The sequence below is a fragment of the Gymnoscopelus braueri genome, assembly GCF_963280865.1.
Source record: "Gymnoscopelus braueri genome assembly, chromosome: 13".
Classification (NCBI taxonomy): Eukaryota; Metazoa; Chordata; class Actinopteri; order Myctophiformes; family Myctophidae; genus Gymnoscopelus; species Gymnoscopelus braueri.
In genome coordinates, this window is record NC_137615.1 from 16147100 (window position 1) to 16378937 (window position 231838).

The 231838-nt window shown below is 42.0% G+C and overlaps 18 protein-coding genes and 1 pseudogene across 33 annotated transcripts; 11 read left to right on the forward strand and 8 right to left on the reverse strand.

The window, feature by feature from the left end:
- Positions 1 to 603: 603 nt before the first annotated feature.
- Positions 604 to 8678, reverse strand: metrnla (meteorin like, glial cell differentiation regulator a). Its single transcript, XM_080447261.1, has 4 exons — positions 8208 to 8678; positions 6010 to 6401; positions 1628 to 1687; positions 604 to 1494 (listed from the first exon to the last, which is right to left on the reverse strand). The coding sequence occupies exons 1-4, from the start codon at positions 8297 to 8299 to the stop codon at positions 1181 to 1183; spliced, it is 858 nt and encodes a 285-aa protein (XP_080303387.1). The 5' UTR covers positions 8300 to 8678; the 3' UTR covers positions 604 to 1180.
- A 41510-nt stretch (positions 8679 to 50188) lies between these two features.
- On the reverse strand, positions 50189 to 88981 carry tbcd (tubulin folding cofactor D). 2 transcript variants are annotated; one of them, XM_080445984.1, is made up of 39 exons: positions 88466 to 88981; positions 87537 to 87587; positions 86563 to 86660; positions 86333 to 86434; positions 85600 to 85746; positions 84314 to 84369; positions 81279 to 81411; positions 80131 to 80176; positions 79065 to 79197; positions 78005 to 78147; positions 77861 to 77921; positions 77581 to 77655; positions 77272 to 77366; positions 71769 to 71925; positions 67164 to 67221; positions 67041 to 67070; positions 66564 to 66649; positions 65117 to 65197; positions 64928 to 65001; positions 64695 to 64811; positions 63928 to 63989; positions 63783 to 63805; positions 63638 to 63669; positions 63039 to 63101; positions 62563 to 62639; positions 62349 to 62430; positions 62022 to 62140; positions 61815 to 61906; positions 60765 to 60905; positions 59727 to 59810; positions 59299 to 59457; positions 57587 to 57725; positions 54616 to 54737; positions 53954 to 54031; positions 52860 to 52946; positions 52240 to 52327; positions 51423 to 51532; positions 50841 to 50925; positions 50189 to 50426 (listed from the first exon to the last, which is right to left on the reverse strand). In XM_080445984.1, the coding sequence occupies exons 1-39, from the start codon at positions 88650 to 88652 to the stop codon at positions 50412 to 50414; spliced, it is 3588 nt and encodes a 1195-aa protein (XP_080302110.1). In that variant the 5' UTR covers positions 88653 to 88981; the 3' UTR covers positions 50189 to 50411. The 2 variants fall into 2 exon arrangements, with proteins under 2 accessions (XP_080302110.1, XP_080302109.1); XM_080445983.1 differs by having other exon boundaries at positions 63928 to 63988; positions 64691 to 64811.
- Positions 73156 to 77223, forward strand: znf750 (zinc finger protein 750). Its single transcript, XM_080445990.1, has 3 exons — positions 73156 to 73293; positions 74770 to 76067; positions 76195 to 77223. The coding sequence occupies exons 2-3, from the start codon at positions 74785 to 74787 to the stop codon at positions 76781 to 76783; spliced, it is 1872 nt and encodes a 623-aa protein (XP_080302116.1). The 5' UTR covers positions 73156 to 73293; positions 74770 to 74784; the 3' UTR covers positions 76784 to 77223.
- Positions 88982 to 90161: 1180 nt separating the features above from the next.
- On the reverse strand, positions 90162 to 94617 carry fn3krp (fructosamine 3 kinase related protein). The gene is made up of 6 exons (XM_080446434.1): positions 94173 to 94617; positions 93383 to 93534; positions 92965 to 93056; positions 92491 to 92573; positions 91576 to 91698; positions 90162 to 91021 (listed from the first exon to the last, which is right to left on the reverse strand). The coding sequence occupies exons 1-6, from the start codon at positions 94311 to 94313 to the stop codon at positions 90683 to 90685; spliced, it is 930 nt and encodes a 309-aa protein (XP_080302560.1). The 5' UTR covers positions 94314 to 94617; the 3' UTR covers positions 90162 to 90682.
- Positions 94618 to 95178: 561 nt separating this feature from the next.
- On the forward strand, positions 95179 to 100991 carry arl16 (ADP-ribosylation factor-like 16). The gene is made up of 5 exons (XM_080448011.1): positions 95179 to 95335; positions 95708 to 95754; positions 96386 to 96502; positions 97072 to 97187; positions 98107 to 100991. Exons 1-5 carry the CDS (start codon positions 95266 to 95268, stop codon positions 98270 to 98272), a joined length of 516 nt encoding a protein of 171 aa, XP_080304137.1. The 5' UTR covers positions 95179 to 95265; the 3' UTR covers positions 98273 to 100991.
- A 190-nt stretch (positions 100992 to 101181) lies between these two features.
- epn3a (epsin 3a) lies at positions 101182 to 116821 on the reverse strand. Of its 2 annotated transcripts, none has more exons than XM_080448010.1 (10): positions 116508 to 116821; positions 112531 to 113274; positions 108807 to 108913; positions 108069 to 108155; positions 106941 to 107024; positions 105608 to 105694; positions 105366 to 105507; positions 103013 to 103108; positions 102498 to 102740; positions 101182 to 102411 (listed from the first exon to the last, which is right to left on the reverse strand). In XM_080448010.1, exons 2-10 carry the CDS (start codon positions 113111 to 113113, stop codon positions 102116 to 102118), a joined length of 1725 nt encoding a protein of 574 aa, XP_080304136.1. In that variant the 5' UTR covers positions 113114 to 113274; positions 116508 to 116821; the 3' UTR covers positions 101182 to 102115. The 2 variants fall into 2 exon arrangements, with proteins under 2 accessions (XP_080304136.1, XP_080304135.1); XM_080448009.1 differs by having other exon boundaries at positions 112531 to 113277.
- An 11571-nt stretch (positions 116822 to 128392) lies between these two features.
- Positions 128393 to 129802, forward strand: rasd2a (RASD family member 2a; the record flags this gene model as incomplete). Its single annotated transcript, XM_080448174.1, has 2 exons — positions 128393 to 128906; positions 129285 to 129802. The coding sequence occupies 2 exons, from the start codon at positions 128393 to 128395 to the stop codon at positions 129800 to 129802; spliced, it is 1032 nt and encodes a 343-aa protein (XP_080304300.1).
- Positions 129803 to 130197: 395 nt separating this feature from the next.
- Positions 130198 to 135318, reverse strand: rsad1 (radical S-adenosyl methionine domain containing 1). Of its 3 annotated transcripts, XM_080446923.1 has the most exons (9): positions 135082 to 135318; positions 134559 to 134692; positions 134028 to 134232; positions 133567 to 133932; positions 133039 to 133102; positions 132779 to 132926; positions 131976 to 132030; positions 131112 to 131215; positions 130198 to 130989 (listed from the first exon to the last, which is right to left on the reverse strand). In XM_080446923.1, the coding sequence occupies exons 1-9, from the start codon at positions 135241 to 135243 to the stop codon at positions 130857 to 130859; spliced, it is 1371 nt and encodes a 456-aa protein (XP_080303049.1). In that variant the 5' UTR covers positions 135244 to 135318; the 3' UTR covers positions 130198 to 130856. The 3 variants fall into 3 exon arrangements, with proteins under 3 accessions (XP_080303049.1, XP_080303050.1, XP_080303051.1); XM_080446924.1 differs by lacking the exon at positions 131976 to 132030 and having other exon boundaries at positions 130853 to 130989; XM_080446925.1 differs by lacking the exon at positions 130198 to 130989 and having other exon boundaries at positions 131976 to 132095.
- A 1749-nt stretch (positions 135319 to 137067) lies between these two features.
- On the forward strand, positions 137068 to 138191 carry LOC308099431 (GTPase IMAP family member 4; the record flags this gene model as incomplete). Its single annotated transcript, XM_080448175.1, has 2 exons — positions 137068 to 137086; positions 137182 to 138191. The coding sequence occupies 2 exons, from the start codon at positions 137068 to 137070 to the stop codon at positions 138189 to 138191; spliced, it is 1029 nt and encodes a 342-aa protein (XP_080304301.1).
- Positions 138192 to 138533: 342 nt separating this feature from the next.
- Positions 138534 to 143720, forward strand: LOC308099745 (E3 ubiquitin-protein ligase TRIM39-like). Of its 2 annotated transcripts, XM_080448496.1 has the most exons (7): positions 138534 to 138621; positions 140823 to 141086; positions 141299 to 141373; positions 141464 to 141700; positions 141804 to 141951; positions 142098 to 142124; positions 142231 to 143720. In XM_080448496.1, the coding sequence occupies exons 2-7, from the start codon at positions 140826 to 140828 to the stop codon at positions 142773 to 142775; spliced, it is 1293 nt and encodes a 430-aa protein (XP_080304622.1). In that variant the 5' UTR covers positions 138534 to 138621; positions 140823 to 140825; the 3' UTR covers positions 142776 to 143720. The 2 variants fall into 2 exon arrangements, with proteins under 2 accessions (XP_080304622.1, XP_080304623.1); XM_080448497.1 differs by lacking the exons at positions 138534 to 138621; positions 140823 to 141086 and having other exon boundaries at positions 141335 to 141373; positions 141478 to 141700.
- Positions 143721 to 145876: 2156 nt separating this feature from the next.
- LOC308099764 (Y-box-binding protein 1-like) lies at positions 145877 to 147317 on the reverse strand. The gene has a single exon (XM_080448519.1). It carries the CDS (start codon positions 146946 to 146948, stop codon positions 146208 to 146210), a length of 741 nt encoding a protein of 246 aa, XP_080304645.1. The 5' UTR covers positions 146949 to 147317; the 3' UTR covers positions 145877 to 146207.
- A 1389-nt stretch (positions 147318 to 148706) lies between these two features.
- Positions 148707 to 150369, forward strand: LOC308099432 (annotated as a pseudogene). Its single transcript has 3 exons — positions 148707 to 148721; positions 148839 to 148920; positions 149504 to 150369. The product of its transcript is annotated as an uncharacterized misc_RNA (transcript).
- Positions 150370 to 150920: 551 nt separating this feature from the next.
- Positions 150921 to 156224, forward strand: btr02 (bloodthirsty-related gene family, member 2). The gene is made up of 8 exons (XM_080448495.1): positions 150921 to 150952; positions 152461 to 152724; positions 152926 to 153000; positions 153092 to 153328; positions 153433 to 153580; positions 153714 to 153740; positions 153849 to 155233; positions 156011 to 156224. The coding sequence occupies exons 2-7, from the start codon at positions 152464 to 152466 to the stop codon at positions 154391 to 154393; spliced, it is 1293 nt and encodes a 430-aa protein (XP_080304621.1). The 5' UTR covers positions 150921 to 150952; positions 152461 to 152463; the 3' UTR covers positions 154394 to 155233; positions 156011 to 156224.
- A 2-nt stretch (positions 156225 to 156226) lies between these two features.
- On the forward strand, positions 156227 to 156874 carry cldnk (claudin k; the record flags this gene model as incomplete). Its single annotated transcript, XM_080448176.1, has 1 exon — positions 156227 to 156874. The coding sequence occupies one exon, from the start codon at positions 156227 to 156229 to the stop codon at positions 156872 to 156874; it is 648 nt and encodes a 215-aa protein (XP_080304302.1).
- Positions 156875 to 161962: 5088 nt separating this feature from the next.
- hgs (hepatocyte growth factor-regulated tyrosine kinase substrate) lies at positions 161963 to 173982 on the forward strand. 10 transcript variants are annotated; one of them, XM_080447545.1, is made up of 20 exons: positions 161963 to 162101; positions 163921 to 164005; positions 164172 to 164247; positions 164478 to 164570; positions 165406 to 165529; positions 166259 to 166311; positions 166404 to 166472; positions 166593 to 166717; positions 167240 to 167369; positions 167642 to 167740; positions 167842 to 167937; positions 168099 to 168137; positions 168226 to 168471; positions 169035 to 169248; positions 169918 to 170090; positions 170199 to 170339; positions 170926 to 171100; positions 171267 to 171397; positions 171510 to 171683; positions 172438 to 173982. In XM_080447545.1, exons 1-20 carry the CDS (start codon positions 162065 to 162067, stop codon positions 172582 to 172584), a joined length of 2427 nt encoding a protein of 808 aa, XP_080303671.1. In that variant the 5' UTR covers positions 161963 to 162064; the 3' UTR covers positions 172585 to 173982. The 10 variants fall into 10 exon arrangements, with proteins under 10 accessions (XP_080303671.1, XP_080303674.1, XP_080303676.1 ...); XM_080447548.1 differs by having other exon boundaries at positions 169038 to 169248; XM_080447550.1 differs by having other exon boundaries at positions 167240 to 167351.
- Positions 173983 to 174413: 431 nt separating this feature from the next.
- LOC308098703 (methyltransferase-like 26 B) lies at positions 174414 to 176219 on the reverse strand (the record flags this gene model as incomplete). Its single annotated transcript, XM_080447115.1, has 6 exons — positions 174414 to 174461; positions 174548 to 174626; positions 174722 to 174789; positions 174922 to 174981; positions 175152 to 175314; positions 176017 to 176219. The coding sequence occupies 6 exons, from the start codon at positions 176217 to 176219 to the stop codon at positions 174414 to 174416; spliced, it is 621 nt and encodes a 206-aa protein (XP_080303241.1).
- Positions 176220 to 177605: 1386 nt separating this feature from the next.
- mrpl12 (mitochondrial ribosomal protein L12) lies at positions 177606 to 182460 on the forward strand. The gene is made up of 5 exons (XM_080446949.1): positions 177606 to 177787; positions 178543 to 178744; positions 178850 to 178918; positions 180145 to 180282; positions 181745 to 182460. The coding sequence occupies exons 1-5, from the start codon at positions 177729 to 177731 to the stop codon at positions 181859 to 181861; spliced, it is 585 nt and encodes a 194-aa protein (XP_080303075.1). The 5' UTR covers positions 177606 to 177728; the 3' UTR covers positions 181862 to 182460.
- A 4721-nt stretch (positions 182461 to 187181) lies between these two features.
- Positions 187182 to 193339, forward strand: LOC308098881 (mitochondrial dicarboxylate carrier-like). The gene is made up of 11 exons (XM_080447342.1): positions 187182 to 187284; positions 188878 to 188997; positions 189124 to 189238; positions 189329 to 189377; positions 190460 to 190501; positions 190630 to 190673; positions 191728 to 191798; positions 191887 to 191979; positions 192063 to 192140; positions 192608 to 192664; positions 193194 to 193339. The coding sequence occupies exons 1-11, from the start codon at positions 187195 to 187197 to the stop codon at positions 193293 to 193295; spliced, it is 861 nt and encodes a 286-aa protein (XP_080303468.1). The 5' UTR covers positions 187182 to 187194; the 3' UTR covers positions 193296 to 193339.
- Positions 193340 to 216992: 23653 nt separating this feature from the next.
- On the reverse strand, positions 216993 to 218768 carry LOC308098894 (grainyhead-like protein 3 homolog; the record flags this gene model as incomplete). The annotated part of the gene is made up of 1 exon (XM_080447357.1): positions 216993 to 218768. The coding sequence occupies one exon, from the start codon at positions 218766 to 218768 to the stop codon at positions 216993 to 216995; it is 1776 nt and encodes a 591-aa protein (XP_080303483.1).
- Between the last annotated feature and the right edge of the window lie 13070 nt (positions 218769 to 231838).

Genomic DNA, 231838 nt, shown 5'->3' on the forward strand with positions numbered 1-231838 from the left:
TCCATGCCAATCAAAACCTGGACTGCGGTTGGGAGAGTGCTTCTCTCTGGCCTGTGCCCGATCACAGCGCTGTATTCAGCTCCATCTCCTGTCCTCTCACTCTCTCTCCTACCGGGCGGCTGCACTGGAACAAAGAGCTCTTTCACAGTGACCTTGACACACGGCCACCCCCATCACCACAGGAACCAATGCGGAGGAATCCACCCCAGCTCTCTGATATCAATCTCCCTCCCTCCCTGGCAGACGGTACAAGACCAAGACTGAGGTGAACCATAGAGGGAGGGATAACACGCTCATAGAAGAGTGCTTCCAGGAAAAAAGGAATATGGAAATAACTTGTTAGTACCATAATGAAGATTGCATCTGATCATCTCTCACTCACTACATGTTTGTAGCTCTGAGAAATATGATGGCTGAAGTTAAAACCTAAGAAGACAGAGGGAACATTAACATTCGAGTTAAAAAACAAATATTGTTAGCAATAGTCAATCCATTATTCTCCAAGCTTTGACTTTCAATTTGCCCCAGCGATATATGCCCTCTATGTATTTAGACGGCTGTTTATTTCACACAGAAATAACACAACCCCAAAAAACACTGTGCCAAGGAATAAAATATTTTATTCACAAGGGGAAAAAAAGTATTTTTGTACAATTATACTGCCTGAACAGCACATTACATTCAGGCGTTAAATTGCACATCTTTTTTTATACAAAATAAAAATAAAAACAGGCTTTCACTTTACATTTCTGTCATAAGAAATAACTTCCAAAACTGTACATCAAGCTTTTTACAAAGCACTTGGAGCTTCCAATTTACAATGTTCATTCACATTTTATACACACATAAACCAAACGGGGGTCTGCTACATTTAAAACCCTCAAGAGTTCCTCTTCTGCGAACATGGCAGTCCTAACACATTCCACATTGGGTCACGGTTGGCTGTGAGTGCAGAGTCCAACCACCATGCTGCTTGGCAACATTCAAGAGCTCCGTTCTCTGTCTCAGAACAATTCATGAGACAGCAGGAGAGGAGAGGGGGTCTGGGCCTCGCGGCCAGTCTGTCAGTCTAGCAGACTGTTGTAGTCCTCTCTCCTCAGGATCAGTACTGTGTTTAGCTCTCCTCCCTGTCCTGGGAGGACTTGTCCCGTTTCCAAGCGTAGCCAGGTACGCGAGGGAGTCAGTCAGTGTCCACGTGACAGGGGTTGGTCCCCTGGCGCTGTGCCTCAAGGTACAGCCTGAGGAAGTCTTTATACCGCGGAGCGCAGCCCATCCAGGCCTCTCCAAACCTCACTGTCCCCGTGAAGAGGAACTCGCCCTCCCCAGACTTGACGCCACATTGGAGGGGCATCTTCACCTGGCCGGTCCATCTCCTTGCCCTCACACCTCCGGACACAAACACCCGGGTCTTCTGTCTGTATAGGCGGCTGATGTCCACAGTGACGGACGACTGCTCTTCCTCACGCTGAACCTTCTTGATGCTGCCCCGCGCCACTGTAAACCGGACAGGAAGACTGGGTTAGCATACTGGCGCACTGGCTCTATTATGACTGGTGCTTTACCTGGTCATTTTCCACCTATGCATTGGAAGGAAGGTCTGAATTTTGTAAACAGCGTAACAACTTACCGAAGTCACTGGTGCAGACCGCTAAGAGCGTCTCAGCATCTGTGCACGGCTGGCAAGGAGCTGCGTAGAGAGGGAGATTGAGAGTGGGTTACATTTTTGTACAGTATTCCACGACGACTACAAAAAACAACAGAGGAAAACTTTGATTTCTGTAGCACTCCCTGCCCCAAGTAGAACTATAAAAAAGAAATCTAAGTGCTCACAATTTTCCACATTTGGCCACACAGCTGTGTGTGCTGTGGACGGCCAGGCATGTGGGGCACGTGGTCTTCACGCATGCACCGGGTCACGGTAATTCATTTCCGCCCCATAGACGGTTTATTTATTTATGTGGACAGCAGAACGGGAGTCGGCTGTCATGAGCTCTGGGTTTTACACCAAACAGAGCTGCAGAGCCTGCTGGCAGTAAAATAGCTACTCACTGATCATTAAAAAAATGCAGAGTGTGTGTGTGTGTGTGTGTGTGTGTGTGTGTGTGTGTGTGTGTGTGTGTGTGTGTGTGTGTGTGTGTGTGTGTGTGTGTGTGTGTGTGTGTGTGTGTGTGTGTGTGTGTGTGTGTGTGTGCGTGACTGTGTGTGTGTGTATTGTCCCCAGGGATCACCTCGTTCACCCGTCCCTACCAGAACAGGAACCCTTTGACACAATAAACGAGAACCAGATGAATGGGATGGCATAAGGAGAGCAGAGAGCAGAGAGAAGGAGGGCTACGTCTCTGCTTTGAGCAGTGCTGGTGCTCAGTAGGTTTGCTGGGACCATTGACAAAAGTCCCCAAACAGCAAGCGCACCCGTCAAGTGCAACCTCAAGTTGAGTCAATTATAATGTCACCAGTACACAGAAGAATCCAGAGTATTAGTTTGACTCTGATGGGAGTTAAAATGGGCCCATATGGGTCAACAGTGAAGACAGCCAGGAAACAAGAGACCATTACACAAGAACGCTTAACAGTCAAAACAACAACAAAAAGCCCACATTACCACCTCTCCTCTCCAGCACCGCTTCGTTTTGAACCATAACAAGAACCTCTGCCAGAGGGCAAATAATTGGGCGTTGGAGAAAAAAAACCGAATTAACTGAAATAGCCTCCACTGTGACCAGACCTTTGAAAAAGTCTGCCCTATAGGCCAGAGTTCACCTTTGACTGCAGCGGTAGCAGCATGTCAGCTGGGTCTGCCTAGGCTCCAGGAGGCTTTGAGTGTTTTACAACAGGAGAAAGGGCCCCTAAATGAGAGCAGTCAAGTCAATGATTAGTTGACTCAGGTGGCCCTGTGGCCGGGCCTGTGTGGGGGGATGCCTTTATTAGTCCTGGACATGGTGCGTTTTTAGCGGCCAAGCGGCCCACAGGGGCAGGTGGTGAGGTGAGGTGGGGACTAAAAGTGAAGGGTGGCCAGGCCAGGCCAGCAGTGGGCTGAGGGCGTGGTGACAGTCAATACTAATCCACTGCCTGTGAGGGAGACCGATTAACACCGTTAGTCCAGGTGGATGGAGACAACCGGTAAAGACGTTTGCACACAAAGTCCATCTATCAGACTTATTAAAATTCATAAACGCAGGTGTCTGCGAGACTTCTATGCCTCCTGAGACTACATTAAGACACAGATCCTGAAAACACGTCTTGCTATGTGGAAGAGGGTGCGACCTCTGTCATATCTTGGGGGCAGGGGAGGGGGCTTATTTTTAGCTGGCTTGTCTGAAGTCAGGGGGCATGAGGGCCGAGGAGAGAGAGCATGTCTTAGGTCAATTTGTGTTGCAACCCAAGGCGCCGGCACATCACCGGCGAGTTCAGAGGTCACACAACCACAGGGCTTGGGAACAGCTGGAGAGTAGGGAGAGTTCAAAATGGCTAACCAACCTCGCCCCGGAGCCTGCAGCACAGAGCGGGACTCTTTGATGTGAGGTCGCCTGCTGCCTCGGCATCAGAAGAGCGAAAGCCGGGAGGCCTGATGTTATGATTTATCGTACGACAGTGTCAGGCGAACGGAAATAGGCGATCTACAAGCTCACAATATGCCGCGTCCGCGATGAGTTGTGAGCTTGTAGATCAGCTGTTTGGATGCGCGACACCGCCGCACGACAGAGTGTATAATTAGGCATAAGGGTAGGCCCAAACCCAAAGCAGAGCAGAGCTCACATGTCAAGACATGAAACAGAACCGCAGGAATGGGCTGGCAGCCGAGTCAGCATCTCTCCCTGGCCCAAACGCACGCTGCACCACTCTGATCGGAACCACTTCATAGGACCCGAGAGAGGGAGGAGGGAGGGGTGGAAGGGGTGGAGGGGGGATCGACAGCGTCCCTGCAACATCTGGGATTCTGGGCCCAGATGAATTCCGACCTAATGGAGCACAACTCAGTAATACCACTCAGCGCAGAAGAGAAACCACTTCAAACAACGGGGAGGAGAGAGGGATGATACAGGAAGGGGTAGAGGAATGAAAAAGACAACAATAAGAAGGAAAGAAACGGAGTAGGAAAGAACGAGTGGAGAGGACGAAGAAAGCAGGTAAAAAAAAGTGACGGAGAAAGTTGCAGAAGATGGAGAAACGGGCTCAATGAGCTCGAAAACAAAAGATCCTCCCAACATCTGGCGAGAGAGAAGAATTCCAACCTTACGGAGAGGAACCAAAAGCCTGGCACAGCGGGTCAGAGAGAAGAGGAAGGGAAAGAGAAAAAAAAGAACGAAAGAGTGCAAAGAGAGGGAGAGGGAGTGAGAGAAGCATGCATCCACCCGTTCAGGGACCCTGCGCCAGAATGCACATGACACAAGACTGCTGTCTCCGTGAGTCATCCCGGCGCTATGTCAGGCCTGGCCAGCCACATCACAACACTGGCTCATACCACAGAGCCGCTGAGCAGAAGAAAGTGATCTGCTCAAAACAAGTCCTCAAACCCTCCCCACCTCTGTATTAAAGCCTGATGCATACGTCGTCAACACCACGGTGTCGCTGGGAGAAAATGACTGAGTCGCTTGAAAATCTGTTGTTGACAATCTGCTTAAGTAGAAATTGGACTCAAGCCCTCGACTGTCACACTCTCTTTCTCTCTCTATTGTGCCAGATAATAATGTGTATAGGATGTGAACATGTGTGAGCCCAGAGAAGCGGTGAAAACAGACGTGGGCCCGATAGCGCCTATATTATTGCTTTGTGTGGGGGGAAAAAGGGAAGAAAAAAAACACAGTCGCTGCACATTTGCGCAGCTTGAAGCTGGGTAGGTTTGGCAGGTACACAGCGTGAAAATAGAAGGCTGTTTTTAAAAGGGAGGCCCTCTGTTTGACTGCGCCCCCCTCTTCACACAGAATCATCTAGGACAACGTGCAGCTCAGCAGCAAAATTCGCGAGTCAACTTTGGCTCGTTGCATAACTAGTTATTAAGAACCATCTAATGCGTGCGTGTGGAAATTAACCGTGCAAAACATCGACATTTGATCCAAAAGGAACGCCAAGTTTCATAAAGACTGCAATCCATGGGGGATTACATGTTGATACCCAGAGTGAGGCTTTAATATTGCAAAAGAATACAAGGTTTCTAAAACAACAATTGGGAATTAAACAGACAAATAAACAGATTTGAGAGAGGAGGAGCGATCTGTTGAAGCAAGCCTTCTATTTCCAACTAGTGGTGAGTGCAACTTCATAAACCTTTCCACCAGTAGATGGCTGCATTTAGTGTACAGCAGGACACAGAGACAAAGCCAAGCAAACCAGATTCTAAAGGGAATCAATCAAAAGTGGTCTGCAGAAATCTTTGATATCTTAATTAACTACATGAACCCCTCTGGTCCCTATTCTGGGCATGTCATGATAGGTTAACATTTGGTGGATCTTGCAGATCTAAAAGCTCACACAACACATCGCAACGCTTGTGAGCTTGTAGATTGGCTATTTTCGTCGAAGATATTTGGTTTAGAGGGGGAAAAGGAAGGGACCATGAAGTACAGACCCCTGGGGGACCCAGGTCAACAGGTTTAAAGGAGTAGTTCACCCCAAAAATGACCTATATTCTATCAATTACACACACCATGAAGCCTTGAATTCATGGATTTCCTTATTTTTTGTCGCATTCCTAAGCCAATAATTTGATGACCGGGTGTATTTCCGGTAGGAGACACAGAGAGTCTACCTTGTGTCTCCTTCCGGATACATTAGTATCTTTCGCGGGTAATCAAATTATTGGCTTAGGAATGGGACAAAACAAAACAAAAATCCATGTTTTGCTTCATGGGGTGTACAATTGATAGAAAATAAGTAATTTTTTGGGTGAACTACTCCTTTAAGTGGTCAAAAAAAAAGAAAAAGGAAAACAACAATGATAAAGCAAAGCAAGTATGCCGAGTATAAGATTCTGCTGTAATGCAACATCATCATAAGAGACAAGTATCTCACCAGAAAACGAGTGGACATTTGCCCCCGCCGGCCTGCTGTTGACCAGCTCATACTGGAAGGAAGTGATCCTTCGGCTGATGTCCATGTGCGGGATGGCCTCGATGAAGAGCGCCCCCTCCTGGATGCTGAAGCAGTGCACCTTGCCCTGGGCCAGGTCCTGCTCACGCAGCAGTAGCCGTAGTTTGCCGGCCCGGTCCAGGTAAATATTGGTTCCGTTGGACTCCGCGGATGGCTTGATGCACACCGAGAGGAGGGACGCGGCGGGGGATGCCGTGTTGGGCCGCAGGTTGACGATGATGGCCCCCGTGGGGTACAGCCACTCCAGAGAGCCCTGGGAGCAGCGGAGGTACACCTGCTCCACATCCCTGGCATGGCCCTCGTGAGTCAGACCGCTGGAGGACAGGAGGGTCAGAGCATAATCAAATCAGTGGAAATTAGTTGAAAATTGTGGACAAAAACAATATCTTAAGTTATATATATCCTGTCAATAACCTGTATGTACCCTTTCCTTGCAGAGGTACACTTTTAGTTAGAGTCAAGTTCCACTTCCTATGTGTCACAAAGCTTTGTGATCAAGCCTGCCGCGCCGAGAGTGTTAAAGTCATCATGCTCTGGTCAGTTTTAGCCCGAGCTGACCGTGAGCCAAAGGGGAAGTCAAGGTGAAGGCCCCTGGCTGCCTGTGTGTGCATGGACATTACACCACATTCCTCCTAAAGCGTTAGGCTAAAGGCCCAGCAGTGCACAAGACCGGCGGCATGACCAGTCACGAGCCACTGCAGCTAAAATGACCTCAGCTCCCCAATACAAACTCCCTATAGAACCATTGTTCCCCTCCAGAGCTTTGGCAAAAATGCTGCCACTGGCTGCCTGCCTTTGGGAAGAGCTTGGAAGCAGCATTGGATGAAGGAAGGTGACACACGGGGGCCTTCTGAACAGACAACGGCAGCAACAGTAGCTGGGCCTGCTGCATGCAAGTGCAAATGAAGGTCACGCACCGAACCTCCCCTTGCATTCATGCCACCAAAGAGAGTGGAAGAGACTTGTCCAGGCAGCACTCTGGACTCTGGCGCCAGCATGACCAAATGACTCCCTCCAGAACTTAATGCCTGGTCAGGATTCGAGAAAAAAAACTCCAGCCTGTCAGTCATCCTGTGGCAACGCTATAGTCAGGAAACCAGCAGCATTCTATACCAGCGTGCGGATGCCAAGCCAGTGGTCGGACTCTAGGGAGAAACACCCAGTTGCTTGAAAATGAGATGCTGAAATTCAAATGTTGCCATAGATCTTAAGCAACCCACGATGGCACATGTTGAGCATATGCAGCTAAAAGCCCCATAACCAGTTTCTCCTCAGCATGCCTCTAATTAAGACTTTTTTAACTTCATCATCTCTGCATGCAATTAGAGGAGATTAGTCAAGAGTATGTCTAATGAACAACAGATTATTGGTTATGGGCTCAAAGTGCTGCATTTTGCCTACTCCTTCTGACTGGGGGATGAAAAACTAAACCACACATTTTGAGGCACATGCATTTAAGTGCAAAACAGATTTCTGCAGATGTTGCTTGGATGGGATTTTCAAAGAGGTGAAACTTTCCACCATGTGTATTCAGTCTGCATTGACAATCATTCTTATATCCTGCCCCCCAAGAATGATAGAAAACAGAAAAGGAATCACATGAAGCCAAAGGCTTTGGAGCAGAGCACAACTTCTGAGCATTTCATAGTGTATGTATGGCTTTAGCTTATGTATTATCCTTATTAGGCTTAGGCCTATAAGTTATTATAAACACATCGAAATGAAAATAAACAACAGATTTCTCCTCTCACTAGGCTATAAAGAAATTGTATCATAATATTGTATTTGTTTTGCTCAACATTTGATCACAAGATATCTTGTGAGGCACCGATTAATTTCATCATATTTAAAAGTGCTGCTATACTTACATTGACTTTAATAACAAGCAAAAAACGAATGAAAAAACATTATGGATTAAAATGATACACGATAAATGAACAGCTTATATTAGCTTGCTTGTGAAATACAATGTATCTACGATGGACTCGGATACGGCACAAAGCTGATAAATAACTGTCAATCGGTCACTGATAATCATGGCCATTTTACACTTTCATCCCATTTTACATTACTTTATTCACGTCAGCTCTAAAAGAAGAAGAAAGGGGGGGAATTCTTACCTGCCCTTCCAACTGCACTCGTCGCTTGAATATTGGCAGGATACAATCCTCAGGAGATGAGAGAGCAGTAACGCCAGTATCGGGGTGAGCATGTTTATCTCAACCACCGCTTGTTGCTCCGATCGCAACTAAGTAACTTTCCCTCCGTCTCCTCAAGTAAAACAATACGATCCACCGGCGGAGCTCCGTCTACACGATGTCTCCATGTGTCCGGAGGTCTGTTGGATACGATGTGTCCGGAGGTCTGTTGGATACAATGTAGCCAGAGGTCTGTTGAATACAATCTGTTCGGAGATTTCTCTGCGGTTGGTAGTAGCTTAATAACTACAGTGTAGTAACGCATCCAGCCCCTCCAGTGCACACAGCTGACAGCCCTCCTCCTGCAGTATAATATGTTGTGAGTTCCTTTACTTGACTGTCTGGCGGTGATTACTCTCCCCACGTCACACCCCAGCCACACAGTGGGTTATCACGCTTGCGCACTGCGTGATCCCACACAGTAAAAAAATACCCATAAACTCCCGAGAGGATACAAATGGAACCAAATGGACCCCTAAGGCAGTGGTTCTCAAACTTTTTCCATGTCAGGGACCCCCAAATGTACATGTATTTGGCCGCGGACCCCCATATGAAAATGTTTGTAAAATGATTAAACATTTTCAATATTTTTCAAATATTTTCAAATATAGCAGATGGACAAGCTTGTGAGCTTGTAGATTTGCTATTTTTGAATAGCCAACGTATAAAATATGGATGAAGTGGTTAAGATTATTGTGAATTATTAAGCTGTATTAACAACGTTTGCTGGGGACTCCCTGAACATTATTATTCTTATAACTTTCTTCCAATTATTCAAAGATTTTCAAAAATAGCAGATCTACATGCTCACAATGCTTTGCATTGTGACTATTTTCGAATAGCCAAAGTATAGGGTTAAAGTTGTAATTTTGCTATAGGGACCTCCTGGAACCCCTCAAGGACCCCCAGGGGTCACTGGACCCCACTTTGACAACCACATCCCTAAGGGTCCAATATGTAAAATGGTGGTTTGGATAAGGGATTGGCAGCCAATTTTGTGTATATAAAATTGGATTTATGCTCACTCAGTTTTAAGACCCTGTTTGATTTTATTTCACTTTATACTGCTACACCAGCTTTGTATTATAGCCTCCTGCATATAGTTTAATTTGCCATAATCGCCTGACTTGTATCAAACCATTTCAATTAGCTCTTGAACTTTATTGTGTTACCCTCTTCTTTGAATTTCTGTCTGTAGAACAGTAGCCTACATGTTTTTAGTTATTCAAATAAATGTAATCACTTGTTTCCAAATACAACACAACTTGTAAATATGGTCATAATGACATACGGATGGATCTACTTCCATTTGATGCATCAACATGAACCAATGGTGGAAAGTAACTAAGTACATTTACTCAAGTACTGTACTTAAGTACCCATTTTAGTTATTTTTACTTTACTGGAGTATTTCAACTTGTCACTACGTTTACTTCTACTTTACTACATCTCAGAGGAAAATATTGTATTTTTACTCCACTATAATTATTTGAGCTACTAGTTACTTTTTGATTATTAATACAAAACATACATTAACCACTTCAGCCCTATATATACCCTATATATACTTCGGCTATTTGAAAATAGACGATCTACAAGCTCACAACGTTGTTGTGAGCTTGTAGATCTGCTATTTTCAAAAGATTTTAATACATTTTGGACATTTCAAAACGTGTGAAATGGGACATTCTGCAGTACTTTTACTTTTGGTACTTTAAGTACATTTTGATACCAATACTTTACTCAAGTACATTATGAATTCCAGACTTTTACTTGTAGCAGAGTATTTCTACATTGGAGTATTGATACTATTACTTAAGTAAAGAATGTGAGTACTTTTTCCACCATGCACGGCATGGGTTAAACACAAGCTCCCGGCCAACGTACGTGTTCTTCCCTTGAAACGTGAAGTTTAGCGCGTAAAAAGCTGCGTGTGTGGCATCATGGGAAGAGAACCCGTTAGACGAGGAAAACCAGAGATGTTTGTAACTGCTACTTTTCCTCTGATTTCTTTGGACATGGAATTGGTTGTGACTGGTTTCGGCTGTGCACATGTTCACACATGTTGGAGTGTGTTGCTCTGTTTTGTCATTGCCCCACACACTGCAGGCATGCTGTTGCAGTCCACACGGTGTTACTTCATGTTGTAGTGGAACCGCGGCACATGTCTCGACACGGTGTCTGAGAGATGCATCACAATGACACCTGCACAGTTACACCAGGGCTACACCTGTATGTGTTTTTCAACAATGTGTGTGTGTGTGTGTGTGTGTGTGTGTGTGTGTGTGTGTGTGTGTGTGTGTGTGTGTGTGTGTGTGTGTGTGTGTGTGTGTGTGTGTGTGTGTGTGTGTGTGTGTGTGTGTGTGTGTGTGTGTGTGTGTGTGTGTGTGTGCGTGCGTGCGTGTGTGTGTGTGTGTGTGCATGCATGGCACATAGCGGCGTACAGACAATGAAAACAGTGTCAAAGTCTCCAGACTGTGTCCCTCCACCCTTAAAGCCAGCCCTATACTCTTTCCCACTACTCCAGTCTTCTCCCTTCCTCCGCTCTTCTTGTTGTTATTGCAGTTGCTTCATCACCGGCTCCCCGTGTCAACTCAGAGTTTTCCTCTCAATCTCCACCTGTCATCCATTTCAGTGGAAGCAGGGGGTGTTGGGGCAACAAGGAGAACCAAATCCCTGACAGATAGCAGGAGCAGAGAAGAATGTCAGTTAATCACACATTGCGTAACTGTTGTTGGTCGTAGACTGAAACTTGGCAGAACAACACACACTCAAATGGAGGTGTAGGCTAAATTGATTCAAAATATATGGTTAAAAACATGAGGCACGAAGACTAGAACAGTGGGTCAGAAACCAGAACGGGAGTAGAATGCAGATAGTGGTGGTGGGGTGCTCCCCAGGGGTTGGGGGTATGGAGGGGAGAGTGGAGAGAGTTTTGGGGGAAGGGTAAAGTTGTTTTTTTGTCAGGCCTGTTGTGCAGATCCCTTGCCGAGCGTGACTCACTGTGCCCACAACTAGGCCCCAGGTGGAAAAGCAGACATAACGTAGATTGCACCTCTGGCAGGGATGTGATCCTTTGTGTGCGTGTGCGTGTGCATATGTGTTTTCGTGTGTACTCGCAGAGCCTTGTCATCGCCCTGTCCTCAAATCCCTTCATTAGTTTGAACACTGAGCAGCTCTCTTGTGGTTCCTTACAAATTGTTCCTATGTGGGTAAATGCAAAACCAGGCATGTATACAAAACACCTGCGGAATGGAATCTGGGCTCGTAAGAGAATTAACCCATTGTTCGGAGTGGCATTATCTCTTCCTGGTGTACAAGATTATAATGCGCGTTGAACCATACTGTCAGGGATCATTACTGTTTGTGAAAGAGTTAATTTTCAACATGCCTGATAACAAGTGTTTGTTTCACGAATACCTAGACTGCTAGTCTACTGTACCTGTTTGCTTATGTTGAATACATATAAACAGTATACTTAAGCATTGCAAGCATGTAGCTATATCTGGTGGTATGCGTTGGCAGATTGGAAGGTGCTGATTCTATCGAGAGAGGCGGTCTGCCTGTCAACATCCCTGTCTGGCTCCCCTCCAGGCTGTCACAAATGCAGCGGTGCTCAAAGCCGTGTCCATCACTTTTCACATTCCTCTCAATAAACAAGAAGAAACCCTGTCATTTTAAGTGTCAGCCATTATCTGAAGACAGGGGTGTTTGCTTTCATTCCAACACCTTATTCAGCGTGGTCATATTATGTGATAAAGCTGCGAACAAAGGTTTGTGGAGAACTTTCTGATGTCATTCAGACGGGATGCTAATAACCGTGCTCCGCATTCCACCACTGCTGACCTCCTTCAATCATCAGCCGTGCTCCTCGCTGGTTATCGCTGCTAGTAAAGCATTCATACATCCAGTAAAGCATCCATACATCCAGTCAGCGTGAAAATATGTGGGAGGAAAGCAGCACATTTGAAGAATGCAGCAACTGTTGCGTCTCCCTCAAAATTCTCTGAGGTCTTTGCGATCCGAGGAAGACAAAGCTTGCCTTTTTGTTTTGTACTCGATGATGATGATGATGATGATGATGATACATGCGGTTATGACAAAGAAAGACAGGGAGAATGCAAAAAAAGACAAGTGTAATTTTCATAGAATTACTGTTAATGCCAATGCTGGAGTGACACATCCGAATTTGTGTCTTGCGCTGTATTGAACCAACCAAGACTACAGAAAGAAGATAGATGAGAGCCGAGGTCACTGCGGCCTTGGCTGCAGTTATTTGCAAGAGTACAATGCTGGATTAGGCCTCAATGCAGTGACTTGAAGGAGTACAAGCTGCATTAGGCCTTATGTGAAGGCTGCCCTCTAGCCCTCTACAGCAGGCCTCAATGCAGTTGTTTGCTGGAGAACAGTACAAGCTGCATTAGGCCTCAATGCAGTTGTTTGCTGGAGAACAGTACTGTACAAGCTGCATTAGGCCTCAATGCAGTGACTTGCAGGAGGAGAACATAGGCCTCAATGCAGTGACTTGCAGGAGGAGAACAGTACATGCTGCATTAGGCCTCGATGCAGTGACTTGCAGTAGTACAGTACGTGCATGCTGCATTAGGCCCTGATGCATTCAAGCTGTATCCACTTCTCTGCCTTCTTATCCTGCTCTCAGCGGCTCATATAAATCTGAGGACTACAGCTCTGTGGGCTCACAGGAGGAATTTGGGTCAAAGCTCTTTCTGACAGGGCGCTCACCCTAGCAGGTGGGGGACTCTCATGAAAGCAGCGCAATAAAGGCGAATTCAACTGTTCTCCCTGCCTTCAGATTTCACAGGGATCAGAAATGGCTTAGGGCCTGCGGATCCAGGTGGGTCGGAGGCTTGCAGAATTAGCCGATTAGCTACCCCTCGTGAAGAGCATAACCTAGCAACAGTATGACTGTGCATGAAGGAATGGCTAATAAAAAGCAGGGCTACAAGAGAAGAGGAAATATTGCAGCTAAAATCGATGGTGGCTGGTGGTAGCTCCACAAATGGAAGTAGCCGTGTAATAGACAATCTACAAGCTCACAACAAATTGTTTGCCTATTATGGCATGCCCAGAGTATAGGGACGCTAGGTTTCATGTGGTTAAAGGCACCCCTCCTTCCTATACTGTAGGCCAGTGGTTCTCAAAGTTGGGTCCGGGGACCCCCAGGGGTCCCCATGCAAAATTAGTTTAACCACTTTAACCCAATAATAATACATTGGCTATTTGAAAATAGCGATCTACAAGCTCACAATGCATCGTGACGCAACACATTGTGAACTTGTAGATCCGCTATTTTCACACAAAAATTGCGGGGAAAAAAACCCACAAATCTGGTCCCTGGCACAAAATACGTTCAGATGGGGGTCTGTGGCCAAATGCATATTAATTTGGGGGTCCTTGACTTTGAAAAGGTTTGAGCACCACTGCTGTAGGCAGGGTGACTTCCTCCCTCCAGATTAGCCTCTGTGTGATCTGCTTCTCATGGCTTCCTGTAGAGAGACGGCGCTCTGGCCCACGTCCCTTCTTCTCCACGGCCCCCTCTGGGAGCAGAGTTTCCTTGATGGGTACACTCATTCCCCCGATACGCTGGATCAGCCTGGGATGCCTGGGCACAAAAAGCATCAGCCATTAGCCCTGCTGATGCTGGGTGACAGCCATGGTAGTTGTAGAGACTGAGGGGTGGGGGGGGGGGGGGTCGGGGGGATAGAGACACAGCGCTTTCTTTTTGTTCAGCCTTAAGTTCTCTCTCTCTCTGGCTCACACATGAGATCAACTCCCTCTATCTGCCCACAGGCTTTGGCATGCTTCCTTTGCAGCACTGAGGTTCTAGCTCTCCCAAACTGTTTTACATTGTGTTTAAATGTCTATGACAACATTTTAACAATTGGCAATCCATAAATGTTTTAGAAAAAAAATATCCCTATTTTACATTGACCAATGCCAGTTCCTGTGTTCAATCTTTTTCATGAGTTTGGAATTCCCAGAAAAAAAAGGCAGAATAGATTTTTATGGAGTTGTAACATCGCAGGGGAACGTTGTCTGCATTCGATCAGAGAAGCAGTTATCTGCCAGTCATGAAGAGTGCTTGCCAGACTCCTTGTGGCTGCTATAAAGAGAGCCTTTTATTGGTCAACTATGGCTATGTTTTTGATTTTGGTTTCTTCACGCTCTTAAGTTCTCCAAGGAGATACCTGTCTCACTGACTCCATGTGGGTTTTGAGTGTTCCGAGTAAATAAAGAAACAAACATATTTACACCATTTACCATTCTGCCTTGCGAGGGCGTGCTCAAAATGCAATAAAACGATATAAACACGTTCTCACTAGATGCACCATCGAAACACAGCCAGCCAACAGGCAAGGCTCTTTTAGTTTAACTGACATTAACTAGACCATGTGTTTACACAGGGAGAGAGAGAGGGAAACGAGGGAAAGACGAGGGCAGGAGAGGAGAACAGTTAGTCTATTGTGTGTCCATCCACATTTTGCAAGTTTTATATAAGCACATGGTTCGCCCTGGAGAGACAATCAACAAACTATTTTCGTGCACAACAAATAGCCCAATCTTGGCGTCAAACCCTAATGCCAAACACTCTCCATGGAAATTCAGCAGTGAGTGGTAGTATGGTGTATGGAGCAGAGTGATACAGAGGGGGTCTTTAAGATTCTTTGGCAACCCTTTGAATGGATCTCATTCTGCCCGTAACAGGAGATATATTTCGGAAACCAAGAGTTCCGTTGGTGGCGCGGTCCACTCTGAAGGTGATACTCTCGCAGTCTGCTGATTCGCTAGCTGGTGACAGCCCCTGGTTCACATGTGACAGGAGGTGGCATGGCTCGTGGGAAAGGTAGGGGTCATGGGGAAGGTAGGGGGTCATTGGCGAAGACTCACAGCTTATATGGCTGAATGTGAGGTCACTGGTTACACACATCCCTACAGGTATGTACAGAGAGGCACGCACGCACACACACACACACACACTTATCTCTCTCTTTGCCTCACTGTCATGTAAAATCCACGCATGACCTGAATGCTCAAGCGAGAGCCGGAGGTTAGCATGGTTCATTGAGCCTGATGCCTCTACTTGGGACAAGCTGGAACCTCTCATCTCTAGTTTTACATGCTCTGCACTACAGCAACAACATCGCCGGCGCTTTTAATGGTCCGCCGGGATGCTGCAGGTGGTTGGCCACCTGTTCCATTCACCTCACTCACAGAGAGCCCACAATGACAGCTAAAGCGAGATAAAGTAATGAAATATGAGCCAAATTAATACAGGTGTTATTGCAAGTAATGAAGTGGAATTTCTCCCCTTAAGGGCACTGCCACCCAGATAGTAGGAAAGTTTTGTTACATAATTATGGTTCGGCTACGCTGTTAGATTCAGCTATCGAGTTGTGAAATTAAGTTATTATGTAGTTAAACTTCCTCATAAAACCTACTGGCATCCCAAAAGCTGCTTCCTCTTTTCATAGTGCGATAATTACTGTAGGCTATATCTTGGCTGTATCACTGTATCACTATTTGATTAATAGTGTTTTTACTTCTCAGAGCACAGAACATCTAATTATAATTTGATTGTGATCCCCTCAGTACTGGTTTCTGATGTTTTAGCACGACCACACCACCCATGGCAAAATTGAAACAGACAAGCATGTTCTTTTTTTCTAAGGAAATGCCCCTCACTAAAATAAACGGAGCAAAGGCGGAAACTTTAGTAAGGCGAACTCAGCAGTTGTATTAAGGGGAACATTCCTCTTAGCTTTACAGGCCTTAGTGCAGTTTTAGAAGGGAGCAAGCTGGCCGTCTCAGAACATAAAATGGCCACATTTCATTATCATTTTCTTCCTTGGCATGCTGCGGAGGGATCGTCTTTCTGATGAGGAACGTGGAAGGAAAAAAGTACTGCAGAGCTTAGCTGCACTCAGCGCCAAGGCCTTGCAAAATACTTAATCCTCTCCCCTGGTTTTGCAGTCCCACATGAGAGAGAAAAACAACAGAGAACATGCCAAGACCTGAAGCATGACGTTTATGCAGAGCCGCAACTAAAGAGTGACAAACAAATAACCTGTTGGGTCTGTATCTTACCGGATCCATCCCTGAGGGCATGATGGGAAGTCCGTCAGCGTCAGCCAGCCTGTGGTGAAACGAAGAGCCATTTTGAGCTCAATAGGTATCCAGGGAACACAAAAGGAAAATGGCTTCCCTGTGTAGACCACTCACAGTTTTAGCCGCAGGAAGACAGAAATCTAACCACTCTTCAGTATCAATTTACCCAGTCGTAAACAGACACACCTAGGACACAAAATGATCTCTCAATAGAAGCCATTTACTGTGCTCCCAGTAAGTGAGTCAGAACTGAAAACCAGCCTCTGGAAGAAATTAAAGGGGTCATAGGGCTAAGATACTCGGGCCTAAGTCTACACTGGGAATCTTCATCCCAAATTAGTGGATAATTACTGTGTCTTAGTGTGTGACATTGTGTTTTCAGAAAGGGTATTACTTCTTAGTAACCTGGATGGAGTTGAAAGTAGTGAAGAGTGCTGAGTGTGTGGAACATGGAGGCTGTGGCTACGGGATCAGCTGAAGGATCAGCTGAGGGATCATGGGGGCTGAGTGTGGAGGCTGTGCTCTGTGATCTCATTATTGTGCTTTGTGCGACCCGGCACTCCACTCTATTCCGCTCCTCTCCACTCCATTCCACTCCACTCTTCGCCCGCCCTGCTGCTGCATGTAGCCCCGACTAAAGCAGCTCAGTTTCTGACAGAACACACACACCTTCAATGCCGAAGGGGTTGAATCAGTGAGTCGTCAGTCCGGTTTGTATCTGTCACACACACGCACACACAAACACACAACAGCACTTGTGCAATTCATAAAAGAACGCACCCAGGCACCGATATCCTAGGACACGCAGTGACTCACACTCTGCACGCTCCCGGGGCTGTGTGCTGTGCTGTCGCATGCAGACACACACACAGACACACGTAGCCACGCTTCAGTGGCTCTGAGTGTCATTATGGAGCAGCATGAGGAAACTGTGTAACAGATAGCTTCTTGCAGTGAGACATGGACAGCTTGTGTCATGCAAGGACCCCAATGGAAACAAGACCGCAAGGACTTTTTTTGGACAGACCTTTTAGACAAAGTATTATAAATGTAATTGTGCTGTTTACATTTCTTGCCTAATAAAATATTCAATCAATCAATCAATGAGCATGGTTGAAGTTACACCAATGGGATTTCACTTGGAAATATAGTGGCCGTCAGTCAAGCAAACTTATTATTAACTTATTATTGTAAAAAACAAAGTTCACCTTTGTTCTGTTAATAAACTGTCCATGTATGAAACAATTCCATCTCATTTTAGCAGTAGGCTATGTATGTTAAAGTTCAATCCAGCTCACAGAAAGAACTCACAATATGCAGGTTAGCATGTACTTGTTGATTTGGCCCTCATGTTAAGGGGTTCTTATTATAGTGATTTATGCTGGCTGACACCTGTTGGAAGACATGAATCATATCAGACAGTGTCGTGACAAGACACGTACTGCATCTGTGCAGGTGAATCATGACCAGCAGGGAAGAGCTGTCACAGACAGGTGTCACATCCACAAGCACAGCCCGCACCCTTACAATCAGAGCATTTCACACAAAATTAACCCTAATTAAAAAGAAAGGATCACTCAGGTCTCTTCAGTTAAATTTAACACTGAGCATTTTTGCCGTGCAACTAGCGCACAGTAGTGGCCTATATGAGTTCTAAAACAAAATAGTAAAGGCTCTGACTAGACTAAACTAGAAAACAAATCCCCTATATTCACAGCATGATTAACCACTTGATTGCTTAAAAGTGAAATACCCCTTTAAGCCCTATGTACTTCGTAATATGACAAACAGTAAAAAAAAATTGCAATCGATAAGCTAACTATACACGTCACATTGCAACACATTGTGAGCTCATAAATCTGGTATTGTAATTATTTTTGGTCATTTAGATTTTGTATTTATTTATTTAGAGTTTTTTTTGCCTATAATGACATGCCCAACATACAGGGATGCCAGGCTGAAAGCGGTCAAACCTGTATTAAGGACAGCAGGATTTCACATGTTTCTAAGATCACGTGCAGACCACGCAGCAAAGGCAGCGGAGCTAAGCGGCTTTGCGTCCCGGACCATTTCAACCGTATGATCAAAATCCCAGGACACGTCTGCACACAAAGCCAACGATTCAGTGGCGCGGGCCCGACCACTGGTCTGCACCTCAGCCCCGTTTCACTCTCCCCTCAGCCAAGCCTCAGATCCACCAGCGGGCCTGGGGAGATGCCTGCCCACACAATGGAGTCCTTTGTAGGTGCTGAGGTAATGCCATAATTGTTACACTCTTCTCTTTCAGGTGAAAAATACCCCCTCCTCCCCCCCCCGCCCCCCCCGCCCCCTGCCTCTTTCACCTCTCAGTGATACTTTGAGAGGTTTTGTGGTTTAGAGTGATGTTTGATTAATCTGGGTGTAATGAAGGAAAACACTGGTGGCTATAATGTGCACACCTGAGGCCGTGGAGGCGTGGCTATATGGAACCTAAACAAGCAGCCGTTGAACGTGCATATCGTCTTTATCGGGTGGAAACCTGATTATGTCCAAAACTGTTACTTTTCAGGATTCAAAAGTAGCAAAAGTATAGCAGATCTACAAGCTCAGAACGCGTCATGTTTTCAGCTTGTAAACTTGCTACTTTTGAAGCTTTTGTGTGACGCATCATACTACAGTATGATCATCAAGTAGGACGTTCATTTTAGAAAAAACATAAAAAGTTAAAATATGGATATAGGAGGTTTCTGCCCGACAGCGACGATATGTAGGTCTACTGTAAGCCCAGCCACACTCTGCAAGTCCAATACAGTTTGAGTGACAGATCTAATAACTTCCTGACATTTTCCTCAAGGGGAATCACTGATCTGTGAACCAACAGAGTGGCCAGTGGGAGGGGTTTAATTTCACAGTGCCAATCCAAAGGCCTTTAACCACACAAAACACTCCACTTGGAAAAACATTGTCGAAAAAGAAAGAAACAGGCCGATCTACTAATACGCTGCCATAAATAAGAACGCAGAAAATGTCTTATTCAAAGCAATACGCATGGAAAAACCTCAGTGTTAAAGATAGGCCAACAGAAAAGGAACAATTTCAGTTTTTTTCCTACACTATATATAATATCTTGAGTTATCTCAGTTGCTTCTTTGTACGTAATTTATACGGACAAGACTTAAAATGAGAATAGTTCTGAAAAGTCCACTGTACAGGTAGAATAATGGACTGTAGCCTACTTGGTACAATATTGGGCTACATATGTATCTTGTAAATGTCCAGCAAAAGAAAAATACATCTGCAATGCTCTGGAAGCCTTTCTAGCGTTAAACATATTAAATGTCTAAATGCCCCTGTATTTGTCGAGTTGTGAGGTCAAGCAGGGTAATACTTCCACTCCTGACATCACAGCCTTGAGACGGGAAATGTTGGGGTTGGGGTGGATTTCGCTGTTCCAAAATGTACATACAATATGTATTGTTTATGAGCAAGCCAAGTAAACAGTTTTTTTCACATTTAGTTCAATTTCCAGGGTTTAAACTTATATGTCACCCTGTCTTTAAATGGTCCATTTTAATTGTAATCCTGAGAGTGCACAAATGTACGGTTCCATTAAGGTCACGTTAAAACACTCAGGATTTTACAGCGTCTATACCGTATGGCTCAGGCAGAGAATGTTTTGCTTTTGTTTGTTTTTTTATCTATTTCTTTTCCCCTCGCCTGTCTCTTATCACGGGGGCTTTGTATTTAGCGATATGGATGTCAGCTCCCTCATCCTCCCCGTGCTCCCTACATATCCTGGGTAGATAAATCACAAATATAAGCTCCTGACGGGGAGGAGAGCGATGTGGAGGAAATGCTACGGAAGCCTGGACAGTTCCTGGTGGGCTTCCAGTGATTAGCCGAGTCTAGGGGCTGATTTATACTTTACCATACGACAGTGTCACCCTGCCAAAAAGAAAAAGGGGAAAAAAGCAGATCTACAACTTCCCCACGCATCGCATACGCTACGTGTTTTGAGTTTAAAGATCTGCTATTTTCGGCGTGCGACACGGTAATGTGATGAAACATATAAATTGAGCAAAACACTTCCCCCAGTCTTTCATCCGTAAAGGAAACATCTGGAATCATCTGTCCGGTTGAATAAAAAGTGCATGTGTGTTCGTGTGTTCGTGTGTGTGTGTGTGTGTTTGTGTTCGTGCGTGCGTCTTTGTCTTTCAGGAGGTTTGCCGGGAATGTTATCATTGTGGGTAGATTAGTCACGCTGTCGAAAAAAATAAATTAGGGAAACTCACTGGTTGATGGCCAGTAAATATTTGGGGTTTGACATCATCTCCAGTGAACAAATTCCTGCTCAACGCCAACAAGCTGCCTGCGATCCCAATCCTCCTAATTACTCAGTGTGGGGTGGTCCACTACTGTACATAATGTGTAGGCCTATATATATATATATACTGCTGCATCTGGTTCCAGTGGGGAATGCCAGTAATGCAATGTTTCTGGTGGTGCGGGGACCACCAGCGGTCCAAATGGACTCTTATTATGGGTCTGACGGTCCCTTATACGAATCCATTTGGTTCCATTTAATTTGCACACTCTCCGAGTACCTGAGGCCGATTCTACAAATGCCTTCTAAATCAGTAGTTCTCACACTTTTACGTTTTTTCAAAAATGTTAAAAAAATTGCAGATGTACAAGCATGCAGCGCAGCACGAAGTGACGAGCTGCAGGCTTGTACTGTATATATAAACTATATACTAGAAAAAACTATCTGCAGTGCTTGTTTGACTTTTTATTTGAGAGTGTACAAATGGAACGGGTCCATTAATTTGGACCCCTGGTGGTCCCCGGCCCGGACCCGATGTTGAGAAACGCAACACAATCCACACAGAGGCCATGCCAACCTGCGTGCAACACACAGCACAGCCAAGCTCTTTGTGCACTGCATTTAATTCTTTTCTTAACCCACTTTCTTTTCTTAGCCCACTTTCAAACCTGGTTGTCCCTATTTTGGGCACGTCGCTATTGACACCACGGTACGGACGGAGTACTATAAACAGGGCTTAAGTTGTTAATAAAGAATGCATGTTGACATACTTACCGAGTCTGAATAGACGGAGAAAAGATGGTGTTATTTTTTTAAAGAAAGACACCGTCTGCCAGTATACTGGCTCAATAGAGTGGTTATTGTATCCATGCGAGCAGGTGAGCGGTGTGGCATGTATCTCCATGCCTGAGCCCAGACACCAGGGCTGGGGGTGTTGACAGACGCAGAGAGAGGTAGGGGTCAGGGGTCACACCTGCTGATAAAGCCCCCCCCCCTCCTGCGCACGAGGCAGTCTCACCTCAACGGTGCAAATGCATCCATGCATGCACAGACACAGACAGACAAATATATACCGTATATATACAGTACACAAATGCGCAGTGGTGTAAAGTAAGTAATTAAGTACATGTACCCTAAGTACTGTTTATGTACAATAGTGAGGTATCTTTTACTTTACTTGAGTATTTCCAATTTTCAATGCTTTTACTTCTACTCCACTACATCTCAAGGGCAAATATTGTACTTTTTACTTCACTACAATTATTTAAAAAACTTTAGTACTAGTTACTTTGTAGATTTTGATTATTATTACAAAACATACAGTAGGCCTACATCAACCACTTCAGCCCTATAGGGCATAGCAGTGGTGGACATTTTCTGGTTCCGCTCAAAAATAGTCCATGCATTTTTCCAAAAATATTTATATAAATTATTTTAAGCCTAGAATCAAGCCATCCAGGGTCCTGGTGAATCATGACCATAAAACATTTTATTCTGTGAAAAAAAGTTTCAATATTTAATTATATGATATACTATATTTAATAAATACCCTTTGTTTTGCGGTTTTCTTTTTTTTCTTCTTCACAGAATAACATGTTTTATGGCCATGATTCACCAGTGGATGGCTTGATTCTAGGCTTAAAATAATTTATATAAATATTTTTGGGAAATCTCTATGGGAAAAATTCACTTTCACACACACACACACACACACACACACACACACACACACACACACACACACACACACACACACACACACACACACACACACACACACACACACACACACACACACACACACACACACACACACACACACACACACACACACACACACACACACGCACACACACACGCACACACACACACGTTTGTATTTAGATACTTGTGAAGACATCAACATTTAAGGACGGCGATTTCAGGAATGCCATTTCAACAATTTCTCGCCATTTGCAACCCCACTGACCCTAAAGCCGAAAATAGCAGATCCACAAGCTCACAACGGGTAGTGCTGCGACGTGTGGTGAACTTGTAGATTGGTTATTTTCGGTGCACAACACCAACGTGCAACTAAGTATAAATCGAGCATAATTCTAGCCCTAAATCTAACCTCTATATACTTAATTCTAACCCTAACCTGAATCTAACCTCTAAATACTTCATTCTAACCCTAAATCTAACCTCTAAATACTTCATTCTAACCCTAAATCTAACCTCTAAATACTTCATTCTAACCCTAACCTGAATCTTTCCCAATCGTAAGCCTAACTCCACAAATCTATTTTATCCATGAAATTAAAAAAAATATTGTGAGGACCAGGAAAATTGTCCTCACAATGTCTATTTACACACACACACACACACACACACACACACACACACACACACACACACACACACACACACACACACACACACACACACACACACACACACACACACACACACACACACACACCTGGCTCGCTCACTGCAGCACCTGCCGTCGCTCCTGTCAACACTTAGAGAATAAAACAAAGCATCTGCACCTGTGGCCTGCAGTCAGCTACCAGCGATTTAGCTCATAATTTATTGCCTAAGACGTGTCAATCAGGTGATGCGTGCGTACAGTGAATTACAGGCTCGCAGTGCAGAAATACCATGGAAAAATAACATTCCCTTTTCTACACACTTGCTGATTTTCCTCACAAGTGTTCTAATTACATGGCTATGGGTTGGAAACCTTGTATGTCCAAAAACGGTTGCTTTTCAGATAATGGGAAAAGAACCTGTGTTGTGTAGTTAGTATTAATTAATAACTACACTGTATCCATTGGAACAGGTATTAATAAGAGCTTGTGACTAATTATTAGTCACAAGCTCTTGTTAAAGGGATAGTTCACCCCCAAAATGACTTTTTCTCTATCGATTACTCCCCCCATGGAGACTTCAATTCATGGCTATTTTATTTCTTTTGCCAATAATTTGATGACCAGCGGACCGGTAGGCAGCGGTTCCGGTAGGAGATACAAAGGAGACTCTTTGTGTCTCCTACCGGAACCGCTTCCGGTCATCAAATTAACATATCCATGAATTGAAGTCTCCATGGGGTGAGTAATCGATAGAAAAAAGGTCATTTTGGGGGTGAACTATCCCTTTAATGCCTTAAATTGGTTCCATGTTTATAGCAACGACATACACACAGATAAACAATGCACGTCAATAAACCAGTTAGTTAGTGACTGACTATACTTGTACTGTTTGCGAGTGTTTGTGGAGAGCGTGGCTCGTTGCTGTGTTTGGACCTGGCTACGAGAGAGGATGTTCGGGCCCCGGCTGTGGCGGCACTATGGGATGTGATTTTCGGGCGTCTGGGGGGGGGGGAGGATGTTTAGCCTCCTGTATGGTGACCGCTGACCCCCACCATCCTCTACCTGACCTGCATTGCACTGTGGTACCTCTACTCTCCAACCGTTCGTGCTTATCAAACAGCCACACATTGGGCCACATGCACATCATCTCTGTCGGGTGGAAACCTCTATATGTCCAAAACTTTATTATTACATTTTGTTTTAAATAAAATAGTGAAATCAGCCGATCTGCAAGCTTGCAACGTGTTGCGTCGCAATGCGCTGAGCTTGTAGATCGGCTATTAAAAAAAAATATATATATAGACACTCTTGTATGATGAACTAGGGCATTCACAAAAGAAATATGGAGATAGGAGGTTTCTGTCCAACAGCAACGACATTCTGAATGCTGTCGGGCGCACATAAAGGCCATCATTGGCTCCATTTCATACAGTACCAGTCTGCTTCATGTTCTCAGAGTGGTGTAGTGGGATCTGACCATTTTGGACCCCAAAAGGTTGTGACCCACCTGCAGCACCTATGAAGTCTGTGTCTATATTTGCACAGCTCAGCACAGTACCGTATTTCCCCTGGCACCACCCCGTCACCCCTCTCCATCATGTTCTCCAGCAAACCCATCGCTTGTCACAGGGGGTTTCAAAGTGGGGGGCCGCCAGGAGGCACCAGGGAGGGCAATTGGATAGGAGAGGAAAATGAAAATAAATACAAATGTATAAATAACTAACACACACACACACACACACATACAAATGTATTAACCACTTACAGCCATGCGCCCTATTTTGGGCATGCCATTAATGTCACAATTATTCAAAATAGTTTTTTTTTCTTAATAGCGAACATTTTCCCATTATCTACAAGCTTTGCGTTGTGTTACAACGCGTTGTGAGCTTGTAGATTGTCTATCTTCTTTCTTTAAGCCATTTGGCAATAGGGGGGCCGCAGCCAGAGGCTATGGCTATTTGGCCCTTGCCTGGCTCTGCATGCGCTGCATGACTGCGTCTCCTGCTAAGATAACACGGTGTGGTCCGGAGGGCGCGCGGTGGCCCCGGCCCATCACACTCCGCTGAGTCGCCCTGCCGCCGCCTCTCATCTCCCCCTAACGCACGCTGACACGGCCCTTTGAAGTCGGACGGCAAAGCACCGTGGGCCTGGAACCGGACCAACACAAGCAACCTGATCCTCAGCTGATGCACGCAAAGCAGCCCCGCGGCCCCTGACAATGGCCCGCCAGGAGCAGGGGGAGCCAGGGGCCCCCCCTGTGCTCCCGGCGGTGTGTACCTAGGGAGCAGTGTTACCAGATTCTGTGAGAGAAACAAGCAACCAGGTCTAGGAAAACAAGCCCAAAAGAAGTGACTATGTCCCACATGAGCACTTTAAACATATACATAAGCTATTTGAAAATAGCAGATCTAAAAGCTCACAATGCGTCGCGATGCGACGCATTGTGAGCTTGTAGATCAGTTATTTTCAAATAAAATCTTGGGGGGAATTATAATAAGCAGACCTGGCAACACTGCCTAGGAGAGGAGCTGCCTGCTGTTTGTGGAGAACTGGACAAGTGAAAGATCTGGGCCGACAGGAGAGGCTGTTCGAGGTCCAAACGGTCAATAACCAGGGGTTGTTTTTGCATGCAGTTGAACTCTATACGTGCTCTGTCTTCGTCTGTTGCTGTAGACCTAGATCTGTCAGATAATGTAAGTCCATCCCTTACAAGTGCCGTAATGGGACTATTCTGTGTTGTTGAAGGACCTCTCCTAGGCCTCTCTCTGTGTCTCTTACCTCAAAAATAGGAACCGGTTCAGCTGCAGGCCTCTTGAAATATATGGCGTCTCAATTTCCTGTTCTAGCACTGCCACAACTCTGGTTTTAATCAGTAGAGCCCGTAGTGAGCAAGGATGCGGTTAGTACAGAATGGATGAGGACGGGGGGCCGATCCTGTATAAAAAAGACCCCACGGTTGACGTCTGTGTTATCTGAGTCATGATGACACAGAGGACAGAGGACAAGGAGAGACACAGGGTGGTCGTGCGGTGTACATTTTGGAGATGAGGTAATGGACAAAGGTGACTGTAACCAAATTAATTCAATAAGGGTCTTTCTATGGTGAACACTCAAATGATGACTGGTGCCTGTGAAAGGCGTGTGTGTGTGTGTGTGTGTGTGTGTGTGTGTGTGTGTGTGTGTGTGTGTGTGTGTGTGTGTGTGTGTGTGTGTGTGTGTGTGTGTGTGTGTGTGTGTGTGTGTGTGTGTGTGTGTGTGTGTGTGCGTGTGTGTGTGTGTGTGTGTGTGTGTGTGCGTGCGTGCGTGCGTGCGTGTTGCCATAATCTTCCACACAGTATTCAGACTGGACAGGTTTAGAGGAAATCACTCTCTCTAAAAGTGATGAAAATGGCAGGAATGGTGGGGAGAATTGCTGGGCTTCTATCTAAAGATACTTTGAAAGTAATATCCCATAGTCTAATCTATAGTCACGTAAACTATTGCTGTGCAGTGTGGGGCAACACAGCTCAAACACGACATTAGGAGTCTGCAAATCACATTAAACAAGGCAGCAAGAATGGTCTTAAGATGTGGGTATGAAATGGGTACAAGTGAACTGCACAGTTTAATGGGATGGCCCACAGTACTTGAGTGTGTGAGACAACAGTCTGTTGCATTCATTTCCAAAACTCAAATGTGTATTAAGCCAGGCAGTTAGTATAAAGAATAAATTGACATTAGTTCGTGATAAACACCAGGTCAACACAAGATCAAGACACAAAGATTACTATGTTTTACCAAAAATAAAAACTGTTATGGGAAGTCGATCTTTGATCTTTAGGGCAGTAATTCATTACTATAACTATTGCTTTTTATTGAGTGATTTACTATTATGTTGTTGTTTTGTTTCATGTTTTTCTATTAAATTGGTATGCGGTCAGGTTTATGGCCGGCTCAGGGAAGAGGACGCCCCTGCCATGCATAGTCCACCATGGGCACCGTTGGAGGTGCGGCAGGCCCAAGGCCTAGCAGGAAATAATTGTATGAAATAATTGTACTGTCAGTGGGCTGTGGGATGTATTAGTGGGCTGTAGGATGTATTATTAGGATGTAGGATGTATTATTGGTATCATACATGTGTATATGTCGACTGGACTCTTGGAAGATTAGCCTAAAAGAGATCCACAATTTCTCAAAAATCTATTGCATATCTATTGACATACAGAGGTACATTCTTACGGAAAAATCTGTGTTTTCCCTGCTCACCACCAGTATTTCCTATTTTCGTCTACTTTCCCTTCACTTTGTGTCTGAAAATAGTGTGGCGACAGTATGTAATTATGTTACAATGAACAAATTAAGTTATATTACGATTAAAGCTAAAATGCTACGCATGTATCACAAACCAGCTTACTGGTGGTTCTGAATCTGTTTCATCGAATGAGGACTAGGTTTTTATTAATAAGTCCTCATAGTGATACTTAGTTTGCAGAAAGGAATCTGTCCATAGGTGGCTGTTGAGTAGTAGTTTACATGAGTTTAAAGCCTCACATATCCGCCTGTATCCCTAAATCTCTGTCCTCACACACTACACGTTAGAATATGCAAAGCTCTCATATTTGCATAGCGAGGGGGATAACATGGCCCTGGAAGACAGGCATGTCTTTTGTGTCCTTGGCAGGTGGCGGTGTGTTTACGCGTGCCGAATGATATGTATGCATGAGAACACAGGCAAGCTGCAACAGCTCAGACCCGTGCTACTGTATGTCTCGGGTTGTTGTTGTTCTGAGTTTGTCTTTTAACCCATTAAGGCCTGAGGCCCATTCTATAATGTCTCCTAAATCCTATCAGTTTTATGAAAGACTTATGTTGCTATAATATCAGCGGTTCTCAAACCTTTTCATGTCATGGACCCCCCAAAATTATATGTATTTGGCCGCCGACCCCGATCTCAAAACATTTACTTCCAGGAACCCCCAGAAGCAACGATTTGAGTTACAAATGTTCGCTGTTCGTTAAAAAAATATATATTCAAAGATTTGCAAAAAAAAAATATGATTTTTCAAAAATAGCAGATCTACAAGCTCATAGCTCACTCGGTGCCGCGCTATGAGCTTGTATATCTGCTATTTTTGAATAGCCAAAGTATAAAATAATGGTTGAAGTGGTTAAAATCTAAAATGACAGATGCTTTCCCGGTCTTAATCTCTGGCTGAAGTCACGCACAGCGCAAGGCCCTACCATAGCCATGGCTCTCTTTTCTCCTAGAGTGCTAATTTTGAGCACATGAACCCTAGCATCACGAACACAGGCGAACGTTCAGATCTGTATGGCTATTTAGAGGTTAAAAAGAAGGTGGGGGCCGAATATAGTGTAGACCCCTGGGGGACCTCAGTCAACTAAGTACGGGGGTGTGAGAACAGACTTTGCTGATGATCTCTAGTCCAGTGATTCTCAACCATTTCAAGGACCTCCAGTTTGATATGCATTATTAGACCCCCGTTTGATACAATTTACCTGTGACCCCAATCAACCAATCAATGTGTGAACTGTCATAGTTACAGACCTGTAAGGGTCCATTTGGACTCCTGGTGGTCCCCAGGCCAGACGTTGAGAGAGAGCCGCTGATCTAGTCTCACATGGTCACAGTTCCAACAGCGTATATAGGGTCTGAATTCAAAGTAAGCATGTTCAGGTTTTGACAGAGAAAAAGTCAGGTAAGCCTCTATATATTGGCTGGGCTGTAACAACAGTCCATGGTGGTTGGTGCACGGTTGGACTAAGGAAGTCTGTGATTGGTCAATTAATATGTCTGTCATGCATTAGGGGACAGTCCTTAACCACTTTTCAATAGTTGTTCCCCAGACGTTAGATATCTATCTAATTGTCTGGCTACTGCGAGACTACTGCTGATCTGATTGACAAAGACTGGAGCGCAAGTCCTTGGCTAAGAAAAGCTTCCAGTTAGTCTGGAAAACTTTGTAGCACTAGAATCTTAGACGTTTGCTATTGTAGCATTCGGCCAACTGAGAAAAAGGCCATTGGATAGGAAAGAGAAATTCTATAAGGCCAAGGAAGAGAAAGAGAAAGTGAGGAGAGAAAAAAAAAGGGAAAGAGCAAAAGAACGAGAGAAAGAGAAGAAATAAATTGTGAGAGTATAGTCCATTAACTATTCTTCTGGGCTTAAGCTCTCAACAATAATAGCATCACTCATGCACGTGTGCCAAAAGTCATCAAACTCTCACTGTAAATGCCAAAACATGATATCAATAAGCAATCCATCTCTATTACACAATTGCCATCTCTTTGGGTAGGCTAAGTGCGTCTGCATAGTTCAAGTCCAAACATATAATTTACAAATAAGCTGTACTATTATATACAGTATATATATATATATCCTTTTGTTATTTAGCAGTAAACTTGAGGCAGCATGCTGTGTATGTGATTGGCAGGGTTAGTACATAAGGCTCCACTGAGGGCCCTGGCTGGCAGCACTGTACTATTACTGTATGAAATATTCTGCAGGATGTGGAAGTCTAACCTGCTTTTTATATTTCCTCTTAAAATATGCCGCTGGCATTTCCAAGAGACTGTGTAGAGGAACTCTTCCAATGTCAAATTAGCATTTGTTTTATGCATATGTGTGTGTGCGTGTGCGTGTGCGTGTGCGTGTGTGTGTGCGTGTGTGTGTGTGTGTGTGTGTGTGTTTGTGTGTTTAACCCATTAAGACCTGGAACGCATCTGTGTCACTTTAGATTCCTTTGGCTATTAAAAAATAGCAGATATACAAGCTCATAGCGCGGCACAGAGTGCCACGCTATGAGCTTGTAGATCTGCTATTTTTGAAAAATCTTGAAGCATTTTTTTTTTGATTTTTTTCAAAAAACTGTTAGGATTTAGAAAATATTTTTAAGAATCGCCTCAGGTCTTAATGTGTGTGTGTGTGTGTGTGTGTGTGTGTGTGTGTGTGTGTGTGTGTGTGTGTGTGTGTGTGTGTGTGTGTGTGTGTGTGTGTGTGTGTGTGTGTGTGTGTGTGTGTGTGTGTGTGTGTATGCACGCGAGCAAGTGCGTGAATTACGTTTGTGTACGATTGCAGATTGCATTGAGCCTCACCTCTGCACAAACCCTGAGTTCAATTAACACTGAGGATTTTACTATATGTGCTGGCCTCTTTTTACACCTACTTGCACAATGCACTTGCCCATTCGTCTTAAAAGTTTACACCGACGTGATGGTGTGCGAATAATAGACCATCACTGAACACACCCCGAGAATGACCTCAGCACACAGCAATGCAGCATGTCCTATCCTCTACATCTGGTTCACTTTAGCTTTAGCATCAGAGAGCTTCCACCTCCAGAGTTCTTGGGCACCATTGCTCTCTCACTCTCATAGATATATAAACACACACACACACACACACACACACACACACACACACACACACACACACACACACACACACACACACACACACACACACACACACACACACACACAAGACATGAATAACGGAGAGTGTTGTGTTGCGAGCCGTTGTATGGTATGCTGAAAGCACGCCACCCAATGTATATTTCATGAGGCATTAGTTTCTGTATTATTCATGCTTCTATCCTCAGTTGTTTTGGTTTGGGACATGCAGAGAACCGTACAATACATTCACGCCATAGCGGTGGGGGATTAAAATGTCTGGAGGTAACAAAGCCCACAAGCATTCTTTGTCCACTGGACTGGTCCATCTATAATTGTATTAGGTAGATTCTCCATGGAAGAATTTATGCTAATCATCCCGAGGCATTAGTCTATATAAAACGAACTCGTGATTTTTGGAGGAAGACAGTCAAGAGGCGGGGGAGAAGTGGAAAGAAAGCGGGTGGAGTTGTGGACTCTGGACGATACCGTAATAGAAATGATAAAACTTATTGTGGCAGCAGACCACAAGGTGGAAAAAATTCCTAACTTCCCCCCAGAGGCCACGATGTGCGAGTTGGATAACCCTGATGATCCAACATGAAAAAGAAAATGGTTCTGGAACTCACTGCGGTCTCTTAACCAATCCCAGGTTTTTTTTGCAGAATAATACTAATAATAAAAAATAAAAAAACACGTTTACTGAACCACCTTTACATTGACCTAAGCCCACCTATAAACCTGGCCTCACTACCGTCTCCTTGTCATGAACAGAGGTCTCTTTGTTCCTTAGAAAGAGAGTGGGGGGAAAAAAAGGAGACCGTGGCCCTGTGCTGTAAATCATTTGAAACAGACGGGTCACAGTTTTGGTTGTAGTTTATAACTGCTGAGCTTACTGAGTATCGGCCCCATGAGCAATCCCCTTTAAGGCCAGCTGGTCCTCTATACTGGACCGTGTGTGTGCCGAGGATGGCAGTTTGGCAGGGAGCAGGCAGTCGCTCCTGTGCCTTGTCAAAAGGTATTTATGTGAACGTACAAAACGGTGGCCTATTGAGTATTTACAGCAGGCGGCTGATGCTACGCATCACTCAATGCAAAACAGAGGATGAGTGGTCGATGACAAGTTATGCTCAGGGCAGATTATTTTGGAATGTTTACACTGCCACGTACAAATAGTTCCTCCAATGCCTCTACATGTAAACTTAAATGCCACCATAACTCTACTCAATACAGTATTTCATGCGTACGCATATACAGTATATATTTAAATATAGAGGCCTATTCTATATACAGTAGGCCTACATACACTGTTCAGGGCTATATATAGCCGATTCCTCTCATGAAATGGGGAAGATGTCTAGAGTTCAGACAGAATGGTAAGGGTATGAAAAAGAAAGACCAATACATTATAAAAAGGTGGAAAGGGCCGAGTGGAAAAAAAAGTTGATATACAGCAGAGAAAGAGGGAGACGAGGATAGGGAGAAGAAAATAATAAAAAGGAGAGGGGAGGGGGTGGTGGGTGGACAGAGCGCGCAAACTCAATTTAGCCATATGCAATCCTATCTCCACGGCAACGCCTTGTGTTTGCAGGGAACAGTTTGTGAGCTTTGGCACTCGCCGAAGTCCTCTCCCTGCGCTCGGCCCGTCCTAGCTACCACCCCGTGAAACGATGAGGAGGTTTGGAGAGAGAAGGAAGAAACGGAGATAAAACTCAGGGCAAGCTGCCGGAGGGATGCGCGGACAGAGCGAAGAATGAACGCGAGGGGATGAGGGGAAAGAGTGAGCGATATATAGGGAGGTGATGAAGTGAGCAGAGACCTGAGAGGGGGAGCCAGCGGGACATTCCTGGGCCAGCTGTGGGTTGGAGGGGGAATTCTGACTGAATCCCTGACAAATAAAACAAGACACAGGCTATTTCAGTATTCCAAGAGAAAAACCCACTGGCACATCGCGTCGGAATGGAAAGGGGGGGATTTGGGGAGGGAGAGGCAGGCTAATGAGAGAACCAGCAGGCAGTCAGCGTCCAGTAAAGGCAGGCCCGAAAACCACAGCCGTCCAGCGGTTAACCTTTAACTGCCGCTCCCTCGCCGGTCTCCTACACCGTGGAATCACAAAGTTAGAGCGTATAGCGGCGGTTCAACGGGCCGCCGAGCACATTCCTCAGACCGTCTCCTCTCCGGTCAGAGAGAGACAGGTGGTGAGCTGTTTAATAAATACAGGATTTGATGGAGGGAGTCGGCGAGGGAGGGGCGGGTGGGGGGAGTCAAAGGCCGTAGCCGACTGTAAACAGCAGCGAGAAGAGCAGCCATAACATGGCTACCGCTCCACGGGCGGGGCGGTGGGATGGGGGTGCAGGAGGAGGAGGGGGGGGTGGGGCGTGGTGGACCCCTGACTCCACTCATAACTCCCTGTTAATGACTCACTCATTCAGCTGAGCTGCTGCTGAATATCTCTAAACACTGTTGGTCCTGGTAGACAGAGTGACTACAGATGGCTCAACCCCTATTAAGCCCCGCTTAACCATTACAGCAATGGGGTTCAGCGGTCAACAGTGCAAAAGGCTGCGTTTCAGCGTTCACACCACGCTGGGTGGTGTTCATTGTCTGCTGTGACAAGAGGCTGTCAGCCATATGTATATGTTGTATGTATGTATATATTAAAGAAAGGCCTGGTCAGAAACGCTTGTGAGCTCAAGGCAAAGTTCGATGTCATGAAGGTCGTGAACCTCATGAACATTATTAGTGAGAGAGGGGAGGACCAGTTCATATGTAAAAAGTACAGATTTTATAGATTTTTTTAGTTAAAAATGTTGTTTCCAAAAATATCTGTATTCAAAGATTTGCAATTTTCAAAACTACAAGTGCTAATGTAATAATGATGCTACTGAGGTGGTGTCCTGGCATTAACGCATGTGTCCTCATTAGTACTTTACTAGACCTATAGAATGATGAACACTTGACAGAGGCCCTGTCAGTCCGTCCGTCTGTCCGTGCGTCTGTAAGCAGCTAATCTCCGGCACCGCCGATCGGCGTGAAACTTTGCAAGCACACTCCCGGTAAGCCAAAGAAGAACCTCTGCCACGAAATGTTAAAATCGGCTATAACAGGCCACTTAACGTTTTGGCCTATAACTCTTGAACAGTAGGCCGTAGAATCAAAATTCCCTTTTCTAGTCTTACTTTACTTTATGTTTTGTGCAGGGCTTCAGTGGCATTTCATTGCCAGTGATTGCTGCCCTGCTGTATTGCCATTTGCCACTGTGCATTTGACTAAATAAACAATTCGTACAACACTGTCACTGAGAATTAAGCCCCGATTTATACTTCGTCGTCTGATGGTGCCGCCCACCAAAAATAGCACCGCAACATGTTTGTGAGCTTGTAGGTCGTGACACCAATCATGCAACAGAGCATAAATTAGGCATTGCACCCACAAACCCTCACACTCAAAACACACAGAGGTTGAAGAAACAGCCATTTTAGGGGAGCCACAGGGAGGAGCAGTGTGTCTATAGCGTTGCAAGGCTATTATGTCAGTGTTTACCTTTGTGGATTTCTGCCCACCACAACACACAAACGTGGTGTGGAGGAAGTGTGTCCGTGGGGCGGGAGGGACACACACCCTCCACACCACAGTAGCCACAAGGGAGTGCGTTAGTGTGTGTGCACAGGTAGGAGGGGTTGAACTCGCTGCTACCGACAAGGCAAGAAGAGTGATCCAGTTGGATTAATGCCAGTAGGTTGCAACACGGGTAGTTATTATGACTTATTGATGTGCAATAACAATAGAGAACATTGTGGAGAGACGAGGGGTTTGAGTCCTCCGTGGGGCAGTCAGCTTGGCCGGGGTGTTCCACTTCCAACAGACACAATTGGCCGTGTTTGCGGGAGGGAAGCTGGACAGTTATTTGCCGCTACGCTAGCGAGGGCGCCCTGTCAGCAGCAGTGGTGGAAAAAGTACTCAAATGTTTTATTTAAGTAAAAGTATCAATACTGCAATGTAGAAGTATTTTGTTACAAGTAAAAGTCCGGAATTCGAAATTTACTTGAGTAAAAGTACAAAAGTATTGGTATCAAAATGTACTTAAAGTACCAAAAGTAAAAGTACTAAATATTTGAAAATAGCCGATCTACAAGCTCACAACGCGTCGCGATGCGACGCGTTGTGAGCTTGTAGATCTGCTATTTCCAAATAGTCTATGTATAAAATAGGGCTAAAGTGGTTAATGTATGTTTTATAATATCATAATTGATATCTGAAAAGTAACTAGTAACTAAAGTTTTCAAGTAAATGTAGTGGAGTAAAAGTACAATATTTGCCTCTGAGATGTAGTGGAGTAGAAGTAAAAGTATTGGAAATTGGAAATACTCAAGTAAAGTACAAATACCTCAAAACTGTACTTAAGTACAGTACTTAAGTAAATGTACTTAGTTACTTTCCACCACTGGTCAGCAGGGGTGTTGAACTGTGAGGAATAGGGTGTCCCTCCACACGCACGTGTTTTAAAAAAAAATATTCGCAGCTTTGCAGGAGTGAGTGGTTGAGGTTATGCCATGTACGCCTCGGTTGTCGGAGCAGTGCCGGCTCATACTGGATTCATGTCAGGGCCCTGCAGGCAGTGGTGACTCTGAAGGGGGGCGAGAGAAGGCAGATCCACCACAGTCTTCAAAGTCCTTTTTGTGGCGTGCGGCAGAGGGTTTGGGGAGTTTCCGGCAAGCGGCGCTCCACTGGGGCCGCCCGGGGACGGAGGATGGTGGCCATGTGTGCCAGCGCGGGCCACCACATCACAGCCCACCTACATCTTCCACCAAAACCTGGTTGTTATGTGCATCTCCAATGGCCTGCGAACTCACAAACGCCACTGCGGCCATCTTTCCTTACCCCCTCCCGTCCCACACACACACACACACACACTCCCCAAACCGCATAAATGGGAGGGGGACAGTAGAGAAATTATCATTTGACAAGGGGAATCCCACATCCTGAAGTTTATGTACTCTGTGGGGGACTGTGTCAAGTCATCTCGGTAAAAAATATAATAACACTATGATGGGTAAGTGCTGCAGAGAGTGAATGACAAGAGTTACTGTGCTGGTTCACAGTACAAGCATTCTTCCATATGCAAGATACAGAGGAATAAGCTTTTAAACATGCAACCGGTCCAGCATGGTGTTGTGGACCATACGTACTTGAAGCCAGGGCTCAGACTTGTGTCCCTTATCTAGAATGACAGTTTCTGGTAGACCATTACGACCGCATCCCACTGTTCTCTGTTCGCCTGTCCGTTCATCACTTCTCTGCCTTTTTCTGCTAGAATCCGTCTGCACACACTGGCCTGATGTTGCAGGGTCACAGCGCGAGTGACGCAAATCATTGAAAATTTCAAAGGATTTATTTTTCTTCAAATTGGCAGTCGTGCGGTGATCTCCGCTAAACCATTGCGGAACATTATGTGGATCTTGAACACGCCGTGTGGAAACAGCCTTTGAACAGTGAAGGAGTTCAACCTCTACTTCCAGAGCCCACATCACCGATGGAAATGATTAAGTATATCAGAGTGTAATTCCACCCCCCTCGGCCTGGCTCTTAAAATAGAGAATTGGAGTGGAGGCCGGCTGGCCCGGGCGGATGTCTGAATTCCTCTGATTGGAGCAGAACAGCAGCTTGTTATTAGGGCTGATGCTGGCCTGTGACCGCACTGCAGGCCTGCCATGTGGGGGAGAGCACCATGGCATCACTCACACAGAGGCCCCCTCTCCCTCTCATTCGCTCTCCCCCACCCACCTCTCAATCTCTCTTTCTCCCTCTCCGGAGCACTGTGCCAGGCTGTGGGTTGAACATTATATTGATTTCAAAGGCATTCCTTAGAGCTGAAAATGTAAACAAACAGGCACATATGCACGCACGCAGACACACACACACAACATACTGGGGCTGGGCTTCCATCATGTGCAAATCAATTCTTACAACATTCTTACATAGAGAGTCAACATCCACATCTTGCAGGAATCCATTTTTATAGTGCTGGCTTATATGAAACATGTGCCCCAGCTCTGTAGCCATAACTGGAAGTGACTAGCAGCACTGTAGCTTGTGTGATATTTATCATGTTAATAACCCACACACGTCTGGCACAGCACAAATCCTCCGTCATTGTGTTCGGTGCTACAGCAGGCTGGTAGGAAATGAGGCATGAACATCTGTAGCATTTCGAGGGAAGTAGAGGTTAAGCTGAGTATGTATAATTCAACCACCTGAAAGTCACAGCTTCTAGCCCTGTAATTTGAACTTCTGCTAAAAGACAAGGCGATGTCTGTCGAAGGTCTAGAATAACAGAACATAATGGTAAAACATTTTTTTTAATGAAATCTTAAAGTTCTGGTACTCTGGCGTTTTTGAATAGAGATTAAGTTGGGGTAACAGACAGACAAGCAGCTTTCAAACAGAAACGTTGAGCTGTCTCGCTGAGGTTAACCAGACAAGACTAAACACTGGCCACAACCACAATTCAGACTTTAAAAACTCTGTTACACGCAGACAAACAAAATGTGATTATTGAACGGGAAGAAAGTGTTGAAAACTTCCAGAGGATCTCAAGAAGCACCCAGCAGAAGTGAATTGGACACACAGCATCTTGCTCAGGGAGGTCAGTGGTTGGGTCAACGTTTTGGATGCCAACTCAAATGCTGGTAAAAACAGTACTGCAGCACTGTAGAAGAGGCTCTGTAATCATAAAAGCACACTTTTCTGAAGTGGTTTGAATCCTCAGATCTTTTGAAGGGTCATAAAGATAAGTAACATCAACACTCTGCAACCCTGCCCTGACTAACAATAGATCACTGATTCTGGGGAAGATTCTCCCCTTGACCCCTGTTGAAAAAATAAAATACATGGGCCCCTAAAAACCAAACAAGTCAAAACAAGACTTGGCTGATATAATAGTCAAGGGATTTAAAAGGGAGAAAAAAAAAACGAGATTTTGAGAATCTACAGTATATAGGCTAATGGATGGTATGGAGGCAGCCTCTTGCATCATGTGATTGAGTAGCCTCAGACTAGACTGACAGAGATTCTTTTATCGATCAGTCTCGGTTAACCACCTCCGATATCCACTGACTGGACGCTCCGTGTTTAATGGTCTTACTTCTCCATACATGTACAAATTTAAAATACAAAGTGCTTAACTTCAGGCTACCCGTTGAATCTGAAATATTCTATATTGTCGGATAAAGTATTTTATCCAATCTATCCCATCATCTTTCACTGTATTTCTTAATGAGAGTAGTGGCGCTGTTGCAGCAGTCAAAAGTCTTTATTACAATTGAGCATAAATTAAGCATTATTGTGGAGAAACGTCAAATGCGGAGACAAAAAATACTAAACAGACCAGCGGACGTGTCATCTGATTTGGGAGTCGTGTGATATCTGGGGACCCTGGGGTTGTGGAGGCTCCGTAATACTGCAGATCACAAGTTCAAGGCCAGCCATTGTAAGACATTGCCCCAGAGGCCGTCTTTGGCTGTGCTTTGACCTGACAAGAGCTGCACTCAGTGCCGAGGACCGATCACATGCTTTTAAACCACATTCTAGTAATTGCTTAGGGAGACGGTCCACTTCAAACTGCAAATTGGTCTCATTCAGTTTGTCCAAGAAAAGATCTGACAATAATGTGCAGGAGCCTACTCGGTGGAAAAAAAGAAAAGAGCCCCTTTGAGGACCAGATAGGTAACTCCTGCAGATGAGCACAACAGATAAGAGGAATGCATCAGTGGGAAAAAAATTATTCATATCATGTGCAACTTAACCACTTTAACCCTGGCGTCCCTATTTTGGGCATGCCATTATAGGTGAAAATAAAATAAAAAACAAAACAAAACTACAAGCTCACAACTCGCCGCATTGCGACACGTTGTGGGCTGGTAGATTGCCTATTTTTGTTATTTCTGAAATAGGGCTAAAGTGGTTAAAGTCATCAGACAAGATTCTGAGCAAGTTCTAATGAACTTAGCAGATTAATGCAATCTGAAGTGTCACCTCTCTTTCTAGCTAACAAGATATCAGTGATAGGGTTTTAATAGTGCCTGGTAGTACTTATCTCTTAGGTTACCTCACACTGTTTTCACTCCCAGTAAAACCTTTCCATGCAGATTTAATTTGGCATGATTTATGGATACATTTAACTGGATAACTGTATTTGGACAGACGTTTCATGTTAATTCTGGCCATCATTAAAACTGTTGCTTTATATTCTCATGTAACAGGATGCCATTGGATAACGGGTAATGAAACGCTAACCCAGCAACTGGGGAAAAAGCGAAATGGAACGTAAATACCCGTCGTAGCCAAGAACTAATAATAAAAAAAGTCAACACTGTCAAAAGTAATTCCAGAGATGTGGGTTGAACTCCAGCTGACCAAGTACACTCCTGGTGGAGTGGTTTGATGATATTACAGCCATGATCCCCAATCACAGTGTGTATCTGACCTCCATGTTAGTCATCCAAGCCCCCCACGCCCCCTCCCCCCCACGCCAAGCCAAGCACTGCTAGCAGATTCAGCAGGGCCAAGGGTTGGCCCGCAGGCTCAGAATATGCCTGCAGTATGTGGCAGCTGCTTTCTATAGCTTTTCCAAGCCACAGCCCTGGCCTAGCCCCAGCTTGTACCCCGGGAGCACCACGCATCCCAACATGAGCCCCTCAAAGACCCTGCCCGGCCTCCAAGTCCAAACTGCCCACGGTACATCTACCCTGAGACACCTTACTCCAACTGTTGGACTTGGCTCAGCAGCACCATCACACCTCCTAGCCCCCACCAGAGAGCCCGGGGGCCCCAGAGGCTCTAGATTCTAGAACACCGTTCCTCCCTGCCCCCACCCTTGTGTGTTTGGCTCCCCTCCGCCCCGATTCCAGGGAACAGCCGTTAATCTGAGCGCGAACGCCGTATAGAGCGTCTCCTTTTAATTATCAGAGAACTCTGACTGACTGGCTTTCATAATGGATTCCAAATGCTTGAGCTGGGGTGGGAGTGGGTACAGGGGTGGAGGAGGTGGCTATGGAGGGAGCAGAGAAGGAGGGGAGGAGGAGGAGGGAGTAAAGAGATATGGCTCCATCTCAGGTTCTGACCCTTGGCTGCCCTCGTACACGTGTGCCTGCCACAGATTGAGTCCAGATTGACTGGCTTGGCTTTAGAAGATGACTGAGTGACAGAGTTATCTGACAAACAAAATCACACAGAGCCCAGAGGAGTTATCTTTCCCCCACAGGGTCTGTGTCTCTGGGCTGCTGATACCTTATATGCTCCAGAGATCTTTAACTCTTGCTCAAATTATTGATAGAGCAGCACCGCTCCCCTTTAGAGCGGGATTGCACCAATGCACCAGGGACCAGTGGACGGGGACGGGGGGGACGGGAGGGTAGTATTGAGTTCAATTTCACTGTCCCAGCTAACATAAACACAAGCGTCCACTGCCCATATCCCAGCACAAGAACGCCCCCCCCCCTCCACCCCCCAGCATTTATCTTTATAGAAATAGTTTGTATGAGTTAGAACTGTAATCCTTCATGTTCTGTCCTCCTCCCTATTCCCAGGATGTACCAGAGGTCCTTGACAGAGATAGAGATCTTACAGCAAAAGGCTTAGGAGCCAGGCGAAAAATAATACAATCACACAAAACAAAACAACAGCTAATCATTACGACTCCAAACAGATCACACTCGCACACACAAGGACTACAGGACCACCCCTGAGAGCTGACCTGGCCCTGCCCCCCTAACACTCCGTGCTGGCACGCGTCCAGAGCAAACCGGGCCTCCTCCTCATAGGGAACAGCAGAAGGCTGCGGCTCCACGCTGCTCCTCGAGGCGCCGTGGGGGCGGCAGGCTGCCAGTGGTCAAGCCACAGCTAGTGGCCACTGGCCCGGGTTGCTGGGAAGGGTGTCGTGCTGACCCTGTCCTCACGCTGGCCAACGCCCGGGTTCAGGGCCTGGGGACCGGAGGTCGAGTGAAACGACAACCCCCCCCCCTGCAGCCGCGAGTGAGCAGCTGGCTGAGTTATCGTGGATGAGCTCATTTTGGCCAGGATCCAGACAAGAGGCTAGCCAGAATCCTGAAGTCTGAGCTGTCCCCATGAAGTCATTCTCCGAGCGCGGAACACCACAGAGCAGGCCCAGCAGCCACAACAGCAGCAGAGCACAGACTCCACAAACAGACAAGACAGACAGACAGACAGAGACACACAAAGCCCGTCTTTTAGATTACAGGCCCAGACAAGAGAGGGCTCAGAGAGGCTGAGGTCCACGCTGGGCCACAGAGAGGGTAGGAAGAGCAAAGAGGAAAGTACAGCCGTAACTTTGTTAAAACATTAAGGTGAGGTCATTATACCCTGAACTCAACTGGCACTGTGTGACACTGGCTGCCTACTTTGAGAATTCCTATTACTCGTGCAACCCGATACCTTCAAGTCCAGGGAAGTACGTTCGCTCGTTCGTTTCATGTCTGAGGGGTACTCTGGCGCTGAACTACTGTTTGTGGGGTTGAAGTGGAGGAGGAAAAACAGGGGTGCAACAGTTAATCACTGATTCGTTGACCAAAAAAAAGCATGCCTCTCGATTATTTGATTGATCAAAGAAAGTAATCGATAGAATTATAGCTAAGAAGATAATCAATAGTCGGAGAGGAAAAGATCTGATTATAAGGAATAGGAGGGCAGTATGGGGAACCGAGAGCAGCAGATCTCCACGACTAATTTTAGTCGATAAGGTCATGAATGCGATAAGCATTCATGACCACCAGACGACTATAAAAAATAATATATCTTGCTGCAAGACCTTGACAACTCCGAGTGACGCTAAGTAGTGTGTTATTCTAAATAGCCCTCTCCTGCACTTTCATCAGGCAGATACCAAGGGTGACATTTCCCAGACACCCTTCAGGGCTTCTCAGCAGGCCTCATGATATCATTTTAACACAAACAGACCAGCTGGCCAACAACCCCCCCCCCCCACCCCTCCTGGTGTAAAGCCAAATTTATGCTTCGTTGTACGACCGTGTCACATAACTAGGACTATAAATAATTTTCTACCGAAAGGTCTTTTTGTTAAATTGTGTTGAAAATCAGTTATTGCTGGCGAGCTGTTGTGTGACGACGAAGCATAAATTAGGTTTAGCGCCGCGATATAAGACAAGCATCTGTCTATCTGTCAACACGCTAGGCACATGCATGCATCACACACATACGGGCACACCATAGCATCGATCACGCACTGGTGTAGAATCAGGGGTCATCGCCATGCTGGCTTGTGGTGGACATTTTTGTCAAAATTACATTTTTGACAAAATGAGTGGACAATAATATTACCAGAAACACATAAAGAGCTAGTCCTGAATCACCATATCAGGTCTGTAACTCTGAGAGTGTATAAATGGGTCCATTTGGTTCCATTTGAACACTCTCAGAGTTAAGGGGGTCCTTGCAAACAAAACATTTGAGAACCACTAGTACTGCTAGTGGACTCCTAATGTGGTGTCATAGTAAATCAGTGTCATACATATTCTGAAGAAAACCTGGAGACTGACATTCAGTAATTGGGTCTTATGATGAAAATAAGAACATTATAATGGTGTGTAAAAACTAAATCTAAACTTTACCATGGACAAGGCCAAGTCTTTGCCACGGACATTTGGCATTAAATGCCAAATGAAATGCCAAATGTCTGTGTCCGCATGGTGTCCGTGTATGATCATATTGATGAACCCTGCGTAGAATTATGTTTTCCATCTTGTGACCGTTATTAAAAGCGGGACACTGGTGAAACGGAGGCTTTTTTCCATTCCATGACATGGAGAAGCAAACCCAACATCAGACAGATATGCAGTTATCTGCCCCAGCAAGCGCTCCTTATTACAGAGATAAGGGGCATAACCTTGATACTTTTTCCTGAGTCCTTCTACCCTCCTACACATTCCTGTGCTGTGAGGGATAAAGATACACAGTCACAGTCTGTCCTTTTCTCTCTCTCACATGGCTACTTTCCCCCCTTGGGCCTTTCACATGGTAAACATGAGCATATATAAGGGCAGACATCTATGCATGAAACGATAAGCATTTCAATACATGCCACACAAGTAAATATTCTTCCAGAACACAAACCCACATATATACAGTATACAGACGTATACACAAATGTGAGGCCCTCCGTTGTGTGAGTGGAGTCTGGGAGGTGCTGGGGGGCTGATAGTGGCGGTCAGACTCCTCCAGGACAGCAGTGATGATAAGGACCAGAACCTAATTGGAGGCCATCTCCCCTTACAAGGCAAGCCACTACTCAGAGAACACAACCCATGAAAAATCTTTTTATAGACCCCCCACCTCCCCAAACTCCTTGAGAATCATTCAACGTCTCTCATCTTACAGTGGTCTTTCTTTGACACTAGGCCAGTTGGTTCTCAAACATTTTCATGTCAAGGACTACCTAATTGATTTGTATTTGGCCATGCACCGACCATTTGGAAAGATTTTGTGCCAGGGACCCCCATAAGAGATTTGTGTTGTTACGAATGTTGAAACGTTTCTTATGTGTGATTATTAGGGCCAAGAGGCTATTTACCTATTATTCATCCTCTAGGGGGAAGCAACCAGGTGTGAGGGCTATTGTTGCTGGACGTACGGCAAACATACGCCAGGTTGAGCTCAGAGCTCAACCTGACGGATGACAAATTTGACGGACAAACCCCCCCCCCTTTGTGTCTCCCCCTCCATTCCTAATGGACCCTTTATTTAAGGGTCTTACGTCGAGTATAACTGTGAATGGTAGGATGGTAGGATTATTTGACATAATCACAATTATTTGACATAATCACAATTATTTTTGCATAATCGTCATAATGGTTTCCATGCTTTAAAAAGTATAATTAATTTGGATATGTAAGTTATTTGTCATATCTGCCCTGTGCAACTTTTGTTTACGAAGCCTGAAAGGCAAACAGAAATGACATTTTGTAACATATGTTCCAACGTTCAATGGCAAAAACATAATTAAATCGTTAATGGCAAGTGTGACAATTATCGTGACAGCTCTAAATTCAAGGCACTGAATGTCAACGTGTGACACCTAGGACATTACCAGAGTTCAGCACCAGAATCCCACCTCTTCACTCAATTAGCCAAATAATCTATAAGCATCTCAGAGTGCCCCCGATATAAAAACACACTACCCATTAACCTGTGGTCTGTAAAAAAGCACACAACTTAGCAATTAACCCACATTCCCCCAAGTCATCCAGCTGCCTCCATTTCCAAATGACTATAATTCCAAACAACAACGTGGTAATTTCCTCGGCAGAGAGCGCATGCCTCGTGCACGACTGATTATGGCTTTGCTGGAAACTTATAAAGACTGTGGTTTCCTGGAGGGAGACCGCATCAGCTGTCATATTCATAATTATAGCATTTCTGCCTATTTCTATCAATCGTGTAATTATTGTATCTCTGCTATTTCTATCAGTCATATAATTACCATATTCAGTCATTTCTACCTAAACCTTTGCTTTTGCAATTTCTTTCTCTTTGTAGTAAAAAACAAAACAAACAAAAAAACACAATTGTTAAGGCATACTGTATATCATATGCCGTTTTATTTTCTCTTCTTCTTCAGACTATATTTTGAGCACGAGGCTTGCTTTGAGCGCTTGATGACATTTTGACCCGGAGTGAGCAGACTGAAGCCCGAATTATACTTATACTAAAGTCAACCTTTAAAAAGGGCATTAGAATTTTAGATCATCATTTAGATTTGATGATCTAAATTTTAGATTTCAGCATTGGCTATTCAAGAATAGCAGATATACAAGCTCACAGCGCGTCACTTCGTGCCACGCTGCGAGCTTGTACATCTGCTATTTCTTTTAAATCATAGAAAAATAATGATATATTGGTTAATAAGATTGAGTGAATAGTTTTGAAACTACAGCTTATAGAACTGAAGTCAAGTTAAAACTCTTCAGTAGAGAAAACACCACTTGAATTAGCGGTTTCTAGCTCTAACCTTATATCTTAGCTACATGTTTATGCATTTATTTCATATTTACATTTAAGCTCTGACATTTATGTCAGACATACTCTAGTACTGTATGTGAAGAGTCTAACTGGGCTATTAACTCATTTTTGAAGAAAGAATATCGTTTTTTGAAAAAAAGAAAAGATTTTTTCTGCTTTCCTGAAGAATGGGCACCAGCTAAATGACTGTCTCTCAGACAAAAACAGTCACAAATCTTGAAAACGGTTGAATAATTTTGAATAATGAAAAAGTTTCAGAACTACTGATTTAGACGGCATTTGTAGAATCGGCCTCAGGTCTTAATGGGCTCTAATGTGTTTGCATGGTCTCCATTTGGAGGGTATACCAGACTCCTAGTCAAGGCCAAGGTATTTGCTGCCCCAAGGACCTCCACTTCATAAATTGTGGTTAATTAGCGCCTGAGCTCCACTGTCAAATGTGCCTAATGAGCTGGAGGTGCCACTTCTTCTGCACCAGGTGTGGGAGGGCATACACAGGATGTCCCAGCAGGGGAAGCACCTGGGAATAATTAACTCTCTGGGCCGTCAGTGGCTCCAGTTCAGGGTGGGGCCACTTTTAAAAATGGGGCAGAGTATGCAGTTTTTTTTATTATTATTTATTTTGTTAGCCATTAAGACCTGAGGCAGATTCTGCAAATGTCTTCTAAATCCCAATTCAGTTTTCTGAAAAGAAGTTTCTATATCAGTGGTTCAAGGACCCCCAACAATATGTGTTTGGCCGCAGACCCCCATCTCAAAATATTTTGTTCCAGGGACCTCCAGAAGCAATGATTTGAGTCACACATTTTTGTTTAAATATATAAATACAGTATGCAAGGATTTGCACAGATTTTCACGGTTTATCAAAAATGTACAAATTGCAAGTGTCGTCTAGAAGAGTCAGACAACAGAGTTATTGTGGTTTTAATTAATCTTGCTAAGAGTACTAATTGCTTAATTCTCTTCTCTGTTGTGGAGTTGGCACAACAGCCTCTATAGACTGGTAAACATCTTATGGACAGTGATGAAGAGGGGTCCCATCAAAAGGACAAACTTCGAGCACACTCGAGCAAATACTTACTTTAAAAGCCTTTATTTAGACGACAGTGCTACATATTAAAAACAATAAAATGCCAAAGACGCCTGTTGAACTCTAAGAAGCACTTGGCTCGCCTTTGTTCTCTGATCTTATGGACAGTGTTGCCAGATTTTGCCAGAGAGATAAGCAACCAGGTCTATGCCAAAATAAGCAACTAGGCCATTTTAATATGGACCCTGAGTCTGAAATAAATATTGACTGAATTAACATTATCTCCTATGATGTTAAACATTGATGATTCTTACTTTTCAATATTTCAGTGTTAACTCAATGTGTTGATTATTTTAGCTTAATTGATAGCTAACTCAATGTATTGATTATTTTAGCTTAACTGATATAGTCTTTATTGATCATTCTGTATCATTTAATTGTTTGACGTTTAAAAAGAAAATGTAATTCGCGAAATTGACTGTTTTGCCATCTTTCCCATTAGGCTCCATACTTAGACGATACAACATAACCACATTTTCACAGTCTTAGGATCATAACCTAAAAGAAAAAGGCTTTACTCAAGTTTGTATGGGGTGTTTTAAACAAATGTTTTCCTCCTTGCTTGTTTGCCACAGTTGAGCCATTGATTGTGAGGGCAGCGAATGACAATCCATGCTTCTGTTTATCCTGGAAATGATCTGTGGATCATGAGGGACACGAGAACCACAATCTGTCTCTTTCAGTAATAATGAGATGATGCAAGAGGAAAATAAGAATGAACTATAATCCAGATCACGAGCTTTGGAAGTACCCTGAAGTGCTGCAGAGTGCGCAATGCGTACGTGTACTGTACTGCGTCTGTAGCTGTGTCTCTTTAAATTGTCAGGATGTCTTTGTGTCAAAGTCAATAAAACATCTTCCTGTCAGTAATTGGTAAATAAATGTATCTTGTTCCATATTTCTTAAAGGAGCACTTCATCCCATTTTCAACTTTATCGTCATATAATTGGTCCTAACTAATGCTCATTATAAGATGATTTCCGTCAACTCACTCTGTGTCTCATTGGTGGGCTATGGACAGTTCAGAAACCTCCCTTCCCAAGATAATAGAAACCGCAGCCTCTCTCTTCCTGGAAAGTTAGCATGCAATATGCATTGTTCTTGGATAAAAAAATAAAAAAATAAAAAATATTTGAAATGACCAAACCTGCCTACCGATGATGTCACTAGTAGGCAGGCTTTCGAACTGTCCACAGCCCTCCTCTGAGGCAAGTAGACAGAAATGGTGCCATCTTTTAATTACCAATTATATGAAGATAGGTTGAAAATGGGTGAAATGGTCCTTTAAGTTAATTTCAGATATTCCTCTTACAGGCCTACTCTTCTATATGATACACAAAAAATATATATTGTAATAAACTACAGTACAGGACCTTTGGCATTTAGACCTCCTTTTCTTTCATTCATGAACATTACAACAGCTTTGAGTTCTTCAAAACACCATACTACTCTGTCTACTCTATAATCATTAGGCTGAGCAAATTGCTATTGGCATCACTTAATCCTATAATAACTATAAGAGTGGAAAGTGCAAGGAGGTCTTTCCTAATATTGCACCAAAACTGAAGTTCATGAGCAACAGCCCCCTCCCCTACCCAGTCTTCTAAAAGGCCACCATTGTATGTGAGGCATTGCCATGGCTACTGCCGGCGAACTGTAAGCCTTTTAGAATTATTAGCATTCCTGGCTATGCTGTGTACTGTTGCAAAGCGGCTCGCTTTACCATCAATCCGCCTTGGGAGAAACACACCATTTCTTTCAATAACAAAAACAGGAATTTCCATCTAGCTGGGAATTAATTAAAGTCGAATTACAGACTGCGGCCAGTATTGAAACAGCACAGACCAAACTCAATAACTCCTGTGCTAGGGGGCTGGTGATTCCACATCACTTCTCCCGAGGGTCGACAGAGGCGCTAACTCAGCAGTTACTAGGCAGGATAGCGACATGACCAACGTTTTGACAATGGACAATGTGATCATTGACATATCCATTCATCTTGGTTTCAATGAATCCTTGCTTTCAAGGGTCTATCCCACATTGTAAGCATCATCGTAAAAACCTCCACAGAGGTCATGGGCTAATGACATTGCCGGATAACATACGTACAATTCTAAAAACAACTTAATAATAGAATAGTTACACACAGTCAACTATTAAAAGTGTAAAAGATTTATATTAGCGCTTTGGATTTTGCTTTGTAACACAAGGGGTCTCTTGAACATTTTGGTTCTGTATTTGTGAGATCCTACAGAGACCATTGAGCAGTACCAGCGTATGCAGAGGATAGCATGGACCACGATGCTGGTTTCACATTCAATGGCTAGTGTTCCTCAGGGTGGCGCCACTGTTCTCTCTGCTGATATGCCAGGTACATTATTACCATTACTCAATATGAATTCTTGCATGGCCGCCCCGGCCCTCCAACCTCCCTCCACTTCGAATGGAGGTCTGTCATTTGAAACAGTGGATAGAATGTGCGAGCAGCTCACTCGCCGGGGCGTGGCTTTACTGTGATTGAGTGGCGACGGGACCAGAGTCCTTCCGCTCCCCCATAGCGGGAGCTATTTTTGAATAGGCAAAATATAAAAATAATGCTTTTTAGCTCAAATCTAAAATGACACAGATGCTTTCCCGGTCTTAATGGGTTAACCCATTAATGGGCCATTAAGACCAGAGGACCCAATTCTGGAAAATGTCTTCTAAATCCTAACAGTTTTCTGAAAAACAAATGTTGCTATATCAGTGGTGCTCAAACTTTTTCATGTATTTGGCAAAGTATTTCATGTATCCAGGAACCCCCAGAAGCAAAAGTTTGTGTAAGAAATGATCTACAAGCTCATAGTGCGGCACGAAGTGACGTGCTGTGAGCTTGTACAGTATATCTGCTATTTTTTAATAGCCAACCAATGTGCTATATATACTGTACAGCTAAAATCTAAAATGACACAGATGCTTTCCCGGTTTTAATCGGTTAAAAGCGTCGACTGCTCCCAATAGTTAGGATGGGTTAAAATGTAGAGGACGAACACGCAAATGTACAGTGACAAGTACCCCAATAACAACTAAACCCTGATATGACATCATGGATTCTTCGCAGAATTTCAAACTGGGGAAAAATAAACCATGCGGACATAGTGGCCAGATGATTATCAAAGCTTTGGCCGCACATTCAATTACATGATCTGATCAAATATACAAATGCAAAGCCCACAAGACAAAAATAACAGATTATTTTCCACGCCTTTTTTTTTTGCGAGGTTACATTTAAGGCAGAGTTTGGGAAGTTTATAACGGAAAGTCCCCCGAACTGAAAGTCCCCTAAATTTCATTTCCACAGGAAAAGCAAAACCTCGTAGAATTAATCATATAAAAATTGTAATGCAACAGAACAATGACTACTTGCCTCAGGGGTTTCTGCAATAATATGGTTAACCACCCAACCCCACCTAGGTCAAAACCATGTAACAATTGGACCGTTGTTGGGAGTGAGAATCCGAGTCGGAACCGATTGAAATAATGTGGACCTCATTGGTATCTAATGAGAAGGTCTGGACCAAATGGTGACACAATGGCCACTGTCCTCAATTCTACAGACTCCACTATCAGCCATGGGAATCCTCCAGCCTTTGGCACCTCCAATAACGCAAACAAAGTAGTCTGCATGGGACCCAAGGGAAACCAGGCCCCCCAGTGACGGTGTTGGTGGTTATGCCAAATCTCCTAAATGGCAACCACTTCCCTGGAGAACACTTGGGCTATAGTTTCGGTTTCACCAATCTGTGTTGTTCTCGGGTTGCTAGTTACAGCCGACCAAAAAGGTAGCAATCTCTGAAAATACCCTCTTCCCCTGCGAGAAACATTTCATAAGACTGCAAGCTGGCATTAATTTAAAAACCACCTCACATACTGTAGTAAAATAAGGCAATTTAAGGATTTGGAGTAGGAAGGAAGGATTTTGAGTTGCAATAATAAAACTGAGGGATTAACTTGGGGTAATGTGCATTTTAGGTCAGGTTGCAGAAACCTTGTACAGTTTTTTCCAAACCTTGTCGAAAGCGCCTGTGTTCCAATGGATCCAATAGTAGTTACTGAATCACAAGCTCTCACTAATACTTTTCATTGGTTAAATTTTTTTTTTTAAACACAGACTTAGTGATTTTCAAACTGGTGTCCCTATTTTGGGCAAGTTATTGTACGTGAACATTTAATTATAATCAATTTTTTAAAAGGCAGATCTACTGTACAAGTTCAGAACTTGTGAGCTTGTAGATCATCTTGCTACTTTTGTGTGACACTGTCATATGATAAAGTATAAAATAGGGCATGCACTTATGAAAAATACGGAGTTACAATGTTTCTGCCCAACAGCGAGAACACCGGTATGTAATGTCATCCTGTAATGTCAATAGTGTATATCATGTACATACATGAATGCATTGTGTACACAGTCTATGTAGGTCTTTAGTAATTTATGTGGGTTTGAGATAGTGTGTCCTTTGTATTGTGTTAAGGCAGAGAGAGCCAGAGCGAAACAAGTACTGTATTCCATTGTACTATAATACAGATGACAATAAAGTTGAACTGATTTAGCTGAACTGATTTATTGTCAGGCCATGAAAAAAATTATGTTAAATTGACAGATTGCAGTTTGATTCATCCCCAGTTTAATCATGTTCCATGTTGTGTACAGAAATTAGGCAGACCAAGAGAGGCTCTGGGAGGGCTGCAGTCACCTTCCAGTCCTGTGTTTCACTGTTTGGTCTTCCTCCGGGATGAGATGACGCTGTGTTTATAACCAAAAGGTCCTAGTCGACAGGGCTCTATTGATGAAAGAGAAGTGATTAAGGTTATCTGAATGTGGCAAGGAAATAAAAGTACATTACATTTGCTATGTATAATTACAGACAGAAATCCAATCAAGCCCTTACTCTCCAAAATAGCTTATTGAAAGAAACTCCTTTAGTTACTTCGCTAACTTAACTCCCTCATTAAGCACTAATTTTCTAGGAAAGTGAATCAGGGCTCAGAGTTCAGTAAGGGAGGCAAGCGCATGTGTCCAATAAGAAATATTGGACAAAACACAGAAGTTCACTTGTGTCCTTGTACTGAACGAATGGTTCAATAGTTAGCTTAAGGTTCCACAGAAATTCAATACACTTGTGTCATTAACAGTGAACGGTAAAACATAGGAAAATAAATTAATCAAATAAAAATCAATTCAGTTAAACAGTCACCTTGGCAATCACTTGGGGCCTGGCCACTCCCAACCAATCGCAGAGCTGATTCCTGTGTGTCCGTACTGTTGCCATGTCACTCTCCCTGGAGGAGACACCAAACATGACAACATAAGGGAAACACCTTACATAACAGTCCTTACATAAATCCATATTCAACCCATTAAGACGTGAGTCGGATTCTAAAAATCCTAGTCTTCTAAATCCTAACAGTGTTCAGAAAAACGTTGCTGTATCAGTGGTTCCCAAAATCTTATGTATTTGGCCGCGGACAGCTCAAAATATTTTTTTCAAGGGACCCCCCAGAAGCAAAGATTTGAGTTAAAAATGTTTGGTTTAAAAAAATATATATATATATATATTCAAATCTTTGCACAAATATTCACGATTTTTCAAAAATAGCAGATCTACAAGCTCGCAGCGCAGCACGAAGTGACGCGCTGTGAGCTTGTATATCTGCTATTTTCGAATAGCCAAAGAATAAAATAATGGTTACACAGATCGCTTTCCCGGTTTTAATGGGTTAATAATAGACAACATTTAGTCGGAAGATCCACTTTGCTAAATTGTGACCACACTGACCAATTGGTGTCACTCAGCAGTGTCATGGCATCGTCCAACACCTCTGGGTCAACGACGTCATCATAAGTGAGGAACATCTCGTACATCTGGCTAGCTGTGGTCTTCCTGATCTACACATACAGAGAGCACAACACAGTGGTCATTTAACTCCCAAGAGGACACAGAAAAACACAAAAAATGTATGCAAACGGAACCAAATGGCAAGATTTGACACGGTCAATTGCATTTACAAAGTGCCTTTCAAAACAACCGTTACAACAACCATAATAATTTTAAAAATCATTACGTAAAAAATATAAAAGAATAACAGGAAATAATAGGTTCAAGACAGACTAAAACAATAGACAATAAAAAAGATAAATCTCTAAGAAGTAGAAGTAAATCTAAGAAGATAATCAATAGTAGCAGCCCTACTGTGAATTTTACTGTGATGGAAAATAGTTACATCAAGAGAAAAGAGCATACTGAGATGTTCTGAGACAATATGGTCCTTCGCAGCATTTCATTATTCTGGATAGCCTTTGATGTTTCCCATACTGCTAAATACCCCAACGGGCACATCTTTTTAAGTAGAGAATCAACTAATACAAAGCACTTTTCTTTTTGAAAGGCAATTTTCAGTTTTGCATCAGAACAATAATTCCTCTGTTTCTGTATACAGCCACCACAGAGCTGTCAAACAAAAAAAATAGATTCAGACAAATCTACCCGAAAATGTCGACACGGCGCTTTCAACACGAGAATTGTAGAGACGTATTGTACTGGTGTGGACCAGACTGTGGACAGATTGTTTCCAGCCCTAAGATGGCAGACGTACCACGGGGAAGGGATGGCACAGCATCATCAGCAGCTGAAGCAGAACCTTCTTCCTCACCTCGCCCGGGAACTGGACCAGCCCACAGAAACTGAGACATGAAGACAGCAGCAAGAATCAATGGCACCCCCATTATCTAGAACAGGTGTTCCCAGCTCGAGACCCAAAAAGAGAAATATGGTGTCCTCCTGGGACCCAAACTTACAAAAAATACAGAGTACTGGTGTATTTATGATGATGGCAGAGATAGGGCTGTCACGATTATGACATTTTGCTTGGCAATTAATTGTGTTTCTGTCATTGAACATTGGAACATTATGAATAAAGATTACATTTATTTTTGCCTTGCAGGCTTCGTAAACAAAAGTTGCACAGGGCAGATCTGACAAATAACTTACATATTTTATTATTTCATATTTTAAAAAAGAAAGATTAATGCGACAAGTTTTGAGCTTGTAGATCGGCTATTGCCACTATTTTTTTTAAATGTTTGAAAATATATGATTTTTTTTAAATGGAAATGATTGACGATTATGCAAACAATTAATAAAATTATCTCAAATAATTGCAATTAGGCGATTATGTAATAATAATAATAATAATAATAATGCAGAGACACTCACACATCTATACAGGAGCGTAGCTTCTGAAAGTCCTTGGACTTCTTCATCTCCTTGCAGAGCGCCAGCAGCTCCACACAGAACCGGTGACTTGGAGAAAACAGGAAGGCAAAGTTGGGCTCTGTGAGCGTTGAGCTTCCTTTCATTGCATGGTGAAACTGGTGCTCTATCACTTGTTGGGCTACATATCCACATTCTCTCTAAGGCAGTGGTCTTCAATGTTTTTTCAGGCCAAGGACCCCTTAGCTGAGAGAGAGATGAAGCAGGGACCCCCCCACTACATATTGGATTCATGTTAAATGTGTGTTTACAGACATTTAACGACTTAAACCCTCAATACTTTGTAAACTTGAACTTTGGCCCGGTACTTGAAACTTACACCAAACCTCTTCACGGGAAAATAGCCGATCTACAAGTACATCTGCTATTTTCGCCCCAGAATAGGGATGCGAGGGTTCAAGTGGTTAATGTAAAAAAAAAAAAAAAAATGTAGTCCCTATTACACAAGGATTTGGCGGCCCCCCCAGCAGTATCTCTGAGGCCCCTTAGGGGTCCCAGACCCCCTGTTGAAGACCCCTGCTCTAACAGTACGTTTTAACAGCGGGCGACTTCCGGAAAATACTATCCTGATCGCCCGCTGTTAAAACGCACCGTAAGGCTTTGCGAATCAGATTGGTTTCTCAAATACGGTCTTTCAGACCGACTATCCACACTGCTATTTGCAAGTGATAAGATCGCATTTGTCACCCTATCTGCATTGGTTGCTATGGTAACAACGTTATGACATAGGCGTAAGTAATGCTTAATGTATACTGTGTTTGTAAGATGATGTCACTTGCCAAAGATAGACAATCTGATGCGTTGTGGGCTTGCAGATCGGCTATCTTCGTCAAGTGACACTGTCTTACGACAAATGTTGTGTTCGAGCGTCCAGACTGAGACCTCTTTTGAAATTGGGATTTGCCTGTGGTTCAAATCAGTTTCCATGTGTTTTTGTTGTGCTGTTCACACTTGAATACCAAAACCAATTTGATTCCAATCCGGATCGGACAAAAGTCGGATTTGGGCTGCCAGTCTGAACATAGCCTTATACTCACTTCTCTTGGGTTGTGAAGATCTCAAAGCAGCTGTTAGCCAGCATCTGATCTAACATCTTCAGGAGAGGAATGGACACCCTATGGGAGAGGGGAGAAAAAACACACCACGTTGCCTCACTTAGGTCATGGAGTAAGATGTCTGCTCTGTTTATCTGCACGTTAACAAAGGCAACATGAGCATATATGACAGGCACCTCAGAATACCGTCTGCAAAGACAGAATTCCAGAGGCCTTGTAAGGTCAGCAATGCTACCAGTCATTGTAAATGACAATCCATGACAAATTTTCGATAGTGTGGTAGATATTCTATATGAAAACATGGTTCCCACTGGAACACACTGAAGTTGAAGTATAATGACCATAACCCACTGCTATGCTTGGTCTTGGTAGGCAACAAAATGGTTTTGGTTAAAACTGTCAGTGAATCTTACTGCTAATCGCTGAGAACCTTGTTGTAAAAGTAATAATACACTCAAGGCCATGACATATTGTATTACTGTATCATGGTTGCGGGCTTTAAAAATGAACATACCAGTATAATTTTGACTTCTAGCAGAGATTGCCCGTCTTCACAAAATGTAGCGTATATGTTGTGTGTGTGTGTGTGTGTGTGTATGTGTATGTGTGTGTGTGTGTGTGCGCGTGCGTGTGTGTGTGTGTACCTGTCATTACGGATGTTGTCTCTGAAGATTCTCAGCAGTGTGTCTCCAAACTGTCCAAGAGCAGTGGGGTCTTGCTGGATCCCTTTCAGATGGTCAAACAGTGACTGGGCGGAAAAGCGCACCTGAAGAAAGTGGGGCAGGAAAGTTAACCATTTGATTTATTTATTTATTTATTTTTTAAGCCGATCTACAAGCTCACAACATGCTGAGATGCGTTGTGAGCTTGTAGATCTGCTATTTCCAAAACAGTTGTGGTTAAAAGTTCAAAAGCAGCGGGAGCAACCTAGAGGTTAGAGAAACAGATCTACGGACTGGAACACCCATTGGTTTCATAGAAAAGCACACTGGGACACAGACACACACATTCATTGATACTAACAAACGGTAACCGGAACACTCGCCCCAAAACACACTCGCCCCCATTTTTTCCGTGGACCACTCGCCCCCCATGGTTCTTGTATTCTTCTATTTGTTTTACTGAGGTTAAGGTTAGGAATACGTTTAGGGTTAGGCATAGTTTTACTGAGGTTCAGGTTAGGAATAAGGTTCGTTTTAGGCATAGTTTACTGAGGTTACGCTTAGGAATACCTGGTGGCGACCAGTCCGAGGTCGCCGGATTACACCGGGGGCGAGCGTGTTTTGTGGCGAGCGTTCTTGTATTCCTAACAAACAACACAAGTCAGACACAGATTGTATCTTGACAACCTAAGCAGACACTATGCAGTTCAAAAAAGAAAACCAGCAACATTGCACTTGAACATTCCAGTGATCCGTCACTGAAACTCAAATAATGTATGGAACACGATGGGAAGAAGACAAAAACTAACGTATTCGTGACTGCTGCTGTGATTGGGAGGCTTGTTGTGTCTTCACTAAAGTTGAGGGTGGGAAGCAGGAATCAACACACAGTAACATCATCACATTCTTCACTGAGACTTAAGGCATCAACCTGTATGAATGAAGAATTTGTGTAATACTCGCGATTTTTGTTATTGTTTATTCGGCACGCCCCCACAGTGTGTAAAGAACTTAAGAATGGTCAATTCATACCAGGGATGGATAGTTTTGGCACCGTTTCCTTTCCAAAGCCCTGTCCAAACCTATGAGTCAGCCTACTCTGTCTATGATGGTCTATCTGGGAAAGGGGAGAATGAGAAGGAGGTGAAAACTAGAATAGAGCCAGATTGCCTCCTGGAGAATATATTTATAGCCTGTTGGCAGATGAGCTCAGCTTTACAGATCTCACTGCAACCATTAAAGGCTTTAACCTTATTTTTCTTTATTATATCCACAAACACTAAAGTTTAAAAATAGTTAATCGGCCACAAATCATCCTGCGTGGGCAAGGATATGGGATACGCTTTCACAGGTTTGAGTCTCACTAAAGGAGGAGAGACCACTGAGTGCTCGGAGGCAGTGTTGCCAGATTCTGTGAGGAAAAACAAGCAACCAGGTCTAGGAAAACCAGCCCAAAACCAGCCCAAAAGAAGCGAGTCAAGCGACTATGGGCCACATGAGCACTCTAACATATACATCAGCTATTTGAAAATAGCAGATCTACAAGCTCACAACGCGTCGCGATGCGACGCGTTGTGAGCTTGTAGATCGGCTATTTTCAAATAAAATCTTTCGGCGAAATTATAATAAGCAGATCTGGCAACCCTGCTCGGAGGCCCCAGAACAGGGAGGCGCTCAGGCGTCTTTGTAGAGTGATGGGAGCGTGGGGTCAGGAGTGGGAAGCTGCTGACATGCTCTTTAGAAGTGCCCATTCATCAATATGCAAGTCACCGTTTCAGATGGGAAACGCCGGCTTTCCAATACCACCTCCAGATCCATTGGTTATGGATGAGCCCTGATCTTTGAAGTTTAACCCACAGACGCCATATTGTTTACACAGTGGAGTGGAGATAGGGTCAGAGTGATACAACCTGATATATGTGTGTGTGTGCTTTCAATAATTCTGAGAAAGTGAAGCTTTCTTGGACAAAGTTAAAGTATATTTATGTGTAATGTGGAGCTTGGAATAGACTACATGATAAACTCTGGCTCCCCCTATTGGTTCAAGCCCCCAAACTACAACAGTAAGCCTGGATTATTATTACAGTTGACCACTTGCACTTGTTCTAGTAACACATTTTTTTTGGTCACAGGCAATGAAGAATGAAGAAGTGGAAACAATGGGATTGATGGACCAGACGTTTTTTAGATGTCCTGCTTTGCCAGTGACCTCCTTGCATACTGTTAACACATTACTTTTTCATAACATATTACAGTTCACTAGGCACCAAGTATTTCTATTCTTTAAAGAAATAAATTGTAATTAAGATCTGTTTTTCTTTCATCTGACTGCAGTAAACTGAAATATTATCCTTAAAAGGCAATAAAATATGAACATCAATTAAACATAAGATAAATAAATCACAGCCGTACATGAAATCTGAGCATTTCAGCCTCATTTAAGATTGTATTTCAACTAAAACAAAAACATTTTTGCAGTCCATAATTTATTGCTTTGGAACCCAAATAACAAGAGAAAGGAAAGCTCATTATAATACTATATTGCATCGACTGTGTCCCGTTCTATCAGGCCCACCATAGATCCTGTTTGGGTTGGCATACCGCAGTGTTAATTTCGTCAACTAAAACTAGTAGAGAAGAGATCGAGAAGAACTAAAAGACAAGTCATTTTATGTTTGGTTGCACTCTGAAAATAGCCGATCTACAAGCTCACAACGTGGCGACGCGTTGTGAGCTTGTAGATCGGCTATTTTCAGCATGCAACCAAGTGTAAAATCAGCCATTACGATGCCATCAAGGCCTGCCAAAATACATTATTGTCGAAAAAAAATCAACTGTAGATTTAGTTGACAAATCTTATGATGTTTAGTAGACTAAAATTAAAACTTTTCAGTTGACAAAAATATAAATAAAACTAAATACAAATTTGCTGTCCAAATGAACACTGGCATACCGTGGACTCTGTGATTCCACCGACCGACACGGTGAGGCCCAGCAGGGTGTGGTACTGGTACTGAGGCAGTCTCAGCAGCTGGGTGATGTGGGGGAAGGCTTGAGACGGAGCGTTCCAGTTCAGACTGACGGACGTCTCACTTGAAAAAAAACAAAAACAAAGTTTAAGTCATAAGTTGGAAGCTGTGATGGGTCTAGACGGGTCTTTGACACTTTCTGACATCTGTGTTAAAGATAACCAAGAGGTTTCATGACGAGCAGACAGATCACCCTTCACCCTGTTCAATTTCAAAAACATTTTGGGGACGTGTTTCAGCAGCATATTTACAACTTAACCCATTAAAAGCAGGAAAGCATCGGTGTCATTTTTTGATTTTCTCACAACGCGTCACTTTGTGCCGTGCTGCGAGCTTGTACATCTGCTATTTTTGAACATTTTTTTCATTTGAATTTTGAATAATTTTGAATTACGAAAAAGTTTGAGAACTACTGATTTAGAAGGCATTTGTAGAATCAGCCTTACATTTTAGAATCAGGTCTTACTGGGTTAAGATATAGAGTATATCTTAAGTATATATACATATACACATAGTATGGTTGTGTTTGGACAAACAAAGGCTAAATTTGCTCTAGGCCCATGCACATGTTTGGAACTGATGGCACCCCCTGTTGGATGATCATTTTTACACATGATTCTACAGTGTTAGGAAACCAGTGGACAATCTACTTACAATTTAACAAATCAAAAATGGTTTGCCCAGTCATTACAAAAGTCATTGCAAAATCAGTCATTGCAAAATCAGACTATAGACTTGTGTCTGAATTGTGTGTGTATTGTTGAAACTTTTAGGATAGGTTTCAGGTACTTTATGTAGACATATCTTGCAAATGTTGTGGGTATTAGTTGTTGATGGTTGTTATCTTGACTTTGGTCCATTCATGTACCAAACCACACCCTTTTTAAGTTTATTGGTCAATATCTGTAAATGTAAATAAGATAAACACGTTTTATGTCGGTTTTGATAAGCTGGGTCCAATAATGATCCACACACACACAAGTTGGTAGCAATATGACCTGCGGTTTAGGGGGAATTTAGTTATTCAAGAATTGAAAATGGCATTTTGGCAGAATTTAGTAGTTGAGGCAAATGTATAAGAACAGACCCACAGACTTGTTATAGACAAACTGTCTGTAGCTCAAGGGTAGTGTAAAGTGGACTCACAGCATAGGAGCTAAGACCTTTCAAAGTTAAAATTATTGACCTTTAATTATAGCACCCCCAGGCCAATTAGGGTCGTATTTGTTGTGCAAGTAATGTGCACAATCATCAATAATTGGTGAAATGTCTCTACCATTTACCATCTCATGGGAAACATGTGGCAGAAGGAAAAAATCTGCACAAAAATAGGGTTAAAAACTAAACACAGTGAGCACAATGACAGTCAACGTGGTTGTTTCAAGTTACCGACAAATTTAAAGCTTATTTGTGTTCCACCCGCAGGCCCCTTTTCACAGTCGTCTGCCAAAACTGATGACTTAAATGGCCGTTTTGAAGGTACAACATTTAAAGCCAAACTTGGTTAAAAAACCTGACCAGTGAGCCAGGTGGCGCTGAGCCCATGGATGTATAAAGAAGGCTTAACCACTGACATGTGAATAATGGCAGACTGCCGATACCACCCACACCAAAGGAGTGGCAGAGAGAGACTCACACAGGGAAAATGTTCAGCAGCTCCTCCCGGTGGGGGATATGAGGCACTGCAGGCTCTGTGCTGTGCAGGAGGCGCAGAAAGATTGTGCCAGCATGGGCTCTGTAGCGGTCGATCTTTTCAGCTGCCTGCTGGGCCAGGCAGCACATCATACGCAGCGCCCTGCAAACAGCAAAGTATGGCATGAATAAATATCACATATATGAGAAGGTACAAGGAGCGATAAGAGCCTAGTTGCTTGTATCTTGTACCGTTAAATCATGACTCCCTGAGGCAATGAACAAAGAACAAGTCAGAGATTGCTCGACGCCAGTTTTATTGTGCTCCACCCCTGGGCTTTTTGATTAACAAAGCTTTAAAGAAGAAAAAAAAAAGGTGTGACACTTGGTTGAAAAAGAGCCAGCTAGATTGAAATTCAGCCTCTTACTCACAGGTCTGGAGAGAGCAGCTCTGGAGCATTGTTGACCACCAACAAGGTGACATCCAACAGACTGGACATGGCTGCCTCTCTCACCCTGTGGGCATACAGAAACGAGGAGAGAGTGAGTGAGGGGCATCCTGGTGGGTCTGCAGACTAAGACAATCCATCAACATGCGTCAATACCATAGGTAATATATTAACCATATAGGTAGCACCAACGTCCCTGGTTTCATATACCCCCAGCATGGGACCTTTGTTGCATCAGCGCTCTGTCCCCTAACTTTGCCATCATTCCCCCCTGATATGTCTAAATAAAGCAATAGATAACACAGGGATTCAAAGAGTCAAATAGTGCGTCGTGGCTGCAGGGCACAATTTGTTTGTGTGAAAAATGCTAATCAGGGCATTCGTTCAAAACTGTTGAGCAACGCTCTCAACTGAACAGGTGGAAACAGGTGCATGTGCTGTACGATCAATGGAACGGTGGTTTATTGGCTTGGTGGAAGAACATGTTTTAAGGTGAACAGCAACAGAGAACGCCTAGGGGGACGTGAGTGGTATGTGCCCTTACAGTGTGATGTGTGCATTGGATCCAACCTGGGAAAGCAAAGCCTGATTTTGTACTTTGTCCTACGCCAAAAACAGCAGATGTGACACTGAGCTTGTAGATCTGCTATTTTCGGCATAAGAGAGAGAAAGAAGGGAGAGCCTGACGGACTGCGTATGCGAACAGGAAGCGAAGAAGTGATTATTAAAGACAGAAGGGAAAAGCAGCCCATCCCAAAGGGGCAGAGACAAGTGACAGGGCTGGCGGCATTCCTATGAGCAGGTAAGCATGGCCCCGGGGCCACCATAGAGACAGGTGTGACCATGTCCCAATGACCCTGGGTGGAGGGATGGACAAACATACTAAGAGGATTCCGTCTGGCGGGTCATCCCTTTTCCTCAAAGCATTAAAACAAATGTCGGTGAGCGATTGTTTATTGGTGTGTGTGTGTGTGTGAATGTGACAAAAACATTTGTGTTTCTCCGGTCAGAGATGACTCACCAGGCCCCGACATCTCCTCTACTGTCTATGGTATAGTCGTCCATGCCGCCGAGCAGGGCTCTGTACATTCCTGCTACATTCTCCACACAGACAACGGAGTCTGAGGGCCCATTGGTCTGCACACCTACTGTCAAGCACACTCTGAGAGAGAGAGAGAGAGAGAGAGAGCGATGCAGACAGACAGACAGACAGACAGACAGAGATAAAATAAGGTTTTAGCTAATATTCGAAAAAATCACAACATGTTCGCAGTTATGTCCATTATAATATCATATAAAACAATATTTTGAGAATACATGGCAATCATTTTAAGCCTTCTTGAAAAGAACACGGAGAGAATGTGCACAGGAAGACATGTCAGGTGGCATGAGCGAGGCAAAATGAGGATTTCTAGTTAAAGAAGCAGAGACAAAGAGAGTGACGGAAGCGTGGTGGACAGACGTGTCATTCAGGTCCTGCAGGTATGGGCAGGTGGCTGTTTATTTTAGCCTTACGAGCAGCACCTGAATTGAGCGCATAAGCCACCAGACACACAAGATGTGGGTGGGCAGAGGCATGGGAACTGCAGAGGACTGTGGGATATACGTGTGAGGCAGGCCAAAAGAGGACAACACAGAGACTAGACCTAGAGACTAGGGATAATAGTTATTATCGTGATAAAAAACTAATCACAATAATCGTATCAAGGAGATTTATCGTGAAATTGTCCTCCATCATACACTAGGATGAATTAGCTTTTGTTGAGCTGCAAATTCAGTACCACTTAACCCCTCTGTGCTTGATAAAACAGGCCTGTATAGAGCGCATTTGCTCTTATTTCACTCTACACAAATTGTTTCGCCAAAAATAGCAAATAGCCAAACGATCCACCCTGGAATAGGGATGCTGGGGGTTGAAGTGGTTAACAAAAGTGGCATTTTAAGTTTTAAGCATATTTTGATGATCACGAGAATATCGTTAATCGCTATTATTTTTGTTACAATATTCGTGACATGTCATTTTCATATCGTCCCGTCCCTACTAGAGACGCTCGCAAAATGTGGCACTCACTGAGCCATGGCTCTGATCGCATCCCTCCTGGCCTCTGTGAAGCTCACTTCCTTCGGGTTAACTTTACACGCCTGTTGAAGCCCCTCCAGGATCTAAAAAACAAACATGAACACACACACACACACACACACGCACCTATATTATACCTATATACTGTGCAGCGAGACGGGTATACTTGAATAGCTGGTACGAGCACTGTAAACACACCTGCTGCAGTTTGCCAACGATCATGAATCTTGGCAAACAGCCCAGAGCCAGGGCCGAGCCGCAACGAGTCAGCACCACTGGACTCCGCAGCCCTTCGATGTACTGGGACACCAGGACCTCTGCACGCACGCACACGCACACACACACACACACACAGATTCCAGCTATGATAATATTGTGTAAAGACTAAACGGGTTCATGAGCTCCGGCACCTAATCATTTACAAATTAAGCACTGAATGTAACCACATGGACCCTTCAAAAACCCTGACGGGTCCATTTGGTTACACTTGTAGACTCTCAGAGTCTTCCGTATATTCCTACTCACCCTGCATTTTGGGGTCAGCTGGGCCCGTCTCTGTCTGGTAGTACTGGTCACACAGAGCGGCCAGGGCTGACACCGCTGCATCCTAACAGAGACGGGAAGATAAACCGTTTAACCCAGGCGTTTTTAGAATCGGACTACAGGTCTAAATGGGTTAACAGAAAAATCACAGCGGACAGGGATGAAGCGTGGGGCCGGGATGCCGTTATTCACATACCGTGATGGCGTCCCTCGCTCCAGTGGACACCAGGTGAAGGCTCTTTAGGGTGTCATCAATCAGCCACTGCCAGCCGGCTGAAAGCCACAGTCACAAGTATTACACACCAGCCCAGCAACCATACAATACAATACCACAGATTCTGGTTCTCAAACACTTTCATGTCATTCAAGGTATATGTATTAGGCTGCAGACCAACCTGAAAGGATTTTGTGCCAGGGACCCACACAAGAGAAGATTTGTCAAAATTTGTCACCATTTTCCGAAAATAGTCATAGTGTCACGTTGCAATGCGCTGTGAGCGTTTTAAAATAGCCAAAAAATAAAATGTGTTCAAGTGTTTAAACTGTTCCTCATTTTGCTGGGGATCCCCTGGAGCCCCCTCAAGGACCCCTGGGGATTCCTGGAGCACACTTTTGAGAACCAGTGCCACAAACACCCTCAATTAAACAGGAAAGTAATAAAAGACAACTTACTGATGACAGGGTCGTCCTTGAAAGGCATTTTGGAGAGGGACATCTTTTCTATGAGAGTACATACTGTTGGGAGAAACAAGAGTCTATCTTACCTAATGTATTATCAAAGGCTGCTGCTGACATCAGGTCCTTAACCCATTGAGACCTGAAGCCGATTCTACATGTCTCCTAAATCTCAACAGTTTTCTGAAAAACCTATGTTTCTATATCAGTGGTGCTCAATCTTTTTCATGTCAAGGACCCCCAAAATGATATGTATTTGGCCGCGGACCCCCATCAAAATATTTTGTTCCAGGGACCCCCAGATGCAAAGATTTGAGTTAAAAATGTTCGCTTTAAAAATATATATATTCAAAGATTTGCACACATTTTCACGATTTTTCAAAAATAGCAGATCTACAAGCTCGTAGCGCGGCACTCGGTGCCGCGCTACGAGCTTGTATATCTGCTATTTTTGAATAGCCCAAGTGTAAAATAATGCTTTTTAGCTCAAATCTAAAAATGACACCGTTCCAGGTCTTAATGGGTTAAAACCTTTCTTCTTCTCGAATTATAACCTATAACAGTGTGTCTATTGTTTGATTTGAAGATAAACGTACCTGCTGGCCTCATCAGCTCACCATACAATCCCCTACAACAGAGAAGCAGCATTATTATTAAGCCAAAAGGTATAGTCAAAAGCCTCTATTGTGTATAGATTCCTTAACGCCAAAGAAGATGAAATAAAATATGCATTTGGATTACCTGTATTGCTTGCGGTCAAAAATCTGGCAGGAGAGGAAATGACAAATGTTGTCAGAGATGAGAAGACAGGAGATTTTCAACATGAAAATCTCCTGTCTTCTGAAAATACAGTGGGATACAGTATGTTTTCTCAAAGGACACTGACCTTCTGGTGAATGCTTTTTAAGCCGTCCACACATTCTGAAGAGATGTAGTCCACCACGGATCTACAGAAAGACCACGTTCTATTAGTTATGTTTGGAGCTCAGAATCAGAATCAGAAGACTTTATTGCCATGACATGTTTGGTTTGATGCAGTGGAGCGCAGTTTTGAAATGTTCAGCTACAGAGCCATTTGCTAACTGGGGACCAAACGTGAAACTGACACTTCTTACTGAAATTACTTAAACACTTTAAACCCTAAATATACTTCATTGACCCGAGTCCCCCAGGGGTAAATAATTGGTCCCCAACGTGTTTTTTGTTGTTGTTGCATGACTCACGTTGTGATGCTTTGTGAGCATGGAGATCTGCTATTTTCAATGTTTTTATGACAACACATGACATGCCCAGAATTGGGACACCAGGGTTCATGTGGTTAAAATGTTAATTATTTAATCAATATTTTCCACTTCATTTTCCTTATTTATTTTACTGCATGATGTAGATACAGTAGATAAAGCAGTAGATAACAATCTACATGGGAAATCCGTCCAATCAGCACTCAGTGAGACGCAACACCAGGATATGCTATGCAAGATAAATGTCTCCACTTCTGTTCCTAGCTGCGCTTTGAACCTACTCATATGTACAGCGTTTTGTGTGCACTCAGTCTATAGGAAGAGAAACATCAAGAAAAACAAAACGTAAAATCTATGACGCCCTAGGCTAGAGTTTGCAATTTTACGACTTCTGTGCCGAGAGGTTACCTGTTGTTGTTGTGTGTGCCCAGCTTGTGCAGGGCGTGGGTGATCTCAGCACATGCCAAGATAGCTCCATGACGGCTATGGAGGTCAATACCCATCGCCACGGGCAACAACTGGGGCAGAACTGAAACAGACATACCACAAATAATTACAGGCCTTAAGACCATTGGTAAAATGTGTTCTTTCTTTTCCTTAGGCAGTCTCTATTGCCTGGGGAACAGGTACAGTGACATTGTTTACCTGTCGCTGCCATATAATCGGGCGCTTGAGGCGTTAGGTTGTGGAGAGCTTTGGTCGCAAGCTCCCTGATCACTCTGAAAACCAAATAAAAAACAATATCACCCATCTTAATCCCCATATAGAGCAGTGCCGTGACAATACTTCATTTTACTCATTTTTAGTTAGGACAGGGATAAAATAAGTCCTTACGCATCCCAATGGTTGATCTTCATGGCTACCAGGTGTTCTATCATTGGCTTGGTGTACTCTGGGAAACTAGCTACGTAGACACTGTTGCAATGGAACAAAGACATCTTTAGTTATACACCTTTTCACACTTAAATACAACTTTATTTTTTAAAGAGTCCAAATCTATTTCCAGTTGCAGTGCTTGTGAATAGCACTAGCTGACAGGAGATAAACATGGACGTAAGCTGTTCCCTAATAACGCAATTACACTGTCAAGGTGTATAACGCTGCTAAGATTCACAGCAAACAGGTGACAAAAGAAATGGAGGTTGCAAGTCTCATGCATGAAGAATCTGAAAGTAGTTAGGGTTCAGGGATGTCACCATTATTAATAATAATGCATCAGTTAAGGAGTATATGTCTTGGTTTGAGTTTATTTGACAAGTATAGCTCTATGACCACTCATGCCCTGGGGCTAGCATCTTTCTCCATTTTAGCTAGGGAATGTTTGCTCAGATGGCAGCGTAGGTGACAATTGTAAGAAGGGTGTGGCTATGTTTTGTTCTATAGTGACATTTCACTGCACACAGTTCATATCTTAAATGGCAGACTTACATGTTGACAGGCATATGTCTCGAGTACAAAAGAAGGCTGTACCACATATTTTACATATAAACCACTTGTCAGCCACTGTATACGTACACATAGACAGGTAAAAAGTGCAATGCTTGTCAATGCTTTAGGGAAGCAGTACTGCCAGCAATGAATCAAAATATATGCTACTCACAGGTATATGGTCGTATGGTGACATAATTATATGTCATGAGTGCGTTTATGCATCTGTTAGATGCAACTTTGGGAAAGTTGAATAAGCTTTTGTGGCGATCTTGAACAGTCTCCTGACTCTCCTCATTAAGAATTTCAATTTGAGTGGTAATGTTTGTTTACGAGTTGAGACCGGTGCGTGCACTCTTCGTGTATTCATTTAATTTTTTAGGACAGTTCCACACGGAACTTCACAGTACTCCTGTGAAACAGAGCGGCTCTGCTGTGAAAGTGTCTCCGACATTAGCGTGCACAAGAGAGAGAGAGAGAGCGAGAGACAGAGAGAGAGAGCAGCCGCAGCGAGGCGAGAGGATTTGAATTGTAACTGATTTGCAGACAGTGATGATAATACATTACCGTAGGTTTTTTAATTGGTCAGGATGTCCAGAGGGAATTAAATGTTTTGGTCTTGGGCATTAAAAAAAACAGTCAAAACCGGCAAATACCGGACTATCACGACCTCTGGGTTGTAGATATGCTATTTTCGCTTTTCTTTTTGTCATTTTTAGACAATTTGTTTAAAATCTATGTCTATAATGACATACCCAAAATGGAGAAAAAGTGCTAGGACAACAGTCCTTTGTGAGTTTTGTGACGAATGAAGGCTGTGCGGGAAAGGCCTCCAAAAGGATTTCTCTCTTACCTAATGGTCAGGTAGCAGTTGTTAAGGTTTCCAACAGCATAGTAATCTGCAGCAGTTAAAATGTCAATACCATGAGGAAATGTGCCCTATATGGGAGAAGAAGATGTTGAGCCAAACAGACAGTGGATATCAGAGGAATTTCCAGTGTGCAGAGTGTGAGAATGGCCCTAATGATTGGTGGCGAGCAGAGGATGACATGATGGGGAAATGAGTGATTCAGTTAACTTAACATAATGCTCAGATCAAAGGATTTACAGAGATTTACATTATGGCTCCACTAATGTCTGCCAGATTTAACTGTTTGACTAAGTGCCCTGTGGCCAAGTGCACTTTGAAGGCCGTTACTTTGCTTACAAGACTTTCACCACGCTAAAACAAGTTCAAACAAGATCTGGATGTTTCATAGCCTGAAATCACAGTAATTCCGTGAGTTGTGTAAAAACGATAATTTAATACTTTGTCACTGTGGTCACAAACCTGTCTTCCGACATTCTCCTGGAAAGCAGCCTGGGACAGAAACAGACAAATGAAGTCAGGTTCTGTCATATCTTTTGCCTGTACAGATTTTGCAAGTCAACGTTAACACACGTAGGCACTTACTGATGCGGCTCTCCTGCAGTTGACATTTCGATCAAACACGGCTGTGATGAGCAGAGCACTGCAGAAAGAAACACAGACCAGGACACAATGGAATAATGGTTCTGGTTAAGTTCACGTCTCATTCTGCGATTCATACTGTAGTACACTGACTGTGACGGTTAATGTGTAGCTGACACAGTGCACACTAAGCATGTATAATTTGCTCATATTTCAGGACTAAATCATTGTCTTGGAACGGGCCTTGTGTGCCATCACATGCGCAGGTTCCCAGAACAGCGTGTTACGTTGGTCCACTGCCAGTAATAAGCTGACACAGGTCCGTGATGATTAAGTATGAATCCTCCGGCGGCACTGAAAGTGGGCATGTGATTATGCCATGGCCCTAAAAGCCCTATTTAATGTATTGCTTCTCAGTCTTTCATGGGTAATCATGGGTCTGTGAACGTTAGTTGTTGAAGAAATACTCAGCAACCGATTTAAATATACAATATTTGCTGCCCGGGACAAACTGCTGCAAGATCTGTTTGCTCTCAGCTCTGTTCCCTGGAGTCCCTTGTCTGATAACATTAAAACCTAGGCCTGGAGGTGGACACAGGAGCAATTCTTAGTGTCTGAGGCCTGGAGGTGTGGAAATAAATAAAATAAACGTGATTCTACTGGGGACAACGCCCTGGGGACATCCTGAACCCAGTGTGGGGATGCTACAGCAAACAACAAGTGGAACGTGCACCCGAATGTGTTGCAAATGTCTGTCACAAAAGTTGCACTTTATTTGAAATGCCACATAAAAAAAATGGTAGTGTGGATGTCATCACGCTGTGAGGGATACGCGCAGCAGGACTCAGCTTGTCTGAACTTCACTGGCAAACGGCGACCGAAACCTACAGCAACAGGCGAAACCTGGCAGTGCTGTAGGCAAGGGAATGGGAGGGTGCTTTTGGGACGGCTGATGATAATGATAATGGGAGTGGGGGGGTTGGAGTGTGTGTGTGTGTGTGTGGGGGGTGGGTGGGGGGGGTTCAAACTGACACTGCAGAGCTGGTCTGCACAGTCAGAGGCCGCAGGTCCACACATGCAGATGGGGGGAAAGGTAGCATGGAGGAGGTTAACCGTTGCTTTTGACAAATAGTGCACGGCACAGGTTCATGTTACCCCTATCTTAGCCTTTCTACTCATTGACTGTTGCTTTTTGAACTGATTTTAAGATTTCACTGATTACATTGAAGGCTTGGCTACATCTCCTGCAACTAAGCTGCTAAACACTAAGGCCCTGGACGTTTCCTGTTCAGGCGCCTATGCGTCGGAAGTTCGGAACACCCTGCCTGGGAAGCATAGTCAGGCAGATTTCAAATTGTATTTCTAAATATTTTATACATCTACAGCAGGGCTTTTCAGACTGGGTGCCACGGAATACTTTAATATTTGGGATTTACCAATACACTTATACACTTATTGTATCAGTTTAAATGTCAAATACAAAGTTATCTTCAAACTTTTGTTGTATTTTTTATTCTTGCCATGCATTAGCCATACTATTAAAGGCTTTCCTTGGTCTCTTCCGTTTTTGCAATTACATTTTGTCACCCATTTGTACCAAAGAGTACCTTGTTGGGAATTTGCCAAACAGATAGGCTCTTGTCTCTCGCTCTTCTACAAAGTTATTTTCAAACTTGTGTTCTAACCAAAATGGTTATTCTCTCAAATCTTCCAAGACATATCTTGGAGTGAAAAATGGTTGCATTTACGTACCCCTCCCCCTAGGTATATAATGCGCTCTTTCTAACATTACCTGTCAGCAGATGTCAGAACCTATAGATGAGAAGGAAATATATATACAGGTTTCTTAAGAAAACAAATTACATTACACCCATTTAGCAACTGACATTGGAGGCCATGTCTGATCAGTCAGGAACAGCAAAACGGCCAAAAGTACAACAACAATTGCGACCTCCGGGTTGAACTGGAGTAGCGCCAGTGAAGGACAAAGTTCCTAAAAAACTGTACTTCAAAAGTATAAAGTATAGATACTCTACTAGTCACGTATTACTCAACTACAAGTGAAAGTTGCAAAATGGTACCACAGCATGTCTGAAGAATTACCAAAAAAATCCTTCTACTCATATACTTTGTTGACTGGGTCCCCCAGGGGTCTATGCTTGAGGATTAAATTTTTAATGCATATTACTATTACTATTAGTGAAATAAATCAATTGTAAACCTGCTCAACCGTGGACTAATCAGAGTCACTGGACTCATTTGAAGATGGGATAGGGAGTAAGGGGAATTTAAGAATCCAGCAAAAGACACTGACTGGAGTCTAAAAAACATACTGACAGGAAAGAGGCAGAAGAGAAAACAGTGAAATCAGCTGAGACACTGGGGCAGTGTGCTTGGTGCATCAAGGGCACTTTGGCCTCAGACCATATCTTTTTTTTTTACGGGAACAAGGCCAAAATGAGTGGCCACGGTGGCCATGGCCTCTATGAAATTCCTGCCCTGCTAATGCTATGCAGGCAACAAAAACAAGCATCTACCCTGAGAACCCTTCTTAATTCAATTACATTACAGAGGATATCCATAAATGACCATTCGTTTGGACAAAAGGTCAACCAACTGTGAAACACAATAAGACCAAACAAATGTCAAGTGCTCTTAACCACATGATCCCTAGCGTCACTATTCTGGGGTGAACATTTGACACCAATTAGCTGAAAACAGCAGATCTACAAGCTCATAGAGAAGTTTGTACTGTAGATCAGAAGATCGTAGATCTGCTATTTTGAAAATGCCAGGTTGAAAGTGGTTAAACCACAGACTGCACTCAAAACCCTTTCAACTGTAGGCACTAAATCATGTCTGCTGCTAACATGGGTAAAGCAAGGACAAGTAGCACAGGAAAACTGGTTTCAGGCTGTACATGTAGATAACTGCTTACATGCAAGCTCTACTACAGCTTGTATGCAAATCAGCATCCACTGATAGGACATAAAATACCTATCTAGTCTAGCATTTCTTTAAAAACAGGGCTACACACACTGCTAGCGGGCTTTGGATTTAGAGGGGTATTTCACTTTAAAACACTTCTGGGGTCATTTTAACGACAACTCAGGCTTTTGTGTGACAGACAGTTTTTAAGTTGCTTGAATCAATATTTAGATATTTTATATTTATTTTATCAGACACGCCCCCTTCCTATACAAACCCATTGTAACTTCAAACTCTATTTTAACCATGTTAGATTTACTGAAAACACACATCCTTGGTTCTGGTGACTGATATTGTCCTTCTAATGCGTGAGAGGGCTGTGTTATTTAAAAAAAATCAATTACCTTTTTCATAAATTTTATTATTTTATTTTATTAAACTTTTTTCATGCAAAAAGTAATTGAAAAAAAAAACACCTCTCACGTATTAGAAGGACAATATCAGTCACCAGAACCAAGGATGGGTGTTTTCATGTCTGATAAAATGAATATTTGAAACAAGCAATTTAAAAACTGTCTGGGGTGCACACAAAAGCTAAAGTAGACATTAAAATGTGTTTTTAACACATTGGGTGCCAGAGGTTTATTAAAATATTATACGTTGAGTGCCAGCATTTCTTCCATCCACTTGCGTTATACATTTCGTGCTGTGAGAAGCCCCGACGCGGAAATGCATGTAAACAAAGCGTGCGTGCGAGACGGCGGAGGGTCCCGACTAACGCCTGGAACAATAATATTTCCAACGCGACCCTCCATTGCAGCGTGATCGCCGATCGAAAACGGCTCGTTTCCACCACATTAAAAAGAAATGGAGATATTAAGCTTTTAATCAAGGAGATAACATTGAAAACGCCGACCGGAAGGATTTTTGACATGGAGCCTCATCCAGCCTCTTCTTCTCAGAAACTGCTTGGGTGATGTCAAAGTTTCGTTTTAGCGCCCCACGTGGCCCACATGTATAAAAATAGAATTGGGTCAAAAACGGTCCGGACCGTTTTCGGCACTTCTCGTTTGGACCCTCAAAAACGGTCCGGACCGTTTTTGGCATTCAATGTGTTAAGTGAAATACCCCTTTAACTTCATGAGTTGCTTCTGGTGGTGTTACGATAGCCTGGTAAAGCCCCTCCCTCCGGAATTCTCATTTCCAGAAATAAAATACAAATGAGATTTGTGGAGGGAGGGTTTACCAGGCTAGTGTTACGATGCAAGATAGCAATATATATGTGACACTGGTAATCACAGTATTCTGAGTGAGATTTTGTGATGCACAATGCAAGCTGCTAGTACCATTTTTCAAGACTGAAAGCAAGGCCATTCTATTCAATCTCTTCTAATAGACCAGTGGTTGCCAAACCTCGGCCCTCGGGACCCCTGATACTGCTAGCGTAGTTTCTTACTAGGTCTAACTTAAACTAGTCCTTGAGTGGACCGCTAGAATTATAAGGATATCAGGTGAATGTAATTAATGTCCTGGTAGGATGGAAAACCAAAAATAGCAGCGGTGCCATCAAGGACCGGGGGTTGGGGAGCCACTGTATTAGAATATCAACCGTGGCCTCTATGGTCAACATGGTAAATATTTGATAGCTTAATAGAGTGTAGCGAGTAACAGTGCCTTTACCTGGCAATCTGGTTGACAAAAGGCTTGAGCTCTGGAGGTTCGTAGGCCCTGGCGAAGGCCCAGCACACGTAGCACGCAGCGTCGCGCACATTGGAGCCAACACTACACGCACCCCTCTTCTCATCATAGGTCAGGGCCTTCAGGACGAGTGGAACGACTGCAAACAAGAACAAGAAGAAAGGGATGAGTGGTTTAGTCTCAAGATACAGGATGTAGTAGTCTGTCATGTCAACAACAACACAGGAAAGAGACAAATCGGAAGCCATATATCATCCGATCATAGCATCCATTTCATTGGTTCGGCATATTGTTATCACAAGAGCTTTGCTTTGAGTCTCCGCCGGTCATCAAATTATTGGCTTAGGAATGCGACAAAAACAAAAACAAAAATCCATGGATTCAAGGCTTCATGGGGTGTGTAATTGATAGAAAGTAAGTACTTTTTTTTGGTGAACTACTCCTTTAAGGAATGACCAAAATGCTTTGTGGTACTGACAATAAAAGTGAAAAGAAAGCTGGAACTGAATAACATTGGCAAAAACAAGTGTTGGACCAAAATTGGCTCTTTTTTTCCGTCTACTCCAAATCTCTTCACCATAAATAGCACATTTACAAGCTAAATCTACAAGCTCACAACATGTCGCACTTGTAGATTGTTTGGCTAATGTTCCCCACAGAATATGCATGTGCAAGTGTGCCTCTTTTGTTCAACAAAAAAAGGCATTTTAAGAGTTTTAAGAATATTTTGATTATCGCGTTGATATCATTAATCACAATTATTTTGGCCACAATAATCATGATATGACTTTTTCATATCATCTCATCCTTAGTTAATGTGCCATTATAACATTACATTAGACATTATTGTCCCACAGAGGGAAGTTATTTTCCGCAGCACTGTGCTTGTTCAACAACATTCAACAGGCAGGGAAACGCAAGGGAGTTTGTTTGTTTGTCAAAGGTGACACCATATTTGATTTCAATCAACAGGTTATTTACAGAAAAAAAAGAAAATTAGCCCACCCCCTGATTCCCAGAAAGTAAAATCAGTTAATATATCAACTTGTAATTCTGAGTGTCCAAATGAAACCAAATGAACCCTTAAGGGCGCATTTGTACACTCTCCGCATTAAATTAACACTCTGCATTTTACAATTCATGTGGGCATTTCCACGAAAGCAATGAGAGATGGAACATGAAGGGAAGGGGAAGGGAGTGGGGGGGGGGACGGAGAGCTCTTTGCCCATCATGTAAATCGTGGCTTGGGGCTTGACTAATATCAGGTGCATCGATGTTGCCTGAGGGCTCTGCTGGTTGGGGCTGAGGCCCCGCCTCCTGGAGAGCCAACACCTCACTGAGAGCAACTCACCACACAACTAAACGTCAACCCGGTGGAGCGAACACACACTCGGGACCCGTAGCGCACGTCGTACAGGGCGTTCTATCTAGACACCGCCCGATCCTGGCGAGGCGTGAGGAGATCGTTCGCAGATCGCTCGAGACTTTCACACACAAACAGAGCAAGGTAAGATTTTTGTTTAATTTTATCGTTCTATCGTTAAGAGGAAGTGTAATTTGAATTTCAGAGAGCAATATCGGATTTTGCAGAAACAGAGACTGGTTGCTTATTTTTTTGTCTTCTGTTAAAGCTGTTGCCTGGCTGTCACTGGTTCAGGAGGGTTACAGGTGTAGGCTGGGACCAAGCCATGCACCTGTTACCTGTGGGTTTTAATTATCTGCTTGGTGTGCTGTGTTTACAGACAAGACGCTTAAGCTGTGCTGAGTGCTTCATTTCTTTTCTTTCTTTTTTTCCCTACTGTATGTAAGGAAATTAGGAAAATGTTCAACATTTAGCCAAAAATGTGCCCTGCCCAGGCACCATCTAATTGTGTTTATACCACATATACAACTATCATTCAAAGAAGTCTAAACTGACGAAATACTTTTGCAGTAAGCAGACATTAAACAAAAGGCTTCCCAAATTAATTTATTTTCTTAAGAAGGGTGTGGTCCTGCATGCTACTACACCTGGACAGAAACTTGAGTGGCAACTTCTTGCGACAGCGCTATCACAAGCAGGTTCCTCCAGACGGCACCCAACAACACCTAACTCACAGCCTCAGGTTAGACGCTTCATTTGAAAGAGGAACCCGGGGGGTTTCGCATGCCAACAGCATGTGAAACAGCATTTCCTTTTTTTTTAAAAAGGCTGGCATCTGTCACTCGTCCTGGTCATTGCGACATGTATGGCTTCCCGGAGAGTAGGGCCCGCCATACTCTCTCCGACGCTGGTGAGCTCATCAGGTGATGAATGGGAGCTGAGTGCATCCCGCAGGTGTAGTCATGGGAAGCAGGTGGCTGTTGGTTCCCACGCTGAGAGCACAGAGTTTAGTAGAGTACAGAGAGGGAGCGAGTTTCTACATGCCCTGCAGGGTGCCTTCAGTTTATTTCGCTGTAATCCGTATTTTATTATTGGTATCGATGAGTGGAATATGATGACAGACAGTCTTGACCAACAGAGGAGCTGGCAAGCGGAGGTGCTGGTGGTAATGTAAGGTCGTCACAAATGAACCTCGACAACACTAGGACACGAGGGCCCATGCAAACATGTAGGTGTTTTGCATAGAGTACATGAATTTTCATATTTGTATATTTCCCTATGTTTGCTGTCCAACACAGGTTGAAGTAACAGTTGGTAGAATAGGTTAGCCTGAGGGTGCAGTGTTTTATACGGCGAGGGATTTTTTTTCCTGCCTGAGCAACTGAGGACACGCATGGAAAAAAGAAACTGCCTATACGAGTCGCTCTCCAAATCTGAACCAGTCCAGCAACTCTATTAGGCCAAATCTGAGTGTGACAGGGGGAGTTAAGCACTCACAATGGGTTGCTCTCTTAGTCATAATCCAGCTGATATTCTCCCAGTATACGTGAAAAGAGCTGAATTTGTTTTCGATACACTACATCCGATGCTTTATCTGCCATTTCCTTTTTGTCCTTACAGTGGCGGTGGGGCGAGATGGACACCATTCAGGAACGCAAGCCCAAAAGGCCCCACTATATTCCCCGACCACCAGGCAAACCCTTCAAGTACCAGTGCTTCCAGTGTCCCTTCACCTGTAATGAGAAGTCCCATCTTTTCAACCACATGAAATACAACTTGTGCAAAAACTCCATCTCGCTGGTGACACAAAAGGGAGGGCAAACAGCCAGACCGGCCAAGCCATCATCAAAGACTCCGCCTTCACCGGTCGCAGCAAAGGGCAGCCCAGGTCAGACAGTTAGTCCTGACAAAGAGGGAGGTGTGGGGGAGAGTGAAACCGACGAAGAGAAGCATGGGGATGAGACAGAGGAAGTAGATGTTGGTTGCAACAGCCCTGTCAGGAAGGACGGGCAGAGTGTGACAACACAAAGTCCAGGTACAGAGAGAGAGAAAGGGGAATCAATCAAAGAAACCAAGTCCCTGCCACGCCCATCCGCCTTCTCACCTGTCACACCCAACCGAGACGGCTCTGAGGTTCTCCAGTCCCCTGCGCAGCCTTCCGACGATCCGCCAGCCATTATTCCACTATTCAACAACCCCTCCTTCCCATGGGGGCCACTGTCACCATCCATGCCCTTAAAACCTTTCCCCAGTCCCATGGTTCCAGAGTACTCTCCATATCTCCTGCCGGAGCGCGGCCTCCACCCTCTCTACGCACCGTACTACCTCCCAGGAAATCACCATGTGAACGGACCAGCCCCTCCTTCCTTCCGCCCAGAGCTTCTAGAGCTCCAGAGGCCAGTGGTACCACAGCCCATCGGCCCGGCTCACACCTCCCTTTTCCCCCAGTATCCATACAGATACTGTCCTTCCCTTCACCCCGGGCACCCTCTGCATTATGGCCTGTATCGACCACCTGAGCTCTCCCTGCCGATCCCAGGATCCAGGTACCTTACTTTTGATTTGTATGGCCCAGCACTCGGCACAAAAGAATATGACTTATATACGCACCTACGTCCACACAATGACCCCCATAACAGACCTACTGAGCAGGAGAGCAACCAGGTGCAGACTGGAGACAAAAACACTAGGCAGAGTCCTATGGCAGGTTGTTCAGCCTCAGGGTCTCCTGACAGACCAAGCCAGTCAAACATCATTCAGAGGGACACAGACGCTCTGCACTATACCACCCTGGGCGAAACACAATCCATCGCCCAACCAGGAAACACAGTTACAGTCAGGGAAACCGCAGCAGACTTAAGCAGAGAAGACTCTGCACAAGGCCTGCTGCAGTTAAGATCGCTACATGTAGACAGAGGGTAAGTACATTGCATTATTGATTACTGATGAATGTTGATAATAAATAAATTAATGAACAACTTCAATGAGTTATGACGTTACAGCAAATTGACAATAGCTGACCAATCCTCATTTCCACTTTATCAGGTCAACAGAGAACAGCAGCCAAGCTTCTAGTTCTGCTCCAGAGGAATGCCACGAGTCAGAGCGAGACGATGGAGAGAATACGGAGGAACTGGCTCCGCTCAACCTCTCTACAAGGGACCAGGAGAAGGAAATCAGTTCATCTGACAGAGGGAAACGTATGGAGGTGGAACTGCCTATGAACCTCAGCCTCAGAGACCAACACAGCAACCCAGACCACCACTCCACCCACCCCGGAGGTCTTCAACAAAGGCTACACGGGCAGTCAGATGAGGAGCCATGTGACCACCAGAGACAGAGCGCAGCCCTGGCTCTGTGCCAGCTGGCCAGAGCCAGCTCTGCCAGTAGCCCCAGCAGCCTCAACACAGTAGACAGTACTTCAGGCAACTCCACGGAGGCTGAGAGCCCGGGCTATCCCTGTGCTCCAAGTCCGCTCCACACAGAGAGAGCCAAGGCTGGGCAAAACACTAAAGCGAGGGGGGTAAAAAGAGAAAGCCGTGGCCAGGCTTTGCCCAACTGCCAGAAACCAGCTAAGAAAGCTAAGGTGAAAGACTCAGGCCGGGTCCTACGGAGGAGGCCTCGCTGTTCCTAAACAATATTGACTACAAAAACTCTGAACTGTTTGAATAATTGAATATGTGCACTCAACTACCTTTAACCTTCGCTGGTGTAAGCCTCAATGTAAAAATATTAACTTATGGGACAACAATGATCAAATGTTTTCTAAGCACTGAACAATTTCACTATTCTGTGGTACAGCCACAAGGTGACTCACAAGACAAAATCCTAAATGCACTGACTGGTTGTAGCCATGTATGCAAATGAAATATCTTGCTTGGTTAGATAAGGTGATAGGCATTTTATATAAACATTGGCATAAATAATGTATTGGCATAAATAATGCATAAATAATGTAATAATGTAAATAATGATTTATTTGATAATGTATAAAGTTATCTGGGGTTTGTGGTGACATGTAAACATTCCCACCATACTGAACTGAAGAAAAACATAAAAAACACTCTTAAAATGTGCCTGTCTTATGATGGCTACTTCACTGTTAATTCTGTTGATACCTACCATCTCTGAGTCTGGAGGGCACCAGCAGGCCTCTTCTACCCAGCTCTGCCAGTGCCAGGCAACCACCATGCCAAGCATTGTCTGTTTCCTGGAAGCTGAGAACATACAGTATATGATGACATGTCTGAACACTTCGATGTTTTACAAAAAGGTTTACAAATCAAACTATAACAAACCAAGCGAAATTAGATTGCTAGAAACCATGTCAGAGTGTTTGCCACACTAAACAATTGACAAGTGTGGCGAGTAAACTATGATTTAAGTTGCACATAAAAGATGGAAAGAGATATTTCCCTGTCATGGACTTACCTGAAGCAGTCCAGCACTGACCCAACAACCTCATCTGCCAACTCCTTGGGAAGCCGTCCAGTTACCCTGCCAACGCTGAGGATTATAAGACACACAGAGACCCACATGTAGTCTTTCAAAATTGGTGATGTGGTTGAAAATATATAACAACTTAACTCTCAAAGCATGTTCCACAGCAACACAATGACATGATACCAAACGTTTCAAATTAAATTCATCATTCATTCATTGTAATATTCTACAACTGAATAGCATGGTGTGTACAGTGTACTGATGTTACCCCTTCGCTGCAGACCAGCGAACAATAGTTTCCTTGTCTTTCAGTCCCACCAGCAGTTGCTCTGTGAAAATAGCGTGCACACAAAAGGTCAGTGTCTGAACACAGAGATGTGATGAAGGAAGCTGAGCAGAGGCAGAGACTGACCAATGACGTTCTCCAATTCCTCCGGAATGTCATAGTCCTCTTCCTGATCCCGCATCTCCACATCTGGACTCACAGCTTCAACATTTGTAGTAGCTTCAGACACGGCCAGGTTGGCTGCGAGTGAGCGATTTCCTCTCTGGTACCTTAAAACACAACGTGCACACACGGCAAAGTTAGAAAGACTTATTGGTTAATTTGCAATTTTTTTATATTATTATATTAAAATTGTCTACTGGGACCGGCCGGCGTACCACGGCCACGTCACTCTGACTCAGACATAACCATAAACAAACCCAATACGCCCACATATAGGCATGTCACAATGCCAGACATAATATAAACAAACCCGATATGCCCATATATAGGCATGTCACTATGACAAGACATAACCATATACAAACCCGATATGCCCATATACAGGCATATGGAGATCCGGTTGTTAAGAGCAACAGCTGCCCATATATATGGTTGTGTACATATAGGGGACCGATCGACTTCAAACTCTGCAGAGTCGTTTTGATATGCGATTGACTAGAATCGCCGATTGGGGTGAAAATGGAGCTCATTTTAAATATTCCCTACAAGTCAAAGATGTCTATAACTCTTTAATGAAGAAAAAAATGTTGAATTTCACTCGCACGTCAGTAATCCATCACTTGTCTTCTTTCAACATGCTGGAACATGCTACAACTAAACTTTTGGCACAGTTAAAAACTTCCACTCACTTATATTTTTCAGAGACCATAAGAAGAAACAGGAAGTTTTCATTAAAAACTAGGATTTCTTTAAGTCGATTTTGGGGTTATTTGTGAATTTCATTTGGTCTTGATGTGACAGAAGCAAGGGATTCATCTTGTAATGTTTACTGATCCTGTGAAAGACGGACTTCACCCAATCAGATGATGTGATCTAACATCAGTGTCGGGTAATACCCCATGAAATATGGACAGGAGTAAACAACCTGACTTCATATTTATGCATTATTTCAACCTAACCAGTTGCAAAACTCTCCATTATTCCCATCCCTACTATGACATATGGTCTACTCCCAGTGACTGACCTCCACTTGGCCAGGCGTGGCTTGAGGAAGGTGAGGCCCAGTCTTTGGATCAGTTTGACCCCAAGCTTCCTCAGCGTGGCCTGGCTGCTCTCTGACAGACGCTTCTGTTCCAGACACTGTAGGACTGTAGGTGCTGTGGAACAAATACAACATGTGTAGTAGGGATGGGACGATATGAACATTTTATGTCATGATTATTGTGACCAAATAAAGATTTACGATATTATCGCGATAATCAAAATATGCTTAAATCTCTTAAAATGCCACTTTAGTTAACCACTATATTCTATACATATTCTGAGGCGGAACGTTTGCCAAAAATAGCAGATTTACAAGCTCAAAACGTGTCGTGACGCGTTGTGAGCTTGTAGATCTATTTTTGGCACAGAGATTTGGTAGAGTGAAGAAAAGACTGTGTCAGGTACGTTCTTTACAGGTCCGTTTTACCAATTATAGAGGGTTTAAGTGGTAGCGGATATGCAGCTCGGCAAAGGTGAATTGATCCCAGCGTATGACGGAGGACAATTTCAAGAAAAAATAAATCTCCACGATACGATCACTGTGATCGATACGATAAACGATAACGATTATTGTCCCATCCCTAATGTGTAGATAGATAATAACAACAACATCATATCAACAACAGGTCCAAGCATGTGCACACAGGCTGAAAGTGCCCAGCCCAACTCATGTAGTCAGAAAAATACACAATGTGAACGAAAATCTCATGCAGTCAGTCTACATAAACACAAATATCAGTCATTTTTGGGAATCTGCTTTCCGCTAGCCATTTCATTCTTTAAGAGCAAACCAATCCATTTCAGAATGTACAACACACTGTTGATTTTGCTTTCAATAAATGTACAGTATGATTCAAATTTGCAAAGGTATTTATGACATAAAGCAAATGTGTCAACTAAATGAAACAGGAATTCATATATTCAGAGAAATCTTAAATCAATAGGTTTCATTTCATTCATGTTGGAGTGAAATGGATTGCTCTATTCCTATTATCTTATACTATTATCATAAGTTTATTTTATTCAGAAAAAGATCTTTTTTTTACCATACTGCAGGAAGTCGTCCCGTTTTCCATGTTTGAAAAGCTGAGCCTAGGGAAAACAAACAAACCATCCAGATCATTTCCCCATACTGGAGGACACTGTGTACAACCCAAATACCCAAAAGCTACACTGTGTGTGGTGATTAAACAAGCGTTCACATAAGCAATTTATTGCTTTATCGTTCTGAAATTAAACATCACACTCTTCACATTAGGCCACAGTATATCGTCGACCAATATTTTCTTGTGCCTTTGAATCATTTTTTAAACTCCTGAGAACAGAGTTTGCAAGTATAACCCCTGCAGGCTTGCTGAGTGAACAAACAGAGCCAGTTTTGAACGCCCCAAGCACCAGTTTGACTTCACAGACGTGACGCACCAACGGACGGTTTCAAAACATGCAGCGCCACTTTTAATGCCAATAATGTCTGCTAGCGATTGCTTCAGGGATGCATTAAATTAAAATAATTGATCCAGTAAGTGATTTAAAGTGGCTTCATCACTAGAATGATTTACAATAAGAGTAGGAATAATGCCGTAGAAATGAAATAAAATTGGTTGAAAACAGGGATTACACAGGGACTAAACTCCTTTCTCATATGGATAATGGTTCATTTATATTGTAGGATGGTGTCACTCACTGAGAATAGCTGATCTACAAGTTCACAAAGCAAAGCATCACGCACTGTGAGCTTGTAGATCAGCTATTTCATACGCAAGTATAAATCAGGCCTAAGGAGCACTTTAGCGTTGAAGAATAATACACTCGGTTTAAAATGCACGCAGCAGGTGCATCATACACCTGCCAAACCCCATTAGCTAATAACATACCAGTCATGTTAGTTCTTGTAAACTACCCTCAGCAAATTATAGCGCACACAGAAACCACCAAAATCCACACTTAGTATAAACTACACACACACACACACACACACACACACACACACACACACACACACACACACACACACACACACACACACACACACACACACACACACACACACACACACACACACACACACACACAGTGAGTGAGTGAGCTCAGGTGTTTACCAGAGACTTCAGGGCCCCATCCAGCACCATACACACACACACACACACACACACACACACACACACACAGTGAGTGAGTGAGCTCAGGTGTTTACCAGAGACTTCAGGGCCCCATCCAGCACCATACACCCAGACACTGACTGGTCATTTGTCTGGGATATAGTGGTGAGACACCAGTCCAAGAAGTCTCCCAGGCGCTTCTGTTTGACATCTGGGCGTGTCATGAACCTGCACAGGCAAGCATTAATGACACATCAGTGTAAGGAAATGTCATACCAGCCTGTGACATCAGGAGAGTCATCTTAAGACACATGGTTGCCCTCCACTGGTTTGTAAATGAATTGCAACTTTTTCTGGTTTATAATTTGTGGGGGTTCCTCCTATGCAGTATTATAACCATTTAAACCCTATATTTTGTTGACTGGAGTCCCACACGGGTCAATACTACGGGCCCCTCCCTTTTCCCCCTCTACACAAAACTAGCCGATCTACAAGCTCACAACAACGCATCGCAAGATTATTCCAAATGTTTGCCCAAGAAAAGGAACACTATGGTTCATGAGGTGTTCATGAGTGATTAGCATAGCTTTAGATGATTGATACACATGCAATGGAAAGGCACCAATTTGTTTAGTTAAGTGGTTCTCAAAGTGGGGCCCAGGGGGTCTCCAGCTGAATTAGTTAATATAGCATCGAAATCAGTTTAAGAACTTAACCCTATACTGTATACATCTGCTATTCTAAAAAAAACTAGAAAAAAAAAATAAAGATTATAAACTTTACACAAATCTTCTCTTCTGGGGGTCCCTGGCACAAAACCATTTCAGATGGGGGTCTGCGGCCTAATACGTATCAATTTGGGGGTCCTTGACATGAAAAAGTTTGAGAACCACTGGTTTAGTTAATTAGGTGAGGGTTGAGCAGCAACAAGCTTTGTGGGTTCCTGAAGGACTTTGGATGTGAATGAAGTGTTCGATTGTCAAAGATAATAACAATACCAGAGTTAGATCATACAAAGGCTATTTGATTAATATTATACTCATTCAACACCAATGACAAAAAGCAGTAGTACAGAGCGTTGTTCCTCATTCATGGTTTAATTTTTTGAAAGGTTAAAGGCTGAATTATACTTCTGTGTTGAGATATCTCATAAGCAGAGTTATTTATAGTTCTGCTGCTGCCTGCATCTGTTGACCGTCTTATCGCAAAACTAGATAGCAGTGTCATGCATTTATTCTGGAAAACCTCTATATAATCATGTTTACATTCTCTCACATACAATTAGTGATACAAAGCAGTACGTGGTGAAGAGGCTGTCTGCAATAGAAATAACTTTTCCAGATGAATTTGTCTACCATTATTTGTTTAGCATTACCGAGGAGAAGATTACACCGGAAGAGACAAGACTATAGCAGAGAGACTTTGTACATGGTCTGTTAGTTAAAGCACTGAAGGAGGTGGAATGTTCAGTGCTTGTTTGTCAAATGTGAAAGATTGTTGATTATTTAATAATACATCATTTGAGTCTGCTAATCTAAGTCCACTCACATTGCTGCCATTGATCTCACCCACAGAGAGATTAACGAAGCGACCCAAGCAGACCAATCACAGTTGACTCCCCACTGTGTCGACGACGTAGCCTCTACGTCAACACAGTGGTGGACTAAGTAGTGGATCTATTACAAAATTCAGCCTCAAACCTAATGTATACTCTGTAGTACAACAGTGTCGCTTGAAAAAAAGAGCCTGCCATTTTTTTCCCCTCGTCAATTCCCCCTTCAACTTCCCCCCTCCTGGACTTTGCACCGACGTCAAACCATTGAGGTCAGGTCACGCCTATGCTATGTCCAAGATTTACCAAGATACGCCATCTCACGCCTCACCACTAGGTACAAAATGGTACACAAATGGTCTCCTAAAGTCGCTGCACTTCTTCATTGGAATTAAGAGACTCACACAGGTCTCCCAAACCCACGTGACACATACTGTATACAGGAAATCGAGGATGGCTAGGCTTTGTTTCCTATTGTCTTTGGATATGTCACACAAGTGGACACTTCCTGAAAGGGTTGTGGTCTGGAAATGGAACAGACTCGATGTCACTTTCTAATAGATGAACTTAAAGGGATACTTCACTTTAGGGCCGGCGACACATTTAAAAAAAATATTAAAAATAAATGAAAAAAGTTATGGAAAATTCATGGCCCCCTCACGCATTAGAGTGTCCTACTAATGTGTGAGGGGGCCATGAATTTTCCATAACTTTTTTCATTTATTTTTAATATTTTTTTTAAATGTGTCCCCGGCCCGAAAGTGAAGTATCCCTTTAAGACAAAAAAAAAAAAAGACAAAATGTTATGTAGTGCTATATTTTAGCCAAGATAAGATAAAATAACATGCTGAATATCATACAACTATTAATTATTTTTGGAAAATTCCATATACGGTAATAAGAAAATGCGGTCAGGAACCAAGCCAACTTTCCTGCACTTTATTAATGAATGTAAACAATATAGCATAATTTTTTTAATAAGTTAATAACTTATCTTAAGTTATTAAGGCCTTAAAGTTATTAAGCAAGTATAATATGCTGCTTATAACAAACTCTTGCATTGTAATGTGTGACCCTTTTTGTTTGTTCTTGTCCTTTCTCATCGTTGTTTTCTACTGTCTATGTATATATTTTTCTAAATGAACATGAAAATGTACATACAATAAAGAAAGTGAAGGGAAAAAAAGAGGATAAGACAAAATATTGCAATGCATGTTGGGATAAGGTGGTGCCTGAAGTCAACCGAATTGCAGACTTATCCCTTTGAATCAAATCGAGTTGACGAGGGAATGACATAATGAACTTCCCCTCTCCCCTTACGGTATATGAATTGGAAATGCCTTGAAGATGGTGACAGGGATTCCCCCAAGGGCAAGTGTTGAGGGCAAGTCTACAAGGGCTTATTCTTCAGGAATCGGAACACACTCAAGACAGCTAACAACGTGTTGCGATGCACGACGTTCTTAGCATGAAGATCAGCACTTTGTGACAAGCGACACTGTTGTGTGATGAGTATAAATTCAGCCTTAAGTCTGCTTTACTGTAAGTTCCAGTTCAAGTGTGAGCCCATGTACTTACTTTGATACCAATACAGATGCAGCATCTCTGGATTTATCACTGACAGTTAGATAGGACTGTAAACCAACAAAATGCATGTTAGTCCACCATCATAATTTGTTGTACAATAGAGCTGGGCAATACAGTATATTGATATTACATTGATATTATATGAGACTAGATATCGTGTGCGATTTTGGGTATATAGTAATATCATGATATGGCATAAGTGTTGTCTTTTACTGGGTTTAATCACTTATGTCCTAATTTTATACTTTCAATATTTTAAACTTTTTTCCAAAATGACAAAAAAAAAATTGCAATATTATCATTGAGGTATTTGGTCAAAAATAGTGATTTTGTCCATATCACCCAGTCCTTTTATACAATCATCATATTACAGGTCACTACATCTATGAACAATGTCCTTGGCCTTAATACTCCTGTCAAGAGGCAGGCCTTTAGATCGACTAAAGCGGGCAGCATACTTTTGACTTTAAAAAAACAAAGAAGTTCTCTGTGTCTGTGGACAAAATTGATTTGAAATAGCGTTTCACTTTGAGCACTTAATGTTCTATTAGTTAACACCCTACCCATTCATTATGGAATATGAATTGACTGACCAATCACACCACAATGCAAACATTGTGGTCATCTGATGTGTTTTCGACTAGATAGAAAATCTGGGAGGTGCAAGAAGTGCCGAAAATAACTTATTACGCATTATTGACTTTTTGTTTTCTCCGCAATCACATATTATTGTTCACATGAACTCGCTAAACTTAATTTCCACAAGACGTAAGCTGCCCGCTTAAGGCTATTAGATCAGGGCTATTGTGTCTGAGCAGTGAGCACGACAGAATCATTATGATGATGTGTTACGTGCATGACTGAATGTGGAATAAATTATTCATTGATAAGATTGCATGGAAAGTGCAGTCATTAGTAGACATGCTCTTTAGAAAAACAAACACAAATGCAATATTCCCAAGGCGCAGACAACACACTAGGCATTAAAGCTATATCCAAACCTGGGCTAGAATTAAATCAACCACTTAAAACCCTATAGACTTTGTTGACCGGGGTCCCTCAGGAGGCTATACTTGGCTCCCTCCTTCCCTCTACACCAAATGTAATCACCGCAAATAGCTGACCTACAAGCTCACAACAGGTCCCACTGCGACGCGTTGTGAGCTTGGAGATTTTCGTCTAATGTTCTCCTATTATAACATGCCCAAAATAGGGACGCTAGGGTTCATGTGGTTAATGAAAATCACCCATGGGACAACATGTTATTCTGAGGTTACCTTGGTAATAGAGAGGATGCGCTCCATGGTGGGCTCTCTGGTTTGGCCCACTTCTGAGCTCAGATGGCCGTCCAGACGTGAAAGATCAAAGGGTATGAGGCAGGTCATAGAGAGCCACAGCAGCAGCATGTAACGGGTTTCCCAGATCTGTGAAGAACCGGCAGGGGTGAGATTTTAAAATCCTGAGTCAAATTAACTCTGAGAGTGTACGAGTATGATCAAAGTGATGGAAAGTGATGGAAAATCATATCATGAGACCCCATGTCCGCAAGGAGAAGGAGTCTACCAGAAAAGGCAATCAACATCACCAAGGACTGAAACTCACCCCTGCAACCCCTTGTTAGGCCCCATCCCTGCCATACGGAAAGCGTTATACTGTACAACTATTCATGCCCCCGTACATTCACACTGAGAAACAGTATCTTCCCCCAGCCAGACCCGTCATTCACCCGGCTGAACCAGGACATTAGCTACTTCCACACTTGCTTGTTATATTATTCTGGATATGCAATAGTAACACCTGGCCTGATTAACAGCTCTATGCACTTTACAATTATACAACGATGTCTGGAAGAAATAGCCGATCTATAAGCTCACAACGTGTCAAATTATAGATTTATAATCGATTACATTGATTAGTTTAACTGTTGCACCCCTACAGTACATTGTAAAGTATTCTATTCTATTCTACTCAGATATATACAGGAAGCAGGCTTTTTCATTGTAGGCTTACCTCAGTTTCTTTAGGATCCTGCCTGGACAGCAGGTCCAGAACTGGCTGCACATCAGCAACCTCATGAGGTAAGAGCTGCATGAAGATTTTATAACCCCTCACCTGCTCAGAAAACAAAAAAAACAAGTAACAGTCTAGTTTGGGTAGGGGCTCATTCATCCACAGTAACAATCATATTACACAGAGCGCAACCTGGACAGTTGAAGAGAGTAGTACAGCTTTTGGCTAACCTTCGAGATAATGTAGAGATATTTGAAGCTCAGATGAACCAGCATGGGTGGAGACTTCTCGCTTCTTACCAAGTCCAACAACATGTTCAACATCCACTCTATTGGAAAATTGGGAGGAAAAAAACAAAGAGCTCCAACCAAGGCTATGCCAGAAGGAATGGTCAGATACTTCACATTGTAAGCTTTCTTCCTCCCCACTGGGAAGCAAATTGGAGTCGAAGGTTATCTAGAAGGTAACCGGAACGCTCGCCCCAAAACACGCTCGCCCCCATTTTTTGCGCCGACCGCTCGCCGAGGTTATAGGTTAGGAATAAGTTAAGGGTTAGGCATAGTTTTACTGAGATTAAGTTTAGGAATAAGGTTAGGTTTAGGCATAGTTTTTACCGAGGTTACTTTTAGGAATAAGGTTAGGTTTAGCATAGTTTTACTGAGGAATACCTGGTGGCGACCGTTCCGAGGTCGCCGGATTTGACCCGGGGCGAGCGTGTTTTGGGCGAGCGTTCTTGTATTCAGCTAGAAGGCATTTAAGTCAATGGGAGCTGGATGGGCATGCCTATAAACAAAACATATCTTAACATATCTTTGAATTTATTGCAACCTTTATAAAATAAACAATTCATTAATTCCTGAACCATTTATTTGACAGAGGTCGCACTCGTTTTTATTCATACACTTGTCCAACCGGCTCCAATTGACGTCAATGCAATCCATCAAACTTTTGCCTCTTCTTTGCTTCCCAGAGAGGAGGAAGGAGACTATAGAATGTGTAATACTGTGTTCTCTCCTCCTTCAATATACTGACAGTAGACCTTGGCTTCAGGCAGGAAACATGACACTACGATCACGCATGACATGATAAGACACCTGACCTGTGTGTGTGTGTGTGTGTGTGTGTGTGTGTGTGTGTGTGTGTGTGTGTGTGTGTGTGTGTGTGTGTGTGTGTGTGTGTGTGTGTGTGTGTGTGTGTGTGTTACCTAGATGTGGGTCCAGAAGATGCGGCTGCTCCTGGTATCGATCCATGATGACTGGACAGAAGAAAGTGCACATTTTTAGAGTGAGGTAGCTAGCTAACAATTTAATTAATTGAATACACAGGACCACAATGGAAACAAGCCCCTGTAGGGCTTTTTTTGTGTTATCCTTTTAACATTCATTGTAAATCGTACCTCTGTACTTAATTGCAAACTGTTAATACAATATTCAATCGATCAAGAAAAAACACAATTTAATGGGTACCACTACGTAGTACGAATGCAACAAATGGGTTTAATAGGTAGGCCTACATGTAACCAAATGGACCCGAATGGGTCCACTTGGTTACATTTGTTAGCCTCATAGCATAATTCCCCAAGTAATTCTTTGGCCAAATTGACATTTCTGCCTAACTCTACTCTCCTAACACTGCTGCTTCATTGTGCCTTATTGCCTATGTCCTCAGCCTATCAGAAGTCATTTTAGAATGTAGGCAGAAAGGGATTTTAAGGCAGGGTGAATCAGCAGTGTAGGAGAGTAGAGTTAGGCAGAAATAAATAAGAGCAGATAAATATGACCTAGGCAAAATTATGTATGTTTTCTCATGATTGCCAACTACTGCAGATGGCAGATTGTTCTTTCCTGAAAACCTTAGAAATATGACAACAATTTGTACCCTCATAGTTAAATGACTGTGTATTGTTTCACAGTGAGAGATTATCAGTGGTGGAAAGTAACCAAGTACATTTACACAAGTACTGTGCAGTACTGTCTGATACCAATACTTTGGTACTTTTACTCAAGTACATTTTGAATTCCAGACTGTTAGTTGTAACAGAGTATTTCTACATTGCAGTATTGATACTTTTACTTAAAGTAAAACATGCGAGTACTTTTTCCACCACTGGAGATTATTATATGATCATCTCACCCAGGAACTTCTCCGCTGCAGCCTCCATGGTGGTGGTGTTGCCATGCACCTCCGGGAGGCTGAGGATCAGAGCCCGGGCCTCGGCACTCTCCCTGAACTCCCCCAGGAGGCAGGCGCTGGCCACCACGTCTGTTTCACCTCCTCCTCCTCCTCCTTCACCTCCTTCCTCCATCTCCGTCAGTGCCATGTTGTTGCTTCTTTTGTTGTTTTAACAACAAAACACGTCTAGTTTCAGTTTGAATGAACAGGACTGAATGAACGTCCAGCTGACTCTGGCCAGCTAATGGTACTGTTGCTATGACAAATAGCTAGCTAAACAGCAGAGGAACTGGGTTTTCTTGCTTTGTTGGTTGGTGGCGGTGCAGATAATAACGGATAAAGTTTTAGCCCGCGTCCGTTACATTCATAAAGTAGTTGTATTTAATAATACAAAAACAAATAGACGTACGTGCATAAAGACTACAACAACGTATGCACAAATGCGCAGTTATTCCCTGTGCTCACTGTTCACAACATCACGCTGGTCAGGTTACCGCCCCGCGCTACAGTGAGCGAGAAGGCTCAGAATTAGGGGTGTGTCGTTCGTGAACGAATCGAAGGAATTAAATATTTATATGATATAAATATTTATGTTATTTATATAAATTATACAATATTTATATAATTATATCATATTATTATATTATAATATTATATAATAATACATTATATTATTATTAAATAATACAATATTATTTATAATATTAAATATTATATAATGATATAATATAATATACATTATATAATATTTATATAAATAATATTATAAAATATATATGAATATATGTGTATTTATATATATATATATATATATATATATTAAAAAATATATAAATACACAAATGAGCCAGTCTTTTGAATGGCTCTTTGAAAGCAACGGATCCCCAAGATCCGGCTCCCTTCAAAGAGCCCATCCCATCTCTACTCAGAAGTCTCTCTTGAGTTAAAATTACATATCTAATGCAGCAGCTGCATTACCGCCATCTATTGGATTATGACAGGCTTCAGTGCAAACTATAGAGCAGATTCAGATATAAATACTTTATGCTGGACCTAAAAAATAAATAAAAAAAGGATTGACACCATAAATCACTCTATATTGATTGATAAGCTAAAAGCAATTATTTGATAGCACATCAGTGAACTGGATGCAATCCTATCTGGAGGGGAGAGTACAGGTGGTGGAGGTGAATGGAACCCTGTCCCCCCCCCCTCCTCCCAGTGAGCTGTGGCGTTCCACAAGGAAGCATACTAGGGCCTTTACTGTTCCTAATATATGTAAACGACATGGCATCAGCTTGTGATTGCAATTTGTTCTTGTTCGAGTATGACTCGACTCTACTGGTCTCGGACTAGGACAAATTGCAGGTCGAAAAAAACCTTAACTCTGAACTCTGTAAAATCTGCACCTGGCTCGCTGATAACAAACTATCATTACACCTGCGTGAAAGTGAATCCATTCTCTTTGGGTCCAAAATAAACCTCTGCATGGCAGATGGCTTCACAGTAAAAGTGAGTGACAATGTTATCACAAGAAAAGAGGAAATTACCTACCTGGGTTGTATTTTAGAGGCAGTGAAAGAATGACAACTAAAGTAATCAAAAAAGTCAACAAAAGATCTTTTTTTCTGATAGAGATCTGAAACAAATTGGGATATTGGTTTTATTTGGATAACCAGTGGCAATCAAAGCAATTGATCAATCTGCCTAAACAGGTAATGAATGTATTGTTAAATTACACAGATCAATAAAAACATAGTGTGCAAGGTGTTAGACATCATAACCAAGTTTTTAAAAAAAAGTTATAAACGTGTTGCAGTATCTGCATGTTCAGTTTCATACATACATAGTCAATCAGCAGACTAAAATAAAGAAATCTATGGAATAATATTTAATTCCAATAAATAATTATAATTATAGTTTATAAGTCAGGAGGGGGAATGGGGATGCCATGTCTGTGTGTTGAGAAATGGAATGATTTCTGACTACCTTTTTTCAGTGCTGGAATATCTTCAAAACATAACATGACATCAGAATATGCTCAACCTCGAAGCATTTAGCAGTGATGTTTAAGAAATTGGTTTCTGTTACTATTTGACATGAGTTTAAGACTAAAGCTTTTGGATATTAGAGGTTTAAACTAGACTTCTTTCAATCGGGATAAGTGTGACTGTGAACTCATTTCACGAGGTCCTTCATAATCCTTATCGAGGAGCCTCTGTAGCCTCCACCGAAGTGATTCCAGTGATTCAGGTAGTGGAAGAGCTGGTAAAGCTGATTTCTCGTCGCGAATCCCGGTGCCTTGGGAATCTTGTCATGGTAGGCAGAGTAGAAGGAGCCGTTGAAACCACCGAACATCCCTGCGATGGCCAGCTCGTACTCTGAGTGGCCATAGAATGAAGCTGGGTCAAAGATGACAGGGCCCTCGGAGCATTCTGCCACGTTGCCTCCCCACAGGTCTCCATGAAGAAGGGCAGGAACCACCTCCAAATCTGCAAACATCTGAGGGATCTTAGGCTGTAAACAGCAGGTCAACACAAGAGACAGGAGAGCATATGAATAGAATTGCCAGTTTATCTGTCCATTAGTACTAAAGAGATGTACTGTGTGTACAACAGTGGTAGAATGTAATTGAGCGCATTTACCTAAGTACTGTATTTAAGGACAGCACATTTTAGAGATACTTAGTACTGAGTATTCCCATTTCATGCTACTTTATACTTCTATTCGACTACATTTCAGAGGGAAATAATGTACTGTATTTTTTATAGATTACGCTACCCAGTAGTCATTAAAATGTGCTCCACCTTTACCAGCTGCAACATTAAAAGTGATTAACACATTAATGATGAGTAATGTTAGTACAATTACATGATATATAATTCTGAAATGGGGATTCTGCATAATGTCTACTTTTACTTTTGCTACTTCATGTCGATGGTAATAATGTTTACTATGACTTAAGTATGTTTTTACACTGTGGTATTGCTACTTTTACTTGAGTCAATGAGCGGAGTACTTCTTCGACCACTGATGTACACGTTTCATTATGTTCTGAGGGAGAAGGTTACCTGCAGCAGAGTCCATAACTCCCGGGCTTCTCTGTCCCCATAAGACTTCTCCACTAAGTTAAGCTGATGCTCCAGTCTATTTCTGGAGTAAAATGTCACCCAGTCATCCTGCCACTCATTTTCCTGGAAAGGTATGAAAATAATGAAACATTTAACCACTTAAAACCCTAGCGTCTCTATTCTGGGCATGTCATAATAGGCGAACATTCTGCGAAAATAGCAGATCTGTCCTGTATCACTAAAGCAGCAAGTATGACCTCAGACCATTAAACGACGACTTCACCCATTTTCAACCTATCTTCATATAAATGGTCCTCACTAATATTCGAGATAAAATGGTAAAAAAAATCTACTCACTCTGTGTCTCATAGGAGGGCTGTGGACACCTGTCTACCAGTGACATCATCGATAGACAGATTCTTTTTTCAAAGAAGATTTTTGTATTTTTATTTAATGTTTATTAACGCGAGAACAGTGGCTTCCATTATAGCACGCTAACTTTCCAGGAATAGTAAGCCTGCAGTTTTCTATTAGCTTGGATTCCCCATCGATGATGTCACTGGTAGAGGGGTTTCTGAACTGTCCACAACGCTCCTCTGAGACACAGACCAAGTAGAAGAAAATGGTACCATGTTATCATGAGCATTAGTGAGGACCAATTGTATGAAAACAAGTTGAAAATGGGTGAAGTCGTCCTTTAAGGGGACCAGCAATATTCCACTTGACCAATCAGTCTAAAATCTTCAGAATCAGAATTACTTTGATTGCCACATCACAGGTTTACAGGTGTATAGGTGTAAAGAAGTGGGTGAACTTCGTTTTAGTGCAAGCTCCATCATTTGTTGTTTTCAGGAGAAAAACATCGGACAGACATCATGATCTGTATACAGAATGTTCAGTGATACCATCATTTACCTGTGGTATCGATCCACAGCATGTAGGTACATGGAAGCCAAATCTTTCAATGGTGGCCACCTCAGACTGCTCAGCTCCTTTTCCTGTGTGCACATTAAGCATAAATTAAGCATGAACTCAGCTGCACGCCTGCTCACGCCAGTACCCACTCCAGAGACCACATTACACCAGTCCTCCGTGACCTCCACTGGGTGACGGGGCCTTCTCTGTGGCTGCCCCCTCCCTCTGGAATGCTCTCCCCATCCACATCAGAGAAGCCCCCTCCCTTCCCTCCTTCCTTTTTTTCTCTTCCCATGTAGCAACTTTGAGTACTTATTATTTATATATTATATAAAACGTAAAGGAAACCTAGACTAACCAGGCTAACATGTAAAGTATGTTAAGTTATTTAGAATGAGTCACCAAATCTCTCTTCCATTTTACAGTTACCTACAGTGGTTGGTATTACGTGAGGTCATTATTGAGTTGAATTACCTACTGTCTGTTGCTCTTCAATTTGTTTGTCAAACTGTCTCTTGTTGTGCAGATGCAGATTTGCCATCTGCTCTCCAAGCGCCTTTGAATACCTGTATATGGGGAAGTGTTTGAAGATGGGAAAAATATCAAATATATTCCCCTCATTTACTGCCTTTTTATTAGTCAACAATCCACCCCACTTGATGCTACAAGTTAACTTAACGTAAGAATATACATTCAGACAGTAGACTATTGTAAACTGTACATAGAGTAGTACTAGACACATATAAAGCTCTTAATACTGTATGAGGAGATATAGTAAACGTATGCAACAATGCAGAAGAAATATTGAGTACCTGCATCCTGTGTAATGTCATGTTAATAACAAATGTCAATATACAGTATCAGACCAATTATACTATGAAAGAGATCTTACTTGGTGAGGCCTTTCATGTCCACATGTTCCATCGCAAACACAGATCCTCCTGTGTCAAGCTCAATCACCTTCACAGGCTTAGGAACCTTGATGGTTTCTGTCTTTATGATGGCGTTCAAGCTGGCCATTTCGCCATCAAACATCTCTTTGGCCTGAATATACGAAAATGGGCAAATTAGCAGTAGCATAAAGTGTATCATACATTTCGTTGTGTTTGTATGTGTAGCTGCACGATTAAAATATTTGTTTCGGCTCTCAACATTTAGATTATCCATATCCTTGAATACTCTGTATTATAATGTAACAGTCATTCCGTCGAGCTAACTAATTTAACTCATTAACAGAAAGCATCTGTGTCATTTTAGATTTCAGTGTTGGCTATTCAAAAACAGCAGATTAACAAGCTCAAAGCGTGTCACTTCGTGCCGCACTGTGAGCTTGTACATCTGCTATTTTTGAACATTTTTGAAAAATCTTGAAAGCGTTTTCAGATGGGGGTGCGCAACCAAATACATTATCAATTATCAAACCTTTTCCTTGGCAGGAAAAGGTTGAGAACTTCTGCTTTGGAACGCATTTGTATGCAAAATGAGTAGTAGTAGCCTTGGATCAAGACTATCATAGTATTTTATCGATTTAGATTTTTGCATAGATATGCAAATATCAAAATCGGTCAAATACATCTAGATCTTGATCCCAGGCTAAATGAGTAGGTCTGATGAGAGGGACACCAAACCGCAGACGAACTGACATTAAATCAGAAGACAAGACATAAAACAGTGACATGAACCTGACTCTTGTGGTTTATCTTCACAAACACAGTGCCATGGTCAGTGTTATAGCTGTGTCCTTCACTGATGCATCCACTCCCAGAGTACCCAGTCGCCTTCAGCGTGGAGGTGCCCAGCTCCTTCTTGATCTTATCCTCCATCGTCCATATGATGTGGTACAAGTTCTCCAAGAACCGGTGGAGAATGTTTACCAACACTGTAAATCCTACTGTGAACAGTAGGACTCGAGTTGTAATGAATTAAATACACAGGACAGGGACCACAATGGAAACAACAACCCTATTAGGGCTTGTTGTGTTATCCTTTTAACAATCTTTGTAAACCGTACCTCTGTACAATCTGCAAACTGTTAATAAAGTGTTCAATCAATCAAAAGGTTGATTGGTTTACATGAGGATGGGAGTGTAGCTATGCTATGGTTTATGGCGAGTTGTTGTGTTTTGGTTCCGGTTGTGTGTGTGTGTCACAGTGTTGCCATATTTTGTGAAAGAAATAAGCAACCGGGTCTAGGAAAACAAGCCCAAAAGAAGCGACTAGGCCACGTGAGCATTTTAAACCTATGCATCGAATATTTGAAAATGGCCGATCTACATGATCTACAAGCTCAATCTACAAGCTCGAGCTTGTAGTTCTATCTGCTATTTTCAAAATAATATTTTCAGACCGGGGGTCCGTGGGCAAATGTTAATGTGGGGGTCCTTGACATGAAAATGTTTGAGAACCACTGGTTTAAACAACATTTGGAAGCAAGCCCAAGCAACTACACTTTAGAAACAAGCCACAAAAAAAAACACAACCCGCAACTACCATATTTTGTTCAATATTACAAGGAAAAAAGCAAGCACAACGTCGCTTATAATAAGCGGACATGGCAACACTAGGTACTAACCAATCGACAATCAGCAACTGGATGATTGGTGTATTTTTGTCCTATCACAGTTCGGGGAGACTGTCATAGGAGTGTCGCGTTGCCATGGTACCAGACAGGCCACTTCTAGCTCTCAGGGCTCGTTGCTAGCTCATTAGCTCGATTGCTGTGATGATCTACTGTATGATATAATAGCACGTGTTTTGTTTGGGAAAAGCAATGAAATGTGTCTGTTGCTTGGAGCGACAGGTGTTGGAAAAACTCTATTGTTAAAGCGTCTACATAATATCCTTTGTGCGGTCTGTGGACTATTGAAATCTACAAAGATTGTTGTGTGGAATACATGTGATCTGCCATTCTAGAGCTAGTAATGCCTGGTGATCAACTTATGGATTTACTATATTATGTGTGGTTACTGTTGTTGACTGCACAGTGTGTGTCATTCTTCTTTTTTTAAATATTATTTTTATTAAGGTGATTGGCATTTAGTAATGATGGTACAGGATACACCATGCAGTACACCTTAGGGTTTTGTACATAACAGCAACAGGGTAATATAAATGCAGGTTGGTCTAGGGGAGTACAAACTTCAACTGAAATTGTGTATGAAGATAAGTATATAAAAATGTGTCATTCTTCTTAACGGGTTGTGTGTACAGCTCTCAGGTGATGGGTCAGCTGAACTGGGAGAACCGCCTGTTACTCTGCCTACAGTGAGTAATAAAGAGAAGTATGGTGTTCTACAGCGAATGAATCATGGGAGGAACTTTTCTTTTCTTATGTTCACTATCATATTGCACTGTATTGTTTCTCAACTCTATCTCCAGTGATGGAAGAAGTTCTCACATGTTTTACTAAAAGTATCAATACTGCAATGTCCTGTATTCAAAATGTCCTTGAGTAAAAGTACAAAAGTATTGGCATCAAAATATACTTTACGTACCAAAAGTAAAAGTTCTCATGTCACAAGTTCAAAATGTATAAAAAAATAGCAGATTTACGAGCTCACAATGCGTCGCATCGAGACGCATTGTGAGCTTGTAGATCGGCTATTTTCAAATGGCCAAAATATATACAGTATAAGGCTGAAGTGGTTAATGAATGTTTTGTAATAATACTCAAAATCTACAAAATAACTAGTAACTAAAGTGTTGTGGAAAGTTCAGTGGAGTACAATATTTTCCTCTGTGATGTAGTCTGGTAGAAGTAAAAGTAGTGAAAATCGTAAATACTGAAGAAAGTAGAAAATACCTAAAAAATTGTACTTAAGTACAGTACTTAAGGAAATGTACTTATTTATTTACTTAGTTAGTTACACCACTGAATATCTCTCTTCTAACATAGGTGGGCACCAACCTGACAGACGTGACACTGAAGAAGAAGAGGGTGACCGTCAGAGAGCTAGGAGGCTGTATGGGCCCCATCTGGCCCAGTTACTTCAATGACTGCTCCTGTGTCATCGTATGTTCTTAAACTGTAGCACAGTGGTTCTCAAACTTTTTCATGTCATGGACCCCCAAAATTATATGAATTTGGCCGCGGACCCCCCATCTCAAATATTTTGTTCCAGGGACCCCCAGAGGCAAATATTTGAGTTAAAAACGTTGTCTTAAAAATATATATATATCCCAAGGTTTGCACAAATGTTCACGATTTTTCAAAAATAGCACATCTACAAGCTCATAGCGCGGCACTCGGTGCCGCGCTATGAGCTTGTAGATCTGCTATTTTTGAATAGCCAAAGTATAAAAGGTTAAAATTATTGTGATGCTATATTAACACATTTTGCTGGGGACCCCCTGGAACCCCCCCAAGTACCCCTGGGGGTCCCCAGACCCCACTTTGAGAACCAATGCTGTAGCATACCACGTCTCTTTCAGAATCACACTTCTGAATTAACACTAAGCCACACATAACATGGGAAATTAACGCCTGTTGGAGGGATCAGTTGTGTTGTGTTTCCGTTGCTGACATGATGCTACATTGATTAACAGATGAATATACGTACTGTATGTTTTTTTTACATATAGTTCATGGTGGACTCGGCCAACATATCGCAGGTATCTTCCTCCTGCATCCAGCTGCTGTCTGTTCTCTCCGCTGAGCCTCTGCAGACTGCCTCCGTTCTTGTTTTATTCAATAAAAGGTGAAGCTACCATAATAACACATATTAACACTGACATTTTAATGCACTCTGTATACTTACTAGATCTCAGAGACAGGACATAATATATAGCAGTGGTTCTCAAACCTTTTAATTTCAAGGATCCGACCCCCATAACTCTGAGTTTCAGAGTTACAGACCTTGAAGCGTCCATTTAGCAGTGGTGGAAAAAGTACTCAAAGTCTTTACTTAAGTAAAAGTACCAATACTGCATTATAAAAATACTCCGTTACAAGTAAAAGTCCAGAATTCGAAAATTTACTTGAGTAAAAGTACAAAAGTATTGGCATCAAAATGTACTTAAAGTACCAAAAGTAAAAGTACAAAATATTTGAAAAAAACTTTAGTTACTAGTTACTTTTCAGATATAAATTATGATTTTAATGAAACATACATTAACCACTTTAGCCCTATTTTATACCTAGGCTATTTGAAAATAGCCGATCTATAAGCTCACAACGCTTCGCGATGCGACGCGTTGTAAGCTTGTAGATCTGCTATTTTCAAATAGCCTAGGTATAAAATAGGGCTAAAGTGGTAATGTATGTTTCATTAAAATCATAATTTATATCTGAAAAGTAACTAGTAACTAAAGTTTTCAATTAATTGTAGTACAATATTTGCCTCTGAGATGTAGTGGAGTAGAAGTAAAATAATTGGAAATTGGAAATACTCAAGTAAAGTACAAATACCTCAGAATTGTACTTAAGTACAGTACTTAAGTAAATGTACTTAGTTACTTTACACCACTGCCATTTAGAACCCCCTCAAAGAACCCTGAAGGTCCCTGGACCCCACTTTGAGAACCACTGATATACAGCAAACATAATTATGTTCAGGCTCTCAGAGAGAGAACAGTGCTCCGTCATTCATCCTGTTGTTCTTCCCGCCATTTTCCCAGGGATCTGCCTTGCACAATGAGTTTGGTAGAGGTGAAGTCATTGTTCAGAATGGACGACATCGTCGCATCTGCTACGCAGCCAATCGCAACGCTGGAACTCAGTGCGCGCTCTGGTCAGGGACTTCAGGAGGTGCTGGCCTGGCTTGATGCAGCCGTGACCAAGTGAACTCATGGCATCCTCCTCCTCTTGCACATAAAGCAACATCACCGTCACAAGACGTTGAGTGATGTGATGTACTGTACAAACCAAGTTGTCAAGAGATGTCATCGTATTCTATAAACAAAGACTATTTTCACACCATTTTATATTATAAATGCTTTATATGTTTGGGGATGCACTAAGAAAAAAAAATAAACATAAAAAATAACTTGATAGTGGACTGAAAGAAAATAAATTAATTATTTTGTATGGCACAAAATGAATGTGGAACCTGTTGAAGATGATGAAGTCGTGAATTAATGTGTTGTAACTTAGTGTCATAGGAAACTGGAATAATATTACAGGCCATTGTAATAATCCTTGTAACTTTTCTGTTTTAAAGAATTGAGCGTTATAAAGGCTTTGACATTGAATCCCAGTGGTGCAAAGCAATTTAAGACATATTGAACTTGTAAGTAGTACAATCTTACTGACCATTTAGTATTAATAGAAACTAGCTATGTTGAATTACTACTTCCCTGTTTATCGCTCTAGTTTTATTGTAGTTTTTATTTTACTTTATTGTATTCCATTGTTACCAGTTGAATATAAACTAATACTGTTTCAAGACTGAGCCATTTGAATATAAAACAATTGGCTAATGGCTGGCTAATGAAATTATAGTATTAATTCATGTTAAAGACTGTCCTTAATGAAACACTCCAATGTCATATTTAATAGTGAAAATATGCACTGTAACTTTGTATTTCAATATCGCTAGTCACAACTTGGTCATTGGAATAGTAACAAGTCAAGATTCTAGTAGGATTAATAAGATCACAGTTGATTAAACATATGCATAATTCTATAAGATTCAATAAAGAGATGTTTGATTTGCAGGAGTATAGTAGTAGTAGTTGTATACCACATTAAAATTGCTTCTACAACTGTAGTAATTTGCATAAATTACAAGTTTATAAATAGCTACATGTAAAAAATAGAAATCTGAATAGTGAAATTAAGTATTGGAAAAGTGTTAGTATCTCACTAGAAAGTCATTAAAATGTACAACTGTATATTAATGAAGCGATCATCTACCAATATGCTAATACTTTTAAGCATTTATCTATCATGCATTATAGATACATTCATACTACATTATAACACATGCATAATGCATTATAAGGGTTTTTATAAGCCTTCATAAGTGCCTCACGATGTCTTAACTCAACTTACGTTGAACTACTTACAATTTTTGTAAGACATAAATAAGTCAGGTATCACAATTGCTCATATATATAACCAATATTTTTGCATTAAAGATGATGAAGTCTATGAACATCATGGTACTACCTTTAATCCTAATGGATAGTGGTTCTGGCATGCCAAATGGGAGCTCAATGTCTGCTTCAAGTACGGGTGTTTTTATCTCTTGATGTGTTTATGGGTAGGTATGACTATTTTGTCTGCTTCAAGTCAAGTGAGGATGTCTTTCTATATATAAAATACATACAATCTAACACATTCTTACAGTGTGGGTCTGGAAGAGAATATGAGGGTCTGTCTGTAGTGTATGTTCGTCCGGAGCTAGTCTCACAAACTACTGGAGTGATCAGTGCTAAATTATTTGTGAATACTACTTTCATTTTAAATGGAAGTCAAAGGGGATCGTCATTCACAGGTGACGACATCAATATGACGTCAGTCATCTCCATATTTGGGCATTATTGCGCTCAGACAGACGTACACACAGAGATTTGAGGACGATAGATTGGGGATGATGCAATGTGATGTTAGAGAAAATATAGGGTCTAATAACGATGTGGTATCATGTAGCCAGTCTATGATGCTGACATAATAGACTGCATCAACGATTTGCATTGTTTCTGACTAGGCATGGGACGATAATCGTTATCGTTTATCGTGATAAAAAAACTACTCACAATAATCGTATTGCAGAGATTTAAATTTATCGTGAAATTGTCCTCTGTCATACACTAGGATGAATTCGCTTTTGTTGAGCTGCAAATTCAGTACCACTTAAACCCTCTACATTTGCATTTGGTAATCTCTTATTTCACTATACACAAATCAATTTGCCAAAAATAGCAGATCTACAAGCTCACAACACATTCGGTTATTTTTGGCATCCGTTCCCCGAATAGGGATGCTGGGGTTAAAGTGGTTAACATAAGTGGCATTTTAAGTTTTAAGCATATTTTTGCGTTAATCGCAATTATTTTTGCCAAAATAATCGTGACATGTAATTTTCATATCGTCCCACCATCCCTATCTCCGACATGCATGGCCCTGAGTAGGCTGGCGCCCCGTTTGGTTACTTGAAGCAGAAATTTCCATTTATAATGTCCTAAAACCTTAACAAAACATGGTTATACCTACCTATAAACATATTGATATTTACACCCTTACTTTACATGAAGCAGACAAGGAGTTGTCATAAAGACGTTATTATGGCATATCATAACCGCACTCCATCCATTATAGTTACAGAAAGCACCATGATGTTGAAGAACTTATCATCTTTCATGCAAAATAGGTTGTACGATGTGATATTGTGTTATGACATCATGAGTCATTATGGAGGCTTATGCTGCTTTATAATGTTATGAAGTCATCTATAATTCATTATGCATTTTGGAGTCATAGAAAGTGTTACCGAAAATACAAATGCCTATGTTTTATTTACTAGTGGGGCACTAAGAATAAATGGCTGGTGCTACTATGAATGAGTGTGGAATTGTGACGCTGCAATGAATTGATGAGTAATGACCACCAGGGGGCATTAGATCCATAAAACTGAAACTTTCTATGTGCTTAGAATGACACCTTCAAACTTGTGCTTCTTTGATGAATGATTCAGTGAATGCAGTTCATGAAAAGATAAACAAATTAAAAAATAACTGAAGAATAGCAAGTGCAGTTGTGTTTAAGTCTAACCTTGTATTTCATAAAAATCAGTGTTTCACAAGCAACGAGCAAAGAAAAACCATTATTTCCTACATTTTCAACTGTTACCTTGCTCATTAGTGAATTTTGAAGCAATCATCACATAAAAACATGTAATATTTCATTCAGTTAACCCCAGTAAATCATTCCACTACAATGTAATTAAGCCATACCCTTTCCTCAATATGTACCGATCCAATAGTAGCTCACTTCAAGAGAACTCTTTCGTTCAGTAAAGCAAACTTAACTGGATGGGCTGGTTGGTAGATCAAAAACCCTCTCCCCGGGGCCATAATGTGTGAGAGGACCAGTGCAAGCAGCAGAGAACAGCCTATCTCAAGAGCATTGTGGACTAACTGAGGCAGCGGGCATATCTGGCATTCAACAATCAGTGCTAGATCAAGAGCAACGGTGCTAAGCCAGCCATATAAAGCAGCGGAGTAGGGCGGGTGGCGTGAAGTTGAAAAGCAGTAACCTGTATACGTGTCCGGTAATTATGGCAAAGTATGGTACGGCATCAAAATATCAGACTGCGGGCATACATAGGTTTGTGTCTGGATTTACTTGACATAAGGCTGTGGCCTTGAGGAGTTCCTTCCTACGTTGACACTAACCTTGTCTGATACAAAAAGCACAATCTCTTTCATCCTCCGTCAAAAGTGAGGAACCAGGCAGGCTGTTACAGAGCAGAGGCAACTTGCAGCACTCTAAGGGTTACAGTATTAGAGCCAAGATATAAAAACTAAGAACAAGGTTTTCAGTTTGAGTCCTGGGGCTTTCCAGTTCTGTCTGAGGCTAGACTGATATTTCAAGAGTACGTATAACCTGTTGCCTCCCCCCCTCCCCTCCCCTCTCCCTCTATACACACTGTGATGAGATAAGGTCCAGTTCAGTTTTTTTTCCTCATAGGAAAGGGTTTTGACTGTGCTGATCAACCTGTGATCCCAGAGTGCTAGCCGAAGAGAGGGGCAGCAGCGGGTGAGGGAGGGCCCCTGGCATGTCCAGACCAGGCTGGGTCGGGTGGGTGAGGGACATGGGGAGACTGGCGGGCTGGTGGCTCACTGGCAGTGGTAGGGATGCACTGTACGGAAGAGACGTGGCAGGGGGCACAGGAGAACTGGAGCTGATGGACATCTGATTTAGAGTCAGTTTGGGCTGTTCGGTTTGGAATGGATTGGTGGCTGAAGGAGCACTCAGACCTGAAGAGAAAGAAGAAGAGATTATCAGGTCTGCTTTAACATTTAGGCTGCCACACCATGTTTTGGGATTTGAAGGATGGGCCTACCTGATGATAGAAGAAAAGGGTTCTTGTTCTTAGCTGGAGAGTTGGCAGGGATCAGTGTGTCCAGATTGACCAGGTTGGCTGCTGTGGGCCCCAGGAAGGCCTCAGGGGTCCGACAGGAACGAGGGCTGGGGGCGGCCAGGCTCTCCCCAAGACGAGACAGGTCGAAGAGCTCAGGGCTGCCACCGCCCCTCCAATTCCCATTCATGTGCCCTCCATCCATGGCTTCATCGAACAGATCCCCATCTAACAGTTGGAGAAGAGAGGTCAGAAGAAGTCCAATGTATGTGGGAGTCACGGAACCTCATTAGGCTCAAAAACCCTACATACTCTGCCGTACGACGAATGGCAAAAATAGAATACAAGCACGTAGATCAGCTATTTTCGCTATTTCTGATCATTTAGGGAAGAAAATAAATTTATATTTTTGAAACTAGAAAATATTCACCTATAATGACATGCCCAAAATAGGGACAACAGGGTTAACGTGGTTAAGATGGACAGAAACATGTATTCACCTGAGGGGCTCCCGGCTCGGGGAGAAGGTGCCCTAGCAGCACCCAGAGGTGCAGCTCTTTCTCTTGGGGCAGAGAATGGATCTACCCCCGAAGCAGCTGCGAAGACATGCCAAGACACAATGCTGTGTTATTATCTAATCAACATGTAATCCGTTAACTGTCATTTCTAAGTACACCAGAGTACATGCTTGGGCCCGAAACACACTGGAAGCATCACCTCGGCGTGGCGTCTCGCATGTGTCTGCACAGAACAGCGTGGGCTGCTAATTATTATTAACATGGTTCCTTTGATTTAATTTTTATTTAGTTTAGAAAAAATGCTGAAAAGGGAACAATGTATTGTGTGGTTGTATAAATACACACTTGAGTGGGCCATCGATAACTAAACTAGATGGCCATGAAATCTTGTAGATTAGTTTAAATTGATCCCATAACCATAACCTCGCCGCCGATGGCCTAGTGGTTAAGGCGCGTATCACATATAGGCTCTCATGCAGCCTGATAGCGAGCCGCGGGTTCGATTCCCGAGCACGACGTCATGACCTTTGCTTTGTGTCACTCCCCGTCTCTCTCCCTGTTTCCTGCCATTCTACACTGTACTATCCAAAATAAAGGGAGAGAAGCCCCCAAAAATATATAATAATAATAATATTAAAAATACTAATAAATAAATAGGACTGTAAACTTATGTAATTAAAGTAATTTACATTATCGGCTGCACACTGTAACCCAAAACTCTTTCTGAATCCAATGTGTGCCTTGTCAGCTGCAGTTACCTGAGCCAATGTCATTCATTTTTAATTAAATAAATCAGAATGTCGATTCATTCAGATACGGTAAGCAGAGAGCGATAAAACGGTCAGATAAGCTGTGCTGTTTAGGCCTACTCCACATGATAAAAGCTATTTCTGACATGCACAAACAAAGGAACAGGTTTATCATACTATACAGCAATACTCCTGCAGTTATGTTATGTATACTGTAAATGCATGGGAGGAGGCTAGTCCAGGATGAACTTGACCGCAAGTGCCATCAAAACATTGCCTTTTCTGTGGTCACCAAGGGCAGAGATGGAGCTTACACAAATATGGGTGTAAGCTACTGAAATCATAGCCCGAAGACTTTTCTGTTGGCCAATGCCTTTCATTGAGGCTTTTGATTTGAGGTTTTATCTTGTGCTGCACTGTAACTTTATTCTTGTATTTTAGCTTGTTCTTGTCTTCTATTCTCTTAACTATTTTAATCATATTCAAATGACATTTTATAATGCATTTTGTCTTAATTTTTTTTGTGTGTGTGTGTGTATAGCATTAAAATGTGCTAAACCAATAAACTTGCCTTGCTTTGCCTTACCCATCCATAATAGTTTTATTATACTTTCTAGTTAGTATTATAATAAGCGAATGAGCTAATCAGCAACGGAAAATAATCATTAAGATGTTTCTTTCGCTTGTCTATGACATATTCTGTTGATAATATGGGCATTGAAATGAGAGAAATTATGTAATTAAAAATATTTAAATAATGCTGACATGATGACTATATGACAATTTGACATTGTCTATTTTGCTGCTTTCCATGAGAAACAAATAGGCTCCATGCGGAAACTTGAAATTGCCATGTCATCTAGATTCTAGACCGCATCACACGCATCACGGAGCCATGCTGCAGATGCGAGCTTCGAAAGGAAAAGCAAGCTTTTCCGCAACAGACACGCACTGCATGCAGTGTGTGTGGCGTTGGGCTTTAGGTACATTGTTCCGTGGGGAATCCCACAGGTGGGGTGGAGACTGTGTTCTCTCCCATGGTGGGGCAGGGCTGCTAGAGATGGGCGGTGCCATCCAGGATGACTCTAGCTTTGTGGTGTGTGGAGTGGCCTTCTCCTTTGATAACAGTGCGGTGAATTACATTCCATACATTTGCATTTAACCCACTGAGACCTGAGGCCAATTCTACAAATGCCTTCTAAATCAGTAGTTCTCACACTCAAGATTTTTCAAAACATTTAAAAAAATATCAGCTGTACAAGCTCAAAGCGCGGCACGAAGTATAGCTGATATTTTTCGAAAGCCAACGCAAAAATCTAAAATGACACAGATGCTTTCCCGGATTTAATGACTTAAGGAATGCAACAATGAATGTGCTTTTACAACGCATGTGTGTAGTAGGTACTTGTGTTAATGAATAACCAATACAAAATGCATTGTGCAATCGTATTGACATACAGTATGACTGGTGATCACAGGCCCATATGGAGACTCCATATGGGCCTGTCATCAATGATTCAGTACAGTGAGGTCAATATGCTGCGGGCCGGGCCGGGCATACTGTAGTTAGTTAGCTCATGGCTCACCAAGCGAGTCCCAGGGGTCTGAGCCGGCCAAGTGAGCAGAAGCCTGAGGCCGGACGTCGCTCCCGGACATGTCCCAGGGGTTGTCACTGCGGGGAGCTTCTGCGGGTACTGCAAAAACATCTACCAGGTCCATGAAGGCAGTCTGACCACAGGAACAAGAATATGTGTTTTTTAAAAGTTGATATTCCCCATAAAATGCTGAAGAAAATGCATGAAAGAGTCTGCTGGTTAAAAGAACATACCCCAATGCCTTTGGTCTCCATCTCTCGTCTGCTCTCGTCAAGGGCTTTTTGGAGCGAAGACTCGTGTCCCTGGCGACTCTGTTGCTCCTGGCAATGGACACAGACACATGGACGCCAGTGGGCATGACAGTACTTTTGGGCAGGTTGTCATAAACATTATATTTATGAGTCAGGGAGAGGGCACATGCACAAAAGCTGGTCCCACCCCAACACCAGACCAAGAGATTGAATGTGTGCAGAGTGAGGGAACCAGGGCATTCCCTGGCCAAACAGGGATGGAACAGCCAAACACATGGGTCTCTTACTGAGCTGCTCTATTGTGGTACGCTGGCAGAGTGAGATGGAGAAATGCAAAGGGGAGGAGAGGTGAGAGAGAGTGAGGGGCGATGCCAGAGATAACAAAAAAGAAAAAGAAAAAACAGAGATACCAAGATTCTTGAAGAGAGAAAATGTAAATGGAAAGATGATCAGACTAGGAGAGCAATTAAAAACATAAACAGGAGGCTTTGAGGAATGTCGCCTACTAGAATCAAATGTCATAAATGGACAGATTGCGGCAGGCTCAAAAAGGAGTATACCCGCTCCCCTTAAAGGAGGTCTTGCAAGACTTCTGGAGGGGCGCATCTAACACAAACAAAGAATTTCAAGCAATAAAAATATGCGATTTAGTGCAAGGACCATCTTTCACGTTTTTAGCTGCGGAGGACTCGGGATGGAGTTATGAACATTTTCTACTGTACCACGGATATAATAACATCAGTTAAAGCTAAGAAAAGGCTAGTCCGAAATTCTCCTTTAAGGTAGCTCTCCACCGCACCGACATTGGCAGCGGTAAATGTTCTAAAGCGTCTGTTGCCGAAAATCTGCTGTTGAATGGGCGGTGGGTACACTGTCACGTCGGGTCGGAACTTGTAGGGAAGCGTCAAAAGCCGACCGATGGATAGCAGCAGGCTTGTTGTTAAAAAAAGACATCAAGCCATAGGCTATTTTTAGCACCATAGTAACCGTCTGTCGGTGTCGGCTCTTTCTCTTTTTTCACACCGTCCAACCGACTGATCTCCCGACTTCATTCAAGTGCCAGTCTGTCTGTAGTAATCTGTCGTAGTCTGTTTGGTGGAGAACTACCTTTATGGCTGATTTATGCTTACTGTAGTTGTGTGCTGGTGTGGTGTGGTGCCATGCAACGAAAAGAAAAGAGCAGATCTACAAGGTCACAACACGTTGCGCTGCAACACGTTGTGAACTTGTAGATCAGCTATTTTCACAACCAATTTGCACAACCAAGTATAAATCAGGCATTACAACCTTCATTGAACCCAGGGTGCGACGTTACCTGTTGGTGCTCTTCCTTGCTGAGGCTCAGGGCCATCTGGAGCTGAACCTCCTCATCCATTTCAGCGGGGCGTTGCACCGGCGGCTGTAAGGACATTGATCAGTGAAGGAAATTGCAAACCATCAACATTGAGCTTAAGGGGCTTAAAGTGATATATTTTGGTTAAAATACATTTTAAATTGCTCTATATTCAGAAATCATTGCCATAGTTCCATATTTTCAGGTTGTGATACCAATTTTATCCAATCAGGAGTACAGGACACATGGGGTGCATTCGGAAATTGCGCACCGGAACATATTGGTTTGTATTGGCCAGTGCGCTCAGTGCTGTATTTCCGAACGCACCCATGATAAATAAGTTAAATTGGAAGTGGTGAAACGAAGAAATGAGAAGACATGGAACAGGAATTGGAACATATAAAATTGACACTAATAAATTATTTTTGTGGGGTTCTCTCTCCTGACTGCATAAAATTGGTATCCCGACCTGAAAATATATTTTCTATTTGCTAAACAGCTGGAGAGATGGGGAGACCCCTGTTACTGAAATAATAATAATAATAAATTCTATAGGCAATGTTTACCATATATAATATAGAGATTTAACTTTTTAACAAACAAAAAAAGTGTTATTTTAACAAAAACATATCACTTTAAGTCACATCCCCTACTTTAATAACCATACAATATATATCCCATGCAAGCCACACTAGATTTCCCCACCCAACCAATAAGAGCAAAGGGGTCGGTCCCTTTGCCCTTCCCTGACAGAATGGTTCGGCCATCACACTAGAAGAGGTCAGATAGGCTACGGTTGGGCTTGCAAATGATTGGTCTAAGACAGGATACAGTAAGAGTGCTATTGGTTAGTGGAACAGAAGGACGTAACCGTATCCCAATTAGTCTCTAATTATTAGAGAGGAAAGACACGTGCCACTTTGCTGTTCAGGGGTGAGGGAGGCCACAGATCAGATCAAATCTGCTGGAGAGAGAGTGAGTACTAGTACATGCAGCAGTTTCTCTGAAGGAAATTAACAACTGAGCCTTGAGGTCGAGCAACAGGAGATGTGCTACAGGTCAGTGGGTGCAAGGCAGGGGACATCCCCATGGGCTCAGGCATCCGTGTACCTTCTGGGCCTCCTCCTTGCTGAGGCTCATAGCGATCTGGAGCTGGGTCTGCTCATCAATATCCACCGGGAGAGTAGGCGGCGGCGGCTAGGTTCAAGTGGGTAAAAGGTAAAATCATCTTTGACTTTAAAACGCCTGATTAGATGATCTTATGACTTAAAGACATACAACACAATTAATCAATGTATTCATTCGCCGGTTCAAAGTGATTAGAACAGAGAAAGAGTATAACTCAATTTCATGACATAAGATAAATCTGATGATTGGCTTTGATTACAATGGAAACGTGGGAAATGTCATGCACCAATATTCCCTTAACACAAAATCTGTGCAGAGGACAGTGTCTGCCCTTGCTGGAGACACCAGGGCTGGCAGTGGATCAATGCACATATCCTGCCCTGGCCTCTCATTAATTCCTCCGCATCGCTCGCACCGATTGGCCAAAGCTCCATTACTGACCACATCGGAGAGACAGAGGAGATGATGGTGCTTTCTGTTTAGGGTTCAGGGAAATGGAGGCCCCTTAGAGGAGAGGAGTACAGAGGGATGCTCCACCTCCATAGGGGATACTGTTTACAGCATTCCTGCACAGTCAGCAGGACTAAAGGGCCTCTTACAGACTGTAAGGTCCCTGCGCAGTAAGGATCAGAGGTTTGTGCTTAGTGTCTGGTCACTGTGTTTGCTTGTGTGTGATGTGCCTGTGTGTGTGTCCATGTGTGTTATGACGAGGATAGGTACCTTAACAACAACCTTCTCAGTCTCTTCACGGCTCATGGCCAAGGCCAGCTGTAGTTGTAGTTCCTCCTCGCCGCTGGTCTGGGGCCGAGCCTGCTCCAAGTCTGGAGCTGTACGAGGGGAAGAAGACGAGGCTGAATGACAGAGGAACAGGACAGGAGAGCGGTGTTGAGAGAAGCACTGACAGATGGAAGTTGTTGGGGGGGGGGGACAAACAGTTTGGTTTGGACTTGTTTCTTTTTGATCAAGGCATAAGAAAGAGCTGCCACTGGTTTTGCATGTTAATTCTGTTGTCTCAGGGCCTGTGCTGGCATCGCTTACCACGGCCTGTCTAACTGTGCCTGCAACCGAACAATGGTGTGCCTGTGTGAGGAATTGGGGTGGTGAAGGGAGAGAGAGAGAGAGGAGAAGGGGGTTGGAGCGGGGCCCATATTATTACCCCCACATCCTTTGGGGTGGGCTCCAGGAGGACTAATGTCCAGATTGTGGGGGTGGGGGTAAACTGGCGAGGTACCAGTCTGGGTGCCAGGCTGTGGGTCAGGGCTAATGGGGCTAAAAAAGTGCAGCAGGCCACACGTTGGCACAGTCGGGTCTCTGAACCCAATCACTTCCACTGCGTTGCCCCTCAATGTCCCCCGCCTGGGCTGGAATGCTCGCTGATGATTAGATGCTGCCAACCTCCTGACCTCCACCCACTCTGTCCATCAGCACCCCATCAAACCTTCAGCCACAGGCTGACTGGCTGGAACCCGCACAAGGCCACCAGCAGTATGCATGCAGTAGCACTGCCTTCACTCTCCTTTCTCAAAATGAGCCAGAAGTGATTAACTAACTCTTTCAGTGCCATTCTTATTTATGGAAGTTTGGTTCTGAGTGCCACAGCCAAAATTCATTGTAAAAAAAAAGTGCTTAGGAGCCGAGATACAGCCTTTTTCAGTAAGAAGTTAAACAAGAAGTGAATGGAGCAGCAAATCTTCAAATCATCATATCTTGGGTTCTGAACACGTCTTAGACGTCATGTGGCGCTCAGGGCGCTACAGGCCATGACGTCTTAGACGTCATGTGGCACTGAATGAGTCCACATGAACCCTAGTGTCCCTATTCTGGGCATAATACTGTAGGTGAACATTTGGTGAAAATGAGCAAAGCAAACCTGTGAAAATAGCAAATCTACAAGCTCACAACGTGCCATGTGTTGCAACATGTTGTGAACTCGTAGATCTGCTATTTTCGCTATTTGACAAACAAAGTAAATACGCTTTAAGTGGTTAAGAAGCAGAGCTACTGTGCACTAAAGCATAATGTAATACTTACAAACAGCCCTGTGCCTAGCATAACTTCTTGCACTTTGCACACGCAGACAAAACAGCGCATACTGTATGCACAGACACCAATTTTCAAGTAATTTGAAACCTACATTACATTTGTTGTGATAAAAGTCAATATTGAGGTGCTGTAGACTAGTGTTTGTGGGAACAAACACAGACTCAACTGTTTCAAGGGAACAGCCGCAGCTTCTTGTGCTGCCTGCTGGGAAGCCTGCCAACCTGGCATTTAGACCAAGTGATTTTAATTACAAGTTGAAATTCTAGAGAGAGTGGAATCTGAATGGTTATCCAGCAATGAAAATTCACTGAACACGACTTTGACACAAAAATGTTGGTGAAAACAAACACTCAAAGTGAGCATACAACATTTGCTATAATGCATTCCAGGCAGGTGGACCTATCAGATTTCCTTTCGGTTTCCCGAGATGCTCTTTTCCTGCTACCGGTAACACTGAACCAGAGAACTAGGGGGGTGGGGGGGAGCAAAAACTATGTGCGGAACTTAAATCAAGTGGAAAATTCTCTGGACCGAAACAGCAACTGGGATGGGATTTTAGAAGAGTCGGTGGTGAAAGAGAGTCTGATATTATCTATGGGCACGTGACGTCTCACTCTCTGCCCACCATGAAACTCTGGGAAGCTCAAAGCAGGCCACAGAGACCATAAGTAGGCCTATAACATGTGGGTGAGACAAGTGACTGGCGCTTTTCTGAAACCACAGCCCAAATACTGACGACCGACTGTTAACCACTTAACCATTTAACCACAAACATTTTCTAAATTATTTCGAAAATAGCCTCGTAGATTGGCTATTTTGGAAATGTTTTTTTAAATGTTCTTTTCAGTTAATTTTAGAATGTTTGCCTATAATGACGTCCCAAAAATTGGGACGCCAGGGTTAAAGTGGTTCAAAACAAAGCGCACTCTACATCCTCTGCACAGCCACACATAAATTCTAAATTAGCATGACATCGTGGTACATTAGCGCAGCAATACACGCTGATCTCACTGCTTTTAAAAATGCTTCTGACAGCTGGCCCAATGTATTCCCAGTGCACTTCAATGCTGTTGCTGTTGTCAGATGATAGGAGAAAAACAAATCCTATTCAATTAACCACTAAGAGATAGCAAAATAGAAAAGCTACTGAACATTTCTCCACACCATGCCAAGAAAAGTCTTCCAACTAGCATAGGATATGTAAACCGCCAGACAATCATTTCTATGAGAATCTTCCTCTTTTTTTTGGGTCGACCAGAGTACGGTATAAATTACGCCACAGCTGCAGCACAACAGTACTTGTACAACCAGTGCGACCATGGTGGGCGGCCACTCATGGTTTTCACGTGAGCTGTGTGACAGGCAGAAAAAAAAGGGCCTCCCCACCATTGTCATTCGAGTTTAGCTGACGGGACGATAAGCAGGGGAATGAGTGGAATGCCCTCCGTGTCCCACCACCAGGACAGCAACTAACAAACACTTTCTGTGTACACCCCGGAAGGACAATAAGGAGGAGCAAATCATTGGGGACTTTATTCCGAGGTCCTGGTGTCCAGCTGCTGAAAAGGACAATAGCACCTGCTTCAATGGGAACTGGGGCTGACGTTTGTCAGCTGGCTGCTGCTGCTGCCTGTACGTGAAACCACCAGAGAGCAGAAGTATACAGCTATTTTTACTGCTGCACGGTAAACACTTTCTGTTTCATATAAAAAACCACATGGCAATAAGTAAATTTTGTTGTTCAAACAGGGCCTACGCCACACAGATATGAGAATAAATTCCTACTGGTTGCGTAAGCTCTTGAAAAGTGAGTGTCAGAAAAACACAAAAGAGTTCATGCAGTTCTTCTTCATCATGAAACATTCTCAAATACCAAAAGAACAAGTGATGAATTCAAAGCTTGAATGCTGTTAAATCTGATTACAGTACATTCCTCTCAGGTGATGAGGCCGTGTACTGAAAGAGACATTCTTACTCTGCACGGGTAGGTCTAATGATACTCTATGAACCACAGAAGGAATGGAAACATGCTTTGTCCAATAATGTTGAAGAATGGTATAAGTGAACGTCCCTGAAGAAGGCTAGGAGGCTATGTTTTAATCATGTAAACAGGTATTTTTTCACTTAACCACTTGCAGTACCTACAGAAAATTAGGACGCCAGATTGCTTGGTTTCTGTCATTTCTGTCATTCCTTCAAGTGTTGAGTTCTTCTACACTGTACTCAGGAATCCTGTCAATTTAACTGGCAAGAGTCTAAAAGTGGGACCCTTGTGGGTTTGTTTGTACGCTCTGAGAGTTAAATTGACACACAATTTGAACGCCACAATTATAACTAGTGCATAGCGCATACATACAGTACCGTATGAACGTTCCCAAGTAACGGCTGTTGTATTACTCACAGTGGAAGGAGGATGGAGACCCTCTAGACCGGCTGAACTCGTCCCCATAGAGGGCAGCCATTGTGGGCTGGCTGGTGCGACGCCCTGGGTACGGAGGGGGCATGGTGGATCCGGCTCCCGACATGCGCTCCTTGGTCTTTAGTGCCTGGGTCCTCTCCTGTTTCAACCTTTCCTCGTCCCTTATCAAAGTGACCAGCTGCTTCGCTTTCTCCCGCACGTTGACGCCTTGGTCGCGCCCGTCCCGGTCCGTGTACTGGAAGTCCCTCAGCGTCTGGATGGTGTAGATGTTCTCCCGACATTGCTGGGCCACGCGCTCGGACCCCGTCTTGATCAAGTAGTCCAACAGGGTCAGCGCCTTGTAGACGTGGCGCCAGTTTTTGCCGTGGTCGTTCAGCCGCTTCCAGATCATGCCCATGACCTCGGTGAAGGCCACCACGTTGAAGGTCAGGTCGGCGATCTCTGACATAAGCGAGCTCGGCGGACCCCAGGGGTCGTTGGAGGTGGCCTCCCGTACCTTGACCTCAGCCTCCGTATAGTTGTTGACCATGTTCTTCACCTGGCGTCGTAGCGATGAGGTCTGCATGGTGGCAGTGGGAGCAGGACCAGTAACAGACGTTCTTGGAACAGCAGGCCAGCCTACTGTATTGTCCTAGAAAGGGAAGAGGCTCGACGATCAGTTTGGTGGATTCAAGTAGCAACGTCGTCCTCCTCTAGAAAACTTCTGTGACGTCCATGAGTATAGTCCTACTGGAAAATAACATTATACCAGTTAGATGCACAGGCAGTATCATTCTGAACTAGGCCTGAGCAATATATCGATATTATATTGATATTTATGATATGAGGCTAGATATAATCTGGGATATCATAATATTGTATAATGGCATAGTTGTTGTCTTTTCCTGTTTTTAAAGGCTGCATTACAGTAATGCAATGTTCTTTACCTAACTGTTCTATTATTTGCCTTTACACACTTAGTTATTATATGAGCATTACTGAGGATATTCTTTTATATCATTGTATTGTATGAATATTTTGTGAAAGCACCAACAGTTATCGCCACAATATTGACACATCAAGTTATATGGTCTAACATATTGTGATATCAGGGTGAATCGTGGCTTAGCCAGTTAGAGCACACAGACCATATACTCCTAGTGAGTGTGAGGACGGGGGTTTTAAAATATATATAAATGTAAACATATTATTCAAAAAACATTTCCATATCGCCCAGCCCTATTCTGAACCCTGTTATTTATATACCCTTCAAGGGACTACAGTAAGTGAACTTTGACCCTGCTAAACAAACACCACGGAGCCTCTTCCTAGGTACCACCGAGACCTTTGGTATGTTATCTGTAAAACATGCTGGGTAAATACAACTCAACTGTCACCCTTCTGTCCATTCAGGAGCAGAGCGTGGGGGGACAGAGGGAACCACTCAGCACCTCCCCACTAATGTGAAACACTACACCTGGGCTCACTTTTTTTTTAACCAAAGTGAACTTGGCACTGTGAAATCTATGAGTTCATCTCGGTGGTGGATCCTCCCAAAGTAAGCAATAACCACCAGCCATGTTGTCTGCCTTTTCCTCCATGCCATATCAGAACAGCAGATTTGTTTCATGGCAACCCAAATATTATTAGTTTGAGAATGGGTGTGATCGCAGAAATTAGCCACAAGCCAAATTCCCAGCGTAGAAATCTGTCCAACATTTCTCCTTTGAGAGATATTATTACAAAAAGGGAGGAGCCCCCCTTCTCATCTTTAGTGACCTAACTGCATCACCAAAGCAGAAGTATGACCTCAGACTATGATTAGACGACCAGCAAAACTCCACTTGACTAATCAGTTTAACCACATGAACCCTAGCTAGCAGCTGGGGCGGTCATTTGGTAAAAAAAACTGCAGATCTACATTGTGTTGCGATGCGTTGTGAGCTTGTAGATCAGCTATTTTCGGCTTGGTGTAGAGGGAGAAAATGAGGGGACCAAGGATAGACCCCTGGGGGACCACAGGCAATGAAGTATACAGGGTTTAATTGGTTACCTATTGCATATCTGCATACACTTGAGCATTATGAAATTACTACCAGCTGACATCATATTACCTTTTTTTCTTTTTCACTAATTCAACACAGTTTCCACGTCACATTCTATCCAGCAGTGAGCATTAACCTGGACTTTGAAATGCTTTCTGTTACCTAGTCAAGCCAGGGAATCATGAACGCAGGAAACTTTCCACTCATAACTCGACGGTACCTGTTTAACAAATCGTTTATATGCATGAACATGCAGGATCAATCCCTTTGCTCAGGAGAAAGTGTTGTCCTAAGTTAGCGTTTCCAAAATGGTGGGAAAAGATTAGCATTAAGTAGGAGTCTGCCTTCTTTAAAATGGTTTGCTAGTGATCATTTGTAACCAAATGACGAAACCTTGTTCAAAAAGTATGGTAAAAAAAAAAAGGAACCAATTGTAGGCCCAATTGTATCAGTACAATATAAAAGTTTACCACACTATAATACACACTTACCACACGTACAATATAAGTAAAAAGGTGACCACATCGAGTTTAACGCATTAAAACCGGGGGGAAAAACATGTCACTTTAGATTTTTGCGTTGGCTATTCAAAAATAGCAGATATACAAGCTCACAGCGCATCACTTCGTAAAGTGTCTTGAAAGTGTGAGAACTACTGATTTAGAAGGCTGATTTGTAGAATCTGCCTCAGGTCTTAATGGGTTAAGGCAGCCAACGCGTCTTCTGATATAATATTAAGATAGCAAACTGTACTGTAATAAAACTGTAAATAGACAAGTGGAAGGAGCAGACAGTGTTGTGGCTCAGCTGACAACTGTACAGGCTCTATCTCAAGTGGTCAGTGGTCACCACACAAGTTTCTGTCCAACACTCAGCACTAGTATCTCCTTGTGGTGGTCTACCAAGACCCTGGATTCCTGGAATTCCCACTATGGTCAGGAAATACAAAAAAAACATTGTTTATTAAAAAATCTATCCCCGGCACTGATTGGTTTATTGATCAGATGCTGGGGGGGGGGTTGCAGGGTTGAATTCATAGGCTACTTGTTAATGATAAACTGACATGAGAAGATGGAAGAGTGGGACAAATCTCCGCCTCAGGCCAGGATTTCTGATCCAACTTGGATGCTTCCACTGACATATGTTTAGCTTCACAGCTTTGTGGGACAAATATCACCTTGACATGGACTATGCTTTGGCTTGTAAACGTATGTTTTCTCATGCCAATAAAGCTCCTTTGAATTGAACATTGAATTGAGTGCAGTGTCTCATTCAGATATACAAATAAAAAAAAAACATACAGTGTAAGTGACATATTAGACAGTAGTTCAGCATTCTCGAGCTGAACTACTGGTTGTGTAACACACACCTTACATTAGAATATGATCTCATTAAGAAAGAATGGGAGCCATGACCTTGACATGACATATAGGTTATGAGATATTACATAATGAGACTGAATGGTAAAAGTAGATTGTTACTTGACAGTGTGTGGATAATCTTTTAAACACAATCCTCTGGTTAAGGTGATTGTCAAGCAATTGAGTTGACCACTTATCATATGTAGCTAATATGTAAGTTCCACTTATTGGCCTATAGGTGCTAGACTTGTACATTAAATGATTTGTATTCAGCCCCTTCCGATATGAACGGTGTTTTAATGCTGAGCCACCGATGGCACCTCATGCAACTTTATTTGAGGAGATATGACTTTAACTGGGACGCATCATGATGAGCCCCCATCCCTCCTCACATTGCGTCAAATCATGGGATGATCGGGCTGAGGTGAGCCCAGGCAAAACAGAGCAGAGCCGTGACTCAGCTATAGCTTCTATGTTTTAAGTTTAAATAAGTTAATCCTACAAAACAATCAGAATTCAAAATAAAAACACGAACTGTACCATAAACCATAATAAAACAGCTGTAAACCCTTACCTCTCTGGCATTGATCCGCGCGTCAAAATAAAAGGTCCCAACTTGGGATCAGTTTGGGTTAAAAGAAGGAACGCCTCCTGTCTGTCGACATCTTCCGAATCCGAGGGTTTCGAATGGAATGTAAAAAGGGGAGAAAAAAAACATATATATTCGAAATATATTCGAATCATAAAAACAAAGCATCTACCGAGAGCTGCTACATGTATCGAAAAGGTTTCCCCATGTATTGCGTGGTGACGTCTTCTTTCGCTACCGGGGCGTCCGACGTGAAACTTTGTTGCTTCATGTGTGCATATGATAAAACATAGCAGCACGGCCCCGGCAGGCTGCGGATCATTGGCACAACCCCCTAAAAAACACTGTTGCCAGATTCTGTGAGGGAAATAAGCAACCGGGTCTAGGAAAACAAGCCCAAAAGAAGCAACTATGGCCATTATGAGCACTTAAAAGTAAACTGTATGTATATATATAAGCTCACAATGTAGATCTGCTATTTTCAAAAAATCTTGAAATAAAATGTGGAATATTTGGAAGATTTTTTTAAACATTCTAACAACACAAATCTGGTACGGAGCTCCCTGGCACAAAACAATTTCAGATGGGGTTAGGGACAAATATTAATTTGGGGGTCCATGACCCAATATTTGAGAACCACTGGCTAAGATCCTTTTAAAATTGTGAAACAAGCCTAAATAAGCAACTACACTTTAGAAACAAGCCCAAAAAACAGCAACCACCATATTTACAAGCAACTTCACAGAAAAAATAAGCCCAAAGTCGCTTATAATATAGGGACATGGCAACACTGCTAAAAACCCAGTAGAATGGAATGGAACGGGAACGACAGGGAGGGAGAGGGAGAGGGAGGGAGAGAGAAGGGGAGGGAGGGAGAGAGGGGGAGGGAGAGAGGGGGAGGGGGGAGGGAGAGAGGGGGAGGGAGGGAGGGGTGCAGCTCAGTGCTTGCAGAGTCAGATTTAACCCATTCATTGCTGAACTAAATGCCTGTACACACAGTTCAGTTGGGCGTTCATTATTTACATTAAACGGATCAATTTGGTTCCATTTGTACAACAGTCTCAGAGTTACAAATGAAATGGATAAATGAATAAGGAGGATGTGATTGTGTATTGACTGACTGGGTTGGCTGGAGAAAGTGATGAATGGATACTATAGTACACACAAAATACAACAATGGTATCAGGTGTTTCTTCAGATGGCATGGTTTAGGTTACAGTATGCAGTAGAACAATGGTTCTCAAACGTCTCCCCTTAACTCTGACAGTATACAAATGGAACCAGGTCCATTTGGTTCCATTCGTACACTGTCAGAGTTACAGACTTGTAAGGGTCAATTTAGACCCCCCTAACCTAAAGGAACCCAGAGAGTCCCTAGAATCCTATTCAAATGTGTGTTCACATTTTGAGCAATGAGATTCTTTTAACCGAATAATAGGCTGTGTCGATCATAGCTCTTGCTATAATGATAGCAGTGCCAATAAATAAGATATGCAAAATCCCATGGCAAAAAAAAAAAAAAGAATAGAAAAAACATTCCAGAGGGATTCCTCAAAGCGCTCATTTCCGTTTTAGTTGCCTCATTGTTCAATCTCTGCTATGTGTTGCCCTTTACTTATTCATGGCCACTAATGGCACACTTTGTGATGTCACATTGTTATACATTATACAAAGCCCTCAATACTTTTTCTTTTCTCCCCCAAGAGTATCGGTTGGGGTCAGCAGTTTATTGCACACAGCACCCCCCACACACAGGCACCTGACACTTTACAAATGAAGATTGCAAACTGTACGCATAAATGTACAAACATGTAGGCCTACATGTAAATATATGCTTATAAACATATGATTCACACATAAATATAATATAGTATAATTATATAGTACAATATTGTTTAGAAGTAGGTCCCATGCACACAGCACCTTAAAGCACCTCAAAGTGTGCTGTACAATCTTTTACCTTTTACTTGTTCGGAATTATTGCTATTGCTGCTACAATTTTGAGAAACCAAAACCAATGTGGATTTACACTTGTGAGATTGTTTTTGTTACATGAGGTGTAACAAAAACAATCTTGAATCTTGTGCATAAATGAATGTATATTATTATAAACTGTGTAAATTATGTAGGAATGGATACACATATACACAGATAAGTCATAGTGAAAAAGCATTCCTTGTTGACTTAACTCAATGGAACAGTGGATCTTGTGACAGGTTCAATAAGCAGGATTTTCAGGAAATACCAGCTCCACCTTGACGCAACAAAGACACCACAATGGAGCAGAGTAAAGAAACCATATAACATTATCTAGCAACAAGGGAAGGAGGCGGAGGTGACATTACAAAAGAGCAGGGGTCAGCATTTCAGGAACGGTTTGATAGTTCAAATAAGTTTATAATAAATAGGTTATGTTTCGCCTGTACACTTGTTGCAGCTGCTATTCATCTTTAAGAAAACCCTCAGTCAAAAGGTTGGTTCAGTTGTATTCAAACAATCAATTTATATCCCATCATTCAGGCCGCCTCCTCTGTCTTATTTCTTCTGAAAACAGACTCCTGGACATTCTTTGTTTCCAAACAAAGGCTGGGTGATGTCATTGCAGGGGGACATGCTGGCATGGTCTGGGAGGGGGGGGGGGGGAGAAGGGGGTGGGGGAAAACTGATAATAATACCAGCCTACTACTGCATGGCTGTGACATCACAGGGGAGAGGTGATCAGATTTCTGCTGGAATACATAGCAGTGTAAGATCTGCACCTTTAGTGAGTTGTCATTGTCAATCTGTGCCCAGTCTGCCCACATAACAAAGCCTTCTCTCACACTTGAAAGTGTGTGTTTCTGCTGCCCTCAAGTGTTTTTGTTTGGTCAGTTCATCCTGCCAGAGTACTGTGATGTTTTCAATATCTCGGTAATATGTTTTTTACATTTGATGTAATGTTTGTGTTTGACATGATACAAGTCCTTGTAGTGGTGCAGGCTCACGGCAGAGTAATCTAAATAGTAGTCTTCAAGAGACAATAATGTGTCCGCACACACTGGTAGCCAAAGTGCCAACATTTTAATTTAGGACGCAGAGTTCTTCAGGGTATGACATGATTACCACCTAAATGGCTCTTTACTGCTATTTGAAGAGTCACTAGTGGTCCCTTACATACTGACGTTGTTTAATACATTATTTCTAGTCAATGAGTGACTCTACTACACACTGATTCATCATGAGCTGTAGTGATTCAATGAAAACAAGATGGGGTCCAGTGGTGGGGTCCTGTACTTAAGTACAATTTTTAGGTATATTCTTACTTTACTGGGGTATTTCCAGTTTTCAGTACTTTTACTCCACTACATCTCAGAAGCAAATATTGTACTTTTACTCCACTACAATTCTTTGAAAACTTTAGTTACTAGTTACCTTTTAGACTTCGATTATTATCGCAAAACACACTAACCACTTCAGCCCTATATATACATTTTGGCCATTTGAAAAAAGCAGATCTACAAGCTCACAATGCGTCGTGATGCGACAAGTACATTTTCACTTGTAACAGAGTATTTGTACATTGCAGTATTGATACTTTTACTTAAAGACGGGGTGCCGTGATTTTCAGTGATTCCCCCCCCCCTAAAACATGATCATCAGGTATTATGGTTAAACTAGGTGGAAGATTTTTTTTCAAAAAAGTGTACAGAAATGGTTCAAATTATGTTTTTATGTGGACACGCCTCCAGTTCATTAAGTATACCTGGTTCTCACCTTAGCACCTCCTCCACCACCTTAGCACCACCCACCTGTCCTAGTCCCTCCTCCTCCTCATGCCCACACCTGTTGTGTTATGATAATGAGGGGGAGGGTATATTTTTACTATGTCACTAAAGCGCTGTTTTTCTATTGGCACGTTTGACCCTCAAGGTTTCAGCCTCCAGGTAGAAACTCAAAATAGTCAGAGAAGACATAAAACACCATAAAAACACCACCAGGGGGCTTAATGAAGTTCTATCAACCTCATAGACACATGAAAAACAGAAAAAGTGCAAAACCATGGCACCACCTCTTTAAGTAAAACATGTGAGTACTTTTTCCACCACTGATGGGGTCTATTAATGGGGTGGCTCCCAAGTGGATCTCAGACTTCATGTGGCCAGCCAGTGATGTCAGTCATCTATGGCGTTTGATATTTGAACAAACAGTTCCAACTAGTGCAGTACAGTACCCATTGTCAGTGCTTAATGCAGTGTCTTGAGATACCAATAAGCTTTTGACACCGTAGAAAGTATTTTGGGCAACAATGATCCAATCCAGAGGTAACAAAGTGACCCAGAAACAATACATTCATTGTTCTTTCAATAAAATGTTCCCTGGACACAAAATGTTCCTATTTTATTAGAGCAATAATGATGGATGGGGTGACTCTGGTGTACTATTTATTTCCACAGGTTTTACACTGCTTATCTAAAGGTAAATCCACCTTGTGAAATATAATTCACATACCGTTTCTGTCGGATAGTAACCTCATATCTCCACATTTGAACTTGTTGTGGGTTTTCTTTTCCAGTGAATTAATGCCCTACTTCGTCATACAAGAATGACACTCTAAGTGGTGAAAATAGCAGATCTACAAGCTCAAAACATGTCGCTTCTGCGTTGGGAGTTTGCAAATCTGCTATTTCCACCATTTTAATTAAAAAAGAATACGAATAAAAAAAGAACATTTTGGACATACAAGGTTTACACCCGGTTAAATAACGGTATGTTATTTCTATAATATTGTACAGCTCAGTTTTAATTTGTGAATTTGAACAAGTCTCTCCTTAAAGCCTCACTATGTAACTTTTTAATGAACAAAATGTAATTTTGTCTCCCTGCTCTGCTATCGATACATTCAGATCGTGTCAAAGCTCATGTCTCACCTCGACACAGGATCTGACAAGAATTTTGACCTGATGGTCAAGATTCAATTTATCCCCTGAGCAAGCAGGGGATAACTCTATTGGCTCAATGGTAAAATGTTCAGCACAAGCAGGAAACCAGGTTAAAATCCGAGGTAGAAGAGGAAAGTTACATTGTGCTGCTTTAAGCTAAACAGCAGAGACACGACTGGAATGATGTCATACAGCTGCTTCCATAGACAATGAATAATAGAACACCGCCTGGACCCATGGTGATTGTACTGGGAAACTGAGCTCTATTAGAGCCCCTACATTAAAATGAAATTGATTGGATGTGATATCTCACAGAAAATGTCTGTGAGCCCAGAAACACAGTGGTGGAAGAAGTACTCGCATGTTTTACTTAAGTAAAAGTATCAATACTGCAATGCAGATATACTCTGTTACAAGTATTCCCGTATTCAAAATGTACTTGAGTAAAAGTACAAAGGTATCGGCATCAAAATGTACTTAAAGTACCAAAAGTAAAAGTACTCATTGTGCAGAATGTTCCATTTCACAAAATGTATACAAAATATTTTGAAAATAGCAGATCTAAGTTCACAATGTGTTCACTACATTGTGAAATCCTCTGAGATGTAGTGGAGTAGAAGTAAAAGTATTGAAAATTGTAAATACTGAGGAAAATAAAAACGTGGAGTGACACGCTGCAAAGGTTGTCAGGATTAGTCTGCATGCGCCTGGAACGCTAGATCAGCGGGGACCCCTGCACAATCATTTCTATTCTTAACAACTATGCTATTAATGCTTTGCTCCGTATTGGGCCTTATATAAAGGTAATATAATTGCCACTTCACTGACATGTGGGGACCCCCACTGTTCTAGGGGCAGACATAAATATCACATTAACAAAAGGACATCTATTGGGAGCTTTGCTCTATGCTGCTCGGTTGTCAATCCTTAATAAATGGATTGATAACAGTCCTCCAAGTGGACTTATCTAAAGGTTTTAATTTGAGAATTTGAACTTAAAGCCTCACTATGTAACTTTTTAATGAATAAAATGTAATTTTGTCCAATCTGTATGGTAGAGTATGTTAATACAATATAGCATATACAATAGGGGTGGTTGTATTTTGTCTCCCTGCTCTTCTATCGAGACATTTAGATCGTGTCAAATATCCTGTCTCACCTAGACACAGGACCTGACAAGAATTTTGACCTGATGGTCAAGATTCAATTTATCCCCTGAGCAAGCAGGCAGGCTCTATTAGCTCAATGGTAAAACATTTAGCACTTAAGCAGGAAACCATGCGGGTTCAAATCCGGGGTAGAAGAGGAAAGTTGCATAGTGCAGCTTTAAGCTGAACAGCAGAGACACGACTGGAATGACGTCAAACAGCTGCTTCCATAGACAGTGACACACAGAAAAGGTTGTCGGGATTAGTCTATAAGTGGAATGCGCCTGGAGTGGGCCGCTATTCTTAGACCATTAATTAAGTGTTTTCCCTCAATTACCCAATCACTGCTTATTGATAGTAAGTAAGTACATTCATTATGATCATGCTTTGCTCCGTATTGGGCCTTATAAGGTGGAAGTACCACAAGAACAGTCAGTCCCTTAACCCATTAAAACTGGGAAAGCCTCTGTGTCATTTTAGATTTTTGCGTTGGATATTCAAAAACAGCAGATATTCAAGCTCACAGCGCGTCACTTCGTGCCGCGCTGTGAGCTTGTACATCTGCTATTTTTGAACATTTTGGAAAAATATTGAAAGTTTGAGAACTACTGATTTAGAAGGCATTCGTAGAATCGACCTCAGGTCTTATGAGTTAATAATTCTTAATACACGTGGTCTATTCTTATGTAACAAAACGCAAAACTTAGTCTTTTTAACCCACAATATGCCCCTCATTCGAAAGTGAGGTCTTGCTCATAATTCACTAGCAGTTGGACTAATTACAGTACATCCACACAGATTCCCTACACTAAAGTTGCTTCCTCATCACACTAAGTAAATTATTAAATTATTAAAAGTATTATTAATTACTTTTGAAATGATACACAAACTAGATGTCGCCCCAGTAATACGGAGTAAACATGACCTTCTATGCTCCCCTCTATGTCCTAGGACTATAGGTACCCATAGTCATATGTTTTGGACCCGTCCACAAATCAGACCCTTCACCCTGACAAGCACTTGGAATTGTAGGAGTTGAGGCATTACATTTTCTTTGACTCGGTTCCACAGATAACTATTGTGAAAACAGCCGATCTACGAGCTCACAATGCCTTGGCTACTTAAAAAATTGTGTGTCTGGTAGTTAGATAGAATATGACCTTGTAGAAAAACCATTAATAATTGCTTTATAATGACTAAAAAAGAGACAATGTTATAATAATATGCATGCTAATAAGCAACTAGTTCATGGTGAATGTGTACCTTAATATAAAGTTACCCAAAAGATTGTTTTATTTAGGCCCTATATCTATTTGTTTTACTTCTGCAAAACACTGTAACAGTCAGTGGTGTATTAAAGCCACTCAAACCCTATATACTGTGTACAGGCTTTATACGTGGTCCCATTCTTTTTTCCCTCTACACCACTCTTTGCCGAAAATAGCCGATCTTCAAACTCCTCGCGTTGCGGCGCGTTGTTGTGAGTTTGAAGATCTTCTATTTATAAATAAAAAATGTGGCCTATATTTGCAGAATGTTTGCTTATTATGACATGCCTAGAATAAGGATGCTATAGGATTGAAGTGGTTAAAAAGCCTTGAAACATTTGGCACTTCCATATCTTTTGTTATTGAATTTCTATACTATGCAGTGATATGCAAGACACATATTGTACATTGTGTGTATGCATTTGAGTAAATACTCAAGACAGACTAGAGACTAACTAGTATTGTGTCATCACTGTCTCGCTTGAAATGCTATATTAAGAGTAATGAAACATGATGAAAAATATCTGGACTGACCAGCTATTCGTAATAACAAATTGTAAGACTTTTAGCCATGCAGTCGTGCACGATGTTCCTCAATAGCCTTAAGTTGACAATGCTAACAAGAATATTGTCTCCATGGCAATCGGTTTTTCCTTTCTCAACAGCACACTATTTATTTTTGAGTGTCCTTGGATAGGGAAAGGGAATTGAATTGCTTCAGCATTGTAGGCGACCATTATGTAACTTGGTATGTTTTTTCTCTCAGTGTTTTTTTTATGTCACATGCAGCTATCTTTCAGGAATTCCTTGTCTTACTGGTATCCGAGAGAAAGCAGACTGACCTAATCATTTTCTATCATGGGAGATATCATGTTCTTCAATTTCACATGCTTCACGCATGTGTTGAAAGAAGGCCACATTCCATAGCAGTGAGAAAAGCACTGTCAGGTTTCACCGGGAACCCTTTTGTGTACATAGAGCGGCTGTTACAACTAAGTTTGGAGTGGGCATTTTGGTTTATATTGCATGACATCTAAACCAGGGGTCTTCAACGTTTTTGAGCCCAAGGACCCCCTATCTGAGAGAGAGATGAAGCAGGGACCCCCACTATATTTTGTATAAAATTGTGTTGCAGATTTCATAGATAGCTTCATAGACTTGTTTGACAGCATCATCAGTGTATGTTGGATTCATGTTAATGTGTATTTTCAGACATTTAACCACTTAAACCGTCAATACTTAGTAAACTTGACCTTTCACTCTGTACTGTTCTTTTTTCCCCTCTCTTTGCCAAAAATAGCCTTGTAGATCTTGTAGATCGGCTATTTTTGGCTAAAGTTCTCCTTAGAATAGGAAAAATTACCCTATGACACAAAGATTTGGGGGCCCCCTGTAGTAACTCTGAGGTTACCCCCTAAGGGGAAACATTCAGCCATTCAATTAATACAAATATCATTCTTCACACACAAAAGGTATGTCCCAACAAATAAGAGGATTTTATGCTGTGGGTGCATTGGTAATAAACATTTAAATGTCATCATTATACCTGGTGGTGCAATAGGAGTCATCAATACGCCTGGTGAATCAGAGCATGAGGAGTTCCTTCAGGTTTTTACACAGCAACACATAACAGTGTGGACGTCGTGACTCGTGATCGCTGCAGAGCACAGAGAGGTGCAACAATGCAACAGTAACGTATCGTAATGCTGGCTTTATGGAAACAAAAACAAACACCAATAAGTGAACAATTATGTCAGTGGATACATGGCATATAAACTGTTAAAATGTTAAATGTCAAAATGTGTTCAAATGCAATTATGGCAAACATGCCGTTTGGAACTTGATGTAAATATAAATATAAATGACAGGTCTTGGATTAATTAATGATCAGCAGAATATATTTCAACCCAAATAAATGTACAATTTACAATTCAGGCATTTAGCAGACGCTCTTAATCCAGAGCCACTTACAGTAAGCAAGGAAAACATGAGGTTATACATCAGATGCATAGAAATAGTAATCTAGGATCATTGGTAAACCAAGAACCTATCATCAGTCTAAACAGTATAATATTAAAAAAATCTATCATCTGTACATTGAAACTATATGCCAGGTCTACAAATGACCTGGCATCTGTCTACACATTTTGTCTCAATGACAGCCTTGTAAGAGAACATCGTGCACATACCTCACAGATCCTGAGTATCCATGACAACAGAGTGAACAAGTATCAGGTCACGCAATCCATCTAATCATACAAAGGGGAAACACTGTGTTCGCTATGCCCACTCACTTAACAAAAATAGCAAAGGCTCAGCACAGTTTTGTTCAAAACATCTAAGCAAATGTATTTGTAGCACATTTAAGCAAGGCCATTACAGGCAATTACCTATTCAGGAAACAGAGATACAAAAACAAAAAAACATTTGAATAGAATAAAAGGAAAAATAAAACAGATAATTGAGAGAGTGAGGATTGCACTGGAGGAAGCTATTATGTGTCTGCATGCTTCTGTGGAAACTCCAATAAACAAAGTAAATAAATTAAAAAGAGAGAGTAAAATCAGTGCAGAACAATAATGAAAGACATCTCAATAAAAGGCAGCAGCAAACAGAAAGGTTTTTCTAGCTGTGATTTAAAAGCTGCAGACCTGCAGTTTTATGGGAGTTGCCTCTCCATGTTTAGTTTTGATTCTAGGGACATAAAGCAGATCATGTCCCAAATGACCTGAGAGGTTTGATTGATTGATTGATTGAATATTTTATTTAGAAGTTTGCAGGGGAAAAAGCACATGGAAGTACAGTTCACAATACAAGGTCAACTAATACCTTTTAATACCTCAAAAAAAGAAAGAAAAGAAAAAGACCATTACTGCATCAAAAGTAATCAACAAACTTTACTATAAAAACTGGTCAAACATTGGCCAAATTGTCAAATAATATAAGAAAGAGGCAACAATAGTGAAAATAGCCAATCGCCAGGCGTTTCAACAGTGTGGAACCGAGTCAAACAAATTTGAATTATTCAACTCCTACATTCCAAATGCTTATCAGGGTGGGGGTCCGCAGTTCAAATATGTTTTTTTGGGGGGGGGTCACGGCCTGAAAAGGTTGAGAACCACTGTTCTAAAACAACAGTAGTATTTTTAAATATATGGAACTAGTAAAGATAATAAAAACTGCTTATTATTACCACGAAAAAAAGTGGAGCATATCATTCCAGTTCTTTATAACTGCAATGATATGCTCCACTTTATTTTATTTTAGGAGCAGCAGCATTCTGAATCAATTGGAGTCATCTGATGGATTTGTATTTATTTTTGAGACATGTTACTACAGTATTACTGAAGATGAATCCATGGAAATGTTTTTCTAAATCCTGCTGAAAAATAAATCCTTTAATCAATGATTCTTAAGATGATATGATTTTGTTATTGTATTAATGTGGCTGTTAAAAAGGTTTTTGGCTTTGGTTGTGGATTTTAACATAATCAAAATTAGCTCATTTAAGTCTGTTTTACTATTACTTTCTTAATATGCCTTCTTCTTAATATGCCATTATCTGCTTGGTTTTCACTGTCTTGTTTGTATACCACAACGCTTTGAACAATATGGATGCCATTATTAGGCTGTTATTATTATTAGCTATTATCAGGCCTACATACTGCTCATAACCAAACGCACTTGTGATTTAGGCCAGTGGTTCTCAAAGTGGGGTCCGGGGACCCCCAGAGGTCCTTGTGGAGGTTCCAGGGTGTCCCCTGCGGCTGCATCACAATCATTTTAACCACTTTATCCATATATATGATGGCTATTCAAAAATAGCAGATCTACAAGCTCACTTCATCACTTTGTGCCATGCTGCAAGCTTGTAAATCTGCTACTTTATCATTTAGAATTGTTTATTAAACACAAATCTTTTCTTCTTGGGGTCCCTGGCACATGCAATTTTCAGATGGGGGGGGTCCGCGGCCAAATAGCCTATACGTATCAATTTGGGGGTCCTTGACATGAACCATCATGATTTGTGTGCGTGGGTATCTCATTTTAAACAATCTTAGTGCTTTATGAGACTTCCAGATTAGTAGACCTTGTATTGTGAATTTGTACTTCCATACTGTTGTTCTCATGTCTTACCAAATAAAGTACATCAATCAATCAATCACCAGTGATTTAGGCTATCTGACTCATTTGCATTAAGGCAATTGAAACCTATAGCTTTTTCTGTGACCCCCCATCGTCTACATTAGTGATTAGCGAAAGTGAGGTGTTAATGGGGCTATTGAAACCCCATGATGGAATCTCTGTGTGTTCTGAGTGGCTGTCATAGGCCAATGCTATAAAAGGAGCGTGTTCTCTCTGTGGTGCATCATGACGCTGAGCTTGACGTTGGTACACAGTCTACTCACTGCCTCCTCCATATAGACTCGCTCCTCCGTGCATTAGACAGACAGAAAATAGACATGCCTCTACAAACACTGACATGCCGATCAGGGAACCGACTGAACCGAGCGGACACATTACATCCCCGCAGAATGCCGAGACATATTGAGGAGAAGAAGAAGATCATGGAGATTAATAACACAACTGAAAATGTTTACCTTTCCGTTGATGGCAGGATCCCCGAAACCTTCGGCTCGACTACTGGGCATCATCACCAGGCGCGCATGGCATCGCCGGCGGGTGCAAAGAAGACACTTGTAAAACACAGCCGTTTCAGCCGTAGTATGACACTCAGTCCGATCCGGCGGCTCCAGTGCAGAGACCGGGTCCAGCAGCAGCTGTCGGACAACGGTATCAAAGCGGCGTTGGGTCTCATCAAACCGCGGAACTGTCGGCGCATCGTTGTGCTTGGTGCGCCGAGAGTGGGCAAGACAAACATCCTCCAGCAGTTCTTGGGCGAGGAGTTTAAAGAACAGTACGAAGCCACGACTGAGGACTTCCACACCAAGCTGTACCACATACGAGGGCAGGAATACCAGATTGATATTCTGGACGCCGCGGGAGAGAGAAACTTCCCCGCTAAACGGAGGCTGTCAATATTGACAGGTAAGAATGGACAAGCATTAGATTTTTGCTCTTTTTCATGTAGACTTTCATTAAGCCACCATGCCCATTTCAAATTATTCTGTCCTGCTCCTATAGGGACATTTAAATTGGGTAAATGTCAGTAGTATGCTAAAATAGATTTATAGTGGTGATGTTGAAACATAGTTATTGAATATGTTTCTCTCTCACACACACAATTTTAATTATTTCAATTTAGGCTAATTGAGGTATAGTGAAATTAAATTACTACTGTGTAGGCTACTACTTTAACTGGGGACACTCTGGATCCCTCTCAATGACCCCTAGACCCCACTTTGAAAACACTGTGTTAGAGGAATTGAAGTGAATACAATGTAACAAGTCTGTCTCTTTTTTCAGGTGACATCTTTCTGCTGGTGTTCAGCGTGGACAACAGGGAGTCGTTCAGCGAGGTCTGTGAGTTGCTCAAGGAGATCAAAACAGCCAAGTCAAAGTTGATGAAGGACACTGCATTTAGAGTTCCAGTTGTGGTCTGTGGGAACAAAGTGGACTTGGACATGGCCAGAGTTGTCAGTCGCTTCGAAATTGACGAAATCCTCGGTGAAGAGGTTGCATACTTTGAAACGTCTGCCAAAGAGGGCACTGGACTACCAGGTGTATTTAGTGCCCTTGCCAAACAAGGGCGGCTGCCAAACGAGACCAGCCCGTCAGAACACCAGAATATCTCCATCCACACGTATCAACTGTTGTGCACTAGCCAGCGAGAATGGAGACCAACCCGGCTCAACGGTCCTTTGGCCACTATGTACCCATTCGCACACCGCCCAAGCTTCCAAAGCGACTTGGAGCAGGTCAAAAACCTTGGAGGTGGACCAAGCATGAAACAAAACAAACACGAGAAGTGTCACGTTCAATGAACTGTGTTGCTTTTCAATAAACACATTGTGGTAGTATGCTACAATATTCTATTATGTAAGAGTTATACTCTGTAGTAACTGGCTCGATCAACAAATGCATTTTTGAAGTTTGTATATTGTATTGCTGTTTTTTAAATGAATAAAACAATGCCCTTATCTATCTGTGTTGAACTGGTGGGTTTTTCAAATAGGTCTCTGAAAATCTAGGCCAAATGTATGTATTCCGTTTTTCAAAGGGCCAATAATAACCATTTATGGTCCGACTGGATGTGGTGGGTGAAGATGTGGGTAGGAGCCCAGCTCAAGATACAATGGAATTTAACAACCAACGGCACTTTTATAAGTAACATAGGCTCCACAGTCATGCATGCATCATGTCAGATGAAACAAGCAAATGAAATCCAAAAGGACATTTATTTATCATAAGCCTATAAAGGGGATGTGTGGAAAATAACAAAAAAGGACATGAATGAAATCAGCACCACAGACAGAGTCTATAATGTTCAACCTGCACACCCAAACCGTGCTACTCACCTAAACTCACTTTGGTATTCAGTATGTTTTTTAAACACAGCCCCCTCACGCGTTAGAAGGACAATCAGTCATCAGAGACACAGATTGTGGCACACAACTTACAAGTTGGATACTGATTTGGTTTTAATATAAAACAGCTACACTTGACAAACTACGCACAACCAGCAACAGATGTTTTCAAACAGAGCAGGACGTACTGTAGTGTCACAGAGCAACCTTCCCTGCCCAGCGGACCGAAGGCAGTTCTATAAGGGGCTGTGTACACAGAAAGTTTTTTTTGAGCCACAGGGAGCTTTGGATATCATATCCAGAGCATTACATGTGCACTGAGTGAGATAGGAAAGTGACATTGATGTGTGGCGGTCCTCTCCCAAAAAGTTGAACTGTTTTCTGCTCGAGGCGGCCAGAGAACTCTGCCAAAGATCAAAGACATCGAGAGCACTTAAATGCCTTGCTTGCGCCAGGAAAAGGTAGTGCTCCAGTGCAAGGTTTTCTGTGGACACATGCGCCTAGAGATCTGTCAACTGGGCAAGGCAGTTTTGTCTCTCTGGTTTCTCTGTTGTCTCTGGGTGACCTGGGTTTCCAGGTCCACCAGTAGGGTTGGTAACATACTGTCCAGCAAGGCCAGTCCGTCCCAGGAGCAGCGCAGACCCCTAGAAAGCAAAAGGAAAATCAGGTCAGAGACTCAAAACAGAAATCAGCACTCTTCTCCTTCTGCGGTGAAAATCTATGATACAAAAATCAACCATTATAAAATGCTGCCCATATAAAGTACCTGTCATCAAGAACTAGTTGTCTGCTTGCGAGCAGTTCTTGCACATCCATGGACGTACCAAAGACTTCATGAAGATCCAGGTCAGAGCTGAATAGCTGCCAATGCTGCAATCAATAGATAGCAGATATACGTATTGCATTCATAAACAGATAAGCCATGCATTCAGATATATTTATTTAACTGTATACTGCAACCAATGCTGTTGTCATTGTGTAATGTACTCATAAAGAAAGCATGGACTAATAAATCAGTGAGGGATACTGTTTTGGAAAAATACATTCCAAAGTTATTACTGTAGCATATAATTAGTGAAAGGGACATTTATAGAATCCTATTACAATAAAGTAGTGAGAAAGGTATGCATGTGGTCCTGGTAAATAGACCATGCTTACTGTACATTTATTTATATTTCTGATCATTCATCATCACCTTTACACAGACAGGACCACTATAACGACAGATTACATTTACTTGAAGATGTAGAGCAGTGATTTTCATGTCCCCCAAATTGATACTTATTGGGCCTGCGGACCCACATTTGAAATGATTTTGTGCCAGTACAGGAGTCCCCATAAGAGAATATTTTTTAAATCTTATCTAATTTTGTTGTTAGGTTAGATTTAGGTCTATGAGGTATGTGGAGAGATAAAAGTGGACACTATAAACCTATGATCTGAATAGTTATTCTATTTTATACATTCTCTCATTAGGTTAGCTTCTAGCCGGTGAAATAATAGTTAAATGACAGTTTTCCTCATTTTGCTGGGGACCCCCTGAACCCCACTATGAGAACCACTGCTGTAGAATACAGTATGTACTGTGCTACGAATGGAAGAATAATTGTGTGCATTCACTGTGGATCACCTGGTGAGTTATGCCCTCAGTCATTCGCAGTCCCATCACCAACACTTCCTCCAATCTGCCAAACACAGAGTGAACCTCACAATGAGTGGAGTGGATATGACATCACGCGACAGGTGTGGACTTTGAGAAGACAGAATGACTGAGAGCTCAAGAACAAGAATAGAATTTCTCAAGTACAGCTGAACGAATGGATGAGGAATAGCAACCATTATCACGCTGCTGCTCATACTGCGTCATACTACGTCATACTATGTTAATGACTGTTCTATTGATGACATTTCACAGAGTATTTTATTTTTGTGATGAACAAAATGAAAAAGCCAGCTACCCCCTCCCCCTGTTTTATTACTAAATATTCTTATTAGCCACTTAAACATATACTTTCTCTAAGGAGGTTTACACTGGCTAGTGGCTACCCTCCTTTTTTCCCTCTACACCAAATATCTTCGCTGAAAATAGCTGATCTACAAGCTCCCAACGCAACGCAACATGATGTTCGCCCCCAGTTAATAAGCACACTACGGCCTGGGCCGTAGTGTGATGGTCCAGGCACCCTAGGCTGCGATGCCAGCCTGACAGCGTGTCGCGGGTTCCACTCCCGTTCCCGACGACCTTTGCTGCGTGTCACCCCCCCATCTCTCTCCCCATTTCCTGTCAGCCTACTTTCCCTATCACTCTCTAAAATAAAGGCATGAAAAAAAAAGCCCCCCCCCAAATTTTTTTTTTTAAAAGCACAATAACGGTTGACATTCACATATACAGTGAAGAATCTGAAGATACAAGCAATCAGCTATTCAGCTTACAGTTCAAGATGGTTGAGTGGGATCCTCCTCCGTGTCCCATGTCCCCTCTGCTGGACTTCTTGGATCCAGAGGTCAGGCGCCAGGGTCTGGGTACGAGCCTCCCGAACAACACCTCCCTCCCCCAGTGGAACAAAACGTCCATGCGCTCCTGAAAAGACAATGGCTCTTTTGTTCTGGCTCAACACCTCCTCAAATCTAATCAAATTGAGACAGTACAAATGTTGTTTGATTAAATGCCCTCTATTTATGTGATAACTTACCTGGGCCAACACCAAGGTACTGTCCCCCTTTCCAGTATCTCTTGTTGTGAAGACTGATGGCATTCTGCAAAAGAAAAAAAAAATCTGTGTTTTTTATTCACAAATTTTGTAAAGGCAAAATAAATATACCACATCTTCATCACTGATCGAAGATTACTGAAAGAGCACTTCAATAAACAAGGGAAACCTAGAGGTGTGCATAGTTGTGCTGTGTGGCTCAACTTTGACCACCAGATTGCATGTCAGATATTGAGTTAGAAATGTAATTAAGTGAAGATTCATCCCCCATTTTGGGCATATCATTTTAGGCAAAAGATTTCTAAAAATGGCTTGTAATGCATCATATTGCATCGTGTTGTGAGATTGTAGACAGGTTAGGTTAATTGTAATAACAGTGTATTTAGTCAATGCGGACAGACAGCCTCATTGTTGTAATAGTTGCATTGACTAAAGCCTCCACTACACATTACTCACATCACCGGACAAAATACCAACTGAAGGATCAAAGTCCATTTGCTGAGAACTTACGTGTCTCGCAAAGTTTGACACCTCGTACTGCTGAAAGCCATGCTCGTGAAGAATCCGCCGGGCGGATGCATACATGGCTGCCGTGACATCGTCACCGGGAACGGTCAGTTCCCCGTTTTGCACCTGCTTGAACAGCTGGGTACCTCTCTCCAGGGTCAGCTGGTACAGAGACACGTGGTCGTCGCACACCGCCAGCAGCTCGGACAACTCGCTCTCCCAGCGGTCGAGACTCTGTCCGGGCCGTCCGAACATGACGTCCACCGACACCCTCCCTGGGCATAGCCGCCGAGCCTCCATAACGGTCTGTAAAGCATGCTGGGAATTATGGTCTCTCCCCAGAATTGTCAAGTCCTCATCCTGTAAAGACTAGAGAGAGAAAAAAAACGACGAATCACTCAATAACATGTAAGCATTTGATCCTGAATTAAGCCAGTAATAGTTTATTATTAATAATTATTCACCTGCACACCAATGGAGAAACGGTTCACGCCTGCTTGGCAATAGTCCTCTAACTTGGACTTTCCTGCAGGTGTAGGGTTGACCTCGAGTGTGACCTCAGCCTCGTCTGAGAGAGCAGCATGTCTGGAAACTGTCTCCAGGACAGCAGTAATGGTAGACGGGTGGGCGAGACTTGGAGTCCCACCACCAAAGAAGACAGATGTGATGCTAAAGAAACATCACATAATCAATGATGTGCGAGTAGACCAAGGACCAACTGACAATGACATCAAAGCTGAAAAGGCAGGTAGGCATTAGATATGATTTTGAGGCTAGACCTAGCGGCTAGACTGTCTAGCCCATTAAATCCATGAAAGCATCTGTGTCATTTTAGATTTTTTTGCGTTGGCTATTCAAAAATAGCAGATATACAAGTACATCTGCTATTTTTGGACATTTTTTAAAAATCTTGAAAGTGTGAGAACTACTGATTTAGAAGGCATTTGCAGAATCGGCCTCAGGTCTTAATGGGCTAGTCTAGTAAATATCCATACCTGGACACCTGACTCAGTCGCAGTAATGTTTCAGTCTCTCGCTGAAGGCACTGCGTCATTAAGGCATTATTGTCGGATTTAGGAATATACTTGTTGAAATTGCAGTAGGAACACCTTCTCAGACAGTAGGGCCACTGCAAGAGAGAGGAGAGTTTGACAGCTTGAGGGCACATTGATTATTAATGTATTTATACAATGGCATGGCCATTGAAATAAAATGTAAAGTTTTGATCGAGTACAGTAAATTTAAATGAATGGAAAAGCATCTGTCTCAACGATTTTAACCACTTTAATCATTATTTTGTACTTTGGCTAATCAAAAATAGCAGATATAAGCTCATAAAATACAAAATATACAAATACAAAATACACATCATTTTGGGGGTCCGACATGAAAATGTTCGAAAACCACTGAATTATAGAAACATTCGTTTTTCAGGAAACTGTTAAATCGGCCTCAATTTGTTTCAAATAAGTATGCAATAATGTGATACATCATACATGCCGTGCCAACTCAACTCACATGCAGATAGAGTGAAGCCTCGTTCAGGACAGATTTAGAGCCTGAGAATTCTGTCACTGCTATAAAGTCGCTTCTTTCAATCACTGATGAGCACCGTCTTACATTATGTAAGGAGGGAGCAAATGCTGCAGTAAGCAATGCACGTGTAACCATTTTGGTCATATATTATTATGTTCTAATCTAATGTACTATAAATTCCCATATTATGTGTGCCCCCCACTCCAGTGTTGCCCTCGTCGGACGCCGGCCCGGAACAGTTACATGACGAACCAGGAAGAAAAACAACTCGTTATCCAGCTTGTTCGTTACCCACTTTGACCACGCAGTGGTGCTGTTCAACGTAAAATCTTCTTCCTTCAGACCACTCTTTCCTTAATCTCTCAAGAACAGATTCTGCACTGCTTTGGAACAAACAGCAGAGGGCGCTGTTTTTCATTTTCAGTTGGCGATGGGTTCCCAGATTGCTCTTTCCTAAACAGTGGGTCGGGACACATATGTGGGTCGCGGACCAATTTTTATGGGTTGTGAGCAACGTAAATACCCCTTTATTTTTGTTTCCTACATTTTGTTTTTAATTATAATATTTCAAAAGATGTTCCAAAAATTCCTAAAAAATACAAAATGAATAGTTGTTAGTTTGTAAATTTAATTGTAAAGTTAAAAACAAATTCAAATGTTGAATGGATTTTGTTTTAAGTAGTGAAAATAGCAGATCTACAAGCTCACAACACGTTGCATCGTGACGTGTTGTGAGCTTGTAGATTGGCTATTTTCACTACTTTGAGTCCCATCAAATTTGGAGACAAATTTCTCTTTTGGGTCTCCAGCTAAAAAGTTTGTGAACCACTGGACAGACTTGTAGAGTACTGATGTGTGCATGCTTGAGTACCTCTCTACAAATGACCCCAAGCTATAGACCAATTATTTGTTTACTAACATTGAGACTGGATGCACAGGTGATTGTTTCACGCAATCAATTCCCAACCTGTTGTTTCGGGGTGCGCTGGTTTCAGCACACCCCAACCCCCTCTTGTGTGTTGGCTAGTGAGGCGCGTCCTAGCGACACCTGATAGAATGGGTTTCATTGCGCGCATACTGGTTCCACGCATACTGGTAGCCTACTTAGAAGGCTCTGATCAGTGTGACGTCGTCTGTTAAGGGGTCTATATAATGTACCTCTATTTACTTTTCCATTATCAGCTGAATGGATATTCTCGGTTGCCTATTTTCTATGATAAGAGCACTACACTACTACTGGCTGGAGTTCACACAGGGGGACACAGGTCTATCTTTGGAAATAACTGTCCAAAGATCAAACTGACATAGGCTAATTAGCTATTGACTTCCCTGATTACATTACATTATACATTACAGTCATTTAGCAGACGCTTTTATCCAAAGCGACTGATTAGAGGCAAAACATTGTCATTGTCTATTAATAGTATCACCTTTAAGGGTCAATTGATTTTTAGGAGTCTCTTCCCAATAAGGTATACTGGTTACATACATCCTATGGTTACTGTAAATAAAAAACGTTTATGCTCCTTTATTTAATCTACAGCCATTGCTGAGTTCCTAATTACATCAATCAGATTTGGTTATTGTAATAACTCTAATCACATTTACATTTTATAGCACTTCACATACATATATACATACATACATACATACATACATACATATACAATCATACATTATATAATCATTTATTGCATAATGAGTGCTTGTTTATTAGTTTTTTTTATAAAGAAGTCAATAAATGAGCATGTGCTCTCTGCCAGCCTCATGCATACCCTGAGGGTATTTTCCACCAAATATAATATCTGGTGCCCAATCAACAGAGAGAGAGAGATAGAGAGAGAGAGAGAGAGAGAGAGAGGGGGGGGGGTATTTAAAGCCATTGAACATTTGCATTCAACAGCTTTGCAACAAGTGAATAAAAGCGTTAAAGATAGTGAATCCCTGTACTGCAAACCTACCTGCCAAATGGATAAAAGAAAGAAAAGTGAGTTTCCTTACTTTGTACAGTTAAGAATAATTTTGACATACACAACATTTTGATTTAATTGATTGTTTATGTATGCACCTGTTTTTTGTTAGTTTTCACAGCACCTGAACTGAGGCTTATGGTGGTCGGCAGCAGTGGATCATCTCAGTTTCTATTGACCAATGCGATACTTGGTAGGCGTCTGTTTTCTAAAGATACCACCAGCATCCCATGCGCAACAAAGTTCACAGGAGAGTTGGCTGGGCGGCGAGTGGCTGTGATCAATGGACTGAACATCTTTGATAAAGACATATGCCAAGCCAAGAGGACAATGGAACTGAAGAGGTCCAAGTGCTTGTGCATCCCCGGGCCTCACGCCCTGCTCATTGCGTTTGACCTGGAGAAGATCTCTCCAAATGACATGTGGACCCCAAAGCTGGTGATGAAACGCTTCGGAGAGAAATGTATCTGTCACTGCATGGTCCTCTTGGCTTATGGAGGAAACCCCAATAAAGCAAACCTGGACGACAGGGTGTTGGAACTGATCGAGATGTTTGGAGGACGCTTCCACGTCTTCAACAAGAACTGCAAGGATCGCAGCCAGAGCCGGAAGCTTCTGCAGAAGCTTGAGCGGATGGTGGAGTCCTTGGGGGGCGACCACTTCTCCAATAAAAGCTTCCGCACGGCGGAGGACAGCGTGAAGAAAGAGGAGAAGAAACTCAGGCAAGAGAAGGAGCTAGAGGCAGAGAAGATGTGGAGTGAACTGGCGAAGCAGTACAGTAGGGCGGAGTTGAATAAGCAGAAAGAAGCCTACAACATTGCTATTGGGGAAGAGATCAGAGCCCGGGCAGAAGTGGACAACGACTGGCTCAGAGTCTCCCGGGCCAGAGGGTTGGGAATGGGCTTTTGTGCCGGGGTTGGCATGGGCGTCCTAGTGGGGGCTGTGGGGGGCGCAGGGACTATGGTTCTGTATGGGATAATAGGTGGTGCTGTGGGGGGTGCAGCAGGAGGTGCAGCCCAGGTGGCCATAAAAGACATGGATGACAGATCTGCACCTCCGGCCAGGCTCAATTTCAACTCGATCTTCATCAATCGCTTCTTCTCATCTCGTATACGATCATGAACAGTGATCTCACGTGTGGGAACAAAGAGTTAAAAATGTGTTTTATATCATGCACTTTTGGTATGTTGCTGTGGTTTCTGTACATGTTCTGGTCAGATTCAAAATTGGATTTAGAAAATGTGCAACTTTGAGATGCAGATTTGAACTGTAGATTCTTTAGCAGTGGTCATTAGTTCTGACAGTAAATCTCTCAATCTCTTTTTACTTTTGTATTGCACTGATTGTCCTCCCCATAGCAGTGTGTGTTCTGCATGTCAGTGGTCACTAGCTGTGTACAGAATGCTTTGGGGTGGAGTCTTAACATGAGATGCCATTGTGTAAAGTACTGCCCCCTTCCCAAACAACACAACTAAGTACACCTGCCGTAGTCCATTGTACTGTCTGAATTATCCAGAAAAATACTATGACTATATTTGGACAGCTAGTATAGGTAAGTTAAACTTTGTCATCCTCTTACAAGCTAATTTTATCAGTTTGTAATTCTCTTCTTTTAAAACTGTACTAGTGTTCTGTCTTGATAATGATGAAACCATGAAGAAACTGAAACCAAAAAAACTATGAAACTGTATTTCCTTTTACAATCTTATGTTAACCACATTATTGCTGAAATGTATATATTTTCATTGTATTTGAAGTAAAGAAAAAGGTAGCCTATATCATGTCTTGTGAAAGATATTCAGAAGAATTCATTAGCAGTATAACCTAAAAGATCCTTTACGTTGTGACTACCTGTTCCGCTGCATATTTTACATCCTGATCTCAGTCACTCAGCGTCACCTTTCTCTCCAACTTCCTCTTAAGTATTAACCAGAAGAATTCTCTCCGTTTCGATTTTTGAAAATGTTGTATACTCTTTTTATTGAATGACAATCCGAGTACAAACAACAACTATAAAATATAAAACAAGAAAAGACAATGACAGATAATTTGGTAAATGTTCCGGATGAGTTCAAATAAAATAAAACAGTTTTACAAAGATACAAACAAAAACAGAACAACAGACACTCTTGCTCTCATACTCTCTCCATTTTTATATTTGATCAATAAAACGGCACTGAACTGTGATACATAGTCAGAGGGTTAACATTTACAAACATGCCGTTCACAGCCATTAAAACAAATGATAGTTCACTTCATAACGAACGTAGAGTACATGTCATTCCTTTTGTGTAATACCATTACATAACAGGAGGTGGAATGCTGCCCTATACTGCCAAGGGCATAAGTTCAACTGTGCTGAACCGAAAACTGTTGATCTGATTGATTTAGCTCTTGTATTCTACTGTAAATGCTTATGTGAGTGCAGAATAAACAGTGGGGAAAAGAGAGAAAAAGCTATTTCTTTCACAAATATATTTTTCAAAAACGATGTTACAACAATTTACTACTTACTGTACTATTATTGTTTATTATTCTTAAAATAAAAATTCTTATATATAAATGTATGCTAACAGTGTTGAAGATAACCTTCTGTTAGAAGATTTATTTTTAACCAAAGTGAAATATTGCTCAAAGTATTTGTCAAACTTCTATTTTCTAAAATGTAAACACTTGTTGTAAACACTTGTTGTAAACACTTGTTTCCCCTAACATAGTTTAGTTTATGTTGTATCACCAATCACCAATGTAGATAGTTTGAAAATAATGTTTAAAGTATACATTTCTACATGGTATTCAAATACTTTCACAATACGTTTGCTTTCAACAAAAGACAGACACAAGAAAGCTTGAGTGCTTTCTTTGAAGCCAAGTTTATTCATCTCAAGTCTATATTTCAGTTTGTTTGAGCGTCATCACTATTCACATTTTCAACAAGTGGGACTTCAAGATCTTCAAGATTAAAACGATCCCACTTGTTGAAAATGTGAATAGTGATATGTAAGTTCTTTTTTATTAATAAAATGAAAATGTGTCCAAACTGTATGGTAGAGTTAAAACATTGTAAGTTATACAATTGGGGTGGCTGTATTTTGTCTCCCTGCTCCTCTATTGAGTCATTTAGGTTGTGTCAAAGGTCATAGACACATGTAGTCCTTTTCACTTTTATAAAATTATTTCCCTAGGCATTGCATTTCTCCTTTAAAGGTAGGGTAAGTGATTTGCAATTATTCAAATAATTGCAAAATGGGTCTATGTTCTGATAGTGCTCGTTACTATAGAGTGTCCTGTCCATATAAGGAGTCTCCATGTCTCTCCAGCTCTTTATAAAACAGAAAATGCATTTTCGTTTCAGTTTCAGTTTCATTTCCAATTTTATCCAATCAGGATAGAGAACTCAATCAGGATATAGATTAAACAAGTGAAATTGGAAGTGATGACACTAAGAAATGAGCAGGCAAAATTTGAACAGGAACACTATAAAAATGAAGCTTAAAAATGGGTACTTTCTCCTGATTGGCTGAGATTTTGACACCTACCAGAAAATGTATTTTCTGTTTATTAAAGAGCTGGAGAGACGGGGAGACTCCTGTTACTGAACAAACACTCTATAGCAATGATTACTATCAGAATATAGTGCTTTAACCTTTTAACAAAATACTTTTTGTTTTAACCCAAAAATATCACTTACCCTACCTTTAAGGTAGCAAACTAAATATTTACTCATGGGAGCTCCATTGTCTGTCTTTCCAGAGTATGGCGTCTACGATAGGCCTCCTCCCAGAAAAGCACTTCTTGTGTTCTCTGTGTATGGACATTTTCATCAGCCCAGTGACCATACCATGTGGACACAGCTTTTGCAAGACTTGTCTCAGCCAGTATTGGACACGACACCAGTCTTACTGCCCCCGGTGCAAGAGAGTATTTACTCAGAGGCCTGGCCTCAGTGTCAACCGCATCCTGGCAGATGTATCAGATAATTACAGGAAGAATCGACCACCACCTGTTGAGGAGATGGTAACTGCAATCTTGCTGCCATTTCTTCTCCATAACTATCAAAATAATATAACATGCATTAATCTGATATATCTGTTGTTACTCATGTGTGTCTTTCTTTACTCCTGCACACACACACACACACGCGCACGCGCACACGCACACACACACACACACACACACACACACACACACACACACACACACACACACACACACACACACACACACAGGTAGATGTTGAGCAACTGATTCAAGAAAGGCTACAGAAAATAGAAAGGATAAAATGTTCTCTACAGCTCTTAAAGGTGCGTTCAAATCTACATTATGAAAACATAACTTTAAATTTCATATTGATAATATGTGATATGATAATGATGATGATGTTGTTCAATCAGACTTCTTGTCGCAGAGAGGTGCGTGAGAGCCAGAGAGTGTTCTCTGCTTTGGTGAACGCCATGGAGAAGAGTCACAAAGCGGTTGTGGTGGCAATCGAGGACAGGCAGGGAGAGGAAGAGAAGAGAGTAGAAAAGTTTGTGAAGGAGCTTGAAAAGGAGATCAAGGAACTGAGGAGGAGTGAGAACGATCAATCTGTCTCTGAGCTACATGACGAAGAAGGAGACGATGAGAAAAAGGTTGAGCACCAGCACCTTTCGGGGAGTCATGTTTGTGATAGACAAAGTGGTTTATAAATGGCTACACTCAAAGTAATATATCCTGCTTGTATATATTACACAGGGCATCCCTTCCAACATATGCGCCTCCAACATGAAGGATTGGTCCAGGGTTACAATAGAAGCTGATCCTTGTCTTGGGGCCACCAGAAGAGCCCTTTCGGAGGAAATGGATAAGATAAGGGGGGAGGTAAACAGGCTCTGCAAATCAGGTTAGTGAAAAGAATAAATACTTTTTTGCATGACCCATACTGTATCTCACTCAACTCAGGTCTGATTGTGCCTGATGATTGGCTATAACCCAGCTTCTACCGTATTTTTCCTATCTCACTAAGATTTCAATTCTTTTGTTTTGCAGAACTAAAGCGAATTGAAAAATACTCAGGTAATCATTGGGTGCAGGGACATGAACCAACGTTTTGTTTTGTTTTATTACCTGATATAACTTGCTTGACTTCCCGCTAACTTTCTGTCCTTCCTCTGTGTATCAGTGGACATTAATCTGAGTCCTAAGACAGCACACCCCGCCCTGTGTGTCTCAGACGATAGGAAAGAGGTGAGACACACAGACAAGCTTCAGGAGGTGTCCGAAAATCCCAAGAGGTTCGACCGCGGGGCTAACACCCTGGGCAAGGAGAGCTTCGGCGCCGGGAGATACTACTGGGAGGTGGAGGTGGGGGAGAAGATAGAGTGGAGTCTCGGTGTGGTCAGACAGTCTGTGAACAGAAAAGGCAAGTTCACCGTCTGCCCGGCCAACGGCTACTGGACACTGAACCTGAAGCCTGGAGGCCAGTATGTGGCCAACACGTCGCCTGTCACCCCAGTGGCTTTGGGACAGAAGCCCACGAAGATCGGTGTGTTTTTGGATTACAGAGAGGGCCACGTGTCCTTCTACTGCGTGGACACTGGAGTCCACATCCACACCTTCACAGATACCTTTAATGACAGGCTCCATCCTTTCTTCAATCCTGGGCGCCTGTACGGTGGCAAAAATGCTGCCCCCTTAAAGATTATCTCCAGTTGCTGCAGCATCTGAACTTCTAGGAAATCTATTATATATTCTAAACTCTACATATATTTATATATAAATTAATTAATCTTTTTTTATATCCAGTTTCAAGCAGTGTAATAATCATGCTATTTATTCAGAGAATATATACAGTATAACAATGCAGAATAGCCCACCGCTGACCCATTTCTCTCTAGAACATTACATTACTATTTTCAACCTCTCTTTCATGAACGTGAGCACAAAGAGGTTGCATAAGGTAAGGAGCAACATAAAGCACACTGACTCCCTTCAATGTGAAGCTTCAGTGGAAACCCATGAAATGGCTGTACAGGAGAGAGAAGGCATAATGAAACAGACTGAGAGAAAAGGCTCACATCATGAAACAAGAGAGCCCAAGATGAAAAAGAGGAGAGAATGGGTTGTTGGGTTGGATGGATGGTGGGGTGCAGCTATGCATAATGTAACGGGTAGCGCAGGTGTTTTAGGGATAAAGGCTGTGTGTCCAAGATAGCAACTTTTGCACAGGAACGCCCCTTGCGCAATGCTAAATCCTCAAATAGTGGGTTTAGGGCTGAATGTTTTTCTCCCTTATGTCTATCTATCTATCTATCTCAATAAATCAGGCCAGGCCCGCCGACAGGGGAGGATGGAGGGTACAGTTGTCCCCCTACCGGGAGGAGGGGGCCCCAGGCGTGTGTGTGTGTGTGTGTGTGTGTGTGTGCGTGCGTGCACGAGAGAGAGTGAGAGTAAATAAAACAATAGTAATACATTGGTCCTTCCTTACTTTTCTAGATCCTGGACAAAGATGTCTATATGACATACTTTGATGTAAAAGTACAAAATGTATCTATTCCTGAGTTTCATAAATCCTGATTTCATCGTTGGGGCGACACTCAACGAAAATAACTGATCTTCAATCTCATGTTGTGAATTTAGGTCATGAGCACTTTAAAGGTTTAATGACATTCACTTTTACACCACATTCAAAGTCTTTGTCCTGGTCCTTCAAAAGTGTACAAAAAGTTTTAAGTGAAAATTCCATTCCAGTGATCCATGGCAGGTGTTTTTCTCTCACATTTCTAAAGCCTTTTCAACTGCAATGAAAAAAGAAATCTTTGCCTGCGGGTGTCGCTGGTGAGGGATTTTGCCTGTCAATCATCGCCTCTGCTCCGCCCCCCCCCAAAGGAAAGGATAGGGGAGGGGAGGGGCGAGGAGGAGAGTGGGCGGGATTAATCGACTGTGACCTCACTGTCGAAGGGCCAAGCTCAGATTACTTTTCAGCCTAATTATTCAGAAAACCCCAGACCACAGAAAATCCACTGAATGTTCTAAGTTCAGGTTTTTTGGGTGTAATTGAGGTCATAAAACCCCAAATAAAACATTGAAAATAAAAAAAGTGAAAATGAATGTCATGATACCTTTAAACCTATATGCGTCCGCTATTTGAAAATAGCCGATCTACAAGCTCACAACGCGTCGCGATGCGACGCATTGTGAGCTTTTAGACTTTTTTTTTAGATCAACATCTGTTATCAAAAGTACACACATGTTCACAGTGCGGATCAAGAGGGACCTTATAGTTACTATAGTAGCTGAGACCATTTTTGAACGAAACAAAAAATCAAGAACAAAAAATAACTAAATATAAAAAAAGATAACAAAAATGGAAATGGAAAAGCTGACCCAGCACACAGACAGGCACACTACAGGAAAGGCCGCAAGTTGAAGTCCTCATTTAGACCCTTAGGGGCCAATGTCTCTAATGTGTAACTCCAGAAAGCTTCTCGTTTGAGTAATAATGTGTTCATGTCACCGCCACGTCTGGGCAGTTTGACCTGTTCTATGCCCCAATATCTGAGTTTTGAAACATGAGATGCGGTTGTTAAGTGTACCGCACTGGTCTTTTTATATTATGATTACGAATGTTGGATCTATGTTTTGAGATTCTCGTTTTTAGGGGTCAGGTGGTTTTACCTATATATGCTAAGCCATGGGCACTTCAGCATATAGATCACATTGTTGGTGTTAGAAGTGATCAATCCCTAGATGTTAAACCCTTTGCCTGTACGTGGGTGTGTGAAAGTAGTGGTTTTATGTGTAAAATTACACTGAGGACAGCGGCCGCACCTGTAATTACCCTGAGGGATGTCCTGTAAGAAGTGACTTGGCTGGTTGATGGATGGTATAGGTCACTCTAACAAGTTGTTTTCTCAGATTAGGTGGCCTTTTGTAGACTATCCAAGGAGGTGCTGAAATCTTTTTTTTGAGAGCTGGGTCAGACTGAATAATATGCCAATGTTTTTTTTATTACACTCTCAAATTCCTTACCTAAAGGTGAATATTGAATAAAGCAATTAACTCTGGGGTCTGTGTCTAGTACTGTTGAGACACACGACCGGGATGGTTTACCAGGCTACTGGACAGACAGACAGTCACAGGATTCTAGATCAGTGATTCTCAACCATTTTCATTTCAAGGACCCCCAGTTTGATATGCATTAGATTAGGCCATAGACCACCATTTCTGATACAATGTTTTTTTGCCCCCGGTAACTTGTATAACAATATAGTTATCATAGTACTGTATATAAGTTTGTTGCAAGTTTCAGGTCCAATTTGCAACGTTGCAATGCAAACGGTTTTGTTGCATCATTAGAGTGGACAACTGGTTTACAGACCCATAAGAGTCCTTTTGGACCCCCTGGTCCCCCCACCCCAACGATCCTATGCTGAGAAACAGTGTTCTAGAATAGATGGCTCTCCTCTCAGGAGCCACGGCAGCAAAATGGACGGTGGCAAGAGATGGTGGGTGACAGAGGGCAGGTTATTTCCTTATGTTATGTTAGTGCAAAGATTAAACATAAGGACGAAGGTATTCAGGGAACCGGTCTTTTTATTTGTCTCTCACATGTATACAACACACATATATGCAGCACACTTCTTCCCTCCCTCTCCTTACTTCACCACTAGGGGTGGGACGATATATCGATATATCGCGATACTTTCTCCCGCGATAAATAATCGATATACTGCCGAAAAAATCTAAAAAAAAAAAAAATGTTTGTGATACGTTGTTTTTCCGACTCTGTATTTGTGTAATGATGATTTTGAACTGTTTGGTGCTATTTTAAGTGTTTATGAATTGAATACAAGGACTATCGTGATATGTCGTTGGTGAAATTTCATGCAATATATTGTGATATCGCAATATATCGCAATATATCGAATATCGTGATATTATCGTTATCGAGGGCCTAATATCGCCACAGATATCGTATCGTGAGATACCCATATCGTCCCACCCCTATTCACCACTCTACAACGCCTCTAGCAGCTGGATGCTATAACCAATGTCAGTAGCACATATAAGCATACAATGAATCATAGTATGCTTGTATGTCTATGAACGCAACACTACTTATCCATGCTCTGCTGGGCCCCGAGACCTGACATTTTCTCAACAAATTTCTCCTGTCTTGGTCTCCCTGGCCTGGTGGCCGGGCTTTCCGCTGGCCTGTTGGCGTCTGGGGCGAGAGTTTAAGTGGTGGCTGGAGCGGCGCTGGTGGGGCTCTTGGTTTAGGCCACCCTCACCACCTAGCTGTTTCTCTTTGTTTGGTCTGAAGCCTCTGTAGTTGTGCTGCCTCATTGATTTGTTGCTCTGGTGGTCTGGGCCTCCCTGATTCTCGTCACCTTCACCGCCCTCAGTCATCTCTCCTCGTGGTCCGTTGGTGTACAGGGGTTGTTGTTGCATCTCAGCCTCACTCTCGCTTTGGAAGTTGTCCGGACAGTCTCCGGTACTTTGTGGAGCCCTCCCGTGGGGATAGCGTCTGTAGTGATTCCTATCAGCGGCGTACCTGCTCCCTTGGACGGCAATACCTCCTGGGCCGGTGACATTGGCTGCCTCTTGTCCCTTCTCCCCTTCAACCACATCAAATTCCACAGTTTCTCCTTCTCCAACACTGCGAAGGTATTTCCTTGGGTTGTTCTTCTTTATGGCCGTTTGGTATACAAAAACATCCTCTTTTGTGTCATTCCTGTTGATGAAACCGTATCCATGGCTGACATTAAACCATTTTACTGTACCCAAAACTTTGGTTGAGATGACTTTCCCGTCCCCCACGGAAGCGGCCGGGCTGGATAGGCTCTCTGCATCGGCAGCAGGGTGCGGTGGTTGTTGTGTGTTGGCCTCGCTGCTCATGCTTGCTGGTGTAAAGAAAAGCTATGTGGGCGAGGACTCTAGTTGGTATATCTCCGGTGTTGGGTGGAAACACTGATGTTAGATGGTAACTTGGACAAGTGGTCTTATAGCTCTCTTGAAGTCTAAAGCAGTCTTAAGCACCTCCAATGACTTATATAGGCTGGTCAAACATCACACAGTAACACAAACCGTTGCCAGGTAAACAATACCAATTTCAGGCGTTATTATCTGCGTACACAGATGTGCCTCTGGTCTGGTGGCAAGAGCTTGTTTTCCATCCAGAACAAGACATGAAGCTAAATGTGGCTTCTACCAGACACATTAAAATGTGAAGCAACTGGGAGGGTGAAAACCGCAGGAAAGTAGGAATCTCCAGGCTACTTGGCCTTTGGTGTTGTCCATTTGTTAAGGGCACAAAGGCCAAATGCCAGGGCAGGAAGGCCATCAAATGAAACAAGAGTTTAGCCCATTGAAAGAATTAATTGGATTTAAGGGAAAAGGAGGATTTTAAATGTAATATGTAGACTATCTGCAGTGAAATAAATAAATGATGGCGTAAAAATTTGGTGAGGGAATAAAAAAAGCAGTGGGCCAACTTAAGTAGGTAGAACGGGATAAGATTAACCTCTGGGTAAGTTGAACCACCCCCTGTATCTTTAAAACTATATACAGATGAGTTGTCATGTGACCTTAAAATCAGGACACACCCATAATTTCCACCTGGCTGTGAAGTTGAGAGGCACATGGGCAAAGTGATAAGCATATTTCTACACAAAAAAAGTGTTTTTTTGCTGGTCAAAGTTATTTTTTTTTACTTTTCTCATATAATGATTGTTATTTTAAAGCAAATGTACCCAGGTCTAAACTTATATATCATGCATGTTGGTGATATTCCAATGTATAAAACCTAAATAAATAAGACTATTTGCAAAAGGGAAATGTGTTATTAAATTATTGTTGATATGTGAATACATTATTTGTTCAAGTTTAAACTTGAAAATGCAAAATATCATATGGGTAAATTTACCCCTTGACTAGGATCAACTTACCCCTTACCTGGGGCAAGTTGAACCACATGACCACTTTTTTTTTTAGAACCCATATTTTTACAACCATTTGTCATAGATGCACACTCATTATTTCAATTGATAGTAGACATCTTCAAGTTTTAGTAGATGTTTAGATTTTACTTCCATCATTCTAATTTTTCCTTGCCTAGAGGTCAACATAAGTAAAAAGTGGTTCATCTTACCCCGTTCTCCCCTACCCCTACATAGACTGCGCGCCTCCGTCATGGTCCGAAACCAAAACCAAAACCGAAACTGAACTATTTAAGTCATCTCCGTTGGTAGGTCAGTATGTCTTGATAACACCCAATGAATGGTCTGATAAATCGCGGGTAGGTCAGTATGTCGCCTACTTCGCCCATTCAATGGTCTAATAAAAGGTGATAATGTCCCATTCAATGCATTGATAGCATTCGAATCAGGTGAGTATATAGAGTTCAAGAGCAGTAGTTGTTTGGTTTCGTGTGTGAGACCAGCGTTCGAATTGAATGGAACTGTAACTCTAACACTCAGAGTGGTACAGTTGTAATAACCTCTCTCCATCGGGACAGGACAGAAACAGATTGTAGCTTTAAAGTATTCATTATAATGTTGTAGACCGTTACAGTTTGCTATAGTATATACCTTGTGGCGAACCAGGAAGAAAAACTATTAGTCTTCCAGCTTGTTCGTTACCCTCTTTGACCACACGATGGTGCTGTTCGATGTAAGTAATTATGGCTGTTCTTCCTTTAGACTCTTGTACAGTACTGAAATGTATGCATGCTTGAATACCTCTCCACAAATGACCCCAAGCAATAATGTGCCTCTATTTATTTTTCAGTTAACTGGATATTCACGGTCACCTATTTTGTATGATAAGACTCAAGAGCACTACTGGCTGGAGTTCACACAGGGGGACACAGGTCTATCTTTGGACATAACATGTATGTCCAAAGATCAAACTGACATAGGCTAATTAGCTATTGACTTCCCTGATCAGAGGCAAAACATTGTCTATATTAATAATAGTTGCACTTAAATCAACTAGAATGGTCAATAGATTTTTAGGAAATTACCCAATAAATTATACTGGTCATATGGTTACAGGTTACTGTAAATACAAAACTTCATGTTATTTTATTTACTCTATGGCCATTGCTGAGTTGCTAATTTTCACATCCATTATATAATAATTTATTGCATAATGAGTGCTTGTTTATTTTTGCTATAAAGAAGTCAATAAATGAGCATGTGTTGTCTTTGCCAGCCTCATACCTGAGGACCAAATATCTTCCACCAAATATCAAATCTGATTCCCAATCAACAGAGAGGGAGAGAGAGAGAGAGAGAGAGAGAGAGAGAGAGAGAGAGAGAGAGAGAGAGAGAGAGAGAGAGAGGGGGGGGGGGGGGTATTTAAAGCCATTGAACATTTGCATGCAACAGCTTTGCAACAAGTGAATGAAAGCGTTAAAGAGTGAATCCCTGTACTGCAAACAAATGTCACAGGAGAGTTGGCTGGGTGACGAGTGGCTGTGATCAATGGACTGAACATCTTTGATAAAGACATATGCCAAGCCATGAGGACAATGGAACTGAAGAGGTCCAAGTGCTTGAGCATCCCCGGTCCTCACGGCCTGCTCATTGCGTTTGACCTGGAGAAGATCTCTCCAAATGACATGTGGACCCCAAAGCTGGTGATGAGACGCTTTCGAGAGAAATGTATCTGTCACTGCATGGTCCTCTTGGCTTATGGAGGAAACCCTGATAGAGCAAACCTGGACGACAGGGTGTTGGAACTGATCGAGATGTTTGGAGGACGCTTCCACGTCTTCAACAGGAACTGCAGGGATCGCAGCCAGAGCCGGAAGCTTCTGCAGAAGCTTGAGCGGATGGTGGAGTCCTTGGGGGGCGACCACTTCTCCAATAGAAGCTTCCGCACGGCGGAGGACAGCGTGAAGAAAGAGGAGAAGAAACTCAGGCAAGAGAAGGAGCTAAAGGCAGAGAAAGTGTGGTGTAAACAGGAGCAGCAGTACAGTAGGGAGGAGTTGAATAAGCAGAAAGAAGCCTACAACATTGCTATTGGGGAAGAGATCAGAGCCCGGGCAGAAGTGGACAACGACTGGCTTAGAATCTCCCGGGCCAGAGGGTTGGGAATGGGCTTTTATGCTGGGGCTGGCATGGGCGTCCTAGTGGGGGCTGTGGGGGGCGCGGGGACTATGGTTCTGTATGGGATAATAGGTGGTGCTGTGGGGGGTGCAGCCCAGGTGGCCATAAAAGACATGGATGACAGATCTGCACTTCCTGCCAGGCTCAACTTCAACTTGATCTTCATCATTCGCTTCTTCTCATCTCCTCGTCCAGGAGAGGGATAAACAAACATGTAAATGACGAACAGTGTCGCAAATTTTATGTGATCTCATAGCTGTAGTATACAACCCTCGTAGACGTATTTATGATTCTGACGTCTTCAGAATCATAAATACGTCTACGAGGGTTGTATACTAGCTAGTGATCTCACATGTGGGAACAAAGTGTTAAAAACATGTTTTATATCATACACTTTTGGTATGTTGCTGTGGTTTCTGTACATGCTCTGGTCAGATTCAAAATTGTATTTAGAAAATGTGTAACTTGTCTTTAATCAGCCTTACCATCATACAAGCTCACATGCAGATTTGAACTGTAGATTCTTTAGCAGTGGTCATTAGTTTTGACAGTAAATCTCTCAATATGCACTGATCGACCTCCCATAGCAGTGTGTGTGTTTGTGTGTTTTGCATGTCAGTGGCTAGCTGTGTACATAATGCTTTGGGGTGGAGTCTTAACCCGAGATGCCATTGTGTAAAGTACTGCCCCCTTCCCAAACAACACACACCTAAGTACACCTGCCTTAGTCCATTGTACTGAATTATCCAGAAACAGAGACTATATGTGGACAGCTGTCAGCTGGTATAGGTAAGGTAAACTTTGTCATCCTCTTACAAGCTAATTTTATCAGTGTGTAATTCTTTTTTTTAAAACTGTACTTGTGTTCTGTCTTGATAATGATGAAACCACTGAATAAACTGAAACTCTAAAACTAAAAAACTACGAAACTGTTGTTTAGAAATATTTCCTTTTACAATCTTATGTTATTGTTGAAATTGATATCTTTTCATTGTATTTGAAGTAAAGAAAAAGGTATATCATGTCTTGAGAAAGATATTCAGAAGAATTCATTTGTAGTATAACCTCAACGATCCTTTGTGTTATGACTACCTGTTCTGCTGCATACTTAAAGTGCCGTAACTCAGTCACTCAGCCTCACCTTTCTCTCCAATTTCCTCTTAAGTATGAACCAAAATAATTCTCTCCATTTTGATATTTGATCAATAAAACAGCCCTGAACTGTGGTATAGTGTGCATACTACATAGTCAGAGGGTTAAACTTTTACAAACATGCCGTTCACAGCCATTAAAATGAACGATACTTCACTACATAACAAACGTAGAGTACATGTCATTCCTTTTGTGTAATACCATTACGTAACAGGAGGTGGAATGCTGCCCTATACTGCCAAGGGCATAAGTTCAACTGTGCTGAACTGAAAACTGTTGATCTGATTTATCTAGCTCTTGTACTCTACTGTAAATGCTTTTGTGAGTGCAGAACAAACTAGAAAAAAGAGAAAAGCTATTTCTTTCACAAACATGTTTTTCAAAAACGATTTTACTACAATTTACTATACTCACTGTACAATTATTGTTCATTATTCTTTATATAAATGTATGCTAATAGTGTTGAAGATAACCTTCTGGTAACAAGATTTTTTTTTAACCAAAGTGAAATGTTTCTAAAATGTATATTTGTAAACACGTTATGTTTCCCCTTACATAGTTTAATGTTACAATGTTGTAAAATCATTACCAATGTACATAGGAAATAATGTACTTTTGGAAATAATGTTTTAAGTACATTTCTACAAGGTATTCAAATACTTTGCTTTAAACAAAATACATTTGAGCTTGATTGCTTTCTTTGAAACCAAGTTAAATATTTATTAATCTCAAGTCTATACTTCAGTTTGTTTGAGTTTCATATCACTATTCACATTTTCTAGTGGGGTCGTTTTAATCTTCACTAGGACAGTGCTTAAACAAAGTGTGAGGAAAGGTCTGGCTATGCGGACATTCATAGTTTTCTGTAACAAACTGGGAAACCTCTCTATTTTTGTGCCTTCCTGTCTGATGTAGCAGAGATGTCAGTGATGAGTAATCTTGAACAGCATACTACATTATTATACATTGTTTAATATTAGTATTGTCTACTTGTATGTAATAATTTCCCTAGACATTGCATTTCTCCTTTAAGGTAGAAAAACAAATATTTACTCATATGGGAGCTCAGCAGAGACAAGTAGTGCTGCCACTTTCTCTCCTATTTGTCGATACTGGTTTGTAAAAGGCATTGTCTGTCTTTCCAGAGTATGGCGTCTACGATAGGCCTCCTCCCAGAGAAGCACTTCTTGTGTTCTCTGTGTATGGACATTTTCATCAGCCCAGTGACCATACCATGTGGACACAGCTTTTGCAAGACTTGTCTCAGCCAGTATTGGACACGACACCAGTCTTACTGCCCCCAGTGCAAGAGAGTATTTACTCAGAGGCCTGGCCTCAGTGTCAACCGCATCCTGGCAGATGTATCAAATAATTACAGGAAGAATCGACCACCACCTGTTGAGGAGATGGTAACTGCAATCTTGCTGCCATTTATTCTCCTCCATAACTATCAAAATAATATAACATGCATTAATCTGATATATCTGTTGTTACTCATGTGTGTCTTGCTTTATTCCTGTGTGCACACACACACACACACACACACACACACACACACACACACACACACACACACACACACACACACACACACACACACACACACACAGGTGGATGTTGAGCAACTGATTCAAGAGAGGCTACAGAAAATAGAAAGGATCAAATGCTCTCTACAGCTCTTAAAGGTATGAAAACATAACTCAATTTTTTAATTTCATATTGATAATATGTGATATGATGATAATGATGGTAATGATGATGATGTTGTCCAATCAGACTTCTTGTCACAGAGAGGTGCGTGAGAGCCAGAGAGTGTTCTCTGCCTTGGTGAACGCCATGGAGAAGAGTCACAAAGCGGTTGTGGTGGCAATCGAGGACAGGCAGGGAGAGGAAGAGAAGAGAGTAGAAAAGTTTGTGAAGGAGCTTGAAAAGGAGATCAAGGAACTGAGGAGGAGTGAGAACGATCAATCTGCCTCTGAGCTACATGACGAAGAAGGAGACGATGAGAAAAAGGTTGAGCACCAGCACCTTTCGGGGAGTCATGTTTTGTGATAGACAAAGTGGTTTATAAATTGCTACACTCAAAGTAATATATCCTGCTTGTATATATTACACAGGGCATCCCTTCCAACATATGCCCCTCCAACATGAAGGATTGGTCCAGGGTTACAATAGAAGCTGATCCTTGCCTTGGGGCCACCAGAAGAGCCCTTTCGGAGGAAATGGATAAGATAAGGGAGGAGGTAAACAGGCTCTGCAAATCAGGTTAGTGACATTTTTTTGCATGACCCCATCCCATGACCCCATCCCACTCAACTCAGGTCTATTGCGCTTCTCATTGGCTGTAACCCAGCTTCTACTGTATCTCACTAAGATTTCAATTATTTTGTTCTTTCAGAACTAAAGCGAATTGAAAAATACTCAGGTAATCATTGGGTGCAGGGACATGAACCAAAGTGTTGTCATGTTTTATTACCTGATATAACAGTTACTTGACTTCCCTCTCACTTTCTGTCCTCCTTCTGTGTCTCAGTTGACATTAATCTGAGTGCTAAGACAGCACACCCCGCCCTGTGTGTCTCAGACGACAGGAAAGAGGTGAGACATACAGACAAGCTTCAGGAGGTGCCCGAAAATCCCAAGAGGTTCGACCGCGTGGCTAACACCCTGGGCAAGGAGAGCTTCGGCGGTGGGAGATACTACTGGGAGGTGGAGGTGGGGGAGAAGATAGAGTGGAGTCTCGGTGTGGTCAGACAGTCCGTGAACAGGAAAGGCAAGTTCACCGTCTGCCCGGCCAACGGCTACTGGACACTGAACCTGAAGCCTGGAGGCCAGTATGTGGCCAACACGTCGCCTGTCACCCCAGTGGCTTTGGGACAGAAGCCCACGAAGATCGGTGTGTTTTTGGATTACAAAGAGGGCCACGTGTCCTTCTACTGCGTGGACACTGGAGTCCACATCCACACCTTCACAGATACCTTTAATGACAGGCTCCATCCTTTCTTCAATCCTGGGCGCCTGTACAGTGGAAAAAATGCTGCCCCCTTAAAAGTTATCTCCAGTTGCTGCAGCATCTGAACTTCTAGAAAATCTATTATATATTCTAAACTTTACATATATTTATATTATATTATATATTTATTCATCTTTTAAAAAACATTGTTTCAGCTTCAAGCAGTGTAATAATCATGCTATTTATTAAGTAATAATATATATAACGATGCAGAATAGCCCACCGCTGACCCATTCCTCTCCAGAACATTACATTACTATTTTCAACCTCTCTTTCCTTGAGGGTGAGCACAAAGGTTGCAAAAGGTAAGGAGCAACATAAAGCACACTGACTCCCTTCAATGTGAAGCTTCAGTGGAAATCCATGAAATGGCTGTACAGGAGAGAGAAGGCGAGATGAAACAGACTGAGAGAAAAGGCTCACATCATGGAACAAGAGAGCCCAAGATGAAAAAGAGGAGAGAATGGGTTGTTGGGTTGGCTGGATGGTGGGGTGCAGGGTGGGACAGAGGTTGACGAGGAGCGGGGATGGAGGGCACAGCAGAACAGCGGGGCATTGTGCTCGCACACCAGGCACTGGAAGACACACTCGGACACATTCACGCATTCACACACTGACTCGGGCGCGCACAGAAGCGCGTGCTTCTGCCCACCGCCACACAGTCTTGTGCTGGCATCTCGGAGGACAGCCCTCTCTCTCAGTCCAGTCCCGGGTGTCGAAGCCGATCAGCACCTCTCTGCTTCAGTTCACCTGACCCTCTAAGTGAAGATCCTCTCAGGGCCATCATCATCAACCTGCTCCAGGCACTCACAACGGACTTACTGGACCATAGGACTGGACGACTAAAACCAGAGTCTGGACCATCACCAAGGGAAGGCGTTTGACTCCAGAACGCTTAATTTGAGGTAAATGTCATGTTGTCCGTAGCAACATCTAGAAGTAAACTTTGGGGGAAAAAATACTGAAAATAAATTTGTTTCAGTTCATTTCAAAGTCAAGAACATAAAATGTGTCAACATAAGTAAATATGTATTCCCTCTGCCAGCATTTAACACAATGCTAGAAATAAGTGTGTATAGTGTTACTTGTGTGTTCAAATTCTAATTCAATGTTTGTATACTGTATCTCCCTACAAACACCAACCAACAAATGTGCCTCTCCCTATGGGATGGGCAATCTGGAACATCTGGTCCTATACAAGCAGGAATAAAGTGTATGAATTGATGCGCTAGAAGAGATGAGTTGATTCACAGTATTGGTAAAAGATGGACACTGAGAGCTGTGATAAATTGAGACAGGTCGTCCTGGCCCACTCTACAAGTCTCCATGAAAGCTGCTTGTGTTCAGTCTCCTCATGTTTTTCTGAGATTATCCACTCACCCGGCCAGGCGTAGCTTGACACCCACAGCTGTGTGTCAAAGGAAGCCATTCTCTGTGCTCTTCACTGGAATCCACTCACCATGGGCCTCCCAGCTTGTGTCCAAATATTTATGATAAATATATGCTCCATGATCTTTTGAAATCTTACTCGTGTTATGCAAAGTCTCTCAAGTAGTAATCCTGTTAAGAGTCATTCATGTTTTTTTGCTATTATTATGGTGTGCAGCACTACATGTGTGGTGGACAAAATGTACTCAAAGGGAGCTGGAGTCTAACCATTGCTTTCGGTTTTTCTGTTTCAGGTACCAGCCCTCGATTGCCCCAAGCTGACCTCAACAACTCTCTGACCCTATCACAGGGGGTCAAGGGGACCAGAGTCTACCACACATTTCCAACCGTATAGACTGCCCTGACCTAATCACGACTCTTCTTCGGACTATAGTCGGGCCTTGGTGCGACAAGGAGACAAACAGATTTCATATAACCAAGACGAACTGATCCAGACTACACCTTTTGCAATGGCAACCACAGGCATGCAGTTGATGGGCCTTATCCTGTGCATCATAGGCTGGGTAGGTGGGGCAATAGTGTGTGCCATGCCCATGTGGCGCGTCACTGCCTTCATTGGTAACAACATAGTGGTGGCTCAGATCATCTGGGAGGGCCTTTGGATGACTTGCATTGTGCAGAGCACAGGTCAGATCCAGTGTAAGGTGTACGACAGCATGCTGGCCTTGCCCAGTGACATGCAAGCTGCCCGAGGTCTAACGGTGCTCTCCATGCTGATGTGTGCCCTCTCTTTGGCTCTGGGTGTCGTGGGAGTTAAGTGCACCAAGTGCATTGGTGTGAACAGCCTAAAGGCCCGCGTCGCTCGCATCTCTGGTGCCATCTTCGCCATCGCAGGCTTCCTGTACCTTGTGCCCATTTGCTGGACTGCCCATGCCATCATCAGGGACTTCTATGACCCACACGTAGCAGCGCCACATAAGCGTGAGCTGGGCCCTGCCCTTTACATCGGCTGGGTGTGCTCTGCCTTGATCCTTATAGGGGGGTCTCTGCTCTACGCTGGATCGAGTCCTCCTGGCATGCCTGGCTCTCCCACCTTCAGCAGTGGAGACAGCAGTCCGCGTAGGGCACCTGCCTCACAGGTCAAAGGTTACGTCTGAGTGCCCACATTTTTTTGAATACCCCAGACCCACAAATCCACCCTGACCAGTGAAAATTGAAAAAACTTTTTTTTTCTCTCCTTCTCTCAATATTCCTCTTTTTAATTATTTGATATTTAATGTTGCCATTTTGCCTTTTTCCTTGGAAAGCTGCAGGAGGCTATTTGGGGAAATCTGAACTTGTTTTATTATTTCATATGCCATGTCCTCTGATAACCTTGTTTGCTCTGTTTGTCAGTGTAAAATACAATAAAGTCTTCAGTCTTCCAATTCCTCCAAAGGAGAAAATTGTGTGTATTTTCATGTCTTATAAACAGAAACACAGTATACTGTAGCTCTTCATTAAACATTTTATTTGTTTCTACAGCACATGTTTTATTGAATAGTTTGTAGCATTGAAGGCCTTTTTCATTCATGTGAACAATAATGAGTAGTGCTGTGTTGATTGGGGCAGAACAATAGAACAATAGGGATGTATTTACGTTTGTCTGTGGTGCCATACTGTTGACAAGTGTGTGTGTGTGTGTGTGTGTGTGTGTGTGTGTGTGTGTGTGTGTGTGTGTGTGTGTGTGTGTGTGTGTGTGTGAGAGAGAGAGAGAGAGAGACAGAGAGAGAAAGAAAGAAAGAAAGAGAGTGTGAGAGAGATTGTGTGCGTGAATTGTATTTCGCCCGATTTTCTGTTCTCCACTATCCAGTAATGAAGAAATAATAATAATGATAATAATGATAATAATGATAATAATGATAATAATGATAATAATAATAATAATAATAATAAGGTTAATAAGGTCCCAAGATTACAAAGACTTGGTATCCTTCCATGGTTTAGCACAGACGGAGCCAGACCAATAAACCAAACACACAATCATGACACTTCCTCCTTAATTTCTGAATGACAATGATGGAAGACAATATACATTTTCCATGAGATCCTTTGAAATACAGAAAGTTTTAACCGACTGAAATGCAAAGTGTGAGTCTGTGTGTGTGTGTGTGTGTGTGTGTGTGTGTGTGTGTGTGTGTGTGTGTGTGTGTGTGTGTGTGTGTGTGTGTGTGTCTTTGTGAAAGCATGTAATGTGGGATGATCTTTGCTCACTATGGAGCATATCTTTATTCATGAGACATTGTTGCGATCTCTCAGTGTCTTGTGCTACATTTCTTTGATTTAAATGGCTGTTCACGATCCCTATTTATGAAGAAAAAAAAATCCAGCAAATTCGTATTAACCACGTAGAATTTGTTCTCTTGATTATGATGACATTATTATCACATATCAGCAATATATAATGGTTATTGGATTTTAATAATTTCAATGGTTTTTATGTTTCTAGTTGCACATAGGCAAGGCAAGGCAGTTTTATTTGTATAGCACATTTCAACAACAAGGCAAGGAAACACAATTATCAAAATTATAAAATGACATTAGGATGCATAAAACAAAATAAGTAAAAATGTATAGATACAGTTACAGTGCAGAAGAGAAGAGAAAAGAAAAGAGAAACAATAAAAAATAACTCAATCAAAGGCAGCGGCAAACACAAAGGCCTTTAATTGTCTTTTAAACTAAATAAGAGTGGCAGCAGACCTGCAGTTTTCTGGGAGTTTGTTCCAGATATGTGGTGCATAATGCATAAAAACTAAAAGCTGCTTCCCCACGTTTATTTTTGATTATAGCTATAGGGACAAAAAGCAGGCCTTTCCCAGATGACCTGAGAGGTCTGGATGGTTAATGATATCGTACAAGATCAGAAATGTTACTGTATTACTGTAGATTTATAAACCGTAGGCTAGCCCATAATGGTGACAGCATACTTGGCTCCCATTCATTTTCTTCCACCGTCCTTTTGTAACGGCTGAGGGCAGAGCACCACACTGTCACTGTACAGAGCATTACAACACCACGATGACAATGGACACTAGTGTTCCAAGTACCAGGTAGTGACTCATGTATGACCTAAGTAGGCCTATACCAATGCTGGAAATAAAGTAATGCTGTGAATACAGTAAGGCAGTTTGTGTCATTGTGTAGACACTAGACAGAGCATGAAAACGGCACTATGGGCAATAAACAAGCAGAGCAACATCTTGCAGGAGCTTCCAATGGAGTCAGTGTGCTACTTTTACACCACATTCTGTACCATAACATACAAAACAGGCAATCTTTGCTTTGAATGAAAATAGTATTATACATTATTATTATTAAATATAATTGAGCCATTCTACAATAAATGTACAATTCCACTTCTAAAAATCTTACGGAAAATTATCTTGAATTTGAACATTGAGTCGATCCAGGACATATCATGCCATGTCAGCATGTTTTTTATGCTTGAATAAAATATATTTGTATTCACAATTCGCCCCTTAAATATCAGGCCCTGCCACAGACAATAGACCATTTTCATGGTGTCCATATGTGAAATGTTGCTTCCTTCTCAGGTGTTACTAATGACACTAATAATTAAGACTCTTCCCATTCAGGTCAAACTGGTCAGGTCCTAGAGTCAGTGGTAAAGAACTGTGGTCAGACAGTCCATGATGAGGTGGCTAGTAAACTGGCCATGGAGGGACTAAATAATCTACTCAAGGTGACCTTTGTCCCGTTAATAGGTTCCCTCATTCCACTTTGGATGTAATCCCCTCAACCCATTCACATCACTCAACCCAATGTTTACTTGTAACAAATATACTACTATAGACTACTTTGTAGTCCAGTTCTTACATAGACCCATGCACCCACAAATTTACATTTAGCTTTTACATTTGTTTAAACCACCAGTCTACTTTCACTGTTAACTTGAAATAGTTATAGAATGTGAAGCACGTTTATCGAAACATTTGGACCATACTGTCATCAGCCTGCTGAAAGCAATCCAAAGCAATCCAATTCCCACTAATAATTAAGACTCTTCCCATTCAGGTCAAACTGGTCAGGATACCTCTGTAGTTCTGTTGGCTCACTGGAAAGACACACACTGATACTCTAGAAGTTATTGATTGATTGATGTACTTTATTTAGTAAGACATGAGAACAACAGTACATGGAAGTACAAATTCACAATACAAGGTCTACTATAACAGAGCGTTAATTGGTAGTCACTATGTAGCCTATGTCAATATGGCTAACAACATAAAATTGTTTCCTCGTGAATTTCTTTACAATTAGCATTTCTTTAATTTGTTATAACTTGAGGAACATGCCAGAACATCCCAAAACAAACTTGTAAGGCTACTTCTTGGCCTCAATCACAAAACCCATCTAACCCCTGCTCATTTTGCTAGGATTGGATGGCTTAGGGTTGAGGACAGAGTACAGCAACTTGCTATGGGCCTGGTCTTCAAGATACACCACAACATTGGGATCCCCCTGTATTTGTCAAAATACTTCCAAAATGTTAATGAAGTCCATGATCATAACACCAGAGGCAGCTCCACAAATCATGTTCAACCCAGATTTGGCTCAACTAAGGGAATGAACTCGTTCTCATGCTATTCATCAAAAATGTGGAATGCCCTACCAAAAGGAGTAAAGGAGTGTAAAACCCTACTCACTTTCAAAACTGACCTAAAGGTACACCTTCAGGATGCTGCAATTCGAAAATGGCCCCTGTCTAAGTCTTAGCCTACCCCCCCCCCCCTCTTTCATTTTCCTCTTTTGTATATATATTTTTGGGCGGTGAAACCGCCCCTATAAGTGAGGTTTGGAAATTTGTACAATTATCTTGGGCAGTGAAACCGCCCCTATAAGTGAGGTTTGGAAATTTGTACAATTATCCTGCGCTGTGATTGGCCAATCACAATCTATTCAGGACTGTGATTGGCCGGTGTCACATGACACATGTGCATAGCCCTATATAAGAAACCATAACTTTAAAAAAAACATAAATTTGTTTTTTTAAAGTTATGGTTTCGTCCATCATAAAGAGTGTTTCAATAAATGTATTTATCTTTTGTACATGATTGGTTGACTCCATTCAGTATTGTGATTAGCTAGCAAGACACCGCCCACTTCACACAGGGTGTGATTTTTTCTCTCTTCATACCAGTAACCTGAAAGCCGATTGTATGACATTCTGTATAGTAGTGTGTATATCTGTCTGTCTCATATATGTCATCATGATTTGTGTGCATGGGGTTCTCATCTTAAACAAGCTGCGTGCTTAACTGAGTCTTCCAGTTTAGTAGACCTTGTATTGTGAATTTTGTACTTCCATGTACTGTGATTCTCATGTCTTACTAAATAAAAGTACATCAATCAATCAATCAATCAGAGTGGTTGATTAAATTTTCTTCTACCACAAACAGAGGAAGCGATATTGGGTAGCGTGACTTTTTGAGTTGCAGTGACAAGATTATATTAACTGAAAAACGTTTCAAGATGGTATGGGATAATGGGGATTAAAAGGAAAATATCCTAAAACCTCAACATTCTCAATACATACCAGATACATAAAGTGCTTGAAGTTTTTATCAGGTAATAAATCAGTACATTCGTCAAACGCTAGAGGGAGCAAAATTCCCAGCACATTCAACAGTAAACACTGATTGGCTAACTCCACCGGAAACAGGAAGTAGGAGAACTTTACAGCTGTGCCTCCGTGTTGCCATGTCCGCTTATTATAAGCAACTTTGGGCTTGTTTTTCGGTTAAGTTGCTTGTAAATGTTAGTAGTTGCGGTTTTTTGGGCTTGTTTCGAAAGTGTAGTTGCTTATTTGGGCTTCTTTCCTGATAATGTTTAAACCAGTGTTTCTCAAACATATTCAAGTCAAGGACCCCCAAATTAATGTGTTTTTGACGGCAGACCCGGGACCCCATAGGTGAAAAATATTTCATGTCAGGGATCCCAAGATTTGTGTTGATAAACATGTTTCAAAAAAAGATTCCACATTTGCTGCTAGATTTCTTTGAAAAAAAAGCTCACAACGCGACGCGTTATGAGCTTGTAGATCTGCTATTTTCAAATGGGTTTAAAGGGCTCATTATGTAGCCAGTTGCTTCTTTTAGTGCTTGTTTTCATAGACCTGGTTGCTTATGTCTCTCACAGAACCTGGCAACGCTTGGCTGTGCCTCATAGGTGGCTAACAGCTAACAAGCTAATCCATCGCATAGACGGTGAAAACAACAGTCTCGTTTCAAGACTAAAGAGTCACTCCGCCGTCTGACTGTCTGACACTTCCACGGATCGTAATCATGGGGAAAGGCGGCGGCACGTTTGATCGACTGCTGGGTAAGATATAACAGTGGACATGCTTTTGTGTCTTATATAGTTTAGTGGTTTAACGACGAAAAGTGCGATGTTTAGTGTGTATTGTTATGACAGACAGCAGGGCGCTGGGCTGGGGCTCCACAGCCTCCCAGGCCACAGACAGACAGAGCAGAGCTGCTACAGGCTAACCCACAGCTATTGTTAAGGATCGTAGGCCCTAAGTTTGGATATAAATACGTCTGCCAGCCTTGGATCAAGACTATCATAGATGTTATTTGATCGATTTTGACATTTGTATATCATTAGATACGAAAGTAAAAAGTCAGACTCGGTAAAATACATCTATGATAGTCTTGATCCAAGGCTAATACAGATGCAAACTGCTGTGTGTGCACACTTTTGTACTATAGTGACATAATATGTTTAAATGAATTGTGTGAATAGTGATCGTCGGTGTAGTTTTTATCCACCCTTGTGTTGCATGACATTCAAGATTCAAAGCTTAGTTTATTTGCTTCATTTTGTTTTCCATCTGCAAGCAGCTTTGGAAAAAAACGAAATGACGTTAAAGACAGCAGAAATTCATAAAATAATAAAATGAATAGGGCAGAAAAATACTATATATCAAGCTAAGTAAATCCTAGAAACTAGAAGAATTGAGTGCTGCCGTGCATTAAGTCTTGTAATCTTTGTACTGTAGCAGCTGTCTAGTTTATATTCGCCAGGAAGGCATTGCTCATTGTCAACTACTAGTGATATAACATGATATTACATGGTTGAACCAAGCCATTAAATAGATGTATTTTATCGATAAAGTCCATCTAAGACTATGATTGTCTTGATCCAAGGCTAGTACCGCAGCTGTCTAGTTTATATTCGCTTGGATTGGAAGACATCGCTCATTGTCAACTACTAGTGATATAACATGATATTATAACATGATATTACATGGTTGAACCAGCTCATATCAAGCAGATGAAGATGGCATAAGAGTCATTACACTGATGATGCGGTGGAGCAGCGCTGTAATTTAGCTGAACATTTAACAAACAAGAGCTTATTAATGGTTAACAACTAGGTTCAGTTGTTGCTTGTCTTGTTTTAGTTTGTGTAACAAATGGAGCTAATGAAAAAGCTTTACAGGTAATGTTTAACCTGGTTGATTACCAATGCCATTAGCGTCTCCTTTCAACTGTGACCCCAACGAGGCCTTCGTTGTGGTGTTATGAATATTGTTTGATGATCGACAATTGCATCAGATAATGCTAGTAACTACTTATAGATGTGTCACTGTCCAGCACATTGCTGGTCAACGATGTTTGGCCTCCTGGTTTAGCTGTTAAGCAGTAGATGGTTAATAATTTACAAAGACATAATATTTCTTACTACTGAATGCAGACACACAATGTTCTTTGTAAAGAACAACATACATATTTATAACATCTGCATTAATGGGAAATCACAACAGTCTAAGCTAAGCTTATATAATCTTGAAGTCATGGACCTAATTTTGTGTGCCACCTAATGGACCCATTCAATATCAACGGCTGTTGAGGTGTTTTTCCATAAAGGTAAGACAAATGTAGGATTTCAGTTGACAGAGGCTTGAGAAACTCAGCTCTGCTTTGGAGTTCGACATTGACTGTCTATTACTGTAATACGTGGCTGAAATCTTGTAACAAAAAAATTTGTCGCACTGCAAGTACAGGACTTTCATAACATCACAAGATGGAGGGGTTCTGTTATGCCACACAGATACCAGTCATATATATAGAATTTATTTGACGTTATGGAGATTTAAGTTGTGTGACCCCTTGGTGTTTTTCCTCTACTGCTGCAGATAAAGCTACCAGTCAACTTCTGCTGGAGACAGACTGGGAGTCCATCCTGCAGATCTGTGATTTAATTCGGCAAGGAGACACACAGTGAGTGATCATGTTATTGTTTCACTTCCCTAGCCATGCTGCTGACACGGCCAAGGAAGGTCAAGAGTTCTGTTGAGTTTTTTTATTGGACAAATTATTTTGAATAATGCCTCATCACCCGTCTCTCAGCTGAGTGCTTTTTTTCTCCCATTTATTTCAACTGCAGAGCTAAATATGCAATCGGAGCCATCAAGAAGAAACTGAATGACAAAAATCCACATGTTGCCCTCTATGCACTAGAGGTAGGTGGGGGTACATAGTGGATTTTGAAGTGATTAATTTTGCATGAGCTTTTGAAAAGACAGCTGACACTTTTAGTAACTGGATACCTGTACTTCATTATCAGTTTATAGTTCTATAATGTTATTTCTGTTCTGAAAACAGCCTCGTTAGACTAATGGCCTTATCGCTGAGGCTGCATTATGGATCTTGTGATCGATTTGTTCATGTTTTTAATGTTGTACTCCGCCAGGTCCTAGAGTCAGTGGTGAAGAACTGTGGTCAGACAGTCCACGATGAGGTGGCCAGTAAACTGACCATGGAGGAACTAAAGGATCTACTCAAGGTGACCTTTGTCCCGTTAAAAGGTTCCCTCATTCCACTTTGGATGTAATCCCCTCAACCCATTCACATCACTCAACCCACTGTTTACTTGTAACAAATATACTACTAGACTGCTTTGTCGTCCAGTTCTTACATAGACCCACCCACAAATTTGCATTAGCTTTTACATTTGTTTAAACCACCAGTCTACTTTAACTGTTAACTTGAAATAGCTGTAGAATGTGAATCATTTGGACCATACTATCATCAGCCGGCCGAAAGCAATCCAATTCCCTAGAAAAAAAATACTTTTAGGGCATTATTTGTATCTTTTGCATATACCAGTCACCATTATATGCTATTTATGTATATGCAATTTATTTATCTCTGTTTTGTAATGTATGTGTCTTGGTGATTATTGTGAATTATTTATATTATAGCTAACTAAGGCTTTTCACCTAACCCACCCACCACTTGGCTCCACAATCACATACTTCTGCACTCAGAGCTGTCAGCATTATGGTATGAGTTAGCAATATTTGATTGGATGCTGACTTCATCACGTGACACAGGCTCACACAGCTGATGCTGGTTTTACTTCCTGGTGATGTCACCGCCTGGTCACATGTTGTTTTCGGTCAGACCAAAGCAAGGGACTTCCCTGTGGGAAAGAGTGGAGCAAGACAATGATTCTAACACCTCACTCTGAAATGTGATATGCTTGTTAGTTGTTAGAGATTTAAACACAGAGGTATATTGTATTTTTTAGGTTGTATTATATTGTAATGCTTGTATAGTTAACCAGAAATACGAAGCTTTTAGTAAATCAAAACTGAGCTGTGTTGATTTTCTCACAGAAGCAGACTGAACCCAACGTCAAGAATAAGATCCTGTACCTCATCCAGGCTTGGGCACACGCCTTCCGCAACGAGCCCAAGTACAAAGTGGTCCAAGACACTTACCAGATCATGAAGGTGGAGGGTAGGTGGAATTCTTTAGCACCACACTACAAAATCCTGAATGTCAATTTAACTTTGAGAGTGCAAAAGTGGGCCCCCAAAAACGGGCCACACAGAAGCTCTGAAGATGTCCTTAAAGTCATATTTCAGACACAATAGGTCCATATAAAAACAGAGATACAAGACAGACAACAACAACACAGAGATAGCCTGACCACCAGACTGATTTCACCCCATAAACCCAGATCAATTAAAAACATATAAACATTGCCGCCAGTGTTTCCAGAAGCATGAGGAATGCCTTGTATCACTCTGTGTGATCCCTGTTAAGGTCACAATTAACACATTCTTTGACTCCAACAGTCTACACATAAATCTATACATACAATTCCTAAATACAGCATGAATGGTGGGTACATTACTGCTCACAAACATTTCACTTGCACTAGTCCATGTTGGGAGTTTCAACAATATTCAAAGTGCAGTCGAGACATGGAATATTCAAGTCAGAGACTCAGAGAAAATACTAGCAACAACAACAAAGTTTGGTCACAAAAATAAATGTCGCTATGGTGCAGCAACATTTATTTTTGTGGCTGAAATGTATAATACATTTCAGTAAAAGCCATGTACATGTGCACATTACACCCATCTGTATCATTATACACTGTTATGCCTCTAAACTACGTTGAAATGCATGTAATAATGGCATACACTCTATAGTAAAAAAACATTTTTCCTTTTTAAACAGGTCATGTGTTTCCTGAGTTTAAGGAGAGTGATGCAATGTTTGCAGCTGAGAGGGTGAGTTATTTTCTCGTATTTCCTACTTGTTGACTGTATTAATTGGGTGACATTTCATAAATGTATGTAACTGTGCTCTGTGTCCTATCCAGGCCCCAGACTGGGTTGATGCTGAAGAGTGCCACCGGTGCAGAGTTCAGTTTGGTGTTATGACAAGAAAGGTAGGCCGACCGCTTATGGTTTCCTTTATTGAGTGACAGTATTGTATGGAGTAATTGTTTAACGTTGGGACATGATGTTGACGTGCTTTTGACCTAGTTTCCTGTCCCTTGCTTTGCCAGCACCACTGCCGTGCTTGTGGTCAGATCTTCTGTGGGAAATGTTCCTCTAAATACTCCACCATTCCAAAGTTTGGCATCGAGAAGGAAGTGCGTGTGTGTGAGCCCTGCTATGAGCTTCTAAACAAGTGAGTGGCTAGAACCGAGGGTGGAACTGAGGGGTGAAATAACTAGAATTCCATTCTATGAGTGTGAAGTATGTTGCAAACAACATGTTGGATACAGCTGTTCCCTGAAATGAAATATTAATTTCTCCAGTGGTTCAGCTTTTATATTTGGAAATGCAGTCATGCTGACTGTACTGTAATTTAGAACCTACGGTTGCTTTGTGTTCATGCTGTACTCTAATATGCATGATCACTTGAGGCATTTATTACTACTTACTATATGTCTGATAATTGCATGTGTTGTTTCGTTAAAGCTTACAACACCTTCTTTCAACACCTTATGTCTCATTATTTTGTTTATTTTAAATAGCTACAATACCATATCTACAAGCTTGCGACACAATCGTCATGGGATCGTCGGCATGCGATTTAGATCGGCTATTTTAGCTTTTCATTGTATAATGAAGTACATGGTATATATACTTTTTTGGGGTTGTTGATTCACAAGGTTGTTTGTCCCCCCTGATCCCCTTTCCTCACCAGCCACCCCTCCCTCTCTCCCCCGCTTAGGAAAGCAGAGGGCAAAGCCCCGCCTTCGAGCCCTGCCGAGCTGCCCCCGGAGTACCTGACTAGCCCGCTCTCTCAGCAGTCTCAGGTAGAGGTCTCAGAAACAGTAAGTGGAGCTGTAGCAACTTACTGCCCAGCTTTTATGAGGCGTCAAAGTTAAACATTTTGCCTCGTCAAAAATGAAAATTATAAAGTAGTTTTTGGTATACTGTACACTTTGGATTGGTGTGTTTTTTTCGTGTATTTCTACTGTATCCATAATTCACCCATCCCTGCCAAACCCATTCATGGTAATGTTTTGTCACTCTGCTAGTCCCTGAGAGCTTTCCCACTTGCTGTTACTCTCGGGTCTCACCTTCTTCCCCCGTGTTTCAACAGATGCCCCCGAAGAGAGATGAGGCAGCGCTGCAGGAGGAGGAGGAGCTCCAACTGGCCATCGCTCTGTCCCAAAGCGAGGCAGAGGAGAAGGAGAGGATGGTGGGTTACTCAGGAAAAACTACAACCACAACAACCATGTTACTGTGCAAGTCACGTGTATACATCAAGAAGCTAACACATGGGTGCATTTGTATTTGCAGAGGCAGAAGAACTCCTACTCGGTGTATCCTAAAGCCGAGCCGACCCCAGTAACTTCCTCAGCCCCGCCAGCCAGCAACCTCTATGCCTCTCCTGTTGTAAGATTCCTTAATATCAGTTCTGTATTTGCTACTAGTTGGGTTGACACTTTTCTGTTTTAAGGGTGATGTGCCAAAGTATAAATTAGCCTCTTATGTGTTAACACTATTTGTGGGAGACTGTCTTGTCTTTAGTCATTAATACTGTATGTTCTCTCCAGAACTCCTCTGCTCCGTCAGCTGAAGACGTGGACCCAGAGGTACAGTTGCTTCAGTGTATTCATTAACCTACAAGCCACGTGCCTAATAACCCACTGATATTGATATGAGCTTGTGATCACGTTCCAGCTGGCTCGCTACCTGAACAGAACGTACTGGGAGAAGAAACAAGAAGAGGCTCGCAAGAGTCCCACCCCCTCGGCCCCGGCTCCTGTGCCGTTAGCCGAGCCCCTGCCACCGCCACCACCCGTCGTCAGCCAGCCACAGCCAGTGGAGACTCACGCCCCCGCTCACGTCCCCGCTCACGTCCCTCCTGCTCACGTCCCTGCTCACGTCCCTGCTCACGTCCCCGCTCAGCCCGCCAACATAGTAGAGGTATTTTGAATCTTTTATGCAAAGTACAGCAAAACTGTCTAGATTTTAGGTATTGTATTCAACAGCGTTGATTTCATCGACTAAAACTATCACGAAAATTTTTCGTCGGCTACCTTTTTTCACTGACGAAAACTCAATAAAAACTAAGCTACGATGACTAAAACTATGACTAAATATATTGACAATTTCGTGAACAGGTAAAAACTAGACTAAAATGTTAGTGAGGGACGAGTGGAGAAGAGATCCAGTAGACGAGTCATTTTATGTTTGGTTTCGCTCTGAAAATAGTAGATCTGCGTTGTGAGCTTGTAGATCGTCTATTTTCAGCATGCAATTAAGTGTAAAATCAGCCATTATGACGCCATCAAGGCACCGCCAAAACACATACAATAGTCTACATTTTAGACTATAATCTTATGATATTTAGTCGACTAAAACTAGATAAAAACTAACATTTCAGATGACTAAAGTATGACTAAAAGTAAATGGAATTGTATTCAAAAGACTGTTGACTCAATCGAATACTACAAATGACGCTCCTTCCCTGATCTCCATCCTTCCAGCAGCAGTACCAGAATGGGGAGTCGGAGGAGAACCACGAGCAGTTCATGAAGGCCCTCACCAACTCCGTCACCACCTTCCTCAACCGCATGAAGAGCAACCACATGCGCGGACGCAGCATCACCAACGACAGCGCCGTGCTGTCCCTCTTCCAGTCCATCAACAACATGCACCCACAGCTGCTGGACATCCTCAACCAGCTGGACGAGAAAAGACGTGAGTGCTAGCTTTTCAGACGATGTGGAAAATCACTGAAAGTGAGGACATTTAGCTGGTGTGTCCTCACTTTCCTCACTGGCTGATTTCGCTGGTCCTCACTTTTCCAGAGGCTGGTATAGGGTTACATTAGTGTTCTGATAGGCTGTGTGTCCACCAAAGCATTTTTTTTCCCCAGCTGAAAAAGCAAGGCGCTCACCTAAAACGCTTCCAAATGCGGTGGAAAAAGGCCTCGGTGGACACAGTTCATCAGGGTAACGGTTAACTGCTTTCAGCCTGGTATCCCTATATTGGGCATGTCATTATAGGCACAGCATTTCAAAACATTTAAAAGTTTTTGAAACGCGTAGTGAGCATAGATTGTCTATTTTCGCTATTTCGCTAGTACAACAATGTACTCGGGGCTTAAATTAGTCGAAAGTCCTCACAAGGATTGTAATAACCCATTAAAACCAGGAAAGCATCTGTCATTTTTGACTTTTGCGTTGGCTATAAAATAATAGCAGATAACAAGCTCACAGCTCGTCACTTCGTGCCAAGTTTGTACATCTGCTATTTGTGAATATTTTGGAAAAATCTTGATTCTTTTGTTTAGAAGGCATTTGTATAAACCTCAGGTCTTAATGGGATAACCTATCACACCCTTGTTTGCCCTCATGATGGGTGCAGTGTACTACGAGGGCTTGCAGGACAAGCTGGCTCAGGTGCGTGACGCGCGGGCCGCCCTCAACGCCCTCCGGGACGAACACAGAGAGAAGGTTCGCCGCGCTGCAGAGGAGGCCGAGCGACAGAGGCAGATCCAGCTGGCACAGAAGCTAGAGATCATGAGGCAAAAGAAGCAGGTAAGCGACCATGAAGCCCCCACAACCTCAATCTCTCTCTGCACCGCACCTACGTTTGTGTGTCGCATGAGTGCCTTGACGATGAGAGCGTATGTTTTTGTATTTCAGGAGTACCTGGAGATGCAAAGACAGCTGGCTATTCAGCGTCTGCAGGAACAGGAGAAGGAGAGGCAAATGCGCCTGGAACAGCAGAAACACACCATCCAGATGAGAGCCCAGATGCCCGCCTTCTCTCTGCCCTACGCCCAGGTAGACACATAAGTATCATTGTATGAAGTTTTGCCTCATAATGTGCATTTATGTCAAAAATAATCTATTGTACCTCTGGAATTTAATTTGCTATATCAGTACTTTGTTCGCAATCATTTCCCAATGTAGAGGCAAATTCTATACCCTCAAAAATATGTTTTAAATACTTTTCAGCCTGGTACGCCTATTTTGGTCAATAGTTTCACTCGCTCACAGCTTGGAGATTTTTCGTTATTTATTAAAGTATGAAATTGGGCATTAGTGGTTAAACATTTTATTTGGCATTAGTAAATAAAAATAAACGTTTACGGAGTGATATACATACAGGTGTAGCCTTGAGATTTTGACTTGCCCTTTAGTGTGCCTTGGGTACAAAAGGTATGAAAACCACTGGCTTAGGGGTTAGTGTAACTTTGATAAGAGACTCTATACCAAATAGTGATTTTATCACATCTTAAACCTTCAATCTTAAAGAAAATACTTTCTTTCATTTAGAGATCTTGCACAGAATGACAAAACAGCTCTGTCCTCACTACTGTTACGATGCTGGATTATTCATTAGCTGTACATTTGTTCCACGGCACAGATGCAGTCTTTACCTCCCAATGTGGCGGGTGGGGTGGTGTACCAGCCCGGTGCCCCACCAAGTTACCCCGGCACCTTCAGTCCCGCTGGCTCTGTGGAGGGCTCCCCCATGCACAACGTCTACATGAGCCAAGGGCAAACTGCACCCCCACAATACCAGGCCATGCCTCCTACAGGTCAGGAGCTCAACCACAGGAAGAACAATTGTACAACAATCTGTTCACACTTGTAGAAAATCTTATGAACACATAAAATGCGATTGATAATACTACTGTGTTACATAGAGTGAAACAAAGCACCATGCATTCGAGATGCTTATTGGAGATTTATCTCCTTCTGCAGATCCCAACATGGCCTACATGTACCAACCTGCGGGCACCAATGGGCAGCCTGCTCCTCCGGGCCAGGCCCCTCAACCCACCACCAGCCCTGCCTACTCCAACTACCAGCCCACCCCAACACAAGGCTATCAGGTATGACCCGCGAGCCACGCGGCTCACTGTCACACTCCTCTCACCTCTTGCGTCTGATAAAACTGTGGGGGGGGCTGCTGATTGATTCCTGTTGCCTGTGTTCCATCTTTAGAATGCGGTTTCCCAAGCCCAGAGTATGCCCCCCATGCCCCAAGCAGCCCCCGTTAATGGCATGGGCTACATGGGCTACCAGCCGTACAGCATGCAGAACATGATGCCAGGACAGGACCCCAACATGCCCCCGCAGCAGCCCTACATGCCAGGCCAGCAGCCCATGTACCAGCAGGTGAGTCTCCCTTCTACCTGTGGTCCTCTCCAAGCAGCGAGTTGCCATTTAAAATGGGAAACTGAGTACTTTTTTTAACTTTTATTTCAAGCTTGGATTTGTAACTTTTATTAGTTATTTGGGAATGTTCTTACTTTGTAGTGAAGAGCTTCTGTGAGAGTAAACCAGCACCATGCACTGTGTTTATACCCTCAACGTCTGCATTATAAAACCAGGGACTCTGTTTTCAAAACAATATAATTCACTCCTGAGTCCTGACCCACTCAAAGCTATTGTACATTCACATTTACTGCTATGGTTCACATAGACGCAAATGTCGAGCAAGAGTTTCACCAAACACAAACAACATTGCCCCTGCATGACTGACGGTATGTAATAATAATACCATCGTGAAGTTGCGAACTGGAACTCTCTTAATTGTATTGAGCTGACAAGTGTAGGGCTGACTCTATCCTCTGACCTTGTCTTTCTGCCTACTACACACACACACGCACACACACACACTCACACACGTAGAGGCAGCCACAATCACATAATAGGACCCCACACACATACGCACTCGTGTCAAAGTCTGCTGATTACTGTACATACTTTACCGTACTACTTTATAGTTATTCTTTAATTATTTATTTTTGTATTGATGTGACAATGTTGAGGAACCTAAACCAAAGATTTTACTCTTGCGTACTTACATGAGATGTAATGAATAAAAACCTTGAAACTTTGATTCTTAACCTGTGCGTTTCTGTGTCAGATGGCTCCCCCTGGTGGCCCACCGCAGCAGCCACAGCAGCAACAGCAGCAGCAGCATCAGCAGCAGCAGCATCAGCATCAACAGCAACAGCAACAGCCCCAGGCCATCCCAGGGAGTGCAGAGGCACAGCTCATCTCCTTTGACTGACCTCCGCTCAAGTACTCTAGCCTCGACCTGCAGGGTCCAACACACACACTACACCTGTAGCTGTCCTTATCTTTCTCTGGTCTCTCCCCTCTCTCCTGGAACCCCCCTTCCTCCCTCCCCTTCCCTCCCCTCTGGAAACACACCTCGCTGTGATGTTGTGGCAATGTGAAAATATTGTAATGATGTTACAGAACTGTTCTTCTGGCCTGGTCCCCCCCCACCACCACACACACACCACAGGACAGGAATGTGGGTTTAGATGGTGGGGAGGTAGGTGGGGGCCAGACGCTCTTAAATTCTTCCCTCTTTCCATCTTGGTCCCTCCAATATGTATGTAGTATTTCCGTATAAAACAAATTGCAGAAGCTCAAAAATAGTCAGTGGTATTATAGAGTTCAAAAAAATAAAATGAGTACGAAAATATGTCAAAAAGACCATCCTGTCTCATATTTTTCTAAAGAAAATTTGCATGTGTTAAATTGTCATTCTTTTCTGAAATGGGAGTGAGCGTTGTGACTTTTAGCGGCAATGGCGTGACATCTGTGTGTGTGTGCAGTTTAAGAGACCAGTGGGAACATGGATTGAAGAGAGATGTTTGAACCTACATCTCCATCAGCTTCACAAATGGGACATTCTAAAGTAGTTCGATTCCCCCCTACACACACACACACACACAGCAAGAGCACCCCATTTCTGCCACTTATTTGTAGTTCACTGCCTGACATATTGTTTGTCACATGTTTTATTTTAGACCTGTAACGGAACAGAGGGTGGAGATAACATTTTGGAAGGGTTGTTACAAAAGCGGCCAGTTGTTACTTTAATCTTCACTAACAATGATCAATGAGGCAATAGATTCTGCGAGTAAAAAAACTAGCAACAGTGTAGATACTCAAGTCATGATCCACTACTCTCCCCGCAACTGTTACGGCACCCTGCATCCCTTTATCAATGGCTAGTACCACCTAAAGTACTGCAACGGTGTCACACGCTGAAAATAGCCGACCTAGCTTGTAGATCGGCTATTTTCGATCTGATAGTTAGTGTAGGTCCATTGCCAATTAATTAAGTGCAAATTCACCTGCAGGTGTCCTGTCCACTTGTCATTGGTTAACACCAGCTGTTGACTGTGTTTTTATGGATGAGGTTATCTGCAGTGTAAACACAGGTGGGGGATGGCTGCTTTCTCAAGTGCATTGGGGTCTCTTAAACGATATGAAAATCCTGTGTGGTGGGATGGACATGATGTGTCGCATGTGTAATGTAACATACACCCAAGTCAGTGACTTCTGTAACCCTTAAATGCCATCTGTGAAGTTCTTTCTTCCATCATACTGATCTGTCTGACTTCAAAGTAATTTTAAGATTATATTTAATAAATATCTTGTTCTTATTGTCCACATGCTTCATCCTGTTTGTTTTCTTGTGGGATGATATGTAAATAGAGGCATGCACTACTATATTATCTGTTTAATTACTTTAAACTTTTACTGTTTTCATATAACATTTGCACAGGTTGAAAATATTACATGACTTTGAACTAACACGTTAGCCTAGTATTATAAATGAAAAGGCCAAAATATGACAATATGACATTTATTAGTAAAGGGAAAGACGTTGTACATCTCACTTAAAGTCAGTAACAATCGATTAGTGTACATACTGTAAAATCTTGAGTATTTATTTTACTCAGAGTGTACAAATGGACCTTTTTTGGGTGTGCAGTCATTGGCAACACACTACACCAGTTCAGTTTGCTTTATTGGTGCAGTACTACAGTATGAGATTTTATCTCTACATTTTCCATTCTTCACAATCTCCTTCTCTTTTTAGAATTTCCTGAAGATGAGGCATTTGTTGTATTCTTCCATCTCAATCTGGAAAAATGTTGCGTTTCGGAAGTTAAATGGCATATTGTGTCAACTATGTTGGGAGCAAATATGCAAACTGTTCAATTACTCACCATCCTCTCCATACGCATCCCATTCCCATTGGCTAATTGTCTCAGCACATCGATGTCAGGGAGGCCCCACTCTGGATTCCTGTAGGGGTGAAACGTAGATTCTACTCACACGACCCACACAGCAGAAACCAAGCCATCATGTCCTTTTCTGCTTTTGCATTATGCAACACTCACATCTTTCGTAGCTCTGCATCCAGATCTTCATTCAAGCTGGGCGTAATGATGCCATTAATGGCATATGCCTGGAGAAGTGTATTGGAAAGTTAGTGGAGGATGTGTGTGTGCGTCAGTTTGTATGGCTTGCTGTTGTATTTTCCTTGTTACGTGATTGCACTGCACGTGCGTCAATAAACATGAAATTATTAGATACATGCCCCATACAGCATCAAAAGGCCATTTAGTCTGAGGATCTGACCAGCTCCATTGAATACACCCTAGGGAATGAGATTAATGAACAACATAGGCTAATTATTTACAAGATGTGGACTTTGACATATCCATTGATGCGGTTTTACAAGGGTACACATTCTGCAATATTATAGCTTTTCATGTGAGTGACTGAGGATTAATGATTTGTTTTAAGATGGCTCTGTATGCACTGTACCTCCGCTGTTTTAAAGCAGCTATACTGCAGCAAATTGATGGCGATGATAATGTCACAGGAGTTACGGGCAAGGCCCGCCCACATCTCCCATGGTTCACTTGCGTCCAGGTGAACAGGCTGCAACACAGTCTTTGCTTTGGTTGCTGCAATGTAGGCCTTGATGCTGTTAAAAACAAGCAACGTGATTTTTCATATTAATACATTATAAAAGGTATCCTTTGTATACACGCCACATGCCTAGTATCTTAACATGTACAAATAATTTGTCTGAGGATTACAGTGAATAGCAACAATAAAAAACAGATAGATGAAATGTATAAACTTTATTATGTACACAGGTGGTAACAATGCAGAACAGGAGGTGAAAGTATCAGTTATCTATATTCTATCAATGAATGGTGCTTACTGCTTTACTATACAATATTTGACCGTATTTGTGAAACGTTAATGTAGCCATTAGTAAACGGGATGGTCAGTACTGCACACATTGAAGATGTGAGAAGAGCATGGTGCTGGTAGCCAAGCAACAAACGTTTTAACCCATTCAATCCGGAAAGCATCTGTGTCATTTTAGATTTGAGCTATATACTGTATTTTTTTCAAAGATCTTGAAAATGTGTGCAAATCTTTGAATATATATATATATTTTTAAAGCAAACATTTTTAATTAAAATCTTTGCATCTGTGGGTCCCTGGAACAAAATATTTTGAGATGGGGGTTCCGCGGCTAAATACATATCATTTTGGGGGTCCTTGACATGAAAATGTTTGAGCACATGTTTTTCAGAAAACTGTTCTAAACAGGTCTAAATGGGTTAATATGATCAGAGAAGATTTACAGTGTAGTGTACACACCAGTACGCACCTCTCATGGCATTCCTCTTTGATATCTGACGGTTGCCATTTGACAGGGAAGGGAATCTTCTGTGCAAAGTGTATGACATGCTGGCCCGTTCCAGAACCCAGCTCTAAGGCAAACAGCTCCCTGTGAGACTGACTCTCCAGGACTTCCTCCAGCACTGAACACACATCCTCCCAGTTCCTCTCCGCTAGAGGAGACAGCAGCATGGTCTGCACGAGGGAGAAGGCGACTAGATACTAAATAAGAAAAAGAGGTTGTGCATCAACAATGGGTTTTCTCAGTGGAGTGCTAGACCCAAAATCCAGTATACATATAAAAAATAGGAATAAAAAAAAATCCACAAAAGGTAGCACATCCCAAGTACTCACATTAATACTTTTTTATTGGCACACACCAATAAACGAACTAGATACTGTCAGTCTTGACTTGCATTACCATGACAAAAGAAATGCATAAAGAGAGAACAAAATTAAGTGGAAACGTTGAATAGATGTGTTCTATTTCTCTCTTAGAGTCACTCTGCTGTACCGCCACAAGCCGAGGAAATGACTTATTGGTGGAGGCTGAGGCAGGAGATGATCATTGAAGCAGATGGGCCCAGAGATTACCTGGTTAAGAGGATTGATTCTCCATGTGCCCCTCCCCAAAGTTCTACAGGTTACACTAACATCCCCCTGGAAAATACACACACACACACACACACACACACACACACACACACACACACACACACACACACACACAGGAAATGAAGATTGGTAGAGATCATTTATTTAAAAATCGATTACCGATTATTTGTGTTTTTGTGGGAAATTTTATACCATGACGAGGACCATTTGTGCCACAATTACTGTATGTAAATAAATAAATAAACCACAAATAAATGAATTAATCAAAACCGCAATTCAATACTTTAATTTATTTATGTATTTAATTGTGGTTTTTGGTTATTTATTTATAATTATTATGGCACATTATGGTTACCTAGATCAGTGGTTCTCAACCTGTGGGTGATTTTGGGGGATCCCCAGATGACAGTTTTTAATTTAATACCTTAAAAAAAAAGACCATTACTGCATCAAAGGTAATCAACAAACTATACTATAAGAACATGGTCAAATAATATAAGAAAGAGGCAAACTTTTTGAAAATAGCTGATCTACAAGTTCACAAGTCATAACGCCTCGTGAGGTTGTAGATCTGCTATTTCCACAATATTATATATATATATAATATATCTGTGGAACTGAGTCAAACTAAATTGAATGCCTCAACTCCTACATTCCAAGTGCTTGTCTGGTTGAGGGGTACCCAGTTCAAATATGATTATTTTGGGGGGTCCCCAGTTCAAATATAATTCTTTTGGGGGGTCCCCAGTTCAAATATAATTATTTTTTTGGGGGGGTGTCCCCAGTTCAAATAGGATTTATTTGGGGGTCACGGCCTGAAAAGGTTGAGAACATAGACTGTTGAGAAGCACGTCCACTGTTCTTTTCAAGCCCTGACACTGTTGTCCTTGTCCTGTCAATAAAGTTGTGAGCGGTTGTAGGCAGCTTGGTTTGCGTAATGCTTTGCATTGTGGGTAGGTCAGGAGTAGAGCGGAGGACGCCATGTGCTTTTGACTGAGGAGAGAAGGATCTGAATCCAGTCTGAACATAAGAGACCATTAGACCAGCGGACTATTGAGGTTCCGGGGGACTTTATATTAAAATAGGATGTATTGCACCAGACGCTGTATACGGACCGCGCTGCGGATCTCAGCCAATCTTCACCGGTATGTAACGTTGAGACAAGCGGGTGGGTGTCAGCAGGCAGTATGGTTTTATTATGGGGTATCTTGTTGGTATGAAAAGACCCCAGTCATTGCTACTGATCAGCCGGACAGGCTGTGTTGTTCAAGGGCAGAAGACCACCAGCTCATTATGACTAGAATAAACACTATAGTCTGATCTAGCTACCGAGAAGTGCTTTGGTTTGACCCGAGCAGCAGAATACCGGCACTCACCGCTTTTATAAGATCCTGACAGTTAGCAAAGCATCGCTAATGGTTGACAGTTAGCCACGATCAGCTAACTGTAAAGTGGACCTTATGCACATTATCCTTATCATAATAAGAGGCTCCCCTATGCCTGGTGATGTGGGTCTTTTACTTGTCTTTTACCTGATTTAAATAACTGAACATTACAATGTTATAGAGCTCCCTCCATGTCCTCCCTGCAACAAGATGTGCGTCTAGCAGCCAAGGTCATGCTCCTTTCACTTGATGTATAGTGTTGATTTTTAATGCATAATTGTTACTGCTGGCTTCACCAAAGGCTTCAGCTCTGCATGAAACTGAACAGTTCTTGAGCACACTGGTATAAACCAAACGTATTCAAGAAGGCAACCTCCAAATGCTGTTTTGTTCTACTGACATCGTAAATGCTGGATGCATCAAGCCTCTTAAAGAGGACATATCTATCTGTGATGAATCCTTTGGATCCATTCATGTATGTAATCGTTTGGGTCATACGTTCATTCATTCCACAGGCAAGACCTTCAGAGGCAGACGCCGGCACTGTGTGCTCTTAGGTTACTCAAGACCAGTACGGTTGCTTATTGTGATGCTGCCATCGCCACCCCTCCACTAGATGGAGCACCCAAACAATATCCGCCCAAAATCCAACAGTTGGTCAATGACATAGCCAGCCTCACTTTATTAGAGGTGTCGGACCTCAATGAGCTCCTCAAGGTATGTGAAATATTCTGGAATGAATCTGAAACCATGGGACGGTGATAATTGGCACCAGAGATGATATAATAAACTATAAACCCCTCTTGACATACTTTATCACAGAAAACCCTCAATATTCAAGATGTTGGAATGATGCCGATGGGAGCTATGACTGCGGGAGCCCCTGCTCAGGTGAGAGTTGATTGAATAATCATTACATTATGGAGTACTTCATTTCATTCTTTAACCCATTCTTTATGCTTAATTTAAACTCCATTGTACTATGTTTTGCTTGCTGGAAATGTCCTATCTGAGCTGCGTATATACAATCTACGACAGTGTTTTGGCAAGTCCCGGAAAAGACGCGCTGTGATTGGCCAGTAGTCACTTTGAGTGTGCAGTTGAGGCAAACGCTCATCCCAAAACATGATTTACGATTCTACCCATATCGGGACATAACTCGGACGCCGCTCAGTCGGATCAAGCGGACTTCACAACGTTCGGCACGGCAACTTGCTTGCCTGAGCCCGCTCGGCGGTGCCTCTCATTGCTCAAGTCCACTTGAGATGGAGCGCCTCCATTGCAGACAAAAACTATACTTGATCGGCAGGAAAAAATAGTCTGCGGTTGTTGGATTTTTTTTGGCGGAAGCAGGATTCGATGTCTAATGATTAGCGAGGCACGCCACCGCGCCAAGTTCTTGAATGGGGTTTTGGGCTGTATTTTACTCTGCCCGGCCTGCCCCCTTTTTGGTAGAAACAACCAGTTCCTGTTTTTGGGCGGTGAAACCGCCCCTATATGTGAGGTTTGGACATTGCACCCCCCCAACCCTGCGCTGTGATTGGCCACCAGTGTACCCCCCTAACCCTGCACCGTGATTGGCCAATCACAGTCTATTCAGGACTGTGATTGGCTAGTGAAACATGACACATGTGCAAAGCCTATAAATAGGACTATGCACTTAAAAAAAACACTTATGTTTTTTTTTAAGTTAGGGTCGTACAATGGTTGGTCCACAATATTACTTTTCTTTAAGTGAACTTCCATCACTGTGATGACCACTGTGACCACACCGCCCACTTCACACTGGGTGTGATTTTTATTTCATTTCAACCAATTAGAAGAAGGTATGGGCGGTCCTTGGCCAACAGCCAAACACTGTTGTAGACTGTATCTGGGCTTAAAGATCAGCTATATTTGGCGAGCAACACAGTCCACTTGTATGACGAAGTATAAATCAGGCGTTCGGCTGGATTTAGATTTCATGGCTGAAGTAGATTTAACAGCTAAATAACTGCTCTCGTGTGGTCAGTATTTCATGAGGAGTTGGTTCGAGTAATTCTTCCACTTAATGAAGAATCAAATGGGGATCCAAATTAAATGTATAATCCACTGCATCTTATCCTGTGTATTCCCAGGCCGCAGAAGAGGAGGAAATCCCTGTCAAGAAGGAGAAGACCGTTTTTACCGTAAAATTGACAGAAATGAAAGCAGCTGAGAAAGTTAAACTTATAAAAGAAGTAAAGAACTGCATCCAAGGCTTGAATCTAGTGCAGGTAGGTTTTTTATTTCTGTATGATCACTTCCAATTTCACTTGTTTATCCTGTTTGAGTTCTCCCTCCTGATTGGGTCAAATTTGTATCCCCGGCCGACCTGAAAATGTGCTTTCCGTTTGCTAATGAGCTGGAGAGTTTGGGATACCCGTTACTGAACAAACACTATAGCAATTATTTACGTAATATAGAGCTATTCAACACTTATTTTAACAACATAATGCATTGATACTAATGGGTTATTGATGCAAGAGTCTCAGAGGGCGTAAATTAACTTTAAACATTATTTATAGTGCTGCATGTGTGTGTTCTGTGGAGGTTGTTGCGGGCACTTGCCAGTTATTTCTAGTACTGCTGCAGATTGCACAGTGCATGTAATTGTACACAATCACATATAGTATGAGGTCAATGAGGTCGCTTGCACAGATTTATTTTTCTTTGATTCAAAGTCTGAAAGACAATACATAACACATGTATCACCTGACTTGCCATCCAGTAATCAAAACGATACTTTTATCAATCGGATACATTTTCTTATGATTCATTTCTTTTAGAACCACTTCAGTAAAAGGAATGTCCACATATGCATGTGTCTCTGTGGAAACTTTGAAAGTGTTCACACTTCACAGTGTGAAATTATATGCAATTCATAGTCATCCCTTCAATGAGACATTGAAGGAAATGCCCTGTATTGTTTGCTCTGCTCAATAACAAGTCTCAGTCTGAGTCTACCGCTACATCGGCAAAGATTGCACCAAAACTAAAATGAAAACCTAAACTAGACAGCTAGCTATGTCTTGAAATACTTATAAGTTATAATACAGATGGCTAGTGTTTCAGAACAAGCATGCCGGTTTTGATGACATGCACTGGGTGATTTAGTGATCATTTTGGTGGTGCATTTACAGTACATGCCCAGTGCCCTGCCAGAATTCATTGTAGGCTCACTCTAAAGTGATATATTTGGTTAGACTTTGGTCAGAAGATCACCATGGCTGCAAAACACATGAAACTGAGGAGCAGGTCAATTTTAGCCCCAATTCACCTTTAATGTATTCATGAAGACTGGATGTGAGGTAGCAGAAATCTCACCTCATTAGTCGGACTGCCAATCATCAAATCTTTCAGGATAAATCGGGCTTTACTCCTGTCTCTTGCTACCTGTTTTTCTCTTGTTTTTCTGTTTTCTATAAAAGGGAGTGGATTGACTATTTAGTCATTCCTTTAACCACTTAAAACTTAGTAAACTGGACCTGAGTTGGCTCTGTACTTGGACATCTCTATTTCCATCTACACCAAATTCCCCCCCCCCCCCCCAAGCAAAAAATTGCTTGTGAGGTTGTAGATCTGCTATTTTGGGCTAATGTTCCCCTCCAGAATATGAATGCTGGGGTTCAAGTGGTTAAGGGATTTGTCACCTCTCTGGCCTCACTGTTTTCTGTTGTTCTGTCTCTCCTCACTCAGGCTAAGAAACTGGTAGAGGCCCTTCCGCAGGAGATCCGGGCCAATGTTTCCAAAGAGGAGGCAGAGAAACTGAAAGCAGCCCTGGAGGCAGCAGGCGGCACCGTGGTGCTGGAGTAGACCTGCACATCCAGCCTGTGTGCTACTTATTCCTTATTTCTGTTTGTCCTTTTTTTTTAATACACTGAAGAAGAAAGGAACCTGGGGGGGGGGTGAAGCAAATGCCTTTTGACGTTTCCACTTGCTTTATCAGAGGTGAGGCGGTAAAGAACTCAGACTGAACTTTGCAGGCTGCTAGCCTGAGCACAGTGACCGCCCGCTGTCTGCTTGTCCATGTGTCAACTCCTCTATTTGTCTCATACTGTATGTAGCCTGTGAGCTACAGAAATGCTGGCCCTGGGTTACCAAGTAAGTCGGTGGTCATTTTGTCTTAGTCTGGGAATATTATCAGAATAATGTCATATCTAGGAATAAATTCCTTACCAAGAAATTTCTTCACCAATGTGTTTGTAAAGGTGTCTAGTAACACATCTCATAAAGACTGAAATGCAGTTTCCCTAGGGGAATTTGACAGCTGCTGAAAGTTGGGGTACCCACCATAACCTTATGCGGGAAATGATTTCTTTTTAATTCTGTTTTAAGTAGCATATGAGGGGTCAAACTAGGGTGTTTTTATGATTCTGAATCCATTGCAAGCATTTCTTTTGCACCAAAACCACTCCTTGGGCTAAAAACGGCCCAATCTCAATGGGCTTTTTACACAAAAAAATTACCTGGAAAAGGTTGGCTATGGCCGTTTTAAGCCCAAGGAGTGGTTTTGGTGCAAAACAAATGCTTGCAATGGATTCAGAATCATAAAAACACCCTAGTTTGACCCCTCACATGCTACTTAAAACAGAATTAAATTTAGATATTTTTCCCCGCATAAGGTTATGGTGGGTAGGGTACCCCAACTTTCAGCAGCTGTCAAAAATTCCCCTAGGGAAACTGCATTTCAGTCTTTATGAGATTTATGATTTATGATGTTACTAGACACTTTTACAAACACATTGGTGAAGAAATTTGTTGGTAAGGAATTTATTCCCAGATTTTTGAAATATCCCCTGACTATCTGTGTACATCTAACTCGTCATGAGGCTCGTTCTGAACATCTGCCTTTAGGGACACTCTTACTATTGCCTGTGGGGAAAATGTAGTACACAAGAAGACAGAGCTGTGTCTTTCTGTGGCTGATAGGGTCATTAATAATGTGATTAAAGTAAAGATATTCATTTTACTTCATGTATTCTTACATTGTTCATTTATGGTTGATTAATCTGGGTGCAAAGAACTTGGTCTAGTGATAAAATCAGGGCTCGAAATTGCAGCGTTTTTTGTCACATCATTTATGCTCCCTTATGCTCTTTTTCTGTCGAACACCTCTCGCTGTATATTTGCTAGTTCCTTCTGTCAGAATACGCCGTGTGAGCTGAGCTGACAGTAGGCACTAATATTGCCTAGTTTAGGTAATATACTATATATTACCTAAACTGTAATATGTAGGTGCATGTCGTGTGGAGATGGTTTGCTCATTGGCACAATGTCACCGAATGCTGCTGCACTGACATTCCAATGCTTTCTGTGTGATCTTCATCAGATCCTCAGCTTGACATTCATTCTCCCATCATCCTCTGTTATAACGTTTCTGCAGAGGCAGGCTATTATTCTATGCCTTGTTTGCACAAGCGCACACTTTATTCTACCATTGCCTACATGTGTAATGTGTTATGGACATGAAATGATGACAATTCTATTTAGGCTACTATATTTACATTGCACCACTGCTACCAAGTATTAAAAAAGGCAATTTCGAGCCCTGGATATGCAAACTAGAAATCTAAGTGTGTTGACTTAAAGGTCAATACTGCCGTCCATACATGTCAGTCTGTTCACAGCTTTGGCTATATGTTGTGAATAAATTGACAATTTTCCTGTTAACGGGTTTATTTATTTAATTTTGTGTGTTCGTTTAGAAATGTTCCAGTCATTACAATGGTTCAGAATCAATTATTCATTCTGAATATTGAACTAAACATCATTGTGCGGTTAAGAAGTCGACATGGACGTTTGAATTTAGTTGGGGAAAGCAAAGCTCTTTTCCAGGGAATATTTTCTAGGCTTTTCAAATCAAACCGCACTATAAAATGCTTTAAATGCAACAATAAATTAAGGTAACCCCTTAAAACCGGGAAAGCATCCGTGTCATTTTAGGTTTTTGGCCATTAAAAGATAGCAGATATACAAGCTCACAGTGCGTCACTTAGTGCCATGCTGCGAGCTTGTACATCTGCTATTTTTGGACAATCTTGAAGTGTGTGAACTACTGCTTTAGAATCGGCCTCAGGTCTAAATGGTTGAAGCAGAAAATAACCATGCGATGATATTTTGTTGTTGGATTCAATACGTTTCTGCAAGTTGATTTTCATACTGTGCTGAAATTAATGGAATCCAGTGATATCCTCGGAAATCATACGAACTACAGTATGCTTTGGAAAGATGCCAGACCACCGGTATGGTCCTTTAAATGTGTCAATCTTCTTAACTGACAATGTCAAGTCACTGTTACCCAGTGCTTATGTGGATACTGTTCTTCTGCCCGATAACCACTAGATGTCATCAAAAACATGTCAGACAGATCTACAAACAAGACCCTATGCTTAAATGAAAATTTGTAGACAAATGTAAACTCAGCAAATCTGCCATTGAATTTCCATCAGAGTCTCTTAAAGGAGTAGTTCACCCCAAACAATACTTAATTTCTATCAATTACACACGCCACTATGAAGCCTTGAATTCATGTAGATATTTTGTTTTTGTTACATTCCTAAGCCAATAATTAGATGACCGGGTGGCTGCTCAGTAGGAGACGCAATTGAGTCTGGAGACTCCACCGGGCATCAAATTATCGTCTTGGAATGCGACAAAAACAAAAAAATCGCCATGAATTCAAGGCTTCATGGGGTGTGTAATTGATAGAAAATAGGTAATTCTTTGGGTGAACTACTCCTTTAACCTAATTTATTTTCAAATCTAATTATCATTGGGCATTCTCAGGCAGCTGAATTGTATTCAACATTGATATCTGATGTGAACTATCTTGACTGATGGTGGTCTGTTGCAAAGAATGCAAACATAATTTTTGTTGGATGCATCGCCATGCCGGCTTGTTGTGGTGGACATTTTTGTCAAAATTCTATATTTACCAGAAACAGAGCTAGCCCTGAATGTATACTACTAGTGCTGTGGTCCTCAAAGTGGGTTGAGGGACCTTCGGGGTTGCTTCAAGGTGGTCCGAAGGGGCCATTAAAAGGTCTGTAACTCTGAGAGTGTACAAATGGACACACTCAAGAGTTATGGGGGGTCCTTGAAAATAAAAAGTTAGAGAACCACTGTACTGGTGGACTCCTAATGTGTCATAGTAAATCAGTGTCATACATATTCTGAAGACAATCTGGAGATTGACATTCAGTAATTGGGTCTTATGATCAAAATAAGAACATTATAATGTTATGTAACAAAATCAAAAATTTGCCAAGGACATGTCTTATACATTTGTCAGTGTGGACATATTGATGACCCCTGGTTGGATGGTCTACTGTCAACCCTTCAGATGGCATTGCTCAGTGAGTATCCAGTTACTATGTTTCTATCATGTCACCGACATAAGACCCTCTCTGAATCAGCACACATTTTAGTGGCCAAACTCCCCCATTCACACAACCAGTACATGACTGCCTATTTAAAGTCATGTCACGCAAAATGTTTAGGTATTTTTTACTTTACTGGAGTATTTCTAATTTTCAGTACTTCTACTCCACTACATCTCAGAGGCAAATATTATACTTTTACTCCATTACAATTATTTGAAAACTTCAGTTACTAGTTACTTTGTAGATTTGGATTATTATTACAAAACATACATTACCCGCTTCAGCCCTATATACATTTCGGCCATTTGAAAATAGCATATCTACAAGCTCACAATGCGTCGCGGTGCGACGGATTGTGAGCTTGTAGATCTGCTATTTTCAAAAGATTTTAATACATTTTGAAAACTGGGACAGTGCATAATGAGTACTTTTTACTTTTGGTACTTCAAGTTCATTTGGACACCAATACTTTTGTACTTCACCATAGGCTAAATGTTTAATTCCGGACTTTTGCAACAGAGTATGTCTTACATTGCAGTATTGATACTTTTACTTAATAAGTAAAACATTTGAGTACTTTTCCCCACCACTGTTGGGTTATTCTTGACAATGTTTTCCCAAACCCTGTGACCTATGACCTGCATGTTGAGGTGAGTATGCAGTGAATGCATGCTGAAGTATGATCCTACTGCAGTGGGATTTCCTTGCACTGAGATGCCAAGGCGTTTTTTGTGTCACGTACTGACTTGGCTGCTGAGGGTCTATCTTTGACAGCTGGCCTGTCGTGTACCACATTCACAAAACTATAGCAGTACTTAAGGAGCCGGCTTACTATTTTTGTATCGGTCACGTACACACTATTGGGCCATAACCAGCAGCAGTGGTGGAAAAAAGTACTCACATTTTTTTTACTTCAATACTGCAATGTAGAAATACTCTGTTACAAGTAAAAGTCCGGAATTCAAAATTTACTTGAGTAAAAGTACAAAAGTATTGGCATCAAAATGTACTTAGAGTACCAAAAGTAAAAGTAGTGTCCCAAGTTTAAAAAAAAATCTTTTGAAAATAGCAGATCTACAAGATCACAATGCATGGCATTGCAAGCATTGTGAGCTTGTAGATCGGCTATTTTCAAATGTCTGAAATGTATATAGGGCTGAAGTTGTTACTGTATGTTTTGTAATAATAATCTAAATCTGCAAAGTTTAAGTAACTAGTAACAAAAGTTTTCAAATAATTTAAAGTAAAGTTTACCAAAGAAATATTTACCTCTGAGATGTAGTGGAGTAGAAGTAAAAGTACTGACATTTGGAAATACTCCAGTAAAGTAAAAAATACCTCAAAACTGTACATTTAAGTACAGTACTTGAGTAAAAGTACTTAGTTACTTTACACCACTGATAACCAGCTGCACCCCTTTCTTGGCAACATGTAGTAGATGACCTGTACACACTACTGGAGCAGCACGCATGTGGCACATTGGAAATGCTTTTAGCCTACTTGAGAAATCAAAATCGAATGCACTTTTGTGACTTTTACAATAAGGAATAGCCCTATTTTTCAATCAGTTTGTCCATCATGATTCGTGTATGTGATAATATGAACATGGTCAGCAATCAACAACAACAGCATTGGAGTGGAACAACAAGGCTATTCGAGGGAAGTGGACGGACACAGTAGGAGTTCAAGAAGAGGCGATGCGCTTTCTTTGGATTTGTTCCTGAACTTGAATGAACATTAATTTAACTACAAAGTTCCTTCATTATGCAGGAGAAGCGCATCTCACGCTGGTATTTTGGTGGAGTTTCCAGCTGCGCAGCCGCCTGTCTAACGCACCCATTGGATTTGATCAAGGTAACTAACTTTAACCAAATATTTCAGATTATGAACCGCAGAGTCCCCAACAGCTCAGCTGCAAGACACTTTAATTGCGATTAGACGTTTTCGCCGCATTTCCCACTATTTAACCAGCTGCCTAATTGACTTCAATGACCTGAAAAAACTGAACACGTGGTAATTTCATATTCCAGCTGTAGCCTGTTCCTCGAGGCCCACTTTAAAACCACTAATTTTAAATCTTTTCAAAGGCTATATTTTTATTAAATTATTTTTTGTTTTAGTTTCTTTGTAATTTCTACAATTTCTTATCCATATAGGCTACAGCTACACAAATATAGATTGTGTTGATATACACATAGTAAGTAGAGGTCAATCATGTGCATATAGGGGCCCAGGTGTGCTTGAGTTCTGCTGCCCTTGGCTTCGCGTGGTCGAAAAGTTCCCCAGTAGCCTTTTTTGGCTGGTGTTTAACACCAAATTTGCCCATGAAAAAATACAATAAAAATACAATTAGCATTCGTATTTTAATTAGGCAATCAAATTAAGAGGGAAATGAAATGTACCCATGAAATCGTCGTAGTAGAAGTTCACAGTCCCCCAAATGTTTTTGTCTCAATTAACACTGCTTCGTTCTGAGTCTGACATTAATCAAAACTTAATCAAACTTGTCATTAGCACCACATCCCTCCAGCCCCAGTTTGGTACGAATAGCTATCACTCAAGTAGGCACTGTTTACATGTAATAACACTTTGTGTGTGTGTGTGTGTGTGTGTGTGTGTGTGTGTGTGTGTGTGTGTGTGTGTGTGTGTGTCACACACACATGCGTGCGCACACACACACACACACACACACACACACACACACACACACACACACACACACACACACACACTGTGTGTGTGTGTGTGTGTGTGTGTGTGTGTGTGTGTGTGTGTGTGTGTGTGTGTGTGTGTGTGTGTAAAAGTGAGATTGTTGTTGATGATTGAATGGTGTTGAAAGCTGGTGAAAAATCAAACAGCTTGGCATGAGCCCAGCTTTATATATCAAGCATGTCATAGAAGGACTGATGATCTAGAGTCTTATGAATAGGAGAACAGGTCCCAGGTCCGTAGAACTCAGAACTACATTTTGGAACTGGAAGGCTCATAAAGCACTAAGCTTGTTTAAAATGAGATACCCACGCACACAAATCATGATTTTGATCATCTCCTGTGCTGATTGCATACAGTGTAATGTAATATATCTAGTGCATGCATGTACCTTGCTATACACACTAGAACGATATAGTTTGTATGACTTTATATTGCATCCTTCCTAATCCTAACGTTCTTTCTTAGAACAACTGAACCCTGACTGGCTGCATTACTTTCATGAAAACCTGTAAAAGCTGTGTATTCTTCATGGAGCTGTGTTTCAGTAGAATATAAACATAGTGAACATAGTGAGTGAGACAACATCAGGGTGGGAATGGTACAGTGTGTCAGAATGTGTGGTGGGATTGCCCCCTTTGTTCCCTTCTGTAGCCCCTGCCCCTAAAATGACAGTGCAAAGTATCTACTGTATCAATTGTCACTCGGATTCACTTGTATGTGGTTTGCTATTTTTAGGTGCACTTACAGACACAGCAGGAGGCGAGGATGAAGATGAGTGGGATGATGGTGAGCGTTGTGAGGAGAGAGGGATACTTGGCCCTCTACAACGGTCTGAGTGCATCCCTTTGTCGGCAGGTGAATGGACATGCGCGCACACGGGCAATTAAGCAACTACATTATTTAGTTGCATAAATCAATGAATCATTGTTTATCCACCATTATCAACGTTTTGTTAAAATGTCTGCTTCTCCTGTCTGATAGATGACATATTCTCTGTCTCGGTTTGCCATTTATGAGACCGTGAGGGACATGCAGAGCTGTCAGAACAAAGGCGATATGCCTTTTTATCAGAAGGTCCTGCTAGGGGCTTTTGCAGGTACGGGATGCTACACAGGCTACAGGTTGTTGTTCAGTTCTTTAAGACCTGCTTTTGTATGATGGCTGTGTTACGATTCTTGTCCTGCAGGTTTTGCAGGAGGTTTCATTGGGACACCAGCTGACATGATAAATGTCCGGTGAGTGATGTTGTAACGCCGTGTACATAACATCATCTGTGGAAGTATTCAACAGAGATCAGAGATTGATGGCCGAGGCAATTTTTTTTTTTTTCAATTTGTATAGCACATTTCATTTCAATTCAAAGTGCTTTACATAGTCATAAAAAGGCATTAAAAGGCTACATTTAAAAGCATAATACAAGAAATAATTTGGTCTGGGTGTATTTGTGGGGACAGGATTATCATATCGTGACAGGGCATTTTATACTTGGCCAACATAACATGTGGTACTTCAACCCGTGCACCAAAGGGGACTATAATAACAAGCATAATATGACCCTGACTCTCTGTCGTTCAGTATACATATACTACATGTACCTCTGTAGTATGTAAGACCGTGTTTGTCCTTACTGTAGGAAAGTACTCCATCGGAAGCACCATACACACACACACCGTACAATTGACATTATGCATCACAAAGAAACAGGTGCAAGTTGACAGTTTTTAATGTTTTTAGCCTGTATTTAAAAGTAGTCAAGAGTTGGCGGAAGCCTCAGACACACAGCAAATCCGTCGCCATGCTCGGGAAATGATCCCGGGACACACTGTCATCATATCAAAGCCTCTATGTGGTACGCACCGTAACCACTTGGAAGAACCACTTTAAAGAAGCAATATTTTAAAAATCAATTCTAAATTCACCAGAAATCAATGCAGAGATCATCTGAGAATTGGGAGCTAGTTAAAACTCTAGCACCTGCATTCTGAATGAGATAGCTGATAGCTTTTAGGTCAGTCTGATGAATCAGCTGTGTTGTTTTTGTATTGTTGTTGCTGTAGCAATGCAGCAATACCACAACCACAGATACCAATACAACTACCTGTATTATAGCCCTGCTAGTAAAGTAATTCTCATTAATGCTAATGAAATTTGACTCAAAATCATCACCTTGCAGATTTTCATGTTCAGTGTGTCACTCATTTGTGCATTATTACTTTGTTTAACACTGAATTCAAGATTAGCACTGGGGAGGTTACAGTATGCATTACCCATGTCGATGATGATTACATCAAAGGTTTTTCATTTAACTTCTGTCCAGCATGCAGAATGATGTCAAGTTGCCAGTAGAGCAGAGGAGAAAGTGAGTATTTGGAAACATTAGTCCACTACACTGTATATGCATTGTTTGAAATATTTTACAGCCCCATTCATAAAAGGTATATTGTATATGTTTAAATCAGCACATTGTGAGTTTTGTTTACCCACCAGTTATGCTCATGCACTAGACGGACTGTTTCGGGTTTGGAACAAAGGTAAGATTCAATTAAGGGCACCTAACCATTTTTTTTCTTCTTTTTTTTTTAGAAAAGTAATTAATCTATTATTTACATCATAAAATGACAGAATATCGTTGCTGTCTGGCAGAAACTTTGTATCTCCACAGTTTAACCAATGAAAAGTATTAACAAGCTTGTGACTAAATAATAACTACATTGGATCCTTTGGAACACAGGTTCTTTTTCCAGTTCCTGAAAGGTTTCTGGCCGACAGTGACAAAATATTATATTGTAAATATAATGCCCAAGCTTATCCAACCGTAGCCTGGTAAACCGCAACAAGAAAATAGCATTTGATCAACACTTTTACTAGCCTGATATCAGACTGAATTGATGGAGTCTATGGTCTGGATCCAGGCAATCATTTTACAATAGATTAACATTACTGTCAATGACGAATACCCCCAGTGAAGAAAATAGTTTAGTGGGTCAAGAGTTGGCTCAGGCCTCAGAAGAAGCTGCCATTCTGTGAACCGTTGAAGGTCACTGATTTCCGCTCTGTGTTTTGGCAAATTTGTGTCTGGATGAACTCCAGTGTCTCCTCAGCTGTGAATCCTACCAAACCATCCACAGCAACCATGTTTGTTTAATCTGTTTGAAATGGTAAGCTCTTTAAGTAGTGGTCGCTCATGGCGCCAGTTCAGTGCATTGCCAATCAGCTGAGCTGATTGGTCAGCTGCCATATAACCCCTGGGGAAGATATGGTTGCAGACCAATCAGCGCAAGCGTATCACCCTTTCTGTCCTGTCTATCACTCACCTCACCCGAGGAAAATAAACAGGCTAATAAATAGGCTGGGTATGTGAGAAATAGAACATATCAGAAATTGTTTACATATAGGCCGATAAGCATTATTACATTTTTATTTGATTTAAATTAGTAATTTAATGTATTAATCAATTATTTGATTAATCATTTCTTAATAATTTCTTCCCTTGTTAATACAATGCTAATGTAATGCTTTAAGTGCAGATGTAGTCAGGATTTGATTTTCTAACTAAAGCATGACCACTGGGCCATTTTATTCCAGAGGGATTGAAGAAACTGTTCTCTGGAGCCACAATGGCTTCTAGTAGAGGTGCACTTGTCACTGTAGGACAGGTGAGGACATCTTGGTTATCTGCTGTGTCACAAAATGTTGTATGACTTAGATCTACAGTAGGTACAATATATTGTTGTGTCCCTGCAGCTGGCTTGTTATGACCAGACCAAACAGCTGGTTCTGGCCACTGGCTACTTGGCGGACAACGTCCTCACTCACTTCTTGGCCAGTGTCTTTGCAGTGAGTAACTGACTTCCCGTCTTGGTATACTACAACAGTAAGAATCAATGTCAAATGCCTTCTTATCTCCTTTTTCTACACAGGGGGGCTGTGCGACCATCCTGTGCCAACCAATGGATGTTGTTAAAACTAGATTAATGAATTCAGCAGGAGAATACAGGGTGAGTCTGTTTTACTCACCTGTCGTGATTATTGTTATACAGCATTAAGTATTATAATTATACGGTGTGATGCGATGCGAGAGTGCGGTCTAGCCAACACAAACTTGGGACTCCTGAATTGCTGCAATCGACACTCTCCTATCTAGCATCAGGGTCTTGAGCTCTACAGCTAACATGAGACAGCGTTAAAGCAGATTATTATTGAATTATAATGCATTATAATGCAGTACAAGTATATTTATAATGCATTATAGACATGGGCTTCATAGGAAGCATTACAGAAATGTTAAGCTTCATGTCTACTGTGTCTGCTTCCATGTTTATGATGTATTGGGTTGCTTCTTGGATGATCTCTGTGGTTTCAGCTTGTCTTTGCTAGGGCGTAAAAGTTTAATTCCTGGCCCAACTAGAGAACTGCACAGTTTGACATTACCCAGCTTCTACTTATTTCTTTACTTTGGTTTCAGGGTGTTTTTCACTGCCTGACAGAAACAGCAAAGCTTGGTCCCAGGGCATTCTACAAGGTAAAATCAAATCACTGTTAATGAGATGATTATATTCCATATAATCCCTTTCATTCTTAACCCATTGAAACCGGGAACGCATCTGTGTCATTTTAGATTTCTTTGGCTATTCAAAAATAGCAGATATACAAGCTCACAGCGCGTCACTTCGTGCAGCGCAATAAACTTGTAGATCTGATATTTCTTTTTTATCTTGAAAATTTGTGCAAATCTTTGAATATATATATATTTTTAAACATTTGAAACATTTTGAACTCAAATCTTTGCTTCTGGAGGTCCCTGGAACTAAATATTTTGAGATGGGGGTCCGCGGCCAAATATATAATTATGGGGACCTTGACATGAAAAAGCACCAATGATACAGCAACACGTTTTTCAGAAGTTTTTTGTTAGGAATAGGATTTAGAAGACATTTGTAGAATCGGCCTCAGGTCTTAACAGTTTAAACACATCTGTTCTCATTTGACTTGCTTTCAATATTGCTCTGGAAATGTTAAGATCTAACTCCACTATTTGTACGTCCATGAAGGGTCTTGTTCCAGCTGCTATCCGCCTCATCCCTCACACAGTTCTGACCTTCATGTTTCTGGAACAGCTCAGGCAGCACTTTGGCGCGGTGGTTGTAGCCTGAGAGGGATTTGTGGCACTTTGACAGATGTCAGTCTCCAAGGCCAGGCTCCATTACTTTGTTAAAGGAGAAATCCGGACATTTTAAGTGTTATCTTTGATGTGTAGTTACTCACTCACCGAGTTAGGAAGTGGCGTTGAGTTTTTCCAGCGATTCCCCTGTCTGTGAGTCTCGCGAGATTTCCCGTCCTCGGCTCACTGCGCTCCTCGGGAAATCTCGCGAGACGCAAGATTTCACGCGAGAGGAAAACATTCACGTCGCTGACCATGAACGCCAGCTCGTGAGTGATAAACAGTGCATGTGAAAGTATCAGGAGACACCATGAGGAGGATTTGTGGGAAAAAAAAGAAGTTTGGAGCTGTGGAATTAGGCGATTTTCACTAAGACACGCGCCTCCCACTATGCCAATGGTGGGGGTTGACCAGACTCACAGACAGGGGAATCGCTGGAAAAACTCAACGCCACTTCCTAACTCGGTGAGTGAGTAACTACACATCAAAGATAACACTTAAAATGTCCGGATTTCTCCTTTAACTGTTGGACAAACTAGTGCACACACTGAAATTCCAGAGTTTTCATTCAGAAATTTACCCAGGGTCCATTAGTTGACTCGACACTTACATTTACTGTGTACAGTGGTAGCAAAGAGGGGACAAGTTCCACTCCCAAAAACCCAATCTATCTAGACCCCACCGGGAAGCTCCAGTAAACTAATACATTTTTCTCGGGTTCTGCTGTGAACGGACTCATTGACCACATTGTCTCATTAAAGCTAGTATGGTAATATGGAATATCAGTGACTGAGCACTTTAGTATAATTGCATTGTGAGTGATTGTACAATGAATTGATGTGAAATATTAGGCACAGATGTTCAAGTTCAAAATTATTTTTTCTTTTCATTTGTTTTTACTTTCTTTCTTTTTTTTTTTTTTAACTTTTAACTGTCTTTGAGTCATTTGTCAGAGTAGTCTTCAAATTGTGTGGTCAACTTCTGCCCTGTGGAGGGCAGTATTACACCAGTCAATTACAGGTGTGTGTCATGTACATTTATTGTAGAGTAGTAATGCCTGTAATAGTGTCTTTATGTGTAATAGTGCAGATATAGAATAATTGGATTAGTATCAGAGAGATTTTTTTAATCATTTATAAAATACTGTCCAGGTTTATGTACTGTATATGCATATTTTAACATTTCCAAATTTGTTGGATTTTGTCAAAGTATTCACTTGAGTCGAAATCAGCAGTAGTTTAACATCTTGGAAGCAAAAGTGATTAATAAATAAAGGTTGTTCTTATAAATGTTGTATGGCTGTGTTTTTCCTGCTCTTTAGCTAAAGGGCCTGATATCTTATTGAAGGTTGGGGAAATTAATAGTTCCCTCCAGGTATCGTTTTAAGCAAAGATATCACTGATCAGAACAGTACTTAATCACCCAGGGAACAGGCCCCAATTAGGATTTAGGAACATTACGCATTTTCTTTCATAATGTCATTCAACAGTTGCTGGAACCTTGAGAGTTGTTCGACATGGTAAAGCTTAGATTTCATTTTGGTTCACCGAAATGTTGGGATTATTTATTTATTTATTTTTGAGTCTTGAAAAACTCTTGAAAAACTTGGAGAAATTGTCTATATGTGGTTTTATATGCAAGCTGTGCTTTTCCTCTCCATGATGCTCAATCCATCATGCTCAGCTTTCAAAGAAGCCTGATAAATTGACCTTCCCCCAGAGTTAACATGGCTGCTGCATTGACCGTCTCTGTTTGATAGCTGTTGACGGATATCTGCAGTCATGTCATCTCTTCCTTGTCCTTCTGTGGTGCAAGAGGCACATATAGCAAGTGTCATTTCAGTTTCTGAATGTCAGTACTGTATGCATTAGAACCTGTTGAATGATCGATGTTGCTGAGTTATTGTGAAGATTTTCAAGGGTATGTGTACAGTGTAGCAGACATGAACGGTAATTGATTTCCTCTTGGCTTGAGACCCCCTGGAATACAACATATAGCCTGGTAAACCACCCATGTGGCGGAAATCACATTTCAATGTGATTTCCGCCACCGGGGTGGTTTACCAGGCCATCAACATACGGCATACAGCATTGACTGTAAATATATCTGAACTGAGGCACTGGTCAGATTATGGAACTATGCACCATCAGTTTCATATATGAACTGAAATTTCACTGCTGCAAAAGGTCATCTGGATTACTGTCCAATTGCACTTTAAATACACCATTTAAGACCTGGGTGGCTGGACCGAAGCTCTCTTGATATCCTTGCCTTAACTTGGAGTGCAGGTTTATTTTTGTCATTTCTGTTTTATCAGGCACTCTATCACTGATACAATACAGAATGTCTAGCATGGTGGAAAACATCCTTTAGGGATGCAGTTAATGATGACTGCATGTGCGTGCGTGCGTGCGCACACGCACACATCCTTCTCTCCCCATCTCTAAACTATCAGTTAAGGACCAGACAATCTAGCCTTGAAACTTATCTCAGACTTCATGGTGTGTGGTCCTGGAACGGGAGAACAGTGATGATCAAATTACCAAAAAGCTGAGACCACAAAAGCACAGCACTGATATACTTCATCTCTGAATTGGGAAAAGTGTGGTACTTGACTTTCACATTAGCTCAGCTGTGTATAAAAATACATATGCTTTGTAGCAGTTATATTTGCCACTGGCATAGGATGGTTTTAAAACAAGACTTTATCACAGAAAAACCTTCTGGCAGACGGAGCACCAAGGCTAATACAAATTAATGTTTATAAGAAAAAGGGAAATAACATTGTTTGATGAGGGATGTGCAATGCAACAGTAGTTTGATGTGATTCCAGAAACAATTAACGCTCTATCATCTCCACCAAGCTGAAGGTAAGGTGGGGGGGGATTATGTTTTCACCCCTGTCTGTCTGTCTGTCTGGGGCTCACAAACCACTCGACCCATCGCCAAATTTCTTGTGCACGTTTCCAGTAGGCCAAGGAAGTACCTCCATGCATTGATATGGTATGGCTCCTCAGAGGCAGATGTTTATGTCTCTAGTCTCCCTGGGGTCATGAACAATGAACAACAATCTGTTCCTAAGGGCAGGTTCTATTACTTTAACTGTTGGACAAACTAGTGCGCAGGGGGGGCGATGATCTACGATTCTGTCCCTATCGACATAACTCGGACGGCGCTGAGTCGGCTGAAGGTGACTTCACAACGTTCGGCACGGCAACTCGCACGCCTTAGCTCGCTAGGCGGTGCCTCGTGGCTCAAGTCCCCTTCAAACGGCGTGTCTCCGTCGGTGAAAACAAGTGCACCCTTTTCAATCTGACTGGTTATCCAATCATACTGTAGCATATATATATATATATATATATATATATATATATATATATATATATCTCTGTGTGTGTGTGTGTGTGTGTGTGTGTGTGTGTGTGTGTGTGTGTGTGTGTGTGTGTGTGTGTGTGTGTGTGTGTGTGTGTGTGTGTGTGTGTGTGTATATATACTGTATAATTATTGTGTTTTTGTGAAAACACGTGTACTGTATAAGTGAAACTTACAACTTTACTAGGCTGCTTATAAAAATTTATTAATTAATTAACTAACTCAATATACTGTACATAATTATATTGTATTACCACTGGGGGTAACCCAGCCCCGTACCCAGGATTGGGGTGCCTTTGGCTGGGTAGAGGGGCGGCGTGAGGCCCGTGACCCGGTTCTTTTAGAAAAATAAAAAAACGTGCTAAGTGTCCAGGGCCCTCTGGGAGCACGGCCTCTGCCTTCCTGCCTCAAGGAATTTTCCCGCAGGTGCGTGGAGGGCCGACTGGGGGGTCCCCTCCACCCAGCCCCGTACCCAGGATCAGGGTGCCTTGGGCTGGGTAGCGGGGCGGCGTGAGGCCCCTGCCCTTGTTCTTTTTGAAAAATGCCTTATGTCCTCCACTCTGCATTGTTCTCCTGAAAACACAAAACTGTATGAATACAATAGTCTTTTCATAGTACAATAGTTGATCTTGACCCGATCGATCTCTGTAGTACAGTACATACTGCACTAGCCTCAGTCCTTTGTCCCTTACTCATCCGAGGGGGTCACTCAATTGTTTGTCCACATATGTCTGTCTCCATAAACCTGTATCTGTGGGCAAACATACAGAGAGTATGTCTCTGGATGTTTACATGAGCAGTTTTTTTGTGTGAATTGCAGCAGATGAGCACGGTTCGCTGGTCACACCTACAGTGGTGGAAAAAGTACTCACATGTTTTACTTAAGTAAAAGTATCAATACCGCAATGTAGAAATACTCTGTTACAAGTGAAAGTCCGTCATTCAAAATTTACCTGAGTAAAAGTACAAAAGTATTGGCTTCAAAATATACTTAAAGTACCAAAAGTACTCAATAATGCAGAATGTCCCATTTCACAAGTTTTGTAATGTCTAAAATGTATTAAAATCTTTTGAAAATACCAGATCTACATATAGCTCACAACTATTTTTATTTTCAAATAGCCGAAGTATATATAGGGTATATAGGGCTGAAGTGGTTAATGTGTGAAGTGGTTAATGGTTTCAAATAATTATAGTGGAGTAAAAGTACAATATTTGCCTCTATACCTCTGAGGTGTAGTAAAGTAGAAGTAAAAGTATTGAAAATTTGAAATACTCCAGTAAAGCAAAAATACAGTACATATAGGCCTATGGAGAGCGATGATGTGAAATCCCTCCCGGGTTTAGGAGGAGCTGCTGCTCAGCAGAAAATGTGTCAGATGTGTTGAAAGCGTGTCTGCTAATCAGCACAGTATGTTCTGATTGTTTTAAATCTAAATCACAATTTTCCTGGCCATGGAGTCAGGCCTATTTTGTTCAGCTTATATATGTAATGTCACGAGATTCCATATCCATTTCCCCATGTTCATGATATAACAGCCAGAGGAACAATAAATAACCTGCAGAATCATGTGCAGCCTTGATGTAATTTATTGTATAGGGTGTTTACTTGGCATGATGCTTTGGCAGCACTTTCTAACAACAAAGAAAAGAAAAACTAACATTGCTAACAGTGAACAAAGACCACACAAAATAAAGCTACCTCTCCAGGCTTTGCCTTTATGTATACATTCTCCAATTTCATTATTTCCATCAGTAGACTGAAACCAATTCACGCAAACATTCCACACTAGGGACCACAAACAGCCTGCCTGTTGCTGATATGAGTCTTCTGTTTGTGAGCTTAAATAACAAGACAGACCAAATGTGGTGATTCATCCGCAAAATGGCCCACTGTTGCTGGACATCTCAGAGTTAAAGGAATAGTTCACCCAAAAAAGTACTTATTTTCTATCGATTACACACCCCATGAAGCCTTGAATTCATGGATTTTTGTTTTGTTTTTGACGCATTCCAGACCAATAATTTCATGACCGGGTGCATTTCCGTTAGGATACTCAAAGAGACTCCTTTGAGTCTCCTACCGGATACATTAGCATCTTTTCGCCGGTAATCAAATTATTGGCTTAGGAATGCGACAAAAACAAAAAGATCGCCCTGAATTCAATGCTTCATGGTGTGTGTAATTAATAGAAATATATATATATTTTCGTAGACTATTGTTTTAATGGGCTATCGTCGTCGCTGTCAGGTGGAAACTTTGTGCTGCATGTCCAAACCATTACTTTTCAGGAAATGTGTTCCAATGGATCCAATCCAATTAGATATTATTTAGTCACAAGCTCTTGTTAATATTTCATTGGTTAAATATTTATAAAACCCACAGACAGACTTAAAGCTGCACTATTTAACTTTCCTCTTCTAACCCGGATTTGAACCCGGGTCTCCTGCGCAAGTGGCACGTGCTGATTTCTTTTAATACCTTTGAGCTAATAGAGCCTACCCATGCATGCTTGCTCAGGGAATAAATTGAATCTTGACCATCAGGTCAAAATTTGTGTCAAACGAGAAACGGGATTGTGTCAATGGTCATGTCTCACCTAGACACACAGCACACAGGATCTAAATGCCTCAATAGAAAGAAGAGCAGGGAGACAAAATACAACCACCACAATTATTGTTCTAACATACTCTACCATACAGATTGGACAAAATCATATTTTATCCATTAAAGTTATAGTGCCGCTTTAAGCACTTCCTCTTAAAGTTACAAGACGTTTCTAAAATGGTGAAAATAGCTGATTTATCATCTCACAACGTCTCATGATGTGGCACATTGTGAGCTTGTATATCTGCTATTTTCACTACTTTTGCGCGACATTCAAAGTAGGGTATTCATTTTCAAAAAGAAACATAAAAGGATGAAATATGGAGATACAAGGTTTATGCTGGACAGCGACGACATGCTGGCTAATTATTTATAGTCATATCATTTATTTGATTGTTCATTTACTGTAATGTTGATAAACTGCAAATTATAATTGAATGTCCCAGTTTTTCCTTGCAATTATTTTGACCCTCTACTCATGTCTCTAACTTACTAAGGACCTTAGTCTACTGTATAAAACTGGTATATAACAGCGCACATCCAGAGTAATAGAGTGAGAGGGACAAACTGCTGCTGCTGTTAATGATAATGATGAAACAAATGCACAAAACCCATTAACTGATAGGAGCTCTCTGGCAATTAGTCTATGAGTATTGGAAATATTTCAACAATGAATGATTGTGTTTCTTCTGTTTTCAAAGCTTATGGAAGACATAATATTAGCCCACTGTGCTTAAGTCAGCCAGACTCCTTACAAAGGCCTGTCATGGATCAAACACAACATGAACAACAACAGTAATGGAGACAGACGTGTGTCATATTTGAACATTCCATGCCAATTTTCCGTGTCAGAATAATTTAGTCATTTGCTTTCATTTCAGTCCATTTTGGCCCATGCAGCAAGAAGTGAAACTACTGTATGTCATTAACTGAAAGCTTTGGGTTTGCATAGATTATTATACCTTAATAACATCAGTGAATGTTACTGAAGCCATAGTCGATAGACAGACCAAGGTAATTCTATTGCTTATCATCATAGCCTGATATAGCCGGGACACTGAGTCAAAGATTCTGTACCCACTTCCCTATCCATATCCTTGTTTGTAGAATCAGAATCAGAATCAGAATCAATCCGAATCAACTTTATTGTCACATCACAGGTTTACACGCGTAAAACAGCACGGGCGAAATTCGTTTTTGTGCAAGCTCCATCGTTTTTGTTATTTCCATAAGAGAAAGGGGAGAAGAGGGGGGGGGGGGGGAAAGATCAATAAAAAAACAAACAAATGATCTACATAAATGTACACGGTACCGATATATAAGGTGTGATAAGTACCTGAGGTAAGACATAAAGGTGCGTAAGCATAGCAGCAGATATACTGTAGCAGCCTACATGATGTGCTATGGACGTTAGTTAAGGGAAAAAAACTAATTGTTGTGTTATGTTTGGGGGTTTAAAGAACAGTGGGTTAAATATCACTTACCAACAACAAAGCAGCATGCTATGTTAAGTTAAGAAACAGTGCTGCTCAGTTATCCCGGTGCCCACCTCTCCAGGTGCTCACTCGTCCAGGTGACCAGTTATCTCCACCCCTAAGTGCCCACTCGTCCAGGTGCCCACATGTCCCTAGTGCCCAGATGGTTTTGGTGCCCAGTTGTCCTGGTGCCCACCTCTCCAGGTGCTCAGTCATCCCAAAAATATGGTGCCCAGATGTCCCTAGTGCCACCTGTCTTGTATTCCTTTAGAGCTCCACTCTCAACAGTGGGGAAAAATATGAACTGGAAAAGTGCACTCCTCTGAGCCCAGCCACCAGGTTGGGTTGGTTAGCCAGGGCTGTGTAAGTCATGGGTTGCTAGCAGGGCTTAAAAATTATTTATATTTAACCTGGGCCTGAATTTGTTTACGTTTCTTAATCCCACATGCATTACTCTTGTTTTGCTCTAACTTTGACTTGTGATTAAGTGAGTGAATGTGCAAAGCCATAAAGCTCACTCAGGCACATCTCCAGCTTCAGTGAGAGAAGTTAATCCACTGGGGGTTTCCCTCATGCTGTCTGGAATTTAGCTTATTTTTATTATTCTCTCTTCTTGATACCCTGGGGTATAAGCCATACATTCAAAAGTGACATTTATATTATACAAAAATATTTTTGGCACAACAAAATCACTTAAAAGGAACAATTAACAGAAAAGTATGAGAGCTGCACATTGCAAACACATTAAACTTTTACAGTTAGAAATGCAGTTAAGAGCATTACTGCTCTCCTGTGGTGTTGGGTGATGACTGATGATGACAGAGGTTCCCATAAGAAGGCAGTGTGAAGGACCCAAGCACAGACAGTGAAGCGGAGGCTTAAACAAAGATGATAATAACAGCACATTCTTACACCTATGTTATCAATACACATAGTTATTTATTTTTTATTTTGTTTTATGTTTTCACTGCAAAAGAAGTTTTGAGTCCTTGTCTGAGACAAGGGTGTTTTCTGCCAGAGTGCAAGTTAGATGTAAAATATAGGAAACCAGACCAAAACATTGTATACTGTAAATAGTAATTCATACAGTATATGAATCCTTTAAGAATATATTTTCACCCAACATGTTTTGGTGTTTTAGTATTTGAAAGGTTTTGGTAGGACATAATATGTCCCAATTCTCAAGAATGGGTGCTAGTCTACTATATTTTCATAAATCAGTAAAATAATTAAAGTCAGACTTCAGTTGACTAATTACCCCAGAAATAGAGTGCTTTATACTTCATTTCATTGATAAAGACGTTATGCACATTGACCAGCCAAAATTCTATCACGGCTCTATCATTTACAGAAGTGGTATTACAGAGGACATGTCAGACATCACTTAACATCACTTGAATTTGAATATGTCTTTTTAATCAGCACTCGTTAAAAATGAATCACGGTGTTGATTCATTTACATGATTAATGGATCGAGGCGTAACCTCATTATCCGGGGTGATGAAGCTGGCTCAGATAGTTTCACTGGGGTAGTTTTTTTCAAAGATGTCTTTTTGGCAATGTATGCTTTATTTCAGGTAGGAGAGTAGAACGACAGGAAACCAAGGGGAGAGAGAGGAGACGCATACAAGACAAGACAGGAATCGGATTCAAACTTGGTTGCTTGCACTCACAAGGAGCATATGGTCAAGTTAGTGCACAGACCATTATGCTCCATATGAGTGCAAGCAACCGAGTTTGAATCCGATTGAATCCAAACTGAGTCACCAGGTACCCTGGCTGGTTGATTTTGAGGCTTGCAGAGACATCTGCTCCATGCATTGAGTGCTTTAGCCTCCCCAGGCAGCTCCTGTGGTGTAGTACCTGTGGTGAGGACAGCTTACCGTTCCAACAGCAACAGGAATACATTGCATTCATCACCTAATACCCGAACAAGTATTTTGCATCTCTCACAATCTCATGTCTCTGGAAGCGAATATCCCTTCATCGCCAGGAAAAGAGATTATTGATAAAATGGCATACAAACGTTACATAAGTAAACTTGTATTTGGAAGCAGCAATACTGGTGTGCGGATTTTTGGGCGGTGAAACCGCCCCTATAAGTGAGATTTGGAAAAATGTACTAACTCCTGCGCTGTGATCTGGGCCCAGGAAATTAGTAGAATTATCCTGCGCTGTGATTGGCCAATCACAGTCTATTCAGGACTGTGATTGGCCAGTGTCACATGACACATGTGCATAGCCCTATATAAGCAACCATAACTTGAAAAAAACCAAATATTGGTTTTTTTCAAGTTATGGTTTTGTCCATCATAAAGAGTGTTTCAATAAATGTATTTATCTTTTGTACATCATTGGTTGACTCCATTCAGTATTGTGGTTAGCTAGGAAGACACCGCCCACTTCACACAGGGTGTGATTTTTTAATCTTATATACTGTTACTGTTTTTGATCCAGCCAGTGTTGGAATGCTGAATTGGAACGTGGTTGCACTCACAGTCACACAATGGACAATTGATATGCATCTAGGTTCATTCCTTCGTTAATCCACCTGGTGTGAAACTTTGTTGAGGTGTGAATTTAAAGTTGTTTTAAATCTATGCGTGTGCCTGCGAGTGCTCCTGGTCAAATAGGTTCCTGCACAGCGTGCAAGGCCGTCCCATGCGCAATGCAACCCTGGATCCAGCACCCAGCCTAGAATAGGTCTGGGATGTGCGTGTCTTTTGTTTATCAGCCTCTCTCTCATACAGACGTTTGACCATGACAGGTGAAATATCTGATCTTCTCTGTGTTTACTCTGGGAGAACGAACTGTTTCAAAGAGGGTTGGGGATTCGGGGCTCCGACAGAAAGCCTGGAGACATTCATGCACCAGATCCACCATGTGGGAGTATGAAGTGTTGGCTTTACAGTCAAGTGTTTTTGTGGATTTGATTTACGGCTTCTACATAATCACATCATTAAATGCTTTGCAACAAAGCTGTTTCATGAATCATTTGAGAAGGTTGAACTTAAAAGTTATAGATGATGTATTAATAAGCTTGTATCTGAATACTTTGAGCTTATCTTGAATGTAGCTACCTGTTAGGGAGCTTCACAGACTTCACCCACTTCTTCACCCACCTTCTTTCGGTTGATGCCAGTCGACTGACCAAGATCGGCTATTTTCACAATATTCTCTGTGGAACCCAGTCAAACCGAGTCAAACTAAATCTACAATTCCAAGAGCTTGTCAGGGCGGGGGGTCCCCAGTTCAAATATGATTATTTTGGGGAGTCGCGGCCTGAAAAGGTCGAGAACCACTGATCTACAGTATGTACTGTAGATGAAATATTTAGTCAGATCTGATGCAGCTCCAGAGTCAGCACGGAGGCTTTATGAAATGGCCCAGAGTTAATAATATCCTCATACATTTTCAATGAGGGTGGACCTAATATCCCAGAGGATTCCTGGCAACGCTAAGCTGTTGAATTCTTCACTTCTACGGGAATTAAGTCAAATATATCAAACACAATTTATAGATGTCCATTTGGTTTCTTATTGTATTTTTCTTAAAGGGTGGTCTACAAATTGCATAGATTAATCGAATGATCAGAAACATAATGATCAGATTAATAGATGAGAATAAATCTTAATTCCTGCTCTACTCCTATGAACACATACTGTAACTAGAAAAAGTGCTCCTCGGAGCAATGTTCGGAATTGGCTAACCAGGATGGAATATGAAAAATCGGACAGAAAATCGGACAGAACCATCTTGATCCCTTGACTATAGAGATAATGTGTACCGATTTGCATGATGTTTGGACAAATTTGTATGAGTAATATAAAAAAGAAAAGTGTTGCAAAAATTGGCTTCCTGGTGGTGCTATAATAGGGTCATGTTAAAAGGGTGGCATTTGTTCCTCAACGTAGTGCAAATGTGCGAGCAAAGTTTCACCGCGATCGGACGCTGCGTTCATGATTTGCGGCAGTTTGTTCAAAACGGGCCACTCCTGCAAACTTTAGATGTCAGCCAATCAAGATGGAATATGATCCGCCTTGATCACATGACTATAGACATATCACATATGTGTACCAATTTGTGTGAATTTTTCATAAAATCTGAAGGCTTAATTATCAAAAAGATTGTTTTACATAAGTCGGCCTCCTGGTGGCGCTATAAAAGGTAAATGTGAAAAATGCAGGGCAAAGGTTTTTTCTTGGCCTCTAGAGAGTGTGCATACAAAGTTTTACACAGATCGGTGCAGTTATAGGTAAAAACACGAATCGGCCTGTTATAGCGAGGCTGATGAGGCTGATTTGAAAAATGGCAAGAGGCATTTTTTCCTCAGCCTAGTGGGAATGTGTGGAAAATTTCATGGAAAAGCTGTGTTCATGATTTGAGGCATTTTGTTCAAAACGGAGCACTCCTGCAAACTTTAGCCAATCAGAATGAAATATGAAAAATATGAAAGATATATTTGGTTTGATGACTATAGAGATACTGTGTACCGATTTGCAGGATGTTTGGACAACATCTGTAGGAGTACGGTCAAAAAATGTGTTTTGCAAAAAGTGGCCTCCTGGTGGCGCTATAACAGGCCCATGTGAAAAATGTGGGGCAGAGGTTCTGAATTGGCTTCCAGGGAGTGTGTGTGCACAGTTTTGCTGCGATCAAGCCAACGGTGCCGGAGATTAGCTGTTCACGGACGGACGGACGGACGGACGGACGGACGGACGGACGGACAGGGTGCAAAACATACTCTCTCGCCATGCCTTTCGGCCTGGCGGAGACAATAATAGTGTACAGTACCGCTCTGATATTCAGGGTCATGGTTTGTATAGCTGTGGGACCTCTGTCACTGTACAGTAAACATGCTATCAGGTGTATTCACTCCTGCTGCTTTAGTGCAGTATACTTTGGCATCCACTCAGTGGAGATGTATGTCCCTTGTGTTAAATACAACTTGAGTTTGGCTCCATAAGTCACACATAAAAATCCTGAGTGCTCATTTGACCAGGGACAGGGAGTTGCAGTGTAGCCAACGTATATCCTTGTGAGACATGCAGACTGAGAATAAGCCCTTATTAAAATAAACACGCCATAGTGCTCCCCTCCATTTTATTCTTATTTGTTGCAAGCCTGGCTGACATTTAGACCAAACAATTTTGAGGTTATTGAATGAACTCGACCCACCGCTCTCCTTCTGCCTCCGTTATATTTTAGCATATATATACTGATCCCCAGGGCCTGTACATTGTCCATTAACATACAGCACACACACACACACACACACACACACACACACACACACACACACACACACACACACACACACACACACACACACACACACACACACACACACACACACACACACACACACACATTACGTCATTTCCTCTTGCCCAGTTGATTAATAAATGAATGAATGTGATTTTTCAAATAGGAAGTACATTCACCAGTGAATGCATATTTCAGATAAAAAGGCTTGCCGTTAATATGGCTCAAATGTTGCTTTGTACACAAGCTGGAGCTGCAATGTTGGTGACATATTTGACCTTGCCATTACAAACCCAATATACTGTGGCTCCTCTATTTGGCAGCGGAAGAGGCCATTTAGCAGGATATTGTTTTTCTCACTCTTTGGCCTCTGATATGACGACAGTCCTGAGGGAGGTGGATGTCACTCATTAGCAGAGCTTGGTGTGTGTCAGTGTGACCTCATGAGGGACGTGGATGTCACTCATTAGCAGAGCTTGGTGTGTGTGACCTCATGAGCGGAGAGAGAACATCTCCCTCCATGTTTGCAACAGGTCAAAAGGTCCTGGCTGCGCGTGACTAACGTGTGCTGAATGACAATCTGTGAAACGTATGATTAAGCCTGCCGATTCTGATATGAGACAACAATAACTACTGTGAGTTATTGTCAACTCATTCAGGCACAGTAAAATCCTCAGTGTTCATTTAACCCACTAAGACCTGACGTTCCGATTCTACAAAGTCTTCTTAAATCTTAACAGTTTTCTGAAAAACTTATGTTTCTATATCAGTGGTTCTCAAACTTTTTCATGTCAAGGACTCCCAAAATTATATGTATTTGGTCACGGACCATTTTCTTTTTCAAAAATAGTAGATCTACAAGCTCATAGTGTGGCACAAAGTGACGTGCTATGAGCTTGTATATCTGCTATTTTTTAATAGCCAAAGAATAAAATGACACAGATGCTTTCCCGGTTTTAATGGTTAAGTCTGAGAGGGAGAGGGTACAAAATACATTAGGACACTCTCAGACCTACAAATGGATGAATTGACACAGAGGATTTTACTGTGTATTGTCTATTTGTAATAGAATTACCATAGCTTATGTGTGTAAATTCAAGCCAGAGAACAAAGGTTTGCTGCCTCATATTTATGGGACTATTGAGCTGATTTATGGCAAAGTTTGGTTTAATGGTGCACCAGTGCTCAGGTTGATTTGGATAATTCACGAGGTGCTCTTTGGGTTTTTCTAGCCCGTGATGTGGACAAAGATTGTGAAGGAATGTGGGTGTCTTATGCCAGGCCTGCACATTTCCCCATGTGGGCGCTTTAATGATAGTAATTCGGGATGTACAAGTAGAGAGGGAATGGAAGCGCATCCCTGCATCAACCATTTCCCATCATGTTGGATGATTTGCATTTAATGCACACATGCCGTGATCCTCAGGCTGAAACGGTCCCGGTGGAGGTAATGGAACAGGTAAATGAGCCATGCAGGGAAATTACACTGCACTGTGATATGGAGACCGTGAGCGAGAATGCCGCCGGTGCTTATTAAATATAGACAACGGGACATGATTACTCCTGACTCACGGAGCACAACAGGGTGGAGTTTAAAATGGAGTACATTTCAACCTGGATGTGATCTCACCATGCCTCATGTGTGCAAACTGCAAACAACATCTACAGTAATCTCGCTTCAGAGGGCCCTGGTGAGCCTATATAGCTCTCCATCACAAAGTTAATACGCCCATTAATCCCACTCAGGAACACAGTAGCACAACATGCCTCTCTATTCTCTAATTTGATCAATTATCCTGATTGAGATGCACTCTCACACAGGACAGTTATTTGGTTGAATGGAATGTCAAAAGGTGCACGTGTTTATGTGTTGCCACACAACAACTCCTTAAGCAGCTGGCTCGTTAACCACTTAAACCCTATATACTACTTTGACCAGGGTCCCCCAGGAGTCTATATTTGGCCCCCTAATTGTTTTCCTCTACACCAAATCTCTTCATCAAAAATAGCTGATCGATACATGCTCATTGACATGCTCAAATACATTACCAGCTGTGTATATGTAAAGGCTGTGATAAGAACTTAGCTACTAGCAGGGTGATGCAGTTTAGCTGTGTTTTCACTACAGTGCCAGTATTTTACCGGCAAATATTATTTTGCATAACTTGCTGGAATGGCAATGGGAGAGACAGTTTTCACATGCCCTCCTTGGCAGCAAAAGTGCTGGTATTGCCTTATAAACGACCGTTTTCAGTTGTACATTATACTTGCGCGAGAGGTGACTGTAAGCACGCAAGACTAACTTTAATCCATCAGTCTGACACAGTTTTGCACCCGGCAAAAGCGCTCTTGGTAGAGTTTACTGTAGGCTACACTTACTTTGTACAACATAATAAAAGTAGCTCTGTATCTAATAGAATGAGATACTTCACCTGCAAGACTGTTTTTGTGTTTAATTGATGTGTTTGAATTTCATGAACACAGTAGTCTATCCCAGTTCTAGTATATCCTTCAATGGATAATATGTATTTTAGCTAGGAGTATGCAAACATATAGGGCCTACACAGTAACACAGTGTCCATTTATCCATTCGTAACTCAGAGGGTGTACAAATAACAGATGTAACCAAATTGACCCGTAAGGTCCATTTGGTTACATTTGTACACTCTCAAATGTATATGCAGTAATACTCAGAATTTTACAGTGTAGTCTTCATGGAAATCAACTTGTGTTTTGAGTGGGAAGGCAAAGCCCGGCTACTGGGCTTCAGACGGGGTCCGGGCTAGGCTACATGTCATATCGAGAATCCCCATGACAAATAAAACTGTCTCATTAAACTGTCCTGCTAAAGTCATTTGTGATTACAGTACATTTCTCTGGAGGAGTAGGAACAGCATAATGTGAACTCTCTTGCTCATCATCCCGTTGCCCTTGGCTGGTGTGGAATGAACATATAGCTAGAGGCGCATGCATGATCAAAACACTAATACTTTTGGCTGACAGGGTAATCATCTCGTCTGGGGCTCGCATCGCTGCCATGTCATTATGACCCACACACCATCGACTCTGAATCATAGAGGGGGAGACGGTCAGTCACGTCAGCGTAGAAATAACTTCAACAGATGGTGATGGAGAATCAGTTGGAGTGAGCTTGTGAGAGAGCTTGGAGAGGCTGCTCATGATCAACAAAACTGCAGACAGAAATGTAAACAATGAAATCACTTTTATGAGGAGAATGTGATTATTCTGGGAGTGCTTATTGTGAATTACAACCCCCCCTCTAAACCTTGGTAAGGCAAGCAAACTCCTTGATAAAATAATAATAATAATAATAATAATAAACTTTATTTGTATAGCACCTTTCATGACATGAAATGCAGCTCAAAGTGCTTTACAGAGCAAGAATACAATTACTAACTAATTTAACAATAAAAAAAAAGAAAAGAAAAGAAAAAGAAAAAAAGAAAAGCAAAAGCATGAAACATTAGAATTAAATAGATAAAATAGAAAAACTGTAGTAAAATCTTATCTATGCAACATTTTAAAAAGATGCAGTATATAGTGCAAATAAAGACAGGCTATATCTCTAAATGAGTTAGCCTAGAGCCCTAGACTAAAATTCAAAAAAATTGAATTACATATCCACCACTAGTGTACAGTAGCCCATATTTTATATGAGCTACTGGGCTAGTATTAAAAGGTCTTACAAGTTATTAATTTGAGAAATGTGCTAATGTGCTATACCCAGTATACACTCATACCTTATGTTGGTTTGTTAATGTTGAGTGAGAAAACAATGTTGCACATTAAGCTAATCATCTGGGGACCCCCAAAAATTATTTGGGGTCCCGACCCCCAGTCTGGGAACCACTGGACTAGAGGACAGGTCATGGGATCACTAAAATCAACAGGATTTATTTTCCCTCTTGGGAGTATGATTGTACATAATGTAAACTGTGTATGCGAATGGGGTCGAGAGATACAGCCAGTTGAAAAATGAACATTTGGCCTGATAGCGGTGCTAGAGGAAAGGTCACGGGGTCACCAAAATCAATAGGTTTCTTCCCCATGTGAACATGAAAGTGCACAGCACATTTAATGGCAATCCGGCCACAACATTTTGGGATGTTGGTCACAGGCAGACAAACAGAAAGGGGTGCAATGAAATATCACCTCCTTGGCATAGGAATAGTAACAACATGCCCAACAGTGACATCCAGGGTTCAATTTGTAAAACAAAATTGTGAAAATAGCCGATCTACACATATACAGGCAGCTCACATTGTTAGCTGGATATCTCATTGTGATGCATCTTGTGTGTAGTGTGGTGAATACAGCAGATCTACAAGATCTCATATTTTAGCTATTTGTGAATAAAAAAACAAACTAACTTAAATATCAAACATATATTTAATTCAGTCTGACCAGAAGCAGGGATAAAACGTATGCCCACCGGCGCTAAAAATGAATGACCAGAGTGGCATATTAAAAGTAGAGGAATGTATCCCCCCCGCCCCCCCATCCCCCCCAGAAAATCGAACCCTGGTAACAGCCATTCACCCTTTCAGAATTTGCGTATAATGGGTTGCCCTGCAGATTATCTACTGCTGTGTGGCATTGAGAAGAAGTGCAGAGCTGTGCCTCAAGGCATCTCTGTCCCCAATGAATTAGGAAGAGTTCTATAACAACTGGCAATAATTTGTGCTGACTAAAGGCTGGCCAGTGGCCACAAGGGACGACATATTCAATATTAACCCTGCGGCCCCTATTTTGGTCACACAGCGAAAACAACTGATCTACAAGCTCATAAGGCGCCACATTGCAACACATTGTAAGCTTGCAGATTGGCTATTTTTGCTGTGTGACACAATCGTATGACAAAGTATAATTCAGGCTTAAGAGGTTACGGTTAAAAAGCTAGACCCTTTCTTCATGCAGGGTGTACATTTCTGTTTTTAATTTTATTTAGAGTAGCCAATTATTTTTTACCCTTTTTTCTCCCCAATTTAGTCGTTATGCTAATTAATTCCTCCCCACACACATTTCTGTGTTCTCACTTCTGTCGAATCCTACTGACTCACCTGCCAGTGAGGAGCCCCCACCGGGGGGGGGGTGTAGAACCTTCGTCCTACTCCTCCCGCCCCAACACTCTCAGCTGACAGGTGCCGCCCCAGCACGTATGTTCCGTCCCCCTGAACATGGGCCAATTGTGTTTGTGTAGACGCTCGACAAAGCCGGTTACACCACGGTGGATTCGAACCCACAACCTTTACCGACTTTACCACTACACCACCCGAGCGCCTAGGGGTGTGTATTTCTAACAGTGACTGCTAACGTATTTACTTCCATCACATCTAGATGTACAGGGGACACTGTCACCCATGTTATTTATTGTCTTTTGCATTAAAGCAAACATTTTCAACTTAAAATTGATTCACTGCATATGCGCTCTTGCTGAAAGTGGAGAAATGTTTTTAGGCTGCAATGTTGCATTTCTTCTAAACTTTGGAGCACAATAGATCAATCTTGAATGGCCTAAAGATATAGAAAGTATTTTCAGTCTACATTATTGCTGTTTGAAAAGTTTTATGCATTCATTAAATTTTCATCTGCAGTGGTCCTGCCATGAGCTGAAGTGAGTATCTTTCAATGTCATGTTACCACTATAGAGCACATACATCAAATGAGCACGCACACGTGTGCACACACACACACACACACACACACACACACACACACACACACACACACACACACACACACACACACACACACACACACACACACACACACACACACACACACACACACACACACACACACACGTTAGAAGTAGTAGGTAGTAGTACTGTACAACAAATGTCAATGCAGAAGATTGAGTCAGACTCTATGCTATGGAGTGCTTTGCACTCCCATGATCCTCGTATCTTCTGACAGTCAGTTTGAGACATTTCTGCTCTCCCTTTCCACTACTCTATATGGAAATTCCGTTCTATCTGCAATGAGGTGGGAAACACACGGTTTCCATGAGTCCTGATTTATTTCACGCTTACATCCAGAGATAACTCTCTCCCCTTCTTTTCCCCATGGTTCATGTATATGTTACAGGGTGAATGGAGAACCAGGTAGATTGAAGAAGGCGCGTTCGTTTTTACCACCCACCCAGCAATTCTGTAGAAGCAACACTAGAGGGAGCCACAAGCCAGGCTTGTGCACAAACATATATGGCTGCGACCACACACACAGTCACACAGTCACACACACACACACACACACACACACACACACACAAGCGCACACGCACGCGCTCATGCTTTTTTTTTTTTGTTTATTGAAAGCAGGACTGTTAAGATACTTTTATTGTGTTCTGGCTTTTGTTTTACTTTCTCCCTGACACACACACACACACACACACACACACACACACACACACACACACACACACACACACACACACACACACACACACACACACACACACACACACACACAGTGATCCATGAAAAGAACTATTCTGTCCCTATCGGTTTACAACTCAAACGGCGCTGAGTCGACTAGTAGAGCATCGGCCGGTCAGCGCGGGCACTCGCGCCTGGAGGCGCGAGGGCGCGCTTCCTCGGCCTCAAGCTCCACTTAGTCGGCGCGCCTCCGTCGTGGACAAGCGTGTGCGTGTGCACGCGTGTTCAGCGTTCCCCTAGCGTAGCTTCCTGGTTGCTATGTGGGGGGAACAACAAAAGACAGGTCCGCGTCGGCACATCAAAGCCCCGCCTCTCCGCGTTCTCCTTCTCCTCCTCGGAGGAGGAGGAGAAGGAGGACGGTTTATTTCGCGAGGAGGAGGAGGAACCTCCTCCTCGCGAGCCTCGCGTAATAAACCCCCGCCTCGCAGTGCCGCGTCCTTCTCCTCCTCCTCCTCGCGAGCCTCGCTAATAAACCCTATCTCAAAATGCCCCGCCTCGCCCCGAAGCCCCGTGCCTAAAAACGAGCGCTCTGTCTTCAATCTACCTGGTTCTCCATTCACCCTGTGACATATACACGCCAAGCTGGAGTTTGAAGAAGTACGGAAACTGGATACCGATTGAACGTCAATCTGAGGTTCAGTCAGTGGAACCATTAATGCACGGTTTGGCGATTAAACAGCTATTTTATCAAGATTTTGACTCCTGGAAAGATACACAGTCAAGTAGAGAGGATTAGAAGACAAAGAACACAGACTCTTGAGTCAGGAAGAGAATTATTGGAAGGGTGATCAGTCTTTGCACCAAAATTTCCAGAATTTGGAAATTTGCTCATCTCCAATGCCCTGGCTGAGCTTGTAGATTGGATAGTTTGAGCTAGGAGATTTGGCGTAGAGGGGAAAAGGAGAGAGCCCCATGGTATAGAGCCCTGGCTGACTCCTGCCTACTAAGTATAGGGTTTAAAAGTGGTTACAAATATCTATATAGTTCATGGAAAAGAAACTTTCATGTGGATTAATTTGCGTTTCAGTTGGCATAAAAGACACATTACAAATGAAGTGGCATGCCAATAATACAGTAGCCTATACTGTACACTCATGAGCTAAAACATGCTGTCTTCCTGAAAGCTGAGATCTGGGGATTGGCCCCGCTGTAGAAACCATGAGTTAATGCTTTACAACACATGTTGCTCGCTATTGGTTTGCTTTTTTTTTGGTTTTTATACAGTCTTGCAAATTATTTTGCTGACCAAACAGTGCAGCCGCAAGTGCACTTGAGAAAATAATGATTAAAAAAACAAGTGAGAGAGCTCTGAATCCTGAGCCAGCTGTAAGTATTACTGAGGCATTCACAGAAAGATAAGGGGTGATAAGTGTTCCCCCCCTAAAGATCCAGATTCAAAGCAGCGTTTCTTTCCCCTACTGTTAAGGGCTTGATATACTTCATTGCACGTGGTGTCGCATGCACCAAAAATAGCAGATCTTGGGTGAGGAACACCAGCACGCAACTATAATAAATCTAGTTTAGATAATGAAAACACCCCTGGAGATGCTATAGCTCTGTAATCTGACATTTGCATAATTTCTTGTGAGCAATATCACAAGCTAAATACATTCAAAAGATAACTTGCTCTATAACACTCCTAACTGCAACTGGAAGACTATACCAGCTGTTTTACGTAGTAGACTGATACGCTTTGAAAACGTTAATTACCCCATAAAACACAAAGCCAGAGACCCAAGAGCAACAAAAGCAGACAGATGAGGACAGATGTGGAGGTAATTCCGAAAAAACAGGCTTTCAGTCTTTCTGAAACCACAGATATGAGCTATAATAATAACATGATGCGACGCAGCATTTATTCAACCTTTGGATTCAACAAATACACTTTGAGAAACTTCCATGTAAGAGACTATTCTGGCAAAGTAAGATTCAAAGCAACATTCATTTTAATGTGCACACATTGACTCATCATTTTGCCTGAATGCTCGGCTGCTTAATTTAGCCTGACATTTTCTTGGATTGCAATTATAGCTTTTGTTCCTTTGGCTTTTTAAAAAAATGGTGTTTAAGTCATTACTAGCAAATTAAAATGTAATAATGGTAATGGTATTAAAGAAAATGAGATTTGTGATGGTTTACCATTGATTAAGCAGCTTGGATGGTGATATTTGGGTGTTGATAAGCCATAATTGTAATTACGCAGGGTATATTAATGCCAGATTTGAGATAGTTTAGCATATTCACCAAACAAGATCATTTAGAATGAACAGTATTTCTCCCTTGAGGCACATTTTATCACTGTTTGCCTGTGATATAACAGGCAAACAGCCCCAAAGACACAATGCCAGCACTATTTGACTCCACTGATTCTGAAAACAGAATTTAAAGGAGGGGGACTTTATTCTGCAATATAGAAAAGTGCTCAGCGCTGTGTGTGTACTCACCAAATAATTAATTCCTAAGACTTGGACTCAGATATTGTCCTCTAGTTTCATATCCATTTGGAAGTTCTGCCACAAAATGTGTGTTTAGTAAAATATCTCCACTTTTCCACAAGATTAACACGGACAACAATCTCTCTCTCGAGGCCGGACCTGAAATGACTGCTGGACTGAACTTATGAAAACTTCCTTTGGAAACAGTCGACGTTTGGGAAGCACAAACGAATGGGGCACACATGACAGGTGCGTTGCGATTGGTGCGGGGTAATGAATCACACCACCTGCCAATTGTGTGCCCCATACATTTGTGCTTCCCAAAGGAAGTTGTGATATGTTCACTCAGTCCTGCACTAATTTCTGGCCCCTTGCCCGGACAGAAAGTTGTCCGTGTGCAGCTCGTGGAAAAGTGGAGATATTTTACTAAACACACGTCTTCTGGCAGAACTTTCAAATGGATATGAAACTAGAGGACAATATCTGACTCCAAGTCTTAGGAATTAATTATTGGGTGATTACACACACAGCGTGGAGCACTTTTATGCCGCACAAATCAGTCTGCTAACCGTACACGGATGGGACCAATCTATGGCTGTGTATTTGGAATACATGAAATGTATGTAAGATCACAGACATTCATTCTAGAGCCAGAGTGGAGGCTGAAGACAAAGCGTGACCATGCCTTTCCTGTCAGAGCTCGGGACTATTCATTTCGTTGACTAATAAGACTATGACAAAAAAAACATTTGTCGACTACCTTTTTTCACTGAGACAACTAAATAAAAACTAAATAAACACGAAATAAAAAACTATAAGCTATTGTAGCACTACCCCTTTAATGGCAGACGCAGTGCATAAAAAGGGTGGCCAGTTTTGCGGCCTTCTGTTTGGCCAGAAGCCTACATTTGGGTGTTTGGTGAAAGGCTTGAGGTTTACAGCCTAATACTGGGTAAGGAAACTTGTGAACCAATGTTATGCTTTTGTAATTCATATTGGCAATATGGTGACAGGTTTTAATGAGTAGCATTCTATATGTGTGATTTTATTTAATGTAGGAAGGAGGACAACTAACCTTTAACTGTTTTCCCCACCCGTGTCATACTTCATATTCGATATTAGAGACTGGGTTTTTGTCAAGGATTGTATATTGGGTGCATGTGCAATAGTAGGGCTGAGATAATGGGTATATTATACTGGGCCATTAATCAATTTTGCGTGGCTTGGATTGTGTTTGCTGTGTTTACTCATTTACTCATTTGCTTTTGGTTTTACGTGTTCATATTATTTAGATTTTCTTATTTGCTGTGTAGGACTATTTAGAGGCCCCTTTAGTAGGCCCTGAAGCCTTCGCCCCTATCGCCTATTTGACCCGTGGGCTTATAGTCCCATTTAATGGCCACAAAGGAGATAGCTATGGTTTGCATGAGAAAGGGCACCATTGGCTTTTCATAGCCTGTTGCAAGCAGCAAGAATGATATCATCTGACTGGGGTGCTCCTTCCATTCCGACATCTCACCACTCCGACTAGTGGCTTCCGCGTGCGGTTATGGTTAGGGTTAGGGTTAGGTATAGGGTTCGTCAACGTCGGAAAGGCGACATGTCGGAAAGGAGAAATGCACCCCATCTGACAATGCTGATAACTGTTACATGACTGTAACAGATCATGTACAGAATTTGTCTAAAAACTCATACTGAAATATGTCACAATTCATGGTACATGGATTAAACTATTCAAACACAAAACAAGTTCATATTAATTTTTATTTACAACAAATATTTACAGCATAATACAATTGCTCTCACGTTACAGTATATAAAATACTTAAATCAACAATACTAATAAAATAAAATAAAAAACAGAACCAGTAGGAGAACACTGGGCGGGTGGTATTTACAAAGGCAGTGGCTAAAAAAGGTTGCGTGATTTGACATGAAACTGGGAGCACTTTTTGTTCAGTTCAGTTTCCTAGGTTAGGTCGGCTGGTCTACAGCAATTGTGGCAGGGCAGTGCTTTCTCAGAGGGTTGAAATTGCCAGCTAATGCTATAATTTGTCGAACAGGTGTCTGTCTTCTTCATAGCTCGGCGAGGGTGATCTGGAATTGACCAGGTGTGGCTTGGGAGATATCGATGAGGAAGGTGGATCGGTTACTGTAGTGTTCAATAATGTTGTCGTCCATGTTGACAAAAATCCCTCTTTTGCACTTCTTGAAAATGTTCCCAATGGTGTCCTTTTGCATGCCGTACTTTTCTGAAATAGCTTCTCTCAGGCCTGTCACCGTGGGACTGTTGAGCATGAGCGCATAAAACACTTCTTCAGTCTCTGCTCTCACGTACAGCAGAACTCTCTGTGAGTCGTCCTCGCGGGCCCGCTTGCTGGGAGGAGGGCTACTCTGGTCTCTGTCGGGATGCAACCGCTTCATAGAACATCGTTCAACCTCATCCAGAGTTGTCAGGGGAGCGGCCAAGCCACAACGTTGCAGGTCGGAGAGGTGCATCTCTGGGATGAAAAGCACGGGCTGGGTGACATGGTCATCCACGGCCTGGAGGAAGGTGCGGTCATTGCTCATGGAGCTGGACACCAAACCCTTGTCGGCGCTGGTTTCATTAGAGTTCTTGGCTCCCCTCCTCTTTGTCCTCTTCCTCTCCTCATCTCTCATCTTCCTCTCTGCACCATTATCACAGAAGATCTTGATCTGGCAGGCAGCCCTGTGTATCAACCGGTCGGTTCCTGTGCTGAAGTCATACGTGTCTATCTGTAGTTTGAGTGGCAGTCCCTTCACACCCTTCTGTGAGGAGAAATCAGTGCTCAGAGAGTTGATGCCAATGTACACCTTAGCCTCTTCATTGGGGTTCCAGATGAAGGAGAGCGCATTGAAGGCCACCTCCTCTACATGGCTGATGCCACTGAACACTTCTTTATAGTCGGCTATGTCAATGACCCTCTGCTTGATGGTAGGCTGACGTGCATGCCAGTGATTCCAGCAGCGAAGCTGCACCTCTGGGGTCCTGTTGTCGTTTTCAAACACAGCCATGACCACCGTCTTGACCGCGACGACTGCAAGGCCAGCAGTGCTTTCTATTCCGTGGAGGGTGATGGGGTAGAACTGTCCCTTGTTCAGGTAAACCGTGGGCAGTTCACACGGCTTGGGTGGGGTGGCCGGCGGAGCGCCCAGGGTGAACTGAAATTCGCTCCTGTACCCCTCGGGAGGGGGGCTGCTGGTGTAGGAGTCTGAGTAGACGGGGCTAGACGGCTCCTCGGAGAAGGGGTCGCTGTAGGGAAGAGCCTCTGCGTTGGCCTCGGGGAAAGCGCCCACAGGCCACTTCTGCAGCAGCGGATAGTCATAGATGTTGTTGAGGTCCTGCTTGTCGGGGGTGTCTGCCAGCACACCGACTGTGGTCAGGGTGGCATAGACATCAGATGCGGCGGGGGCCACCGAGACGGGCAGAGAGACGCTCTGCTTGGCGGGGCTGCAGACGGGAGAAGTTGGCGCTTCCTGGGGGAGGCTGGACGGAATTTTGTCAGACAGCATCTTCATGATACTGGGGGGTGTCTCCAAGGAAACCAGCTCGGGGGACGAGTTACTAAGAGTCCTCTCTGTTGGCTTGTAGACACTGCTGCCGTCGTTGCAGGGAGACATTTTGCTGTCTTTAAGGTTCTTGCACTGCTCATAGAGCGTGGAGAGAGTTGTCATGTCCTCCGTTTGGTGAGATCTGGACTTGGACCTGCTCAGGTCAGTCATGGGGCTCTCCAGATAGTTCCAGGAGTCCATGAAGTTGTTTGTGTAGCGGTTATAGTTGAAGTTCTTGTTCTGTTGGACCAGTCCCAGAGTCTCAGTATCTTTGGTCATGTCTTCAGTCACAGTGGAGATATTTTCCTTTTAAGTTGTATTCTCTTTAACCAGGTGTGTGTTCCTCTCTCAGTGTTATAAGTCAGTCTAACTAACAACAGAGATGATCAGACATGTCTAGGTTAGGTTAGGTGAGTCAAGAGTTGTGATTCCTCCTCATCGGGCCCAGATTTATTTAAGGCCAGCAGATAGTTTCTCCCACTCTTCCTCTGATTGGTCGCGAGCCTTCAAGCAGGTGTCTGATAGGACAGGTGTAGAGGGATTAACCCTTCCTGGGCTGGGAAGAAACTAAAAGCTGCATGTGTATGTATGAGCATGTTGTGATACTATAGGGACCACTTTGCAGGACAATCCAAAGGCAGATCATGCATCTCATTATCACGTTAAACAAAAGAGTGAGATTGGATCGACAAGGTGTTAAGTGCTCGGCAATAAGTCTGAGAGTGAGAGAGGAGATGTAAGGAACTGAGCATTAAGATGTTAATAGTTTGTCAGTATCATTTTTCAGTTTCATTTCCAAGGCAGATATGGACATTTTGGTGTCTATTCGGTGAAGCATGTCAGGGATTGTTTTTCTTACATTCTTTTGGTGTTGTCAAATCCAGTGAGAGGATCACAATTAGATTTAGCCACTAACGACGTCTCTATTTGGGCATGACATTATAGCTGAACATTTTCAAACTAATGTAAAAATCTTTCAACATTTAGAATAAATGTTCAAAAATAGCTAATCTACAAGATTAGCACATAGCTACAAATAGAGCTTAAGTGGCAAATCTGTTGACAGTGGAAAGGACTATTATGTATTTGTAAATTAAACTGTAAAGGTTAAAGGAAAAAACTTATATGAAAATAGAAAAAAATCACTGGTCATTATAATCTAGTAGCCAATACCAATACAATATGTTATTATTTAAAAGTGTTTAAGTGTTTCTTTGGTTCATTATTTAATTACAAATTATTGTAATGTATTTTTGTTCACCAATATGGTGCTTTATATGTTTTAAAGTATTGTATTAAACAATACAATTAAGTTGATCAATTTATAAACTGCTGTCTGCTGCTCTTATCTTTAAATTTATAGGATTTAATTTCTTATGAATTGTATTCTTTTTTTGATAGGAAAAGGCTTTAATAACCTGTATCCACTTTAAATACATGTATTTGATACCAACAAATTGAAATTATGAAGGAATTTCATTCATTCATAATTTAAAGAGATAATTAATTCTTCATTCCTTTTCAGGTATCAAATAAAAAGAAGCTAAAGCAATAAGCAATACAACAATATATATTGTATTGCTCTCAATATATATATATATATTATAACTTCAAACTCAATTTTTAACATATTAGATTCATCAAAAACGCTCGTCCTTGGTTCTGGTGACTCATCCTGCCCTCCTAATACGTGAGGGGGCTGTGTTTTTGGATTAATTTTTATTTTATTTTATTGTATTTAATTTTTCTAATTTCCCCCCAAAAAATATAAAAAATAAATGAAAAAAGCTATTGAAAAAACACTGTCTCCTCACGTATCAGAAGGACAATATCAGTCACCAGAACCAAGGACGGGTGTTTACGATTTTAAGGTCTTGACTTCCCAGTTATAATAACCCCCCTTTCCCTTTGTATTTTAACCTGACTTCCTTTTTTATACTTGTTGAATAAACTTGATACATCAGCCTCTGGTTCTGTTCATTCTGTTCGGTGTATGATGCCACATTGATGACATCAGCATCAACTCCATATGGGGATTCACGCCCTTGGGGGGGGGTGTTACTGCTAGCTGTGTGGCTTTAAGCAGAGGAGGTTGGAAACACTTAACCCCAGTACAAAGCATTAATGCCACGCATCCTTAGAGGGAATGCAGTAGCCTACCCAAGCATAACCATGTGAACTGTAACGTAAACTTTCCCCCGATTCTGTCTGCATCAGTCAAGTGGGCTGAGTGGATCCTATCCAGGCCTTTCCATTGGAGAGTGCTGGTTCCCAAGGCTTCTAGATTAAACCTGTGGCAAAGCAAGGATTACTTCAGTTAGTGAACATTTAATTGAATCATTAAAGTCAATCATTAGATGTTTTTTCTTTCATCCCTGTCTTCAGCTATGAGACGAGACCCGGTCATTAACTGGGTTATTTGTTGGACAAGTAGCATCTCGATTCTATTATCATTATTTATTATGTCCGTATTCTTGACACAATAGTCCTATTTGCACCTTTTTGTTTCTTACCAATGGGGGGGGGGGGGGATTCTTACTTCCATCTTTGACTTCCCACTGTATATCAGAATTCAGTTGTTTTCTTTCAATTGGCTGTCACTATTGTGAGGGGTAACCCCCATACAGTTCTGAGATATATAGTTGGAATTACAACTTGTGTCGCTCTAAGTGACATTTTGGGAATTTGGCCATGTGTATATGCCTAAGCATGGTAAAACGAGCAAGCAAAACATGTGGTTACCAGAGAGAGACAATCCATTCACAAGTATCATACAGTACAGGAAAGGCACACACACACATCAACAGCAAAGTACGCCTGCAACAGGATCCTGCATTGGATGTCAAAGGTTCCCAAACCCCCCAAAATAATCATATTTGAACTGGCGACCCCCAAAAATAATCATCTTTGAACTGGGGACCCCCAAAAAAAAATAAAATAAAATGGGACCCTCCCCCCCACCCTGACAAGCACTTGGAATTGTAGGCATTACAGTTTGACTCGGTTCCAAATATAAATATTAGCCAAACTACAGTAAGATCACAACGCCTCGCACTGCTTTTAGATCGGCTATTTTCACAATGTTTGCCTCTTTCTTATACATAAAATTTGACAATTTGGCCAATTGGGTATTAAAAAGGTCTTAAAAGTCGTTAAATTGTATTGTAACATTAGAAATGTGCTTATACCCTGTATACACTTACTGTATGTTGGTTTGTTTACTGTTGAGTGGGAAAACAATGTTCCTCTTTCAGCTAGTCATCTGGGTACACCCCAGAATAATTTGGGGACCCCCATGGAACCACTGCTCTATCATATAGTCACTTGCTAAATTGACTCTTTTCTAAATGGTTTCAACAGTGAATCACTTGATATTTCAACTGTTCACAGTCACTCATAGGATAGTGTCTTAATAGCATACTTTTTAATAAGGAGTCACGGTGATGCCTGTCATGTCAGATCCATCATCTTCGACATGTATAACACAAATTTACAGAAAACTGCAGTGTATAAATCAATGATATTAGCATTGTGGAAATGCTTACCGTGGGAGTCGAGGTCCTCCATTGTCCATAACGCTGCAGTGCAAATGTATGTCCGCTGATGTATGGTCTTCTAATGGTATAGTGGGAAGTGACAAATGGGATGGTGTCAGCGTGGCGATAAAGTGTGCTCCACTCTTTCGCCACCACAATGCCGTGTGATTGCCTGTCTTAAGATTGATGACCTCTTCCACAAAGTCATCACAAAAGACTCTCCTCGGCCAAGCTCCTCGGCAGAGTGAGATAAAGGGCATGCATTCAAATGGCCGTTGCTAAAACGGATGGTTGTAATCAACGAGGTACTTATGTGGGAGGTGTGGAGTGGACTGGACACGAGGCCTCTTGTGCTCTCAAGCCACGACCGGCCTTTTACAAGTTCTCCCAACAGTCGAGGCTGAACATATCTCACATTTGATTTGGACACAGTCTCTTGATTTATTGTGAATCAACCCCTTGCCCCGCACCTGTTACCCTTCTCCCATGATGATCAAATATGATTTTCTTCTTTGGTCTGTATAAGAAATTATATTCTCCCTCCTGGGGGAAATTCAGGATTAATTCAGGTCTGAATCCAAAATTCATCTCTCCGCATCAAACTATTGGACTAGCCGTCATACTCGTCTGTTACTGGACCATATGGTCATGGTAAAAAGAAAGAAAAAAGTGTGACTTGGATGAGGGCACTAATCCCTCCTATTCCTCACAGAGATGAGAAGAGGAGCAGCTGTCAATGGACACCAGGGATCAGTGGTAGAAAGTAACTATGTACATTTACTCAAGTAACTTGAGTGCAAGTTTGAGTTTTTTTTTTACTTTGAGTATGTCCGTTTTTCAGTACTTTATCAGTACTTTAACATCTCATCTCATAAGAATATTGTACTTTTTACTCCAACACAATTATTTGACAGCTTTAGTTACTAATTACTTTGCAGAGTTAGATTATTATTACAACACCCTATTTTGTACTCTACAAGCTCACCTGGTTGTGAGCTCACGTCGTGACGCGTTGTGAGCTTGTAGCTATTTTTGAAAAAGTTTGACAAATTCTGACTAAATGTGAGTACTTTTACTTTGATATCGTACGCATATTTTGATGTCAGTACATTGTTGCTTTTACTTGAACACAGGCCTTTTACTTGTAACAGAGTATTTTTATGTTGTGGTATTACTGCAAATCTGAGCACTTCTTCCACCACTACCAGGGATTCAACACTATCATGAACCATCACACATTGGTAATGAGAAGTGACTAACAAACATGCAAGAATTCAAGGCAGACCAGCTATGGCTGTACTACTCATACCTGCCCAGCAGATGTCACTCTCCCCTCATGTGTTTTGTTAGCATTACACCTGTGTGTGTGTGTGTGTGTGTGTGTGTGTGTGTGTGTGTGTGTGTGTGTGTGTGTGTGTGTGTGTGTGTGTGTGTGTGTGTGTGTGTGTGTGTGTGTGTGTGTGTGTGTGTGTGTGTGTGTGTGTGTGTGTGTGTGTGTGTGTGTGTGTGTGTGTGTGTGTGTGTGTGTGTGATTATACTGTATGTTCATATAAACTACCTTTTATGAAGAAAAAACACTTTTGTGCTGAAAATGAAAAAAAGAAGAGAGGCGATTGACTGAATCAGACTTCAATATAACTCTGGAAATTATAGAATATTGAATACAAAGTTTTAAACTACAAAAAACAACTATCTTGCCTAGTATAAACGGGCCCGCTTGCAACTAAACCAGGGAACATATAGGGATGACCCCATATAAACAACCGAACAAACAAGTAGCACATTTCCTGGCAGGCAAATCTGTATTGCCGAATAAAGCACCCTCCTTTAACTTCTGTTTTCAGAATCAGTGGGGTCAAATAGTGCATCAAACTAGGGTTAGCCGTCCATAAGGAAAAAAGTAGGGTAATTCTTTCATGCTTATTGCACTTGTACACCAATCTATAGAAAGGATTTGTTCCACAGAGTAATGATTGATTGATTGATTGATTGATGTACTTTATTTAGTAAGACATGAGAACAACAGTACATGGAAGTTCAAATTCACAATACAAGGTCTACTAAACTGGAAGGCTCATAAAGCACTAAGCTTGTTTAAAATGAGATCCCCACACACACAAATTATGATGACATATAAGAGACAGATAGATATACACACTACTATACAGAACATCATACAATCAGCTTACAGGTTACTGGTATGAAAAATATATACAAGAGAAAAAAAGGAAAAGTTTGTGTGTGTGTGTGTGTGTGTGTGGTTAGGTTAAGACTTTGACCTAACCCCATGCAATTTCGAATTGCAGCCTCCCGAAGGTGTTTCTTTAGGGCAGTTTTGAAAGTGAGTAGGGTTTTACACTCCTTTACTCCTTTTTGTAGGGCATTCCACATTTTTGTTGAATAGCATGAGAACGAGTTCATTCCCTTTGTTGAGCCAAATCTGGGTTGAACATGCCTCTGGTGTTATGATTGTGGACTTCATTTACAATACACATGATACATATGTATGATACATCATACATCATCAAAAACGAAAACTAGATATGAACTCTAGCACAGGTCTCTGCCAGGTCAGGTACGTTATTGTGACCTCCTGGTGGAGCTATAATAGGCCATTGTGAAAAGGGTGCCCGTTTTTTCTTAGGCCTTTCACGGCAATCAGACACTGCATTCATGATTTGATGTGTTTTGCTAAAATAGACCTGCTGGTGGCGCTATAAAAGGCCAATGTGAAAGGGTTGGCATTTCTTCCTCAGGCTAGTGGGAATGTATAAAATTTCACGGAAATTGCAAGCTGAGTGCATAATTTGAGGCATTTTGTTCAAAACGGAGCAATCCTGCAAACTTTGGAAGCCAACCTCAGCCAATGAGGATGGAATATGGTAAATCGGACAGATCCGTGTTCATCACATGACTATAAAGATACTGTGTACCGATTTGCATGACGTTTGGATAAAATCTGTAGGAGTAATATAAAAAAACTTGTTTTGCACAAATCGGCCTCCTGGTGGCACTACAACAGGCCCATGTGAAAAAATTGGGGCAGAGGTTCTGAATTGGCATCCAGGGAGTGTGTGTGCACAGTTTCACAGCGACCGGGCCAACGGTGCCGGAGATTAGCTGTCCACAGACGGACGGACGGACACACGGACGGACGGACGGACAGGGGGTAAAACATACTCTCTCGCCATGCCTTTCGGCCTGGCGGAGACAATACATGAAACTGTAGTGTGTGTTTACGTAACTTACTAAAATCGTAGAGAACATGTGCTTGGTTTTCATCTTTTTCAATTCATTTCATAAATACTGTCACTCACTCATCCCATGGCGATGATGGTTATCCCATCACCCATGGTTCCTAGGGTGTCATGGCGGATGCTTGGGCAGTCAGGGATCTACAGCACTCTATCTTCTGCTGTGTGAAGCAGGGTTATTGTAGGTGAATATGAAATATACCTTCACATTTTTTACCTGTGAATAAATTTCTTTAAATGGCATGATGCTTTGTTGTTTGTGTATAGCACTACCCCTTTAAGGGCAGTGCATAAAAAGGGGGGCCAGGTTTGCAGCCTTCTGTTTGGCCAGAAGCCTGCATTTGGGTGTTTGGTGAAAGACTTTGAGGCTTGAGGTTTACAGCCTAATACTGGGTATGGAAACTTGTGAACCAATTCTAATGCTTTTATAATACATTTTGGCAATATGGTGACCATGTTTTAATGAGTGGCATTCTATAGCCCCTTTGCAGAATTCGGCAAGCGTGGCATTTTGTGAGGTGGGACACTGCCGGAATCAGTAAAGGGTAGGGGGATGGGTTTTTGATATCAATGTTAGGCCTGTTAGCCTAATTTATTTTCTGTATTTCCAGAGCCTCCAGGTCCTTTCTATGGTTAACTCCATTATCTCCTGTGGGCATTTATCAGTGGGAGCCTTAAGGATAATGTTGACTGGGTATGTTGTGTTATTTTGTTGTATGCTTGTCATTTTTGTCTGGGATGAATCGGTATTGAGGGGTAACCATATGTTTTGTGTGTGATTTCTGTATAAAGGACAACTAACCTTTCACTGTTTTTCCACTTGTGTCATACTTCATATTAGATATTAGAGACTGGGTTTTTGTCAAGGATTGCATGTTGGGTCATGTGCAATAGTTGATAGGTAGGCTCTACATTGGGCCATTAATTAAACCTTAAAACCTTTAAAAACGTTAAAAACGAATTAAAACTAAACTGAAAACGAGTCAAAATGAAATACAAAAAAAACTAAAACTATGCTTCCGATTCAGTGTGGTCAGTTAGTAAATGGGTGTGCACTGAGTCTGAGAGTCCTAATCTCATGCCAGTGTGTGCTCACTCCAACAGTCTCGCTGAGCCATCCCAGACCCTGATCACATAGACATTGTGAAATTGTCCTTCGGTTCACATACCGACCATTTCCCCCTCTCTCTGAGGGACAGAGGGAGGGGAATAGACAAATTGTGTCCCACTCTCTGCACAGTATAAAACCTGAAGTGTTACTCTGAGAGTATAAAGTGTACCTGTAAGGAGTTGGAGTTAAATTACCACTCTGTCTTTTATTTCATAACCCCCCCCCCCTCTCTCTCTCTCTCACACTCTCCTTTCTTCAAGTTAGTCAGAGTTTCATAAGTGACCAGGACACCAGCAGGGAGTTACAGTGGTACAGTCAGTCCTCCAGGCAAGCTGCTTCCATGGATGTGACATGTAATAAGAAGAGAGGGTCACAGTGTGGTCAGAGTTGTCCATTAACAGGGTCACTCGCGTGTCAAGCTGTCCACTCCTGCACAGGAGGCACACTGAGGTCACTATAGGCAGGAAATCCATTTGAGTCAGTGTGACGATTTCTGATGAGGTCTTCCAGTGGTTTAATCAAGTTAACCACTTAAGCCCTATATTCTTTGTCGTACGACGGATAGCGCAAATAGCTTTAGAAGCTCACAACGTATGATAGATCTGCTATTTCTACTATTAAAAAATATATATAAATTTGAGGGTCTGACTGAATTCCTATTCAGCACAAAACATTTCCGGGTCACCGGAGATATACATGTCAAGTCAGACGTTGCCCAAGTTATTCCCGGGAAAGCTACAAACAGGCATGAGGCCATAACAAACTGACACATAATGGTGGTAGGAAGCTACAGAAATGGCAGATTTTTGTTCAAAAAGGAAGGTGAAGGACTTAAAAGTAGTTCTGACCACACATCTCACCCTGATTCATTTTTGTTATTAAGTATGACATTAGGGCCTGCCTTCTGCTGTGAAATGACTGTTCTGTCAAACACGTAGATCCACGTAGCCATTAAACCACTAATGCAGCACTCTAGGAGCAGCTCCAAAAGACACTATAATTGCCTATTTAAACAGCCTAATTAATATCTACCATGAAGCAGAAAATTGGAGCGGAGGCGGATAAAAAAGGAGATGCATGAGTAAGATACAAAAAAATTCGTTCTCTCTTCAGGATTATCCTGAATTATATATACATATAAATACATACTATATAAAAACAATGTACAGAAACTGCCAAGCCAGCTAACATCTCCACAGCAACATTTAATGGAGCATCTAATACAGTGGTTCTCAAACTATTTAATTTCAAGGACCCCCATAACTCTGAGTGTACAAATGGAACCAAATGGACACATAAGGTTCCATTTGTACACTCTCAGAGTAACAGAACTGTAATGGTCCATTTGGAACCCCCTCAAGGAATCCACTGATCTAATGCATTGTAAAACTAGAAAAAGTGCTCCTCGGAGCACAGGTCTCCGCCAGGTCAGGTAGGCTATTGTGGCCTCCTGGTGGCGCTATAATAGGCCAATGTGAAAAGGGTGCCATTTGTTCTTAGGCCTTGCACTGCAATCGTACACCGACTGCATTCATGATTTGAGGCATTTTTTAAAAAACACTTGTTTTGCTAAATTAGACCTGCTGGTGGCGCTATAACAATGTTAAATGGGTGGCATTTGTTCCTCAACATAGTGTGAATGTGCGTGCAAAGTTTGACCGCAATCGGACAGTGCGTTCATGATTTGCGGAATTTTGTTCAAAACAAGCCAATAATGCAAACTTTAGATGTCAATCTTAGCCAATCAGGATAGAATATGAAAAATCAAACACATCCGTCGTGATCACATGACTATAGAGATCATGTGTACCGATTTGCGTGAAATTTGGATAAAATTGGAAGGAGTAGTATAAAATAATGTGTTTTACATAAGTTGGCCAACTGGTGGCGCTTTAAAAGGCAGATGTGAAAAATGCAGGGCAAAGGTTTTTTGTTGATCTTTTACACAGATTGGTGCAGTTATAGGTAAAAACACGAATCGGCCTGTTATAGCGCCACCATGAGGCTGATTGGAAAATTTTCAAGTGGCATTTCTTTCTTGGCCTAATGGGAATGTGCGTGCAAAATTTCACGGAAATTGCATGCTGTGTTCATGATTTGAGGCATTTTGTTCAAAACGGAGCACTCCTGCAAACTTTGGAAGACATTTTTAGCCAATCAGAATGGAATATGAGAAATCTGAAAGACCCATTTTGTTTAATGACTTTAGAGATACTGTGTACCGATTTGCGTGATTTTTGGACAAAATCTGTAAGAGTACTGTCAAAAAATATGTTTTGCACAAATCGGCCTCCTGGTGGCGCTATAAAAGGCCAATGAGAAACATTTAGGGCAGAGGTTCTGAATTGGCATCCAGGGAGTGTGTGTGCACAGTTTTGCTGCGATCAAGACAACGGTGCCGGAGATTAGCTGGTCACAGACGGACGGACGGACACACACACACACGGACACACGGACGGATGGACGGACGGACGGGGTGGAAAACATAATCTCTCGCCATGCCTTTCGGCCTGGCGGAGACAAAAAATAAAAATGGCAATAGCAGCATACAAATAGTATGGTGCAAATAGCATTACCGCAATCCTAGTAATGAATGTGTCTACATTATGCTTCAATGGCCATTTTATGTTGCAAAAAGGCCTGTGGAAAGTGAAAACAAATGTGTCGATAAACAGAATGGCATTGCCGTCATTGTGCATCTGTTTTCATGCCCACAGAATGAGGCCTTTTATTTTCTGTTGTCCATTAATGTGCCACAACATCTAGCCATATACACCCTGTTAAAGCCAACGCTTTGAACTCACAAGCCTGGGGGAAATGACTCTTCCTGTAAATCACTCTAAACATCTTCCCCTCAACACCCTCTCCTGCTTTATATTCAGGCATATGACCTCATCATCCTATTTTTTTAAGGATACATCTGAGACCCAATCCTTGCTGTGGCATAAAGACTACGTTTTGACTGCCTTCAGTCATGAGAATTCGTCATTTAAAATGAGCAGAAGTCCTGTATATCAGGGGTTTTCAACTGATTGTGAACGAGGGACCACCACCCTGACTAAGAATCAACCTGGGGACCACTGTTGTGTTTGCTTAAGATTAGTGCTTTGGTAACACTTGCTATGCATCCCATGTCTGATACATCCCACTGTTTCTCAACCTATGGTCCACGAGACTACTAGTGGTCCATGGCATAATTAGGCCTGCAGGTGGTCCATGGGAAAATTATTAAACAAATTTCAAACATTTAAAGACTTTTCAAAAGTGTTCAAAAATAGCAGATGTACAAGCTCACAGCCCGGCACGAAGTGACGTGCTGTGAGCTTGTATATCTGCTATTTTTTTAATGGCCAACGCTAACATCTAAAATGACACAGGTGTTTTCCCGTTTTTAATGTGTTAATATACTGTAGGATTGGAGCACACATGTCATTCATTTCACTTCCTTAACTTCATTTAACTTATGGTTTATGAAATGTGTGGAGTTGTGTGTTTTTCATTGGGATGATGATGGTAGATTAGCTTATGTAGTGTTGAATGGGGTTTGTACATGGTGGAAGCCTACCTGGGAAGGCTACCAAAGCCTAATTCATAGTACTCCATAGTATGACCACATCGCTTGCCGAAAATGAAACATCTACAAGCCAACAATGAGATGAGACGTATTGTTGGCTTATAGATGTGTTCTTTTCAGCAAGTGACACTGTCACTGTCATCAGGTGTTGTTTGGCCAATCTGCATTGGATGATTGGAACATAACGCTAATCATCACCATGTCAAAGAGGAGAGATAGCGCGCATGCGTACGTGCATGCGTACCTGCATACATGCGTGCATGCATACGTGTGTGTGCGTCCCCCAGCCAATGGGGCTAAAATAGAGTGATGGAAGAAGTACTCACATGTTTTACTAAAGTAAAAGTAAACGTAGATATACAGTACACTGTTACTGTTAAAGTAGAAGTCCCGTATTAAAAATGTGCTTGAGTAAAAGCACAAAAGTAATGATATCAAAATATACTTAAAGTACCAAAAGTAAAAGTACTCGTTGTGCAGAATGTCCCATTTCAGTAAGTAAAACATTTATAAAAGATCTTTTGAAAATAGCCGATCTACAAGCTCACAATGCGTTGCATTGCTACGCATTGTGAGCTTGTAGATCTGCTATTTTCAAATGCCCGAAATATACTGTAGGCCTATATACGGCTTAAGTGGTTAGTGTGTTGTGTAATAATAATCAAATCAAAATCTACACAGTAACAAAGTTTTGTGGAGTAAAAGTACAACTGCATATCTGAGTTTGTCTTTGTCAGATGCTAATTCTATGATCAAGAAAGCATTTTTGTTGACAGAAAACCAAAAGCTGGTTGAGCTGCAGAAGAGCACCTCTGAGACACACATGAGTGAAACATAGGTTTCACTTTCAGGAGTAGCATACCATCTTTATATAGGTCAGATATAGAGATCATCATACGTGATAATACTAATAACAAAACGAAGAAGCAAGATATGAGGAAAGCTCAACCTTTTTCTTCCAATATTTGTATGTGAATTACAAGTGCCAGTGGAACGTTCCATTCGACGGTTGTGAGGGGGAAGATTAATCGGGAAATTTTAGGCGGAAATGCGATTTTAACATTCACCATGTCCATTTCTTCTGTAGTTGCAAGTTTAAAAAAAGAAGGGTTCTGTCTTCTATGATGTCACATGAGTAAGTGACTGAGCGTAAGATGGAAAAGGTGACCCTGAGAGTATCCAGGGCCCTCATTTATCAACCTTTCGTACAAACAGAAATGAGCCATGAACCATACTTAGGAACATGCGTATACGTACTTGTAGGTTCTTAACCACAACCTCACAGACACTGCCAAAGGGTCTTTGCTCGTCATCCTTGAGCTGCTTGCTCAGTCGGGCCGTGAAGAATGTCATTTGATTAGTAACAAATCCTGCAGCATTTAACCACTTGAACCCCAGCTTCCGTATTCAGGGGAAAACATTAGCAGAAGCATTCAGATCTACAAGCTTATGGCACGTCGAGCGAAAACAGAAAATACACATACAGCGAAGTTTATTCATGCAGATATACATGAAGTGTGTAGTAGTGTGTGTAGTTGATTAATGAGAGCATAGGAGGATTTTTCTGGCAATCGTGGTAGTGTTGATCCTGTTCGGTATAATGGGATTATTATAGTATGGAAATGTACAGACAAACGTATAAGCCACACACATGTCAGTTTCCTTTTCATTGCCATCGAAGCACTTTGAGGAGATTAGTAATCTCAGCATGGAAAAAGCTCTCTTTTCACTGCAATGAATTTCAGATGGAACAACAAAGAGGTGAAAGGGTTCCTTCACAAAGAAATATATGCCATTTAGGGTGGGCATGACAACCAGGACACAATGTCTGCAATAGTGTTTCTCAACGGGGGCGCTACAGCCCCCCAGGCGGC

What these genes read in the sequence shown, in the direction of transcription:
- metrnla (XM_080447261.1), bottom strand. Translation starts at nt 8,299, where the DNA reads ATGCTCACCCCGATACTGGCGTTACTGCTCTCTCATCTCCTGAGGATT. An exon ending in AAATGTCCACTCGTTTTCTG is followed by an intron (nt 1,688 to 6,009) that starts GTGAGATACTTG and finishes CTCTCTACGCAG; the next exon opens with CTCCTTGCCAGCCGTGCACA. An exon ending in GGTCTGCACCAGTGACTTCG is followed by an intron (nt 1,495 to 1,627) that starts GTAAGTTGTTAC and finishes TCCGGTTTACAG; the next exon opens with TGGCGCGGGGCAGCATCAAG.
- znf750 (XM_080445990.1), top strand. Translation starts at nt 74,785, where the DNA reads ATGGACACCATTCAGGAACGCAAGCCCAAAAGGCCCCACTATATTCCC. An exon ending in TCGCTACATGTAGACAGAGG is followed by an intron (nt 76,068 to 76,194) that starts GTAAGTACATTG and finishes CCACTTTATCAG; the next exon opens with GTCAACAGAGAACAGCAGCC.
- tbcd (XM_080445983.1), bottom strand. Translation starts at nt 88,652, where the DNA reads ATGGCACTGACGGAGATGGAGGAAGGAGGTGAAGGAGGAGGAGGAGGA. An exon ending in ATGGGGCCCTGAAGTCTCTG is followed by an intron (nt 80,177 to 81,278) that starts GTAAACACCTGA and finishes TGTTTTCCCTAG; the next exon opens with GCTCAGCTTTTCAAACATGG. An exon ending in GCGATCAGAGCCATGGCTCA is followed by an intron (nt 60,906 to 61,814) that starts GTGAGTGCCACA and finishes TCTCTCTCTCAG; the next exon opens with AGTGTGCTTGACAGTAGGTG.
- fn3krp (XM_080446434.1), bottom strand. Translation starts at nt 94,313, where the DNA reads ATGGAGGATAAGATCAAGAAGGAGCTGGGCACCTCCACGCTGAAGGCG. An exon ending in AGATAAACCACAAGAGTCAG is followed by an intron (nt 93,535 to 94,172) that starts GTTCATGTCACT and finishes TCGTATATTCAG; the next exon opens with GCCAAAGAGATGTTTGATGG. An exon ending in GACATGAAAGGCCTCACCAA is followed by an intron (nt 93,057 to 93,382) that starts GTAAGATCTCTT and finishes CCCCATATACAG; the next exon opens with GTATTCAAAGGCGCTTGGAG.
- arl16 (XM_080448011.1), top strand. Translation starts at nt 95,266, where the DNA reads ATGTGTCTGTTGCTTGGAGCGACAGGTGTTGGAAAAACTCTATTGTTA. An exon ending in CGCCTGTTACTCTGCCTACA is followed by an intron (nt 95,755 to 96,385) that starts GTGAGTAATAAA and finishes CTTCTAACATAG; the next exon opens with GTGGGCACCAACCTGACAGA. An exon ending in CTTGTTTTATTCAATAAAAG is followed by an intron (nt 97,188 to 98,106) that starts GTGAAGCTACCA and finishes CCATTTTCCCAG; the next exon opens with GGATCTGCCTTGCACAATGA.
- epn3a (XM_080448010.1), bottom strand. Translation starts at nt 113,113, where the DNA reads ATGCAGACCTCATCGCTACGACGCCAGGTGAAGAACATGGTCAACAAC. An exon ending in CTGAGAAGGTTGTTGTTAAG is followed by an intron (nt 108,156 to 108,806) that starts GTACCTATCCTC and finishes ACTTGAACCTAG; the next exon opens with CCGCCGCCGCCTACTCTCCC. An exon ending in CCGAGCCGGGAGCCCCTCAG is followed by an intron (nt 102,741 to 103,012) that starts GTGAATACATGT and finishes TCCAACTGTTAG; the next exon opens with ATGGGGATCTGTTCGATGAA.
- rsad1 (XM_080446923.1), bottom strand. Translation starts at nt 135,243, where the DNA reads ATGACCAAAATGGTTACACGTGCATTGCTTACTGCAGCATTTGCTCCC. An exon ending in AGGCTTCACTCTATCTGCAT is followed by an intron (nt 134,693 to 135,081) that starts GTGAGTTGAGTT and finishes TCTCTCTTGCAG; the next exon opens with TGGCCCTACTGTCTGAGAAG. An exon ending in CTGAGGGCATAACTCACCAG is followed by an intron (nt 131,216 to 131,975) that starts GTGATCCACAGT and finishes TATTGATTGCAG; the next exon opens with CATTGGCAGCTATTCAGCTC.
- LOC308099745 (XM_080448496.1), top strand. Translation starts at nt 140,826, where the DNA reads ATGGCGTCTACGATAGGCCTCCTCCCAGAAAAGCACTTCTTGTGTTCT. An exon ending in CACCACCTGTTGAGGAGATG is followed by an intron (nt 141,087 to 141,298) that starts GTAACTGCAATC and finishes ACACACACACAG; the next exon opens with GTAGATGTTGAGCAACTGAT. An exon ending in AAACAGGCTCTGCAAATCAG is followed by an intron (nt 141,952 to 142,097) that starts GTTAGTGAAAAG and finishes TTTGTTTTGCAG; the next exon opens with AACTAAAGCGAATTGAAAAA.
- LOC308099764 (XM_080448519.1), bottom strand. Translation starts at nt 146,948, where the DNA reads ATGAGCAGCGAGGCCAACACACAACAACCACCGCACCCTGCTGCCGAT.
- btr02 (XM_080448495.1), top strand. Translation starts at nt 152,464, where the DNA reads ATGGCGTCTACGATAGGCCTCCTCCCAGAGAAGCACTTCTTGTGTTCT. An exon ending in GCTCTCTACAGCTCTTAAAG is followed by an intron (nt 153,001 to 153,091) that starts GTATGAAAACAT and finishes TTGTCCAATCAG; the next exon opens with ACTTCTTGTCACAGAGAGGT. An exon ending in AAACAGGCTCTGCAAATCAG is followed by an intron (nt 153,581 to 153,713) that starts GTTAGTGACATT and finishes TTGTTCTTTCAG; the next exon opens with AACTAAAGCGAATTGAAAAA.
- hgs (XM_080447545.1), top strand. Translation starts at nt 162,065, where the DNA reads ATGGGGAAAGGCGGCGGCACGTTTGATCGACTGCTGG. An exon ending in ATTCGGCAAGGAGACACACA is followed by an intron (nt 164,006 to 164,171) that starts GTGAGTGATCAT and finishes TTTCAACTGCAG; the next exon opens with AGCTAAATATGCAATCGGAG. An exon ending in TCTCTCTGCCCTACGCCCAG is followed by an intron (nt 170,340 to 170,925) that starts GTAGACACATAA and finishes TCCACGGCACAG; the next exon opens with ATGCAGTCTTTACCTCCCAA.
- mrpl12 (XM_080446949.1), top strand. Translation starts at nt 177,729, where the DNA reads ATGTATTGCACCAGACGCTGTATACGGACCGCGCTGCGGATCTCAGCC. An exon ending in ATCTCAGCCAATCTTCACCG is followed by an intron (nt 177,788 to 178,542) that starts GTATGTAACGTT and finishes TTCATTCCACAG; the next exon opens with GCAAGACCTTCAGAGGCAGA. An exon ending in AAGGCTTGAATCTAGTGCAG is followed by an intron (nt 180,283 to 181,744) that starts GTAGGTTTTTTA and finishes CTCCTCACTCAG; the next exon opens with GCTAAGAAACTGGTAGAGGC.
- LOC308098881 (XM_080447342.1), top strand. Translation starts at nt 187,195, where the DNA reads ATGCAGGAGAAGCGCATCTCACGCTGGTATTTTGGTGGAGTTTCCAGC. An exon ending in CCTGCTAGGGGCTTTTGCAG is followed by an intron (nt 189,239 to 189,328) that starts GTACGGGATGCT and finishes CTTGTCCTGCAG; the next exon opens with GTTTTGCAGGAGGTTTCATT. An exon ending in TCTTGGCCAGTGTCTTTGCA is followed by an intron (nt 191,980 to 192,062) that starts GTGAGTAACTGA and finishes TTTTCTACACAG; the next exon opens with GGGGGCTGTGCGACCATCCT.